The sequence below is a fragment of the Leptinotarsa decemlineata genome, unplaced genomic scaffold, assembly GCF_025532065.1.
Source record: "Leptinotarsa decemlineata unplaced genomic scaffold, Ldec_3_MD MMD2_tig00026328_RagTag_RagTag, whole genome shotgun sequence".
Taxonomy (NCBI): domain Eukaryota; kingdom Metazoa; phylum Arthropoda; class Insecta; order Coleoptera; family Chrysomelidae; genus Leptinotarsa; species Leptinotarsa decemlineata.
In genome coordinates this window covers 6,853,591-7,077,052 of record NW_027412688.1, presented here as the reverse complement: position 1 = coordinate 7,077,052, position 223,462 = coordinate 6,853,591, and the positions used below count along the sequence as shown (strand labels likewise).

Genomic DNA, 223,462 nt, shown 5'->3' with positions numbered 1-223,462 from the left:
GCAAAAATGTTTCACTATCCTAAGGAAATAAACAAACAAATCGGTTTCAACTCTTTATTTCAAATCAAGTCAGCTCTACTATACGGTCATCAATTAATTCCAGGGACGGAGGGGCGTGCAACGAAGTGAGTACAGAAACAAAATGGCAGGGGTTTAAAATAAGCTAAGTGGTGTTAACGGTAGGCAGGAAAGTCGATCAACCACGATGTATGCAAGCGGGTATTAAAAGCTATGTTGAATTCACCTCAGAAATAATGCCTGTTCCTCACCTACGCGAGCTATATTCACTAACCCGGAGTGGAACCACCTATTGGTATGACACCCAAATTACCTTGCCAAGTTTTTTTGTCTGCGTTGGTGGTTTAACCAATCAACTGAATAGGCATTGGCAGAAATTTGGAAAGATTTCCTAGACTGTCATCGGAAAACGATTCCACATGTTTCTAGAAATGATATAAAGTCAAGAAATGTTGATGCAGTCAAGCTGCTAGAAAATAATTTCATGAAATTCAAAAGATGAAGATAAGTACTATTCCGATCATTCCCAATTTGATTTCAATTTAAGAGCCACCGGATTCCGCACGCGCAACCCCGAAGATTTGAGAGCGACGACGATAGCTGACAAGCCTATCGAAAACAAGTAAACAATGGCCAAAGAATATCACACAAAACCAGAAACGCAGAGAGCAGTTTCGAACAAATGATCGAAGTGGCGAATACCACAATGGATCAGAAAACGTAAGAGCAGCGTGACGAAAAGGTAGCCCCACAGAGGACTGAAAATGCGGAGGGAAGTTTCGGACAGATGATTCAAGTGGAGAATACCAAAAAGAGCCGGAAACGCGGAGAGCAGTTTCGAACAGTTGATCCAAGTGGCGAACATCACAAAGGATCAGAAAACATCAGGTAGCTCCAGTGGCCAATACCGCAAAGGGCTGAAAACGCGTGTAGAAGTTTCGAACAGATGATCTAAGTTGCGAATATCATAAAGGATCGAAAAACGTAAGGAAGACGTGTGAAAAATGGTAGTCCAAGTGGCGAATACCAGAAGGGATCGAAAACATAAGAGCCGCGTGAGGAAAAGGTAGACCAACAAAGACCCGAAAATGCGGAGAGAAGTTTCGGACAGATGATCCAAGTGGCGAATACCACAAAGGATCAGAAAACATAAGATCCGCGTGACGAGAAAAACACAGCCCCAGAGGCGAATACCATAAAGGGCTGAAAACGCGGGGAGAAGTTCCGAACAGGTGATCTGAGTGGCAAATACCATACAGAATCGGAAAACGTAAGAGAAGACTTGTGAAAAATGGTAGTCCAAATGGTGAATACCACAAAGGATCGGAAGATCGGAAAACGTAAGAGCCGCGTGAGGAAAAGGTAGCCCCACAAAGGACCTAAAAGGTGGAGAGAAGTTTCGAACAGAGGATCCAAGTGGCGAATATCACAAAGGATCAGAAAACATAAGATCCGCGTGACGAGAGGAGGTAGCCCCAGTGGCGAGTATCACAAAGGGCTGAAAACAAGAGTAGGCGTTTGAAACAGATGATCCAAGTGGCGAATACCAAAAAGGATCAGAAAACAAAAGAGTAGACGCGTGGAAAAGGTAGTCCAAGTGGCGAATACTGCAAAGAGTCGGAAAAGCGAAGAGCAGTTTCAAACAGATGATCCAAGTGGCGAATAGCACAAAGGATCGGAAAACAAAAGATCCACGTGACGAGAAAAGGTAGCCCCCGTGGCGAATACCATAAAGGGCTGAAAACGCGGATATAAGTTCTGAACAGATAATTCAAGTGGCGAATACCACAAAAGGTCTAAAAACATAAGAGCTACGTCAAGATACTAGTAAACGTGAACTCAGATGGCGGCGGACAGGCACTTACTAGAATTATTACCTACGTAGGTGTCTTACCTTGTATGATCTGGAATCACCCTCTGTTAACGTCGGTCAGCTTAGACTGCAGTCGGCTTGGTTCCTCTGAATCCATTCGGCGTACTCCGCAGCTGACTTGACGTGGTGGCTTGGGTGGGCAGTCGGATGGACTCCCCAACTCCCAATACTCGCTGTCTCACGAAGGCATATCAAATCGCGCCCTACAACACACGTTCCCTACCTTCATCTCTGACGAAGTGGTGTACGTTATTGCGAGACACTATCTCGGGTGCTATGGATGACGGTCGGGGTTGGATCTCTGGCCACATGGGCCTGCAACCGAAAATTGTTGAAATACAGTATAGATAACCAAAACTCTCTAACCGGCATACCTACAAATCACTGTCTCAATCATGATATGAAGAGTCTGAACATCATATGTCTGAAGATAGTGCATGCGGTTTCTGTTTGGAAGATCATGAAACAGCAGAGCACTTACTTTGTGGATCTTTCTAGTTGAGTTTGAGTCACAGGTTGCGGGTGACAGTTGATTTATATATTTTTTCTGAACAAGAATTCAGAAATGAATCAAAATAGATCCCCAAATTGACAGAAGACTGAACTCAAATCAAAGGTAAACGAGGTTTTTCAAGGCGGTCCGTTGCATTGCCAGGCTTTGACATAGTTTGCAAAACGGGATTCATCCGCTGTCTCGTCACTGAACTGTTCTCGAATGAACAAACATAAAAGTAAAGGGGATGTAATTTCTCCCTTACAGAGACGCCATCTATGGATACGACAAAAGACTCAATCCCCGAACATCAATGATAAATGAGGCTCCTCGAAGGCGATCCGTTGCAAAGCCAAGCGACATCGACCGTCAAGAAGATTCGACTTCTGTCCTTCAATGCAGCCTTTCAACTCGATTAGTTTATGTACCAACACCCAACAGCGTTGTTTCAACCCACCAGGTGTCATCAGTCAGACATTCTTGATATTCGGGGACTGAGTTTTCTGTCATTCCCAGAGATGGCGTAGGGAGAAATCCATCATCTTTACTTTTTTAGTTATCATCTGATTTTATGACGTAGCATTTGTTGAACTGAATAAATGAGAGTTATTACAAAATACCGTAGATTTTGTGTTTTGATTTGACGTTCGAGGTTGGGAGGCTTTCTTCAAGTTTGAAAACATTTTTTTTTTCGCTGATATTTAGTTTCTGGATTTTTGTGGAAGTCTTAATTTGAACAGTATGAAGTTTATTCAGTGAAATGAGTTACAATTCAATTCATCCTGCTGACAAATTTACAACAGTATTGGTCAAATCAACTATGAATAGAATAATTAAGAACAGTTTTCATTTCAAACGGTTTAATTGAAAAAAAAAGATGATAATGTAGATAATGTACTGAAAACTAGAAAATAAATCAGAAGCTGCTAGGTAGTAGTCATCACAACACTCGCCTCAGCAATCTACGGTATTGATCAGATAAAAAAATACTAACATCGTTGGGCGTAGCTTAACCTGAGTAAATACATAACTACTACGCTCAACGATGTTATCATTTTTAATCTGATCAATACCGTAGATTGCTGAGGACAGTGGTGTGATTGTTGCCACCTAGGACATTTCGAATTATTTTTTAGCTTTTAGAACATTATCTACAACATTATTATCTATTTTTTTCAATGAAACCCTTTAACATTTTTTTTCACTGATTCCATTTCCAAGTTTTTGGTTTATAATGTTTATTCGACCTAATACCACACAGCTCTCAGCACGTTTTAACCTGTTATCTTAACTTATGTGGTCTATCGCTAACCACGTATCATTTTTAGCCAAACAGTCCTCGACACGATACAAAATCTTACTTGGATGTAAAATCCATGCTTGTATCCCGATTCTCAGTCGACAAAGTTATTTGTATAGATTTTATTGGATTCGCATCTGATGATTGATGATAGTCAATGATACAGAAATTATTAAACTGTATTGTCATCAAAACTGAATGTGTGTACCAAATATTAGATCAATCTCTCAACAGGAAGGGGGTTAAACTTCAATTACGTCACGTGCATTTTGTGATTATTTTGGAATAAACACTGTCGGATCCTAGTATCTTCTATGATATTTTCGTGAGATAAAAGTTTAGCATACAAAGATTTTTGTCACGGAATGTGATCAACTCTGGTATCTACTACAAATTGTGAAGTAAAACGGTGTATACAGTTATGAATCAGATCAGTTCTCTATGATATATTGTTATAATGATAGATAGATAGATAGATGAATTTATTCATCTAATTACATATTTTGATGATGATAAAACATTGAAATAAACAATTTTGAAGGCTGAGCTACCTAAGCAGAGCTCGAGTTGTAGTATTAACCTTTAAACAACCTAAACTTTGATTTGATGATAAAACATTGAAATAAACAATTTTGAAGGCTGAGCTACCTAAGCAGAGCTCGAGTTGTAGTATTAACCTTTAAACAACCTAAACTTTGATTATATATACATACGTATACACATATACATACATAAACACATAAATATAATATGAGGTATCATCGTTGCATAATAAAGCAAACACTCATACTGACAGTGACTCATACTGACAAATGATACAAATAGTTGAAGGAAGGAAAACTGGTGGAAAGAGAGAGTAATAGTCGAAGAGAAGGTGGCGTTGGATTGTTCAACTACAATAGGATGTAGTTTATATCCATAGTCTAGAGAGAACTTCGATTAGGAATCCAGTTGACAGACATATTTCAATATGTCACAATTTTGATTCACATATTCTTTCAGTTTTGACTTGAATTTGTATTAACTGTATATTGCTCTACAGCGACATTCTTTCTTCGATGAAGTTTGGCTCGGGTTTCATAATCATCCATAATATGCAGTGATAAGTGTATAATTTTCTCACATCAAATAAGTCTGCTTCTGTGTATAGTGCTACAGTGGAATCTATTTTTTTACGATTGAAAATGATTTTCAGGGTAGTATTTTGCATTATCTCTAAATTATGTAAAATACTTTTATTGACGCCACCCCATATGATTCTGCGAGAGTGAGTTATATATCATTGTTAGTAGCTTTTTATTTTTGGGATTTCTGAGTTGGTAGAATTTATAACATAATTTACTGAGCCTTTTAACGGTCTGGTTTACATGTTCGTCATATCGTAGATGTTGGTCTACATATACACCAAGATATTTCATGTTGTTTACCTTATCAACTATAAGACATGTGCATACTCATTGGGGTTTGGCAAATAAATTTGTGTATAGTGAACTTATTCTTGACAGGTTGATCTTTATTTGTGGGGGTAAACGTTACTTATTCAGTTTTATCGATGTTTAGGTTCAAGAGACTTGTGAGAGAAAACAGATGTGAGTCCCCATTCAGTTCTCCCACGTCCCACGTCCCAGATACGTCCCACGTATCGCCCAGAAATGACAGAGCTGTATCGTCTGCATGAGATATAATGCTGCTTTGGATGTTTTCAAGTTTGTAAATGTCATTAATGTATATTAAGATCAAAATTGTCCCTAGTACTGTCCCCTGGGGACGCCCATGGTTATAGGTAGTGGATCACTATAAATATTGTTCATTTCAACAATCTGATTTCTGCCAGATAAGTATTTTTCAAAAAGGTTAAGGGTGATTCCTCTTACTCCAATGATTTCTAAACGCCTCAGTAAGATATGATAATTGACAGTATCAAAGACTTTCACCAAATCTAAAAAGACTGTTGCCACTTTTTGCCAATATTGAAATTATTTTATATACTATGAACCAATTGAAAGCATTTTCTGTTGACATACGTTCTCTGAATCCAAACTGGCATTCATTTAAGATATTATTCTTGTCTAGGTATTGAGCAAGTCTATTTTTCAAGCATTTTTCGAAAACTTTTGCGAAATTATTTGTGATAGTTATTGGCCTATAATTTGTGAAGAGTTTCTTGATGCCAGATTTGAATATTGGTCGTTTAATATTCAGTTATGAGGGACTCGATAAACCTTTGGAAATACATGTGCAAACATAATACACAATATTGTATGTACTCAGAGTAAACTCGTCTCGAAGTGTAAATTAAACTTGTTGACTGATTTACCGATTCTGGGTTTAATCTTGTTTTTCCTTAATAGTTTCAAATGCTAGAAAAAGCTGTACATGTTCACATTTTCTGGTACATAATGGCCGAACTGTTTCGATAAACAATACCTATCGGATTTACTAATCATTATGAATATTTGAATTTTTATGACCACGGTTCCGAATAGTGAAAACCTTACACTAAGACTGAACAATATCTATTGGATTTACTTATGATGATGAGTTGTCTAATCATTATGAATATTTGAATATTTGTATTCAAAAAACACTTTATTGTGAGATTTTCAAACAGTTTTACAAAAACGCAACACGTGTTTCGACATACAATGGCTTCTTACTGTAAAGACGTTTCTTTGCAGTAAAGACACGAAAGAAACATTAAATTCACACATCATGAAGAAAAAAATTATTATTATCTATTCATTCATTGGACAACCTTGCAACTTAAACTATTCCTTTATTTATTCAAAGGAACAAATATGTTTATATCATGAAGGTTTTCGAAAAATTACTTATTCACAGAGTTTGATTTTTGAGTGTATGTATATCTATGTGTAACACTCCAAAAGTTACTCATTTCATTTGGTTCTTTCTATTTATTTCTGGTAACTCATTTACATATTACATACATTACATATTACATGCAAATTGAAAAAAAAATCTGTTTTTCCGTTAACCAGCTGTCGCACCCCTACGAACGACAACCCTCAGAAGTCGAAACTTGTGCGAGCTAAGGATTAACGAGGTCTTACCTTTTAACGTGTGATTCCTAACACCTGTCTTATTCCTTATTCCTGTGTGATTCCTGTCTTATTTCTTTGAGAAAGTTGCCAAAAATTAGTATCAATTATGGCAGTGAATCGGTAATGTAATAAAACTCAATTCAAATCGAACATTTATTTCAGAAAATACATTCACTTATAATGAATCGCCATCTATACAATTCAGTAGTGATACAGGTTATGATATAGTTGTAGAGATAAAAATTGTAGTTCAATCCCTCAAGTCATTTTTCTTGCCCAATTATATCCACTTGTAATAAATCTAAATAAATCAAAGGATTAAAACTCAACTGAGTAAAAGAACAAAAAAATTATATCAGAAATATTTGAAAAACTTGTTTCGTTCTATATATCGTTATTCTGTACTGATGAATGCTAATAAATCCGAAACACTCAATTGTCTGCGGATTGCAAATTTTCAGGGCCATTTTAACACTTAGGTATTTCGACTATCCGATGGCATAAGTGGTACTTTAAAATGATCAAAAAATTATTTGTGGATGGAAATCGTTATTTTAGCCTCATCAGCAGTTTTTATTCACTAAACTCTCGAATATGACAGCGGAAAATTGAATCTGTTATTGCCCAGGGGATTTTTTTTAGGAAAGTTGTTGGAAAATTGTATAATAATAATAATATAATCTAGCTTGCAAACTTTCTTCATCTGTCTCCGAACAGTTCAATTTAGTTGAACATTCAACGTGACATTATTTCAACTGTTCAAAAGTTGCCAATATCGTAAGACATTTGCCATCTTTGAACAGTCCTAGTTTTCTTCGTCCCTTGAAGACCCCCACTTGGTTGGTGAAAGGCGCGTTGAGGAGTGTATTACAATTCTGCTGATTGGAAAAATGCTTGTCTTGGGCCCATTCACTTTGAACCCTTAACATTGAGGCGAAGACATGTTTATTTATTAGAATCTTGATGAAGAAATATATCGAGTTTTTCAGCCGCGATCTGTAGGTTTCTATGCCCGACGTTTCGTCTAAGATTGCGGTAGACATATCGAAAGGCACCATCTAATCGTTCAAAGTTCAACTAAGTTCTAAAGACAATGTAGTGTCTCTTATGGCCTTCTTTATTGATACTTGCAAGAGATTTCACAATCAACACATTACTTAATATATACTTACAATTTAAAGGACTACTTACTAGTTTCAAAATACATTCAGATGTAATAAACCTACATTTACACAATGCAAGTATGTGCTAGAAATTTGGGTGTTTGGCAAACTCTAAAATCGATGTTCTGTGTGATATAAAACTTAGGAGGTAATGTTAACAACTTAATACTAATTATATTATACTCTGAAATATGAAACACTATTTATTTTCTGCGGCTTCCTTTGCTTTCATAAAGTATGTGAGCATATCAATTGGCAGAGGAAACACTATAGTAGAGTTCTTCTCAGCAGATATGGTATTCAGGGTCTGGCAATCAAAAAACAATTAACATAGTATATTGACTAGGAAGCAAGTACCAATGCAAAAAGTGAACAAACTGATGATGGAAACCAAACAGTAAATAGAGAGTAAGCTCAGAGAAAAAGCATGTGAAAGCGTGAAACTCTTCAAATGTACAAACAGTTGAACTGTTGAATGGAACTGATTTTGTTAAACGGGAAAGGAGTTCAGGGTGTCCTTTCCTGAAACCTCTCCTTCATCTTTTTGGGGGACTGTATAAACAATGGGGGATTGTATAAACAATTTAGATCATCGAAGAATGTATCACGGCCGGAGATAACTTTATGAAGGCTGCAGGTTTTTATGCCGGACGTTTCGTCTACCATTTTCAAAGGCGATGTAGTAAGGTCGCAAAATACGCTGGTGCTCTGATTCTTGTTCCTGTTGTATCCAACGCATCAACTACTGTTTCCGTACTGGGTGCTCTATTTATACCATTCTTAATTGTATAACCTGTTCGTATACTTCTAAGGACAGGTTAGGTTAGGTCCAAAGTAAGAGGGTCTATTCGAGCCTCCACCGTAACCCGCAAGGGTTTACTGTGGCTCACACCTATTCACACTCGACCCAGCTCTTAACGAGGCCGATTACTTTGTATAATGAGTGGTCTTTCAGGTCAGATGGTAAGAGTACGGCTCTGCCAAACTCTAAAAACCTGATTCAGTCCTCAGTGGGGCAGGCGCAAAGTATGTGATCTGCTGTTTCATTATTTTCCAAACAAAGGCGACATACTCTGCTTCCGACAGTCCGAGTCTCTGCTTATGATGATTCAAATGATAGTGACCTGTAAGAAGGCCTGTTAGACGTCGTAGTTCATCTCTACTGTAGTCCAACAACTGTTTGGTATCAAGCTTCGAAGGGAGAATAAACACCTTGGAGTGAGCCAATCTTGGAAGATTCTGCCAGAAGTCCATAAATCTTCTTGCCATCCAGGTGTTCAGTCTTTGTTTGGCAAAGCCTAAAGTGATGCCAATGACAGGTTCTGGTCTGAAGAAGCTGCTTGCAGCACTCTCCTTTGCAAGGCAGTCAGCAGCTTCATTGCCTTCCAGGCCAGTATGGCTAGGAATCCAGACCAGAGATAATCTGTTAAGTCTTCCTATCGAGGGGATGAGTGACCTTCCGAGGTTCTATCACGTGAAGGTTTCCCTTTACGCCGATGATACGGCTCTCTTCGCTTCTTCCTTGGGTCGAGCGTTGGCGGTCGTCTACATGCAACGCGCACTTGATGACCTCGAAAGCTGGTACCTTGACTGGAAGATTCGGGTGAATTCAGATAAAACCCAGACGATAGACTTGGGGAGACGTAATGTTTGTCCAAACACAAGGGTCACGATTTCAGGCAGGGAGATGGAATGGCAAATGCAAGTTGAGTACCTAGGTCTGTGGGTAGATCGCTGACTCACCTGGGCAAATCACATTGATTATATCAAGAGCAAAGTGCAGTCGAGGATAGCAAAACTCTATCCTCTGGTTAACAGAAACTCAAAGCTCGAACTTAAAAATAAGATTCTACTATACAGTACGATGTTCAAGCCTGTCATCATGTATGCTACAGGCGCCTGGGAACAAACCGCTCCGTCAAATCTTTCCATTTTGGAAAGACTGCAAAACAAACTTCTTAGGATGCTGGTGAATGCTCCATGGTTCGTGCGGAATGAAGCCATCCGCGGAGATTTGAAGCTGTTAACTATACTGCAGTTCATTCAGTCGAGGAATCAGAGAGTTTTCGGAGTCAGCGGAAACTCATGATAACCCATTGGTTAGAGAAGCTATAGATTATACTATAGACGACCCCTCCCGATACAGAAGGCCCCGTCGCTCGGTTGAGTGAAGGCCTCACGACGTCTGTTAAAATTAACAGTTTGTTCATCAAATACCCCAGTCAGGAAGGGGTACACAAGGCCAGGACGACATAGAGGTCATTGATCTTTATGTCGTCACCAAAAAAAACACCTTCAGTTATTCAGTTATGAATCACTCGTCCTCCAGACGAAAGACAGTTAAAAGGGTAATGGAAAAAAATTTCAACCTGAAGACAATGAAGATGACATATGCTGTATCGAGGAGAGTCGTTGCTCGATAGGAGCCAAGAGCTTCCAACGCCGCCTGCCTGTCCGAGCATTTTTTTTGACTTGTGTGAGAGGTTGGATTATTCCAATCTCTCCTCACACAATTCAATAGCGTAAATTTCCGCTTGAAATACAGTCGCATAGGTTCCTAGGCAGGTTGATATCTCTGTCCTGGATCTACGACTGAAAATACCTGCACCAGAACCGAAAGGTGTTTTCGATTCATCTGTGAACCAACAACTATCTGATCTTAATATTTCCTTCTCCCGGAGGATCCAGTCCTCTCTACTCGGGACAAGTACTTTATAAGAACAGGTATTAATATTAATTGTCTCTTCTTTTCTATTGAAATTATCCTCATGCTTTTAAATCTCTATTGCCTGTCTATATATTCTTGGGTAGTAATTTTGGGTACTGCCGAGTATTACTGTGTCTTCGAATGACATAATGTGGGTACCTTCTTGTTCAGAGAGACGCGTCCCAAAAACACGATGTGAAACCAATATTTAGGAAAACAAAAACCATCAGGCAAAGTCTCAGATCAGCGAAGGACCCTAGAGAACCTCTAGCAACACCAGGGGTATACCGGATTCCATGTAGCTGCGGGTCCGTCTACATGTGAACCTCGAAACGAAGTATAGGGACTCGTCTCTCCGAATACAAGAGAAACTGTCGCCTCGGACAAACCGACAATTTGGCTATGGCCAAACATGCTCTCATCAATGAAGATACCTACATTATGTCATTCGAAGACAAGTTGATGCGTTGTATACAACAGCAACAAGAATCAGAGCACCAGTTCGGGTACTGCGACCGTTATCACATCGCCTTTGAAAATGTTTACCGCAGGAGTAGACAAAAGGTCAGGTCACCTACAGCCTTGGCCAGTAAACCAGGAAAATAGCCTTCATACAATTCTGATCATATCCTCATGACACAAATTTGATTTCGAACTCATAAAAAAAGCAGTGGGTGAATATTTGTCGTTAAAAGTTGTTATCTTCGAAAAATACTCTGTATTCTACGGGTTCATACATATTTCGTTAATCTCTCATACACCTATCAAACTAGTTGATACAAATATTTGGTATTCAAACAGTAGCAGATTTTGATTAATATTCACAATTGATGATACATTTCTCTAAAATTTTCTCAACTTCCAAAATGTCCGTAACTGAGAAATATATTTTAATCTCATTGACGCTCACAACTCTATCAGAGATATTTTTCGATCTGTTTGGCATGGTCTGGCAGGTTTTTATACGTGACGTTTCGTTTGCAACGACAGTAGACATAATCAAAGGTAATGAAGCAACGTATGACGTGTTATAGTCGTCCGGATAACAGGCAGTACATTATTGATATGTATCTCCGTTTCACTCCAATGCTGGTGAGCTTCGTTCCTATACGTTGAAATAAATGGCATGATTCATATGTAATTGAGATCAGGTAGACATATTGAGGTGCTAATCACCTCTTTTCGACGACTGGACTTGACTCTTTCCAAAAGTAATTATAAGTTTTGTCAAGTATTTATGTATTTTCGAACGAGACAATAAATGCCTTCTTTGAGTATCTACGTGTTTGGCTGATTTGTAGGAATGTCCAAAGCGACAATTTGTCTCTTGTTTAGAGAGGGGAGTGCTTGCATTTCTTTGATCTAATGTAGATCGAACTGCAGCCAGCTACAAGGAATCCGCTATACCCCCGGTTTTGCTGAAATCTCTCTGGAATTCTCAGCTGACCAGACTTTCTTTGATAGTTTTAATTGGCCAAAATATTGGTTCATGTTCCTCCAGAATACTCCGGGAAGTAACCATCCCACTCTTGGATGTTCTGGTGAACAGACATGAAAAATGAACATTGGATCATAAACTGTACAACTACGGAAGAGTATCTGAATGAAATTCCAACCACCAGCCACCATAAAAACGAGAATTAATTCAAACCTTAGTTCCAGTCCTCTTGTCTTTCGTGACCCTGGGAGTCGTCCTGATGAACTTGGAGATTACCATGTGACTTCAGTTTAAACAGGTAATGGAAAAGCTTCTATGTCAAACATATTGTGGACTGGATTAAAAGACTTCTGGAGAAGCCTTCTTCAAGCCAATAGAAACTATCAGTATTAGTCTGAGGTCAGCTAAGGACATCAGAGAGTCTTTAGCAAAACCGTAGATAGACTGGATCCCTTCTAGCTGCAGCTTGGTTCACATTGGAACCACGAAAAGAAGTACCAGGTAAGTACCCGGTTTATTGAACACAGAAAGGAATTGCTGCTTCGAGAAAACCGACAAACCACCAAATAAGGCACTTGCATTATGTCGTTCGAAGAAACACAAATACTTGACAAAACTACCCACGAGTGTAGAGAGAAGCGATCTAAATGTATAAATGCAACGGTAGTTTCGAAGGAAAGGAATTTGGTAATAACATGAATGAAATCTGGCTACCTACTCTAAATTGAAAACAAAACAAGCCATTCCATTCAATTAATAGGAACGAAGCCGCAGATGGAATAAAACCGGAGGCAACTTTTAACAATGTAGTATCTGTTGTGAATACAACTAAAGCATTCCGTCATTTACTCCATCATCTCTGATGATGTTCGCCACAATTGTAAACGAAACGTCGGGTGTACAAACCTTCAGAACATGCCCAACAAACTCGGAAAATAGCTTTGACATAGTCATCTCCGGTCACAATTTTGTTGGAAAACTTGAATACTATTATAACAATTAGTACAAGAATATGATTGAACCGACTGATAATAATAATTATAAGAGTCGGTATTGTGACTCACATTGAAGTTTTTTTTGAGTAGGTAGTAGAAGAATGCTCATAATGAATGACATAAATCATTAATAATGTGTCACTTTTTGTCCCTATACTATGAAGTGACAGATTCACGTTACATAATAATAGGGAGCAAAACCTGTTCTGTATTTATTTTGACATTTTTAGGATAAATTATTTGCTAAAACGAAATATAGTCGGCGATAAATCAGCTTATAATCTCAAGCTTTAAGAAAAGTTTCGTCTTGGACATAATATGAAAGTTAGTGATTGTTAAAAATACTGTTAAAAATCGATAATTTCGAGAAATCGCGATATTCTGGAATATATTTATGAATATAAGATTTTTCAGAGGATTCTGAGAAACACATAAGTCACATAATCTTCAATATTTTCAACTGTTATTACACCAAATTCACTCTACATTTCTCGATATACAGGATGTCGCAGAAAGTTTCTTATGAAGCTATATATTCGTAATTGTAAGTAGACAAATGAAACAAAGGCGATATTGAAAGACGTCAAAATGCCCTTCTGAGGGCGCTTCGAAATTAAAAGAATTTCAGTTTATAAGCAATCACACCTAAATTTGTTTTTTCAAATGGCACCCCCGGATATATTTCACTTTCACTGAGTCTTTGTCACTGTTAATACAATCACATATAATTTTTCATGCAGTGTTTCCCAGAATGTAGTTATTAACGCGATATTTTCGTCATGAGAATATCGTCGACACCATGCTAACCATCTTCCAAAAAACTATACTCAATTATTCTTATCTCCCTGTTACTGTCGATATTGTTATAAACCACTTCCGAAATATCCCACAAAAAACATTCAGAAGTACAGAAAAGTCATTTCTCCATAAATAATCTCGGTCATCATTTCATTTATTATAGTACCAGTGACGTAATAATTATAATTGAAGTTTCAGTTTATACGTCAAGAAGAGTACCTACTTCGACCACGTCACTGAAGATGGCCGCAGTTGCAGTAGAAACGTTTGGTGATTGTAATCGAAGCAGACCACGGCAAAACTCGGAAATCAACCAAAACATTGACGCCAGCCGTGAAGGCCAATATTCCTATATAACGTCACGATGTTTTCCATGATAATTTTGAGATTATATTTGTCACATAATGCTGTGGCGCAATGGCCATGACGTGTGATTCGCGTGGCGTCACGCCCAGTCTATATATTATCATGTCTATGTCCAGTACATTCGATACAGATTGAAATGCAGTGTATGATACATAACAATCCTTTTACAATTGACTCCTAAGGAATATGTTGATTTACTACTTGGGTACCAATTCTCGCAAGACAAGCTCGATTATAAGGTAAAGTTTTTCAACAAAGCTCAACTGATGCACGGTTTGCGGCTAAAAAATTTGAACAAAGGTCAGTATAAAAAATATTACTTATCTGTATTCAGAATGACAGGATAAAAATACAGTTGCTAGGGGTGTCATTTGAAACAAAAAGGGGTAGTTCCTTAGCGATGTTTACAACGATTTCAAAGGTGATCTCTGAATATCACTCTAACGTCTTGATCAAATTCTGAGGCAACCTGTACAATACAAATTTTGGCATGTGATTGTGTTTCTTGGAAACGTCTGTTGAATCAAGTAATTTCAATTATACCTATATAAACATACCTGCACAAGACATATTATATTGCAAAATAGATATCATTTTAGGATGAAAACACATTTTGACTGGGCCATTACAAAATATTTGAAGCAAACATATAGTAAACAAATTCAATTCAATTATTTCTCAACCAACTAGACGCTTAAAATTTGGCTCTCTGTAATTCGATACTTGATTTTTGTTGAATTTGTTGAATTTGTTGAATTCATCCTTACAGAAGTGACAGAAGACTGTTCCTAACTATTGTTTGCCAATTTTATCGGCCTCTCACCATTCAGGCCCTTTTTCTCCGAAAGCTCCGATACCCACAAAATACATGCACGTATATAATGAGTCAAAAATGATAGCATATGAATAGAAGAACCATTAAAATACAATGATCTAGGTAAATTACCAATTTTTAGCTAATAAAAAATGTTTTGTCACACAATTCACCTCAAAGTAACATTATTCATTTCGCAACAGCTTTTCAACTTCAAAGGAAGATAAAATCACGTTCATTTCAAAAAATACATAAATGAAACCATATTATAAAGCTTTATACTATAATGCATCTTATGAGTTATACATTTCTGACTATTCTTTTTTCTGGAAGTGGCTTGACATCATATCAATGGGAACGGGAAAAATTATCGTTGAATTGTTGGATGTGCATATTTTCGTCAGTGTCTGCGTGAAATGAAAAGGACAACATTAAACAATTTGTGAAAAACATGAAATATCTGTGTGACTTTTACTGCCTACAATTGGAATAATGTTACCAATTTTGGCAGTTGAGTCTCTTGAACTTCCACTCGTTTGAGAAGTTTTCAAAATATATTGAGAAAAAAAGTCTCTCGTATATTTCAGTGCAGAACCCCACTCTTTGTTAACAATGTGACTTGGGAGAGATGTTCCGAAACCCTGCTCTGTGATTGAAAAAATCGAGTTGGAAGTTCAAATAAATCCACTGGAAAAGTGAAGAAATCAGAGTGGAGACAAAACGAACGTTAAATTATTCACATACAAATTATTCGTTACTGCTACTTTCTGGGACCAGAATAAGCTTCACAAACTAAATATTAGTTTTAATGTATTTTCTCTTATATTCGATTTGTTTTCCAGTGAATGATTAATGATCCGTGACCTGACTTTATCGAAATTTACAATATTTGCTGCATTGTAAAACATTTCAAAAAGTAAATGAGGTTCCTTCGAAAGGCTGTTATAAAAAAAAGAAACAATCTGAAGAAATCTTTATCACAGAATTCTCATATCGAATAATCATTTCTACGTGAAAATATGGGATGTAACCATTAATTCATTGGAAACACGAAATAAAATAATGACTATGTACTTTCCAGTTATTATTCCAGGGGAGCACTTAGTAAGAACGAATTTAGCAAAATCGAGTTGTTCAAAACAATTCAATCGCTCATATGATTTGTGTAATTGCTGAAATGTTTATTCTGTGGCAATTCATGGACACTTTATTGAAATGAATAAAAACACTTGTGTCTAATTTTCACTAGTTATTTAATTTTTACGTCCGGTTTAGGGTTTTTTCATATGATATCGAGAAAACTTCTCTGAAGAGGTGAAATACCTTGGTACTATCCCCGACAGGAAACTTACATGGAACTTTCACCTACAAAGTAGAGCAAAAAGAGCATATGTGGCTTATGTCGGAGGACAGTGGGACGCGCATGTGGTCTTTCACCCTGTGTGGTCACCTAGATCTACACTGCAATAATAAGACCTTTGTTAACGTACGGAGCCATTGAATGGGGACCGAAAGTTCTACAAGCAACGGCCATCCAAAAATTATATTGTTTAAACATCACAGGAGCCATGAGAATAACACCAACCGCGGCAATGGAAATAATTACTGGTCTAACCCTTCTGGAACTGTACGTTAAGGAGGTTGCGTTAATGGCCATGTTACGATTGTGCACGGTTGGTGAGAACCTCGAAGTAGAAATGGGTCGATTGAGGCTGAGTCTATGGCGATAAGCGCTTACTGCGCAACCTCTGCTGCAGACAACCAGTGATGCAATTGAACTCAGTTTTGTGTTTGAATCCTACAAAATACAAATGAAACAGGACACAGAGTCAGATGCTACAAATGCAATACGCATATATACAGACGGATTGAAAACCAAAAAAGGCTCAGGATGTGAAATGTACTCCAGATCACTAAGCCTAAGGAGTAAGTGGGGAATGGGAAAACATACCAGCGTCGTCCAAACAGAACTGGCTGCTATCTCAATCGCCACAAAAGAAATAACCAGGAAAGGAATTCCTGGCAAAAACATAACAATCTGCACTGACAGCAGGCAAGCCCTATTAGCCTTAAACAGACAACGTGTTACCTCAGGGCTAGTACTAGAGTGCCACCAAGATTTAGCCAAAGCATCGGTAGATGATAACATTATCCTGAGGTGGATTAAAGGGTTCGACTGGAGGAAAGGCCGCGTCCTGTAGCCAAGGACGCGGCTGGACTAAGAATTTTAGGATCCAGTAGCATCTACGGCCTGATGACTTCGACAAGTGCTGAACTAGCCAAATGTTACACCCATGCTCAATTCCTGTAGAGATGGGATGGATGCAATCTTGCCAGGATCACCCTGGGCGACCTTGGGAAGCTGGCGCCGAATAAATATCTGGCGATGACCAGGAAAAATCTACGCCTAACAGTAGAATTTTTGACTGGCCACTGTCAACTAAGGAAACACCTCCATAATATGAGGCTAGTGGACATCTCTATGCAGGATGTGTGAACAGAAAGATGAGACTGTCAGGCATGTCCTGTGCGAGTGCCCGGAGTTATCGTCAATAAGAGAGTGTGTGTTCGGCGAGTCTTGGCCTGCCGATATAAAGGAGATATATCCAAGTGACCTGTCCACCTTCCTGGAAGGGACAGGATGGACAATGACCTAGGAGGACAACTCCGTCGGGAGGTTATACAATGGGTCACAGGTGGCCTGAGTGCTGTGGGCTTACACTCACCCTCCCTACTCTACAGATACAGACAGATGATATCGAGAATTTCTGAGTTCATTAAATTCCATAATCTCCAGAGAGTTTGGCTCATTTCTGGAAATGAATGTGTTTGAATTCATCATTGAAATCACTTCCTTCTGTCAGAAGGTGAGTAGCATACGTAGATTTTTATTCCAGAAATGGTCTTTCATGCGTGACTCAATTGTACTTCCAGTTGGACATATGTAAAACATTAGACGTTATCCACACGATGTATATCACACCAAACTGTTGTCTTTGTGAAATAACACATGTCATTTGAAGATTTTGAAATTTTCAAAACTACATGTACTATTTCCAGGGGCGTGTTTTGTTAATTTGAAGGTAGGAGCTCGAAAAGTGAGAAGTATGGAAATAGAAGTTGATTATGCATCTAATTTTGTTTCTTATTCTATGTGGTATTTCAAGCAGCATTTGTTGAAGTCGAGAAAAATATACATCTCTCAATTTCAATATGCAGTATAATACAAGGTGAACGTCAGAACGACAAAACATTGTAGAGAGTAATATAGATTTATTTTTCTTTCATAAAATTATAAATTAAAATTGAATTTCGGCTATGGCAGTACCGCTTCAAATATTTTGTAATAACTCGGACAAGATATAACATCTAGAGGTTAATTGTAATACTTCTAAAAAATACTTCAGACTATTGATTCATTATTTTATTTTTGTCTTTAGTCAAAGAAGTCTTGATGATGTTTAAGGTCTAGAGCCATCATTTGAAATTCATTCAAGAAAAGATGTGAACTTCCAATGGGAAAGTAGATCAAGAAATGTAAACATTGTTAGTTACTAACATTTTATAGAAATTTCTACTCCACTAGGGAATTGATTGCAGTCAGTTGTGAATTTGTGTTTCTTGATATATCTGAGCTAGGTACGGTAGTGAATGTTTCGAAAAAGTAATTAGAGATTCATTGGTTTATGAATTATTTAAACTGAGTAGCAGTTAGAATGTGAAATTTTGAAGATATTGCTTACATTCATAATTCGGTATATTCAACATTTCGAGAACACTATTCTTCGGATAATACAACGTGAAACAGAGGAATAGAATAAATTCAGTATCACAAGTATTGCACATATTTATACATAATAACAAAACACGACAATTAGTGTTTTGTGCGAAACAGTTTTGAACTTGATGAAAATTGATAAATATTCATGTATTATTTTTCAGTAGACACCATTCAAAAAGGGTATGAAATTTGCTACAGGAAAAAATCCTTTACTTTTTTGAATTTGAAAGATATGTCAAATTTCATCGATCAAATGTAACAGGGCCTAAAAGTTCGTAGGCTAACAAAGAAACAAATTTTTTACTAGGAAAAATTTGATTTCATTATTTAATACAGTTGCTTTCCAACGATTATGGCGGTCATCAATTTTTTGAAATCATTTTTATAGTACGATTAATAGGCCTTAGTTGCGACGATTACTTCTTAATCGGCACTAAATTTCTTTTCAGCGAGCATTTTCTTGAGGTTTGAGAACAGGAGAAAGTCGCTAGGGGGCAGATCTGGCGAATACGATGGATGAGGAAGGAATTCAAAGCTCAATCCATGCAATTTTGCCATCGTTTTCATTAATTTGTGATACGGTGCATTATCTTGATGAAACATAACTTTTTTTTTCAAATGGGGCCATTTTGACGTGATTTCGTCCTTCAAACGCTTCAATAACGCTACGTAATAGTCACTGATGATAATTTTTTCCTTTTCGAAATATTCGATGAATATGATAAATACCATACTGATACTGATATCATAACCTTGCCAGCTGACTCTTGCGTCTTTGTCCGCTTTGAAGTCGGTTCACCACGTGCAGTCCACTCAGATGACGATCGTTTCGATTCTGGTGTGGAATGATGGAGCCATTGCCACATATCGACGTGTAAATTCGGGTTTTTCATGGTGGAACAGCTTAAAACAGTGCTCAGAATCATCAATTCGTTGTTGTACTTGGTCGATTGTGAGCTCGCGTGTCACCCACTCTGAATAGATCTTTTCCATACCCAAATATTCATGCACCATATATTCTACACGCTCCTTTGACAGGTTCGTTCTGGTTCTACGAAATTCAGGTTCTAGGACGTCAGGATCATGCGCAGTTGATGTAGAGCGTTCTGGTTTATTAAGGATAAGTTCGGATTTATGAATTCTCTGTTCTGGGTTCGACTGCGAAAAGATCCTAATCTATCTTGAACTGCCCCGAATCGTTCTTGCTAGGTTTGTTCTAGTTCTAATATCCGAAACTGTTTGGAAACTGCGCAAGACATGATATGTACAAGCAAAAAATCTCAAACAGTCCGAAATAGTCTCGGACATTTGGTTGAACCAGAACGCATTTTTAGGAGACCACTGTGCCACCTATCGTATATATGAAGAGATGAAGACGTTGAAATACTGTTGATCATGTCCATTCTGTTATGTAGCGTATCCTAGTACTCAGTTCAAACGTTGTCTAACGTCAATCATTCGACTCAAATAAATAAAAAAACGTCCTAGAAAATAGCCCAAACAAATTTCCACATGAATGCGCATGACCAACGGGAGCAGAACGATTCGGGACGGTTCAAGACAGTTCAGGATCATTTTGCAGTCGAAACCAGAACAGAGGATTCATCAATCCGAACTTATCCTCAATGAACCAGAACGCTTTATATCAACTGCGCATGATCCTGACGTCCTAGAACCTGAATTTCGTAGAACCAGAACAAACCTGCTCTCGAGGCTGAACTGTTGAGAACTTATCCCGTTACTCATGCACATTCATGTGGAAATTTGTTTGGGATATTTTCTAGGATGTTTTTTCATTTATTGGATTCAAATAATAATTGGTGATTGGGATTAGATAACATTTGAACTGACTGTGAAGATACGCTACATGATAGAATGGACATGATCAAAAGCATTTTCTCGTCTTCATCTCTTCATATATACGATAGGTGGCACAGTGGTTTCCTCAAGATGCGTTCTGGTTTAACCAAGTGTCCGACACTATTTCGGACTGTTGGAGATTTTTTGTTTGTACAGATCATGTCTTGCGCAGTTTCCAAACAGTTTCTGATATTAGAACCAGAACAAACCTGACATCTTCAGAGCCGCAAATATTTCGATCAACTTCCCTTTGCGGTCATCCACGAAATTCCTTTTCTTCCATATTTTTCGAACTGAATGATCTATCACACAAACTAATAGTCCGACAGCTGTGGAATTTGTACACGTGTCTTTTGAAGGTTATGGTTAACTAAAAATCATATAAATTTAATACTGGTAGCGCCATCTGTGTGTTACCCTACAAACTTTCCAGTCCATCCAATAGGTATTTATATTTTTAGTTGTGATGAATTTGAAAATCTTAATATTTGTGATTACAGCATGATCAGACCTTTTAAATGAGTTCCTACTACATAGTCGAAAATTCGGGAGTTGTAACTGTCACTCTAAATGGGTTGAATGTATAGCAAGATTTTTGATTTGCTGGAGCTTTTATAATACAAAATGGACATTGGGGTTTTTCAAATATGCCGAATAATAGAGGTGCAACGAATCTGAACCTTCTTTGATATTTCACATTGTATACAGTCCAAACATTTTTACCTCATCCATTGCTTTGAATCGGGTGTTTTTATCTTTCTAACGTGCGTTTTTATCGTCACAATAAATATTCCAAACTATTGTTAACATGTTATTAGTTTACGTGATTATTTAACACTATAAAGTCTTGGCATTGCACAATACTAATATGCTCATTAACCAAATACGTCTACTTCTTCGCTTCCATTGCCTTCATGAAATAAGAGAGAATATCAATCGGTAGTGGAAATACAATGGTAGAGTTCTTCTCTGTAGATATGGTGTTGAGTGTCTGTTGAAACGTAGATATTTTGTTAGTATAACAACTAAAGTCGTTTGCCTCAAAAAGATCGGAAAGGAAAGTGGTACTCATGTTTATCAGAAATATTTCAGATGATTTATTAAAAATCACCACAAACATTGAAATGTTGCTTTAAAAGATGGCTCCTTTTATGAACATTATTGCATAAAGATGGGGGATTGTTCACTGAAATATCCCAATACAATCGATTGATGGATGTAGCCGTTATTACTACGCGGTAGGAAATCATAATGAAGAAAAAAGAAATGAAACTTTCTATGTTTTTTATCATTTTTATTTGTAACTAACGTTACTGCAGTTTCGTCCTATACGGACATTTTCAAACTTATACAATAAGTTATGTATAAGTTTGAAAATGTAACGTAGTTACAAACGTTCCTTACAAATAAAAGTGGTAAAAAACATAGAAAGTTTCATTTCTCTTTTCTTCAACAAAGAAAGGTTCATTTCTCTTTTCTTCAATACAATCGATTTTGAAAAAGCTTTGGGAAAAGAACTACAAGACGGGGGAAGCATTTGAAAAAGTCGCACTGACTATATTTATATTTTAATAATCACTTCCTTTTCCAATCTCTGACATCATTTTGATAACCTCTACGAGCACTATACGATACGTGACCTGATTAAATTGAAACAAAAAATGTATAATTAGTTAACTAGTGGAAGAAAACAATTAGTTAGCACTTCTAGATAGGTACTGAAAAAATTGAGGATGCAAACCAAATTTTAAAGGTAGACTGGTATCATAAATCTACTTTTTCTGAGAGATTTTGAAATTATTTCTCAATACATAACTCTCACAGTAAAATCAACATCATAAGGAATTTTAAATCAAGAGAAATTGCCATTTCTAATTTTGAATTCCATACAAAAATCTCCAATTAATTGAGAGATCTCTAGTAAAAAGTAATTTTCCTAGAGCCCTTATTGAAAAAATAATTGAAGAAAGAAGTTCCTTTTCCCGAAACACAGGGTTGAAACTCAAATATCACAAAATTCACTTCGTAGAAAATGTATCTGATAAGCTTGGAATCCCAGTCAGCACCGAACAAATCAAAGTGGCCTTTTCAAATGAAAATACAGTTGGAAAGCATTTTTTCTCGAAAAAGAAAACAAAAACACCATAAGACACACGATTCACTCTAGTGTAAAAATTGAACTGTGAAAGCTGTCACAAATGCGATGTTGTTCAAACTGGGCGGTATCTTAAAACACGAGTTTCGGAACACATGAGAGACTCTAAGAACCTTAATATAAAAAACCTAGCCCTCGCTGGACATGAAAGAGAATACGGACACATGTTTGATTTTGATAATCCAACTATTTTAGATGTTCAACCATATTTACCCAAAAGACTCTTGAGCGAAATGCTGTATATCCTCAAATGCGATAGTGTTAACAGTAGAAGAGCTGTTGATGGCCTCAATACTGCATATTCCAATTTGTAAGTCATTTTTTTGTTTTATGTCTGTGTTGATGTTGTCTCGAAAATTTGGTTGTTGCAATATTTTTTTTAATGTATCTAATATGTCTAATGGTTTTAAAAACAGTCATATTAACAGGAAGAAACTACTTTTCATTGAGTAATTTGATTAAGAACTCATTGTTTCTTGTAAAATTGAACCGATAATAATCGTATACGTTTTGTGGGAGGTGTGTGTATGAAAATTCAATGTTACAGAGCCCTGAAGAAGAATTAAATTAAATTAGAAACGTTGGCAAGAAAACAATTGTTCTTTTTTTTAAGAAAAAATGTATATTTATGACATATCATCAGGTTTCCAATTGTTTCGTCTCTTTTTCAAAATCATAACCTTCAACAAACGAAGTTCTTGAACATTTAGAATGCTGAAGGTGGTTGACAATGTTTCATGGTGAGTTTCATGAGTTCAGACTTTCATTGTCTAATATGATATAAATTGATTTGAAATCCCTGGAAGAATCTATAAAAAATTTAAAAGATTAGCAGAAGCATGTAACTTGCGTTCAGCCTATTCCCAAAAAGAGCAAGAAAAATCTTTCAAATAACTATAGATCAGTAGCTTTACTCTCAGTGATTTCAAAATTCACCATATCCTTAAATATTTCAGCGATCATCCATATGGCTTTCAAAAACAAAGATCAACAGGCGACTTTCTATCGTATGTCACCCATATTTGGAATGACGCAATCGAGAAATATGGAGAGTCGAAAGCTATTACGCTTGATATTTCCAAGGCCTTTGACAGTGTGTGGCATGAGGGATTGCTGCCCAAGCTTCGATGCTGTGGCTTGCCTGATTATGTTTGTGTATGGCTCTCCAGCTTCCTTAAAGAAGAACGTTGCCTGCAAGTGGCTGTCGAAGGATATCTCTCGATTCCTCAGGAATCCAAATTGTTTCAAACCTCCTTTTTATTGTATATCAACGACTTATTGGAAAAAATCAAGATTCCAATATATTGCTTTGCTGACAACAGTACACTTGTCTTGCCATTCCATTTGGATTCCAGGACATCGGCTACGAAGGCACATTTTCACCGGCAGTAGGATGTTGCATATCTTATTAAGGATCTAGAAGTGACTTCGAATTGGGGTGAAACTAACCAAGTTCTATTCAATGCCACAAAAAACCGGGCATCGGTTTTATCCAATAAGATGAATGTCTCGAAATGGATATAATTCAATTAAGGACAGACAATTCCGCTTCGATAAGTTTGTTGTGGGTTGAAATCTGTTTCAAAAATCTGATTTACTATCTGTTTTCCGTTAACCATCCCTCTATACGAACGATATCTCTCAAAAATCTAAACTTGTGCGGGCTAAGGACTAACAAGGTCTTACCTTTCAAAGTGCGATTTCTAACACGGGTTGGACGATAGGAAATGAAAATAGGCCGCCCGTCCTTACGGCTTGAACCACTGCTTCACACAGCGGTTGATTGAATGAATAGAGTGAACCACCCACCTCAACCGAGCAATTACCGTCCGAAGCTAATATGTCTTTTTAATGAAAAATATAAGAACATTTTAATTGAAGGGGTTATATTTTTAGGAGTGATTAATTTTTGGGAAAGAAAGTTTTTGGCTTTCTATTACTCCATCTTGATACAAAAAAAAGGGATGAGGGAATCTTCCAAAGAAAGGAAGGAAGTAATTAATTTGAAAATAAGTAAATCTGTACATGGATGTGTAGATCATGCATAGAAGTAACTTTCAGACAGAAACTGAAAGAAAGTCCTCCTGAAACAGGTACTTTCATATAAACATTGAATTACACGAAAGAAAAAAATTCTTTCGAAACAAATACTTCTATATGAACACTGAATTATACAGAAGATACTTTTCTCTACTCAGTTTGAATTTAAAACACTCGTTGTGGAATAAAAATCAGATATCATTCACATGAGCTCTGCTTTAAATGAATGGTAACAAATTGCACTTACATGGAACACTGTCATCCTCACTGGTATACATCGATGTTTCGCATGATTTACACATCCATGTATATAGAGTTACTTATTTTCAAATTGATTACTTCCTTCCTTTCTTTGGAAGATTCCCTCATCCTTTTTTTTGTATCAAGATGGAGTAGTAGAAAGCCAAAAACTTTCTTTCCCAAAAAATAAGAAAATTATTTGCATTTTTCTTGTATCGCAGAAGTTAGCCTCATATACGAATTTTTGAAAGAGCCATTTGCAGAAAATCCACTTTTACCATCGATAAATAGCATCAAGTAAATTTTTAAGCTACTGTTTCAACTGTCAGGTCACGGATCAATTTATTTAGTCTAACAACAGCTATATCTAATTCTAAATAATGTATGATCGAATACTATTTTGAAACATTCATTTAACAGAAAGTACATTATTCCAGAATTTATATGCTCGACCAGTGATAAGTGTTAGTTGTGAAAAAAACAGAACATGCGATACACAATACACATTAGTAGATTAAATTTCATCAGGAATTCATGCTGCGGTAAAAATTCGTTTCCAGTAACATTTACATCTACTGAACATTCTTTCATAATAAAGGAGAAGCGGATTTTTTCCTTTCAACTCTACAAAAAATTAGATTTTACGTATTGATTTCCGAACGAAAAATCGACTCATTTCCAAGACAAATTTTTTTCGCATGCTTTTTCTGAGAAAGTAGCATTTTTAGGGAGAATCACAGCGTTGTTGTCATTGTAAATATGAAAATTTTGGCAGGTATGGTTTTTGTTCGTAGTTATCGCAATAAACTAAGGAAAGCATCAGCGACAGGGAGTTTGTAAATATGCCCTACGAAATTTCTAATGCAGCAGCAGCTGCTACAGCATAATTATTGCTTGAAAAATGAAAGTCCATGTACGAGAACGATTATGATTTGTTCTAGAAATAGATAGGTATAAATAAATGCAAAACTATTACAGAGGATTTAATTTTGGCGTATTTAGCGCAAAAATCTGAAACCTTGTGGAGCATGTAGTCTATATTGGATACTACAATTTAAGTGATGAAAACTGTAAACATAGGCACTTTTCCAAAAGTTATCTCATTTATTAAAATGAAGAATGTTGGTTATAGAGTGAAGAAATCAGAAGGTCTCAACAGTGAGCAGATCAACGAATTTATTAGGGAAGCAAATAATGAAACAAACCCAGATCTAAAGGTAATTTTAACAAAATATTAGGATTGTAGGATATAAAAGAATCAACTTATATTGCTTCATTTTTAGGTAGCAACAATTATTGGGTTAACCGATGCGTGTAGATGGGAAAATCTAAGTAATAACAAAAATGTAAATTGGTCTATTCAATATCATTGATGTTTAAATATCCTGTATGTTTCCAATGATTCCCCCACTGTATAATATACAGGGTGTAACATAAATATGTTAAAATATTCAAGTGACGTATTCCTGTAATAATTTTAAGAAAACAAGTCTACATGAACTTGTGTCCGAAAATGCTTCGTTTCGGAGATACGGGGTGTTGAAATTGAACATTTTTGTTCACTTTTTGAAAATAACTCTTGCAAAAATGAGTTATTTGCACAAAATTCGGTACCCGGGGTTTTTTTGACGTGGGAAATCATAATTTCGTATTAATTTTCATGTAACATCCAGAGGGCACTGCGTACGCTGTCATTATTTATTTCAAATTGCCGTAACTTTTTTGACAGTAAACTTTTGGTACTTTTCATGAAAAAACCTGATTCCCACACCTTTTCCAAGTAAAAAAGGTACACTTTCTCAACAAAGCTGGAGGTGATCGTTATCGAGATATTTACAATTTTCTATATTGATGCATATTACTTTATAGCCAAATTTGATTTGGCTAGAAGTTCGCTGTCACATTTTTAACTATTAATTGACAAATTCACAGTTCGGAGTTTATAAAGTGATTTTTTGGTACCATGCCCGACTTTACGGATACTGAAATGGCTGATATGGTTTTTGCATACGGCTTGGCTGACGGAAATTCAAGCGAGGCCAGATGCATCTATCAAGAACGGACTACAAGAACTGTAGAATTGGAGAAGGCAGTTCTCGAAGAAATTAGTGAACATCCAGAGACAAGTACAAGAAAAATTGGTCAAACTTTAAATGTGAGTCTCATGACAGTTTACAGAATTTTAAAGGAACAAATATATCCTTATCGTATTCAGCGTGTACATGCACTTACGCTACGTGATTTCCAACCAAGTATCGAATTTGCTAAATGGCTTCAAAGAAAAGTCGAACAACATTCGCAAACTTTATCGAAAATCCTCTTCACAGATGAGGATAATTTTTCAAGAAATGGTATCATGAACTTTCATAACAACCACATCTGGGCGGAAGATAACCTACATGCGATAACGCAAACTCATTTCCAAGACAGATTCTCTTTTAATATATGGGTAGGCATAATTGGGCATTATTTAATTGGGCCCTATTTTCTCCCCTTACGTTTGAATGGAGAAGCTTACCTACATTTTTTAGAACACGAGCTTCCCCAACTTATGGAAGATGTTCCCATTGGTCTCCGAAACCACTCTTGGTTTATGCACGATGGAGCGTCTGCTCATTTGAGTGTGATAGCAAAAAATTTTTTAGACGTAGCATATCCCCAACGATAGATAGAAACAGGAGGCACTGAGCATTGGCCCCCCAGGTCATCGGACCTCAATTCCGTCGATTTTTTCTCTTAGGGACACCTAAAATCACTAGTTTATGCTAGCCATTGAAAATGAGGAAATGTTCAGGGATCGCATCATAGCTTGCTGCGAAGCAGCAGTTTTCAACGGGTGCGGAATTCTTTGATGAGGAGAGCAGAAGCTTGTATTACTGTTGGGGGTCGTCACTTTGAAGAGCTGTTGTAACAGTTGTTTATTTTCCTAATAAATAACATAGTACTTCTCCGAATTGTTTTTTTTACAAAATCCGAAATGTAGCACTTTCTAATTGAATAATTAAAGCTGACAAATTTTTTCAACTTGGTTTGAATAAGCAGTTCGATAATGCTCAGTTTCGAAGAAGTCTGTACGGTTATACTGCGTATAAAGTTTGATGAAAATAACTAAAATTTAAAAAAACTTATGACAAAAACCTACCATCTTTTGAAAAATTTCAACAATCTGTATTTCGAAAACGAATCATTCTTCGTTGAACATTTTATACGAAAAAGTTGTTCATTTTGACGAGATCCTCCATATACTTAGTTTTTGTAATGTTCTCAGCAACTTCACTTAGCGCCTTAGGAGCTAAGTAATATGCATCGATATAGAAAATTGTAAATATTTCGAAAACGATCACCTCCAGCCTTGTTGAGGAAGTTTACCTTTTTTACTTGGAAAATGTGTGGGAATAATGCTTTTTCATGAAAAGTACCAAAAGTTTACTGTAAACAAAGTTAGGCAATTTGAAATAAATAATGACAGCGTACACAGCGCCCTCTAGATGTTACATGAAAATTAATACGAATATATGATTTCACACGTCAAAAAAACCCCGGGTACCGAATTTCTTGCAAATAACTTATTCTTGCAAGAGTTATTTTCAACAAAAAAAAAATCAATTTCAACACCCCGTATCTCTGAAACGAAGCATTTTAGGACACAAGTTCATATAGACTTTTTTCTTAAAATTGTCTCAGAAATACGTCACTTGAATATTTTAACGTACTTATGTTACACCCTGTATATTCTTGAATACTTTAGAAGTAACTATAATAATCATCTCACCACCTCACCATCTCAAATTATACGTAAAACCCGCTGGGTTTCTCAAAATATGCTGATGCTGAAGAACTGCCTGAAGTTGTGTAAAAAAATATTATTTTCAACCCTCAAGCGTCAAACTTCCTAAACGATCCCTTTAGACGGATCCCCGAAAATTGAGCGAACTCATTTTTTGCAGGGTTGGAAACTTCGATAATCCTCAGGGTAGAATGAAATATCGAGAGATGATTTATGGCAACTCTATCACTTGCCACTTACCACTTTCACCGAATTTATAACCCAGTAGGTGTCAATAATCCCTCATGTGCAAATATCATATATATTCCATTCGCTATAACTTTGTATGTAAATCATAATTCAATATTGAATTATCAAATTGTTAAATTTGCCAGATGGAACGTAATATTGTTGCTTCAAATGATTTGAATTGTAAAATTATTGAACATAGATCAACTACTACAAATATCACCGGAAATATTGTTTTCAAATGAACTAGTCATTTTTGAAGTTTAGGTTGATGCATACAGCAAAATTAATTCCTAGGAAAAAAACTTTTAGACTTCTCCATCTACATACAAAAACTTGTGGGAAAATTCTACAGGAAGAAAGAGAGCAATTGAGTTCAGAATAAACTACAAATTCAAATTTATGGACAAATGTACAATATCAAATGAATATCTATATATGTTAAAAAAAAATTGGTACATGTATAATATTTTAACAGAATTTGCTGTAAACACTTGTGTATGACTAAGTTAGTTGAAAAATGGAGATTATGTCAACTGTTAATAGATATTGTTCATAAAAAAATTGAAATGAAGAAATGTATCAACAATTTTGAAAGTTACTTCTTTGCATGATCTACACATCTTTGTATAGAGTTATTTTTTTAAAATTGATTGCTTCCTTTCTATCTTTGGAAGATTCCCACATTTTTTGTATCAAGATGGAGAATCAGAAGGGCAAAAACATTTTTTCCCAATAGTGTTCCAATTTTCAATTTTTTCAGTATTATCTAATATCCAATTTTGCAATGTTTTTTCAAATGCTCAACTTTTCAATTTCTCGTGGAATGGGGAATGTTCCTCAAATTGGGTTATTACAGCAAATGCAAGTTTGAACAAAATAAAGTTGAGTTTAATTCATGAGTTTGTCAAATTCACTTCGAAAAGTATTCAAATTGGTGTTTCAAATGTTGGGTTTTAATTTTTAAAGGGATTTGTTTCTAATTCACATATTGGCAACAGCGCCTATATCAAGTTGAAATAATTTATACGTACCTAGATATTCTACTTCAAAAAAGGAAAATTATCTTTATAAATCAACAATTGAGGCAAAATATAAATCATAGTTCAATACCACCTCCACAAGCCACATAAACAACAGTTGTTTTGTTATTTATTTATATAGAGGAAGATAGGTTAGTTGCACAAAATGTCATATGTCACAGAATGTCTCGGAACTCGGAACATAAGTGAACAGAACAGCACTCCTCTGAAATATGTCATCTTTGTTGCTATAACCGATGTTGCCAAATGGTGAAATAGAAACGAATCCCTTTAAATGTTGAATGCATTATTTTATTCCTCTTTTTTTAAGTATTTGAATAATTTTTTAAAGAAAAAGGTTGAAATGATGAGTTTAAAATGCCTTGTTTTAGAGCTCTTTCATGAATACTACTTGATTTTCGTCAGGAGGAACATTCCCCTTTACAACCAATACATATGTAAACATTCATTGGTCTCTAATCTTGCATTATACTGATGTTCAATTTTATAGTGTCATGTCAACTGTAGAGTTGACATGAAATATTTTATGAATGAAACTTTTGAAACAAATCAAAAAAGCTTCTTAAAAATTATTTTTGTTGCATATTGGTGAATAGACTTGACAGATTTCAATGAATTTTCATATGCATTACCCCAGGTTCTGATTACATAGATCATAATATTGGAAAATAGTGCATGATGAAACAATAATAAAGTTTTCTCTTTCAAATTTATTTCTCAGATGTCTGAACTTATGAACACATTTATTTATTTATTTTTGTTAATTCAAGTGAATGTTTTTTACTCCATACATAGAAGTTACTTTCAGAAACAAACTGGAAAAGATACTCCCGAAGTGAATGCAAAATAACTACTTCAATATAAACATTGAATTACACCTAAAAAAAATGCTTTAGAAACAACTACTCTTCTGTATCTATAGATTAGGGAGAGTGAGTATAGGCCCACAGCACTTAGCACTTAGCACTTAGGCCACATGTGACCCATTGTACATCCTCCCAAAGAGTTGTTCTCTTAGGTCATCGTCCATCCTGTCCTTTTCAGAAAAGTGGACAGGTCACTAGGAGACATCTCCTTTATATCGGCAGGTGTAGGCCAAGACTCGCCGAACACACACTCTCTTATTGACGGTAACTCCGGACACTCGCATAAGACATGCCTGACATTTTCTTCTCCCTGATCACACATCCTGCATAGAGGTGTGTCCACTATCCCCATATTATGGAGGTGTTTCCTTAGTTGACAGTCGCCAGTCAGAAATCCTACTGTTAAGCGTAGGTTTTTCCTGGTCATCGCCAGATATTTCTTCGGTGCCAGCTTCCCAGGGTCGCCCAGGGTGATCCTGGCAAGACTGCATCCTTTGATTCCATTCCATCTCTTTAGGGATTGAGCATGGGTGTAACGTTTGGCTAGTTCCGCAATTGTCGAAGTCATCAGGCCGTAGGTGTCACTGAGTCCTAAAGTTCTTAGTCCAGCCGTTCCTTAGCTAAAGAGTCGGCAATGTGATTACCTTTACTCCTGTTGTACCCTTTTTACTCACCTCAGGATGATGTTATTATTTACGGAGACTTTAGCTAAATCTTGGTGGCACTCTAGTACCTACTAGCCCTGAGGTAAAAGGTTGTCTGTTCAAGGCTCATAGGGCATATCTACTATCAGTGCAGATTGTTATGTTTTTGCCAGAAATTCCTTTCCTGATTATTTCTTTTGTGAAGATTGAGATTCCAGCCAGTTCTCTTTAACTATGCTAGTATTTTTTCCCATTCCCTACTTAATCCTTAGGCTCAGTGATCTGGAGTAAACTCCACATCCCGAGCCTTTTTTGGTTTTTGAGCCGTCTGTATAGATGCGTAATGCATTTGTAGAATCTGACTCTGTGTTCTATTTTATTTTTATTTTGTGAAGTTTATTAAACACAAATCTGGGTTCAATTGCATCACTGGCTGCCTACAGCAGAGGTTGCGCTGTAAGCGCTTCCCACCATAAGCTCAGCCATTCCTACTTCGAGGTTTACACTAGCCGTGCGCAATCGTAACATGGCCATTAACGTAACCGTCTTAAAGTACAGGTCCAGAGGGATCAGACCAAACAACTACTCTTATACGAACATTGAATTATAGAGAAAACACTTTTCCCTATTCGAGTTTCACTCCAAATATTCGTTATGGAATTGAATCATATTTCATTCACAATAAAGTATATGTAAGAGGTGAAATTTCACTTACTCTCATGGAATAGGAGAAAGTGTTTTTTGTATAATTCAACGAATATTACTGAAGTTTAATCCCAACACCAAACCGTTATTTTTAACACCTTGGCACTTGTTCCAATCACCAAGTGGAGATTAAATTGAATTTAATTTTCCTCTTGAAGATGGTCAGTCACTTGGTGATCATCTTCAAGATTTAATCAGTTTAATCTTCACCAAGTGAAGTGAAGTCGAAACTTGTGCGAGCTAAGGACTAACGAGGTCTTACCTTTTGACGTGTGATTCCTAACATAATTCAATGTTCGTATAAAAGTAATTGCTTCGAAAGATTTTTTTTTCGTGTTTATATGAAATTAGTTGTTCCGAGAGGGCTTTTTCTCCCAGTTTGCATGATCTACACATCTTTTAAAAAAATCTTTCTGAAATTAATTGCTTTTTTTTGTCTTGGAAATTTTCTACTTTTTTGTATAAAAATGGAGAAGTAGAATGACAAAACATTTTCTTCTCAAAAAATTAATGTTTTCTAAAAATATACCCTTTTCAGTTCAATTAATTTCTGTTCGTGATGATCACATTGATGCTCTCTACATTAATGAAGGAGTTGTAATCCAAAAACAGGGTTTTACAAACATTAATCACTCCATGAAATACTTTTTTCATGAACATTATGAATATGTTGTCTTTCAAATTCCCACCTACCAACAGCGTACGATGTTTAAATACATAATTTATCATGTGATTCCACTGACTTGGCATTATCTATGGATAATGGATTTTTCGTGATTGTGGACGGTTAACATCGTTCTATTTTCATTGAAATATTCAATATATTTTACTCGGAACTGTTGATATAGAGTTGTTAGTTGTGATCGATACAAAAAAGTTCACTCCTATTCTATTTGGTATTAAGTTTTATGGAACATTCAAATGTAGTTTTCATATTTCATGTCATTTTGAAAATAAATTGAGTTTTTAATTTATTGACATACAGTGCATTTCTTCAATTTCTTTATTTCTACAATGGGTCAACTCAAAAAATTTAAATTTGGGATAACGAAATTAATGCATGAATACTTTATTTTGAAGTGAAATTGACAGATGATGACGACTGGACGCCATCTGGGAAAAACATTAAATGGAAACGGGGGTCTTGTGACACATTTTGAAGCACCTGACGAATACTTCTTTACCTTCTATAAAATGGCGGAACATTTAATAAATTCCTGAAGAAACACATTAATATCGATATTTCTAGAAATATTCCTTTTCATCTGCAATATGGTAATTCCAACAACCCGATAGGGTTTGTTAAGTTTGTTTTTGTTTATAAAAACGACAAAAAATGTCAGTACGACAATGAACATCATTGTTCAGTTGGAATATTCTCATTTACTTTTCGGTTTTACTAGTGGAAAGGTACCACGTCAAAAATCTCTGAAATGTTCAATTCTCGTCCATTGGAAGAAAAAATTGAAGAGATTTTTATTTACGATGCGACGCGTAACTTTCACGAGACCGAAAGGATTTTCAATGAACGTTTTCCGAATCGTCCTATCTGTGTAAAATATTTGAGGGAACTTGTATCCAGATTCACAACTACCGGTAGTGTACATAACAAACAGCCCCCAGGTCATCCGTCCATTCCGGAAGAACAAATTGACTGAAGTTCGAGGAACAGAATTCTAGGAAATCATTACGAAAACCATTGCAAGGCATCCTACCTATCTCCACAATATTTGTTTTAGTGACGAATGTACTTTTTTTCAAAAGGCAATGATCACACAAAAGTTGCCGTTATTCGAGTGACACTAACCCTCACGTTTTCCGGGCAACACATAACCAATATCCAGAAAAGATTAACGTTTGGGCAGGAATATTGGGAAACCATATTGTAGGACCGCTATTCATTGATCAAAATTCAACAGGGGAACTGTATTTGAATATGCTGGAAACCACTGTTGACCCTCTCATCACTGAAATCGTCGAAGCGAATCCTAATGAATTCGATATGGAAATTGTATTCAAACAAAATGGAGCACCACCAAATTACTTCAGACAAATAAAAAACTATTTGGATACTACTTTTCCTGATCGTTGGATTGGCCGTCGAGGTCGCACAGAATGGCCTGCCCGCTCGCCAGTTTTGACACCTTTGGACTTTTTTGATGGGGCCATTTCAAGCAAAATGTTTACGAAACTGAACCTGCTCCAATATTGGATATACGGAAGAGAATAATAAATATTTGTAGAGATATTGACGTTACTGTGTTCGAAAATGTTCGGCGTGAAATATCGGATAGGCTGTTCATTAGTCAAGAAGTTCAAGGCAACCATTTCGAGCATCTCAACTGACCTCACTCTTTTTAACTCAAATTATGTAGTTAAATGTCAATGTATTCAGGCAATTATTTAAAGTTCCGCCATTTTGTAGTAGTTGAAGATATTGACATAATATTTTAAGGTTGTGAAGCATTTGTCAGGAGCTTCAAAAAGATGTGTCACAAGACCCCCCTTTCTATTTAATTTTTTTCCTAGATGGCGACCAGTCGCCATCTTGAAAGTTTCATTTGTCAATTTCACTTCGAAATATTCATTCATTAATTTCTTCATCCCAAATTTCAATTCTTTGAGTTGACCCGTTCAAAATATAAAAGGAGGGGGGCATCAAAGAGAAGCACTGTATAATGGCATATAATATTGTGTGAAAATGAAATTTCCTGACAAGTTGACACACTTATCATCATCGTTTTCAAAATAAAATAATCTACGAATTTTGACGTCAATTTGACGTCTTCTACAGAAAAAGTTTTACGTTTTATTAAATCCGAGGAATTAAAAAAACCTATGATAACGTATTTTACAGACATGAAACTAATAAAATTACTAATTTTCAATACAAACATTTCTCTCTCGCAAACTTTCATAATGTATAAGTAAAATTATTTCAGACAATTTTCATCTCTTAAAAATCAACATTAACCATGAAAAAAATTATGAAATGAATTAAGAAAATATTGTTACTCTCGATATTTCTGATTTTGCAAAAAAACATGAATTTTTTGGGTTTACAACACAGCCAAGTTTTTTATCTGCTCATGAAATATAGTAGGTAAAACATGAATTAACATAATCTCACTTTTTTATTTTACCTTCACCTGGAACTGAAGAGAAAATTCCTGTATTCACCTTTTTTTATAAGAAAAATCAGAACAATATACTTCAAAACACCAGTGTATTTGTGAAGAAGAGACAATGATGCAAGTATCTTATTCCGAAGCATCGAAGTTCGCAATTGAGTTACTTTTTCGCATGATTTATATACACATCTTTGTGAAGAGTTTGTTTTGAATGTAATTGCTTTCTTTCTTTGGAAGATTTGGATTCTTTGGATGAAGATGGAGAAGTGGAAAGCCTAAACTTTTTTTCCTGGAATATCTTTTGATGTAATATTCAGGAAATTACTCATATTAAGTTAAAAAACAAAAGTTGTATCAAGGTTTTTAAGCTACATGGAAAATTTCTATCACTGGTTGAATCACTTTTGCTGGCACTTTAATTTTTTAAAGTTAATTTCCTTTTTGAGATATCCAAATTATCAATACAGTATGTCCTCCGCCGCTGTCCCGAAAGACGAGCTGCTGATTTATATTTTTTTTTCCAAACAGGGTTATCTGGTACTGATGAAATAACTATCATTATGCCATTAACTCAAAAACAAAGACTGTGACTCATCTAGTTTTGAAACAAGATGTCTAATACATTCTTAATTGACTTCAAAAAATATTAGAGAAAAGGCCAGATATTATTTAGCTTGAAGAATATCTGGTTGTCATGAAATGAAGGCACCTACTTTTCGTAACTGGTTACATTGAATTAGGTTAATAATATTACTTCGTGCTAAAACTTGCGAAAAATCGTAAATTTGTTGGTGGAAAAATAGTCGAAAAGTACCAATTTTCACTTTCTTATTAGTCAGTGGGCAAGAACTTTAAAAGTTCAAGCCAGTCTCGAATATACCTACACAGTAGGTTGAATGGACTGACGCCTATCAGAAAACAACAACTCCCCTGGCTAATACCACGAAGGGCGTTGAATTATATCCAACAGGTGTCAGTGCAGGAATCTTCACAGGAAATTTCCTTCTTATGCAATTGGCAATAGGTACAACTGATAGAGTTGACCTTCAATTTTGGAACGGGCACACTTGCAGACCGGTTTCGGGCTCATCAGCTACTCATCAGTACAAGATTCCATGATTGAAAATCGGAACTATTTCAGAGTATTTCATTCCTCTTCCTAAGTTGGAGCAAACAACAAAATGTCACTCCATCTAGTGGAGTGTAGGTATATTCGAGACTGACTTGAACGTCTAAAGTTCATTTCTTTAGATTAGTTTACTGCCAGTCTTCAAGCATAGCCCACTGACTAATAAGAAAATTTTTCTTCCTTATTCAGAAGAATCGGGCAAATTTCGGGTATCTCATCCAGTAGATGGAGTGACATTTTGTTGTTCACTCCAACTTAGGAAGAGGAATGAAATACTCTGAAAGAATTCCGATTTTCAATTATGGAATATCATTGACTTTAGGTTGATGATGGCCACTATCTTGCACTGATGAGTGGCTAGTGAGCCCGAAACCGGTCTGCAAGTGTGCCCGTTCCAAAATTGAAGGTCGACTCTTTCATTTGTATTGCCAACTGCATATGCAGGAAATTTTCTGTGAAGATTCCTGCACTGACGCCTGTCGGATATAATCCAATGCCCTTCATGGTATTAGCCAGGGAAGCAGTTGTTTTCTGATAGGCGTCAGTTCATTCAACCTACCGTGTAGGTATATTCGAGACTGGCATGAACATTAAAAGTTCATTTCTTAGATTCAATTTTCAGAAAAATCTTCATAGAACAGAAGTTGCCTACAATTAATAAATATTTATTGAGATATGGAGCTACAAAAACACATCGAAACAGACAAAACTTTTGATGAAACCTACTATAATATGGTAACATCGAAATATAATAATATTTTCTCGAAGTTTCAGTGAATTTTGCAACTCGTAATGAATACTCAAATAACTGTGCTTACATAAGATGATTAATTCATAATTGAAACACAATTCAAATTTATAAGGAATGTCTGCATTTTGAAATGCTCCCGGGCTTATTTCACCCCAATCGACTCTGGTGAGATTTAACTGCATCAATATTCAATTGAATTTCATGGGAATCGTATCAACGCGGCCCACAAATTCTAATCAATCGACAATTTGGAAGTATTTCATTCACTTCAGCATTTTTAATGATCCTTTTCTTAATCGAAATTGAAATTGACGAACGATTAGTTCAAAATGTGTAATCGAATAAAGGTGGAATAGTGAATTACCAACGACATACTCGTATATGAGTTAACAAGGTAAACCTAGAACTAATGGAAGATTCAATACGCTGAGACATTGTGCCTGTCGCAGGTGCAGAGGAAAAAATACATAAAATTATGTCACCTCGAAGAGCAAAGTAGGAAAAATTAAACAATAATTATAAATGAGAAGAAATGAAAACTAGAAATAACAATTTTGGAGTATAATAATAAAAACTAACCTGACAATGATTGATAACTATGAAAAATAGAAATATAAGAAAATACTGTAAGAACCAAACCAGAACCGATTATGTCCATCATTGTGTCGAGAACTTGCCAGACTATCACTCCAATTATTTTAACAATTCAATAACATTTTTGTTTCCCATATCTAGTTTTCCGACAAGAGAATCTTTTTGAGGAAACTGTTAGTGTAAGTCCATATGTCGTAGCTAACTGTTTAAAATAGCCGTTCAGTCAACCAGCTAACCCTTTGAGTACACAACGCCATTCAATCACACGGCTATATGTCGTTTAGCCGACTTGTTGACTGCAACGTTCAACACTACAGCTAGACGACGCTCAGCCAACTGGTTAAATGACAAATTAAATAGGGTGACTTGTTAAACTACCAAAATTTCATCTATTCTAGGTAAGGGGTGGTTAAAATCTTTAATATATTTGTTTATCGCCATTTTGTAACTGCCACAAATCCGAATGTCTTCACCAACAGGTACTGATGGCGTTCCCCAAATAGAATTGTCCACCTTCTCAATTACACCTTCTTTTTCTAATTTTTTCAATTCTGTCTCCACCTTTCCCCAAAAAGCAAATGGAACCGGATGAGGCTTGTGGAAAATTGGTTTAACATTTTCTTCTAGCTGTAGGCTAATATGTTTCTTGTTATATGTACCTAGCTTTCGAAAATAAAACGTACCTAGCGCACTGAGCGCTGAACTTATTCAATTTGATGGCGGCTTTTGAATCAGCTGTAGTGTTGAACGTTTTGAGCGCCTCAAATATTCAATTGAAATGCTAGCAATGTGACTCAACGGCGTTGTTCAGTCAAAGAGCTAACTGATTGAACGGCTATTTTAACCATTTGGCTGCGACACATATATCGTTACTGACTAGATAACTGAGTTCCGGTGAAGGCTGTCAATGCTTCAGCTTCGCCAGCAAAAATAAAAGTCAACCACTGATGTGACTTTGAAGAAATGTTTGTCATTAGGTATAGACATATATCATAAAACAGTTTACATCTCAATAACTCTCGCTCACAATTCTTGACGGAATCTTTCTAACAGAACTGAGACAATAGTAAAAAAAGCGGCACAAGAAAAAACAATTGAAACTATTCTACTTTATTGCTGCGACTGATATGATTTTTAAGTCACTCTAAGATCGGTGTCTGTGCGAAAGTAGCAATTCACATTGGATTTGAACCGCTGGAGATTAAATTCGTTTGGAAAAACGTTCTCCGGAAGTTTATTCCACAATGAGGCAGATCTTCAAATGAAAGAGTTCTTAAACAGTGAAGTTCGAGGTGTACTGAGTTGAATCTCAAAACGATGAGCAGTATTTTTGATATGTACCGCTCTTGAATCGAGTGGAATCAAATGTATCAAGTCACCTGAACACTTCCCGTGAAAGTATCTATAGAAGAGAGACAAATCTCCAACCTTTCTTCGATGTTCCAGACTATCCAGGTTGCAAGTGATGTTCGCGTGTCCAATCAGGCAGATGGCTTTTTTCTAGATGGGATCCAGTAGTTTAAGGATATACTTAGGGGCGGAGCTCCATAGTTGGGAAAAATACTCCAAAGGTCTGATCTGAGCTCAATAAAGCATCAAAAGTTGCTGAGGTATGTACAGTTTTCTGGTTCGGAACAGTGCTCCAAGCTTTTGAAAAGCAGCCTTTGCAATTCCAGCGAAATGATTGTGCCAAGACATATTGGTTTCCATTTTAACCCCCAACAAACTTATCGAAGCGGAAAGCGGAATTGTTTGTCATGACATTATTATATCCGGTTCGGAAACATTTATCGTTTTGAAGAAAACCCATGCCTGAGTTTTTGCATCTGCAGCCGAAGTCCTGGAATCCAAATGGAATGACTAGACAAATGTGCTGTCGACAGCAAAGCAATATACTGGATTCTTGTTTTCTTCCAATAAGTCGTTGATATACAATAAAAATAGGGTTGGAGACATAATGGTTCCCCGGGAACAGCAACGTTGATGGTAAAAGTATCCAAGAGGTATCCATCGACGATTACTTGCAGGAAATGTTCTTTCAGGATTCTACAAATTGTCTTTCAACAGTGCGAAGGTTCAAGTACTCTCTTTCAGTATGACCTGAATTTCAGAATAAATGAAAATGCTTATCCTAATAAGATTAGTCTAACTGGCTATTTTGACTGAAGCGAGTTTTCATAAATTGAAAAAAACGATAATCATTGGATCTGTTTACTCATCATTAACAATTCTATCAGTATGTCATTTCGAATTTGGAACTCTTCAACTTTACAGGCTTCTAATGAATTGTGTTTCAATTCAACTATGAAATTATCCAGAAAATCTCTCGAATAGAAAAAATGAGAAACAAAAACCATAGATTCAGTAACGTTGAGAAAGTGGAGAAAATTATTATGGAGAATCATCGATAACTATTAGACGATGTCGGCATATCAGTTTGTTCATGTCATTGATTTTTTTCGTAATTTTTGAGCATCAAGCTTGTGGCAGCAAAATTCGTTCCAAAATTGCTGAATTTTCTCCAAAAAACCATCGCATGAGAATCGCTCAGGAATTGTTTGAATGACGTCAATGGCGATCCAGATTTGCTCAAAAGGGTCATAACTGGCGACAAATTATGGATATATGATTACGACATCGAAATCAAATTCCAAACATCCCTATGGGAGAGCCTAGGACAAGGCCAACAGAGCACGCCAAGTTCGATCAAGTGTCAAGATTTTGCTCACTGTTTTCTTCGATTATTGTGGAGTAGTGCATCAGAAGTTCTTGCCACATGGTCGTACGGTCATTAAGGAGTATTATCTTGAAGTTATGCGCCGCTTATGGGAAGCAATACGAAGAAAACGTCAGGCATTGTGGAAAAACAATACATGGCTTTTGCATCACGAATGCAACACAGTATTCTTATCTCAGCCACCGTATTCACCAGATTTGCCCCCCTGCGACTCTATGCTGTTCCCAAAATTTGAGAGACTCATGAAAGGACAGAGTTTTGCGGCGACTGAGGAAACAGAAACCAAATTGCTGAGAAAGCTCATGGACATACCGAAAAGTGCGTATTGGCACTGCTTTGATGGCTGGAGAAAAAGCTAGCTGAAGGAGACTATTTCAGAGGGAAAAAATTGAAATGGATAAATAAATATTTTTCGAGAAAAATGAACATTCACCTCATTCTCTGAACACCCCTCGTATAGCTTGTCGACAAAATGACTCAGAAGCCCACTGAAACTTCATGAATATATCAACATAATTGGAATAATTAAAAGGTTTCTTCTACTTCTAGGCGTACTAAGCACAAGAAAAAACAAGAAATAACTTCAATGATTGAAAAATGAGTTTACTGAGTAACCACGAATTTGTTTTTGTGAACCGTAGATTGTAATAGGGGAGCCCAAGCGGGGATTTCGGGATTTGCTGAAGCGCAAGCGCAACAGACAAATATACAGGGGGATACTTTCTACCCGGTTAAGTACCTCCACCACATATGAGCCCCATATATAAGGCCGCCTGTGAGGGATAAAGGATCAGATTAGTAAACAAAAATTGATCATCAGAAATTCTCGAGCGCGTCAGATTGAGATAGGGTGAGTTAATTACCTGCTAAAGAGTGTATATTTATTTTCGAAGAAAATAATTCAAGGATAACGAAAAATATATAATCTGGCGAATTTTTTTTGCACATTATAATAATGCCCGCGAGTTTGCGTCAGATCGAAATCGTTAGATTATTGAATGAGAGCTTTTTTTTGTTGCACTTAACACCCCCTTAGAAAATCTGACGCGCTCGATCAAATTTTTTTTCTTTCCACTGCCAACCCTTACGTACAACCACCCACATCATGCAAACGATCAGATTAACATACCAACATTATTTAAAATACGTAGGACATTGATGCTATCAATTTCTGATTCGCTAGAGTATCTATAGCCGCTTCTCCCACCGATTATATAACATTTTTTTCTTCTTATCATCTAAGCTTTGCAATCTAATATGTCTCAATGACGCCCGAAGTAAATCCCCATTTTGCATCGTGGGCTCCCCTGCTATTATGTTTGTTATCAATGAACGTAATTAAATCAAAGTTGATCAAAGTATATCAACCAAAAAACTGAAAATTGACGATACATATTAGCTCTATTTGTGAAAAGCTATATTTTAGTGCCCTCCGAGCTCCGAAATAATTGAGTACAAAAACGCAGTGTCCAGCTAGAAGACGACATAAGGTTGTCAGAAAATGAAGTAGAAACCTATCGGAAAAATATTCACAATCTAAGTCTAATATATCTGATTGTTAAAGTTTGTCCGATTTATAGTTTATGCAGTTTGTAATTGAATAAAATCTATTGATTTACTCTAGACGCAAATGAAACGACTCATTGCTGTAAAAAACAACGCTACTATTTGGATAATAAAAATAATCGTTTGAAATGGTTCACTCTCGCAATTTGTCAATGTGTCTATGGGATACCAATACACTGTTTTAATCGGTTCGGTTTCAGTAGAAATCTAGGAGTTATATTACTCCAATTTGAGATAGATTCAAAAATGGAAGGGTGTATATTTTTAGGAAAGATACATTTTGTGGAAAAGAAGGTTTTGGCTCTACTTTTCCATCTTCTTACGAAAAAATTAGAAAATATTCCAAAAAATAAATAAACTGATTTATTTCAAAATAAATCAAAACAACTACTTTTATATGAACCCTGAATTATATAAAAACACTTTTCTCTGTTCAGTTAGTATTCCTAACACTTGTTATGGAATTGAACCAGATATCATTCACAGTATTGCTACACAATATAATACACACATCGGAAAAGTCTAGGGATATTTTTATAACATACTAAGTATCATAAAAATAAATGCATGAGGTCGTTTAATTTCGATTAAATTGGTACACTCGACCACCCTGTAGATTTCTATGGGTTGAACAAAGCCTGCAAAAACGGTAACTAATATTTTATCAAGTTTTTTACAAACTGTAGGTTTTCGGCTAAAACGAATAATCTGAAAGTGTCGAGTTTGTACATTCTATGCAGTTCTTGCTCAGCAATTAAACTGGAAATATTGTGCTTTAACATGGAACGCCATTACTTACCATTGGCTGAGATGAATAGAGCTGTAGGGCTTCTTCAAGGTGGCATGCGACAAAATGATGTAGCTCTTCGTTTGGGGGTCTCCCAAAGTGTTATCATTCTATTGTGGCGGCGTTTCCGTGAAACTGGCAGTCCAGCTGAACAACATCCAGGGCGAGGACGCGCTACAACTGCAGTTCAAGACCGATTTTTGGTCTTAACCGCAAGAAGACAACCGACAATCACAGCACCTGAGTTGGTTAACGTGTTGCAGCAGACGCACCAGGTAACCATTGGTCGTGATACTGTCAGAAATCGAGTGCATGAAGCAGATCTCCACAAGAGAAAGCCACTTAGATGTCCACCTTTGTCGAGAGGCAATCGCGGTAGAAGATTGGAGTGGTGTCAAGAACATCAAAACTGGGATGCAAATGATTGGGCTACAGTTTTGTTTACAGACGAATCCAGATTTGGATTTCATCCAGATTCTCGTCGAGTAAGACTGTGGAGACGACCTGGAAATAATGAACGTTTGAGACACGTCCAGGATGTCCACACATACAGAGGTGGTACAGTAATGCTATGGGGCGGAATCAGGATGGGCGGCAGATACGATCTCGTTTTTCCAAATCGCTCCCTCACAGCTCGACAGTACCTCGACACCATTCTTCTACCTATCGTCCGTCCGTTTGCTGGTGCTGTTGGTGAAAACTTCCACCTAATGCACGATAATGCTCGTCCACATGTCGCGCATCTAGTGACTGACTGGCTCACCAACGAAGGAGTTGATGTATTGCCATGGCCAGCACAATCACCGGACCTGAATTCCATCGAGCATGTGTGGGACATGCTTCAACGAAGAATTACTCCGCATATGGGGAACATTCACACAACGTTTCAATTGAGAGAGCTTTTAATCGCTGAATGGGCAAATGTACCTCAATAAGATATTGACAATCTCATTTTGTCGATGCACGATAGATGTAGGGCCGTAATAAACCAGCGTGGAGGCCATATTTTGAACTGATTCCAATTTTTTTTGTATTATGATTTTTTTTCGGGGTGCCAAAGAAGAGCCATATTTTTTTTTAGTTTTGCTTATATGCGCACTCAGTATTTTTGACCATTTAATAAATTTTTTCGTAAGTTACATTCGTTTAATAATCACCCGTCAACTTTTTTTCCCTGAAGCGATCTAAAAAAAAATTATTGTCATTTTTAAAAATATCCCTAGACTTTTCCGATGTGTGTATATTGAAGAGGTGAAATTTCATTTATACGGAAAACTGTATCGATGTTTCGGAATAACAGACTTGCCTTATTGCCTCTTCAGTACCAATCTGGCTAAGATTACAAAAGGTAGAACTCCAACTGATCTAAGGTGAGTGATTTGAACATAGTTAAAAAGTAATGTCATCAGTTTCATAGAAAGACAATGCACAATTTTATCTGTTTGGTGGATTAATTGAGCTATTCATTTCGCTGCAAAGTAGATCAATATAACCGCATTTGTCATTTTTAGTATTTTTATTCACCGCATGCCAAATCGGGTAAAATGGCACACTAAAAGGTGGGCCACTTTACCTCCTTAGTGCTTTTATTCAGGGGCAATTAATAAAGCTTTACAAGCTGTACGAAAAGGTGAAATTAGCTTCTTGTAAGCAAGCAAAACTTTCAGTTTTCCTCGATCAACGGTCAAACGCCTTTGAAAATATAAAAATACTAGGGCCTCTTCGTCCAATTTTTAGTCCAAAACAAGAGGAAGAATTGGTGCAACATATTTTTTATCAAGTGGATCTTCATCAAGTAACGGCCGAATCGATAAGAAAATTTATTTTATTTGTTATTAATGAATAATTGAGAAGGAGTTAACAAGTTAAGACTTGATTTTCGGCAAATAATATAAAAAGCTGTTGATAAGTGAATAAAGACTGCCTATGTTAAGTAAACATGAGTATACTCACATCAAGAAAAATAAAAGACTGTTGATTGTTGTGAATTAATATGTAGAATTACAATAATTTTTGAATTGAAGGGGTTATATTTTTAGGAGTGATTAATTTTTGGAAAGAAAGTTTTTGGCTTTCTACTACTCCACCTAATACAAAAAAAAGGGATGAGAGAATCTTCCAAAGAAAGGAAGGAAGTAATCAACTTGAAAATAAGTAACTCTATACATGGATGTGTAGATCATGCAAAGAAGCAACTTTCAGACACAAACTGAAAGAAAGTCCTCCTGAGACAGCTACTTTCATATAAACATTGAATTACACGAAAGAAAAAAATTCTTTCGAAAAAAATACTTCTATATGAACACTGAATTATACAGAAGATACTTTTCTCTACTCTGTTTGTATATCAAACATTTGTTGTGGAATAAGAATTAGATATCATTCACATGAGTTCTACTTTGAATGAATGGTAATAAATTGTACTCACATGGAACACTGTCACCCTCACTGGTATACACCGATGTTTCACCTTGAGACACTTGCCCTAAGGCTCTTCAGTACCAAATTGGATGACATTATAGAAAATACACACACTTCATTCATGAATTACGATTTTGAATGTCACGGAATGAGCTTGATCTGCTTATGTCATCGATGACATCGTAATGACATTCATTCACCTATTTGATATAATCCCAGCCAAGAGGAATCTATCAAATAGGTGAATGAATGTCATTACGATGTCATCGATGACATAAGCAGATCAAGCTTATTCCGTGACATTCAAAATCGTAATTCATGAATGAAGTGTGTGTATTTTCTATAATGTTATCCAATTTGGTACTGAAGAGCCTTAGGGCAAGTGTCTCAAGGTGAAACATCGGTGTATACCAGTGAGGGTGACAGTATTCCATGTGAGTACAATTTATTACCATTCATTCAAAGTAGAACTCATGTGAATGATATCTAATTCTTATTCCACAACAAATGTTTGATATACAAACAGAGTAGAGAAAAGTATCTTCTGTATAATTCAGTGTTCATATAGAAGTATTTGTTTCAAAATATTTTTTTTCTTTCGTGTAATTCAATGTTTATATGAAAGTAGCTGTTTCAGGAGGACTTTCTTTCAGTTTGTGTTTGAAAGTTACTTCTTTGCATGATCTACACATCCATGTATAGAGTTACTCATTTTCAAATTGATTATTTCCTTCCTTTCTTTGGAAGTTTCCCTCATCTTTTTTTGTATCAAGATGGAGTAGTAGAAAGCCAAAAACTTTCTTTCCCAAATAATTTTTGAGTTAAAAACTGTTGTTCAAGTTAAATATTTTTTCATGCAAAATTTTAATATATCTTCATTAAAATAACATAATTTTGATGTTTTATCTGAAGTGGGCCACTTTACCCGTTTATGAATTTGTATAGGTATGCCATTTCACCCGACCAGGATAGGTTAAGTGGTCATTTTCCCATTTCGAATTCAATCCTAAATCATGCTAAAATTATCAGAATATTGGTATGTAAACAATATAATATCGAAACTTAATAAGTACACGGATATAAATAAACATACTTTAAAAAGGGTGACATTTATTCGGTTGGCGTGGGTTCAAAGTTTACCCCTCCTTCCCCTACATGATGACATTCATTTGCTCATTTGATTTAATCCCAGCTATAGGAATCTTTTTGAAATTGAAAGTGGTATATTTTTAGGAATTGTTTTGTTTTAAGGGGGCTTTTCCTTCCAAAATGTATCTGAAAGTTACTTCTTTGCATGATCTTCACATCTTTGTATGTAAAGAGTTTATTTCGAAATCAATCACTTTCTCCATTTCTTCGAAAGATTCCCTAATTTTGTTGTATGAAGATGAAGAAGTAGAAAGCCAAAAGCCTCTAAAATATTACCTAACCATTATATGGTATATAACCAGATCAAACTATTTTCAATAGTTCAGCAAATTTATTTTCCTTCTCTGTTTCTGATGAAATGTATACTGAAAGTTGAATGCGTCCGTTTCCAGTATTGATTTTATATAAGTGGACAATACAAACTGTAATTTATTACGGCTAATAAACTCCATTGATTTATTTGTTATGACCCACGTGGGATAGTTCGATTGGTTGTTCATTTACTCCCCTTTACGACAGATACATAAATTATTATTAGAAATCGACCCTCACGAAGAAACAATTATTGAGAAAAATGTATCAAATGTCTTCAAAAGATATAGTTCATGGTATTTTTTTATTTTTGCGATTTTCAGAAAAAACATCATTTCTATCACATGTTCAGGAGTGAGTAGCAGGATTGTTGGTCTTTTATTTGCCGAGTATATTTTTTCAAAATTTGTTTTTTGAAAATTGGCAATAGTTTGAATGATTGCATCTCATGTCAACACAGATAACTCGAAATTCCCCAAAATTCATTGATCCCGAAACATACAATCATTAGATATGATGAGAACCAGCCAGTGGTGCTAGGCTGAACCACAAATGCATTGCTGGACTCAATTGATTTTCAATAACAAGCCTTAGTAAATAAACGCGATGACATCTTCCCTTCTGGAGACGCCATCTATGGGCAACTACAAGACTCAATCCTCGAATATCAGAGATGAACGAGGCTCCTCTAGTGAAAGCTTTAGTAGAAGGCAGAGGAAAAATCTCGTCGGCAATTTTTCCGCAGCAATATTCCTAGACGTCTCCAAAGATATGGATAATTTGTCACGACGGAATCGTGCGTAAAATGACAAATTTTGACTACACGGAATCAATGGTACGACTAATCGATTCTTTTCTGGCTGAGCGATGATGCCAATGGAGATAAGGACAAAAACTCTTCAGCAGGCGACTTCTGGAAGAAGTCCCACAAAGCGCAGTTCAATTTCCACAACCCTTCTTCGTGTACACAGCAGATGTGCCTAAGCCGGAGAACAACTTCAACAAATTGACACTCTACAACAACAAGCAGACACACTAGAGGAGTAGGCCAACCTCTAGAAGATAAGTATCAACCTTGAAAATAATCAGGCGAAACTATTCACCTGGAGGTAGGAAGATCCAGAAGGACACGTCGCCTACAACAGACAGGAGATTCCTTGGACAAACGAAAGATTCTCCCTCGACAGGAAACTAACATTCAGGTCCCATATCCAATAGAGTTGGCCAAAGCCGCTCAACACAACTTCAACCGATCGTAGGAGTAACATGGACCTCCAAGTGAAACTGCTCCCAATCAAGACTCCTACTCTCCATCATCTTGTATACGTCCACTGCCTGGGGACAGGGCACAGAAACATAGAGACGTTAAAACTAAACGTTTATGAACATCTGCTTGCGGACTTGGATCTTAGCACCCAGTACTCATGCACTCATGAGAAACCACGCCAAAATATCTTCGAGTTCATCCGGACACGTATCAACCCCGCGCTGCGTGATTTTCACCACGCGACTCGCTGAAAAGGGATGACACCAGTTTCCGCGAGAGGTACAAGCACATGAGACTACCTACTAGAGTCACCGTCTGGTGGCTCACACAATCCTGTCTTGAAACACTCGTGTCCAGCTAGATACAGCGGACCACCATGCACACACTACACACAGTAGAGTCAGGTTTCACAAATAATCAGATATAAGGAAGTGAAAACACTAGAGGATGATTTCCGACCACAAGAGTTCAGATTTCAATCTTGCTGAAGTTCCAAACAGCTGGTTGAGGACCACTTAGAAATGAGTGAGGGTGAATGGATGAGATTTCAGCTTCTCCACACACTGTGGGGGAGGTTTTACCTTTCACACTGAATCCGGGGTATTGGTGGAATGCAATTTTTGTTCAGCTAGCACCACTGATAAGATCTATGGCGAGTCGAAAACGCGCTGTCTGGTGATAGATCATAAATGCGTTGTTTGGGCTCTGGTTTTCAACAGAAATTATTTCAATCAGCACAAAATGTAATAGTTTCCATCGAAAGAAATCTTTTTATTAACTTAGTTGGCTTGAGGTATACTCATTCGAGCTATTGGAACTTTTTGAGGAACAGAATTGCAAAAAATAGATTGAGCAAACGATGAGAAATCGGATTCCTTGCAATATGGACCTGCATATCAGAAATGACCCCCTCTTATACCTCCATCAGTTCGAAACGAGACTCATGAAACAACCTGAATTTTCGGGAAGGTGGTTTTTGACCTTCTACTTCTCCATCTTGATACAAAAATCTTCCAAAGGAAGACATCAATCTCTCCTAGAAGTATACCCTGTGAATATCTATGACTGGGATTCAATCAAATACGCGAATGGATATTTTTTACATACTGTTATCGATGACAACCCATTCCGTTACAATGAGTCGTAATTAAGAACGAATTGAGTAATGTTTCTTATAATGTTATCCGTATTTGCTACTGAAGAACCGATAAGGCAAGTGTCTTACGGCGATACATCGGATGTCAAGCAGTGAGGATGACAGTGTTCCATATAATTTCATTAATTGTATTGTGTAGGAATCCTGTGAATGATATCTGATTCAATCCCATTACGAATGTTTGAAATATAAACGGAATAGAGAAAAGTGTTTTTCGTATAATTCAGCGTTCATATAAGAGTATTTGTTTCGAAAGTATTTTTCTTTCGTGTAATTCAGTGTTTACATGAGAATAGCTGTTACGAGGGGTTTTTTCCTCCAGTTTGTGTCTGAAAGTTACTTCTTTGCATGATTCATACATATTTGTATAGAAATGATTTTTGAACTTAATTGCTTCCTTCGGAAGGAAGGTATCAAGATGGAGAAGTAGAAGACCTTTCTTTTCCAAAAATAATCTCTCCTGAAAATGTACCCTTTCAATATACCCTGGGTTTTATTTTTGTACAACATAGGTATTCAAGAAAAAAATTATAGTTGTCGCGAATTTTTTTCAAATTACTTTTATTTCAATGACCAGTCTAGCAGAAGAAGAAAACTACTATTTTTCTTGATTCCAGACATATTATTTCGAATATTAGTTGTGACCGTCCGGAAATCTAAATAGCATTTTCGTGTTCCCTTCAAAAAGGACCCACCTATTGTGTGTTCGACACCGCATATTTCCATCCCAGAAAGTGTTTTAATTAGTTTCCTCGTTCCAGTGGGGATTCTGAACAGGCCAGTTGTGGGCGTTGTATTTGTTAATTATTAAATTGGTATCAAAAAAAATTGTATGGAAAGGTTGAATAATTGTGAATCTACCTTGAAGTAATGTAATAAATTCTAAATTCAAATTATGTTTATTTTCCGTGTTGTTAATTAAATTTCATTGCGGTATCGTGGTTTCGTATGTTTGAAATTTGAATGAACTGCCTGTTCCTAAGTTTGAAGCTCATTGAAATTCTCAGACCTTCGTCAGACCGTCGGAACTTTAGCAAAAGTAATATTTTGATAATAAACAGATCTAATTAAAAATCCTTTCTCGGATTCATTCTAGTCCATAGAATGTAAGACACTGAGTGATTTTATTTGCGAAAGGCAAAAACCAGATTGAGCTTTTTTAAAAGCCTGACACTATTTTAATAATTTTCAAGAATGTTTTTATTTGGAGAATGGCACCCATATGAAAAAATATGTGTAGTAGAAGTTGGGTCAAGGCCGGTTAAAATTTAATAATGGTAGTACAAAATTTTCGTCATGCTCTAGTAAATACCTAACAATTTGATATTTTCAAATATGTATTTTTTGTTGTTCTTGACTACTGAAGAAAGTTTTATTAGTCAAACCAGAATCCAATAACGAAACATTCATGATTAACCACCAGACAGTGCTCTTTCGGCTTGCCAAAGTTTAATCAATGGTACTAGGCCGAATCACAAATGTAATTAACTGAAGTTTTATAAGTAAACTATTATTTTGCAATGGACTTAACACTGAATCTTAACAGTTTCTTGGGTGTTAAAGAATGCCCGAATAGGTTATTATGACTGTCTTAACAATAATTATAATTTTAAGTAATATGTATTGTACAGTTTTCAAATCTTTCATTGTCTTCATTTCACTTTCATTTCACAAAAGACTAAAATATTGCTGGTTGCGAAAAATTATACCCATCTCGTGAAACCTTATTGAGATTTTAAAAATTTTAATTTTAAAATTCAAATGATTTTTTTTAACATTCAATTCAACAAAATTGAATTTTGTTATTGCTAAAATATAACTCATGCATAGCAATAATAATAAATAATGTCAAAAGCAAAGGAAGGATGTTAACTCTAATATTTGGCGCAGAAGGAAAATCGCGAAGGTGGAAGAGAAATCGACAAACTCGAGATAGATCGTATTGTGAACAGATAATTCAAGAAATAAAGTCATTATATGTTAGTCACATTCTCTTACAAAAATTATAAAATAGATCTATTCATATTTCCAATTTTTCTAGATATATTGGAAATATGAATATCTTCAGTTTTCGCTGGTGTTTAGGGTGAACAAAATTTAATATTTCATTTCAATTAGGAAATGTGTTTTCTTCAAATAAATGTCAACAATAAGCTGCAGTGGACAATAAAATAATCAAAACTGAAGAATAATAAATGGAATGGCTCCTAAAGCGGTAAGATCTATCGAAGTTGTGAAAATCGAGATTTTTGTTGATGAACTGCAAAATTTTCCTGAGTTGGAAACTCTATAGTCTATTTCAAAAGAGTGTAGAGTAATAAATCATGAAGTGTTATAAAATTTGCCTGAATTTCGTTGTCGTCCATGGGCGTAGGCAAATCTTAGGATTATTAAACTTAATAATTAAAGTAAATTAAAAATTACAGACATAGATAATAATAAAAGGCCATTTTTGGGAAGTAATTTGGTCTAAAACTAAGTACCTACATGTATTTAGGTAAGTAAAATTTCTTAAAAAAAAGATTAAGATTAATTTTAGTGGTTCTTGTAAACTTATTTAATATGCAATTTGGGTTCATATACTTGAGCATGATTTCTCAAAAAAGGGTTAACACTTAGTTCCGAGGTGCCATGTCATTATAATAATCCCTTTTTGACCCTGCCCACCAATCATGCAATACCTATTAAACCCAGGTAATTAAGAAAAAGGGTTTAAATATATTGTAATGGTGTCTTAAACATTCGAGTTATAATAGTAATTGTTACTACACCAATTAAACGTACAGTGATATTGTGATATAGAAATAGTGAAAAAGTTATAAAATGGGGACATTTACTCCAAAGAAAAGAAGTGTAAAAAATTCTCCGCTATCTGTTTGCGAAATGTTATAATTTTAAATGTATATGATTGCATAAAACACGATCACCCTAGTTTGTCTGTGCAAGAAAGTGTTGAGCGATGTGCCCGAATGACTGGAATTGGACAGTCCACGATTTTTAAATTATTGCGAGAAAGAAAGATATCAGGCCAGGTAAGTCCATGCAAGAGAAAATCAGGAAGACCAATAAAAATCTTAGATGAAGACACCAAATGTGACATTCGAAGAAAAGTTCATTCGTTTTATTTTAAAAAGGAAATACCCACTCTTGAAAAAATATTTATCGAGATAAGCCAAGATAACGATATTCCTTTGATATCCAGAAAACTTTTATGGAAAACTTTAAAAAGTATGAATTTTGCCTGGGAAAAGCACAATCGAAAGGCACTATTACTGGAAAGTGATGAAATTGTTTGCTGGAGACGAAAATATTTGACAACTATAAAGCAGTACCGCAGAGAGCAAAAGAAAATTTTTTATCTTGATGAGACGTGGATAAACGAAGGTTATATAGTCAAAAAAATGTGGCAAGATAAAAATATAACAAGTTCTCGCCAAGCTTTCATAGAAGGCCTTTCGACGGGTATTAAAGTGCCTTCGGGAAAAGGGAAGAGGCTTATAATTGCTCACATTGGAAGCGAAGACGGATTTTTAAAAGAAGGTTTGTTAAGCTTTGAGTCGTGCCGGACGGGAGATTATCATGAGGACATGAATTCGGATGTCTTCGAAGACTACTTCGGGGAAATGTTAAAATTTCTTTCAGCTGATTCGGTCGTGGTTATGGATAATGCAAGCTACCATTCAAGGCGCTTAGAGAAGGTACCAACTTCAGCTTGGAGAAAGCAAGAAATTATTAACTGGCTGTCAAATAAAGGTATTCAGTTTGAGACGAATTCAGTAAAGAAGGAACTACTAGCCATAGTAAAACAACATAAATCTCGCTTCATGAAATATGCCGTAGAAGATGTAGCAGAAAAGTATAAAGTAACTGTGCTGCGCCTACCGCCATATCATTGCGAATTAAATCCTATAGAACTTATATGGGCACAAGTTAAAGGATATGTTGCAAGGCACAATACCACATTTAAAATGAAAGATGTCAAGGTATTGTTTGATCAAGCCATTATGGAAATCACATCAGAAAACTGGCAAAAAGCAATCCAGCATGTTTTAAAAGAGGAAGATAAAATGTGGGAACTGGACAACTTGGTCGATCAGGTGGTTGACCCTATAATTATAACACCAGGGGATGATGACAGTTCTTCGGATGAAGACTATACTGATGTAGAATAATTTAATTGAATTGTAAATATACTGTAGCGGGATAAGCAATCTGGACAGAGACCAGTGTATCAGTGACAGTGACACTTTTGCTTAGGTTAGGGTTTAGAATTAAGGGTAGTCTGAATAATTATTTTCTCGGAAGGTTCTCGAAAATTGTACCTAGTAATCTCTAGAACATTCAATTAGGGTATAAATAGAGTGTTGTTAAACGTTAAGGGAAGTTCACAGTTTTAGTATTGTTCAAGTGTCAAATTGTAATAACGTATCCAGTAAAGTTCTTGTCGTTTTTGTGAATAAATTGATTTAAAGTCCCCACAAGTGTTTCAATACGTAAAGTTCGTTCGTGTGTGTTTGTGAGTATTTCCCGATTTCGGTTCGTATATATTTTATTGTTACATTTTATATTTTTTTAATAACACTGTTCTGCTGTATTAAATTTTTATTTCCTTTAATATAATTTTTATGAATGCATATTCTTTTGGCAATTATCCCACTAGCGCGCCTCTGGCTCAGTATTTATCCGTCGATAACAATGGACAAATCCCTTAAAACAGGGTGATACCTACCTGCTCTTTATGAAACGACATAATTTTGCAATGCGGACTAGGGAAGTGACAGAATTTATTGACGGATCACCCTGTAGCGCTTTTGAATACTTAATGAGATTTTATTACTCTACACTCTTTTGAAATAGACTATAGCTATTTTAGTACCAAAATCACTGAATCTAGTCATTGTCAAGAGACCGGTGGATATCATCTTGGTATCGTTAACTAAAATCAAATTAGTCAATGCCTTTGTCGAAGACAGATATAAACGTCAAAAAATTATTATTTTGAATGAAAATTCGGAGAATGTATCCAATTTATCCAGCCCACATACTAGGATTCGTGTAAAGGTGATGATATATCCCCCTACGGAGACAGAAAACTCAATCATCGAGTATTGAAGATAAACGAGGCTCCCCAAAGCGGTCATTTGCAAAGCCAAGCGATTCGTCATCTGTCTTTGCTGCATCTATCACTTCAAGGCAACTAGATGAACGGTTTGGGGAGGTTCGTTTAACGTTGATATTCGTTGATAGAGTATCATGTCTATCCCGTCGTGATGTCTATCCCATCGTGATGATTGAGTATTCTATCTGACGTAAGTGAAAATGTAATCACCTTTATTTTCAGGACAGTTGAGTGGTTCAGCGTAGCACCACTGATTATACCTTGGTGGGTCGAAACGGCGCTGCCTGAGATCACACGTTTATACAATAGGATTTGCTCACGGGCAGACCAATATTTTCCTAGATAATACTATGACCGATATTGGTATACATTCAACATACATACTCGGATGTGTAGGTTTTTTTGTAGATGTTTCTTGTTTATTCCTCAAGGCAGAACAGGTCTAACTGATACAGTAGTACCGTCTGGAACGCGACTGCTTATATGAGAAATCCTTCTCATTTCGATTAGCATATAATGAAAGTTTTTTTCTGTGCGAAAACTTTTAAAAATGCCTATGCGGAAATAATACAATGTCCGTCTCGATAATAACCAAGAAATAAGTTGTTTTTGGTTAGGTATTTGCCAGACTCCACTGTGTAAAAAAGACAGAAGTAACAACTTCTCGTTTGAAATATTAGGTTGTTTCAAAAGTTTTGCCTCACTCAAAAATTGAAATTTGGGATAATTAAATGAATGCAAGAATATTTTATTTTGAAATAAAATTGATAGACGAAACTTCCAAGATGGCGACTGGGCTCCATCTGAGAAAAAAAATTTAATGGAAACGGAGGGGGTCTTGTGAAGCTTTTTGAAGCTCCCGACAAATGCTTCACAACCCTAGAATATAATGTCAATATCTTCAATTACTACAAAATGACGGAACTTTCGATAATTCTGTTTAAAAAAATCTGTTTTTCCGTTAATCAGCTGTCGCCCCCATACGAACGACAACTCTCAGAAGTTGAGAAACTTGTGCGAGCTAAGGACTAACGAGGTCTTACCTTTTAACGTGTGATTCCTAACACGGAATCCTAATTGCCTGAATACATTGACATTTCACTACAAAATATGAGGTAATAAGCTTGCGGTCAGTTCAGAAGATGCTCGAAATGGTTGCCTTGAACTTCTTGATATATGAACAGCATATCCGATATTTCACGCCGAACATTTTCGAACACAGTAACGTCAATATCTCTACAGATATTTATTATTCTCTGCCGCATATCCAATATTGAAGCAGACTCAGTTCCGTACACATTTTGCTTCAAATAGCCACATAAAAAAAGTCCAGAGGTGTCAAATCTGGTGAGCGGGCTGGCCATTCTGTAGAACCTCGATGGCCAATCCAACGATCGGGAAAAGTAGTATCCAAATAGTTCCTCACTTGTATGGAGTAGTGTGGTGGTGCTCCATTTTGTTGGAATACAATATTCATATCGAATTCTTCAGGATTTGCTTCGACGATTTCAGCGATGAGAGGGTCAACAGAAGTTTCTAGTTTGCCTGTTGAATTTTGATCAATAAATAGAGGTTTCTCAATATTCCTGCCCAAACATTATTTTTTTCTGGATATTGGGTAAGTGTTTCCCGGAAAACGTGAGGGTTGATGTCACGCCAATAACGGCAATTTTGTCTGTGGAGATAGGTAGGATGCCTTGCAATGGTTTTCGTCATGATTTCGCAGCATTCTGTTCTTCGATCAGGGCCATCTTCAGTTAATTGGTGTACCATTTTAATTTTGTATGGATGATACCTATCCCTCTTCAAAAGTCTCCACACAGTAGAAGGAGACACCTCACAAACATTCGCGACGGAATAAGTAGAATGTTCAGAATTTATTACCATCTCACCAATCATTTGCACTTGCTGTTCTTCTGGAATGGACGGATGACCTGGGGGCTTTTTGTTATGTACACTACAGGTAGTTGTGAATTTCGATACAAGTTTCCTCAAATATTTTCTACAGATAGGACGATTCGGAAAACGTTCACTGAAAATCCTTTCGGTCTCGTGAAAGTTACGCGTCGCACCGTAAATAAAAATCGTTTCAATTTTCTCTTCCAGTGGACGAGAATTGACCATTTTAGAGATTGTTGACGTGGTACCTTTCTACTAGCAAAACTAAAAACTAAATGAGAATACTCTAACTAAACAATGATGTTCATTACCGTACTGACACTTTTTGTCGTTTTTATAAACAAAAAATAACTTAACAAACTTTATCGGGTTGTTTCAATTGCCATATGGCAGATGAAAAGAAATGTTTCTAGGAGTATCTATAATAATGTGTGAGTCTTCAGGAAATTATTAAAATTTCCGGCATTTTGTAGTAGGTGAAGATTAACTCAATATTCTAGGATTGTGAATTATTCGTCAGGGGGTTCAAAATGATGTGTCACAAGACCCCTCTTTTCATTTAATTTTCTTCCCAGATGGCGCCCAGTCGCCAGTTTCATCTGTCAATTTCACTTCAAAATAAAGTATTCATGCATTGATTTCATTATCCCAAATCTCAATTTTTTGAGTTGACTCTTTCTAAAAATATAAGGGGGGAGGAACATTGAAGAAATGCACTGTATTCATTCTACTGTATCGTGGTATAATCGTATGCTTATCCATAAAGAATTTTGTACTGTATTCATTGATGCTGTTAATTTATTCCAAATTGCCTCTTTTCAGCTTATTATTGAGTATATGATGATCATTGAGCGATTTTCAGATAATTTTTTTTACGAATTCAAATTGAACCAAAGCGCTGCCGAAACAGCTCAAAAAATTAACCATGATAGAGTTATGTTCGACGTTGGATTGCGAGCCTCGAAGGTCGGCTACTTCGACCCCTGGTGGAGACTAACCCATCACAAACGGAGCGTGGGCATTTTTTTATGGTTTAAAATGTATTGGAAATATTAAAACCTCGAAAAGTGGGCCCTACGATTTAGACGACCGACAAAATTTGGTCACTTTTTGATGTTTGTTTTCTTTGCTTGTGCACAACCGAAACGATCTTTTTTTTAGATCCGATCGTCACGTTTGATGAAAAGTAAGTGGACCCTCGACGACAACGGGAGAAATTCAGGACAGAGATTGGAAACCCACCAAAAAAAGACCATGGTTACTGTATGGTTTGCCAAACAAAGATTGAACACCTGGATGGAAAGAAGATGTAGGGACTTCTGGCAAAATCTTCCAGGGTTGGCTCACTCTAAGGCGTTTATTCACCCTTCACCCTTGAACAGTTGTTGGACTACAGTAGGGATGAACTACAGTATGGATGAACTACGATGTCTAACAGGCCTTCTTACAGGTCACTGTCATTTGAACCATCATATGCAGAGACTCGGACTGTCGGAAGACAGTGTGTTTCGCCGCTGTTTGTAAAATGATGAAACAGCATAGCACATACTTTGTGCCTGCCCCGCTGGGGACTGAATCAGGTTTTTAGAGGTCGGCAGAGCCGTACTCTTTCCATCTGACCTAAAAGATCACTCACCATACAAAATAAATAGTTTCGTTGAGAAGGTGGGTTTATTGGTGTGAGCCACAATAAACCCTTGCGGGTTGCGGTGGAGGGTCGAATAGACCCACTCACTTTGGAACTTACCTAACCTAATGTATAGTGGCCAGTAGCTGGTGGCCACCATACAGTACTGCAACAGGCTCAAACCTTCGCAGCCGAGTCATATTGTGAGGAAATCGACGAAATGTAGCAAAAATTGCGTCAGCAGCAGTGGCAGTGATCAACAGAAGAGGAGCAAGCAAAAATGGCCTTTATCGACTTCATCGAATCTCGAGCATCCAATCATTATGCTGACGAAATTAATTGTGCCACTCTGGCAAAAGAGTACTGAATCGGATGGCACTTATTCCAATCAAATTGAATATGTATACGCTGATATATTACAGTTTTAAGTAGAATCATAAAAACGGACAAAACTCTTGAAACAACCTAACTATATATTTTCATGGTTAGTTGCAAGTTGTGAAGTGGGTTGCAGTGGGTTTCAGTGCAGTCCACTGAATTGAATCTGAGTTGTAAAGTTATTTCATAGATAAAATGAAATATTATCTTTCGTCCACCTTTCAATATGTCCCATATTTCAATTTTTAAAAGAATTTGATAACGTCATCACTAAAAAAACCTATTATTTTCATAAATTATCTGTTCGATGTATATGCATTAGAATAATTTACGAATCTTTTCTAATCCACCTCTTCAAGGGAAAGTTGATGAGTTGCGTGACAGAAACTATTTTGGAAAGACTTGGTTTAAAATGAAATTCCATCATCTAAAGGATCAAATTAAATGGGTTGGGTAAGGTTGAGAAATATATGTTATGTAAGGTTAGGTCAGGTAACCCTAACCTAACCTTACCTAACCTTCGTGTTGCTAGGTTAGGGATGCTGATTCAAATCTATCATCGTGAAAAAGGTGACTATTTGTCTGATCACTCAACATCAACTTTCTCAATCTAAACGGGTTGCAACCATAACCAACAAATCACATGCCACAGAACATGCTCAAGACCAAAATATACCTGAAGATAACGAAGTTGCAAAGCAGCTGGTGAATCGCCTATTACTTCCGAAGCTTCTCGTAAAGCTCTGGAAGCTTTCTGTTCTCCTTCGGCAGCGATAACTTTGGCGCGGGCTTCTCTTGCTGCTTCTGCTTCAGCTGCCATTGCTCTTTGTAGCTGAACTGGTAGGCGTACGTCTTTACTGTAACAATAAATTTAGAGTTATTTTTGAGCAAAATGATTGGAGAGCAGATAATACCAGAGCTGAAAAGCTTTGTATCCAGGACACTACACCGGACAGCTCTATTCCGGTCTGCTATAAATCTCATCACTGGTACTAGCATGGGTTACTGTCAGGAGTTAGTTAACATTTTGCAAAAAAACAAACAAAAAAAGTATTTCAAGTCAACATCTTATCCAGACTGAGAATCATACCACTTTAGCTCCACGGGTACTGCGAAGACAATAGGTGGAAGCTATTGAAAAAAAATGTTGTGCTGTGCCAAAAATCATGAGACAGGTTTTTAGATCATTCTCACGAGTTGGTTTTCTGTACCACTATTGAAAGTTTGATGGAGACATTTAATATCTCATATGACCCAGCACAGTGGCGTATTTTTATAAATGCTTCAAAAAAAGCCTTGAAGCAGTTCTGCTTCACAATGGCGGTTTCTATGCCTCCATTCCTGTCGGTCATTTCGTACACCTCAAAGAAACCTACAAGAACCTGTAGTTGATTTCTCTCAAATTGAAATATAAAGACTACGGTGATTTGAAAATCTTGGACATTACAACAATCTGGGTTTACCAAATTTCCTTGCGTTTTGTGTCTACAGGATGGTAGAGACGGAGCAAATCACAGGACCAAAAAGTGCCTCCGAGGGAACTAGAACGTCCGGCATGAAGCTTTGATGCCTCCTCATAAAGTTCTCCTACCACTGCTTCACATAGACCTGGGATTTATAAAGCAATTTGTAAAGTCACCAAAAGATAGAAATTGTTTCATATACTTACTCGTAATATCAAAGTTTCTAGACCTCTCAGAGGCAAAATTGAAGGAAGGTGTTTTCGTTGGACCAGATATTAGACGGAGCCTGGCTGATTCATAAATCATTACAACCATGACGGATCCTCACAGAGAAGGGTGAATTGCCTTCAAACAGGTTATAGGGATGTTTAGGAAATGAAAAGTTGATTTCCTTCATTCCCATCTCGACTACTTTCCAGAATATTTAGAAGATGTGAGTGAAGAGCATGATGAACGATTTCACCAAGATATCAAAGAAATGGAAAAAACATACCAGGGAAGATGAAGCGTCTCAATGATGGCAAACTACTGTTGAAAGCTTCAGAGAGACCTTCCAGATAATAATAATAATAACATTTTATTTATACTATTTTATTACATATTTCAATTCTACCAATCATAAAATGAACAGAACAGAAAAAAACCACAAGGAAATGATTCCGCGCGTGGCATGAAATCTCTGTCCGAACATTAGACGTGAACATCATTAAAGTACAAATATTCTCAATTTTTTTTTTAATATAAAAACATACAAAGCTAAAAATTGTTAATAGTAGAAGATTTAAAATCCAAACCAAAGACTAAACAATTCAAAGTGGAATAAGATTATAAAAGTTTAAGTCATGTCACATTTCTAAAATATTGCAATTTCATATCAGATTAAAGAAAAATTTTGCCACTGATATCACATTACAATAATTACATCCGAATAATTATATCTGCAGATTATATTATGAGCAACACCTCATGCAAGTCTATAACATATTCTACTTGTAGATATAAAGCTTTCTAGTGTTTCTGGCGGAAAAGTGAACAGCCAAGATCTGACCCTTTTCTTGTTATGTTATCCCAATTGTTATGTTATCGTGCAAATAAAAATGATATTTCCTATATGGTACCACTTTATTGTATCTCCAACAACGGTGAGTACTCGACTGCGATTTTAGAGCAAGTCTATATGAAAAACATTCGTGTACAAAAAGATCTTAATATACAGGACTGGAAACTAACAACTATGTTTTATTATTAATATATTAAACCCCCTTTACCTAAGTTGAAACTTTACACTATACAGTAATAAGTTTCAATAACTAACAACAAACATTAGGCTACCCAGGATTAATTTGCCATAATTAATCGCTCAGGTGCCCTAATTTTATCACGGGGTCTCAGAGATCTACGACTATTAGTTTCATCACCTTCCACATTACCATTTTTCGTATTCACTAACTGTTCACTACTGTGAGTCCCCGTTTTTCCTTTCCAATCTACAATATTTTCTTTTCAAGCAGATCGTGGAGTGATGCTTCCTACAAACGAAAATGTATCAAAAGGAGTCTCACTGGGAGCACTAAATGTGTTTAGTGCTTACTATTGAATGTGTTTTATGTAAAATTGAGTTTTGTTGCGCAATTATAAACACAAAAAAATTTCGAGCTCAGTACTAACAGCCTTGAACACTCACATTTAGCGATTTTTGTCTGAGAAGTTATATTTGTTATTATTATGCACTTCCATTTCAATCAGTATCATATTAATATAACACGAATAATGCACTTCAACCTAATGTCGAAATAGTACCAGAAATTGAAAATTCAAAAAGCCCACGTGAAGATATTGTCCAAATTTTTTTTCTAGCTAGGTGGGCACAACGGGCTCTATATCCTCATTCACTTGTTTGTTTACAATACTCAATTTATTAATCCACCTCAAACGTGTTGTTAGATTCTGCATTGCAAAATTTTCTTTGCCAAAGAGCTGAACATTTTGTATGGGACTTACGGTAAGTCGACTTTATCAAAAAACACGTTCTTATGAGTGGTACAGTGCATTAAAAAGCAGTCGAGATGTGGTGAAAGATCTGCCTCGCTGCGTTCGGCCATCAATATACTCAAGTGAACTCAACATCTCTTAAGTAAAGGAAATGGTGACTGAAAATTGTTATGTCATTCAGAGAAAGATACGACGTAGGCATGAGACTCTTTGCCGCTCAGTTAGTGCCAAAAGACCTGGACCTTCTGTAAATACTCAATAGCGTAAATATCACTGAATACCAGTCAGAAACAGTCAATTTCGAAAAAATGCATAAAAACGTATTGTAATTGGTGGTAAGTTTACGATTTTGATATGGAAACCAGTCAGGCTTCCGAATAACTAGCTCTTAAAAAATTAACTTTGTTTGCGAATTCAATGACTGTCAACACTATCTTGATGATACCTAACCCCAGTAAAAATGCAACTGACGATTTCATTTATTATTTTGATATTATAAAAGTTGAATTGCATACATTTCACGAAATATAAAATGACTTGATACTCTCTTTAATTCAGCTAATTATTATTAACTAGCTGAAAATGATCTGAGAACCCGTATCATTTCACAATGACACGTGATTTCAATGTTTGAAAATAGTCTGGAAAGTTTGAGAGTATCCTGGAATATCTCAGATACTGAAATGATAAATGGAGTTGTATGGTGTGGTGGCCCTATATCTCAATCCAAGAAGAAGTTTCTCGTTTTCACGTGAAGGTTTTTTTAAGAACAAAACACAAGCACTGCAGGAAAATCCTTGAGGCGCTCTAAGAACGATTCACGCTGGATTTAAATCGCTGGAGATCAAATCAAATCAAAGCATGCTTTATTATCTGAAGAATAGAATTCGTATTAACAAAGCTTCTAAATATAATAGTACATAAATCCTAACTGCTCAAAATGAGCAGGAGGTCATGATAATTAAATAAAATTAAAATTATGCAAACCAATATGGATTTTCTGATGTTAAAAGTGGATGTACTTATTGTATATATTCAATCATGCTACTATAAAATATTTCCACAACAATACAGTAAAGCGGATATAAAAACAGTTTTCCCTAATTTATTCTATATCAATTGGTTATAAATACAAAACAGGACAGAGTTGTCAGATGATAAAAACATTATGATAATATATATACATATATATACACATACATATATATACATACACACATATAGACCCAAGTACACACATATAATAATTTTATAAAATGTTTTGATTTCTTAATACAGACAGTTAATAAATACATACATATATACTCATACATACACACCTACCCTTGACACTATTTAGTGAGAGACATGGATACTTCATATTTTTTTGTACAGCTGTCACATCTATTCAGAATTTTGTTCAAAAAATTCCCTCAAATCATAAAAGGGTCTTGTTATTAAAAAAGATCTCCTGAATTTCGGAGTGCTATGAATATTTTTAATTTGTTTCGGTGAATTTTGGCATTGGGTGGTTCTGGGGATTAATAAAGGTATATATTGGCCATTTGCCCTAGTACTATGTGCAGTGTCAGATTTTAATAAAAGTAGTTTATGCTTATGAACTAAACTAGTTGATCTATCACGAAGATTGATGTTAACGTGAGTATCCTCTGAGATATAAATAAGGGTTTACATGAAGTTTGGTGATTAACATGGCATATGTATCTCAGTGCTCTCTTTTGTAGCATTAAGATCATTGGCAACAACGCTTGTGAGCAGGCTCCCCAAAGTGCTATCCCATATCTGATGTGAGATTCCAGGAGAGCAAAGTAGGATTTTCTACCAATAAGATAACCGATGTCATTTCGAATAACTATGATAGCACAACACCCAGATGACAATTTATTTGCCATTGCCATAATATGCTCATCACCCTTTAAATTATGGTCCATTACAATACCTAAGAATCTATAATTTTCAGACTTCATGAGTGTATCATTATTTAGTTGTATTTTGTAGATGTCCCATTTAAATGATAACACTTTAGTTTTTTTAGAGTTGAAGACCATTTGATTGGCATCACACCACCTTTTCATTTCAGTTAGATCTAAAGAGATCAATTGGCTGAGAGTATTCTTATCTTTAGTGTGTCATTCTATAGTTGCAGCATCTGCAAATAAAGTGAACCTACTATTTGAGAGATCATTTACATATAACAAAAATATTATGGGTCCCAAGACAGAGCCTTGTGGAACTCCGCTGATCATTTTGTTTTCACCGATACTGCACCCGAAACTGTCACATATTGTTCCCAGTCTTGCAAGTAACATGTCATCCATTTATGAGATATGCCTCTGACGCCATAGTGCTCAAGCTTCAGCAGCAGTATTCCGTGATTCACACAATCAAAAGCTTTAGATATGTCACAGAACACCGCCGCGGGCGCTTCTTGATTATTAAGATCAGTGTGCACGTTTTCTAAAAATTTATAGATAGCGTCATTTGTACTTTTGTTGGTTTGGAAACCGTATTGGTTACCATTTAGTATTTTATGTTTAATGACAAATGACATGAGTCGCTTCTTTACTAATTTTTCTATGATTTTTGCAATAGTAGATAGGAGGGATATTGGTCTGTAATTTGATGGATCCTCCCTATCCCTTCCTTTGTAAATTGGAATCACCATAGCTGATTCAAGTATAGTTGGAAATGTTCCCGAGACAAAAGATTAATTTATTATATCAGTAAGCGCGTCAATAGCTGCCGGGGGGAATTTTTCTAGCATATTTATTGACAAACCATCAGCTCCAGATGCCTTTTTGTTCTTAATGTCCTTCATAGCACTCTTTATTTCATCTGGGTCTGTTGGAAATAGAAAGAAGTTCTCGTCAATTCTTACATTCTCAAGATATTGCATTGGAATAATATGAATATTAATTAGTAACTTTAGTTGAAATAGAGCGAAAGTAATCGTTGATACAGTCATGTTTCAAATTGATTTCATCAATTTGATTTTGGCTCTTTCCACGGATTTCATTTATAATAATCCAGCTCTCCTTTGCTATATTGGAGGCAGTATTAATCCTGGTATCATAATATGAAAGCTTAACCTGTTTTATGACACTGTTATATACACTTCTGTACCTATTGCAATAATTTTGTAGGCGTTCCATTTTATGAAACTTTTTAATGTAGTTTAATGTAGTTTTGGCTGATATTTTGATTCCTTTCGTTATCCAAGGTTTCCTTACCTTTTTCCGGATTCTGGTTATAGGGAAAGCACTTTCAAAAATATTACTAGGTGTATTCAAATATGTGATTATATGCGTGATTCTGTTCCAAATGACCTAATCACAGGTCTTTTGAAATTTGCAATAGTTGTTTTTAGAAAATATACGCCCAAGTATATTATGTTTTTTAGAAATGCCTTTACCAGGGAAGTTGAGTGAGATTCAATTCATTTGGAAACACGTTCTTAGGACTTCACATGAACGCTTAGGGGTGCAGCCCAAAACATGTGAACAAAACTCCAATAAAGCTCTGATTCGAGCTTTATGAAGCATCAAAACTTACTGTTTTTAAGAGGCAGCCTTTGCAATTTCAGCGACATGAATGTGCCAAGATATATTGGTGTTATTTCAACCCCCCAACAAACTTATTGAAGCAGAAAGCGAAATTGTGTGCCCTGACATCATTATATCCGGTCCGGAGACATTAATCTTCTTGTAGGAAATCGATGTCTGGGTTTTCCTGGGATTGAATTCAACTTCGTTACTTTTACACCAATTCGAAATCACCTCTAGATCCTCATTAAGATATCCAACCTCCTTTTTTGCTAATTATGCCAAATTCACTCAACTGAAAATAGGTTTACAATCATCAAGAAGTAATAAAATACTTGTCAACAGACAAGTATTTTATTACTTACAAAACTGAACGAAAGTTAAACAGTACATTTAAGCTTCGCGTTAAGGAAAACAGTGAATCTCAACAACATCCAACTCTCGGAAACAGCCAAACTCCTTGGTATGTTTATATATAAAACCTTGTCTTGGGAGCCCCATATCGATTATGTCTGCAAAAAATTGAATCAAGCGTTATTTGCAATACGACAGATAAAAGACGTGCTTAGTTTAGTTCAGCGGTCGTCACACTTTTCTGGCCAAGGGCCACACAGGACAATGTGGGTGTCAGCGCCGGGCCGCTTCACATTAGGTCGCACAACAACCGCGCGTCACTTTTTATTATGCAAGTCGCGCGGCAGCCGCGCGACCTAATGTAAAGGCACTCTGAGAGCGTTTGCCCACTTGCTTAACCACCTGATGGCCGAATGTAAGATAACATCGCTATAATTATAGCTTGTAATTCTTCAAGAAGGTCTTTGAATTTTCGATGAATAATTTAGCGGGCGCGAAAACATTTATAATACTTACATCTCTCAATTTGTTTTTTGAAATTTCACATGCCAAAATGTCTTGACGCAGCAAGTAATGAATAGGCAACAAATTAGGTATATTTCATTCCTTCTTCATTAAAGCAATCAAACCATTAATTGCACCCACCATTGACAGACAACTATCAGTACACACTGAAATCAACTTTTTACAGGTATTTTGTGTTTTTCCACAAATTCTTTTAGAACTTCCATAAAATCACAACCTCTCGTATGACCCTTCATGGTAATTACTACTAAGAAGTCTTCTTCTATGATTCCGTCCACTGGGCAGTACCGAAGAAATAATGAGGACTGAGACATAGAAGTTATATCCGTACTGGAATCACAAGCAAGACTGCTTGTGATTCCTGTACGTTCAAGTTCGTCAATTAATGCCTCAAGCAAATTTTTTCAAATATCTTCAACATGGCGGCGACAGGTGGATTTAGAAAGCATAGGGGAGAACAGGGCAATGGGAGCCTACTAAGGGGAAGTTTGAATAAAAACCTTGTTAGTCAAAATTCTTGTTATTTTTTATTATAAAAACTTACCTTTGTTATAAGAGAACACTTCACTCATAGTTATAATCAACTACAGACATGTAGATAAGGTACAATCACAGTTTTACAAAAAAAGTCAGTCGCTCCTATTACCCGACAAATGCGGCTATTGAGAGCCCATTAATTTTTCTTATTTGAAAAATTTTGAAACGACGTTTGAGAAACGGACTATCGTCAGTCACCGTCGCCGGATTCGAACGCAAAATCTGTTTTGATTTTGTTTATGACATGTAGTTGACTATTGAAATAATTTACTTTGTCTCGGGCCGCAAAAATACTGGCCACGGGCCGCAATTTGACGACCACGGGTTTAGATGGTATCAGGACTGTTTACTTTTCATTGGCGTACTCACATGTGACTCAAAATGTATTAATGTGGGGTTCTTCTGTGGGGGCAAAACGTGTTTTTATTGTTCGGTAGATTCGGATACATTTCATTGAACTTTCTACATGTTCTGCTGATAATTTTGTCACACTGTCCAAAAATAATAAACAAATTCATAAGAACTTCGTTTGAATAGTTTTGTTCCATCGTTTTGAAGGTATTTGCAACTTCTGAAGTGACGAAAATGTCGATATTATTAGGAGAATGTCACAACGCTACTGTCAAATAGTAATCATGGCCTGCTTACCCAATACCGAATGGAAATACCATTCTGAAGGGACATTTTCACAAATAAATGTTCATAAGTTCGAAACTTGACTAGTTAGGTATAGGTATGATATACATAGAAAGAAAGCAAATTTCAGCAGCTTTCCGAATTTTCAATAATATACAGGGTGTTCCATTTAAAATAATCAAATTTCAGCAACTTTTTCAAGCAAACGAAAAAACTGTATTTTTTTACCACCCTGTATTGAAGTAACGGAGATTAGGCTGACGTGTGGGAAGTGTCCAAGTATCACCTAATTCCAAACCAAATTTCGATATGATAGTACTTCTTAACTAAAAGATATCGGCATTTTTAGAAGTCATGATTTTCGAAGAAAAAAATTGAAATTAATTTTTATTTCGAAAACGGTAACAGATAGGTATAGGGAAATATCAAGAAAAGTTGTCGGGCAATTGTTGGAGATTCCAAAAATAATATTATATACAGAGTGTTCCATTTGAAAAATCAAAGTTGCTACTGCTTTTTAATAGAAGCGGTAACACCGCATTGTCGAAAATATTTTAGTTGGCTAGAGAATGTCCGAATATGCCCTCCATTGAATTTTCAAAGTGATCCGTTGTCTGGTTCACCAGAAACGTCTAATGTGCCATCCACCGTGAATCAGCCTGTATATATATATATATATATATATATATATATATATATATATATATATATATATATATATATATATATATATATATATATATATTTATATTAAATCTGAAGTTTTCACGGATAGGACTATGCTGAACTGGTTTTTCCGGGTATTTGATCCGTGTATGTGATATTATCTCTAATTTCACCGACGTTTCGACAAAATCTCATTTGTCATTATCTAGGTGTGCTGTTAAGTGTTCAGAAGTTAGTTGACCTTGCTTGACTCACTTCTTACTATACTGGTAGAGTAGAGAGTTTATGGGCACTCTATCTCTGAACACGTAACGAATACCATTTTACCAGTATAGTAAGAAGTGAGTCGAGCAAGGTCAACTAACTTCTGAACACTTAACAGCACACCTAGATAATGACAAATAAGATTTTGTCGAAACGTCGGTGAAATTAGAGATAATATCACATACACGGATCAAATACCCGGAAAAACCAGTTCAGCTCTGCTCCATGTGAAAAATAATGTACCCAATATGAGAGATGAATCAATAGTTCATAACTATGCAACACGAAATAGACATTTATTAACTATCCCAAAACATAAGACATCGACATTCAAGGGATCACTTGCATATAATGGCGTAATATTATTCAATACGTTGCCTCAAGATATTGAAGATTTGCATATTATACAATTTAAAAAACAAATAAAGGAGCTATTAACTAATAAGGGATATTATAGCGTAGAAGAATTCTTAGAACGGGATACACTGTCATCATGATTATTGCTTCCACTGCATTTCTTTCATCCTAGTTGAAGATAAATTCACTTCATGTATATTTATGTATGTGTATACATATATGTGTGTATGTGTGTTTGTGTTATTTTTTATATATGTATATAGTTAAGTACCTGTTTCAAATGTCGGATCTATGTTATACTGTGGACCGTTATTATTGTTTTATATAATTTTCATATTTTTATTTATGACATGTCTGATATCATGTAAATGATCGAAAAGACGAATGAAGTTATTATTATTATTATTATATTAAGATGTATCGTAACACCCTCCTTTCTATTGGTAGCGCCCTCTTCCGGAGACGAGTGATACAACACTATTTTCTTTGCTGAATATTTGTCCGACCTTCATATCCCGTTTTAAAATTGAGATAAAGGATGACTTAATATGTCACTGTATTTTTGCCACCGTCATCTCTCTCATCGATTGATGTTTCACTAATGCCTCGATTATAAACTCCATGTTTGTTTGTGGTTACAACTTTGAAGTGACACATTTCATACAAACCCAAAACACCCTAAAACTGACGCTAATTAATTATGAGCCCGTTAATATTTTCGTTGTTTTCAAACATTTGTTCGAGATTCAGTTACAGGCAGACGTTTCTCGTAATTGATGTCACATCCGACATTCATTAAATGATATTAATTATCCGTCACCATTAGCGTGGGCTGAGGCAGACCCTCCGGTTTTCAATCAATGTCTATTTCCGAATTAATCATAGAACATGCCCTATCGAGTGATTTGAGGATTTGATTGAATATTCGTTTGAACATTTCCCGAGAATAGAGGAACTGAACTTGCTGAGTGGAAATATTTTCATTTCAAATATAGTTTGTTCACGGTTCGGTTTGGAAACTCTATTAAAAACCATCGAGAGAAAATGCAAGCGACATTTTTTTGGATGCTGTCACAATGGGAACATGTGATAATTATTTTTCGCTCATAGTAGACATTACTTTCATGATTGATTAGAGTGGAATTTTAATAACAACCGCCTCATTTACAACAAACAATTCGTGTGAAATAACCTCACACTTAAATTGTTCAATAATAATAGCTGCAAAAACAAAATTATAATTTATTCGTTAACTTACTTTTTTAGAGTGATCGAATGAGAAATATCCAGCGATCTTTTAAGGCCATAGTGAAATTTAACAAAAAATGCTTGGACGGGTGGATTTTACTTTGACACTGTCACTTCCAACTTCTAAAGGTGACTTTCAATCTCTGAATCTTCCATGGAAAAATAGGTCAAATCATATTTCGTTTGGAAGAAGACAAAATAACATTTCTAATGATACCCTGCTTATTGGACAATTATTTCGAAAACGGTGTAAAGAGCCGTATTCTTATGATTTAGGGGAACGCTAAAACTCTCCTTTTTCTATTTCAATAAAATTTAATGACAATGTTGTGAAAAAAATTAGTGATTCTGTAATATTATCCAAAACAGTGCTGATGAGGTATTAAAACAAGTGTCTTGTCCCAAAACTTCGAAATATATCACTGAGGATGTTCCATGCAAGCAACATTTCATATCAACACTCTTTCGAATATTGGCAAACTTGATTTCTACGGAGTGAGAAGTGTCTGATGAAGTCATACCTCAACGAAAAAATTATTGATCTGGGAAATACCACGGGTAAAATAAAAATAAGAGGGGTGCCACAAGGGTCAATATTGGGACCACTTCTGTTTCTAATTTATATCAACGACCTGCCGCACTTGATGAACTCGTCAGACGCATATAAACTAGATTGTATGCAGATGATGCAACCTTGAATAAAAAATATATGAAATGGATGATCCTCATATGATCCCTACTAAAATATTAGAGAAAGCTCGATCATGGTTCACACCAAATGACTTGGTTCTCAATGAACGAAAAACAGAAACACTAATTTTTGAAACAATTTGTTTAAATCGAGATAACAAAAATTCCACCAAATTTTTGGGAGTACAAATAAAAGAAATTATAAAACAAAAATGAATTCAATATATCGCCAGAACACTTCGTGACACGACTATCGTCAAACTTGAACCAGTCCGTTTCGTCTTTGACCAAGGCATGACTATTATAATAATGGTCCGCTAGGTTGAAGTGTTTATCTATTTCGAACCTTCGTAGGAGTTTGGTGCTTTCGTCAGAGGTTGGGTCATGTTTGAAAATCATCAGTGTATTAGATTGACTGGTGCCTTAGCTATACTTGTTTCCTTATAATACTCAGTTAGTTTGGCGCATGTTTGGCAATACAGTCGATCATCACCTGTTGAAAGTTCCATTTTCAGATGATTTAAAAATAAGCTTTGCACGGACTGGTTATCAGTCGTATTAGGAAACGCTAGTTGAAGTTTCAGAAATTCACATACGTTTTTGCTACCTCTTGAACATTTACTACAAAGTAAACAAGTGAGGATTTTTCCAGCAAAAGATTTACTAACACAAGACGAGATAGACTGTACGGAATCATTCAATCCAGAGCGGTCAGGAGTATTGATTCTGCTACTGTTTTGTTCACAAAGAGTATTCAACAAGAACCCCAAGAATTCGGAACAATCCTTTTGTTGACCTAACGAGTATCTAGTGGACTTCAAAGACTCCAGGAAATCGGTCGGAGGGAAAGATGGTACATTCTTACGAAACTGCGGCTGCAGTTTCCTGCAGTTTCGTGAAAGATACAAGCATGGATCTTCCACCTAAGTCAATATTTTGTATTGTGTCGAGGACTGTGTGGTGTTAGGGTGGCTAAAAATGATACGCCGTTAGCGTTTTCCCTTAAGACTAAGGCACATCTTGTTATATATAATACCTTGCCCCTCTATTAGATCTCTGGGAGGGGGGGAGTCGACCGTTATAATGGCTATTACTCGTGGGAAAAACATGGTAAATAATAATAGAGCTATAAAACTAAAACACGCGAAAATGAAATAAGTTAAACGATTTTATTGAAAAAATGATAATGATGTAGATTATGTACTAAAGGCTAAAAAATAGTTCGGAAGGTCATAGGTAGCTGTCATCACATCACTCTCCTCAGCAATCTACGGTATTGATCAGATGAAAAAATAATAAAATCGTTGGAAGTAGCGTAACCTCAGTAAATATGTGGATACTACGCCTAACGATTATATTATTTTTTCATCTGATCAACACCGTAAATTGCTGAGGATAGTGGTATGATGACTGTTACCTAGGACCTTTTCAATCATTTTTAGCTCTCAGTACATTATCTACATCATTATTATCTATTTTTTTCAATAAAACCGTTTAACATAAATTTTTTTGGTTCATTTTATTTGTAATTATACTTAAAATACAAGCTTCTTATAATGATTCGTTTTTAAACTGAAGGGGCAAGTGGATGAAGGTGATACGTGTCAATTTGTGAAAAACCTTCTTTTCATCATTGATAAAGGTTATTAGTCCATCATTATCAAGTCATCTCATTACATTTCGCCAAATAACTCAAAAGAAAAGATCAACGACGAGCAATTTCTGTTCGTTACTGAAGAATGCAAATGATATTATTAAAAGTAATCGAGATCAACGATAAAAAAGTTCGATAAGAAAAAAAAACAAAAAGATTAATAAAAGATCAAGATCCATGTTTACTGAAAAGTTGTAAAAAAAGTCAAGTGCGTTTTTTGGAGAAAAATTTCCGTTTTTTTAAGGATGAAACACAAGCACTACAGGAAAATCCTGTGCGAAAGTAGCGATTCATATTGGATTTAAATCGCTGGAGATTAAATCCATTTGGAAAAACGTTCTCAGGAAGTTTATTCCACATAAACGCAGTTCTCCAGATGAAATAGTTTTTAAACAGTGAAGTTCGTGGTGTACTGAGTTGAACCTCAAAACGATGAGCAGCCACAGTTCGTCGCGTATTTCTGATATGTACCGCTCTTGCTGGAATAAAATGAACACTCCACATGGAAGTATCTATAGAAGATGGAAAAATCTTCAACTTTTCTTCGATGTTCCAGGTTATCAAGGTGGCACGTGATGTTCGCGTCTTCAATCAGGCGGAAGGCTATTTTTTGTATGGAAGCCAGCAAACTCAGGGTATGTGTGGGGGCAGTGTTCCATACATGAGAACAATACTCCAAAGAAGGGTCTGATCTGGGCTTTATAAGCCATCAAAAGTTGCTTAGGTATGCACAGTTTGCTGGTTCAGAACAGTGTTCCAAGATTTTTAGCAGCATCTCTTGCAATTTCAGCAATATGCTTGTGTCAAGACATATTGGTGTCCAGTTTAACCCCCAACAAACTTATCGAAGCAGAAAACGGAATTGTCTGACCTGACATAAGTATATCCGGTTCAGAAACATTTATTTTCTTGGAGAATACCGATGCCTCGGTTTTTGGCATTGAATTGAACCTGGTTACTATCACCCCAATTCCGAATCACTTCTAGATCCTCATTCAGATATGCAATCGCCTGCTGCCGGTGAAGATATGCCTCCGTAGCCGATGTCCTCGAATCCAAATGAAATGACGGGACAAGTGTGCTGTCGTCAGCAAAGCAATATATTGGATTCTTGGTTTTTTCCAATAAGTCGTTGATCTACCATCGGAGCCAATATGAATCCCTGGGAAATACGAACGTTGATGGTGTATTCGAGAAATATCCATAGACGGCCACTTGCAGGGAACGTTCTTTCAGCTAGCTGGAGAGCCATACACAAAAAGCCATAGCATCGAAGTTTGGCCAGCAAACTCTCATGCCGCACACTGTCAAAGGCCTTAGAAATGTCAAACGCAACAGCTCTTGATTCTCCATGTTTCTCCATTGCGTTATTCCAAATATGGGGGACATACGCTAGGAGGTCGCCTGTTGATCTTTGTTTCCTAAAGCCATATTGATGATCGCTCAAGATGTTGAAGCCTTCCAACTATTTGAGGATATGGTGATTTACAACTTCCCCCAATGATTTTTGATATCACTGTTAGCGAAGCGACTGGTCTATAGTTAATTGGAAGATTTTTCTTGTTCTTTTAGAAGAATAGAAGAAGAACTTTATTTATTCAGTAGAACATGTCCTAATATAAAAATGAAAGAATAGCTATATAAACATGTTTCTAGTCTTATAGTTATATAATAAAAAAAAAGAAAGACAAATACTAGAAAATGAAATAATGCACTTAAAGTATATAAATTCATGTGAACAAGATTGATTATGTTGTAAAACATTCTGGTGATTTATAGTGACTGGATATGTTTATTGATCCTCGTTTTAAATACATAAATGCTATTAGATTGCTTGATGTCTTGTGGTAGCTTATTGAACTCATCGAGTCCTTTATAGAATAGCGATTTCATTGAGTTTGCAATTTTCCAATTAGAAAATATTCTGAATGCGAGCAATCTTCCAACAAGAAGGAAAACCCTCTTTCTTGTAAAACAGGTTGAAAAATTTGCAAAATACTGCTGCGAGTTCATTTGCACACTTTTTAAGTACGATGACGGGCACTTCATCAGGTGACGCCTTGTTGATATTGAGCTGTTTCAAAATTCGCCTGACTAAACGCTGTCGAGAAATAATTTCCGGCATTGATGTGGGAATAGTGGGTGATGCTTTTTCTATGGCTGTTGTTGCAATTGAACCATCCGCTTGTGTTAGTGGTGGAGTTGTGGATTTTGTAAAGTTCTGATTAACAGCTTTAGCTACCGACTAGAAGGATCTAAACCCGTTGGGATTGGCAAGCAGTTCATCCCTAATTCTCTGATTGTGAAGTTCTTTGCTTTTATTTATCCTAAATTCGCAGATGTTGCGCTAGGTGAGCTTTTTAGAGACGGCAGCTTGCTCGCAATTTTTGTTAAACCAAGGTTTGCCGTTAGAAGGTCGTTTCATTGAAAAAAGAATATATGCAACCATTGATGATAGACTAAATTCCGTGACTTCAGAAGCATAAATTGATGGATCTTTAGAGCTGAAACAAACATTTAGTCAGTCGGAATTGGTCTTGAAGATCCTCCTATTCAGCTGATCTGTAAAGGCAAACTTTGCGTGGCTCAGATTGTTCGCCAACAATTATCGGTAATTCACTCAACTCTGAAATGAGTTTGTGGTCAGAAGATCCCTATGGAGACCTAATGGTGACTGTAAATTTCGGGATTGGTTGTTAGGCATAGATCAAGAAGACTAGCATATTCTTCATCACGGTGAGGAATCCTGTTTGGTTCATTTATAATTTGATTAAGTCCGCTGCTTATTGCGAAAGCCTCAGCTTCGAGACCTTGATCTTCGTTGATATTTGAAAATTTGAGACTTGTTTTGTGATCCAAATTTTTATTATTTTGAAAAAACTAATTCAATGTTATATTGAAAATAAACATTGGATCCTAAATTTATTATGTTTTTCATCTTCCACAAAATAATATCAATAAAATCAGACTGTGTTATATGACACAATATGATTGAAATCTTTGTGATTTTGACAAAAAAGAAATTCATTGTAATTTTGGAAAAATCAGTCAGTTACGAAAACATGTTTTTGTGTTCAGCAAAACATGGTAGTGATTTGGTGTTACAAGCAACTAGTTTCCATTTTTCCCATTTGTCTGGTTTTTTACACGCTTAACATTTTCTAAACTGATTTTCATCAAAAGATGAAGATGATATGTACAGAAAAAAGCTAAAATCTCTAGGTTACTTTCAGAAAACTGATGTAAGCAAGAATATGATCCGGTTCAATCCGGAGAAAAAAAACATCCATACAAAGAAAAAAGAGAATAAAAACTTTGAAACCTGGAAACTCTTCATCCACTTGCCCCTTCAACTGAGTATGTTGAAATAGTTACAAAATTATCTTTTTTCATTTTCAAAACCCTTCTTTCCTGAAAAATACGTTTTACTAGTGTACAGATGGCGACAGGCCAATCCATCGAAACACCTCAAAAGTTCCTCAAACAACCCGTACGAGTTTATTCTGTACCTGGTTCCGTGACAAAACGATATTAAGCTAACGCGAGGTTCGGAGTTCAGTCGAGCTTATTGTGAGTACCTATTCTATTTTGAACGCGAATTTCGATACAAGAGGGCCGCCACGGGCGCTACATGTGCTAAAGCCGTCCCTCTATCCATCTGAATATAACAGACGACATAATACTATCCTGAAAATTTACGGCCCTCCGCCTGAGACGCATAACTTTTTGAGATCCGCATAACGCGAGACTTTTTCACTCGTATCCATAAATATGTTACGTGAAGCATGTGTGGAAATTGCTTGAATCTAAAATATAATGGGGTTCACAAGAGGTAGCTTTTTGAATGTACGCAATAAAGTATCTTTTCAGGAATAACTAGAATAAATACCGGTCCACCAACCGTCTGGAATTTTATTTAATCTTCTGATATATGATGAAGAAGCTCAGGATTGTCGCTGGAAACCAGGGCTGAAGTTATAAGTTTGCAAAATTCCGGATTCTCATCCGGAATTTTGCATATTGTGATATACAGAGTCACACATAAATTCGCAACATATGAATGTTTTTCTATTAATAGATTTATTCAAAATTCAAAAATGGAAAATGAATATGTGATCTGATACAAAGCGTGGCTGCTTTTCGTAGCAAGCTGGATATCTTTGAAAAAGATATTGCAAGACAAGAATTTATTCATTTTCCAACAATTTTCGAATATAAAAAGAACTCTGAAGAGGACATTGCAGTCTTTATAAATACTATAATTTGCTATAAGATCTCTAAGACTTTACAGGGATAGGCAAGCTATCTCCGTTTCTTAAATCGCCATTTGAAGTTGATGTAGCAGCAAAATGGACAGATGTGGCTGCCAAGTTGTTTAATCTGTCAAAGGCATCACTTCAAATAGAAATAATTGATTTGCAAGGAGATGTGTCTTTGCAAATGTGTCTTCAGTATCCACTGAAGAATTTTGGGCTAAACATGTCTCAGAAAAATATGAAAATTGCAAGAAACTAGCTAAAAATTTGGCCACTATGTTTGGCTCGATATACGTAGGGAAAGGGTGGGCATAGTGGCCACTGCGGGCAAAGTTGCCACTTGAAGTTTTCTTCCCTGTATAGTGCTGCAGCATCGCGGCAATAGTCTCAACTACTCGCCCGGCAGCCGCTGTTATTGTGTTGTAGTTTGGTGCCGCTCAGACGCAAGCTAACCGAGATATCGCAAATTTTCCACTTTTTCGATCCTCCGATGTTAGGTAAGTGCATCACATGTTTCACTTTATTTCATTGTACACCTAGGTGAAGTGAATTGTACATCAATCTTGCAAAACAACATGTTTCTAGCTTTGAATTCATATGTCTCAACAGTAGATACTACAATTGGTTGTACGTGAAATATTATATTTAGAAAATGGCGTGCTAGAGGGCAAAGTGGCCACAGCCGTGGCCAATTTGCCCGCGAATGTGTCCACTTTGCCCGCAATGTATGTTTCATGAAACTTGATTTTTGAAACTGCATTCATCACAAACAAAACTAAGTAGGCCTATTATATCAAGAGCAAGATTACGGCAAACTTCAATTATTTTAATTCCGTGTTTTTTTTACAGAAGAAGACCAGTATGGTGTCCAAGTATAAAAGGAAAACCGCTCAACAGTCCTGGAACTCTGAAGCTATGCAAAAGGCCATCGATGCAGTGAAGAAGGACGGGTTGCCTTGACAAACCGCAGCTTAAAGGTTCCAGGTACCTCGAAATACTTTAAAACGGCGTGCACTCGACAAAAATGTTCATGCAGTAAACACAAAAAAGGTTCTTATTCACTTTCGGCCCATATTTACTGAGGAGCAGGAAAATAGTTAACCATCTTTTGGTGTAACAGTCGCTGATCTACAGGCTCTTGCCTACAAACTCGCTGTTAAAAATTGCATACCTCATAACTTTAGTCATGAAAAAGAAGCTGCTGGGAAAGATTGGGTACAGGGACTTAGAAAACGCCACCATATGATTGCATTACGGAAGCCTGAGGCGACTTCAGCTGCATGGGCTCAAGCGTTTAACAAAACTAATGTATCAAAGTTTTTTGACAATTTGAAAGGCATTCAGAAAGATCACGTACTCCCAAGGTCTTTGCTCTAAAAGGTCGGCGACAAGTCGGCTCTTTTTAACATCTGCTGAACGAGGCGTTCTTTCAACTTTTGTAGTCTGTGTTTCGGCTAGAGGGACATTTATACCACCCTTTGTGATTTTACCAAGGCATAGAATGAAAGTTAAACTGCAAGATGGTGCACCTCCTGGATCAGCTTTTGCATGTCATCCTACTGGTTGGATGTAAATGGAAATATTCACCTTATGGTTTGACCACTTCTTAAAATTTTCAAAGCCATTAAAAGACGATTCTTCTGATACTAGATGGTCATGCAACTCATACGAACAACTTAGACTTCATCGAAAAAGCCAGAGACAATCATGTCACTGTTTTGTGCATTCTTCCCCACTGCAGTCATAAAATAAAGCCACTCGACGTTGCGTTTATGGCATCTTTCAATACGTATTTTGTACAAAGCATTAAAAGGTTCTTAAGGAATAATCCAGGACGGACAGTGACTCAATTCCAGGTTTCCCGGCTACTTGGTGAAGCGTTTTTGAAGGCAGCTACATCAGTTATCACCATAAAAGGCTTTAGAAAATGTGGAATCGTCCCAATCGACAGAAATGTGTTTACAGAACTGGATTATGCAGCTGCTGAAACAATAGAAATAACTCTACAAGAAGATCCTGCGTCAGAAGAAGAGAACACCATCATACATCTCAGACTGTCAACAACAGTAGGTCAACATAACTCATTGGTGGTTCTGGAAACCCCAATACCGCCTTCATAATGGTATCCCTACCTTCTGTTGATCATCCAATCAGGTCTAGCAGTGGGCTTCCTTCTGCAACATTTGATCCATCTATTCCCAGCACTTCATCAGCTGGTTCCTAGAATCAACTTCAAATTTGAACAGTCCACCAAACAAGAAATCCACTTCATTTGCTGTAAGTCCACGTGAAATTGTTCCTGTACCCAAGGTCAATAGGATTATCAAAAGAGGAACTAAGCGGAAGAAAGGAACAGCAACAGTTTTAACATCCAGTCCTTATAAGGCCACTCTCATGGCAGTTATGAAATAAAAAGAAGATAAAGAGAATGCGAAACAACGTAGACTAGAAGCAAAAAGAGAAAGGGAAATCGAAAAGAAACAGCAGGCTCCTAAGAAAAGGGTAGCTGAAATTGAAAATAAAGGAAAACGCGCATTGTTTAAGAAAAAGAATGACGGTCTCTATAATGATGATGATGAAGGCAACGTCAGCGACGTCGATTGTTTAGTCTGTGGTGATTGTTACTCGAAATCCAAGGACAACGAAGGCTGGATTAGATGTTCTGGGTGCCTGAAATGGGCTCACGAAGCCTGGACAGGAGCCGAAGAAGAGGACGATGACTTTATTTGTGATTCATGTAAATACCAGTGATTTCATAGTTTCACATACTTTCAGTAATGCCTATTTTTGTTTTAAACCCTAATACAATTGTTTTGAGTTCTGTAACTAAATGCGTTTTAATTTTTCCATACTACCTATATCCATTTAGGAAGTGGCCACTTTGCCCTACCTAGTGGCCTCAAGTGGCCACTTTGACAACTTTTGGTAAAGTCAAAATTTTGTACAAATGAGTTCAAAAATCAAGTTGTTTTTATTTTTGGATCAGGCCTAAGTAACCATACTAAATGTTGAAGGGATTTATAAAATGTTTCAAGAAAGTTTATGGGTGGAAAAAAATAAATGTTCCTTAGAACATCTATTTTTGTTCCTAGAACATAGAAAGATGAATTTTTCGAATTTGCTGTTCCTCTCGAGAACCAAACTATAAAAAACTCAAGACCGTCGGTGTAATTTCTAACATTAATATTAAGTGTTGTGTTTTATAATTCAGAATTTGATTTGAAACCAAATTGATCATCCTAGTATCAATTTTTATGAGTTGTTTCATCTTGACCTCCTCAAAATTTTTCCCACGGTATCCGAACCCCACCTAAAATTATTTGCCGACCTCTGATTCAGATACATCCCATCAATCCTATGCATATAAAACCATTTCACTGAATGTTCAGACGCAAAAAGAGAAGTAAAGCTAATTACAAACTTTCCCTACGTCAATACTCACATCTCAACCCGTTCCACATTAATGCCCCAAGAGTCAGTTGCCTCGTCGAGAAGTGCTTTCATGTGTTGAGAAATGCTTTCACGTTCACTGAGAATTTCGTGGAGTGGTCTCTGGCCCATGATATTCCTTAGGGTGGTCTGGGCGAGAAGTCTTGTGGAATGATGCGCATTTTCCACGTTAGCGATCGACACAGTGGCATTTGATACCCGGTAGTAGACAACGGCATCCACGGAGACTGTAACGCTATCCTTCGTCAGGACCTGCAATTGGAAATTTAATCGAGCGGAGTGTTTTGTACTATCTCAGATTGCAATTCAATGCATTCAACCACATCATGGATATAAAAGTAGTTGCAGAATACAATTTAATATTATCTAATTGAGAATTATTCATAAACAAAACACATAATATGAATGCATACAAATGATGATAACTGAAAAAGAATTGAGTAAATATAGAGGCCGTTTCTTTTATCATGTGGTAACATTGCCAGGTATACAGGGTGGGGCACCGAAAACGAAACAGATCGAATATCTTCAAAACACATATGTTCTGAAAAAAATGCAAAAATACGTCGATTTTCGATCCAAGGGAGACATCTTCCCCCACCCCTCGGTGACTATCACCCAAACAATTTGAATGGGAAAAGTAGTAAGTGTGACACATCGTTGAAAAGATAATTTCATAAGGAATTCAGCCATGTCAATTTTAGCTACCTTACTTTCTATTTTGGCGCCTTTTTGCGGGAAAAAAGCTGTTCCGTATTCCAAATTATGATACTTCATTCGCGAGCTAATTTGACATAAATTCGGTGACGATGCATTATAGAGTTTTTCTAGGGGGAAAAACAAGATGGTGGCTCCACAATGGCTCCCCACCCCTCTCGAGAATAACTTATACTCATTTATGGCAGTTCATGGCGAACACTTTGAGCATCTACTGTGAATTAAAGTAGTTTGCGATGATTGTATTATGTAATTTTTTCAATTGTTGTTTTTTTTCGTGAACTGTTCACATTACCTATCGAATAAAATGTGAATTGAAAAACGAACCAGTTGTTTTTCTTGCAATAGAGCGCCATATTGAAAAGTTAAGTAGCGAACACTCACATGTCAGAATTCCTTATGGAATAACCTTTTCAATGCTGTGTCACACTCAGTACTTTCCCTAATCAGATTGTATGAGTGAATATGGAACAGTTTTTTTCCCGGAAGAAGGCGCAAAATCGAAAGTTAGGTAGCTAAAATTGACATGGCTGAATTCCTTATAAAATTAGCTTTTTAACGATGTGTCACACTTATTACTTTCCATGTTCAAATTGTTTGGGTCACCGAGTCACCGAGGGGTGGGGGAAGAGGTATGACAGTTGAGGTTATGATAGGAAGATGCCCCCCTTGGATTAAAAATCGACATGTTTTTGCATTTCTTTCAGAACACATGTGTTTTGAAGATATTCGATCTGTTTCGTTTTCGGTGCCCCACCCGTATTCTAAACCATAATAGATACGAAGACGAAAAAGGAAACTGTCATCGGGAATAATACAATCACAACACAACGAAAAAATATTTTTTGAATGTTTCCTACACTAAATTAGTCAATTTCTACTAATTTTGGGGTGATAAAAACGAAAATAACAATGAAAAATTTTTATTAGCTCTGGTTTTTGAGATACACAGTACTTAATCTTAAAGAGTAGTTATACTATACGTGAAAAGTGAAAGTACATAAAACAATATTGTTATGTTTCTTTTAGAATATTTTAAGTACAAAATTAATAAAAAAAAACATTATTCTTAGTGTGTTGACAAATAAAAGAAGTTTGTACCACCAAATTTCAATTAAGTCCATCCGAATCATTGTAAGATCGCTGTCGTTTAGCTTGTCTTTTATAAAACACTTCTGGAGCATCCCTACACACAGACCAGCAGTAGTCTCCAAGCATTGCTTCATTCCAACGGCCCTGATATCTCTGTGCCATTAAGGCAATGTCTTGATGGAATCTTTCTCCATGTTCGTCACTCACAGCTCCACAGTTTTGTGGGAAGAAATTAAGATGAGAGTGAAGAAAATGAATTTTTAAGGACATGTTGCATCCAAGTTGGTGGTAAGCTTGAAGAAGCTCTTTAACCAATGCTGTGAAGTTATCATCTCTTTTGTTACCTAAAAACCCATGTACAACCCCCTTAAAGGCTTTCCAGGCTCTTTTTTCATTTCCTGTTAAAATCATGTCAAAAGCAGGATCATTTACGATTTCACGGATTTGAGGCCCAATAAAGATGCCTTCCTTGACTTTAGCATCACTCAACCTGGGAAACTTTGCTCTCAAGTACTTAAAAGCTTGTCCTTCCTGGTCCATGGCCTTCACAAAGTTTTTCATTAGTCCCAACTTAATATGTAATGGGGGAAGGAGAACATCCTTAGGATCTACAAGAGGCTCGTAAACTACATTTTTCTCATTAGGGTTTAGGTCTCGTGTAGGCCAGTTCATTTTTTTATAGTGAGATTTTCTATCCCGACTGTCCCACAGACACAAAAAACAACAGTACTTGGTGAACCCTAATTGCATTCCTAGGAGTATAGCAATGACTTTCAGATCACCACAGATGTGCCACTTGTGTTGTTCATATTTGATTGATTGGAGAAGAGTCTATAAACAGTCTCCATTCAGATGGAGTGTGATCCAAATTCAAGCAGTCCATCAAACCATTAACATCAGAACAAACTACGAGGTTTTCTTTTTTCTCAAAAAAAGGAAGCAAATCTTTTTGACGCTGTCTGTACTGAGATATTTTCACATCATGTTTTAGAAGATTCCACTGTTGTAGTCTTGACCCTAACAGCTCAGCCTTTTCCTTAGACAAGCGAAGATCTCTTATAAGGTCACTCAACTCTGCTTGACTAATTCTGTGCGGATCACTAGACCTATCGCTTACCTCAAAATCAGGGTCATAGGATGTAGAAGGATGGGTTGCTCCTTCTAAACAGTCTTCATCACCTTCCTCTAAAATTTCATAGTTTTGGGGTGGAGAAGGGATTGGCAAATTGTCTGAGTGTGGTACAGGCCGAAGAGCAGATGAGAGATTAGGGTATTTAACCGTTCCTCTTTTCTTCATAGATAAACCTTGCTTAATGGGAGGAGTTAAGCAGAAATAACAGTCGTCTGTATGATTGGTAGGCTCACGCCAAACCATAGGTACTGCAAAAGCCATTGCCCGGTTTTTATTTTTCAGCCACTCTCGCAATATGACGGAACAAGAATTACAACATATATGAGGAGCCCATGATTTATCTTGGTCCCCAACTTTCACACCATAATAATGTTCATAGGCTGTCTTAACGATAGGTGTCATTTTACGTTTCTGAGCCTTAAATGTTATTTCACCACATATATAGCAAAAGCTATCGACAGAATTCACACACTTTCGAGGCATTTCAGATCAGCACTTAAATTAATTTAAAAATCAACTTCACACGATAATTTCAATAGCAACCACGTGCGTACAATTGACAAACTCACATAGGTTATGTTTACTACTTAAGAACAGCTGATGAGAGGGGTGTTATGTAAGCAAACATGTGTACCAACTGTTGGTGATGAAATATTTCATTTGTTAAAAACTCAATATACATATATATATATATATATATATATATATATATATATAATATAATGATACTTATATATATATATATATATATATATATATATATATATATATAATATAATGATACTATATCTTGAAAACAAGAGCTAATATATAATTTTTATGGTCACTTTCGGTTTTAACACGTGGAAATACATTAAAATCATCTAATTTCAACCCCGAACTTTGTTGTGTTGTGATAATCGAAGAAAATTCACGGGGACCCTCGCCATTCTCGAGTTATACGGGAAAAACCAAAAATGCTGTTTTTCGTTTTTTTTTCGAATGGAATTGTTATTTCGGAGAATATAAAAAAATGGAAAAAAAAATTTTTTGTATTCGAAGTGTACTATAACGATGTAATAATGAATATTCGATAAAACGTTTCGTGTCAACCTGGCCATCATTAACTTTTTTTTAAAATACGGATCTGTCTTTTTTATTACATATATTGATAAAGCGATAAATTCACAATCGAAGGGTATATCACATCTAATATTTTTATGGCGTTTCATTTGAAATAACTGTCATCATCAGTGACAACAATTTTAAATCACGGTCCTGTCGTTACTTCTTTTGTAAATTGTTTCGATTTCTTCAAAATATAATTCAGACAACCCAATAAATTCGACAGGTTGGTACCCTAACACAATGAAAATTCCTACTTTTTCGTTTTGTAAATTTTTGTATTGCGTAATCCTTTTCTCAAGGCTTATTTCTACCTAATAAATTATAATTCGTAATATTTCTATAATTGTCAATCCTGGAAATAACAAAAATATCAGTTTTTGGTCAAAATTTGATTGTTGTATAATTTGGTATGATCAAATAGCATCTCAATTCATTTACCATCTTGAACGCCTGAGCATTTATATAGAGAAACTAATTTTCAAGAAATGTTCGGAATAAATGTTTGGTTGGAAATTGTGGGAACAAACTTTCTTGTCCCTTTCTTTTAAGATGATCATTTGAATAGTGAAATGTATCTACATTTTCTATTCAATGAATTCGATGGCCACTCAGATGAATTGCTATTGAATATCTGCCATGAAATACAATATTTTCAACAGGACGGCGCTCCTGTCCATAATGCAGCAATAGTAAGGGAACATTTAGATGCAATATTCCCAAAAAAATGGATTGGAAACAATGACCAATTAACTGGCCAGCTTGATCCCCAGATCTTACTCCTTTAAATTTTTTGTCTGGGGATACATAAAGGATAAAGTTTTTTCAACACCAAGTACAGATATCGACCTTCTCAAACAAAAAATAAGAGATGCATGTATTAGTATTACACCTATTTTGCTAGAAAATTGCCACAGAAATTGTCTGGACCGAAAACTTATGTGCATTCAACAAAGAGGACGTATATTCGAGCATTTAATATAGATTGCCATGTAGCTTTGATTTCCCGTATTGGTTTCAATTTTTTCAGAAGTTCATGATAAAATAAAGTGTTTTTCTGTTTGATGATGATGTCACTGTCACTGATGATGATGGTTATTTCAAATGAAACGCTATAAAAATATCAAATGTGATATAGCCTTGGATTGTGAATTTATCACTTTATCAATATCTGTTACAAAAAGACAGGTCCCTATTAAAAAAAGTTGATGGTGGCAATGTTGACTCGAAACGTTTTATAGAATATTTATTATTACATCGTCCTAGTACACTTCGAATACTAGTCCTGATTGGTGGAGATTCTACCGGTGAGAAAGTTATCGAAGTGCTTGTAAAGATGGTAGTCATTTGGCGAGAGGTCTGGGGAGTGTGGTGGATGAGGCAGAACTTCAACGCTCAATTTTGTCAATTTCCTCACAATAAGAGTCTGCTATGATGATTTGGCCCAGTGGCAGAAAGTTATTGTGAATCACACCGACCGTTGACCACCATACAGTAACCATGGTCTTTTTCTGGTGGGTTTTCGCCTTCAGGAAGTGCCTGGGTGACATTTCGGTGTCCAACCACTGTCCTGAACGTCTCCTGTTGTCGTAGAGGACCCACTAGTCATCACAAGGGATGATCCGATCCAAAAAAGGATCGTTTGCACAAAAACAAAGAAGAATGGACATCGAAAAGTGACAATTTCTGTCGATCGTTCAAATCGTGGGACAACCACTTTTTAAACTTTTCGACCTTTCAAATACGTTTCAAACCATCCAAAACCGCATGAGAGATGATGACCAGTTCTTCCACAATCTCACGCACCGTATGTGATGGGCCAGTCTTCATCAGGGTTCTCAAATCCTCATCCTTACTGTAGGTCGATCAATTCGTACTCATCTTCAAAACTGAAATATCTGAAACAAAACTTCTCAAACCAACGTGGAACAGTGCAACACTATCATTGTCAAATGCTTGACTTATTTTTCGAGCTTGGAAAATCGCTTGACGACATCATGAGGCGAAACGAGACAAAAAAAATTAATTTGGAAAAAAAATAACAGCATCTCAATCGATCAGTAAATACCACGACACAGTGAAACAGATATTCATTGAGATATGGAGCTACTAAAACTGCCAAACCTTTTGAAACAACCATAACTCAACCGTCTCCTTCTGTGAAGTTGAAACTTGCAGTAACAACACATCAAAAGAAAATATCCCAGAACTTTATAATTGAATATCGAATGGTATAGGATCCTAAATGAGTTATATCACTATATCTCGAGTTCCGTTATTTGTCAAATATAGGAACATTTCCCATCTAGTATGTGGAATTGCAATTGTTGATTTCACAATAGTCACAACCCAACCAGCAAAGTTGTTTTATAATTCCATGGTGTTGCAACAGTTTTATTTCATTGGTAATTTATAATTACTTCCAAAATGCTAATTGATTGTATTAGATGATCGGTGAACACAATACAGTTGTAGGCAATAAAAGTGTTTTATAAGTTTGTCATAGAAACGTTTATGAAATAAAAATAAAATAGTCAGGAAATTATCACAGAAACGTTTTTGCCACTAACTTATAAAACTTATTTTTCTATAAAAGTAAATTGTTATGTAGCAGTTTCATAACACTTTTCTGCGATATTTTTATGATAGTTATGAAACTATCTCTAGCTTATTTTATAACTTTTTCCTGTAGCTATAATGAAATTATTTTATTGGAATGCTTTCAGATACCATTTTATTTTCATTACCATATTGTCAATGATAATTTCCCAACTATTTTATAGTATGGTATATTAACTACAATTCAAAAACACTTATATAACTGTTATACAATCAAATTGCTTTATGCTAATATATATTTACTGCCACCAAGAATGAAATGCACCATTTAAGAACAACCAGCTGACATCGATTCCTGATCACAGTTTGAAAAATTTTTCAAAATTTTAGTTATGTTTAGTAAGAATATTTTTGTTTAGTTATTCAAATGGGACACCATCGATATCGTGGTGGAAATTAGTTCTTCAGTAACTTCTGAATAATTGATTTTTATTGAGTATAGGTACCCCATAAGTGAATTCAATATTTTTAATCCATCCTGAATTTTAGATACTATGATATGCATATATATGTGTATATATATGTTATACTTTCAATTTGATAATAATTCCATTGTATGGATACTGTAGTGGATTTTTCTGTTTATATCCCGAATATATAAATAAAAATAAATAAATACTCAATGGCGGCCATTTTGAACATTTATTGGGGGGTATATAATAATTTTAGATTCAGTTCGAGGTGCTTCAAATAGACGAAGAAATGACTTGGTGTTCCATAAAAAAACTTTCTGGAAGCTTTGAGTCACCCTGTATATTGGAAATAGTAAAAAAACACTTGAAACTATCCCACCTAACCTAGTGCTTCAATTTTTTTTGCAAAAAACAGGAAAAGGTTATTTTAATGGTTAAAACCCGTCGTTTAGCCTTTATAATCGATGAAAGAAACTTTTTAGCCATCCTGACAGATAATATTTATCCAAACCGTATGTGAGAAATCCTTTATTCATGCAAGCACTTTTGTAGAAACCTACAGCTTTGAAAGTATTCCGACTCTGCCGCAATACCATCACTCCCAGAAGTGTTTCTCAACAGTTTTATAGGGGTAGCATAGTAGCTAAAAAACGTTGAATTGCTTGCTAATGATACCAATTTATTTTATAGAACGACGCCATTTTGAACAATAGCGATATGGGATACTGAAATCAGATGAGTTGAAAATATGAAATACCGCACATATAGTGATATTAACAGCTGAAAAATACATAAATATTATAACATTATATTATTTTGAATAAAGTGAGTTAAGTTTGTCACTAGAAAATTATTACTCCGACAGAGTGAATTTTTGTATAATTAATAATAATTTTACCGAAAACATTCATAAATGAGTGGCGCGCTTAAATTTTGCTAATAATGAGCTATATATTTGTCAATAAAATTTCATTTGCAGTAAAAATATCAATCTTCGAAACACAATGTCTTTAACAGTTTTATGAGTGCAAAAGTGAAATTTCAAAGTGACTTCAACCTTTCTATTTCTTAGTTTTCAGTTGGTGACACATCAATTATACTTTCCTAGTGTCCAATACAAAATTACTTCTTGCGTCTTCAAGAAAACATTTTCACTTTTTCATTTTATTGTTATCGTTCTCGGCTGTATTAAATTTTATAACGCCCACTTGGAACTACTTAAAAACTCTAATAAAACTGTCTTCTGATTATTTTATAGGTATCGCTTAAATATGTTGCAAAAGTGTTTGTAAAAATTTGTTTCTTCGACACGTTTCCGCAACTATTATAAAATACAGAATTGCCAGTTGGAATTTTTTTTAAATTTATCTCAATAAAGTATACAGTTTATAAGTAATTTGACATAATTGACCTACCTCTTGCGGAGGAATGTCATAGGTCCTCGTCCTTAAGTCAACCCTCGCATAGGCATCGATACACGGCAAAATGAAGAATATTCCTGAAATTAATGTAAGAGTTTGTGATTTGAAGTATGATATGTTTCAAAATTATCCTGAAAAAATTTTGATATTTCACTATAATAAATATCTGAAAAATGAAATAAAGTATCCATATTTCGTGAAAGCAGATAGTTTTGAAGTTAAAGGGTCCTCATATTAAGTAGAGATCCGGCACTAAGCTTCATCTCATCTGTTAGGGCGTCGCGACACCGACGCCACTTTTTATCAAACAATAACATAGATTTTTCAATTTGTTTCTGGATTCTGCATCAAAATCTGAATTCATTCATATAGCAATTTCCCTGAATACTGATGAAAAAAGGCAATTTGAATGCATATTATAAAGAGGGCCATGAATAAGTCAAAATAAATGTAATATACTCAAACTACAGTTTGAGTGTAGCCATAAAGATGATAGCACAGTTTGTTATCGAAAGCGCTCGCATATAATAATTAGAAGTTATTGAAGCTTCAAATCTTTTTTATTGAAAATTTCCTTTTTACCTGGTCCTTTTGCTCCGCCCGATAGAAGACGTCCCAAACGGAATATGACTGCACGTTCATATTCCTGGACCACCTGAAAAAGTTGGGAAATATAAGTTCAGGTTTTTTAAGCAAAACAGGATACAAAGCTTCTCAAGTTTTGAAGGCAAGACTGTTTAAAACTAGGGTTCAAATTTCGCGGGCTTCGTACATTCGATTTGTGTTTTTTGTTCATTTTCTCCATCACACGTCTTGAACATATATTCACAGTTTCAGTTGTTAAGCATGTTTAGATTGTTGTTGTACACAGAAGGTTGAGAAGATGTGAATAACGACGCTCACTACGCCCATCAACAACACTATTAGAGAAGTTGCTGAGGTGGCTCGCACCTATTCACATTCGACCAAATAAATGGTAAGAGTACTACTCTGCAAAACTGCTGGGGACCTGATTCGGTCCCCAGCAGGGCAGGCACATAGTATGTGCTCTGTTATTTCATAATTTTCCAAACAGAGGCGACATGCACTGTCTTCCGACAGTCTGAGTCTCTGTATACAATGATTCAAATGCCAGTGACCTGTGAGGAGGCCTGTTAATCATCGTAGTTCATCCTTACTATAGTCCAACAACTGATGTTTGGTATCAAACTTCTAAGGGTGAATAAACGCATTGGAGTGAGCCAATCCTGAAAGATTCTGCCAGAAGTCCATAATTCTTCATGCCATCCAGGTGTTCAATCTTTGTTTGGCAAAGCCTAAAGCGGTGCCATTGACAGGTTCTGGTCCGATGAAGCTGCTTGCAGCACCCTCCTTTGCAAGGGAGTCAGCAGCCTCTTTCACTTCCAGGCCAGTATGGCCAGGAATCCACACCAGATACAATCTGTTGAGTCTTCCTATCGAGGAGAGTCGTTTTTGGCTATTTGTAGCATAATGCTGTGACTTCCAGTGTCAACTAACATTCTGCTGCTCTCTGCATTAAAATGATTTGTGCAATTGGCAATCTGCACAAGTCTAGATGCTGTGCATCTAGCCTCTCCTTCCACAAAAATGTGCGAAGGAGGAAGATCTAGAAGGATCTCCATGGCCGCTAACGGTGTGATTTCTGATGGCCAGACAAGCCTGTCTCTGTGAGCCAGAAAACTTCGCCTGAGCCGTTTTCTGTAAAGCCTTCGACCACCAGGTAATTGCACCATACGTGATCATTGGTCTGACAATCATCACATAAATCCAATAGATTTTTTTGGACCTGAACCCCAATTTTCATCACAAATCCTTCGACATGTCCATAGGAACATTCTGGCTATGTGTTAAACTTTCTGTAAGCGAGCATTCCAGGTAAGTTTTTTATCAAAGACAATGGAAGATTACAGGAAACAGGCAGTGTTAAGCATAAGAAAAGGTGAGCAGTAAATAAAACTGCAAGAAAGTTGGATCGACAGAATGTTAATCAAAAATAAAGTTCATCCATACCGAATTACGAAACGGATTATGATATCAGAGTTCGGTATTGCGAAAATTCATTGAATTCAATTAGCAAAACACCGAATATTTTCAAATATGTTTTGTTTTCAGACGAGTCCACATTTGAAAGTAATGGCATGCTAAATAGCAATAATATGCACTACTACTCAACAGAGAACCGCCATTGGATGAGAGAAGTCGATTACTAAAACAGATGGTCAATGAATGTTTGGGGGGTATGATTGGGGATCAGGTCATAGGACCATAATTCTTGGATGGGCCTTGAGATGGGAATTGAGATATTTATAGAGATTGTCTCCGAATTGATTCATCAAATTTGTTAGAGGATGTACCAATTGACACAAGGCATAGGTTATATTTCCATCATGATGGCGCACCTCCCCCACAACCAAAATCGGGTAAGGAGGGTCCTGAACAGGTGGCGTAGAAATAAGTGAATTGGAAGAAATGGATCCATTCACTGGCCAGTACGATCGATTTCTATCTATGGGAATATGTTGAAGGAGTATAGGCTATCGAAAGAAACCAACGACACCAGAAAACATGAAGAATAAGAGATGTTTTTCGGTTTATTTCAAGAACTTCAATTGAAGTTAGAAGGACAGACTACATTTATGCATTGCTCAAAATAGGAGATTGTTCAAACATCTTTTGTGAATTTGTGCGTTTTTCAAAATTGCTTGTTTTCATTTTGTTATGCACTGAAAAGAGATTTCAAGCCAAGTTAGTTCACGACGTTTCGATTGTTAGTATCCACAATCGTCTTTGGGTGATGACTGAACTGATTCCTCTGAGAGATGACTGTTTATGGGTCGTTTGAGTACTTTCACTTATCCCCGCTTTCCATTTTTTCCGCTTCACTGGTTCAATGGGAGATGACCGTTTTGCGGGAGTTGGCCATTTTTCGCTTGATGATGCGTTCCCATATGTTGCGTATTTCTACGCTGGCTTGGCTGAATACGTTGTTGGACAATATGTATGCGGCTTCCTTGAATACATGTTGTCCAACAACGTATTCAGCCAAGCTACCGTAGAAATACGCAACATATGGAAACCCATCATCAAGCGAAAAATGGCCAACTCCCGCCGGACGGTTATCTCCCACTGAATGAGTGAAGCGGAAAAAATGAAAAGCGGGGATAAGTGAAAGTACTCGAACGACCCATAAATAGTCATCTCTCCGAGGAATCAGTCCAGTCATCACCCGAAAACCATTGTGGATACTAACAATCGAAACGTCGTGAACTAACTTGGCTTAAAATCTCTTAACATTTTTTATTTTTGTCTTCATTTTCATTTTGTATTTCTTTATTTTCAATTTTTGTTCAATTGTTCTATTTTTACTTGTATTTTATTTCACTATTATTTCATTTCAGGTTTTTTTGCTGTTGTGGAATTGGCCGCGGTGGTAGTGCGTCCGACTCACGATCGGAAGGTCGTGTGTTCGATTCCCGCCTCGACCAGATATTTTTCTCGAGAGAATTTATCTGGTTGAAGCTGGAATGATTCTGCAACCGTGTTAGGAATCACACGTTAAAAGGTAAGACCTCGTTAGTCCTTAGCTCGCACAAGTTTCTCAACTTCTGAGAGTTGTCGTTCGTATGGGGGCGGCAGCTGATTAACGGAAAAACAGATTTCAAAATAGATTTCAAACAGATATAATTGTTATTTACAGCTATTTATTTTTAATTCTTTTTTTTAAGTTGTTTCAGGGATTTCAAATCATCATTTTACATATTAGACAATGGAAGTCCGAACTAGTGAAATTCATCATGAAACATTGTCAATCACCTTCAAACAAACATTATATGAATTCAAAACGAATTTGCTATCTCTCTGATCATTCACGGAATAAAAGTATTCAATATATCAAGACTAAAAGTAAACTAACCTTGAAGCAAACCATGAGGGAGAACGGCATAGTCAAAACGACGACTATCCATGACAAAATCACAAGAATTTTGCCACATGTCTTGGACTCTTCAACTACGTGCTCTGCTGAAAATAAAAGAATATATTGAGTTCCGAAAAAGACCTTGTGAAATTGTGGATTTTTGTATAAATCTCAACAGATGATATTCCAAGATTAGTACTTGGTGAACATCTGAAAGTACAAAACAGCATTTAGGAGAACATTTACGAAACGTTACAAGCCATACTTATTTTCAATTATACATTTACTTCTTATCCCGATGAGGACTTCTTTCTCGAGCTTTCGACTTTTTCCATGAGACTTCGACATAATTTTCAACTTTTTCAGTTTTTCTCAAAATCTCTAAAAAAAACTAGAGATCTGGTGAAAAAACTGGATATCTCAAGCGAAAAAGCTAGATAAATAAAAAATAAAAAATAGAGTGTGCTCCTCAAAATACTTTTTTGATAAAGGTATTTCAAAGAATATACTGAAAAAATATGTGAATATTACTGAAATTTCATCCCAATACCAAACCGTTATTTTAAGACGTTGACACGTGTTTCGATCACCAAATGATCATCTTCAAGTGGAAGATTAAAGAAGTAAAAAAGATTTTATAGATGAATCATCGATAAACTTCTCTATCACATTTTTTCCAGAGATTTTTTTAAGGACAAAACACAAGCACTACAAGAAAATCCTTAAGGCGCTCTCAGAGCAGTGCCTGTGCGAAAGTAGTGATTCACATTGGATTTGCATCGCTGGAGATCAAACCCATTTTAGAAAAACGCTCTCAGGAAGTTCATTCCACATAAAAACAGTTCTCCAGATGAAAGAGTTCTTAAACAGTGAAGTTCGAGGTGTACTGAGTTGAACCCCAAAACGATGGGCAGCCACACTGTGTCGCGTATTTCTAATATGTATCGCTCTTTGTGGAATCAAATGTGTCAAGTCAATTGAACACCTCTCGTGAAAGTATTTATAGAACAGGGAACAATCTTCAACCTTTTTTCGATGTTCCAGGCTATCAAGGTTGCACGTGATGTTCGCGTCTCCGATCAGGCGGATGGCTCTTTCTGGATGGAATCCAGCAACTTCAGGGTATGTTTGGGGGCAGAGCTCCATACATGAAAACAATACTCCAAAGAAGGTTTGACCTGAGCTTTATAATAGCAGGGGAGCCCACGATGCAAAATGAGAATTTACTCGAGCGTCATTGAGACATATCAGGTTGCAAAGCTTAGATGATATGAAGAAAAAAAATGTTATATAATATATACCTTTTCATCGGTGGGGCAAGCGGCTATAGATTTTCAAATATGTAAAAAAATACTGTTGCATGGATAGAGTCGAGCGCGTCAGATATTGATAGCATCAATTTCCTACGTATTTTTAATAATGTTGGTATGTTAATCTGATCGTTTGCATGATGTGGGTGGTTGTACGTAACGGTTAAAAGTGAAAAGAAAGAAAAATTAATCCAGCGCGTCAGAATTTCTAAGGGGGTGTTAAGTGCAACAAAAAAAAGCTCTCATTCAATAATCTGACAATTTCGATCTGACGTAAACTCGCGCCCATTATTATGATGTGCAAAAAAAATTCGCCATTTTGAAATACTCAAGCGAGTCAGATTAAGATATATATGGTTCATCCTTATGTTTTGACGTGCTGTCTCATAATCTGACGATTATCTAGAGATATTCGCCTAATCTGACAAAAATAATATATTTTTTTTTTTTTCAATTCATTGAACTTAATTAATTGAAAAGCTCAGGAAATAGCATGCAAATGAATAAGTGTATGTTTTTTAAGTAAAATACTTGTATTTATAAGAAATAGTGCTCAAAAAAGTTTAATTTTTTGTAACCAATTGATTAATTAATGAAGAAAAGAGAAATGGAACTTTCTATGGTTTTTACCACTTTTATTTGTAACTAATGTTACTGCAGTTTCGTCCTATAGTAGTATAGTAATATAGTAATGACTACATCCATCAATCAATTGATTAATTAATCATCATCTTCATCTTCATCACGAACGAGTCTCTGTGATCAACTGTGATGGCGTCATGGCAACAGAATTTAGAGTGGGGACGGAGTGAGAGAGTAATAGATAGAGCAAAAGTGAATAGAGAATAAAGGAATAGAAACTCGGAGAGGGAAATATAGGTATCACACATCTGCACGCATCAAACTTTATCGACGAATTTTTGTTATTTCGGCTTGCGAGAATCGTCAGATTATATATTTTTCGTTATCCTTGAATTATTTCCTTCAAAATTAAAAAAAATTAACTACGCTCGAGAATGTTGAAAGACGTTATTTTTTAACAACTTTGATGCCCTCCCCCTTCTTTACGTCACTCTCAAATTGTCAGATTACTGGAATATACACTTTTTAGCAGGTAATTAACTCACCCTACCTTAATCTGACGCGCTCGAGAATTTCTGATGATCAATTTTTATTTACTAATCTGATCCTTTATCCCTCACAGGCGGCCTTATATATGGGGCTCATATTTGGTGGAGGTACTTAACCGGGTACAAGGTATCCCCCTGTATATTAATCTGCCGCGCTTCCGTAAATCTCGAAATGCCCGCTTGGGCTCCCCTATTATAAAGCATCAAAAGTTGCTGAAGTGTGTACAGTTTTCTGGTTCGGGACAGTGTTCCAAGCTTTTGAGAAGCAGCTTTTGCACTTCCAGCGACACCAAGACATATTGGTGACCATTTTATTCTATTTCTTTTGATAGCAATGTGAAGCACTGCATAAAAATCCTGAAGATGCTCTGAAATCGGTGCCTTTGCAGTACAGAATCGGTTGTAGAATGAATGTGAGGAGTTTACTGATGATAAAATAAATTATTTTTGGAAGACAAGAGTAAAGATCTTGTGAAATACTGAGGCAAAATTTAAGAAGTTCAATACATATAACGAATGCATCTGCGAAATAGTTTTTAAGAAGCTTGATGATTAAGTTATATTATAGGCATTTATTTTTTTTAACCAATCAAGAGAAGTTATATAGATGGTAGCTAAGAAATCAGTAGTAGATATTGAAGAAAATAGATATGTTCGTATTACAATATTTGTACAATAAAATTCAACCCAATACAAGTTTCTCAGATATCACTGTACTCGATATATGAGTTTAGATTCACACTTTATGGCAATCTATTGATGAAAAAAAAATAGTTTGAAAAAGTAAAAAACACGCTTTTAAAGAACATCAATCTGAAAAGTTAAAAATATTTGAAACAATAACGAACGAAAAATACTAGTATTATTTGAAAAAAGCGACGGGCGCTGGATATACTAAAAATATGGCACAAAGCGCTCACGTTTTTTTCACAAAAATACTATTATTTTTTGTTTGTTATTGTTTTGAGCTTATTTCAAAAAATATATTTTTTACTTTTTAGTTCGATGTTCTTTAAAAGCGTGTTTTTTAGTTTTTTAAACTATACTTATTTCTCATTTTTTAGTTCCTTATGCTGTAAAAGCGTGTTCTTTAGTCTTTTTGAACTCTATTTATTGTATCTAAATCAGCCGTATATTGTTTAGAAAAATGACGATTGACATTTTCCGATTCCGGAGAAGAAGTCTGCTACCATGCCTAAGGAAGGCAGCAGGCGCGCAAAGGAGGGTTACAAATAAGGCAGCAGGCGCGCAAGTTAATAAAAAGAATACTTTTTTCAAATGAAGAAATACATGTAAAATGAGTTCGAATTATATCAAGGAGGCGAAGAGATCAAGCAATAATGTCGATATATCAAGGAGGTTGCGTACAGCGTCATCTGCTCGCGAATAGACCATGCAGTAATGTGGATAATTCTGACAAATACAAATCTCGAGCTTGAGAGTTATAAGTAAACTGACAAACAAACAAACATACGTACAGGTGAGGCTAATATAAAGCCTGTAAAAAAATGTAGATAGACAGCCAAAACATGACATGTTTTCTCGTCATAACAGTTGAGCTAAAAAGTTATAGGCTAACATAGAAAAAAATCTCAAAATTTTATTTTATTATTCAATACAGTTGCCTGTATTTGTATTTAGCTTCAAAATGGGCCTGAGTTTCAACGATTACCTCTTCATCGGTGCTCATTTTTTCCAGCAAGAATTACCTTGAGGTCTGGGAACAAAAAAAGTCGACGGGGCCAGATCTGGAGAATACGGTGGTTGTGGAAGCAATTCTAAGCCCAATTCATGCCATTTTGGCATCGTTTTCACTGATTTGTGACATTGTTTAAATGAAACAACACATTCTTCTTCTTCAAATGGAACCATTTTTCCGCGATAGCCTACTACAAAGGTTCCAACAATGCTATGTAATAGTAGCTGTTTATTCTTTATCCTTTATCAAAATAGTCGATTAATATTATAGTATGCACATCCCAAAATACTGACAGTTGCGTCTTTGCACGCTTTAGAGTCAGTTCACCACGTACAGTCCACTCAGATGACAATCGTTTTGATTCTGGTATGAAATAATGGAGCCATGTTTCAGCCATTGACATATATCGACGCATAAATTCGGGTTTTCCTGATGGAACAGCTTCAAACACTACCCAGAATCATCACTTCGTTGTTGTTTTTGGTCGATTGAGGGCTCACGCGGCACCCACTTTGGACAGAGATTTTGCGTAAAAGTCATCCAAAATTATTTTGTGGACTTTTTTGATGTTTTCGTCGGTAACAGCCTCTTTGGAGCATCCACTGCGTGTATCGTCCTCAGTTCTCATTTCACATTGTTTAAACTTAGCTAACCACTTACCAACTTTTGATTTTCCTGGTGCAAAGTTCGAATAATGTTTATCAAGCCAAACCTTGGCTTCAACAGTTTGTTTCGCCAAAAAGAAATGCTCTATCAGCACACGAAATTACTTTTTTGTCCATGGACACCAATTGAAAACTTTGCAATCGTGTGGGGAGCCGATAAAACGCGAAGAGTAAAAAAAGTACCTGAGAGAAGTAGAGATGCAAGCCCTTCTTATTATTTTTTTCAGTTCGTCAATACTGCCGAAAGCTGAGCTGAATACTATGTCTTCTATGAAGCTCCACAATGAAAAGTCCAGAAGGATTAGTACAGATGAACATGGTGAGTAGGTAGTGTTTTGGATTTGACTTTGAACGACCTTCACTTATTCACGCCCTATTCACGCGGAACTATTGTAATAAAATGATGCTTGCAATGCGATGAATTCACACCTCAAAACATTGGCGCACAGAACAAATTCCTGTACAGAATTTGAAGATGGTGTGAAAATCGTAAATATAGGATTGTCAGCTACAGGGTCTAAAGTGAGAATCCGCAAAAGTTGTGACTTTGATTGATCGAATGATGCGAGTTCATAAAGCTTCGAGAGTGATCATAGAATTGGGAGGTACCTACTTCAATCGCAGAAAATATCAGAGGTCAAGTATTTCAACAGCCAAAATCAAATTCTTGATCAATCTAACGACCTTGAGAAGTTATATAGGATATTTGTCGACACAATGTCAGCAAAAGCTTTGGAATTGAAAGAATGTGATCCAGGAATATTATCTACATAAATCTAGAAGTTTTCAGTCAATAAACGAATGATGTTATCACAGGTTGGACTCTGGAAAATGTGTACTGCAGCTGCAGCTGCAGTACACAGATATATGTTCGAATATAAATGAAATAACACTTGCAGATGTACAAACACAAATAAATACAGGCTCTGATCTAGTTGACGTTTATAATAAGGAGACATATATTGATGATATTGAAAGGCAAAAAATTGGGGCATGTCGGTCAATTCCTTTGAAATTGTCAGGAATTTTGAGGCGAGTTCAAAAACTGTGGTTTTTTTATTTATAAATACTGTCCAGAACAATTCATAAGATAACGAGAAAGTACATGTCATGTGTTTGAGAGTGAGAGGCCCGGTTTTGCCGGGTATGCCTACAGACAAGTACGCTTTATCAAAATGTGTAATGACAGATATGTTTAAAGGATTTCTGCTCATTTCATTAAATTCAGAAAAGGGCATGAAAGATTTGGACAAAGAGATTTTTTGAGAAAATAAAATACTTTCCCAAATATTATTGTGTGAAATGTCTTGTTTGAAGGAGTTTCATTGAACTTCTGCACAGGATAATGCTTACTAAAAATTCAAATATATCTTCGTCCGAACCTTACAATGCCTATCATTTTTTTTTAGAAATGTACCGCTATTTTTCGTGAAAGTAATGAAACCAACGAGAAGAAAACAATAATATTCCTCTTCTACACTACAGGACTCAAAACACTGCTACCTAATCTTCTAAAAGAAGATTCAATGCAATAATTTCAAATAATAATCTAGAAACCATCACTCTCAGTTCTGCGATTTGTGAAGACGATTTGAAGTAAAATTCTGAAAAACAGTTCATACTCTTTAAAAATAATGTGTCGTTCAACTCATCCTCTCTATTTGAAATTCTAAGGATAACATCTACTCTTTCTAGCGGCTGAATATATTCATCTTTCGCCCTCTCTGCTCTTATACTAGTTCGGATATTGAGTTAACTGTGAATGGTAGTCGTTTGAATGAGACTCGATACGAATTCAAGCCTGTAAGTGGACTGTAAGTCTTTGGAATCCACAAATATCCGGAATCGGCTGCTGTTCCTCCAGTAAAGATGCAAAATCTGACCATATGGCGATACACGAGTAGTTTTTTTCAACAATAACTGTTTAGCCCACATGGACCTGAAGCAATATAGTTTTCCTAACGTTCTCGAATAATATCCAGGTTTATCGGGTTGCGCAGTTCATTGATCTCAAGCTGTTGAAGCTCTCTACCAAAAGCTTTAAACTGCGCCAGGTCTGGACTATTTAGGTTGGATGTCCATTACACATTGGATACAGAACGCGCATTATCTCGCTGACTTGATCTTAGCTTCTATCTTGTGTACCCGTCGTTGAATTTTTCCGAGCTGCTAATCCGGAATCCCGTAAAGCGAATTGTGAACTATGGTTTTAATTTTCACTGAGAGAACCTTATGGACCTCTGAATCATGACGAGCTTGTTGTGGCTTATTATTATTACCATTTAGGTGCCTCTAGGTTCTTCTGGATCTATTTTTGATGTCAACTTTATCGCGAAAATACGGTCCGGCAAACTCAGTGAAAAATCGGGGTTTTATAACAATTCTAGTTATACAAAAAATGATTTTTCCATAGATCAAAGATCTGGTTCACTCGAAAAAACAAATACATTCAAAAAAACGTCATATATCAGATAATAACTCCAGCATACATCATTAAAACTCCCTAGAGAACTAATGAAAGAAATTGCGTTCCTGCCCTGTCACTGGATCATTTGATTTTAGCCCCAAAGAAAATAACTAAGTCGATGTGAGAATAAAAATTAAACTTCCATTATATTAAAACTTTTTATGGAAGATATTGTTCGCCTTTCTTCTTTTATCCAACAATTTCAGAAGCTGCTTCTGAAATTCATCGTCGAATATACTATTTTCGATTAAGGGATCAGCCCTAATTACATTTAGAAGTCTCTCTACTGGGATATTACAGTTTTTGACATTTTCGTTCGCTAATTTCATCATGTTTTATTCATGTTACCAAAATCTATATTTTTAAATTCTTGATGGTATATTCGTTGAATAAGATTAAAATTTACATATTTTTTCCTCAGATCGAATATAAATTTACTTGAATTTGAACAGTTGATATGCAAAATTCATAAATACACCGACTCTTCAGAAGTTTATAACATATTTACATATTATCATTAATTTCACCGAGTTACTTGTAATATTTTAGGAAGACGAATTTTCATGAACATATGTGCAAAACTTTTTCGTTTTGGGGGAATTCAGAACCAAAAAATATTTCTCCAATAAATCAAATATACCTTTCTGATATTCCACTCAAAACGAATTGCACCAATGAACTTCTTCTCATCTACTCTCATGATAATTTAATCCTACTGTATTTTTTGCTACCACTGACAACTCATTAATCTCTTGACTTTCTTATTATTGACATTGGAAGTAAGGTTTTGATGAAGGAAATGATTCATTAACATGAAGATTTCACGTCCATAGTTGAATAAAAAGTTAGTAACTTTGTCTATTACCTACAAATTCATATATTTCATTGATAACAGGTGGGCTGAAACATTTGTAGGCTAACACAGATTTTTTTTATAGAATTTGATTTTATTATTCAATATAGTTGCCTTCGATGGCGATACAACAATTATAGCGGTCACACACTTTTTCGATACTATTTTTATAATATACTGTTTGTCTTTAGCCTCAAAATGGGCCTCAGTTTTGACGATTACTTCTCCATCGTTTCCAGCAAGCATTATCTTGTGGTCTGAGAACAGGAAAAGTCACTGAGGGGCAGATCTGGGGGACACGGTGGATGTAAAAGCAATTCGAAGCCCAATTCATGCAATTTTGCCATCGTACATTCTCTTGGTGAAACATCAGTTTCTTTTTTTTCGAACTGGACCATTTTTCCACAATTTTTCCTTCCAAAGCTCCAAAAACGCTGTCTCTGTTGATGGTTTTTCTCAAGATAGTCAATGAGTACTATACCATGCGCATCCCAAAATAATGATACCATAACCTTGCCAGCCGATTGCTGCAACTTTGCTCACTTTGGAGTTGGTTCACCAGGTGCAGTCCACTCAAATAAGGTTCATTTTGATTCTAGTGTGGAATGATGACGTCATGTTTCATCCATTGTCACATATCGATGCAAAAATTCGGGTTTTTTGGTAGGACAGCTCCAAACGCTGTTCAGAATAATCCATTCACTGTTGTTTTTGATCGATTATGAGCTTGTGCGGCATCATTTCTGAACAGAGCTTTCGCACACCCAAATATTCATGCACAATATGTCCAACACACTCCTTTGATATCTTGATATCTTTAGTAGTCTGGTTTACATGTACTCGAATTAGCTCTTTTTGGTGACGTTTTTCAGCCCTGTCCAAAAAATACGACCAAGGTGTCATTCGATTCGTATTTTTGCCTAGAAAGTTTAAATACATGTCCGAAAACGCGCCGATAAAAATTACAAAAGTTATAAACAATTAAGTGAAAAAAATGGGGCTTTAGTTTTTTCTTAATATATCGAAAAATTTTCAAAATTTTGAAAATTTGAAAAAAGATTTGAAAAGATCAATGAATTTGGGTAAAAAAAGTCCCGACTCCCGAAACTGTATCTCGATTATTTATAATTTTTACAGAGCCCTGAAAATAGAGCCAAAAGCGGGTAGTTTGGCTTCCGCGCACCTTTCGTCACTCTAACATAAAAACAAAAAAAATTTGAGCATATTGAATGTAAATATTAAGGAATGAAAAAATTCATGTTGGGATACATCAATAAATAATGATCCGCAGACAAAAAAATTTTATCCCAATTTTAACGTTAATTATAAATTTGTTAATTAATAACTTTTTCTGAATTGAAAGTTGATATAAAAATCCTTATAATTAATAAACAAAAACCTTGGCATTTTTTTCCTCAGGTGAAATTATCCTTAATAGGCAAAAAAATAGATCACCGCTGCCAAAATAAAAAAATTGCTATTTTCTATTTTTTTATTAACAATTGAAAATTATAATTTTATAAAAAATACATTACAATTTTTTTTTAATTTTTCATTGTTTCAATGTCTCATGGCTAAAAACTAATTAATAATTTTTTTTCAATTTTTTACAGCTATTGTTAATAAATTTATTATAAACAAATACATTGTTCATGAACAATTCGAAAATTTTTTTTTTGCATTATGTTAATGGAAAAAAAAATCATGATTTTTAGAAAAAAATGGTTTCTTCAAAAAATTTATTTGTTGCTAAAAAATGCGTTTGTTAATTAACAATCGTTTTTTGCAACCAAATATCAAAACTAAGAAACCGTTTTTTTTTAAATCATAAATTCTATTGTTCTTTGAGGTTTTGAAAAAACTTTTTTTATTCTTTTTTTAATTGTTTATCTAAAAAAAAATTGTTTTGAACAAATTATACAATTAAAAAAAGAATTGAAAAATAGTTTTTTCAAAACCTTAATGAACAATAGAATTTATGATTTGGAAAAAAAAAACGGTTCCTTAATTTTAATATTTAGTTGCAAAAAACGATTGTTAATTAACAAACGCATTTTTTAGCAACGAAGTAATTTTTTTAAGAAACCATTTTTCTAATCATGACTTTTTTCCATTAACTTAATGGAAAAAAAAATTTTGAATTGCTTTTAAACAATGTATTTGTTTATAATAAATTTATTAACAATAGCTGTAAAATATTTTTAAAAAAATTTATTAATTAGTTTTCAGCCATGAGACATTAAAACAATAAAAAATTATAAAAAAAAAATTTGTTATGTATTTTTTATAAAATTATAATTTTCAATTGTAAATATAAAAATAGAAAATAACAATTTTTTTATTTTGGCAACGGTAATCTATTTTTTGCCTATTAAGGATAACTTCACCAAAGGAAAAAATGCCAGGGTTTTATTTTAATAATTATAGGGATTTTTATATTAAATTTCTATTCAGAAAAAGTTATTAACTAACAAATTTATAATTAACGTTAAAATTGGGATAAATATTTTTTTCTGCGGATTATTGTTCATTGATGTATCCCAACATTACATGAATTTTTTCATTCCCTAATATTTACATTTGATATGTTTAATTTTTTTTGTTTTTATGTCAGAGTGACGAAAGGCGCGCTGAAGCCAGACTACCTGCTTTTGGCTCTATTTTCAGGGCTCTGTACAAATTATAAATGATCGAGATACAGTTTCGGGAGTCGGAACTTTTTTCACGCAAGTTCATTGATCTTTTCAAATCTTTTTTCAAATTTCCAAAATTTTGAAAATTTTCCGAGATATTAACAAAAAACTAAAGCCCCATTTTTTTTTCACTCAATTGTTTATAACTTTTGTTATTTTCATCGGCGCGTTTTCGGACCTTTCCTTAAACTTTCTAGGCAAAAATACGAATCGAATGATACCTTGGTCATAATTTTTGGACAGGACTGAAAAATGTTACAAAAAAAAAGTACATGTGAACTAGACTATAGAGCCTCAGCTATAAAATGTCTTCCTATTGATTTTCTTCAAAGTAACAAATGATGCTTTACTCAAAATGCTCTATGCCACAAACTAATAGTCCGATAGCTGTGAAATTTGTAGAAGTGTCTTTTGAATGTTTGAGTCAACTAATGATATTATTAGCGCCATCTGTGTGTTGTCCTACACACTTTCAGCCCACCTAATATTTCAATAGTGTCCTGGTCGATTAAAATGGGAAACATTTCATTTTAGGTTGCACTATATCAGAAAGTGCTGAGTCAAATTGTCTTCAGTGTGATTGAAAATATTCTGTCCAGAATTATGAATACATAATTGGCAAGAACAAGAATGAAATATAAATGAAACGGAACAAGTACAAAATATCCACCATCAGTACTAGCATTAGTAAATGTAATAAAAATAGTTGAATTTCAGAACAAGATAATCCATGTATCTTATCATTCTCAGGCAACTTTCTTTCAAATGAACATTGTTTCATGCGATAATAAGATTTTCCAATTCAGTTTTTACTCCGATTATTCATTATGTAACTGAAACATACATCACTCATAGGTACGCGACACAACATAATATTTGAAAGAGCATTGATAGAAATTTCACTTATAAGAAACATATTTATTCTTGATGGTGCACTTCGAAGTTTCGGGACAAGTCTTACTCCTCATCTGCACAGACGGGGCACGATGACTGATCGTTTAAAAAATCACATAGTTACCTTATTTGATCCCCGACATAGGAATTCCATTTGAATTGCACAGGAAATACTTTTAGGAGCAATTTGTTTTTGGAAAAGCTTTTTCGCTTTACACTACTCCATCATTTACAAAATATATAGCAAACTTCCAAACAAAGGAACAGAGAAAATAACTAAAAGGATGTGTGAATCGGGCACAGAAGTTTCTTTCAGATACAAACTAAAAGAAAAAACAGTTTGGAAGCAACTACTTTCACTTGGACATTGAATAACATAAAAGAAAAAAGTCGGTTCAGAAAAATGTTTTCCACGTTTTTCTGTCCAGTTTGTCTACTCTTGCTAACATATACTAACTATCTCAATGGGCCTACTCTGAAATGAATTTAAATATTTCCATATGGAAGCACCTATTTCTCAACATATAAAATAATTGAATGAAGAATTACTTCCAATTCAACAACATGCTCAATCTATCGTGTTGAACTCTCGTAATGGAAAACCCACTTGCCGGGAATTATAGAATGAAAAATACACAGTAACCTGCTGGTTCGATTGTTTTATTAGACTAGATATGTCGATGAACTGAAATTATGGTGAATAGCGCTGACAGCAATCTAACAGATTCTTTTCTATCCAACGAACTATACATTCAAGTCATAAAGAAAATTCACTCGATTCCAGAAACTAATTCAAAAATTACAGAATCTTAACTCATTTGGGTCAAGCTAGTGTGAAGTTCTCACAGAATGAATTTGTTAGAGTGTTAGCATATCTTATGAAAGCGATAATAACTTAAGCATGCAGATTACAAACAACAAATATGGAAGTTTGGTGTCAACAAGATCAGAGGTTTATCAAGCCAAGCCTTGGCGTGGCTCTCACAAACTAAAATAGTCCGACAGCTGTGAAATTTGTACACGTATCTTTCAAAGGTTAGGGTTAACTAAAAATCATATGGATTCAATACATCTGTGTGTTAGCCTTAGAAGTTTTCAGTCCATCTACTATTAATTGTCGTGTGTATCATATCCGAATTTTACACAGGTCAAACTTAAATATTATTTGAGGCACACATGAAAGAGCATCAGAAAAGTTTCCAAACCAGGAAAACAAACTCAATGTGTGCTACTTGCCCAATCTTTAATTCAAAATAATTGTTTATAGAAGGAATGCTAAATTTGTTGTTATTAGTAATCATAATTACTCCTGTCCTGGAATAACTACTACGCATAATGATAATTAATTTATTTACACGTATTTACTAAGATCCAATGAATTATATCCGTTTCCTGCAGGTATGCGAATCTGATCTACGAAACATAGCTAAAAAGTAAAAATCAGTTTTATCAAAATAAAGAAGTTCATCGTCATATATGATATCAGGAAAAATTTTATAGGCGGATAACAAAAAACCACCTCTCTATACACACAAAACTTTTAAAAATACTGCTTTCATCTTTCCAAATGTAATGATGAAAGCAGCAACTCAACGAACACACTAAAAGGAAAGTAGAAACTTTCCTTTTAGTGTGTAGATATATCCTTCCACGAAGAGCACACAGGGTGGTCCATTATAATACCGAGACAATAATAACAAATCATCCATCGTTTCAGATCATGACTGTGGTACGAAAAAGTATATACAGAGTGACTCACAAATAACGGAACAGTCCCTGGAAGCTTGAAGAACATATTTTCTGGGTTATAATGTTAGTTATTGTGAATTCTGAGAGGCCTTTTATTGAGGTGTCTTTGAAAAACCCAATTTCATATATACTGAATGAGTCCTATGGATATGTTTCAAGAATTTGGTTGTCTTCTCTCAAGATATTTTTCTATTCAACTCGAGTGATCCCCTCACAGAATATTCACAGTTAATGGATCTGTTTTTCGATGGAGTACCCCATATATCTGAACTTCATGATGAAATTATCTTAATTTTCATTCCAATTATATAAGCTTTTCTTTAACCAGAAATTGAAAGTTCTCCAATAAGAATTTTAGTTGAGTAAAATCTGTGTTGCTTCAACAAAGGTAGGCATTTGTTGGAGCAACGCAATCTACATGTTAGCTGCCAACAAATTTCAGTAAACACTGGCTAAGGGGGTGTAAAGGGGTCTATCATTCCTATCACAGAAAAATCCAACGATTTCCATCATTACAGGTACATCATTCATTCCATTGATAACCGAAACCTAGAGAGCAATAACGTTTTCGGTAAATTTTTGGAGTGATAGATAGATCTTCCACCACACTCAACAACTGTTTGGAGAAAGATTTGAATTGTAGGAACCATAAAAAAATTATTCATGTAAATAATACATACTTCATGAATACAGTCTTTACACAATGAAGTTGTTTGATTGAATATCTGAATCTCTCTGTACAAACTCATAACGTGCACTTTTAGTCACCCAATGGACACTCTTCCATAATTTTTACTGTTACTCATTATTGACGTATCAAGCAAGGCAATGAATACATCTCATCAGCAAGGCATCAAGGAAGACAAGCAAATATTGATTGTTTCAAAAAGTTTTGTCCGTTTTAATGACATGTGTTTTTGTAGCTCCATATCTCAAAAAATATATATTTTATTTATCGTGGTATACACTGATCAATAGAGAATTTTGTACTCTCTCCTTTCTGTTAAAATCTGTTTTTTCGTTAACCAGCTGTCACCCCCCTACGAACGACAACTCTCAAAAGTTGAACCTTGTGCGAGCTGAGGACTAATGAGGTCTTACCTTTCCACTTGTGATTTCTAACACGGGTTGTTGGTTCATAGATGGATCAAACACACCTTCCGGTTCTGGTGCAGGTGTTTTCAGTCGCAGACACAGGACAGAGAAATCAACCTGCCTGGGAACCTATGCGACTATATTTCAAACGGAAATTTACGCTATTGAATTGTGTGCGGAGGGATTGGAAGAATCCAACCTCCAGAACGATTTGGAGAAATAAGAAGAGAGACCTTGGAAGAGGATCACACACCAATCTTTGCCAAGAATGAAAGCACGTGCTTGAATATCCGATGAGACATGAAGAATACCCACAACAGGAAGTGGTTAAAGTTGGTGAGGAAACAATGCCCAAATGCAGAACGAGAACAGGACAACTATGAAGCCGCCAACGTCATCAACATGAGTTCCCGCCCGCTCACGGACATAGAGGAATCTTTGTTGGGGAAAGGTCTAAACTTCGCCATTGCAACAACATCTGTGCCCACTTTGGAAATAATAACTGCAGTAGAATCCATCAGTTCCCTTATTGAACAGATCGAGGCAGAAGAATTCAGATGAAAAATCAGAGAACAGCTGGAACACGAACCAGTTCCAACTTCTAACATCTGCAATGAAGAACGAAGAGCCCTGAACGGGCTACGTAGAGACACCACCATCAAGATCTTACCTGCAGATAAGGGAAACGCTACTGTTGTGATGGATACTGATCTCTACGAACAGAAGATCGAAGAGGTGCTACGAAAAGGAAAATACACGAACATCGTAAGAGACCCACAGTAAGCTCCCTTACTTGTATGGACTACCCAGAATCCGTAAAAAGGAGGTTTCGCTCAGACCAATAATCAGCTCCAGAGATTCAGTTACTCAGAACTTGTAGAGATTTTTACTCCCAATAATTGAACCACTGCAAGGTAAAACATCATCTTTTGTGAAAAATTCAAGGCATTCCATTGAACTACTAGAGGAAATCGAAGTCAAAGAGCAGGATCAACTGATCAGTTTCGACGTGGAAAGCCTCTACACCAACGTTCCTGTCGAACGTTACCGTTACCGATACAAGTAATCATGGAATTACTAGGATGCTGTGTACGAAACTGCTATTTTCAACTGAAGGACTAATTCTTTACGCAAGATGAGGGACTGCCAATGGGATCGCCACTTTCACCGGTTATATATATATATATATATATATATATATATATATATATATATATATATATATATGGAGTGATTTGAAACTCTGGCTATTGAAGAAGCCCACAAGAAGCCCCGAGTCTGGTTGAGATACGTAGACGACACCTTCGACGACACCTTCATGATATGGAACCATGGGAATGCAGAACTAGACACTTTCCTGAAGCACATCAACACCTTCACAATGGAGAAGAAAGTCCACAAGGAATTATCTTTCTTAGACGTATTGGTGAAGAGGATCGACACTAAATGGGTAACATCTGTATATCGAAAACCCACTCACACAGGACAGTATCTGAACCAGAAATCCAACCACCATCTCGACTAAGAGAGAAATCATCAAGACCCTATTAGACCGTGATTTCGTGATGGTAGAACAGGCTTTAGCTAGAAGACAGCAAGAGCCTCACAAGGAAGAGAAGCCGCCACAACCAGTACTTGTACTTCCCTACATCAGAGAATGATCGGAAAGGATAAGAAGGATTGGATCCAAGTATAACATCAGGACCTTTTTCAGATCTGGGAACACTATTCGTAGCAGCCTCACAAAAACCAGACCACCTGCGAGTGCGGAGAATCATACATCGGTGAAACTAAGAGGCCATTGAAAGTTTGCATTGCTGAGCACAATAAACACACACAGCGAGGAGAAACCAGCAAATTCGAAAAAGCAGAGCATGTTTGGACGCACCAACATAACATCAAGTGGGCTCAAGCTGAAATCATCCACAAGGAGGAACACTGGTTTAGGAGAAAATTCATGGAAGCCGCGTATATGTTGTCCAACAACGCATTTAGTCAAGCTAGCGTAGAGATACGTAACATATGGAAACCTCTAATCAAGCGAAAAAAGACCAACTTCCGCCAAACGGTCATTTTCCCCTAAAACCAATGAAGCGGAGTAGCCATTCCGTTGAAGGTAATTTTTGATGATGCCTATTTCTTTTTCAAGACCTTCCTTGGTTCCATATTATGAAGGTGTCGTCTACGTATCTCAACCAGACCAATGAAGCGGAAAGAGGGGATAGGTGAAAGGTGAAAGCACTCGAATGACCTATAAATAGTCAGATCTCGGAGGAATAAGTCCAGTTATCACCCGAAGACGATTGTGGATACTAACAATCGAAACGACGTAACTTGGTTTGGAATCTTTTAATTTTTAATTTTATTCTTCATTTTTGTTAATAATATTTGTTAATTTTCAGCTTTTATTAATATTTCAATTTTTTATTTCCTGGTTGTAGCTTGTACGTTATTTCCTTGTAATTCCAGTTTTTTGTTTTAATAAAATTGTAATTTTCGGTTAATCTTTTATTTTTTTCAGGAATTTCAAATCAATTTATATAATATTAGACAACAGAAGTTCGAACTGACGAAATGAGAAGGAATTATTGTAGTTCCCTAGAATGGGAAAATTTTGTCCAATTCAAGCGACTTCGAAGGTTTTATTTTGTTTTATTCATTGAGTAATCACAGAACAAGCAATTCCAATAATCGATTACAATATCAAAAACTATAAATAACCATTCTCAATATAATAAAATGACTAAAACTAAAGTAACTACAAATCACCTGAATCAAAATCAAATTCATAGATACATTCAGTTGAAAATGACAAATGGACCTTTTTAATTTAAATTACAATTAGTAATAATTTATAAGGATGACATCTATATTTCAATATTTTTTAAAAATGTTTTTACATTACATTTGACAAAAAAATCTATATTTCTCAAACAATTTGCAAGAGAACACATATTATATAGTGGGGAGTTTAAACCTAGATTGGTTCGAGGTTTAGGCCGAACAAATATATATTTCCTTCTCCTTCCGTGTTAAGAATCACACGTTAAAAGGTGAAACCACGTTAGTCCTTAGCTCGCACAAGTTTATCAACTTCTGAGAGTTGTCGTTCGTATGGGGGCGTCAGCTGATTAACGGAAAACAGATTTTAAACAGATTTTTTTTCTATTATTGAAGTATGTACTACAGTTCACATAAATTCTTGACAACAAGTGTGGATTATCTACTTTTTTATGCAATAATAATAGAAAAGCAAGTTTTCTTCTGAATTCAAGGAAGTATGATAACTAAGACTGAAAATATATTCACCATGTTTTTTGTAATGCAGAAATCTTAAGAATTTTTTTTTGTACCTTTTCAATTTTATGGACATGAATGCATTATAAAGTGTTACTAATATGGATTTTTTTGTGAATTTGAATGAGTTCCTAATAATGAAGCCAAGCATTCTATATGCTCTGTTTATAATGTTGGTCATATGTTGCTGAAAAGTGAGTTTTTCATCCAGCGTAACTCCAAAATCTCTAAATTTTGTCTTCTTGGCTGAATATTCATTGTTTATCTTATACTGAAAATCATTGCGTAGTTTTTTTCTAGTAATTGACATACTAAAGCATTTTTCAACATCAAATGTGGGGCGATTTGACAGGGACCACTCGTAAACTCTATCTACGTCACATCTTCTTTACTTTTGATTTCCTTGAATAATATCAAATCATCCGCGAATAGTGCACATTGCGAGTCGTGAACTATATCTGGCAGATCATCTATTACTAATAAAAAGAAGAGGGGTCCTAGATTGGACCCTTGGGGTACACCAGATCTTGTGAAATAATCCTCTGATTCCCATCCCTTATAAACTACATACTGTTTCCTGTCTATAAGATACGAAGCTGACAGCTTCAAGAGTCGATCTGAAAGCCCAAAAGTATATAGTTTTTTCAACATATTCTCATGATTAACCTTGTCGAAGGCTTCACTAAAATCTGTGAAAATTATATCTAGTTGATTATTATTTCCGACAACTTAATTTGCCTCTTGTATAAAACATGTTACGTTAGTAACATGTTTTATAAAAAACTCGATCGAAAAAATGCAGGAGATAATTAAATTAACACAAACTATATAGTTACAATCAGATGGAGCATCCTTTCCATATAAAAGCTACGAAATAGGGGCGGTGCCATATCAAAAACAATTCTGATGCGAGAAAGTAAACATTGGTCGAACAATGTCAAAAATTAGATGAAATTTAGACGATAAATTTTTCGCATCAAGTTTCACACTTTCTTGGACAGAACATAATCCACAATGCCGCTGTGATGATTCTTTCAAGACAAAATCTATGTTGCATTCGACTCGACATTCGACTATCCTTTCCAAACAATTTAACATCAATTGTAAGTAAAAGTATAATGTTCTTGCAGAATCTACATCGTTTTGTCGATATAATTCAAAATCACCAGTGAATCATCATCTTTTTGTGGATAAGAAAGTAACAACGCATGAAACAAAAAACATGCAACCTAAATTACGACTAACCTTCTGTCATGATTTGGGATTAGAAACTCTAACATCAAAAATCTGTTCCCGAGAACATGCTCCAGTCCGGCTTCCGGGACAATACTGTCGGGATGGACGGGAAAAGCAGCTTTTCCATATTCCTCTAAGTTCCACCCCCTTTCGCGTACGTTCGGGTCTATGCGCCCTACGCCGGGGTTTGGAATTGTGATTTATTTTCGATTGAAATTCGGTTTTCGGAATTTGATATTCAGAGTCAGGTGAATCAATTTTGGAATGGGACAGCGTGAATAATAAAATGATGAGGGCATGAATCGATCGAAGGATTGGCACTTCCATTGTCTGATGCGAAACACGCGTTGCAACCTGTGGCTTGAACTAGGCTTTTATAAGCTACTTTGAATATTTGCTTTTATCTCATAAGCCGATAAAAATCCAACCAGAAGTAGATGAGCAAGATATTCACCTAAATTACTTGATAATACTGCTCAAATTAATTATTTTTGTGATACAATATGTGATGGAGATGGCCGATATTTGAAAAAAATCCATAACGTATTCAAGTAACAACTCATTGTGAGATTATCACTGAATAATTTACAAAACCGTAACAGGTGTTTAAGTATGCAACAGCTTTCTATCATACGTGTTCGTACTGAGCAAATTCTACACAATTAGTGTTTTACATAACAATTTGAATTGTATGACCTTCTACCTAATCATTAATAATAATGATAATGAATGGGCAAGACGTAACAGCAGTGAAGAACTCTCTCTGCGTCAAGTATCAGCACAAACTTCGACAGATCTGGTCACTAGAACTGTCGGGGAAGAACAAAGTTGCTGCAATAAATATGCTTGCGTTCCAATCTTACTCTACTCGTTTGGAGTAGTGAAGTGGACTCGGGAGTAACTGTATCAACTCGACGTAAAGACCCGAAAAATAATGCATCTCTATAGGAGTTTGCATCCCAAATCATCCGTTCCACAGTTGTACTTCCCCCGACAACAGGGAGGTCGTGGACTTTTGAGTTTGGAGTGTCTACATGACAAAATGGTACTTGATACAGCCTGTAAAGTCGTCAGGAGTTCGTATCCCATTCTCTGCATGGTCCGTGACCATGAGAGAGCAGGAATTGGAGCATTTCTCCTTAGGGCAGCTACCCGAGTAGCTGATGAACTTGGTATAGTTTTCGACTCTGAACGAGGTGACCACAACTCAGTCACCGAGTTGGAACCCGTTCAGCAAAAAGCTCAGATAAAAGCCGCAGAGATCACCTTACTTCTGCGGAGACACAGGGATAAGCCAATGCATGGGGTCTTCTTCAATATCATTGGAGACCTTGGCTTATCAAAGCGCCTGACGTTCGCTTTTCTCAGGTCGAGTGGGCTGAAGTCGGAAACTGAGGGGTTCATCATGGCTTGCCAGGATGGTGTCTTCAACACCTTAGTCTACCGCAGTCACGTGATGGGTATAGAGGTTCCTGACACAAGGTGCAGGGCCTGCCGCGAGGCGCCCGAGACTCTAATGCACTTGCTATCAGCATGTCCAGCATATGCGGTCTCGGCCTATATCCATCGACATAACGCGGCCCTGAGAGTACTATATTACCATCTACAGCACTCTTACGGTATTTACGAGACACCGGTGTTGCCCTACGCTCCGGGGGATATTGAATTCGTTGTGGGGAACGAGAAGTGCCGAATTTATTGGAACTATTCGTTCCCCACCCTCAGGCTCATACAAGCTAATAAGCCTGATGTAGTCCTTCTCGACCACTCGAGCAAAACGATATTTGTCGTGGAGTTTTCAGCTCCTGGCGAGACGAATATCGTCAGAAAAGAGGAGGAAAAACGGATAAAATATCGAGATTTTCTCTTCGAACTCCGCAGGCTCTATCCAGATCACTCTGTCAAGATGGTTGTTCTGATTATTGGAGTCCTTGGTGGAATGATGTCCTCTCTACTCTCGAATCTCAAAATCATACCGGCTTGCCGCACTAAGGCAGAAATCTTAGCCGCACAGATGCAGAAGGCTGTCATCCTTGGCTCACTGCGCTTGCTCAGGGCACATGATTCTCGGACCCAATGATCACTTACCCCACGGTGTGGGGAGTGGTCATTGGTTGATAATGCTGGCACGCCCTCCCGAATGTATCGGGGCTTCGGGGGATAAGGTCTGACCAGCGCACACTACGTAGCTCAAGATGTAAATATGGGCATATCAATATCCCAGCATTGAAAGTTTTGTCAATTCAGCAATATAGATTTTCGGGTAACCTCCATTGCACGTGAGCGACTGTTACAAAGAATGGTTTGAGAAACGGGGGGAACGAAGCATCTGTGATTTCCTGCTTGCTTTTTGAAAGGCAGAGAAGGAAGAAGGTTCGGGAGAGTCTTCCAAGAGCCACGAATAGGGTCGGACACAAAAGCCCGTGAGGGCGGGTTCTGGGGTCTCATCCCTCAGCCTTCAAGGCTGAGGATAGTGGCTTGAATAGATAAGATATTTCATTTCTAAGCGCGGGGTGCGGTACTGGATACAGGAAAGTAGAAAATAAAAGTGTTACTGTTGAAGACACATCGGGCCAATGAAACTTATGGTTGACCATGAACCACTCAAAGAGGCGTTATGTAAGTTTTTTTTACATACTAACTAGTTTATACTGAGAGAGAGAGAGAGAGAGAGAGTTCACATATTATTTTGTCTGAGTTCACTTTCTTTTTGCAAAGAAGTTATATATTGTTGGATTCCTTGTGTGGGTTGTTTAGACAGAGTTCAGATTTCAAAATAAAAAAGAAACCTAATTTAAGGTTATACACCACTCTCCCTAGATTAAAAGTGAAGCTGAAAGTATTTTGTACCGAGTTGAAGCGATTGTAGTTGTTCGAGAGGTTGAATTAATAGTAAATAGCACAGTCAAATTGGCGGCATTTTCTTTGTTCTATTTTCTTTTATTTCATAGAATTTCACATTTTTTTATAAAATTTTATAGGTTGTGTAGTTGTTGTTTCACTCATTATAATTATATTTGAAACTTTGAAATTTTATTTTCTCTTGGACTGAGAAAAATACCATCCTCGTAGAGAAAGATGAAGTTGAAAAAAAAAAAAAAAGATGAGAGATCTCTTGGTCAATTCATCGAGAAGAAAATAGTAAGTGAAAATTATTTTAACTGAGATTGAAATTCAGTTAGAGCATATTCGGCATCGTTCTGGAACGATATGAGAGAGAACTATAAGTAGGTATACCAAATGATAAGATTTCAAAAAAGACCGGCCTTCGTGCGATCGGCACGAACCCTACAGCCTTTTTGGAATTGTCCAGCATCCAAAATTTGATGTGGAAAAATCGGCATCTAGTGACACCAGCTGCCATTTTTTTTTTTTTAATGAAACAAACACGGCAATAGCGAAAGGGTTCCCAATGGTTGATAGACAGTTACTAACATATTATTTCACTGGTGACTCAGCTATAAACCCGTAGATGTTTCAGTGGGATTACTACAGTATTTCTAGAGATTCATTATGATCAGGCGATGGTAGCGGTGGTTCGTTTGAAGTATTGGTTGTTTCTGGAGAAGAGAGGATGTCAAGCTCAAGTAATCGTTCTTGAAGTTCAGCAGCCTTTTGAAACTCAGTATGTGTACAAAATCTGGATTTGACTTGTTGACTCACAGATATGTTTTTGGCGATAATATTTTCGGGTCTATTTGAAAACTTGGGTTTGTGGATTGACTTCGATTTGAGATTTTCTAAACATATCAGTTATCTTTGTAAAACATCTTATAACATTCTCAGACAAATTTTTCCCAATAGAGATATTCTTTCTACACAACTCAAACTTAAGCTTTGCGAAACTTTAATTTTTTTCTAAATTATCATATTGCGATTGCAAACATGGACCTGTACTTACTCCATACGACTCTCTTCGCCTCCAAAGAATTCAAAACTCTTGTTTGAGATTTTCCTTCGGTATACGTAAACTTGATCACATCAGTAGTAGGTTTGATTACTCCGGGTGGTTAAGGCTTGAAAAACTACGCACTCTACATATCCTCACGAATACACATACATTACTATTAACAAATAAACCTGATTATATAATAGACTTGTTAGTTTTTCCCAGACTAACAATTATTATACTTGAAATGGCTCTGTCTTGGTCATTCCCAAACACAACTCGGCACTTTTTACTCGTAGTTTTTCCTAAACTGTATAATAAGTTGCCCAGTGACTTCAGACTTCACACGATAATGACATTTAAAAAACGCTCGAAACTTCTTCTTAAATCCTGGTAATTGGTGCTCTGTATGTCGATTTTTGCATAACCCTTATTATTATTCATTTTAATCAAGCTTTTACTATTGTGTTTATTATTGTTTTGGTTAATTTATTTTCTATTCTATACTTGTTATTATTATAGTTTTTTATTGTATACTTTTGTAAGGCTGATTTGAAAAACAGCTTATGCTGATAATCCGCCTGTTCATCTAATTTATTTTTTATGAATAAAGTCGATTTTTTTCCACCGTATTGTGCGCTGGTCAGGCCCTATCCCCGAAGCCCCTATACATTCGAGAAGGCGCGCCAGCATTATCAACCAAGAATGGCAGCCTTTTTTTTAAACAGATCTAGGCCGAGAGCGCATATGTTGGACATGCTGATAGCAAGTGCATTAGGGTCTCGGGCGCCTCGCGGCAGGCCCTGCACCCTGTGTCAGGAACCTCTATACCTATCACGCGACTGCGGTAGACCAAGGCAAGCCATGATGAACCCCTCAGTTATTCAATTTAATCGAACTGAGCGTCATTTGAATCAGTGAACTTTTGCCAACGTACTACAAGTGGATTTATTTCGTCAGCATAAAAATCGGATTCTCGGGATTTGATAAAGTCCACGAAGGCCGTTTTTGCCTGGTCCTGATTGGCGAAGGTTCTCCCGGTGAAAAAGTTATCGAAGTTCTTGAAAACATAGTAGTCAATTGGCGAGAGGTCTGAGGAGTATAGTGAGCGAGGCAGAACTTTGACGCTCAATTTATTCAATTTTCTTAGAGTTATTTGCGAAATGTACAGACAGATCTTGTTGTGGAGCAGGATCGGACCCCTTCTGTTGACCAGTGCCACCTGCTGCTGAAATAATTTTCTGTGCATTTCGTCGATTTCCTCACAATAGTACTGTGATGGTTAGGCCTGATTGCCCATTTTTTCCGCCATCTCACGCACCGTTTTTGATTGAGTCAGTTTCTACCAGAGTCCTCAAATTCTCGTCTTCGAGGCTGAAATCTCTGGAGCGAAACTTCGCAAACCAACGAACAGTGCGTTCATTGCTGTTCGGGCTGTTTTTCAATTATCGAGATTATCGTTTGCAGTGACACAATTATTAATGGCTTGCTACTTACGATTTCTGATTTTTTTCTACACACAAGTTCAGATATTTCATTTCCTTTTTTCATTTTCGAGAAATACCTACTGATAACATTTAAATTTTCACCACTTGCCAATCGAGACCCCCTTATTTGAAAAGTGGGTAAAAATATTATAACCTATCAGTTCCTCAACGGAACAATTAGAAGCACTCCGTAAAAAAAAGAGTTTTATTTTCAACAGGAGTACCCAGTTACAGAAAATGCTATTATTATTACAGAGTGTATATGAAATGAATATTAAAAATAATGAAATATTTTTAATGTATAAAAATAAATGCTAAAAGAAAGTATATATAAAATATTCATATACGTAGAATTTGAAAAGAGGAATGAAAAATTGAGTATATGAAGTTACAAATCATGCAATGTAGCAGTACTGATACAAATGTTACTTATAGTATTAATAAAAATGATTGTGGATACATGATACCAAGGCGTTCAGAGAAACGAAATGAATATCGCAATGTTCACAGATTTTATTGAAGCTACTGCACATAAAATTCAATGGTGATTATAGCATAACATTTCAGATTGTGTCGACCTTCACTTCTTGGTACTGAGAAATTGATCTCGGGTAAAAGAACAGTACTGTTAATATGGTTGTTTAGTAATTTATGCAGGAATTTTATACCAAGGATAACTCTCCTATTTTCCAAATATGTCATATCAAATCATGTCACCAAAATATTATGATCGATGCCTCTCGTGGGGTATTGACCATCAGCTTTTAGACATATGTATTTTAGGAACTTCCTTTGCACCCTCTCAATTGATGTTTTTTGGTAGTCGGAAACTGGATTCCATAACACAGAGCCATATTATAACTTAGATAGATCTGGCATACTCAAAATATAGCAATTTTAAGGTGGCAATACTTTTCAAGTTTTTGCCATTTCTGTAAATGAATCCAAGCATCCTATTTGCATCAGCAGTCATATTCCTTATATGTGTTGTAAATGTTAATTTACTGTCGTATGTTATACCAAGATCTTTCATCTCATGTATGCGCTTTTTTGTTGCAAATTATATTATTTTACATTTGGATACGTTCAGTTGTAGACGATTATTATTACACCAAAGTTTGATTACATCTAATTCATGTTATACGCGTTGGAAGTCAGTAATGTCGTCGATTTTATAATGAAGTTTCAGGTCGTCTGAAAATAGTATGCTAGAAGTATTCAAAGAGGTTGCCAAGTCATTGATAAAAATTAAAAATAAAAGAGGTCCAAGATTAGAACCTTGTGGTACCCCAGATGTAACTACGTACTGAGCCGATTTGAACGATTCATATTCCATGAATTGTTTAATGTTAACTAGATATGATTCAATTAGAGTAAGCAGTTGGTTAGAGAGACCCAATTTTGTCAAGTTGCTGAGAAGAACATGATGGTCTATTGTCTCATTGATCGAAGGCTTTTTGAAAGTCTTAATATGAATCCGTAACAAGAAAAGACACGAAACTAACTTCCCGGAGGAATGAATTTCTCTGGAATAATAAATGAGTCAGTCGCATTTCTCCCGTTCTAATGAATGTTGACATTTCGGAGTGATCGATACAATTCAACCAAACAACCCAACTCCTCAAACATAAAAAGTAATCTTCTCACAAAGAACGTCGGGTGTGGTTCATTTCGACTAAATGGAGCTAAACAAAGACGACCTGGATCCTTCTAATCGAATCGTCGGAATGAAGTTATCCACACGCCTCCATTCGCAGTTTTGGTCGATGTGGTGAACAATTCCAGTTTGGCTCAGTTTGGAGTTGTTTGAAATCATGGAATACTAGTTCGCTACTGCAATATAGTTGAAAGTTGTGTTGCATACGAGGTTTGTTGAAAAAATAAAGTGAATGTTCAAAATTAGTGGGATACGTAGCGAAAAGAAAAACCGGGGGGGGAGGGAATCCAAATTTTCCCAACCCCACCAGCAAAATTTTCCAACTTTTGAAGAAATGAAAGCCGAGGGATTAATTACTACTAGAATATATTAATTTTCTGAGCTATCCAAAGATTAGCTGGATGCTTATGCCCGTTGGGTTATGCAGAAACAAAAATTAATTGTGGTAATTATAAAAATAATAATGGGAATTATTCTACTTTTGACCAAGATCGTTGGTCTTCCACCATATCCACCATGTATAGGAATATTCAATACAAATGAAAGGAAACAACACTTTAATAATATTGTGCTTATTGTTTTCTACTATTATTTTTTCTATCTTCACGGCCCGAAATTTCCCAACTTCTCCAAGTCGAATAAACAGCGAAAAGTCAAGAATTTTGTAAAATTGTCACTTCAAAATTTGTGGACTGTTCAACTGTTCTCTCTTACTTGAGAGAAATTGAACATCGAAGTATTCAAACGACTCAGAATTTCAAAGTATGGGATCTCCAAATTATGCATGTAGGGAAATCCCAACCTTGTCCTGGTTCTGTCCCTTTCTTTATTACCTCCTTTCTTCTCACTCTTTTTATTTTTTTAATTTTCATTCATATTTTACTATCATTTTTTTCTTCACTTCCCAACTTTTTCCAACTTTTTTCCAAGTAGAAAAAGCAGGGGGTATCCCCCATCCCCCCATGGCGACGGCCCTGGATACGTGCATTCGATTTGTTTATATCGTCTCGAACATTTGTTTACAGTTTCAGCTGTTCAGCATGTTTAGTTTGTTGGAGGGAGGCATAAAAGTTAGAAGTGCTCAGCGAAAAGCTTGCATACAATTTTAAATGAAAATTAGAACTGAGTGCTCAAAAACACTTGAAATATTGACAGTGACATACGGTGATTGTACTCTGGGTCTGAAAAAATTGCATGTGGCACAAGCTTTTCACAGAAGGTCGGGAAGTTCTGCGCCGCGTGCGAGAAGTAATCGAAGGAAACGTCCGGTATTGTTGAAAAACAAGTCATGGCTTTTGCACCACTATAATGCACCAGCTCTCTCGTCATTTTTTTGTCAAAAAGAATATCATAATCATGCCCCAGCCACCGTGTTCACCAGATTTGGTCCTATGTGATTTTTTCCTGTTCCCAAGATTGAAGACACCCATGAAAGGACAGCGTTTTGCGATGATTGAGGAGATAAAAACAAAATCGCTGGAAGAGCTGAGGGACATAACAGAAAGTGTGTTATAACTGAGTGGGACTACTTTGGAGGGGACAAAATAGAAATCGATGAATAAATAAATATATTTTGATACATTGATGGATGTAGCCGTTAGGTACTACGTGGTAGGAAATCATCATGAAAAATGAGAATTGAAACTTTCTATGTTTTCACCACATTCATTTGTAACTAACTTTAACTATGGCAGTTTCGTCTTATGATGACATTTTCAAACTTACACATTAAGTTAACTAGTTTAGTGATCTAAAAGTTTTTCTGAAAAAATGTAACAGGATAAATTTTTAATTATAAAAAAAAAATTGCCGACGTTTCGAATTCAATTAAATTCTTCTTCAGGGCTCTGTAACAATGAATTTTCATAAATATACCTTTCACAAAACGTATACGATTATTATCGTTTATCAAATTACTCAAATTACTCACCGAAAATCAGTTTTTTCTTGTTGATAATATTACTATTTCAAAAACCATCAGACATATTAGATACATACTTGAAAAAAAATTAGAAACAACAAAATTTCCGAGGCAACACCTACACCAAACGACATGAAACAAACGAATGGCTTTATCTGTGATTCTGATAATGTGATGTCTGTTTTTTAGTCAATATCAGAAAGAAAAAGAATGGCAAAAGGGGTGAATTGTTCAGGTATTTCACGTATTGAATTGAAATATGCCATATTGAGGCCTTTAACATCTCTTCTAGTGTTAACACTATCGCATTTGAGGATATGTATCATTTCGCTAAAAAGTCTTTTGGATAAATATGGTTGAACATCTAGAATAGTTGGATGATCAAAATCAAAGATGTGTCCATATTCTTTTTCATGTTCAACGAGAGCCGTGGGGTTTTCATATTCAGTTTCTCCCATGTGTTCTAAAACTGTGTTTTAAGATACCGTCCGGTTTGGCCAACAATGCATTTGTGACAGCTTACACAGTTCAATTTCACTATATTGAATTGTATTTCTTGTGATGCTTTGGTTTCGAGAATAAATGCTTTTCAACTGTATTTTCATTTGAAAAGGCCACTTTAATTTGTTCGGTACTGAGTAGCATTCCAAATTTATCAGATAAATTTTCTACAAATGGAATTTTGTGATATTTGGGTTTCACCCCTGTATTTTGGGAGGAGAAGCGTCTTTCTTTGATTATTTTTCTAATAACGGCTCAAGGAAAATCATTTTTTACTAGGTAATTCTCAGTTAACTGGAGATTTTTGTTAAGGGATTCCTTATTTGAAATGGCAATTGCTGCTGATTTCAAATTCCTTATAATGTTGATTTTACTCTGAAAATTATGTTTCGAAAAATAATTCAAAAATCTCTCAGAAAAAGTCGGTTTATGATACCAGTCCACCTTCAAAATTCGGTTTTGCATTATTTTAGTATCTAAAAATGCTAACGAATTGTTTTCTTCCATTTCTGGAGTAAGTTTTAGTTTTGGATGAAAACTATGAAAAGTGTCTAATACTTCAGTTTGCTTATTTTTTGGAATGGAAGTAACAATATCATCAACATATCTTCTGATATGTTGATTTGGAACGACATTCAATTACCCATTTCCAACCCAAAAATTTGTTTGTAAAAAGATCCATTGTAACAAAAGTAATTAAAGTAATAATTATTGATTACATCAGCCTTTATATAATACCACTGTTGGTAATAACAGAGGTACTTAAATGAATATTTTTTTAGAAAAATCAAAATTTGCCAATTTTTTTAACAGACCCCGTATATGCGAATGATTTTATATTCACTAATGAATTCAGCAGTTTTGTCCTTTCAGAAGTAGCTGTACATTTCCGTCGCCATGGACCGACTCAATGAAATTAGTTGAACTGAGTAAAGCCCTGTTTCGGTACATCACAACGTTAAAAATAATCAATACAATACAAGAGTTAACGATGTTAATGGAGTAGTGTCTTCATATTGATATTGTCGAAAGTATATCTCGGTATATCGAAAACCCACTCACACGGGACCAGGAATCCAACCACCATCAATCAACTAAGAGAGGAATCATCAAGACTACTAGATTGTGCTTTCGGGCTCCGTTATACAAAGGAAGGTCTCAAAAAGGAACTAGGAATCATCAAAAATGACCTTCAACGGAATGTTTACTCCAAAGTGATGGTGGAACAGGCTTTAGCTAGAAAACAGCAAGAGCTCCACAAGGAAGAGAAGCCGCCACAACCAGTACTTGCACTTCCCTTCATCAAAGGATTGTCGGAAAGGATAAGAAGGACGCGGAATGCGATTCCAAGAATTGCATTTACCGGAGACCCTGCAAGTGCGGAGAACCATACATCGGTGAAACTAAAAGGCCATTGAAAGTTCGCATTGTCGAGCACAAAAAAGACACAACGAAGAGAAACCAGCAAATCCGGAATAGTAGAGCATGTTTAGACTCATCAACATAACATCAAGTGGACACAAGCTGGAATCATCCACAAGGAGGAGCACTGGTTCAGGCCGCATATATGTTGTCCAACAACGCATGAGTCCATTATTAGGCCTTCGGCCGTGTGTGGCCGTTTAGTCGTCTGGGTTAGAGTAGAGGATTCTCTGTCTGACAACAGAGAGATCCTCGCTGGAGTGCCACAGGGGGCCGTGCTCTCTCCCAAGCTGTACTCTCTCTACACCAGTGACCTTCCGAGGTCTGAGCGTGTGAAAATATCTCTCTTCGCCGACGATACAGATCTCCTCTCATCTCCATGGGTCGTGAGCTCGGGGTCGTCTACATGCAACGTGCATTGCACGACCTCGAGCGCTGGTACCTAGAATGGAAGATCCGAGTGAACCCGGACAAGACTCAGGCGATAACCATGGGAAGACCGACATCTTCTCCGGCCACAAAAGTGAGGATCTCTGGAAGAGAGGTCGACTGGCAGGCTGGGATAGAGTACCTTGGTCTTCTAATAGACCGTAGACTCACCTGGAATCCGCACATCATAACCGTGAAGGCAAAGATCGAGGGGCGGATCAAAAGTCTGTACCCTCTGATTAATAGACGATCCAAACTGAGCCTAAAGAACAAACGTACGATCTACAAAACGTTAAGGGCGGTACCGATGTCTCAGAACATTCATGCCATCCTATGATCAGTTATGACCCACTTCTCCTTCTGACAAGCGCTAGTCGTAAAGGTAAGGGAAGCCAAGCTCCAACCTGTTCGAAATTGAGATGACATTGGTCGGACTAAGTCCGGTTATCACCCGAAGACGATTGTGAATACCAACAATCGAAACGTCGTGAAGTAACTTGGTTTAGAATCTTTTTAATTTTTAATTTTCATTCATAGTTCAACAGTAGTGGTGCACTGCAGGATTCAACTGGCCTTAAAGTAAGTACCATGTAAATTAAGTGAGTAAATAAAAGCGATGAAATCTCCTCTTACGAGGCTCCCCAAAGCAGCCCATTGCAGAGCCACGCTCTAAACATCGACTGCCGAACGAGATTCTCCATTAGTTTAACTCTGCAGCTTTCACTGCAAGGCAACTGGTTGAAATCAAAACCCAAAATATCATTTGAACTGAATAAATAAATCTTGAAATTCCATTTGCTCAAAAATTCTATCTAAATTTCCGAATTCACACATTTAGAGGTTTTCGATAATCTTTCGGAGGTTTCAAGTCTGGATTATATATATGAATGGAGGAATAATAGAAATACAACTCACCAGATACGTCACCTGAAACAAAAAAAATTATAAATTAATTGAATTCAATCAATTTCCAATATCAATTCATTATTTTTTTATTCAATATTTGTACCATGTCAAGGCGTATGATTCGCGTAACGTAACACCAAATATGTTTAGTTCGTTGCGAGATGACACGCTTCACCTCCAGAAGCATTTTGAGTTTTCGCTGTATCAATCATTACAACCGAAAAAACATGCTGATACGTTATACATTCGTGAGCTGTTCAAAAAATAAGGTAAATGTTTTTTAATTTCGCGGGCTACGTACTTTCAATTGTCTACAGTTTTAGCTGTTTAGCAAGTTTTGTTTGTTGGTGAGAGACATAAAAGTTACAATTGTTTCGCGTGTTTGGCGATATTCTGCTATCGAAAAAATTGATCGAAGAATTTGTATCAAATTTTGTGTGAAAAATAGAATTAAGTGCTCGAAAATCTTCGAGGAGTTGACAGAGGCATACAGTGACTGTGCTTCGACTCAGAAAAATGTTTTCACTGAAGGTAGAAAAGACGTGAATAACGACGTTCGCCGTAGATGCCCCAGCACATCACCAACCGATGATAATGTTGAGAAAGTGAAGGAATATGTTATAGAGAATCATCGAATCACTATTAGAAAAGCTGCTGGGGGTGTCAATAATTTGGTTAGCTCAGGCTTCGGGAAAAGGAAATATTAAAAGCAGATAGTTGTTAGTTCACAGATGGATCAAAAACACCTTCCGGGTTTGGTGCAGGTGTTTTAGTCGCAGACCCAGGACAGAGATATCAACCTGCCTAGAAACCTATGCGACTATATTTCAAGCGAAAATTTACGGAGAGATTGGACGAATCCAACCTCATACACAAGTCAATAAAATTATTTTCGGACAGTCAAGCGGCGTTGGAAGCTCTTGACAAATACCGAGCAACGTCTAAGTTGGTAGCAAATTGCCAAAAACGGCTCTCCTCAATAAGAAGACTTAACAGATTGTCTCTGGTGTGGATTCCTGGTCATACTGGGCTGGAAGGCAATGTGGCTGCTGACTCCCTTGCAATGGAGGGTCGGACCAGAACCTGTCATTGGCATCGCTTGAAGCTTTGCCAAATAAAGATGGCAAGAAGATTTATGGACTTCTGGCAGAATCTTCCATGATTGACTCACTCCAAGGCGTTTATTCACCCTTCGAAGCTTGATACCAAATAATTGTTGGACTACAGTAGGGATGAACTACGTTGTCTAACAAGCCTTCTTACAGGTCACTGTCATTTGAATCATCATATGCAGAGACTCGGACTGTCGGAAGACAGTGTGTTTGGAAAATGATGTAACAGCAGAGCACATACTTAGTGCCTGCCCTGCTGGGGATCGAAATCAGGTTTTTAAAGTTCGGCAGAGCCGTACTCTTGCTATCTGACCTGAAATACCATTCACTATACAAACTAATCGGCTTCGTTAAGAAGCTGGGTTTATTAAGTCGAGTGTGAATAGGTATGAGCGACAACAAACCATTGCGGGTGGCGGTGAAGTGCCGAAGTTCGATCCAAAATTGCTGAATTTTGTTTAAAAAATCCGTAGCATGAGCATCGCTCGAGAATTGTTAAATGAAGTCAACAAGTCAACGGCAATTCAGATTGGCTTGAAAGGGTCACAACTGGTGATGAATGGGTATATGGTTATGACATGGAAAACAGAGTCCAATCATCCCAATGGCCAGTCTAGGATAGTCAAGGCCAAAAAAAGCATTCCAAGTCAAATGTCAAGGTTTTGCGCTCTGTTTTCTTCGAATACCCTGGCGTAGTGCATCAGTTCTTGCCACATGGTCGTACGGTCAACAAGGTCAACAAGTTATGCGCCGCTTGCGAGAAGTAATACGAAAAAAACGTCCGGTATTTTGGAAAAACAATTAATCGCTTTTACTTCACTATAATGCACCTTCTCACTCGCCATTGCGAGTGCGCCATTGAGAAAAATTTAAATTCACCTTATTTTTTTAACAGAGTAGTACTTACTCGTCCCAACTTGTCGCTGTACATAACTAATGGTACTGATAAAAATTCAACGTACTCCGTGTTCGTGGTCTCGTTATGAGCTATTTGTTACAAATGGATATATGCGTCTCATGCTGTGCATGTCAAAGTGGTACGGATGAAATGCAACAGTGTCTACCCTGCCTTCACTAGCCGTAACGTAACGTAACGTTCACAGTTACGTTGAAGGTTTTTTATTACGAATCAATATACGACTTGGACTACGCATATCAGAGTGGTTTAAATATCACGCAATAGTACCTGTTTTCACTAGCCGTAACGTAAAATGTTCGCAGTTACGTTACGGGTTATTTGTTGCGGAAGAATATGTGTCTTAGGCCGCAAAAGTCAAAGTAGTGCAAATAAAATGCAACAGTATCTACTCACGTCACATTTCAGTTGACGCGTCAAGCAGAGTACTTCGATCACGCCACTGAAGATGACTGCCGCAGTTGCAGTTGAAACGTTTGGTAATTATAACTTAAGAAAACCACAGCAAAACCCGTAAGCCAATCAAAACAGTATCTACTCCGCTTCTACTAGCCGTAACTTAACATGTTCGCGGTTACGGTAGGGATTATTTGTTACAAATGTGCAAGAGCCTTTATAGTATTCGTGTTCGTTCAATTTATTTTTTCAAAACGTTAGCAGGATAGTGTTTTACTTCCGTATTATTATTGAGAAGAAATCAACAAATATTAGAATATTTATTTGACAAAAGTTATGAGTAACCCAAATCACATTATAAGTATATACATTTCAAAAATTCAACAAAAGCAAATAATTTCATTCATTTTGAAGCGACTCATGTATTCATGGTCGTTATCAAACAATTTTAAAATGTTACAAATAGTTTTTCCATACTCGAAATATTTGGAAAAACTTTAAATACCATGTCATGTTGTTGTTTTTTTCTGAGCTGATAAAAACGCGTATTTTTCAATCAATGTCAAGTCTATATTTCTACTATATTTCTCTGTTATGAAGAGGTCATACAGAACACATCATTTCCAGAATACAATTACGTTTATTATGAGTTGTTATTCATAAATTATTTCAAATTATTGCTTCAAACATTCAGTAACACAATAATAATATATATTGCATCGCAAACACATCTTATATGTGTGTCTTACGGCAAAACAGTGGTTGTCTACCAGTGAGGATGACAATGTCCCATGTAAGTGAAATTTTACCTCTTTCATTCACTATATTGTGTAACAATCCTGTGAATGATATCTGAATCAATTCCATAATGAATGTTTGGAATACAAACTGAGTAGAGAAAGTGGTTTTTTGTATAATTCAGTGCTCATATAAAAGTATTTGTTTCGGAAAGTCTTTTTCAATGTTTTTATGAAAATATATGTGTAAAGAGGGTTTTTCTTTCAGTTTGTGTCTGAAAGTTACTTCTCTGCATGATCTACACATCTTCATATGGGATTCCCTTTTTGAAATTGATTGCTTTCCTCCTTTCTTTGGAAGATTCCCACATTTTTTTGTATAAAGATGGAAAAGTAGAAAGCCAAAATATTTCTTTCCCAAAAATCGATTTCTCCAAGAAATATACCCATGTCAATGTATATTTAAGGGGGTTCAACTACTAAATTCGCCAATAAAATGACAATGGTGTTATCGACATGCATGAAAATAATACCTCACAAATGTAAGGGGGATGGTCATTCATGTAAAGCAGGAACACAGGAAGCCCATATATATGCTCCCCTAAGGAGCCCCAAGAGGAGCATGAAAAACCCACAAATCAATTTTCTTGTTCAGTATGTATAATGAAATGTATTTATTTATGAGTCCTTCAAATCCAAAAAAAATCAAATTTTTCTAAAACGAATTCAGGATCTAACGTATGAAATTGAATTGAATGGAAAACAACATGGAGACAAATTGGACTCAAAAGTTCCATCCGAATTGAATAATTTTTCTTAATTTTTGACTCTCTATTGCTTGACAAGATGGACTATTGTTGACTGATTTATTATACACATTTAAAAAAAATCCCGAAACACGTCGAATGTAAATTATAATTTGACATTCTTCAACGCAAAAATGCCACCCCTACCTTCAACCAGCGTCGAATGACAGGTACAACCCCCAACTTTTCAAATGGGAAGTATAGGTTTGTAATATATCGTTCTCTATTCAAAAATGTTATCGCTTTCATGTTTACTACAACAATTGAGATAAAATAAATTAAAATCATCGAGATTCAATAAAATACTCTCAAAAACTAAAATGTAGTGCAAAACGTTATGAAATTTTGAATACGAAAAAGATCTATGGAAGTTAATGAAGTAGATGTTCAAAATGTTCACCGCGAACGTCTTGGCAACATCCTAATCTCAAATAAAACTGTCTTCTAACATTATTTAACATATCAGGCGTGACCGACCTAATCGCAAGGGTTATTCGTTCATTCAAATCTGAAGGTTTATTTTGTACACATTTCTCTATACATATCCCCATGAAGAGAAATCTAATGATGAAAGATTAGGTGATCGCGCTGGCCATTCAATTGATCCTAACCTCCCTATCCACCGATTGGGAGATGTATCGAAGTATTGCCGGACATTACTTGGTAATGTGGTGGTGCTCCATCCTGCTGAAACCATATCGTATTCACTAGAACTTGAGGGTTTCCTGGATCAGGATATAAATTTGCTAAACTTGGAATGACATCATTTTGAAGTAATGTCAAATAATTACCGCCATTCGAGTTGCCCTCAATGCAAAAGGGACCAATGATATGATTTCCTACAATCCCTGTCCAAACATTAACCTTTTGAGAGTATTGCGTATGTTCTTCTCTCATCCAGTGAGGATTTTCCTTTGACCAATAGCGGCAATTTTGCCGATTAGCATGACCGTTAAGAGGCGAAGTAAACTCATCAGAAAACATTACGTCTTCTAATTGGATGATATTGTTATCCAACATATTCATCATTTGCTGACAAAAATAAGTTCTTCTATCAAATTCGTCTTTCATGAGCTCCTGAGTAGGTATCATTTTATAGGGATGCCTTTTATTTTCTTTTAATATGTTTACTCGCGAAACTGATTCATTATTTTGCTTATTGTTTCTTGAGATATGGGCGGTGAATTAGGAAATTTATCATGAAATAGGCGGGCTACTTCCTGTTGTGTTCGGGTTTTATCTCCGTAATTTTATGCATTTTCGTTAATATAACAATTTGTCAGACTTGAAGTTGACGAACTTTAAACTCAAATTAAAATACTGACAACTAGTATTGTAATATACAAAACAAGTTGACAAGGCGTTTTAAACTAACTTTTCCACGGAAATTATTCACAGTTTTTTAAAGAATATCATCTAAAAAAACATTGCTACGGTTTTTGCTTACTTTCTTATTATCAATACATCAACATGAAATAATTTTTGAGTATATTGCAATAAGTTTTGAGTGTATTTTATCGAATTTCAGTAACCACATGATTTTTAATCTATTTCATCTTGACTGTTGCAATAAACTCGAAAGCGATAAAATTTTTGAATAGAGAATAAAGAGACCTTTAAAAATATATATCACAAGCCTATACTCCCCATTTAAAAAATTTGGGGTTGTACCTGTCATTCGCCAGGGGTTGAAGGTAGGGGTAGCATTTTTCCGTTGAAGTATGTCAAATTATAATTTAAATTTGACGCGTTTCGGGATTTTTTTAAAATATGTACCGTGACCGAAATAATGAATTTATTCCATTTAACTTTTACACAATGTATGTTAGTTGTACCTCACAAAATAATATACAATATAGGTCACTAGAAATAGCATATGGTTGAAAAATTTAGAAATCCTCCATAGTTTTTTCATTCATTTTGACAATTCACGACTAAACGATGACCAGGTTTGGGGTGGTAATGAAGTGGAAATGTGAAAAGCAATAAATTGCATGCACACAGAATACTGACCTCCAAATACGTGTTTGGTAAAATCCTCAGGACCTGAGTTCTGGCCGTTTGTAGTAGCGGTAGACATATCTGGTGCAATTTTGACCTCAATTCCTGCCACCTTGAATAAAATATTCGTTAAAGCTATGATTATCTGAGAGTGGTATATGCTTGAATATTGTGAAGCATGATATACTACAGGTTCTCCTGTTTGTAATGAATCTCATACTGCTTTGTTGCCTAAATGACATCTTGAAAGATGTCATAAAAGGAGCAAAAAATTAGGATATCATCAAGACAATATAAACAGCAAGAAATAAAAGAAAAAACACTTAGAATTCAATAAAAAACATTAAATGGAAAACAAAAAATTGTATCAGATCAAGAAAATGTAATATATTGAATGCATGTTCGTACTACATGAGCTAGGGCCCAACACATAGATGGCGCTGGTCTCATTGCATTTACCGCTTTCTCAATTAGTACTAGAATACCACCATTTGATGGTAGTATCCCTTTGCAGCAGCAGCAGCAGCCGACTCCATAGTGGTTGCTTTGAAGGCGCGAATGATACTAGAGGACGACAAGCAGTGCTGCCGCAACGTCAATTCAAAAAGTACCGAAATTCACAAGAAAATAGTACCCAAAATGTACTGCGCAAGACTAGGCATGGCACATGCGCATAAGTCATTTCAGACCAAATGCCAGTAATGCCAAACGTGTAATAATGTTATCCATTTAAATTCGGAAAAAATATGGAGTAAAAAATTTGCTGGAAACTAAGAAATATTCCTTAAGAGAAAGATCATAATCAGAACATTTGATAAAAAGGTGTCTTTTTCCTTCTTCAAATTGCTCTTTCACGATTGCAAATGTGTTTTGTTTCAATTAGGTTTCAGTCACAATAGAATGAACAATACTAAAGACGTTTTCAAGTAGCTAGATTCGAGAATTTATTTTTACCTGTCCATATTCCTTTTTATTTTGACAAAACAATAAAACCAATTTCTCAAGGTGAGGTGTGAGGTTAGAAGTTGAAACTGCTGTTCTGCTGACTGACTGACAGATGACAGAACCACAGTTCACAGGCACAATACAGAACACAGGATTAAACAATGCAGAGTTATGATGATAGCTCGCAATTTTGACACAAGTACGGTATTTGCTGATCTGGAACTTGAAACACGGAATTGCATTGTTGCCACACATATTGTTGTTATTTTTTACTGTTCTCGATGGGAGTCAACGTGAAAATGTAAAAAATTGGGAATATAGTAAATAGTACCGAATAGTCTACATATTGATCCGGGTAGTATTTTCGTATCAAAATCATGGAATAGTACCGAATGCGGTACAATAGTACCTTAACGGCAGCACTGACGACAAGGGAATATTTCCCCTCCAGTCATAAACCCGGACTGCCAGGAAATCGCTCGGAAATTGCGGACATTGTCAGGTACTTATTGTAGCGATTTTTACCCAGCAATTTCCGCTTGGAAACCGCGCTGGAAAAAACCGCTCGGAAATCGCAAAGTATGTCACAGGGTTAATGTAGGAATTAGGCATAAACGCATTTTTACCACCTGCATGTATTATGCCATTTACTGAAAGATCTTTTCAGACTTATCATGGTTTGATCAACGCTGATGTTCCCTAGGAATCCATATTGTCTCCAATCCTCTTTGAATTGTATATCAACGACTTATTGAAAAAACCAAGAATCCAATATATTGTTCTGCTGACGATAGTATATATGTCTCACCTGCATCAGAAGGTTGAATATCTAAAATTGAAGTGAAAGTAACCAGGTTCAATTCAATTCAAGGCATCGGTTTTCTCCAAGCAGGCAAATGTCTCCGAACCGGATATAATAATGTCAGGTCAGACAATTCCACATTCTGCTTCGATAAGTTTGTTGAGGGTAAGAATGGACACCAATATGTCTTGCCACAATCATGTCGCTGGAATGGCAAAGACTGCTTCTCAAAATCTTGGAACACTGTTCCGAACCAGAAAACTGTACACACTCCGGCAACTTTTGATGCTTTATAAATCTCAGATCAGATCTTCTTTGGAGTATTCTTCTCAAGTATGGAGCTCCGCCTCTAAGCATACCCTGAAACTGCTGGATTCCATCCAGAAAAGAGTCATCCGCCTGATTGGAGACGCGAACATCACTTGCAACCTTGGTAGCCTGGAACATCGAAGAAAGGTTGGAGATTTGTCTCTCTTCTATAGATGATTTCACGGGAGGTGTTCAAGTGATTTGGCACATTTGATTCCACCAAAAGCGGTACATATCAGAAACACGCGACGAACTGTGACTGCCCATCGTTTTGAGGTTCAACTCAGTACACTTCGAACTTCACTATTTGAGAACCCTTTCATTTGAATAACTACGTTTATGTGGGATAAACTTCCTGAGAACGTTTTTGCTGGCGTTCTATTAATATTGTCCTGTTATTTTCCACCTTTACCCTCCGAAATCAAAGTTAATGAATTTCTTTTTATCAAGACTCCCTGCTACCCTGATAGTCAAGCGTAGGATCAGCGTAAAATTGCCAAATCACCATTATCCATCACAATTTTGGAAATTTTGATAAATATTTTTCATTTGCAGTTTGAAAATGTTTTTCTATCGTCATTTTCATTTTTTATCTCTAATTCGATTTTTCGAACAGTTCTCACGCAAACCTTGTTTTTCAGTTGGTCTACTGTTTGAAGGCAACAAATAACTCACAGTTCATCACACAGAATAATTTTTCCACTTACTTTACTATCACGATGTTTACTACACGAGTTCCTCGATGTTAAAGAGCTCTCGCCCCACTCCGCCGGCTAATCTGCTGTGCATCAAATATTCAGAGGCACGGCTAGATTTGCCAGGTTGTACATTTCATTAGAATTGAATACTCTGCAGACAAATAGAAACCCATTTTATTCCACATGTCAAATTTCTATCCATGTGAATGTTTTTTCCTAGACTAGTGCTCGGATTTTTCAATGTGATACCATCAACATCAACATCACAACACATAGAGGGTATCTAATAAAAAGGTTCGGCGGTAGATGAATCAGTCCTGTGAGGTGGCCAGCTAGGTTTCCAGATCTGTGTCCTCAAAACATTTCATGGGATACACTGAAAGATACAATTTACGAACAGCCAGGATATTCCATTTTGTTTTATTGAAAAATTTCGTGATATTTATGTTCGTATTCAATGTCTTGAACGAAGTTAAATGTTGGTTTCGTTTATTATTATCGTTTTTTACAATACTATGAACCAAATTCATCAAGATTCCTCGTCAGTGATTGGAACTAAGTTCGATGAAGTTGTCTCACGGAATACACACTGTCTTTATCTATTTTTCAACAAAGTTTTTTGATACTCCGGTAGAAGTGTAATAGGGTAATTAGTAAAAAAAACAAACTTTTTGGAGGCACATAAATAAAGTATAATTCCACCTAGCTAAGTTCGTAGAGCTTTTAGAGTAGGTTGAAACACCGATCCACTCTGAAACCACAATAACTCAAACTGCCTTATAAAATGACGATAAAAATCCGCCCGTAATTGAATTCGTCACGGAAATGAAAATTGTATTTCCGGAAGACGCCGTTTCACAGGTTGAAGTTTTTCAATCTATATATTTACTGAAGTCATTTCATGTCACATGCGTGTTCTTAATTCTGAAACATTACATTTGGTGTCAGCAGTGGAATAAAGATATACAATGGAATAAATAAATAAATATATATATATATATATATATATATATATATATATATATATAAAAATATTGACCACCTTAACGAACTTGTGATGCACTTGTTTGTACCAAACAAATCAAAACAAATATATCCTCATGAAAATATATATTTTGTTGTACGACATTGTTAGTGGCTTTGAATTATCTTGAACGAGTAACTTTAACCTTGGGATTGGAATGTCTGTATTGTGTTATATCACCATAGGGCTTCCATCTGTACGTTTTATGGAAACAATATGACAATTCCATGGAAATAAAAACGATATCGTATTGTGGCAGCATGTCTTCTGCCATCTTGTTAGGCCCAATTCACATAGAACAAACTTCTGTTAGGAACGAGACGCGGACCTTTGTTCTTTCCGCGTCTCTCTCATGTAAACAAATGGTCCAATGTTCACAAGAGAGACGTGGTGCGAGCGGTCGCCCTCCTGCCCTCGCCTCGTGTCTTTGCCGCCTCTCTTGGCGTACAAGAAGAGGCACGCTAGTTCCTTGGCACGTGGTTCTCCGGGTGAAAAAGTTGACAAATATTATTTGATTTTATTTGTGCTGATTATTGTAGTAGGAGTGCCCAAGACCAGGCCTGATAGACCAGGCCTGCTGATAAAATACACCAAATCCAATCAATCTTCGTCACTGCTTGAAAAAGCCATGTTGTAGTACACAACAACGTCCTTTCTCGCCACTGTCCCGCCCCTCTATGTGCATTACATGCGCCATGCTTCCGCCACGTTCGGGCCAGGTCAAAGCCTCGTCTTTGCCAGACGTCCGTTCTGTGTGAATTGGGCCTTACACTCAACAAAACAGTCATTCTCCTGCCATTTCCTCCCCTTCCTTCCCTAATTCTACTCCCATATGTGGGAGAATGTATGTTTTGGTAAATATGTAAATAGATTTTCTGTTAGTGTGGTATCCACATAGACAAATAAAGAATTACGGATTTCTATCTATGGGGATATATGTTGAAGGAGAGGTCTATCGGGAGAGACCAACGACAGTAGAAGACATGAATAATAGTATAAGAAAACTTTTTCGATCTATCATAAAACCAACTTTAATTGAAGTTCGAAGAGGAATTGTTGATACATTTATGCGTAGTTCTGTTGTAAATTTGTACGTTGTTTTTTTCATTTGTCAATTGTTTTGTCCACCACTGAATTAAAAAACTTCATTGCTTCTATTTCATAACTTTTTCATACTTATCTCGAGAATTAGATACATCTGTATCTGTAGAATATGGAGGGTGAGTGTAGGCACTTAGGCCACATTGACCCACTATACATCCTCCCGAGGAGGTGTCCTTCTAGGTCATCGTCCATCATGTCATTTCCAGGAAGGTGGACAGGTCACTAGGGGAGATCTCTCTTTATATCGGCAGGTGTAGGCCAAGAACCGCAGAACCCATTCTCTTATTGACGATAACTCCGGACACTCGCATAGGACATGTCTGACAGTTTCATCTTTCTGTTCACACATCCTACATAGAGGTGCGTCCACTAGAAGGTGTTTCCTTAGCTGACAGTGGCCAGTCAGAAATCCTACTGTTAAGCGTAGGTTTTTCCTGGTCATCGCCAGATATTTCTTCGGCGCCAGCTTCCCAGGATCGCCCAGGGTGATCCTGGCAAGACTGCATCCTTTGATTCCATCCCTTCTCTTTAGGGATTGAGCATGGATGTGACGTTTGACTAGTTCTGCAATTGTCGAAGTCATCAGGTCCTAAAATTCTTAGTCCAGCCGCTTCCTTAGCTAAAGAGTCGGCAATGCGGTAACCTTTAATCCTGTCGTGCCCTTTCTCCACCTCAGGATAATGTTTTTATCTACCAAGGCTTTGTCTAAATCGTGGTGACACTCTAGCCCTGAGGGAAGAATTAGATACATTTTCGATGGAAATCGATCCCTACATTTTCTGAAAGGTCATAGTGTGGACTATTCTAGAATGATCCTTTGTACAGGGTATTTCATTTGGAAAACTAAGAAAAAAGTGATCCCGACTTTTGTTTACCCCTATATAGAAAACATGTTGATGGGTGAACTCATTCCATTTAATCGAGTAGAAGGTACTTATTTGGTGTTGAAAGAACCCCCTGGTTAAATCCAAAACAATCGTATATATTTCGAAAGCACTTTGCCCAAGAAATTCTATCGAGTGAAAATATTCTAGTATCTAAGTATTCTATTGAAAAAAACATAAATTTGGCCTGTCACACATTTATTGGACACCTTGTATATTAGTAATGATAATTGAAGCATAGATTTCATTAATCTCTAAAACTTTTCCCCGAAACATTTATTGTATCGAAGCAGCCTTTCTAATCCATCGATTCGGATAGTTAACATCTAGGAACCGTCAAACTAGTACTACGCAATGAAAAGGGCCCCATTTTGTGATAAACTTCCCTATTTCGTAAAAGAGCAACGAACTGGATAACCTTCCAATACTTGGCATACATTGATACAGGATACTGAATTGAAATACTTTCGAAAAATAATGTGCCACACGGCCATTATTTCCATTTGAATTTTTTCCATTATGGTTGTTATGGAAACTCTGATAGAAGGTTTGGTTTTTACGTAGAAATATGTCTCTCTGAAAACTATAGTTGGCGTATTCCACTATTTATTTAGTTCAAATATCAACTGATTTACTCCTGGCTCGTTTTAATTAGAAATTTCGCACCAATCCTCTTTTTCCAAAATCGATTCAACTCCAACATCTCCATAGCATCAAACGTGTTGATTTTCGAAATCGAAGAATGAAGAAGAATCGAAAACAGTTTTCGATAAGGAACCACTCGATACCTTGGAAATAGAATTTCGGATCGAAACTTGCCTCCTTACAAACAAACTTGACGTATTTTTGGATTTTTGAGAAATGATATTTTCCTGGTAGTTCTGACAGGGTACGTTTTCAATGGTTTTCAGTCTGTATCTGTCCACATGACGGTAGAAAAACTTAGGAACCGAAAAAATTCTGATTGTCTGGATCCTAACATGGATTTATTGTTTTTCACACATTGATGTTTACTTATCAGTGGTTTTTGTTGGTAATTTCTTTGTTGGGAAGATACAGAAGTTTGCGGTGTATTATCAGATAGATATTTATGCACTTCTGAATAGTTTATTCTCGGCTCATAAATACCGTTTGTGGTTTCTTATCGTCGTTCAAAGATATAAAATCAAGTTGCTATTTCTGAGTGAAAACTCAGTTGGTATCCAATTATTGCTGCTAATTATTGCGAAAAATATAAGATCTTCCGAACTTCGACAATTGCTAACAGCCATCTTGTTGAAGCTACATGTGTCAAATTAGTTGTCATTTATTCAGCCTATTTCGCCAAATCATCATGGACAGATATACCATTCGACAACCTGTGCAAATAATACAATTGTTTTATCAAAATAGGTGTTCTGTTCGGACAACGTATCTGTATCTGTGGAGAAGGGAGAGCGAGTGTAGGCCCACATCACTTAGGCCACATGTGACCCATTGTACATCCTCCCGAGGAGTTGTCCTCCTATGTCATCACCATCCTGTCCTTTCCAGTAAGGTGGACAGGTCACTTGCAGACATCTCCTTCATATCGGCAGGTGTAGGCCAAGACTCGCCAAACGTACTCCCTTATTGACGATAAATCCGGACACTCGCATAAGACATGCCTGACACTGTTCACACATCTTGCATAGAGGTGTGTTCACTAGCCATGATATGGAGGTGTTTACTTAGTTGACAGTGGCCAGTCAGAAATCCTACTGTTAAGCGTAGGTTTTTCCTGGTCATTGCCAGATATTTCTTCGTCGCCAGCTTCCCAGGGTCACCCAGGGTGATCCTGGTAAGATTGCATCATTTGATTCCATCCCATCTCTTTAAGGATTGAGCATGGGTGTGTTTGGCTAGTTCTGCAATTGTCGAAGTCATCAGGCCGTATGTGTCACTGGGTCCTAAAGTTCTTAGTCCAGCCGCTTCCTTGGCTAAAGATTCGGCAATGTGATTACCTTTACTCCTGTCGTGCCCTTTAACCCACCTCAAGATAATGTTATTATCTACCGAGGCTTTGGCTAAATCTTGGTGGCACTCTAGTACCAGCTCTGAGTTAACACGTTGTCTGTTCAAGGCTAATAGGGTTTGTTTACTATCAGTGCAGGTTGTTGTGTTTTTGCCAGAAATTCCTTTCCTGGTTATTTCTTTGGTGGCAATTTTTATTTTTCCCATTCCCCATTTGATCTTCAGACTTAGTGATATGCTCTTTTTGCTCTACTCTGTAGGTGAGAGTTCCATGTTAGGTACCTGTCGAGAGTAGTACCAAGGAATTTCACCTCTTCAGAGAAGTTTAATCTGCTTTTCAAGATTTTGGGAGGTTTTAAGCCTGATAAACTTTTTTCCTGGTGAAAAGGGCTATCTTGGACAGTCTTCTTGGGACTGATCAACAGTTAATGTTATTGTTGAGGTGATCAATCAGGGTATCTTTGTTTTCCAATGATCTTTCGATTGTGCCAACCACATGGTGAAGGGTCGTATCAAGAAAAAGTTAAACATATTTTTTTGAATAAGCTTAAAACAATAATACGAAAAATACTAGTATTATTGTGAAAAAAGGGTGGGCGCTTTGTGCCATATTTTTGTATATCCAGCGCCGTCGCTTTTTTCAAATAATACTAGTATTTTCCGTTCGTTATTGTTTCAAGCTTATTCAAAAAACAAATATTTTTTACTTTTTAGTGCGATGTTCTTTAAAAGCGTTTTTTTAGTTTTTCAAACTATATTTTTTTTTTTAGTTTCGTATGCTATAAAAGCGTGTTTTTTAGTCTTTTCAAACTTTATTTATTTTATCTAAATTTTGGTATCAATCAGCCGTATATTGTTTAGAAAAATGACCATTGATATTTTCCGATTCTGGAGAGGGAGCCTGAAAATCAGCTACCAAGCACAAGGCAGCAGGCGCGCCAAGGAGGGTTACAAATAAGTGCGCGAGTTACGTGGAAACAGCTATCAAGAAACGTGCCTTATCTACAGGAGCCCGAGACTTTGCAAACTCATTATATTTCAAATCTTGTAATAATTGTCTTAATAAAAATTCATTCTTTGTACTGCTCTCGAAGAGAATAAACGCTTTTTGAGTCTTATGTGAAATCGATTTTCTTTTTAAAAACTAAGTTCTCGATTTCCAATACATAATTGGCGCAGTCGGTAGGATTCTCGCGGTCGTGAAAAAGAACATTTGCATTGTGCCAGAAATCGTTTTCGTGACTTTGAAGTTTCAACTTCTTCAGCGAGGATCGAAGGGATTCAAGGAGCTCTCTGCAGAAAAAAGAATCGGGAAAGGAACCAGGAGACTACAATCACCAAACTGTAAGTGCCAAATTCCTTTTCGACTTTCCTAAACCCTCTTTTTAAGGACTTTGGGAGAGATAGGGTAGTGACGTTGATTCCAACTGAATATTGGATATTGACATTACATTTACTTGCAAAAATAACAAATAATAACTATATTGAACTTGAAAGTTAAATTAGTGCCGATCGATAGATACTGAATTCTATTGATCAAAATCAACAATTTATGAACGATATTGAAAATATTTTACAACTATTAAATAATCTGTCAGTCGAAGACAATAATCAAAATATTCCAAACATGCCACCAGCGGAACCTCGAATGGTCGACTGGAACCTTTTTAAATCTCGTTTGGAAAACATTAAACCCTACGATGGGGATAGTAATACTCTTAATAAATTCATAACTCGTTGTCAAAGCCTGTTGAACGATTATGCCATGTATGGAGATGCTGCTTTTCAAAAACATATACTTGAATGCATTCAAGAAAAATTAGTAGGAAAAGCAGAAGCAATGGTAGGAAACAGGATAGAATTAAATACTTGGGAAAAACTGAAAAATGCTCTTTGCCAAAGTTTTTCAGATCGCAGGGACTTAGATTGTTTAGTTCAAGAACTCACGAGAACTAGACCTTATAAAGGAGAAAACCTTATTAATTTTGGGAGTAGAATACAACTGTTGAAAAGTAGTGTTGTCCAGAGAATAAGTAATGATGTCAATTTAACCGAACCCGAAAAATTATGTCATATTAATCACTATGATAAAACAGCACTGAGTACCTTCATTGCAGGGTGTACTGGCATCCTGAAAAATAATATGCATATTAAAAAACCAGCTTCACTGGAAGACGCAATGGCGTACGCGAATGAATTTGAAAACTTTGAAAGAATGTATGGAAGTTCAAACGAAACAAAAAATACAACTCCCAGGACTAATTTGGTTCCTAAACCACAATTTGGTAATAATTCACAAGGGCATAATTTCAATAACCAACATTATTTGAATCACCAACCCCACTTTCACCAATACCCCCAATTTTCTGGAAATTTCAACACTTTCCAGTCACAATATAGTCAAAAACCAGTTTGGCCAAATCAGCCTATACCTGTTCAACCTAGGCAACAACAAACTAGATTCCCAACAAATCGTGACGTCTTCGGACCCCCAAAAAATGTCTTCAAACCTAATCAAATACCACAAAACCGATTACCTAAACCCGAACCAATGTCGACAACCTCGAGAAACCCAACTGTAGTATCAAGAAACCGACAATTTCAAAATCACGGATTTCAAAATTTCGGAAATACTAATCTGAATTCAAATGGACAACAACGTAGGAATCCAAACTTTGTTTTCGAAGAATTAAATTCTAACGAATATGACAATCAATTTGTGTCAGACCCTTTCTATTCTAATGAAAATTTATACTCCCCTCCTGAGTATCAACATGATCAATATCAAAATTCCTACGATTTCAATACCGAAACACCCAAGCCTGACGAAAATATAGAATTTGATAATGACCAAGACCAAAATTTTCCTTCGGACAACCAAGACGAAAACCTGACATAGAAGAATTTAATGTCTTCTCAAACAACGCCCTTCCTTACATAGAAATTCAAAATCCCAAATCGAAACTCTTGATCGACACAGGTAGCTCTAAATCTATAATACGCCCAACAATAATAGAAAATTTATGTCCAAACACAATTTATCATTCGAACACTGTCTTAAAAACAACTTTAGGTAGTAAAAACATTAGATATAGAGCTCTTGTTCCGTGTTTTCCAGAATTTAATAGTAATTATGAAATTGACTTTATTTTATTTGATTTTCATGATTATTTCGACGGTGTGATTGGTTTAAATGATCTGATCAATATGAATCTTAATATTGATCTCACAAATAACCGATTGATTGGGGAACATGTAGAAATTCCTCTCAAATATAGAGAAAGTAACGACAGTAGTTTCAGTTTCTCAGTAGGTCCCAAAGAAAAAATTATCAAAAATTTACCGGTCAATATTTCAGATGGAGATATTTTGATTGAAAGAATTCATTTAGGAAAACTTGTTATACCTCGAACTCTTACTTCAGCAAAAAACGGTCTAGCACCTATTGAAATTCAAAATCTTACAGATCAATCCATTACGATGACATTAAACAACAATATTGAAGCAATCCCTTTCGAATCGCAAAAATTTGAAACATATAAATTCGAAGCTTTTTCTATCCCGCCACAACAGACAGACACACACATACAAAAGAATGAAATACTGGATTTCATTCGTACCGATCACATGAACTCTGAAGAAAAATCCGCTATTACAAAGCTCTGTAAGGAATATGCTGACATATTTTTTAAACCAGGTGACAAACTGACATTTACCTCGAAAGTCAAACACATAATCAGAACAAACGACGAAATTCCCGTACATACAAAGTCTTACAGATATCCGTATGTTCACAAAAATGAGGTACAACAACAGATAAAAGACATGCTTGACAAAAACATCATAAGACCATCCTGTAGCCCGTGGTCATCACCAATTTGGATAGTGCCAAAAAAGTTAGACGCATCAGGTAAACAAAAATGGCGTTTAGTAGTTGACTATCGAAAAGTCAACGAAAAAACTATTGACGACCGATATCCGATCCCGAATATCGCGGATATACTAGACAAACTTGGTAGAGCTCAATATTTTACCACGCTTGACCTTGCTAGCGGGTTTCACCAAATTGAGATGAGTAAATGCTCTATCGAAAAGACAGCTTTCACCGTGGATAACGGGCACTTCGAGTACTTGAGGATGCCCTTTGGGTTGAAGAATGCGCCCTCTACCTTTCAAAGGGCCATGGATGAAGTCCTGAAAGACCTACAACACAAAATATGCATGGTCTACATGGACGATATCATAATTTTCAGTACCGGCCTTCAAGAACATATTCAAAATTTAAAATTGGTTCTTACAAAATTAAGGGAAGCTAAATTAAAAATCCAACTAGATAAATGCGAATTTCTACGCAAAGAAGTAGAATTTTTAGGCCATATAGTCACAAAAGATGGGATAAAACCGAATCCTATCAAAATTGAAAAGATAAAAAATTTCCCATTACCTAGAACCCAAAAAGAAATTAAATCATTTCTAGGCCTTCTTGGATATTATCGGAAATTTATAAAAGATTTCGCTAAAATCACCAAACCCATGACTTCATGTCTAAAAAAGGACAATAAAGTCGAACATACCAAGGAGTTCAAAGATTGTTTTGAAACTTGCAAAAATATTCTAATCTCAGAACCTGTGTTAGCTTACCCAGACTTCGAAAAAGATTTCGAACTCTCTACCGATGCCTCTAAATATGCATTGGGTAGCATTTTGTCTCAAAATGGTCATCCCATTTGCTATGCATCTAGGACACTAAACTCTGCTGAAATAAATTACTCTACAATAGAAAAAGAACTGCTCGCAATAGTTTGGAGCTGTAAGTATTTTCGACCGTACCTGTTTGGCAGGAAATTTGTGATTTATACAGATCACAAACCTCTGCAATGGCTTTTTTCCTCAAAGGACCCAAACTCAAGACTTGTGAGATGGCGCCTAAAATTGGAAGAGTTTGACTATGTCATTAAATACAAAAATGGTAAAAATAATCAAGCAGCAGATGTCCTCTCTAGATACCCACCTAATTTTGAGATAAATGCACTAGAAACAATGTCAACCGATGTTAATTTGGATGACATTGATGAAGTAATAGAAAAAGAACTAGAAAACTTGAACAATCTTCCAAATCTAGACAATGAGAATATCACTGATTTCTTAGAAAATCAGTCACTATTGGATACTCTGCCGTCAAGTACTGGAAATCCAAGAGTTAATATAATTTCTAATATATTAGTAAAACCGGCAAACAAAGTCAACCCCGAACCAGAGGTGGACTTGGAAACAGTACATACTTCTGCCGAAAACCCTATATTGACAATACCAATAGTAGACCGATCTTTAAATACATATAAAAATCAGCTAGTTATGACAGTTGGAGACATAGACAAAACCAAAGTTAGACGAGAAAAAGTATTCGAAAATATCCGACTATACATCACTTTTCCAAAAGTCGAACTCGAAAATCAAATTAAAACTTTTGCAAGAGAATATTTGAACCCCAAACAGCATTATGCTCTGTACTTTAAAAACCCTCAACTCTCGGAAATATTTTCTGTAACTATCCAAAATACTTTTAAAAATTCCTCATTCAAATTATTGCACTGCACAAAATTTTTGACTGACGTAGAAACGTTGAAGGAACAAAAGCAAAAGCTAGAGTATTACCACATATACAAATCCGGTCATAGAGGAATGAACGAAGTGAAAATGTCATTAGGTTCTCGATATTATTGGCCGAATATGTCTATAGATATAGGGAATTATATCAACAATTGTGAAACATGCCTAAAAAACAAATATGACAGGGATCCCCCTGCCATTAAGTTCAATCTGACCCCCACTGCATCCAAACCATTCGAACATATTCACATCGACGTTTTTAGAATATCTAACCATATTTACTTGACCATTATTGATGCTTTCTCCCGATACGGCCAAGCATACCCTTTAAAGTCGGCAACAGGAATATCAATAGTTGAAGGTCTTTTGAATTTTGTAACTCATCATGGGTTACCTCTAAAAATTACAAGTGATTGCGGTACGGAGTTTAAAAATCAAGATTTAGAAAACTTCTGCTCTCTTCACCGTATTCAACTTCATTTCACCACAGCGAAGAATAGCAACTCAAATTCCCCAGTAGAACGTTTTCATTCTACCTTAATTGAACATTTTCGTTGTTTAAGAGAAGAAAATAAAAACCTCACCCCAGACCAATTGGTAAAATACGCTATATTGAGCTATAATAATTCTATACATAGTGTAACCAAATTCACTCCATTTGAAGTTATCAAAGGACATATTGACGATTCTAACCCCTTCGATATGAACGATAACGTTATTATATCGAATTATATTCAAAATCACAAGGAAGTTAGCAAAAATATGTACGAAAATATACAAAGAGCAAATCAAACAACTAAAGAAAAAGTAATAACTAGAGCAAACGAAAAAAGGTCAAACGCCCCACAATATACGGGTCGAAAAACAGTTTATATAAAAACTAAACCCCGAAACAAAAATTTACCAAAATTCAAAAAGGTTACTATCGATCAGGAAACTGATAAAAAATTAATCACACAATCCGGAACATATCATAAAAGTTCTGCTAGAAAACCCAGAAATATTAAAGAACAAACATTGTTACAGGAAAATCAAGAGGATGAAGTTTCTTCTCCTTTGCCTGGTCGTTCAACTAACATATTGTAAGGATGACATAGACGTTACCAACCTAGACAATCTTATCCTCCCAATACAACTAGGAAACGCTAGACTCATATACACTAAACATACCTTTCTACACTATTTGGACCTTAAAATCATTATCGATCAGATACAAAATTTGAATAAAAATTTTAAATCAATCGAAAATAGTATTTCCACAGTTAATGTAACTAACCCAATATCTTATCACGGATTATCGGAAAATATGCTGATCAGAACTAAATATCTCATTAGCACTTTACAGAGAAAAATCGACAATCTATTACCTTCATTCCATACTCGCAATAAAAGAGGGCTAATCAATGTAGTTGGTAAAGTAAACAAATGGCTTTTTGGCAACCTCGACTCTGATGACGAGGAACGTTATAATAACGCTATTAAAGTTTTGGAAAATAATCAGGAAAAAATTATTCACGAAACCAATCTCCAAATTTCTTTGTCTAAAACATTAATAAACCATTATAACAAAACCATTAGAATTTTCAACGCGAATCAAGAGAAGTTCGAGCGAGATTTGGAAAGATTTCAGGTAACGATTAGTGATACAATAAGAAATGTCGATAATTACCTTAGTTTTCAAGGAACACTATTACAATTGAACTTAGACTGTCAGAATTTGATAAACTTTATAGATAATATCGAAAATGCCATTATGTTTTCAAAACTGAACACTTTGCATAATTCAATTGTATCTACTACTGAACTTCAGGAGATGGCGACATATTTAATGAAAATATATAACCAAAATCAAGTTCCAAATTTTAAGAATACACTCACGTATTACCAATTTTTAGGAACGCAAGTCAGTTTCGTCAATACCAAATTGATCTTTGCAATACACGTCCCTATTGTTAGGCCCAAATTCTTTGAATTCTATCATGTATATCCTATTATCCAAAATCACATGATGTCTTTCCCCAAATACCCATATTTGGCACGGAACCAGGGCGATATCCAGTTCGAAAAAGAAGATTGCCCGTTCCTAGAAAATACATATTACTGCCCGGAGAACTTTGCGCCACCGGATAACTGCACACTTCACCTTTTTGAAGGAAAAGCCTTAGAGAAATGCCACCTTTTGGAAATCAACGTGCAAGATCCCATTGTAGAACAAGTAACACAAGATCGAGTATTGATAATCCCTTTCAAAGAAGAACGCCTATATTCCAAATGTAAAACAGATCAATACCTAGAAATCAATTCTCCAGTATTGATCAGAATCCCACAATCATGCGAAGTCCAAATCCATGATACAAAATATGTAAATGACATTTATATCCAACAAGGAAAACCCATGATTTTACCCAAATTGGAAATGACGGACTTGAAAACCCCAAAAGTCTACGACACCCCAAATTTCACCAAAATCAACCTTGATGAACTGTACCAAATAGATAGAATAGCCAATCAACTGAAGCCTATTCAATCGCAACAAAACCAAGTTCCTACAACAACTATTTTTGGGACTATAATATTTGTAATCATCGTCATCGTGATACTGCTCAGCCTGCCGAAATTGAAGCAGTATTTCCAGAAAATATTCAAGAAGAACCAAAAAGCCTGTGAATCCGCAGAAACCACAACTTCAAAAAATAACTCCGTTATTTTTTCAGCCTGAGGAGGGACGAGTTACGTGGAAACAGCTATCAAGAAACGTGCCTTATCTACAGGAGCCCGAGACTTTGCAAACTCATTATATTTCAAATCTTGTAATAATTGTCTTAATAAAAATTCATTCTTTGTACTGCTCTCGAAGAGAATAAACGCTTTTTGAGTCTTATGTGAAATCGATTTTCTTTTTAAAAACTAAGTTCTCGATTTCCAATACATAATTCGCGTGTTGATAAATACATGTATCTTTTCATTGTATTATCTGTGACTAATTGAGAAACATCAAACGAAATCTGTTTTACAAAAATGAGTGATGAACAAGGAAACCATGTCAATTTCCGTTTGAAACAGTTTATCTCGAAAACGGTTCAAAATAGAAATAGTATTATCTGAACAAAGTTAATCTAAAATTGGATGTAAAGCTCAAAAATGTTGAAATATACAGAGTGTTCCATTTGAAAAAATTGAGTTCCACTCATTTTTTCATGAGATCAAAGTATCTGCATTTTTTGAAGACCCTGTATGAGGCAAATGAAAATGTGACTCGGAGTGAAGATCCTCATAGTATCACTCTACTACATTTCAAATTTGATCGTTTTAGTGCAAGAGAGTTCAAGATTATCAGCATTTATAAAAGTTCATGTTTGGTAAAAAAAATATCGAAATTAATTTATATCTTCTAAACGGTAATAGATAGGTATAGGGAAATAGTATATGAATTTGTTGACAAAGTTATAATGAATCATAATATGATATTATATATGGGGTGTTCCATTTGAAAAATCAAAGAAGCCGCTACTTTATAGTAGAAGCGACAACGCCGCTTCGTCTGAAATATTTTAGACGTGTAGGTCATATTGATTTATGCATACTGTGAAATTGTCAGGTTGATCCGTTAAATAGTTTGTCAGAAACGGCTAATTAACGCTCATCATGAAAAGCCCTGTATACAAATTGAACTACAAGGAGCATAAACAAAAAAAAACAAATGTATTTCAATTTGTCATCCTTACATGAATTCAAATGATGTACCTTCATTCATTTGGCCAGAAATAAGCTTAAGCATTCAAATTTGACTTTCAAAATCAATGATATTCAGGCAATCTGAAATTAATGGAAATAAAAACAACTATTGGGCAAAATTCGATATATTGTAGAGGAATCAAATTTTACAATGAGCTACCGAATGTTCAAAAAAAATTTAATAAACAAAAAATTCGGATTAATTTGAGACAAAATGTATTGTTTATATAAATATATTATGTGATGGGTACATTTATCTTCATGTTGACAATCATATTCAAGCATATCCGTATGTGTATATGTGTGCATATGTATAGTCGAAGTAACCTGTATTGTGAATAGTTGAAACTATCGGCATCTCTAAGGCCAAAAAAACCAATACAGAGAAATAATGCCGCTGCCGACTAGTCCACGTGGACTGAAGAATTGGCGGTTCGTATTGGATAATTTTTGCTAACCGAGTTTTACGATTGGCTGAAGAGTCATAAAATTGAATTTGAAGTCATGTTACGGTGACGAATAGAATGTAGGGATGAGTATCGCCTTTGTGTTGTCACTGTTCAGTTCAGGAACTGATCGCGATGTGAGTGTTGAAATTTGATATTGGTGCAGTTATAATTACTCAAAATTTTTGTTATCTGTTTGAAATGTGGCGTCCTTGGACAAGTACTAATAGTAATAACGAGTGTGATAACAACGCAGACTTTTTCCTGTGTAGTGATTCCAATAGCGATGGTGAACAATGCGAAAAAGAAATACCAGTGAATAAGACACCGTACTGTGATTTGGGGAAAATTGAAACAAATCAGGCGTAAAAATAATTTTCCAAAATTTCATAAGAAGGTAATAGAGCTAGTTAAAGAAGAAGTATCTAATATTGCCGAAGAAGACTAGCAGAAAAAGATTAAAAAAGTAATTTCAGTTAAAAAAGATGGAGTAGATGGAGATTGGATACTTCCGTATCAATGGTGGAAATAAATTCATTATTGATATAAATGATGACAGTGATAGTGAAACAGAGAATATGGAAGAGGAATAATCAAAGCTTTCGAAGAAAGATAGTGAAGTGTTTTTGAAGCGATCGATTGTATATATATATACAAATAAAACAAAACACAAAGTCAGATGCTACAAATGCAATACGCATATATACAGACAGCTCAAAAACCAAAGAAGGCTCAGGATGTGGAGTGTACTCCAGATCACTAAGCCTAAGGATTGAGTGGAGAATGGGAAAAAATACCAGCGTGATTCAAACAGAACTGACTGGTGTCTCAATCGCCACACTAGAAATAACCAGGAAAAGAATTTCTGGCAAAAAAAAACAATCTGCACTGATAGAAGATAAGCCCTATTAGCCTAGAACAGGCAATGTCACCTCAGGAGTAGTACTAGCACAGACGTGGATTAAAGAGCACGACAGGAGTAAAGGTAATCGCATTGCCGACTCTTCAGCCAAGAAAGCGGATGGACTAAAAATTTTAGGACCCAGTGACACCTACAGCCTGATGATTTCGACAAGCCAAACGTTGCACCCATGCTCAATCCCTAAAGAGATGGGATGGAATCAAAGGATGCACTCTTGCCAGGATTACCCTGGGCGTCCCTGGGAAGCTGGCGCCAAAGAATTATCTAGAGATGACCAGGAAAAATCTACGCTTAACAGTAGGATCTCTGACTGACCACTGTCAACTAAGAAAACACCTCCATAATATGGGGCTGGTGGACACACCTCTATGCAGAATGTGTGAACAGGAAGATGAGACTGTCAGGCATGTCCTATGGGAGTGCCCGGAGTTATGGTCAATAAGAGATGAGTGTGTGTTCGGCGAGTCTTGGCCTACACCTGCTGATATAAAGGAGATGTCTACGTGACCTGTGTACCTTCCTGGAAAGGACAGGATCGACGATGGACAACTCCTCGGAGGATGTGCAATGGGTCACATGTGTCATAAGTGCTGTGGGCCTACACTCACCCTTCCTACTCTACAGATACAGATACTATTGGAATCAGAAATGTTATCAAGTCCTTGGCAAAACGAACAGAGTGCTTGAAAGAGAATATTGAAAAAAACTTTCCCGAAACACAATGGAAAAACCTTACGGCAATGTGCGTACAAACTTTCAAAGATCTTGGCCACACTACCTGTTTCCACATGTACCCCTGAAAGGTCTTTCTCTTCTCTGAAACGCCTCAAAACTTATTTAAGAAACTCCACAAGCCAAGAACGACTAAACGGTTTGGCGTTAATGTTAATCCACCGTAGAATTGACATCGAGGAGGTAATTGATTTGTTTGCTGCATAAAGAAAGCTAGAAAACTAAATATGATTTTGTGAATAGATGTTAATATTTCTGTAATTGTTTTCTAATAAATATATGATCATGTAACATAATTTTTTTTCTTTCGTTTGTTTTATATTTCATGTCTGTTCCACCAAACTAAACCCCCCCCGGGATTGTTTGCTGGCTACGGCCTTGCTTGAACTATACGTATATTTATATTTTTTTGTCCAGTTTCAGTTCTGATTCATCTTTTTTTTTGTGTGCTCTGTTCGTACTTAGTTATGTTATAGTTAGTTTTCTTGAATTATTGTTTATTTTTTCCCTGCTATAAACATTGTATGTTTCTTGGGAAAATAAATTGTTAGTAGTAAAAGTGGTATTGAAATGTTATAGCGGCACTAGAACGATTGTGTGACTTTTGATGGAGACTAAGTTGATGAATAAAGACAATTTTGAACAAAAAACACGCGTTTTCTTTCTTATTCCCGGGACTTTTCAGCACATGTGTTAGCATAGCACATGCTCGAATTCGCTTGTCACAAATTTACTCAAAATAGTTATGAAGTTCATTTTCAAATCATTTCAAATTATGAAAGCAACTACACACGGGCCCAAGTGTCTAACGCTTCTATGCGCAATTAGACAGTGATTCACCAATCAAGTAATATAAAAAAGGAAACACTAAAAATATAATTACGCGCCTGTTAAATAAATACGAAAGCGCCACAGCAAACCAATCCACAGTGACTTAAAAATTAAAAATAACACAACTCACTTTGTTACTAGGTCGCAATTCCAGGTTAGAGTATATTTTTGAGCTTATTTGTACATCGACAATAAGAAAAACTCGCGATGGTGTTTCCAATTTGGACGGCGGAAATTGTCAACAAGGATCGTGGACGGTGCACTTGGATTACCCACGTAATTTCTTCGTTGTCGGACAGCGCAAGCTCGTTTTAGAAATAGTGCGCTGTTATATGGCAACGGACGGTAAATATAAAACGATTTGTGCATCTGTAAGTTGACAGTGTTTCGGACATTAAGAATTAATGGCTCACGAACTAAATATAAAACGACTATTAAGTCGAAATCAATACGCACACCTAGGGTAGGAAAATATGTTATGAGTAAATTTGTTATTTACAGACAAAGGCATGTAGGAATCTGCCATTTAATTCAAGGAGAACAGTAACAAAAATTGAAGTGGCATATTTACACACGTTTCGGACTAAATAAGGCAAAGAAAACTGAAGAATGTGACTTTCCCAGCAAACTGATGAAACATATGCATAAATATTTACTAACACCACTGGTGTTTATTTGATAAATTTGTGTTACAAAAAGGCTAATATAGGTACCGTCCCAGTGGAAAGTTACTAGAGTAACTCCTGTCTTGAGATCTGGAAGTCGAAATGATATTTTCAATTACAGACCAATTTGTCATCAATAATTTTGCTGAATATTCGAACAATCTATCAAAAATCGAATGATAAATTTATTTAGCAAACATCAGAATATATAATAACACAACAACAATTCAGGTTCATAAACAAATCAAATACTGAAAATGCTGTATTCAACTTCGTGAAACAAGCAATAGGGGCTTTGGACAAATCTTTGGAATGTTTTACGGCATTTAAGGACTTGGCAAAGGGTTTCATTGCTATATCGCGTGAAATCTTACAAAGAAAATTGTGTAATTATGGTACTAGAGTTCATCATTTGGAACGGATGTAGAATTATTTGAAAGAACGAACACTGTTAAAATTAGTAGCAAGCTCAGTGCAACATTACAAATCGATGTGGGTATAGCTCAGGGAACAGAACTTGGCCCAATCCCTTTTCTTGCTTACAATAACGCAAATTAATAAATTTGACGATACCTAATATAGTATATTATGCCGATGATACGCCCACGATCTTCATTTGTGAAAGTTAATTGTTATGAAGTCTTCGAAACTTCTAAAGTTAATCTGAGAAAAATTATTGGCTGGCTGAATGATAATTTGTTTGATTGTGAAAAAAAATTATGACTTTCACTCAGTTCAGATGATCAGCCGCATATTAATGATAATGAACTTAAAGTGCAAGAAAGGAATGTAGAAAAGAAACAATATCCAATAAATATTCGGGTATTTAAATTGAAAGGGTATATTTTTGGGAGAGAGTAATTTTTGAAAAAGGAAGTTTTTGGCCTTCTACTTCTCCATCATGATACAAAAAATATGGGAATCTTCAAAAAAAAGGAAAGAAGCAACTTCAAATAATTATCTTATCACAAAAATGTGTAGATCATGCAAAGAAGTAACTTTCAGACACAAACTGGAAGAAAAAACCCTCATGAAACAGCTATTTTCATATAATGGGGAATGTCCCTCAATCTAGGTTATTACAGCAAATGCAAGTTTGAACAAAATAAAGATTAAGGCAAAATATAAATTATATAGTTCAATACCACCTCCACAAGCCACATTAACAACAGTTGTTTTGTTATTTATTTATATAGAGGAAGATAGGTTAGGTGCACAAAATGTCGTATGTCACAGAATGTCTCGGAACATAAGTAAACAGAACAGCCCGCCTCTGAAATATGTCATCTTTGTTTGTCTCATACAGGTAACAGATTCATTGTCCTTTATTAGCTATAACCGATGTTGCCAAATGGTGAAATAGAAACGAATCCCTTTAAATGTTGATTGCATTATTTCATTCCTCTTTTTTAAGTATTTAAATAATTTTTTAAAGAAAAAGGTTGAAATGATAAGTTTAAAATGCGTTGTTTCAGAGCTCTCTTATGAAAACTACTTGATTTTCGTCAGGAGAAACATTCCCCATTGACTGGAACTGGCCGATTGATATGGATGAAAATCCATATCAAAAACTAATTAATTCAGTTTATTGTATGATTTTCACTATAAAAGGGTTTTACAAAAACCGCGACACGTGTTTTGCTACACAATAGCTTACGCTTGAGAAAGCTATTGTATATCTACTATTATCATTATTATAAATGTATCAAAAACCACCAAACCAATTCAGATTTAGCGCATGAATCTTCTACATTTCGTATACGAACAGATTGCTGGTGCCACCTTGCGGCAATACTCCCATCCACTACTTAAAATGTTTTCTCAGTTTTGTCAATGCCTCCTATATACGAACACATTGCTGGTGCCACCTTGCGGCAATAGTCTCATCCACTACTAAATATGTTCTTTCAGTTTTGTCGTAAAAGTTGGACGGATACAAAATGCGGGTCATTATTTAACATGGAGATGTCGCTAGGAATCAATAAATGATTTATATGGCCACATTTATTAATTCTGTAATAAATCTTATACTGTTGAACAACCTTCATATCTAGAATTCTATATGTATCAATGTAAATAACATCGGATAAAGATGTTTTTAAACACAAACTTGGGTACAATCGAACAAGAACAGGGAGTTATTTCGTTTTATTTAAAGTTTTTCTTGCACAGATGATTTCGTGTCACAGGACAGTTCAGAGTGTGACGTCACTTGACCTAGCCCACGTGGCTCCTATTTCTTTGGCATTTATAAGTTAATTGGATTAGGTTACTTGTGTCATGTTTTGTTTATTATACGATGACCGATACTAAAAAATACTCCTACAAATATTGCATTGTCCCTATGTGTCAAAGCACCACAGTTAAAACTCCTGATAATGCTTTTTTTCGTGTACCAAGTGACATGAATATAAGGAAAAAGTGGTGCAAATTGATGAGCCGTGACTTGATTGGTCCCAAAAGCACGAAATATGTTTGTGGAGATCATTTTGATGTAAGTTATAGTACTGTCTGCCTATTTCTGACTTTATAATATATTGAGATATGGGTCGGTTTACAGTTTAGAAATAAAATATGCGGTCGGGTTCTACTTTTGCAAAATACCTGAGTACCAAACTTGGTTGCTCAAGCAATTTTTTGAATTTTTTTTCTGGGAAAATCAGACAAAAATACTGCTTTTGAGAGTCCGACTTTCATTTCAACCCAATCTTATTGCCGGGTAAAAATCGTTCAATTTTCATTTCAAATCGATAATTGTTGACCTCTAAAATACCTACACCTCATAGAGTATAATGTCAATCCTTTGAAAATAATTGTCACCTTTGAAAAAAATTGTAAAATGATTTGAAAAATGTTCATCTCTTAATGTGAGATCAACTTGATTTTATTCTCATTTGAAAATACACATTCGAATGTTTAACAACAGTAGTAGTTTTTGAAACAAAGTGTCAAGTGAACTTTTGCGGAATTGAGTATTTATTTTCAGTAGATCGTGAGAATGGGATCAATTCGAAGGTTGTTCATTTGGAAAAACTCGGGGAAAAGTTTTTCGAAATAAAACACGTTAGGTTTCCTTTGAGAAACCATACCACAAATTTTTATTTCCCAATAAAATCTTGAAACTTCTATCTCTCGCAACTACCTACACAGTAGGTTTCAGTAAATTCCTGCCGGAAAACCACTACTTTCCCGACTAAAATCAAGCTGGGTATTGAATTATATCCTACAGACATTTGTACAAGGTACTTCACAGGGGTTAGTCTGGCATGTTTCTCGTTCATCCAGCAATTATTTGAGTAGATCACCTACAGACCGGTTTCGAAATATTACCTCTCAGGAGTGCAGGAAAGATCCGATCCAAACAGCAAAGGGCCTGGGATTCAATTAATTTCAACACGGCTAGACTACTCCTTGAGATAATCCAGTGACTCAAATTTGATTTTCAAAAAGTAAACAAATATCATACTGAAATCATCACCAAACAGCAATAAAATATTAGGAGGCTCCAATAGACTTGCCTCTCATGAACCCGCAGATATCATGTGTATTAATTCCAATAATGAAGTTGCTCTCTTACATTAATGCTCAAAAGTCAGACTGGTTTGCTTGGCTTTTTTGCACAGTATATGATCGTTTCAAAATGCATACCTTCAACATTCCTCAATAGATCTCTGTGATTGATGTGTCCAAAACATCTGCGACATATTTTACCTCAACATTGTAAACTTTCATTTTCAGCTAGTAATTCAATGTATATTTTGTAACCAATCTAATCAAAATATACTTTGAACACACATGGTGGCTTTTTGTATAGTTGATTAATATTAATTTTCAGAGACAACTGTAATGTTTATATGTATATAACCAACACATGTAAGAAAAGTCTTTCATTGCTGGCTGTTACAATGTTTTTTTACTTGAACATCACTAAAAACGTTTTCTCCAGTCGAAAATAATTTGTTGAAAGCTCCTTTTGTTTCAATACTATTCAGACATTTATTTTTGTAATGTCCCTTCTATTTACATTTGAAATATTTTATATTTTTGTGGTTAGAATTTGAACTTCCACTGACAGCTTCACTCTGTGCATTCGAACTACCAATGTTGACATGTTTCTTGTTGTGACGGTTGCCTAAGTTCAAATTTTTGTGGCGCAAAAGTACTAGAGTATGTGGAGTTTGAAGAGAAACTCTTGATTTTCAATCGTTTTTCCTTCTAATTTCGGACGATATTCGTTTCGTCGGGAGCTGAAAACACCACTACATATATGGTCTTGATCTGACGGCCGAGAAGAACTACATTAGGCTTATAAGCTTGTATGAACCTGAGGGTGGGGAATGATTAGTTCCAATAAATTCAGCACTTTCCATTATCCAATGAAGAGGTTTTATTATTCTAATACTTCCATGAAAGATCTAGGCGTCTTCTCGGATTCTAGACTGATTTTTCTTCAGCATATGAATCTTAAACTTCTAGAGGCATCTAAGATTTATGGGTTTATAGTAAAAGTTATATTGTCCAATTATAGGTTGTTCTCACTATACCACACACATTATTAAGATCAAACCAATGAAAAGAAGATTTCTCATGTATATGCTTGTATTTTATTGTACTTAAACTCTTCTGTTTTTGTAGTGTTATTGGATTTCTTTCATATTTGTTGTACTATCTGTTAGATGATAGTATTATTGGTATTTTCTATTCCTGTTAATGAAGTAAAGAAGGAACATATACATTTTTGCAAATTCATTAAGGGCATAATAGCTCAATGTTATATCCCAAAAATAACCTGTAATATAACTCACTCATAACAGTAACTAAATGCTATAAGTTCTGTATTTGGAAATGCGTTGAAAGTCACGACTTGAGCAATGTTGTGTGTTGAGCATCATCTATCGATATCAGCACATTTTCATCGGTGTCTTCTGTACAGGCAATTTGGTAATTTGCCATGTTCTTGTCGTAGACATCTTTATATTCTTTCGGTGACAAGTTTTGTGTTACCGACAGCCATCTTCAGTTCAATCAGGTTGGAGCCTAGCTCCCTTACCCTTGCAGCTGATTTTTGTCAGAAGGTCAAATGGGTTCATGACTAAGAGGTGGTGGCGATATGAAAGTCCTCACACATCACGGTGTACCCGCCCTACCTGGCTGGGGTGGGATATGGATGAGGAAATTGTTCATCCTTTAACGGGGGACATCAGGGCCTCATTCGGGGCCTTCTATATCGGGAGTTTTGCAATGATCCATATCAAATGAGAATCTCATTTGGACCACACGTATTTTTGGTGAGTTGGCTAACCTGTGAATTTATCATCAGTATTTTGTATTAGTGATCATATTGGTTGTTCACGACTTCATTCAAATCATCCCAATGTAACATTCACACTGAATTGTATATTTCTTCAGATAGACTTCGCTCTCAGCCTCATTATCAAAGTATTTCTGTATTGACAAGTATACTTTTTTGCGATTTTATAATTTTTGTTTCTTTACAGCTTAAAAATGACACAGATAATTTGATTAAATACAAACTAGTTGGTGGAACATTAAAGCTAAAACCTGGAGTATTTCCACATAAGTTTGACTGCCAGAAAGGTGTGAAGCCTGCAAAAGAACGTGGACCATGCGAAAAAAGGCTTCGAGAAGATTATTTTCAATATTCTTCAGAAAACGACGTTCCATCGATCTCGAATTGTCAACCTTTCGAAGTTATTCAGTTTGATTCAATACACGAAAAGTCAGGAGTCCTAGAAGACGTGCTATCTGAGGACTGTAGTGTGAATGTGCCAGATAATCATAAACAAAAATTCAAAGACAAACAAGTACAAGTTGACATAAAAGTAAAACAAAAGAAGAAAAAGGTGCAAACAATTTTAAAGCGAGATAAAAGGAATGTCGCACAAAATAAGGGTACCATGACCATTCACTCATCAGTTCCTTCAAAAAAAACATTATTTTTACCGAATACTAAGCTCTAGTTCAGTTAGTAAAATATTGACCTACAATCTTCTATGTTGTAAATGTATAAAAATATGTATGACAATGAAAATTTCTATGAAAATGGTGTTTAATTGCGATAATTTGTTCTTCTGGTATACCATCTGGTATAGCAGATAGGATTCTTGCTTGAAAGAAGACATCCGCACTTCTTCAATGTTGTTTTTAATCGTTTGTCAATGGGTATTTGGTACTCGTTGTGAAGAACCTGTTCATTTTAGCGTGTTCTCCTGGATAGGATACAAAATCATCTCATCTCTTTTATCCATTATTATGGATCATATCCTTCTCCTCTGTTCCATGTAGACATTCTTTACTAGTACTTACTTTTCAATAAAATTACCATTCAGCATGTCTTTCGAGGTGATAAGTAATTTTTGAGCCGTCACAAAAAAATACAACGTTGAGAGAAGTTGAAGGAATAAAATCCGAAATTGTTCGGAGTGTTCCACATATTCATTACCACGAGTCATTTTTCAAATTTCTCTCGTCTATTTGAAAAATTGTGATTTTGAAGATGAGCTAAAAACATTCCAATTGGCATATCCGGCAAAAAAAACATTTTGAGACGATATTTGCATTCAGTTGATGATGGAAAAATGAAACCATACGCAAATCTTACATACACTTTCGTTAAAAACTAAAAAATATTGAAGAAAAATTTTAGGTGGACTCAGAAGTGTATTAAACTAATACACGCCCAGCTTCAATAGTTTATTCCTATTATATTTTTGTCTTGGTATTCACTTCTCTATTATAAGTTAAATAAGACACATATAGTTGTAAAATGTATAATTATATGTACCTACTAAAATTTTAGATGGAAGGGTCATAAAACATAAAACAAATCAATTGATTCAAATTTTTAATTTCAATTGAAATTGTACCACATTTGGCACATTTGATTGAGGATTGAACTCTTCAGCTACAAATGTGATAATGAAAATATGGTTACAGGTTTATTGGGCTATTATAAGTTTCTTCTCATGTATAATATTCGATTATATACAATAATTAACCACCCCCTAATATTTCTGTTCATAATCTCTGGTATATAAAAATAAATAGTTCCTACCTAATGTTTAAATAGTTTTTTTCAATACAAACTCTCTCCCAAGCACAGATTGGTTGTGTTCCAAATATTAACATTTTAATGAAATAATTAGTCGGTATATTCGGATCATAAATATATATTTCAAAACCAAGCGTACCTCTTCATCTTTGAAGTTGGAAAATGACGAAACTGGCAGCTTTTTTCAAATTACGGAAGGGGGCGGTTTTTCCAGATGAAGAAAGATTTTAGAAAAAATTTAGGTATATCTGTATCAGACGTTGAGTACGATTTATGAGTATGATAATAAATAATATCAATTCTTTGAATATATATGAAAATATCTATTACAAAAATCATTTCCAATGACAAAAAACTGGCAAGAATTACAAGATTTGATTAATCAGTTTCATCTTAATTTTCGTTATCACAATACTACACAAAAAAAAAATTAAATTAAATTGGGATTTGAACGGATTGCGCTAAAAAAAAGCATAGCTAAATACTGTTACACTGAAATAAAAATATTTCAAAAATGTACACGCCAATGAAGGAATTCAAAAAGGTAAATGAACTTTTCTTGGAAATGAGAGACATTTTAAACATTACAATTTCAATATCAGTGCTTTTTCATTCGAGTGGATTTGATTTAAAAAAAAACAAACAATTTGCTTCAATATTTTTCTCTCACTTTCAGTTAGTCCTATATGAGAGCTAAGGCAACTTCAATTTCAGACACACAATTTTTAAAGAATTTATTTTGGTAGGTAAACATGAAATTCTAAACTAGTCATAAATATTAAACGAGTCTTCCTAAATAGTAATTTTTCAAATAGATATTTGGTAGGTACTTGAGTTTTGTAATGGCCAAAAATTTCTTAACTTATAATATAGGGATTAATTACAAAACTGATTTTTTTTCCATTAGCTCAGAGATGAAATTCAACCCAAAGTCATAATAAAAACCAAACAAAAGTATCTAACTTGTATGTTGGACATTCTGGAAGGACGATAATTAATAAGATGAAGGAACATGAAGTTTTTTACAAACAATGTATGAAACTGGAATGCCCACACTGAACCCTTTCAGAATGACCAAATGAAAATGAAGAAATTTCGAAACCAATATTGTATCCGTATTACAAAACGTTTTTTTTTCCGTTAGCTAAGAGAACATATATTTTATACAAAAAAATTATGAAACTGGCATGTCCTGGCGAAACCCTTGGGAATGACCAAATGAAAATGAAGAAATTTTGCAACCACTATTGTATCCGTATTGTTTTCTAATATTTGAGTATGCTACTAGCTTTTAGTGCTCAAGAGTTTTATAAGACTGTTGGTTCAATGAATTATGTCTTTTTTCTATATACAATTCAATGAATTTGTTACGATCGAAATATTAGAGTGAATTGTATTTTTGAAATGTAATATTCACAGGCTTATCTAGTAAGACCATTTTTCATTGAAAATCGGGGTTGCTGATTTAGGGTTTTCAACACCCTTAAATTTTGAGTCTGTGGTTGTTTCGAATGCCTTATTTTGAAAGCCAAACACATTTTCTCAATTGTAACGATAAAACTTCACTACCAAAAAAATCTAAAGCATCAGCACTATATATACATAATTTCCTTCAAAGTGGCGGTAGGTATTTATTTTCAATCTAAACTATTGGACCCATTTTGTGCGATCTACAATATAAAATTAAACTATTAACAATAATATATAAATATTAAGTAGCAGGCACTTTTTCTAATATAGGTAAATATAGTAGGTAGATTTTAAGTTCACAAAAATATTTCAATAAATTTCCAACCTTTGTAAATACTCGTGACAAAAAACATGACATCAAACAAAAACAAATAATATTTATCAAGTTTGAAAAAATACGAAATCAATATATTATGAATTCCATAGATTTATAGTAAAAAAAAGGGATGGATTCAATCGTTCCACGTTGTCACAAATAAAATCAGTAGTTTAAAAGTAGTAAAAGCGGAAGAGAAATAATATCAAATTGTCTTTGGGAGTCGTGTAAAACCACGAAGCAAAGGATATGAGCAGGGCCAGATCTGGAAGTCTGGTGGACCAAGGGCAACGAAGGAGTGGAAAATTTTGTCATGAAAGTTGAATTTTCCACTTCCCGCTAGGGAAATTAAACGAAAATCGACGCGTTCAGTAGCTAGTGTCAAAAATTGATAGTAAATAGAAACTTGCAATCATAACATTCTGATATATCGATTACAATATTATTATGTTTGTGCAACCAGAATATTGAAATACCTCTTTTCTAAACATGGAAAAATCATTTCTAGAATATTTTAAAATTTATAAAGCTTTTGCGAAAGTAGATTTTCAAATGAAAACAAGTCATTTATTTCGCCATGCCATATAAATTCGTGACTGAAAGTAAGATCAACCTCCTAGCCTAGAATAAGGGTTCAAGGTCATAACCACCCCCCACTTGACTTATTTTTTTTTTTTACTTCAGGTCTACAAAATCCTAGATTTTCGAAAGGTATCAAGTGTCCAGAAATGTTTGCAAATCAAGTGATTTCGCAGAGTTGCCTTTCAATATATTTTTTCGAGATTGGAAATGCAAACAGCTACTTTGAAAAACAGAAAATGCAAATAATTCGTAGAATACACTTATGTAGTTCCTAATATCAGGTGGTATAGTTTATAATAAATATCCAGAAAATAAAAAAAGAGATCTCACGGTTATTAGAATCATTACAAATCTTCACAATGTTACTATCACATCAAACAAAGGGATTGAATGTGAATTAATACAGTGTCCGTTAGACCATTGTATCACAGCCATTTTTCTACGATTTGTCCAATTTTTCCTCTGCTTTTAAAGGACCACTACAACCACTGAAGTTCAAAAAATTAAAACAAAACAATCGAAAACAAATGTTTGAGCCTAAAAAAATTACATAAATAGCCAGCTTCATCAATAACTACATAAATATACTAATTAGACTTATGAATGAAATTCTAAACTGACTGCCATGAAACTAATTCTGTTGCTAATTTCACGACGGATGTTAAATTTCATCCAATAGACATTGGTGCTAGGATGTACATGAAGAAATTTCTTGAAATCAATCTGTGATCACCCACAGATCCGGAGTATTTGCCCCTTATTATTGCAGGACAGTCTCAGCATGAAGCAACATACTACAGCAAAATAGCATTACCTCCATGATAGGCTAAGGCATTTCAATAGCGATACGTTTCACTCTGGAAGTTGTTTTATATAGAAACATAACTTTCTGAAAGGTGGACCACATGGCATATATATTTTTTTAAATTTTTTTTTAGGTAAGATGTCTACACTTGGATGTTGTGCCTATTGCCCTTTTGTTTCAGAGAATTATGTTATTCAGAAGTATCCAGAAGTTGATGTCTCAGTCAGGTTTCCATTTATTTAATTTCTGTCAATTGATGTAGAACATAGGATTTTCCCTATACTGAAAACTTATCTTTGAAGTAAATAAGTGACAATATTGCAAAATGCAGCCAAATTTTGCGTTTCGACTTGACGTTTAAGGTTCGCCATAATTTGAACAGTTCAAAATATATTAACTAATTCTGAGACATGAATCATAATTCACATCGTTACGATGAAGAAGGCTCTACACTATACAGAATATCTAATGAAACTTAACGAATTCAAGACCTACTTGAATTCGTTTATCGTGATTTGCATCAAAATTCTACACGCATTAGTCGCTACACCAGTGTATAGGCATCTTATTCTCAGCCAGAGCCCAATTACTGACAAACGTCAATGAAATTTTGACGAATATGCTAGCAATGCTCTTGAAATTTCAATTCGGACTGAGTAAATTTAAGCTAGGAATAATTGTAATTTCCACACCATAGCCATAGTTTACTAGTTGATAAAAGACCAATTTGTGTTGTATAAAAGAATTGAAACCATGGAAACTACACAATTCAATAGAAATTGCCGCAGGCTTACATTTGTTTGTTTTCTTTCTTTGATGTACTGTAGAAGAAAGAGATGTCATAAAAAATAAAGTATTTTATTGATAACGCATGTGTATTCTTTCCTTGACTCATCTGTAATACGATCGGTCATCTTTCAAATGTGAACAGATAGAAACCTCTTCTTAACGAAACTTGAATGCAAGGGTATCCAAAAAGTTGGTACGTATTACATCAGAATTGGAAAGTTGTATTTGGAAAATTTTGCGCCTTTTTAGGTTGGCTATCTTTTCATTCCGATTCAGAAATTTTAAGGCATTTTCAGTTTTCAAAAATCACTAGACTTCTTTCTCTGTGTTGGTTGGTTATTGCTTTCTTATCAGACACTGATCTTAGAGTTGAGGTATTAGGTTTTTGGTTTCATGTGTTCCACGTAAGTGAAATTTTATATCGCAACTCTTTCATATATTAAGTTGTGTAGCGTTCCTATGAATGATATCTGTTTCAATTCTACAACGAACGAATTTCGTATAAATCAATAAGTATTCATATGAAAGCAGTTGTTTCGATAGTACTTTTTCTTTCGTGTTATTCAATGTTCATGCGGAAGATGGAGGCAAAAAGCTGTTTTTCCCAAAACCTAAAGTCTCCTGAAAAATATACCCCTTTCAGTTTGACCATTTTCTCTCTCGCAACCACAGCCATACATGTTTCACGATGACTACCCATCAGATGTCGAGGGCACCAAAGTTCCTGTGAATTTGTGAATAACAGGGCCGTATTTAGCTTATTTGCAACGCTATTACTCACAAACGAGAAAAAAGACTGTAGTTTGTTTTCTTTTTTACTGAAATTCAACCTGAAGTGAGTAATAATAAAATTATATCATACATTGTCGGATAAATTCCTAGGCGGGGTTTCCCAAAGGACCATTTTAATGATTCAACATACATATCAGTTATTTCCATTTTATTGACCATTTGGTTTCCATTTATTTCATTGAAATTGATTTTGCGTTCATAAACTTCACTATCTTTCCTGTATAGTCGAGCACAGTGTGCCGATGTAATGCATGATTTGAGTTTTTCTAAGTCGGAGAAGAAAATCTCGTTTTAACCAGAAAACGTAATAGATTCACCTATCAGGTGAGAGTTTCCGTAGCTATCTGGGTCCTTTACCTATACTCTGCCTAACCAAGCCACAGAGTGCTCCGAAATGCATAATGCACGTGATGTCCCAGACAAAGCTACTTCTACAGAGTCACACTAAGAAACGACCGATTTTTTTGTAATATGCTGCTGGGTGTATGAAAATTTTTTAGGTGGAGTGTATGGTTACAAATAAGCAGTTTATTCAGCCGTATCAGTACTTGACATTTTAAATATTTCAAACTTTAAAATGCCGTATATGTACACACCACAGGCGTTAAAACGTAACTGACCATTCCAACACTGTAACAATGAATTCCGCCAGCCGGTTGCAGTTAAATCTGATTTGCCCGCGTAAGGAGGCTCGATTATTTTACCCAATAGATGCAATAGAAGAGATGACGCATCTATCATTTTTTGTGTTCCTTTTTTTGTTGGATGGATATAGTTTAGTTCTACTTTCTTTTCTTTTTGTTTCACTGATCAGTCCATTAAAATCTGTTTTTCAGTTAACAGCTGAAGCTTTCCTACGAACGACAATTTTAAAAATCTGTACCCTAGGATATAAAATAATTGCCTGATTTATAAAATAATCCACTTTACCGTATGTAAGATATGTTGGATATCAACTGGTGTATCCATCTCCCCCATTTTCCATTCTTGTACAAGTTCGTGACACAAGCTTCCTCCTTGCGATTAATCTGTTAGTCTCTGTTGTATTTTTCCATCCTTTGTCCAGTAAGAATTTTATACGGAGTATACTCTAATATGGTCAGTTGTTAGCTAATTTGTATTATGTGGTGTACCCTTGTTATCGCCTATATTTAGCCTGATTGGAGGTAGAGTCATAGGCCCTTTTTATCGGGTGAACAGACAATTATAAAATTGGCCCTGATGTTCCGAAAGTTTCAATTCTTGAGTTAAAAAGCGTCAAATATAATCGCCCTTTGGTATGTACAAGTGGAATAAACTCGTTGAATAGACGGTAGCCGTAGAATATGAATACTTTTAATCCAAACTTGAAATCCATTCGTGTCTTATCTTCAAATTGAAACCTGTCAAACTGAAGGTTGATATTTAGTAGGAATGTTATCAGGAGTAGGTGTTTAATACAACGGTCAGGTTGCCGTGGGTGGTTTGCTCCACTCACTCAATCGACCGCTATGTGAACCGGTGGTTCAAGCCGCGAGGCTGGACAATCTATTTTCACTTCCTATCGTCCAACCCGTTAAAAGGTAAGACCTCGTTAATCCTTGCACGGTACGGCAATTTCAGATATACAGTTCTATTGATCTTCCATAAATTCTTTTACATAAAAGAAAAGAACTTGATAAGCGAAATCGGTTATGTTGAGGTGATGCTGTAGGATTTTTAACTCTCTGAATTTCTGACATTTCAATTTATATTTAGAGTATAGTAATTTGAGTGTATCGTACTTAGCTCAAACACTTCACGTCACTTAATATTCTGTATGTTTCAGAACAGAGCTATAAGGACTACTGAATCGAAATACTGCATAATAGGGAATGTTCCTCCTGACGAAAATCAAGTAGTTTTCATAAAAGAGCTCTAAAACTACGCATTTTAAACTCATCATTTCAACCTTTTTCCTTAAAAAAATATTTAAATACTTAAAAAGGATGGAAATAATGCTTTCAACATTTAAAGGGATTCGTTTCTATTTCACCATTTGGCAACATCGGTAATAGCTAATAAAGGACAATGAATCTGTTACCTGCATGAGACAAACAAAGATGACATATTTCAGAGGCGTGCTGTTCTGTTTACTTATGTTCCGAGTTCCGAGACATTCTGTGACATATGACATTTTGTGCACCTAACCTATCTTCCTCTATATAAATAAATAACAAAACAACTGTTGTTTATGTGGCTTGTGGAGGTGGTATTGAACTATAATTTATATTTTGCCTCAATTATTGATTTATAAAGATAAGTTTCCTTTTTTAAAGTAGAATATCTAGGTACGTATAAATTATTTCAACTTGATATAGGCGCTGTTGCCAATATGTGAATTAGAAACAAATCCCTTTAAAAATTAAAACTCAACATTTGAAACATCAATTTGAATACTTTTCGAAGTAAATTTGAAAAACTCATTAATTAAACTCAACTTTATTTTGTTCAAACTTGCATTTGCTGTAATAACCCAAATTGGGGAACATTCCCCATTATAAACATATAATTATATACGTCACTTGTGTTGGCCCACTTAATAAGTGTAGAATATATTAATGATGAACATTTCTGGAACCCTTCCAAATTATCTATTTGTGGTGCTTAATTAATGAAAATCTCTAAATATGTATTTGGGAGCGTCATGCATTTTAACAAACTTCCAGAGCGCCCGAATTTCACTTTGTTTCATATTGGCCCTGCCATATAAAAACGGATCAGATACATTGTAATAGAAACTAACTATTTTATACAGATTCCACTGAGACAAAACTAGAGATTCAATATCAGTATGAACCACGTTAATTTTTTTAATAAGAGTACCAGTTATATGAATATCATCTATCCAAAAGTACGCGGCCTTTTGTGCTTCCTTATAAAGTGCAAAAACAACATCAGGAGAGTACAGCAGAGTCCATCCGGGACAATAAGTAGGATAAATTCTATCTGGATATTCGGCGAACGACACTCTCCATTTCGATCGGTACGACCTCAGCACTTTCGAGTTCCTCCTAGGCGTGCAGAACAAAACGTTTTCGGCTCCGTAGGGAGACAGATCATACTTGAGAAAATTCATCATTGTTGGCATATTAACAAATACGTCATCATCAGTCTTCAGTATATATTTGGCTTGCGGACAATGATAAATAGAATACTTGAAAGCCATCACATGTTTGTAAGTAATATTTCTATAAGTGTCCAAAAATGTGCCTTGTACGAAATCATTGTGCAGCCTGTTTTCGTCTTCTAAAGTCTTTTGGAGATCACTGGAGGTAACGCTACCTATTAGAAAGAGCACCTTTATGTTTTCATCCTTTTGCCCCCAGGTTTCCCTAATGGTTTTCCTTTTGGCAAAATTTGACGGCGACGAATGGACTAAAACCAGAAGCAGTAAAGGCTGACTATCGTTACAAATGAAATTAACTATAGAAAAATTGAAGTTTAAGTCTATGAGTTGGTTATAATCTCTTTCTGGTAACTGCAAAGCTCGACTAGGATATCCGCTCTGGCTTTCTGTATATAGAGTATATGCTGATGTAGTTGACGTGGGCACGACCTGGAGAAACCGGGAGCTTACGAAGGTATGCCATAATCCTAAGAAGGCAAAAAATGCGATCAGAAGCAGGCCAATATTCGACCAGAGTCTTCTCTCAAGCATCTTCAAGGATCATCCTGAAACAAAAACAACTATTAGGTGCGCTCAGAGTGGAAGAAAATTTCAGTTTTGTGAATCTAGGAAACTGGGAAAATTCTATTTTTGATAAGACGACAAGAGTTTTTGTTCGCAGCACTCGCCGCCGAGAGAGCGATATAACTTTGGAAATGAAGTTTTCCGAACAGTTTCAAATCATGAGAGGGTTCTGAGAGTTGGATTTATGAAAAACTCGGGTAAAGATGTCGTCAATTGCCTAACTAAGTGCTCTCTTGGCTTGGTTACCTTTTTTTAACCCGCTTTTATTAGCTTCACCTGTATGTATGTTTCTTTGTTTGTAACTCTCAAGCTCGGGATCTGTATTTGACAGAATTATCAACATCTTTGCTTGTTATATTCGCGGGCAGATGGCGCTGTATGTAACCTTCTTGATATATCGACATTATTGCTTGATCTATTCGCGGGCAGATGGCGCTTTACGTAACCTTCTTGTTATAATTTGAACTTACACGTATTTCTTCATTTGAAAAAAGTATTTTTTTATTGACACGCGCGCCTGCTGCCTTATTTGTAACCCTCCTTTGTGCGCCTGGTTCCTTGGGCTTGGTAGGTGATTTTCAGGCTCCCTCTCCGGGATCAGAAAATATCAATTGTCATTTTCCTAAACAATATACGGCTGATTGATCAAAAAGTTTAGATAAAATAATAATAGTTTGAAAAGACTAAAAAACACGATTTTGAAGAACATCGAGCTGACAAGTTGAAAATATTTTTTTAAATAAGCTTGAAACAATAACGAACTAAAAATACCAGTATTATTGTAAAAAAAGCGTGGGCGCTTTGTGCTATATTTTTTTGCATATCAAGCGCCTGTCGCTTTTTTCACAATAATACCAGTATTTTTCGTTCGTTATTGTTTTAAGCTTATTTAAAAATTTTCAACTTTTTAGTTCGATGTTCTTTGAAAGCATGTTTTTTAGTTTTTTAAACTATATTTATAAACCACTTGAGGATTGATTTTTGTCAAACTTCTACATTTAGATCGATACCGAAGGTTTTAAACTGTTTGTCTGTGTGGTAGAAAAAAAAACAACCTACAGAATGGTCAAAGCAATATCTAAAAATAAGATTCATTTTCAAAGTATCCCCCATTTTTAAAAATCACAATTGCAAAAGTGTACGCATGCTCAGAAGAAAACCACGCCAAATCTAAATGTGACTGTAGTCAAATCATGCCAAAATTCTTCTAGTAGGGGAACCCATGATGCATAATGGGGATTTACTCGAGACATATTAGGTTGCAAAGCTTAGATGATGAGGAGAAAAAATTTTTATATAAAATATACCTTTTCATCGTTGGGACAAGCGGCTATAGATTTTTAAATATGTAAAAAAATAGCTACTGTTACATGGACATACTCGAGGGCGTCAAATATTGATAGCATCAATGTCCTACGTATTTTTAACAATGTTCGTATGTTAATCTGATTGTTTGCATGATGCGGCTGGTTGTACGTGATGATTTAAAGTGAAAAGAAAAAAAATTTAATCGAGCGCGTCAGATTTTCTAAGGGGGTGTTAAGTGCACCAAAAAAAAGCTCTTTCAATAATCTGACGATTTCGATCTGACGCAAACTCGCGGCCATCATTGTAATGTGCAAAAATAATTCGCCATTTTGAAATACTCAAATGCGTCAGATTAAGATATATATGGTTCATCTTTATGTTTTAGACGTGCTGTCTCATAATCTGACGATTATCTAGAGGGATTCGCCTGATCTGACAATCATTGAACTTAATTAATTCAAAAGCTCAGGAAATAGTATGCAAATAAATAAGTGTATGTTTTTTAAATAAAATACTTGTATTTATAAGAAAATAATTTTAAAAAATATGCAAAAAAAATTATTTTTTGTAATCAATTGATTAATTAATCTTCATCTTCATCACGAACGAGTCTCTGTGATCAGCTGTGATGGCGTCATAGCAACAGAATTCAGAGTGGGGACAGTGTGAGAGAGTAATAGATAGAGAAAAAGTGAAAGAGAGGGAAATATAGGTATCACACAGCTGCACGCATTAAACTTTATCGACGAATTTTTGTTATTCCGGGTTGCGGAAATCGTCAGATTATATATTTTTCGTTATTCTTGAATTATTTCCTTCAAAATAAAAAAAAATTAGCTACGCTCGAGAATGTCAAATGACGTTGCTTTTTTACAACTTTGTTGCCCCTTTCTTTCCTTACGTCATTTTCAAATCGTCAGATTACTAGAATATAGACGTTTTAGCATATAATTAATTCACTCTACGGTCCCTACAGAAAATCTAAAGATATGCAAAAATCGTCAAACGTTTTTTGCATATCTTTAGGGGACAATTATTCACCATCTTTAGGGGGACAATTATTCACCATTCCCGAGGTCTATTCTGGTTGTGAAAACTACGTTTTTGTCAAATTAGTTATGCGAGCTATACTCTGCCCATTTAGGCAACAGAGGGATCTGAAACATTATCATGCATAGTGCCCGTGATCTCCCAGACAAGGCTGCTTGTACAGAGTCGCACTAAGGAAAGACCCATTTTTTTATTAACATGCGACTGGGTACAGAAACATTTATTAGGTGGAGTGGAGTTAACGTTTGCGCTGGTATTTTTGGGATGACTAATTGGACTTTTATTCATTGAGGAAAATCTAACTGGTTAGCTCTACCAAATAACTTACTAACAAATAGTTTCAAAAATCAAATTTATGCTGCTGATAACATGGTTTTGCAAGACGGTCTTATTTACTTTCAACAAAATGGAGCTCCACCACACTACTTACTTCAAATCATACAGTGGCTAAATTGTTGAAGTTGAAAAGGATCACTAGAATGGCCACCACGATCACCTGACTTATCGCATCTAGAATTCTTCCTATGGGGGCATCTAAGATCGTTTATAAAACACAGCCACGAAATTTTAAATATTTGAAGAGAAGAATAACAGCTACGTGTAGAAAATTTCCCTTTTTCGGAATGTCAGAGAAGATTTTGAGGACAGACTTTATCACTGTTCAGACAATTATGGACAACATTTCGAAAATTCAATACGATAAATTACTTTTTATTACTTTTTTATTAGCGGTTAACGAAAAAATATATTATGGACAGAACAGATTAAATTTTTTATGCTTTATTGCAAAACACTTGATATTCAAATACCTTCACGTTTTTACTTGACTTTTCCGAAAGTTTTTAAAGCCGTCACTCGGGCTAAGTATTACGAAAAGTGAGGCCCATGAAGGTCAATGCCTGTACCAAAAATCAAATATCTGCTTTCAATACTATACAGGGTGCCTTCATCTTAAGCGTATCAGACTGTATGTAATATTGTAAAACATGTCAACGTTATTATTGCTTTAATGATGACCTAAATGGACTTCTAGGTGTTAGCTGGTAAAACATAGTTTTCACCGTGCAAGAAACTTTGACAAATACTTAAGAACAAAAGAAGAAAACATTCTGAGACGGTTTCTTGTTTTTCCTGTAATAATGTTACGCTCAAAGTTATAAAAGCAGAAATGTAAAAAATCTCTTACTCCTCGTATGTTGGTGACGACTTTGAATTTCGATAGCATTCGGTCAAACAGATCGGATAAATCGTTGTAAATCAAGAGCCTTACAGTTGTTAATTCACTACTGACAGGCATTCGAAGTTAGTTTAAAACGAAAGCTAATAATTTTTTCAAAATTTTTATTCCTCTACTTCACACTTTCACAACGCTATATTTGAATACGTTCAACGGAAACGTTATCCACTCGTTAAGAAAATCAGCCGCATCCTGTGATAAATTAAATAGACCGTTGCATATCAATGAAATACTAATAATCCCTCAAATATCCGCTTTGGAAAAGTTATGGAACACGTATTGTTTGCCTATTGGCTACATACCGGATCCATTTGGCTTGTAAAATTACATCAATAATGGAAGTAGCAATCAACTGACAATCCATAACGAGCATTCCACTGGTGGAAAGTACAAAGGGTATTTTAAAATACAGGGTAGGCCATCGAAAACTTGACATGGAGTTTTTGGGTACTAATCTTGCAAATTCTAAAAAACGCTCCGACAGGTCGATTTTTATTGGGAGGGGTGCAGTTTTTTTACCCATTTCCAGCGTAGTCACTTCAACCCCAGAGCAGAGGAGTGAACAATCCTTGGAATTTTAATAGGGAACTGGGGACTAATCGCACATCGTTTGAAAGATCTTGGAATTCTCTAAACAACGGTGTACATTTTTTTAATTTGGACGAACCATATTAAATTTAGAGTTGAAGTTACTTACTTTACCCTCATGTTAGTTTATGCTTAAAATGGGCACCTCCAGCTTCCATGCAATAATGAAGAATCTGCTGGAAACATTTTCGAACATTGTGGAGCTTTTCTGGAGTGATTTGGTGACATTCATTTGTGATTCGTTACCGTAAATCTTCGAGTGATGCAGGAGTAGTACAGATAATTTCAAATGACCACACAGAAAGAAATCTAACGGCGAAAGGTCTGGTGATCGTGGTGGTTGTCATTCGATAGTGCTCCGCCTCCCAATTCAGTGATCCGGAAAAGTCTGATCTAAATACTGCCGAACAGGCAGAGCATAGTGCCGAGGAGACCCATCTTGTTGAAATATTAACAGATCTCCCCGATAATTGTGGTCATTTTCAATAATATCAGTGAGAAGGGGATTAATAGTATCTTCCACAAGCTCCAGATAGAATTGCCACTTGTGTCGCCTCATTTGTTATTGATGGTTCGATTTGCCGTTTTTTATTTACTACAGATCCAGTTGTGCGAAATTTTGTAATTAAATCGAAAACATACTGTCGCGACACATTCTTCCCATGTTGTTGATTGACAGTTCAGCGGCTCTCGCAGCATAACGTCTATTTCCATAGTAAGTTCAATCAACTCAATCCCCTCTGCAGTTGTGTAAACCATTGTTCACCCCTCTGCTCCGGGGTTGAAGTGACGACGCTGAAAATGAGGAAAAACTGTCCCCCTCCCAATAAAAATCGACCTGTCTGAGCGTTTTTTAGGGTTTGCAAGATTAGTATTCAAAACCTCCATGTCAAGTTTTCGATGGCCCACCCTGTATAATTTGATGGATGTAGCAGTTAACTACGTGATAGGAGATGATCATGAAAAATAAATGAGAAATACAACTTTATATGTTTTTATATCACTTGTATTTAATAACAATAATAAATGTGTTTATTGTTTACAACTGATAATGTTCAACAGTTAATGAAAAAATATGGACACAAATATGGATAAGTTGGGAAAAAATGGCGAAGATCAATTTTTATAACGATAAATCATTACTAATCGCTTAACCTAAAAAGTTGCTGCTGTGTTATAAGAGCTTTATTATAAAATAATCCATTCTACTGTAATCGAAGCATGTGACGATTAGGATAATAATATAATAGATCACCGAGTTTCAAATCAATATTTCTTAAATCTAATTTGAAACCCACTCTTTTTGATTATTTTGGGAATATTATTATAGATTGTGCTAACTTGATAACTTATTTTTAGGAACAAAACACAAGCACTACAGGAAAATCCTTAAGGCGCTCCCAGAGCGGTGCCTGTGCGAAAGTAGTGATTCACACATCTGTAGGTATAATAGGGATTAGTTGTATCAATATATTTTCACCTCGGAACTTTCCATTTAAAATGCTGGCTTCGACAACGTTTCATTAATTTTTCAATGACGAATCCATGGTGGATTCAAATTACAGAGCGATCCAACCTGCAGTTCTAAATTATGCGGTGGCATGCCTGGCAAATCCAATGGTTTCAAAAACTCTGTTATTTCACAGCTTTGGTGGCATCGCAAACTGTATCTACGCTCGACGGATAAACAATTATGGTGGCGAAAACTGTGTAGGTAGTGAGATAAGACTTATTGTGTGAAAGAGACAAGAGACCGGCTTCGTTCTCATCCCTACTCCGTGCTGTTTACTGAGTGAGAAGTGACATCGGTAGACGCCTGGCGGAAATAACTGATTTATGGTGACATTACTAAAATGGTTATTGAAAAATAGGGGTGAATAGGGGTTGGTGATAGAAGAGTGAGGTAAATTTTCGTTACGTGGACACCCGGCGATTTTGAAAAAATTTTTGACTGTACTTACGCATTTTGATGCGTAGATTACGGATCCGAAAGAAAAAAGCGGCGCTCTCCCTTATTTAAAAAGTTACGGCCTTTCAAAGTTCAGAAAAGGGCAACTTTTCAGCCTTCTTTTTCACTAAATAAACTATTTAAAAACACAAGCATTTATTCACTAGGTCACCTTTACACCTTATTCCTCCTTCTTTAACACTTTTCACTTCAATAATCAACATTTTTCTTATAAAAATGTTAAAAAATGTACGAAGCTGCTTTTTGGTTACATATCACTGTTATTTTACGTTTTTAAGGTTGATGATATGGTTGGTACGACTGATGCAGTCCATATTCCTGAAGTAATTCAAATGTTTTTTACCTTCATTCTTTAGATCGTAAATTGGTTTTTAGTGGTGTATTACGAATTTGAAATAGTAGGCGACTGCAAATACCAACCGCTTTTTTCTGAAATGTCACTAGTAACTAACCTAAAAATAGAATAATGTCACCAGGAGAAGCATTCGTTTTTAAATTAAGTTTTTTATAAGAAAAATGTTGATTATTGAAGTGAAAAGTGTTAAAGAAGGAAGAATAAGGTGTAAAGGTGACCTAGTGAATAAATGCTTGTGTTTTTAAATAGTTTATTTAGTGAAAAAGAAGGCTGAAAAGTTGCCCTTTTCTGAACTTTGAAAGGCCGTAACTTTTTAAATAAGGGAGAGCGCCGCTTTTTTTTTTCGGATTCGTAATCTACGCATCAAAATACGTAAGTACAGTCAAAAATTTTTTCAAAATCGCCGGGTGTCCACATAACGAAAATTCACCATATAAACTTTCATAAAAATCGGTCCATCCATTTCCAATGAGGTTCTTAAATGCACTCAAGAAAGGGAGAAACCATAGACACGTGTATAGTTCAAGTAAACGACAATCTACCTTCCAACAGCTTACCTTTAATAATATAGTTGGGGAGCTAACTAACTTCGTTATTCAATAATAATTTCTGATTATATAGAATATCACAATAACTATATAATAGTTAGCTTTCTTCGAAAGCTTCTGATAATTCCTCTTCTATATTCTGTGTTTCACTATCACTGTCGTCATTTAAATCAATAATGAATGTATTTTCACCATTAAAATGGAAGTGTCCAATCTGCATATATTCTTTTTCAACTAAAATTACTTTTTTTTTCTGCCAGTCTTCTTCGGTAAAATTAGATAATTTTTCTTTAATTAGCTATATCACCTTCTTATAAAATTTTGGAAAATTAATTTTACGCCTGATGCTTTGTTTCAATTTTCCCCAGCGGCGGCTCGTCAGAGGAGGCAAGGGGGCTTAGCCTCCCTATAAAATTTGAGGCTATTCATCGCAATAAATTGAAAGATATTGACAAATAATTATGATTATTTTTTTCTAAAAATGCTTGGGTATCATTACTTTACCATTAATTTTTAATATAAATACATAATATGCCCGAAAAAACACTAACACTCACTACGTAGTACGTACCACACTGTATCATGCATCAACAAAACTCAAACGCACCTCCCATGAACGAATAACGAATAAACCATCAACCCGAAATAATAAATGACATACGTTACAAGGGAGCCAAGCCTCCGACCGATTTAAAAAACACAGGCTCCACGAGACCGATTCAACCAGAGACATACGTTCCGATTTGTAATTTCAGTTGCAAAAATTATAGCGTCGGAAATTATAGCCACCAGTTGGTTTCCGTTAGTGTACGACTGCATTTGTTTTTTATTCAATTATTCGGATGGGATGTCGTGGCGGACCGGGACTGAAAAATATTTCGGTAAATCGTTTTAGTGTTTCTTGACATATTTAACATTATTAAAAATCTGGCAAGGCCTCAACCAAATTTGATTTCAATTAAATAATTAGATAATTATCTGTCGATTATAATCGACAAAATCGAGGATTTAATATTAGTCCGATTTAAAAAATTTACCTCGTGTTATGGGGCAAATATGATTCACAATTTGGCACTTTTTTCAAACGGTAGCGTTTTTTCGGACACCTCAAAAACCATCCAAAATGAGCGTATAGACAGTGTGGCATATATTATTGAGGAAAATATAAGCAAGGAGATTGAAAGTGTCATACGAAGTGCCATATGTCATATGATATGTCAAAGATGGTAATGTGGTAAAACGTTTTATGGGTTTTCATGATGTTTCACTGGGCACACAGCTGACGATTTATTTAATTTTTTAATTCGTACGTGTGACACCTATGACTTTAGGCAAAAGTTAATTGCGCAAACTATGATGGGGCTGCGGTCATGGCCGGCCATTTCAATGGTTTACTAAAATAAAGTCCATAGCTTCTCATCCACTTTTTACGCATTGCCATGCCCATGCCCTAACGTTAGTATTAAGCAAAGCGTGCAACAACATAAAAATGTTCACGCCTCCGGCGGGCTCCACTGTTCTCCAATGCACGAGCCGTCACTGATTTTCCCCAAATCAACCCGATGGGATTGAAAACACAAAAATAAGGGGGAAGTTTCAGTATGGTGTGTCCATACTTTTCAGCAATACTCTGAAGTTCATACACTTTTTCAAATGTTTTTGTCTGTAAAACTTCAAGTAGTTGGTTTTTGGTATAGTAATCTTCAAAATACGAATTGTTATCCATTAAAAAACTTTATATTTTATCTTTCTTCGAATTTTTATTCGGTACTTTGATGAGATAGGAAGCGTTGTCGAGAACTATCACACTATTCGCATCCAAATTGGTGTTTTCAAAGCATTCCTCGAAAATATTAGCTTCCATGTTCCTATGATAGTCAACATTAAAGTCCTTGAACCATCAGTCCACCCTTTCGTAACTTTATCGTGAGTGTCAGTCCAAGTTTCGTCCAAATAGAAAATTTGCCGTTGTTCTTGTCTATATTTAGTTATTTGTTCTAAGTATTTGTTATGCAATTCCACTATTATTCTACTTTCCATAACTGCTTGACGTTTGTTTATTATTTAAAATCTGAATCCTAGTTTATTTATCCAATTCTGAAGAGTTTTGTTCCAGCAGCTCACGTAATGGCCGGAAGTATTCAATTCCTTCCTTATGATTTCAGTTGCAGGAATTTCATTCCTGCTACTGCAATGATTTTATTAGATGAACATCTAAAGATTTTGGTAATCCCGTATCACATCGCGTCTTGCGTTCATAAGGTTTGTTTTTGACTATTTTACGTACAGTTGAGAAAGGATTTTCAGTCACATCTGATGTTGCTTGTAATATTTTGTTTCCCTTGAAAACAAACTTGAGATGTAGATTCTTATATACGTTGAAACATACTCTCTGTGTTTCAATATTCAAATGTATTCTAATCTTATTCACTGGTATCTCTTTTTCGCATTGTTCACCATCGCTATTGGAATCACTACACTGGAAAAAGTCTGAGTTGTTATCGCACTCGTTATTACTGTTAGTACTTGTCCAAGGACGCCACATTTTGAACAGATAACAAAAATTTTAAGTAATTTTAACTGCACCAATATCGAATTTCAACACTCAAATCGCGATCAGTTCCTGAACTGAACACGACGGCGATAATGATCCCTGAATTCCCCGTTTTCTATTCGTCACCGTAACATTACTTCAAATTTAATTTTATGACACTTCAGCCAATCATAAAACTCTGTTGTTGAAAATTATTCAATACAAACCGCCAAGTCTACAGTCGACGTGGATTAGTTCGCAGCCGGTTCATTTCTGTGTATTGGTTTTTTGGCCTTTGAGAGAGCCGCCAACTTTAAGAGTGCACAATATCGTTTACTTCGACTATACCTACATTGTCACAGTTAAACAAAAGTCAGATAATAAAGTCATCAAGGACCCTTATATAGCTAGACTGAGTATATTGGTATAGGTATATAAGGGTGTGCATTGTTAATTGTTTCAGTTTAATGTATTCCTTTGAAAATGCCCTTGTAGAACGGAACTGCAGTAATGTTAGTTACAAATACAAGTGGTATAAAAACATAGGAAGTTTTAATTCTCATTCTATATATTTCTATATGCTTATACTGAGCATTAAGTTGGAGCAATTGAAGTAACTCACTTCCAAATCAGAAGTTATCTAACGAAATTACCAAAATATCGTTTCATGACATTGATATTTCATTCTGTATAATTTACTCTACATGAAATTAAACTGGATCTTCAGATCCACACGTCATTGAAATATATTTTGAATATTGGCCTTTTATCAGTATTTTACCTTCGCTAGAAATTTGAATTGGTTCACTTGATAACATGGCTGTGGCATAATTAAGGAATTCTTTCTCTTTCATTCCAAAGTCACGACGAATTCGATATCTTCATTTATAATATAAATACTGTTGCCACAGTTTCGGGAGTTGGGAGTATTTTAGGAAACGTTACGCTCTTTAGTGACCTTTTCTCAAATTCTCAATATCAACTAAAGTTTCTGAAATATCCACGAAAAACAAACCTCTCTCGTTTCTTACTGAATTGATTATAACTTTTAAACTATTTGTTTGCGGAATTTGTCTCGAATCGTAAATTATACTAATAAACTATATACCTACTATGGAATATGAAAGTGGTTACAAGTGTGATGACTTTGTTTATCACCTTGTTTATTTTACAGATTGTCTACTTCCCGTTGAAAACTGTAGCTGAACATGATTAAATTCATGTTTATCAATTATCTTACAGTTGTGGAGCAGCAAAATGAAAATACGTTGTAACCTTCGGGAAATGAAAATGCATGCATTTCTATTTCAGTTGTTTTCGAATCGATAAAATGCACACTGCGACTTGAATCAGCGTAGATGAACCTTTAAAACGTTTAGATACAGGGTGGGTAGAAACAAGGCTGATTAAGCTGCACATCTACAAAAAAGAACGCATCTGCTTTTGTTCCTTCCGTTCCGCTGCCAGATTTATTGCAATTTCTTTTACTCCTCTTGTTAACTGCCTTCGAAGAATTTTTAATTTTTCTCTACGAATTCAAATTGAACCAAAGTGCTAGCCCAAAAAATAACCAGGCATTTGGTAATGATAGTGTTAAAGAACGCACTATTCGACGTTGGTTTGTGAAATTTCGTTCCGGAGATTTGAGCCTCGTAGTTGAGCTCCGAAGGGTTCGAGCTACAGTAATCCAGAACGAGTATTTGAGGACCCTGGTTGAGACTGACTCATCACAAATGGTGATGGGTCAGTCAGGGTTAGGGTAGTGATATGGTGGAAGAACGAGTCGTCAGCTCCCATGCGATTTGTATGGTTAAAAACGTATTGGAAAAGTCAAAATGCTCGAAAAATGGGTGCCCTACAATTTGAACGATCCACAGAAATTGTCACGTTTCGAGGTCTGTTCTTCTTTGTTTTTACGCATTTCTGGATCGGATCGCCACTTGTAATGAAAAGTGGATACATTCGATAACAAGAGACGTTCAGGGCAGTGATATGACGGCTTTGAGCCACCCAGGCACTTCCGAAAAACGAAAACCCATAAAAAAAAGACCATGGTTACTGTATGGTGGCTAGCGATTGGTTTCACTCACTATAACTTTCTGTAAACGGGACAAACCATTGCAGCAGGGTCCTATGGTGAGGAAATCTACGAAATGTACCAAAAAATTGCGCCAGTACTGCTCAACAGAAGAGGTCCGATCCTGTTTCATGACAACGCCCGTCCGCACATTCCACAAATCACCGCTAGAAAATTAAATGAATTGAGCGTCGTAGTTCAGCCTCGCGCACCATACTCCTCAGATCTCTCGCCAACCGACTGCCATCTTTTCAAGCACTTCGGTAACTTCCTTGCCGGTAGAACCTTCGCCAATCAGGCCTAAGCATAATCAACCTTCTTCGACTTCGTCGGATCCCGAGCACACAATTTTTATACTGACGGACATGGACAAAAGTATACTGCTTCAAATGGCGCTTATTTCAAATGAATTGAATAAGTTTTTTTTGGTCCCTTGGGAGCGGTCTGACTAGTCATTTAGTCCAAGTCTCCAGAAAACACTGCAGCCTCTTGGGCGTATTGCGTTTATTCTCCCATCTTCTCATGACACCCATTCCACCAGTCTCGTTTCCTGTACTAGTTTGTACAGGTTCCGTGTTGGATGATCGTCATAATTTTGTGGACGTTATTTTGTACGTCCATATATTGCCTGCCTTCTGTGAGTCAGTGCCTAACATTCGCATAAGATATGTAGAGCTGTTTCTATCCCTTAGTTGCATAAACTGCAGCTGAGGTCTCCGTTGTACAGCCCCATTTTATTCAGGTGCCCTCTAAGCGGACAATGACCGGTTAGTAACCCTGTAATTATTCTGAGCCGATCCCTAGTATATTGAAGTAGTTCTTCGGTTCTTTTCTCGGACGGTTCCCTAATGAAGGTTCTACTGTGTTCGTTGCCAGGTACTTTTGTTCAGTGTGTGCTTCTTATTGGTCCATGTCCTAATCTGGTTTCGTACCAATGATTTTGGTACCTTCAGAGCTGGTTCAGGACCTATATATGAAGTTGATGATCCGTGTCTAGCGCATTCATCAGCTTAAGCATTACCTGTGATTCTTGAATGCCCTGGAACCCAGTACAAAGTCAATTTGTTCCTATTTGCAAGTTCATTCAGTTCTTCATGGCAAATACTTCCACTTGAAAGACGGATATGTATAGTCCCAGCGGATAACTGTATTTTAAATTTCTATCCGCTCGGTATATACCAGCTCCCGTTCCATGTTTGGTCTTCGATCCATCTGTATACCAGGTGTTTTTTCCAAAAATGTTTTCGGGATGACTAATGGTCTTCCACTCTTCACAGCTTATGATTTTGGCCGTGAAGTTTGTGTTAAAGGTGTATTTCGGATATGTGCACATATTCAATATATGCTCCTCCACATGTTCCGAAATTTCTGTTCGGTCCGATCTTTTGTAGTTCGGTGAGTTTTCCAGTCTGAATTGGCCCATCCTGGCCTCCCCCATTATCACAAAGTGTAAAGGAGGTAGATTCAGGAGTGTTCCCAATGCAGCTGTTGGGGTAATTCTCATTGCTCCCGTCATCTCCAAACATGCAAAATTTTTCACCTTGCCTAGTTTGTTGACAGCGGTCGCCTGCTTCATCTTTGGCCACCATACCAGAGATGCGTATGTTATCATGGGTTCAACCACCATCATGTATAGCCAATATACCATGTCTGATTTTAGCACCCATGTTTTTCCATAGGTGCGTCTGGCGAGCATCAGTGCTACCACCGCTTTCCTTTTTATTCTGTCTAAATGGTTTGGAATCTAGAATCACTCACAGAATAAGTATTTACTGATTGTTCCAAAGATTCGATTTTAGTTGATTTTAGTTTTTAAACGTTGTTGCGTCGTTTGCCAGTGCAAAAGACGCAACAAACTACGCACCATGCCACTTGTCTTATTGATTTGAAAGTATGATTGTCGATGTTGACCGGCGCGTCGTCACTCTGAATTCCACTTGACTATCCTATGATTTCACCGTTAATCGATGGAAAACCATTCGACATGTCGATCGACATATTTGGCCGAAAGTCAAATTCGATTGGGGCGTACACACTGAGTCTGGCGTGTTGGCTGTTCTTGTCCATCTTTCACTGCCTGAACCACTGTGCATGCTGTTTTTGGCGGTTCTGTTATTCCCTAACTGAATGACATCCCAACAATGGATCAGCTGTTTCTACGGAACCTTCGAGGTACCGGGCGCCCTCTCGCCGTAGCATCGCCTTGTCACAGTAACGCGGGGCTCTGCCGTGATTAACCTTCTTTCCCTAGCTACTCGTAGGACATATATGGACAGAGTAAACTAAAAAATTCTTTCTGACGCTGAGTCTACAGAAGAGATGAATGTCAAGCTTACGACTCCGACTGACCACCTTGTAAATTTAGATCAGGAGCGAGTCTACAGAGGAGATGGATGTCGAGCTTACGACTCCAACTGACCTCTCTGTAAATTAGATAAGGAGCGAGAGCTTTTCAACTCTCCAACTCTTGATCCAATAACTGAAGCTAAAAAAAAAAGGTTTGGTGGTGCAGCCAGGAAACGACTGAGTCGTCTCCTCAAGAGCGGGGTACCTTATAAAACCGCCTTGCACCAAATTCTTGAGCGGCGTACGCAGAATCTGTCTTAGGTGGAGGAACAAACCCCCATAAGCAGGTTAGCAAACTTTTGCGCTCAAATGATGATTCACCAAAACCAGAGGCGAAAAAGCTGCCGTAGCTGCCGTGCAAAAACCCTCATATGGGAGGATTGTCGCGAGTATCAAGGGGGGAATCTTGCACCTTGACTATCTGACTGCCTCATTAACGATAAAACAGCAGAGCATATACTTTGTGCCTATCCCGCTGGGGATCGAATCGGGTTTTTAGAGTTCGGCAAAGCCGTACTCTTACCATCTGACCTGAAAGACCATTCACCATACAAACTAATCGGCTTCCTTAAGAAGCTGGGTTTATTTGATCGAGTGTGAATAGGTGTGAGCCACAATAAACTCTGGCGGGTTGCGGTGGAGGGTCGAATAGACCCACTCACTTTGGACCTAACCTAACACACTAAGTCGACATTGTGTTTTGTATGTATATAATTTTTAATCTACATCCAATAACAAGATGTTGGACTTAATCCAATATGGCGGATTCCCAAAGATGGCGGACTAGTTATTTTTCACATATGACATGGATATCAAATGAAAGGCTTCGAAGGAAAAACATTGAAAATGGCGGAAAATAAGATGACCGCCAAACTGAAAAGTTTTAACACGGCTGTGGATGGTTTCGTACAAACAAATGTTAAGATCTAACATCAACAATGACGTATTGAATAAAATGAACAGATTGACTGAATTATCTTAATGAACAAAAACCAACAATGAACTCAAGAACAAAAACAAATAGAGATTGATGAACCAGATGGTCAACCTCCTAACCTTCCAACCTCCATAACAGATCAGAAATAGCTGTATATAGCTGAAAATGTCGATAATGAAGTGCCAATGAAAAAATATGTTCCGAGAGATACATCGCTTATCCAGTTTCGTTTGTAGATGCATCAATAAATGCAATAAATAGTAAGCAATCAATTAAAAATTAGATGACCTTACGAATAGCGACACCAATTCAACTATCACTAACTCAACAGTTACCAACGTATCAACCACCGACACCTTTCACAACTATCGTCATACCTTTCATTCTACATAGAGCAACCCGAAAAGGAATTGTCGAAGTGTCATCACAATTAACATCTACCTCTCAATAATCCAGTGTGATCGATCTACGACTTCGACCTATGGCACTTTTGATAAAGAAATAATTAAGAGATCCAATAAAAGTCAGCATTCCATCACAGAGTTGCAGAGTAAACCTCAATTGACACCATTTGACATTGTCAAGTAATGAGAGTTCATGATGACATATAATTCATTATAACACATTAAAATCAACAATTCAAAAATAACTTTTCAAAACGCTCAAAGGTGCGAACTCGTTTCCTCCTTTTCATAAAAGAGGATGTATGCATCTCCACTCACAAGCGATTTTGGTGAAATTGGTGACACGTGTGAATCATTGTATTCGTGCCACGTGCCAGTATAAGGATGTCTGCAGAATGCTGTATAATGTCCGCTGTAGGTAGATCCACTGTGATTCAAAAGTGCATATAGATTATAACGACAAGGAGTCACATTTTCTGCTGCATAATTGTTCATGTCTAATCCATCTAGAGGAAATTCGATGGCAACATTTAACTTGCCTCTAAATATTTCTGTTAGAGAAAATCTTTCAAAAATAATGATTAAAATACGGGGAAACTTATGGATCGATAGAGACTTTGTGCATTTTCTTCTTTCCTTGCAACTGGAACACGTCGGTTTTTCATGTCCATTCAAAGTTTCCTTTCTTGTGAAGTTCTTTGTGGTGTCCAAAATGTGTGCACTTCATCGTGGATTTTAATTGACCAACGAAATTATCTACAATCTTAGAGTTATATGTACTCAAATAAATCAGCCATGACTCTTGTGCTTTTCCGCTGTAGCTCAATTTTTCGTTAATTTCCGTTAAGGTCGGTTTAGGTTTCTCAATAATTCTATTAACGTCATCAAAGCTTCTAAAAGATAACGAAGGAACTCCTGGGCGTCTTGATGCGCATGGCCCATGAATCGAGGGGCAAAACTCTGAATCTGACTTTTTAAGGAGACCGTGTTCACTGCTCTATCAGATAAATCTTCTGACCACAATTCCTTGATAACTTCTGCGAAAGCTTTGATTAAAGCACCCTCCGTACTAGAAATATTAATATTGATATATTTCATGTACTCATCCTTTTTCAAATATTCCAGTAACCATCTCTTATTTGATAAACATTGGATTACACTGTTCATGAAACAGGTGTTGCCAATATTTTTCAACCCATTGGGCCCAAGAGTTTTGACTGAGAAATGTATCACTGATCTAATTTATTTATTTGTATTTGTATTTAATATCGTTTAATGTCTTAAGAACTAACATCTTGTTAACAAACACTTTGTAACTCTAATGCGTGTTACCATACGATAGATGCAATATATGAAATAGGGAATAAGCTTTTTTCCATTGGCAGGTACTTATTAAACACTAAGTTACAATGTAAATAATACTAAGTTCAGATCATAGATGAGGGAGAGAGTATCTTATAAATATGTATAAATTAAGTTTTTATGTATAAATAAAATTGTCTTAAAAAATTAAAATTGTAAGATAAAATTAAATTAGAATTAAAATAAGATTAAAATTAGAGTTACACTTGTATAGGTAAAATTAATATTGTATAAATAAAATTAATGTTGTATAAATAAAGTTGTCAATAGAATTAAAATTTGTATAAATAAAATTATTTCGTCATGAGTTTAGTTAATCATCGTAATATTCTGTCAAGTTATAATAAACCTTGTCGATGAGATGATTTTTTAGGTTTTTCCTGAATATTTCATAACTTTCAGATACTCTTATGGACAAAGGTACCTTGTTGAATATTTTTAAACCATTGTAAATAACAGAATTTTTTATTAAAGTCGAGTTTGGTTTTGTAGTTCTAAGCTGATCAACCTGTCGTGTATCATATGCTATGTTACCTTCAGTATATTTGAACTTGTTTTTGTATATTAGGCTTGCTGTTTCTAGAATGAATATCGACGTCAGGGTTAATATTTTAGTCTTTTTGAATAACGGCCTACAAGATTCTGTCCATTGGGCTTTGCAAATGTATCTAACTGCCCTTTTTTGTATTACAAAGATAGAATCGAATAACTGGGATGTGCATGCTCCCCAGAACGCTATTCCGTATCTCAAATGTGCATCTACCAATGCATAGTATGCACATTTGGCCGCCTGGAATCCCAATTCATTTGAAACCACTCTGAGAGCATAACATCCTGAGGCAATTTTTTTTTTAAGGTTTGTTATGTGGTCCTCAAATTTTAGTCTACCATCTATTTGAAGCCCCAAGAATTTCGTAGATGGGTTATCTTCAATCATGGTTTCCCCTAGAGATAGTTCTGCTAGGGTACACTTGAAAGTGACTACTTTGGTTTTTTTTGTGTTGAATGCTAAAAGATTATCATCACACCACTGTTTTACTGTCTTGAGATCACCCTCCACGTTGCTCTGCAGGGTGTTTATATTCTTTTCATGCCACAGAATTGTGGTGTCGTCGGCAAACATTGTGAACCTTCCCTTGATATTTATGTATGCCAGATCATTTATGTAGAGGAGGAAAAGGATAGGGCCCAAGATTGATCCTTGGGGTACTCCACACTTGATATCTAGTATAGAAGAGTGTGTCGATGTCCTGACAAATTGACTTCTTCCTGCTAGATAAGAGCACATCCAATTATATTCCATGCCTTTAAATCCATAATGATGAAGCTTCTGTAGCAGTATTCCATGATTGACGCAGTCAAAAGCTTTCGACAAATCACAGAATACCGCAACCAGAGCTTCCCCATCATTTATGTTTTTATAGGCCATTTCTAAAAAATTAAAAATCGCATCATTTGTGCCCTTTTTTTGTTGAAAACCAAATTGATGATCATTAATTATTTTGTTGGCCTCTAAAAATTCTATTATTCTATACTTGACTAATTTTTCAATTATTTTGGCCAGGGTAGGAATTAAACAAATTGGTCTCAAATTACTTGGGTCTCTTTGATCTCCTCCTTTGGATAGCGGTATGACTACCGCCGTTTTGAGAAAATGAGGGAAATTTCCTGTTGAAAATGAGTGATTTATAAGAGTGGCTAAGACCTCCAAAGCGTTGCCAGGTAAATTTTCAAAAATTTTTATCGATTGACAGTCTATCCCTGACGTTTTTTTATTTTTGAAACTTCTAATTGTTAGTTTGATCTTCTCAGCATTTGTTACATAGAAGTGAAATGATTCTTCAACCTGAATGTTTTGGAGATATGTTGAGGGATCGCGGGATTGCTCAAGTGGTGCTGTTATCTTTTCTGCTATAGTGCAGTAGTAGTGGTTAATTACGTTGGGATCTAGCTTTATTTCTGTATTTTCTTTGTTTTGTTTGCCTCTCAACTGGTTAACAATCTTCCAGGTTTCTTTTGATTTGTTATCAGCGTCATTGATTCTAGAGTGATAATAGTTATTTTTTGCTCTTCTGATAATAGTCCTATATAGTTTTCGGTAGTTGTTGAAACTGTTGATGATACGTTCGCCACCGTTATTTTCTTTCCAGTAATCACGGATGCGATGATTCTTCCCATCATTGGACCAACGGAATGAGGTCCAGAACTTGTTTATTTTCCTCTGTATCTTCTGAGACAATTGAGAAATGATCAATCTGCTTACTCCATTTTGCGATGTTCATAGGAAATTTTGATTTGATTTGTGGGTTCAGGAATATTTCATCTAATTTTTGAGTAGACGGAAGAGTTCCCAATATCGATGTGGCATTACCTCTTTCAGTGGCGATACTGATTCTTTGAATTAAAAATGAATAGATTCGGTTGTCATTAGTAGAATTAATCATTCTTCTACCGATTTCTTTCAACAATTCAGAAGCATGAGATCCAAAAACACCAAAGGTTTCAATTGCAACAGGAAAGAAACAGTAGGAACTTAGCGAAGTGGAGTATTTCCGAAGTTTTGATTTTTCTACAATCATAGCAGCTGCACAAGTGGAATTAGACGTAGCAGTAAGGTGTGAAACTGCAACTATATCCACGCAGGTGAAGTCCCAAATCAGAGGTTTTCCAAATTTCCAAGGAATTACACTCGTTCCATCTGGACACTTTCCATCATGTCGACTAATACCAAGGAGTTCAAGAACTGAAGGAACCTCTGCAGTGGGTAGAGCTCCTTTTATAAAATAATTAAAGGAATGATGTTTTGAAAATCTGCCAGAACTAAATTTACAACTTAGGCCATGGTAACTATTTTCTTCTACAGTGGATCCACATCTACATTCATGACTAACACAAATTGAATAGCCTAACCACAGACCTATCGAAATCCTAAAAAAGTCATCATCTAAGAGGGTACTCAAAGAAGACACGGAAAGAGCATTCAGCGAGGCACCAAATTGTTTGGACATAACAGCTTTGTGTCTAGCCATTTGAATATTGGAACGTTCAACTGACTCAAGAAGTTAATTATGAACCAAATTGATCATTGGATAATAAATCCCAGGCTCTCTGATACTTTTTATTTTCGGGAAGGGTATTTTTCGTTTGAGATAGCCATTTATTTTTACAATTCAAGTAATACGCATCAAAGATTTGGAAAGAATGAAGTTGATCAAATGACGAGAACCGTTATAAGAGAAGAGAAATGCTGGCAGTGAGAGGGAAGAGCCTAATCGAATACCTAAACCACCAGAGGTAACTGGAAGAGTAGCTTGACTCAAGTGATATCTTCGAATTTATTATTGGTAATTTTTTGTAAAGATTGTCAAGTTGGCACTTCAATTTTGAATGTTGTTTACATACAGGAATAAACGATTTGCAGCATCTACCGACATGTGCACAAAGTTGTGTAGATTTTATTTCTCGCGTCGAGAGTTTTTGACAAAACCAAAGCGAATTGATAAAAACATCAGGGTTTGTATGCATCTTGCGAATACGCAACACTGTACTGTCACACTAACAGTGACACTAACGGTACCTGTCGGTTTTTCAAACGATCCACGTAACTGAAATCAAGCAAGTCATATTGGTCGATGGATTCACATGAAAATTCTACACGTATGAGTCGCTGAACCAGTTTACAGGAATCTCAATCTTAAAGTATAGTGTAATCGACGATTCAATCAGTCTATGGTAAACACAGTACAGTTTTCAATTGCGTGAAAGTATCCCGTTGCATTACTTGTTTGTTTACAATGTAATACTTGGAATTCGCTTCTTGCAATAAATTGATAAACGTGTTTTGCTACCCAAAATAAAATTTCTTCTCAACAGCTGCATTCCAACATGCGCCTTTCACTAACCAGCTTTTTGTTATCTTCCATTATCTTTATATTTCCGTTATACAAGTATATTTGTGAACATTCAGGATAGTCTGGTTCACATGTACTCGATTTAGCTCTTTTTGGTGACATTTTTCAGCCCTGTCCAAAAATTACGACCAAGGTGTCATTCGATTCGTATTTTTGCCGAGAAAGTTAAAGGAAAGGTCCGAAAACGCGCCGATAAAAATTACAAAAGTTATAAACAATTAAGTGAAAAAAAATGGGGCTTAACTTTTTTCTTAATATCTCGGAAAATTTTCAAAATTTAGGAAATTTGAAAAAATATTTGAAAAGATCAATGAATTTGCGTAAAAAAAGTCCCGACTCCCGAAACTTTATCTCGATTATTTATAATTTTTACAGAGTCCTGAAAATAGAGCCAAAAGCGGGTAGTCTGGCTTCCGCGCGCCTTTCGTCACTCTGACATAAAAACAAAAAAAAATATTCAAACATATTAAATGTAAATATTAAGGAATGAAAAAATTCATGTAATGTTGGGATACATCAATAAACAATAATCCGCAGTCAAAAAATGTTTATCCCAATTTTAACGTTAATTATAAATTTGTTAATTAATAACTTTTTCTGAATTGAAAGTTTATATAAAAATTCCTATAATGATTAAACTAAAACCCTGGCATTTTTTTTCTTTGGTGAAGTTATCCTTAATAGGCAAAAAAATAGATTACCGTTGCCAGAATAAAAAAATTGTTATTTTCTATTTTTTTATTAACAATTGAAAATTATAATTTTATTAAAAATACATTATAATTTTTTTTTTGTTTCAATGTCTCATGGTTAAAAACTAATTAATAATTTTTTTTTAATTTTTTACAGCTATTGTTAATATTGTTTATAAGCAATTCGAAATTTTTTTTTGCATTATGTTAATAGAAAAAAAACATAATTTTTAGAAAAAAAATGGTTTCTTAAAAAATATCTTTGTTGCTAAAAAATGCGTTTGTTAATTAACAATCGTTTTTTGCAACTAAATATTAAAAATAAGGAACCGTTTTTTTATCATAAATTCTATTGTTCTTTAAGATTTTGAAAACACTTTTTTTATTCTCTTTTTAATTTTTTATTTAAAAAAAATTGTTATAAACATTTTTTTTTCAATACTTTGTTCTATAATAAAAGTAACTGTGTTTTTTTTATTTATTCTATTTTTTATAAAACTTAATATTGTGATATTACTTTACTTTAATAGATCTGTCCATAATATTTTGCATCGCAGTCCTTACATTCAATTTTGTAAATTCCAGACTTTTCCGAATTCTCGACTTTTTCTTTTGGACTTCCCAAAAGGCTCTGTAGTGTATGATTTGTTTTAAAAACCACCTTCATACCTAGTTTCTTGAAAATCTCTCCAAAGTTCCTCGTATATTGGTGGTATGGAACTGAGATGTGAGTTTTAATCTTCCTCTTTGAAGATGATCGAAACACGTGTTATACATCTCAGTTCCATACCACCAATATACGAGGAACTTTAGAAAGATTTTCAAGGACCTAGGTATGAAGGTGTTTTTTAAAACAAGTCATACACTACAGAGCCTTTTGGGAAGTCCAAAAGACAAAGTCGAGAATTCGGAAAAGTGTGGAATTTACGAAATTGAATGTAAGGACTGCGATGCAAAATATTATGGACAGACAAAAAGATCTATTAAAGTAAGATATAAGGAACACATAGCACACTCTAAATATGGAAGACCTGAAAAATCAGCAGTCGCCCATCATATTTTGCAACAAAACCATTCCAGTTCATTAAGATTAGTTAGACAAGTTAACAACAACAGGCAACTAGATGCCTATGAGAGTGTAGAAATAAGTATACACACGATAATATTATGAATAACGATGACGGACCTATACCAAAGAGCATACTATATAGCTTGTTAAAATAAAATAATATTGTTGGGTTTACTGATTACTACATAAGGACATATTGCAAAAATAAATTTGGATAGGCAATATTGTGAAATCAATTTTTATATAGCTGAAAATTGTTTTATATAAACATATATTGTAAAATAATAGATAAGGCAAAATTGTAAAATTAATTTAGGTTGGTATACCTGTATGGGTGGTACGCCTGGATGGTTTACCTGTATGGGATACCTATATAGCATAAATAGGGTTAGCTTCGCATTAGTTTCTAGTGTTAATCTTCCTCTTTGAAGATGATCACTTGGTGATCGAAACACGTGTCGAGGTATTAAAAATAACGATTTGGTGTTGGGGAAAAAACTCCAGTAATATTCATTACTACACCAAAGGTTCCAAACAGTGCATCATAAGAGTCTATGAACATGAACTAGTTGTTCGCAAATAAAACCCAGGATCATCTCTCTTCAAACACTACCAGGAAACAGGCCACACAATAAGTTTCGAAAACACCAAGACCATTGATACGGAGAAAAATCTTCAGGCCAGGATAATGATAGTCAAATAATTGGTAAATAAATCCATTGAATATTTCCATCTTTCTTTCAATATCACTATTCATGATAATAATTTAAAAAAATTACAATACAGACTTTATTTGCAATACGCGTTTCACTATATAGTAGCATCCTCAATTGGAATGGACCAGTCCAAGTTTATGATCTGATACAAGTAAGGTCAGCGTTAATTGTTTAATTTTTTTCATACATTTTTTCAATGCATACAAAAACATTTCTACGAACGAACAATTCAGATTAAAACCAACCATACAACAATAGTCGTTATAGTTGTTTTTTTACGTTGATACGTTCATGTTGCTGGTTAAAATCTCCAAGGACTTCAATAAAATTGAACAGTGTTATATTATTCCGCATACACGCACATCTCGTCATGTGGGATTGCATAAACATAAACGCAATGTTTAATTCCCCTTTTCAATTAAAAAAGCAAACTGCCATTTACAACAATTGTGGTCAGTTCTGGAAGAAGTTGTTTATGAGCTGTTCAAATCTATTTTTTCGTTAACCAGCTGTCGCACCCCTACGAACGACAACTATCAACAGTCTAAACTTGTGCGAGCTAAGGACTTACGAGGTCCTACCTTTTAACGTGTGATTCCTAACACGGGTTGGACGATAGCAAGTGAAAATCGATCGTCCGACCTTGCGGTTCGAACCACCGCACCGGCACCGTTTCAAACAGCGATGGATTAAGTGACTACCCAGACTACCGTACCGAGGCTACCGAGCTAATGTATAATTATGTCAACGCGCACAAAATTCTCATCACTCAGGTTTTAGACCAAATCATAGTACGGCCAATGCACTTCTAAAAATCACCGATGACATTATTGAAGATATAGACAAGTATAAAGCTACTCTATTGGTCTCCTAGACTATTATCCGTTTGTGTTACACATTACAGTACTTTGGATTAAGTTAGGAGTGTTATGCCCTTTCGAAGTCATTCATATATGAGAGAAGCCAGCGAGTTGTGAAAGATAACCAATCCTCTGAACTTACGGTCAGTCACGGAGACCCACAGGGTTCTGTTCTTGCACCATTGCTTTTGAATACTTACACTTCCGAGTTTTATAAAGTATTGAATACATTCTTTATTCATATACAATACATTTCTTTAATGCCCCCCTTTTATTTTCGAACATGTCAACTCAAAAAATTGAAATTTGGGATAATGAGGGTCTTGCGATTCATCTTTTTGTAGCTCCTGACAAATGCTTCACAACCCTAGAATATAATGTCAATATCTTCAACTACTACAAAATGGCGGAACTTTTAATAATTGCCTGAATACATAGACATTTACCTAAATAATATGAGGTAATAAGCTTGAGGTCCGGTCAGAAGATGCTCGAAATGGTTTATTATTCTCTGCCGTATATCCAATATTGCAGCACGTTCAGTTTCGTACACCTTTTGCTTCGAATAGCCCAATCAAAAAGTCCAAAGGTGTCAAATCTGGCGAGCGAGCTGGCCATTCTGTAAGACCTCGACGGCCAATTTAACGACCGGGAAAAGTAGTATCCAAATAGTTTCTCACTTGTCTGGAGTAATGTGGTGGTGCTTCATCTTGTTGGAATACAATATCCATATCGAATCCATTAGGATTCGCTTCGACGATTTCAGTGATGAGAGGGTCAACAGTAGTTTCCAGCATATTCAAATACAGTTCCCCTGTTGAATGTTGATCAATAAATAGAGGTACTTACAATATGGTTTCCCAATATTTCTGTCCAAACATTCTTTTTTTCTGGATATTGGGTATGTGTTTCCAGGAAAACGTGAGGGTTGGTGTCACTCCAATAACGACAATTTTGTCTGTGAACGTTGACGTTTAAAAAAAATGTACATTCGTCACTAAAACAAGTAATGTGGAGATAGGTAGGATGAGGTAGGATGCCTTGCAATCGTTTCCGTCATGATTTCGCAGAATTCTGTTCTTCGATCAGGGTCGTCTTCAGTCAATTGGTGTACCATTTTAATTTTGTATGGATGATACCTATTTCTCTTCAAAAGTCTCCACACAGTAGAAGGAGACACCTCACTAACATTCACGAGGAAATAATTAGACAGTTCAGTTCTACTAGTAAGACCGAAAACTAAATGAGAATATTCTAACTGAACAATGATGTTCATTGTCGTACTGACAGTTTTTGTCGTTTTTATAAACAAAAAATAACTTAACAAACCTTATCGGGTTGTTGGAATTGCCATATGGCAGATAAAAAGGAATATTTGTACAAATATCGATATTAGGTAATGTGTTTGTCTTCAGGAAATTATTTTATCCCAAATTTCAATTTGTTGACCCGTTCAAAAAATAAAAGGGGGGGGAGGGACATTAAAGAAATGCACTGTATATGCAGATGAGACCAACCTCTACTACACTGATCATACCTATAGAACATCTGATTTTAAGCAAACAGAGACCGACAGAGGGCCATAGAAAAGTTACAACTCGATGGGCAGTATATAACATACACCGAATCTGTAACAGTTCTAGGATTGACTAGTGACCATAACTCGGACCATGATCTGAAGTTTTTATTATATATAAACCCACTAATCAGGCGCGCAAACGGTTTAATGATACTGACTGATGTAATACTGCGTGGCCCTTACCTAGGTCTACAAACATCCTCCCGGATACATTAAGTACAAAACGCCTAAATCATACTCTTTTTTGGGGTTAGTTACCAAACCCGTACTACCCCATTTGTTAATGAGATTAATTGTTAGTAATCACACGTTAAAAGGTAAGACCTCGTTAATCCTTAGCTCGCACAAGTTTCGACTTCTGAGGGTTGTCGTTCGTAAGGGTGCGACAGCTGATTAAGGAAAAAACAGATTTTAAACGTACTTGACGTGAGCATCACGTATTTAAACTTTGTATGTTGACCCCAGAGACTGACCAACATACATAAGCAATAACTTCGTTCAACTGATCTCAAAATTACAAAATATTCTTTAAAATTATATGAACGCTAATTTTCTTACCGGGCAGCAACTCTGTTCAATACCTTCTTGAAAATCTAATCCTTTTTTATTTCGTTTTCAGGGAGTAGTGAAACAAGTCTAAAACGCTATCATCTGTAGATAAATAAAGTTTTCTTATACATTTACATGATATACATTTCATTTAGTGGTAAAATAGCCATGTTAGCCATGCTAAACTCCGTATAGACACTTTATTATTGTTATCATAATTATCACCGAAGCTCCGACATATTCTGGAAGGCGCGCCAGCATTATCAACCAATGACCACTACCCACACCGCGGGGTGAGTGTGCATTGGGTCCGAGAATCATGTGCCCTGAGCAAGCGCAGTGAGCCTAGAATGATAGCCTTCTGTATGTGTCCGACCAAAATTACCGCCCTCGTGCAAATTCGAGAGTAGAGAGAACAGCAATAATCAGAGCGACCATTGTAACAGAGTGATCTGGACAGAGTCTGCGGAGTTCGAAGAGAAAATCTCGAAACTTCATTCGTTTTTCGTCCTCTTTTCGGGCGATATTCGTGTCACCGGGAGCTGAAAACTTCACGACGAATATCGTTTTTCTCTGTTGGTCGAAAAGAACTATATCAGGGTTATTAGTCTGAGGGTACGAAATTAACGGTTCCAATAAATTCAGCACTTCTAATTCCCCACAACGTAAAAGTGCCGTAGATGGTAATAAAGAAGTATAAGGGCATCATATCGATGAAAACCGGCTGAGACCTCATGTGCTGGACATGTTGACAACAAGTACATTAGGGTCTCAGACGCCTCCCTGCAGATCCTGTATCTCGTGTCAGGAACCTACCTCTCTATATATTTCCGACTCCAGCCCACTCGACCTGAGAAGGGGAAAAGTCAGGTGATAATTGGGTCCAAGAATCATGAGCCCTGAGCCAGCGCAGTGAGCTAAGAATGACAGCCTGCTGCATCTGTCCGGCTAAGATTTCTGTCTCAAAGCGGAAAACCATCTTGACAGAGTGGTCTGGATAGAGTCTGCGAAGGAGTTTGGAGAGAAAATCTCGATATTTCATCCATTTTTCCTCCTTTTTTTGGACGATATTCTTCTCGCCAGGAGCTGAAAAGCCCACAACAAATATCGTCTTGCTCTGGTCGTCGAGCAGAACTGCATCAGGCTTATGATCTTGTATGAGCCTGAGGGTGGGAAACGGAGAATTCCAATAAATTCGGCACTTCACGTTTATCACAACGGATTCGATATCTCCCGGAGCGTAGGTCAACACCGGTGTCTCGTCAATACTATAAGAGTACCGTAGGTGGTAATGGCTGACACCAACTGCAATAGGATCTCGGATGGATGGTGTTAAAGACACCATTCTGGCAGGCCATGATGAACCCCTCAGTTTTCGACTTCAGCCCACTCGACCTGAGACGTTATTGAAGAAGACCCCATGCACTGGCTTATCCTTGTGTTGCCGCAGAAGTGATCCTTTTGCTGAACGGGTTTCAACTCGGTGATAGGGTTGTGATCATCTCGTTCAGTGTCAAAAACTAAACCGAATTCATCAGCTGCTCGGACAGCTGCCCTAAAGAGGAATGCTCCAATTCCTGCTTTCTCATGGTCACAGACCATGCAGAGAAGGGGATCTGAACTTCTGACGAATTTACAGACTCCATCCTTACCATTCTGTCATGTAGACATTTCAAACTATACGGCCTCCCTATTGTCGAGGGAAGTACAACCGTGGAACGTACGATTTGGAATACAAAATCCTATGGAGATGCATCATTTTTCGGGTCTTTACGTCGAATTGATACAGTTTCTCCCTACCATTATTATTTTTTTTTATTATTATTCTGACATCGACTGCTGAGGTCATTAGCCATTTTGTAGTATACGATATCTGTTGCTTTCAGAAAGTTCAAAATATTTCTTATAGCTTTGGTACCGAGGCAAGTTCTGATATTATCCGGTAAGTTATATCGTTGTCGATCGGCTACATACTGGTGGCATTCTAAGAGAAGGTGTTTAACCGTCATTAAAGTTTGAAAATTTTCGCAGGATGGTTGTCTTTGTCTTCTCAGTATATAGGAGGGTGTTGAGTTCGTATGTCCTATCCTAAGTCGTGTTATTATGACTTGTTCTCTTCTCGTTAGCCCTTGTGGAAGTCTCATGGCTGCAATATCAGGTTTGATATCTTTCAATTTTGAATCGTTGTTTTGTCCAATCGTGTTGCCATTTGATGAGTATTGAGTTTTTTTATGAATTTTTTGTGTCATTTGGACTCACAGGTATATTCAGATCGACATTATTCTCAGTTGCAGCTCTTGCTGCAGTGTCAGCTTTCTCATTACCGTCTATTCCTATATTATTATTGGTATTATTGTTCTTATGATTATTATAATTATTAGCACACTCATTATAATACATAGGTAAAATTATAGCAAAGTATAAATAAGCGATTAGATAAAAATCTGAAATATCATAAATCAGAAGTTCCTAATTGAAACAAGGATATAATTCGAACGATAAGAGATATAAATATGATTAAAAGATAATTAGGCTGATATTTCACCACTGAACAAAGTTATCTTGAAGGCCCAGTATAATATTGGCATTGGCATCCAACAAGTTATATCAAAGAGAAAATATAACTCATTTCTATGAAAAACCACCTGAATGTCGTATGTTTAATAGTTTGAAAATAATATCAGTTCAATACTTCAATCTATAGTGTTATAAAAAACTTTTTTTTAAAGTGTACCTAGTTTTGCTACATGCGACCGTTTCTGGAATTATAAAGATTCTTTTATATACACTTACGTTTATAAATACTTAGATATCTTATCAACAGATGACGTAAAAAATGTATCCAGAGTTGATTAGTGCCACTTTCAGTTGCAGAATAATATAACAGTTCTACAAAAAATTTCAACATTATCTAAGATATTTGAAAATTTCATTGATTGCTAAATTTAAAAAATTGTAATAAAAAAAATTAACTTTAGTAAACACAAGATCTTCTTAATTGTGAGTATATACAATGGCTTCACATTATTATAGAGGGTGTTTTCTAATTACGGTACGAAACTTCAGAGGATGATTCGTTAGATTGTTTTAAGAAAAAACGTTCCTATGAACATATGTCCGGAGTTGCCACGTTTCTGAGATACAGGGCGTTGCAGTAAAAAAATCGCTTTTTATAAAATGTCATAAATAACCTTACAGAGATTTGGAGTAAATTTGCTACGCTTATTTGAAGTAGCAAATTTCAACCAAATTGGTGTAAGGATATTTATGATATTTTATAAATAGCGGTTTTCAAACTTCAACGCCCTGTATGTCAGAAACGAAGCAACTCTTAAAACGACCAAACAAATCACCCACTAAGTTTTGTATCGTAGTTAGGAAACACCCTGTATATCGTAAATAATGAAAGAGTTCCAGGAAGTGTGACACTTATATTGTTAAATTTTCCCCTATTTCAGAAACCATTTTTTATATTCTCTAATTAATGATAGTTTTGAATTATTAGAGAAAAACCAAATGCCTTCCTTTCATTTTAATTTGTTAATGCCAATTGCTATGTTCATGTCCTGTAAAATTATTGAAATAGATCACAAAAAGAACTATCGCACGTATTTTCATGAGCTTTATTTCTATTTTACACGAATTTCAACTTGTAAAGCAGACTAGCATTTTCATCTCCCTGTCCGGCCGGACAGCCGGATGCCTAGACAGGCCCAAAAACAAAACAATGTGCAGCCAGCGAGAAGTCATGTGAAGAGAGGTGACAGAACCTGTTCAGAATAATAAACAACTGATGATTAGCAATATACATACTTACCTGAGAATATGTCAGGTACCTCAGATCTAAAATTCCAAGTTGTGGGAATAATTGAGTATAGACGATCTCTTCCAAGAAGGGTCGATTTGCGATGATCGTTTGACGTTCCTTTCGATTGAATCTTTTTGTTTGAAATCAGTTCATTACCACTCTTATCAACTGTTTCGCGGAGAAGCCGGCTGGAGACTATTGATCTGCAAAACAGACACTCAGACACACCAACACTCCGCCCGATAACGTGATCAAGAGTTTCTAAATTGTAACACACTGAAATCAGTAGATTCTGTTTACTTTTCAACTGAAAGATTGAATATTCATTTCAGCAGAGGAACGTTCTCAACCATAGACAATGTTAACTAGACTAAAATGAAAACAGAAGACAAGAGGTTTGCCGCTACGGCGTTGCCAAGCGGTCCATAATATCTGAGTTTTGGAACTTTCAGTTGCAATTTTCGGATAATTGCAAACATCAATTTTCTTAGAATTACCAATTCTACTCACTGAACTGAAACAACAGGTCATAATAATTCTTCAAACACCTTTTGAAAGTATTGATGCTATTTTTTGATAAGCAGACAAACAATATGGATCCAGACTGGCGGCTGCTCTACATCGTTATTCTGGCGACATTGGGTCGTAAACGGAATCAGTGACGCATTGTGTGTCTGAAAGCGCCCTTAGTTGTACAGGGTTAGACAAATTTCCCCCAATTTTTCCACCTTAGGGGATTTGTTCGTCTAACTACTAAGTATTGTTTTCTTCTTCAAATTTTTATATTCATTCGACCAGTGCAAAAAGTAAAAGTTAATATCACGTGACGTTAATCTGTAAAACGAGGCCGTCAGTCAGAAGGGCCCTATTCTTGAATCACTCATAGATTTCAGCGAAATCATCCACAACTTTTCGTCCAAAAAAAAGATCCATTCGTTAACGCAGTATTTTACTTTTTGATAATAAATTGTATTTGACTTCAAAAAATTACTATATTCTTTGTTGAAATGATTTTATTTGTTGAAATTTTTGAAAGACTTTGAAAAGAATTATTTAGTTGGAAAATAATTAACAATTAGGAGCCTCCACTTCTTCGTTGCCCCAGAGCCCCCAGACTTCCAAATACGGCCCTGAATACGGTGATACTGTATCATTTTGTCGGACATCGGATTCCGTGTTAGGAATCACACGTTAAAAGGTAAGACCTCGTTAGTCCTTAGCTCGCACAAGTTTCTCAACTTCTGAGAGTTGTCGTTCGTATGGGGGCGGCAGCTGATTAACGAAAAAACAGATTTTAAAAACAGATTTTTAAACAGACATCACCGATCTGTGCAAAAATTGAGATTCAGTCTCAACTTCAAAGTTGACTCTCCATCAGCGGTTGCTTTTTAGGAAATTTCTTATCATTCAAATTACGCGACTTATGACGAAAACAATGCTGGTCCCTACTTTCTTCGTAAAATGTGAAAGGTACTGGATTAGAATAGAAAATAATCGTTACCTCTTATTCAGCAATGAAAGCCTTTAGGATGAGCAATATATTTTTCATAAGATTCGTAAAAAATAATTACGCTTTTCATAATCGTTGCGTCGCAAATGTGAAAAACCTCACTTTTTGTAACTATAAGAAAGTTTCACTATTCATAAAATTAATATGAATATCTATTCAATCATGTGGAATTATAATGCATTGATTTTCTTTTTACATTTATTGAAAAAATAAAAAAATCTCTCTTCATTTCATTTTTCAATGAAAACAAATAAACAATTTATTATTATTATTAACACGCCGAAATTTTTTCTGTTTATTGAAAAGAATCAAGAATATGGAAATCCCCAAAATATTTTTCTTCTTCATACTTTTGTAATTACCAAATAACAAATCGCTCTAAATTAATGGTTGCGCCACCTATTAGTCGATAGTCGAACAGTTCATAGTTTTATAAGACTGGATCTTAACCTGCGTTCAAAGAAGAGATCTTTTTCAGCGACATGTAAAGAAAAGATACTCGCCAAGAGATGTTGCTGACAATTTCTGAAGAAAACTTCAATCAGCGATATTAATTCCTTAAAAATTATAGACTTGCAAAGGAAACGTTGTATTTCAGTGAAATTAGTCGTAGATTCGTTATGCCAGACATTACGAAAATATTTGAACAGCATACTTTCATTTCCAGAAAATCTTTTAAACAACAGATGCCAGCGCCGTCGGCAAAATGTCAAAGCCCTTATTGACAGTTCGTCGTCTGTCGCCGTTTAGGTTAGGTTATTCTTAAAGTATCCATGAAAATTCCAAATTTTGTGAAAACAATATTTTTCGGAGTACCCATTGGTATAACAATCATAGATGTTTTTGGATATGTAGCCAGGGTTGATGGAATTTCTATGCAACCTGCGCTAAACCCCGATGTGAATCAAACAGATTATGTATTTCTGAACAAATGGGTTGTAAAATCAGAAGAAATTAATCGTGGAGACATCGTGTCATTAATTTCTCCCAAAGATCCATCACAAAAAATCATTAAGAGAGTCGTTGGAGTTCAGGGTAAGAGGCTGAACGTAAATAAATACATGAATATATCTGAGGGTGATTTTATTATATTGCACCAGTTGTCAGTCACAAGTTATAAGCAGTTGGATCTTTAATTTTCAATGACAACATATATGGATGAGCATAGATATTATATAATATCTTTGTGAAAAAATCGTACGTTTAGGTGATAACAGATAGAAAACATGAATTAACTTTAAACTTGTGATTTATGACTGGTGCATGAATCCAGCCCAAATCTAAATATACTAGTCAATATCATTCTGTATAAAAAAATACATGAATGTGCCACAACTGCACAATAATTTTAGGTGGTGACCACAACATTCCTGATGCCAGACACTATGATAACTTGGGAATAAATGGAAATTTTCAACAGAATTCTTCTCCTAAACATGGTTTTCACTAAAAATTCAGATAATTCAACTTTTCCTGGAGATACAATGATTTTTTTTATTTTCAACATGCAGATTTACGATATATCAAGGAGTATATTTCAAATATTGACTGGCATACACTTAATTCAATTATATAATAATAATGAGTACTAATATTTGTTTACCAAGAAAAAAGTACAGAAATATTATGTTGAAATACACAGTAATATTCACGAAAAATACAGAGTAATATGTAATTGATTATATTTCAATCGTGATAACCAGTATGGTAAATAAATTGAGAAAAGCCACAAAGGCAAAGTCTGTATGTGGGTATTGGTTACTCTTTGGAGATAGACAAACCAAGATTTAATATCACAATCAACAGAAAAAATAGTTTACACCAAATAGATTAAAGGTAAAATATAGAACATACACATACAAGCGACCACAGTTGAGCAATAATTTTAAACGAGTACCATAAGATTATACTTTTTAGATGATGTTCATTTCACTTCTTTGATTGACGACTTGTTTATTTTGTAGAAATTCATGTTCACTGAGGATACACTACAAAAACACACACACAAAGTTTTGAAAATGGTGTAATAGCCGAAACTAGTCAAATATCTTGGAAAATAGACAAAAGTGTGTTTTTGTAGTGTATCCTCAGTGATGTTCATTTACTTTTAGTATTGACTATTAATATTGGATACTGTCTATAAATAGATGTTACAGAAACAAAGACAAAACATTTTTTGATATATTTCAATATTTTTGGTCAGCAACTCATAACATCAATTATTTGATGTATTTTTTCTCGGTGTGTACAAAATCCAAGTTTTTATTTTGGATTTAAAAAGCGACAAAGAGTTAGTTTGAAATTGAAATATAACTTGGGAGCCAGATATGAATAGCTTAAATCTCATAGTTTTTTTCTCTACGAAAATCTGTATAATGTCTTTAATGTATATGTTATTGGTCTCTCAGATTGGATCACTCAATTATGAAACTTGTTCAGAGAAAAAACAGTATTCACAAACTTTTTTAAAAATTTGGATTACTAGTCTACTCTAATGAATTAATCACATTGAAGATAACATCCAACAATCCTTAGTCTTTTCGATTATTGTGAATATAAGTATGAATTTTTATAAAATGTCTGATATTTTACATTATAATTTACAATGATGCAGTTTGTCACAAGGAACTGATATTTCAAATATCTGATTTTTTTAACTTATTTAAATGATAATCCCTTGAGTCAATCATCAACAATCTTCAGTATAACTGAATGCAAAATTACAATTGTTGATGTGGTTGCTTGAATAGCAAGTTGGCCATGGAAATTGTCATTTGGTCCAGATGGTGTCACCCCTATACTTTATTCAAGTATAGGCATTCATTTCATTATGACACATATTCATTCCATATCTACCATTTCTCGAAATTAAGGAACTTTTTCTTACTTCTGAAAACAGCTCTATATCTCCAATTTTCAAATCAGGTAAAAACGATAACATTGTGAGCTACAGAGCTATTTGCAAATTCCAAGATCCATTCTGAAATCTCCAAAATATTGTGTATTTTCTGATAAAAAATATAATTCTTGGTTTTGCAAGAATATTGTTAATGATCCAGCGTGGCTTCATGCAGGAAAGATCTACAAATACTACTTTATTTTATATCAAAATAAAATTATCTCCAACTTCAAGTACAAATCGCACGTTGAGTCTGTCTGTCTGTACAGGCTCTTCCGAGAACTTTAATAGTCAACCATAAACTTTAACTTCCAAAATATTTCATGGGGGACCAGTGGATCATTGCTAAGTTGCTATGTTAGCTTTTTAAATGGACTTTTTGTTCAACCTTTTCAAAGGTGACTTATCTTTCTGCTTTAAAAACCCTCAATTTCTTCTCTTTGCAGATCATCTCAAACTTCATTGCCTTGAGAATTCTACGATACTAAGCTTTCACAGAAAGATCATGATAACTTGAATGAATGAATGAAGTCAAATCAATAAAGAAAATTTTAATATCAATAATGCTTTACTATATCCTTTTTGCTAGTAAAAAATTGTATCAAATCTTTCAAAGTGTTATCAATCACCTTTAGGATATTCAGTGGTATGGCTAAATAAATGAAAAACAGAATTTTTTTTGTAATTTGATAATATTTTGTAAATTGTATTTTAGCCCTTTGAATAAGTGAATAAAATCTAAACATACAAACCATGATGTGAATTTTATTTCAGGTGATATAATCGCTACTTTGGGATATAAAAAAGAAATCATCAGAATTCCTGAAGGTCACTGTTGGATAGAAGGTGACCACACTGGTCACTCTATGGACTCTAACAGATTCGGTCCAGTATCGCTAGGTCTGATTACTGCGAAAGCCACTTGCATTGTATGGCCCCCTTCTCGTTGGCAGCTAATCCACTCTTTCTTACCTGACTCCCGAGTACCTTTGAATCTAGTGTCTAAACCTATACTAGGATTTTCTCAGTACTGAGCAGCCACAAAGACTTTATAAAAATGAGAGCAATATCTTTAGTGAAGAAAATAGAATTTGAATTTACAGGAAATGTTGCTAGAAATGCAGTGACCTTAGGTGATGTTGATAATGATGGATGTAATGAGCTCATCGTTGGAAATCAGAATGGTGATATTGCAATTTTCAAGGTATTTCCATCAATTTTCAAATCAAATATGCCTAATCTTTAGAAATATTGGAAAAGGTGTAGTAGCCAATTTTGATGAAAATTTCAGGATAGCTTCAGAATCTAAATTAGAAAAAACATAAAAAAAATGGTTTTGCGGAAATGATATGAAAATCTATATACCGGGTGTCAACGAATCTATTAGACAAGTCATAATTTCTAGACTATTAGGAGAATTGAAATGAGATTTGGTATAGTTGAATGGTATGTGGAGAGGAATGTTTTCACATATTTTTCACTTTCCGGTCACTTCCGGTTTCAGCGGAAATGGCTCCGGTTCTGAATTTTTAAATGGAACACCCTGTATATTGTAACATTTTTGGATTTCTGAGACAATTCTGGATCAGAAACTGACATTTCCGGAAGTTTTTCAGCCTACTTGATTTTTTCAGAGTCACTTTTAAAATTGCATCTAGGTGGCCATGATCGGACGTAAACTAATCTATGGACCTCAGGTGAAAATTGCAGAAAATTGCAATAGCGGAGTTTTAGTGACTAGTGTGTTGAATATGAATGAGACAAGTTTACAAAATAACATTTTCGTGTCTATTATTTTTCAAATGGCGACCATTTTTTGACAAGCAATTTCCGAAAAAAGGATTTTTTGACGAATCTAACGTTACTAATTTATTTGCGATTGGATCAACAAATTTGACAAATTTAGCTAATAATTTCAGCGATGCACTTAGATTTTTTGCAATATCCTAAGTTCTTGAAAATTCCACTATAGTAAATTTTCAAAGTGCATCCCTCCTTGTTCAAGACACATTTCAGCTCGTTCAATTGTTTCTCTCAACACGTTTTGTAACATTTGAGGCGATATACTTCTAAATGCCTGTTGAATCCTTTCTTCTAGGATTTCGAGAGTGGCTGGGGCTGTTGCATAGTAGACCCTTTCTTTTACATATCCCCAAATGAAGAAATCTAACACAGTCAGATCCGGTGAGCGGGCAGGCCACCGTACTGGACCGTTGGTTGCAATAACTCTATTATTAAAATGCTCTATTAAAAAATCAAGTACGTCTCTGCTATTATTGGGTGGTGCTCCATCTTGCTGGAAGTAAATTTGCCGTAAAACTTCTAAAGGCATATCATTAAGATGATCCTCGATTTCATTTTGAAGAAAACCCAAGTATCTAACCCCTGTTAACTGACCTTGAAACAATATTGGACCAATTATTCTGTTTATAACGATACCAGCCCAGACATTGACGCCAAACCTTTCTTGAAAATTGCCCTCTCTCATTGCATGTTGATTTTGTTGGGCCCAGTACCGACAATTCTGCTTATTAAACATGCCATTATTTGTAAACCGTGATTCGTCGGAAAATAGAATGAAGTTGATAAAATTTGGGTTAACTCTATGATTTTGAAGCAACCAATCACAAAATACTACTCTTCTATTGCCGTCGTCAGCATACAAATGTTGATGTAACTGATATTCAAATGCTCGATATCCGTGCTTTTTCAGTATTTTTCTTGCTGATTCGTGACTTAACTGCATTTCTCTACTAATTTCTCTTAAAGAAACCGTTTTGTCAACTTCTACCATAGCAAGAACGTTAATCTCAGTCTCCTCATTTATGACAAACCTCTGTTCTGCGTCTCGATTTCCCTCTTGCCTAAAACGACTCTCAACATAGGGAAAATACTGATGAGATGGGTGTTGCCGATTGGGATATCTCTGAGCATACAACTCAGCAGCTTTCCTTGAATTTCTGTGGCATTCTCCAAACAATAACAACATATCCACTTTTTCACTTTGAGTATACATTATTTCGACGAAAAATTAAACTAAAATTAACGAAAATCAAGAGAAACTTCTACTTTCTGCTCATAAAGCTTATGTCACTGTCATAACCTAGGTGAGCGTTTTGTTCTCCAAAGTGGACTTGATGGAAATAACCGCAAAATATTATGCATCATTCCTATCCATGGCACCCTTGACAAAAGTAAATGAATTTGTATCGAGTATTTTCCTCAGTAATATTTAATTTATGTTCTTATTTGTAATCCAATCGCAAATAAATTAGTATCGTTAGATTTGTCAAAAAATCCTTTTTTCGGAAAGTGCTTGTCAAAAAATGGTCGCCATTTGAAAAATAATAGTTAGACACGAAAATGTTATTTTGTAAACTTGTCTCGTTCATATTCAACACACTAGTCACTAAAACTCCGCTATTGCAATTTTCTGATATCACCTGAGGTCCATAGATTAGTTTACGTCCGATCATGGCCACCTAGATGCAATTTTAAAAGTGACTCTGAAAAAATCAAGTAGGCTGAAAAACTTCCGGAAATGTCAGTTTCTGATCCAGAATTGTCTCAGAAATCCAAAAATGTTACAATATACAGGGTGTTCCATTTAAAAATTCAGAACCGGAGCCATTTCCACTGAAACCGGAAGTGACCGGAAAGTGAAAAATATGTGAAAACTCTCCTCTCCACATACCATTTATCTGTACCAAATCTCGTTTTGATACACGTAATAGTCTAGAAGTTATGACTTGTCTAATAGATTCGTTGACACCCGGTATATAAACGCGAAAGTCACTCACTTAACACTCACACATTTATCTCTGTTTCTTCGTACTGGTAAGTCCTAGAAAACTAAAATTTGGTATGTAGGTGCTTCTTAAGTCTTAGATGTGCACTAAAAAAGTATTTTCAAATATTCCAATTGGGGATCCCCCCGTGGCGCTAAAAGGGGCGCGTATACATATGAAAACTACCTTTTCATCACTGTTTCTCTGTACCGCTATATTTTCGTGAAATTTTGTATGTAGGTTTTTTCATGTTGTAGATGTGCAATAAGAAAGAATTTTTATATATTCTAACTGAGAAGCCAGCCGCGGAGGAAAAGGCGCGTTCATAAAATAAGGTAACCTTTTCAACACTGTTTCTCCGTACCGCTATATTTTTGGAAGCTGACATTTTTTATGTGGGTTCGTTTTATGTTGTTAATGTGCAGTAAGAGAGGATTTTCAAATATTCCAACGGGTGCCCCCACTGGGGATAAAAGGAGTGCGTTCACATATGTAGATTACCTTTTCATCACTGTTTTTCCATACCGCTAAATTTTCGTAGGCAGAAATTTTCTATGTAGGTTCGTTTGATGTTGTAAATGTGCAATAAGAGAGGATTTTTTAATATTCCAACTAGGGCACCTCCACTGGGGATAATAGGGGTGCGTTTACATATGAAAATTACCTTTTCATCACTGTTTCTCCGTATCGCTATATTTTCGGGAGGTGAAATTTTCTATGTAGGTTCGTTTTATGTTGTTAATGTTCAATAAGAGAGGATTTTCAAATATTTCAACTGGGGCTCCCCCACTGGAGATAAAAGTGGTGCGTTTACATATGTAATTTACCATTTCATCACAGATTCTCCATACTGCTTTATTTCCGTAGGCAGAAATTTTCTATGTAGGTTTGTTTGATATTGTAAACGTGCAATAAGAGAGGATTTTTTTCAATATTCCAACTGGGGAGCCTCCACCGGTGATAAAAGGGGTGCGTTTACATATGTAAATTACCTTTTCATCACTGTTTCTCCGCACCGCTATATTTTCGGGAGGTGAAATTTTCTATGTAGGTTCGTTTTATGTTGTTAATGTTCAATAAGAGAGGATTTTCAAATATTTCAACTGGGGCTCCCCCACTGGAGATAAAAGTGGTGCGTTTACATATGTAATTTACCATTTCATCACAGATTCTCCATACTGCTTTATTTCCGTAGGCAGAAATTTTCTATGTAGGTTTGTTTGATATTGTAAACGTGCAATAAGAGAGGATTATTTTCAATATTCCAACTGGGCGCCTCCACTGGTGATAAAAGGGGTGCGTTTACATATGTAAATTACCTTTTCATCACTGTTTCTCCGCACCGTTATATTTTCGGGAGCTGAAATTTTGTATGTAGGTTCGTTTTATGTTGTTAATGTTCAATAAGAGAGGATTTTCAAATATTTCAACTGGGGCGCCCCCACTGGAGATAAAAGTGGTGCGTTTACATATGTAATTTACCATTTCATCACAGATTCTCCGTACCACTTTATTTTCGTAGGCAGAAATTTTCTATGTAAGTTCGTTTGATGTTGTAAACGTGCAATAAGAGAGGATTTTTTTTTATTATTCCAACTGGGGCGCCTCCACTGGGGATGATAGGGTTGCGTTTACATATGTAAATTACCTTTTCATCACTGTTTCTCCGCACCGCTATATTTTCGGAAGCTGAATTTTGTATGTAGGTTCGTTTTATGTTGTTATTGTTCAATGAGAGAGAAATTTCAAATATTACAACTGGGGAGCCCCCACTGGGGATGAAAGGGGTGCGTTCACATATGTAGGGATGGGTTTACATATGTAATTTACCTTTTCATCACTGATTCTCCATACCGCTTTATTTTCGTAGGCAGAAATTTTCTATGTAGATTCGTTTGATATTGTAAACGTGCAATAAGAGAGGATTTTTTTCAATATTCCAACTGGGGCGCCTCCACCGGTGATAAACGGGGTGCGTTTACATATGTAAATTACCTTTTCATCACTGTTTCTCCGCACCGCTATATTTTCGGGAGCTGAAATTTTGTATGTAGGTTCGTTTTATGTTGTTAATGTTCAATAAGAGAGGATTTTCAAAATGTCAACTGGGGCGCCCCACTGGAGATAAAAGTGGTGCGTTTACATATGTAAATTACCTTTTCATCACTGATTCTCCGCACCGCTATATTTTCGGGAGCTGAAATTTTGTATGTAGGTTCGTTTTATGTTGTAAACGTGCAATAAGAGAGGATTTTTTTCAATATTCCAACTGGGGCGCCTCCACCGGTGATAAAAGGGGTGCGTTTACATATGTAAATTACCTTTTCATCACTAATTCTCCGCACCGCTATATTTTCGGGAGCTGAAATTTTGTATGTAGGTTCGTTTTATGTTGTTAATGTTCAATAAGAGAGGATTTTCAAAATGTCAACTGGGGCGCCCCCACTGGAGATAAAAGTGGTGCGTTTACATATGTAATTTACCATTTCATCACAGATTCTCCATACCGCTTTATTTCCGTAGGCAGAAATTTTCTATGTAGGTTCGTTTGATGTTGTAAACGTGCAATCAGAGAGGATTATTTTCAATATTCCAACTGGGCGCCTCCACTGGTGATAAAAGGGGTGCGTTTACATATGTAAATTACCTTTTCATCACTGTTTCTCCGCACCGCAATATTTTCGAGAGCTGAAATTTTGTATATAGGTTCGTTTTATGTTGTTAATGTTCAATAAGAGAGGATTTTCAAAATGTCAAGTGGGACGCCCCCACTGGTGATAAAAGGGGTGCGTTTACATATGTAAATTACCTTTTCATCATTGTTCCTCCATATCGCTATATTTTCGGAAGCTGAAATTTCGTATGTAGGTTCGATTTATGTTGTTTATGTGCGATAAGAGAGGATTTTCAAATATTTCAATTGGGGCGCCCCCACTGGAGATAAAAGGGATGGGTTTACATATGTAATTTACCTTTTCATCACTGATTCTCCATACCGCTTCATTTCCGTAGACAGAAATTTTCTATGTAGGTTTGTTTGATGTTGTAAACGTGCAATAAGAGAGAATTTTTTTGAATATTCCAATTGGAACTCCCCCACTGGAGATAAAAGGGGTGCGTTTACATATGTAAATTATCTTTTCATCACTGATTCTCCATACCGCTATATTTTCGGAAGCTGAAATTTTGTATGTAGGTTCGTTTTATGTTGTTAATGTTCAATAAGAGAGGATTTTCAAAATGTCAACTGGGGCGCCCCCACTGGAGATAAAAGTGGTGCGTTTACATATGTAATTTACCATTTCATCACAGATTCTCCATACCGCTTTATTTCCGTAGGCAGAAATTTTCTATGTAGGTTCGTTTGATGTTGTAAACGTGCAATCAGAGAGGATTATTTTCAATATTCCAACTGGACGCCTCCACTGGTGATAAAAGGGGTGCGTTTACATATGTAAATTACCTTTTCATCACTTTTTCTCCGCACCGCTATATTTTCGGGAGCTGAAATTTTGTATGTAGGTTCGTTTTATGTTGTTAATGTTCAATAAGAGAGGATTTTCAAAATATCAACTGGGGCGCCCCCACTGCTGATAAAAGGGGTGCGTTTCCATATGTAAATTACCTTTTCATCACTGTTTCTCCTTACCGTTATATTTTCGGAAACTGAATTTTGTATGTAGGTTCGTTTTTTGTTGTTAATGTTCAATGAGAGAGGAATTTCAAATATTACAACTGGGGCGCCCCCACTGGGGATGGAAGGGCTGCGTTCACATATGTAAATTACCTTTTCATCATTGTTCCTCCATACCGCTATATTTTCGGAAGATGAAATTTCGTATGTAGGTTCGTTTTATGTTGTTAATGTGCGATAAGAGAGGATTTTCAAATATTTCAATTGGGGAGCCCCCACTGGAGATAAAAGGGATGGGTTTACATATGTAATTTACCTTTTCATCACTGATTCTCCATACCGCTTTATTTCCGTAGACAGAAATTTTCTATGTAGGTTTGTTTGATGTTGTAAACGTGCAATAAGAGAGAATTTTTTTGAATATTCCAATTGGAGCGCCCCCACTGGAGATAAAAGGGGTGCGTTTACATATGTAAATTATCTTTTCATCACTGATTCTCCATACCGCTATATTTTCGGAAGCTGAAATTTTGTATGTAGGTTCGTTTTATGTTGTAAATGTACTATAAGAGAGGATTTTCAAATATTCCAACTGGAGTGCCCCCACTGGGGATAAAAGGGGTGCGTTTACATATGTAAATTACCTTTTCATCACTGTTTCTCCATACCGCAAAATTTTTGGAGGCTGGAATTTTCTAAGTAGGTTCGTTTTATGTTGTAGGAGTGCAACTGGGCTGGCGGCCCAGTATGAGTTTTAAAAAATCCATTCGGAGGACAGTACAGGTCATAATGAAAAATAATCAAATCAGATGCTCAAAATCAGAACCTTGACTTGCAATACAAGCATCAAGTATTCTCCTCATCGAGTGCCGTACACATTCAAAATTTCCTTCGACCCAAAAAGCTTCAATACAAATGCACCAGAAATGAAAAACTAGTTCCTTCCATTGTTGGCTTGACGCGAAAAATACTTCCCGAATAACATGTAACATTTTATTTTTCATCGGAAATGAAGACATTATAATTTTTTTTCCCGAATTTTGCGCTGGTCAGGCCCTATCCCCCGAAGCATCGATACATTAATACATTCGGGAAGGTACACCAGCATTATCAACCAATGACCTTTCCCCACACCGTGGGGTATGTGATCATTGGGTCCAAGAATCATGTACCCTGAGAAAGCGCATTGTTATTAATGACATCATTTAAGATTCACCCGGTATGTCAATTTTTTCATGCTTAAAATATGGAGTGAATCTATAAACATGAATATATTATTATCCCATAATTCTTGTAATATTCCAATATTCTTTGAGATGACGAATATACGTACTTTTTCAATCAATAAAAGTCTGTATTTCTATCGTTATATTCAAAACATTAGGAAGAAAATATTTATTTTCATATTATTATGATTAGAAAATTAGAAAAAAATATAGGTAAAAATTATTAGTAATCCAAAATAACGTTATTTTCGGGTGATTCTTTTTCTCATGCATATTTTTATAATGATAATATGACCTCATTCAACATTCCCAAAATTTCCATCACATTTTTTACGTAGGTACTTTCCAAGACGTAAATATGATGGCGTTTCCATGGGGGGAAATATCGTCGCCCTTGTTTTCTAAGGTTATGTTATGGCTTTACAATACCTAAAATTGGGAGTTATTATCCCAAAAGGAACATATTATGGAAATATCATTATGATGCTGTTCATTATTTTTAAATAAAAAACAAACATTTGTTTCATGCATACATATTTCATAAATTTCATGAATTACTTACTGTTATATGGTTTTAATGTAGCATGAAGAATACTTGAAATTTTCTTTTACATAACAATGAAAATGACTTACAAAGTAAATATATACTAGTGGGCATGTCAAATTTTATAGCAAATTTAAGTTACTAATTCTGTTGTGTGACACATCTGAGGGCTAACAAAGACCCGAACACACATCCCTGTGGTACGCCTAGTAACCTCAGATTGGATTCTTTTGAGCGAAATTTGTGTACCAGTTACAGTCCTATGTTTCATTGTATCTAATTATATATTTCAGGGAAAGGAAAAACTGCAGTCAATATCAAAACTAGGTTTTATAACTTGTATTGCTGTTGGAGATGTCACCAACCAAAAGCGTAATGTCTTAACTATTATTACTGCGGATGGTTGGTGCTATCTGTATGCAGCCCCTGAAAATATTTTGGACGATTCTGTGAACACTTTAGATGAATCAGTAGATCAGGTGAGTGATAAAAAAGAATTGATGAAAGTTTCATTGTGACATACCATGTTTTGTACATATTTATGTCAGACATAAGAAAAAAACATTGAAGATATAACAATATAAACATGAGACATAATAATATTGAACATAAGTAATGACAGAAAAAACATATTGAAAAATGCTGATAGCTTAACTAAATTTGATAAAACTGTGAAATTTCTTGAATATGAATGCTGTCAATCAGAAATAGGTTACCCTGATATTTCTGAATGAGAGATTTTTTCTATTATCATGTGTTGAGTGACTAGTTGTAATTTTCAATATTTGTTACTTAGGTAGATGGTCAAATTAATTCCACATCTGGTACTGGTAGCTCAGAAAACTTACCGATAGGCGAGTTTGCAGATTTGAAAATCAAAAAGGATGATTCCGAAAGAGTTCAACTCATTTGTATACATATGCAAAGAATTCCAGCTAATTGCAAGGTACTTTCCATGTAAGATGAAGTCATGAACTTCGTTAAACAAGAAATTGATGAAATGAAATCAGACTAACAGTTGTCACAGTAAATTAATAATAATGATTTATATGTATAAATAGCGGAGAAATTAGACTGATTATTAGCCAATTTATAACTGTCATTCCCGTTACATTTTCATTTGTTTCCAGGATATTGTTCTTGGTGATGTCGATGGTGATGGAATGATAGAAATGATTCTTGGACTGACAGACCGTGTTGTTCGGTCCTACAGATGGGTTGCCAATCCCTATCTACCTGCGCTAAATCTTACTGACTCCTGTTTGGGTTTCGAACCATCCGATAAACTGTTAGGTATGTTGTTATTTGCACTTTCGCATCTCAAATAAATCATGAATTTCAATTTGGGAATTATGAGGCGAACCTAACCTAATTGTCTTTAACATAACCTAACAAAATCCTAAGTTCAAAGTTGGAATAGGGGTTTTTAAAATAGATTAGCTTTCCACACCATCCTTCTCGGTTATGACAATAATTTATTCTTCCACAGGAATGGAATATATTTTCACAAATGTGAGAGTAATGCTATCAAGTGAATGTGAGGTAGGTCAGAGGAATTGAAATGTAATAAAATGTACTTTTTGGTTTGGAAAGGGCATTTGTAGAGTTATTATAATAAAATTTATCGATACCAATGACCTCGTACTAAATTTCTCACAGCCATAGAAAAGTAAAGTGTATTTATAGTATAAGCAATTGTATCATTGCAAGAATATTGTAAGATTGAAAAATACACTCTGTATTCGATATGGAAAGTAATCAGGAGGAGACACTAAAATCTTTTTTTTTTTTAATTTTTTGAATATGTAAAACAGAATAGTAATAAATGCTTTTATTGAAAGGTTACTCAGTACCAGACATAGGTTAGGTCCAAAGTGAGTGGGTCTATTCGACCCTCCACCGCAACCCGCAAGGGTTTATTGTGGCTCATACCTATTAACACTTGATCAAATAAATACAGCTTCTTACCGAAGCCGATTAGTTTGTATGGTGAGTGGTCTTTCAGGTCAAATGGTTAAAACCTGATTCAGTCCCCAGCGGGGCACAAAGTATATGCTGTGTTGTTTCATTGGTAATGAGGTAGTAGGATAGTCAAGGTGCAAGATTTCCACCTTGATACCCGCGACAACCCTCCCATATGACGGTTTTTGCATGTCAGCTACACCTGATGATGCCTTAGATTCAACTGTGCAGGGCTGTTTCACCTCTGGTTTTGGTGAATCATCACTTAAGCATAAACGTTTGCTAACCTGCTCATGGGGGGTTTGTTCCTCCACCTGAGACAGATTCTGCATACGCCGATCAAGAATTTGATGCAAGGCGGTTTTACAAGGTACCCGCTCTTGAGGAGACAACTCAGTAGTTTCCTGGCTGCACCACCAAATCTTTTTTTTTAAGTAAAGTTATTGGATCAGGAGTTGGGGAGTTGAGAAGCTCTCGCTCCTGAACTAAAGTTACAGGGAGGTCAGTTGGAGTCGTAAACTCGAAATCCATCTCCTTTTTAGACTCGCTCCTGAACTAAATTTACAGGTAGGTCAGTTGAACTCGACATCCATCTCCTCTGTAGACTTGCTCCTGATCTAAATTTACAGGCAGGTTAGTTGCTGTCGTAAGCTCGACATCCATTTCCTCCATGGACTCAGCGTCAGGAAGAATTTTTAAGTTTACTCTGTCCATAAAAGTCCCAGGAGAAGCTGGAGAAAGAAGGTCAATCACGGCAGAGCCCCACATTACCGTGACAAGGCGATGCTACAACGAGAGTGCGTCCGGTATCTCGAAGATTCCGTAGAGACAGCTGATAGGCTCATGATGTTCACTCATCCTTTCGGCACGTATACACACACATCAAGCCATCGTTGGGACGCTATTCAGTTAGGAAATAACAGAACCACAAGTGACTCATTTTATTCCTTCTAAAAAACAAAACAAAACTTCTCATTTCATTTAGACATTTATTGAAAAAGAATACATTATTATTCATTTGTAAGGTTGATCAGAACAATGTTTTTTCTAATAAAATATTTTTTGATTCTGGAACCACTAATAATAATCATCTATTCAGGTAAATTTGTGGCATTAAACAAATGGGAATGTGCCAACCAAATAGGATCCATAACATTACACCACTCTCTCGATGGCAAAGCATGTTTATTGATTGCCCAACCCGGCGGTACATTCATGAGAATCAAATGCCAATCAGATGATTCAAACGAGCAAAGTAGCATGGAAAATGTTTACCACAGTAACTCAGAGAGGTCTGTTTTCTTGATTTTATACACGTTCAAAAAATAAGGTGAATATTCAACATTTGAAATGTTGAAAGTGGCATAAGGAAATTGTTCTTTGAGCCTGAAAAATGTTTACAAGTAGTACAAGTTTTTCAAAGAAGGTCGAGAAGATGTGAATGACGACGCTTTTCCAGGAAGCTCCAGTACATCAAAAACCGATGAATCACTATAAGAAAAGTTGGTGGAGATGTCCGCATATCAATCGGCTTTGGGCCTGAAGCATGTGATAGCGAAATTCGTTTCAAAATTGCTGAATTTTCACCATGAACTGAGCATCGATCAGGAATTGTTAAATTATGTCAACGGCGATCTTAAAAGGGTCATAACTGGTGACGAATCACGGGTATATGGTTGTGACATCAAAACCAAAATCCAATTACCATAATGGAAGAGCCCAGAAGGGCCAAGACCAAAAAAATACGCGATGTTCGATCAAATATCAAAGTTTTGCTCACTGTTTTCTTCAATTACCTTGGCGTAATGTATCAGGAGTTCTTGCAACGTAGTCGAACGGTCAATAAGGAGTATTATCTTGAAGTTATGCGCCACTTGCGAGAAGCGATACTGTCCGGTATTGTGGAAAAACTTTCGCATCACGATAATGCATCTGCTCCCTCGTCATTGCTTTTTGATAATTTTTTTGGCCGAAAACAACACTGTAATCATGCTTCCGCCACTGTATTCACCAGATTTGGCTCCCAGCGACTATTCTGTTCGCAAGATTGAAGAGACCCATGAAAGGACGGCGTTTTGCGACGATTGAGGAGATGAGAAAACAGAATCGTTTAGAGCTCAAAGACATACCAAAAGGTGGATATCAGAACTGTTTCAAGGATCAGAAAAAACGCTGGCACAAGTGTATAATATCTGGTGGGGAATAATTTGAAGTGAACAAAATAGAAATTCATGAATAAATAAGTATTTTTTGAGAAAAATGAAAATTCATCTTATTTTTTGAACAGACAGCGTATTCGAAATGATAACTCGAAAGAGAAAAAAAAGTATCTTTGGCTTTCTACTTTTCCATTTTCATACAAAAAATGTGCGATTCTTCCAACGAAAGGAAGGTTTCAATGGAATTTTTTCCCAGTTTGTATCTGAAAGAGAAACATCTGTGCATATTTATGAAGAGTTTATTGGAATTAATATCTCTCTTCCTCTCTTTGGAAGTTTCCCACATTTTTGTGTCCCATTTCAAAAGAAAATAATGTAGTTTTGTTGATGGTGGAGAAAATATTACAATACCAATTAATTTTTCAGTTCTACTGGCGAACATATGTCAGGATCAGTCGACTATCAATCCCTCGGCATTACTAGGATGAGAAACCAAAATATCTCTACAGAAATATTGGGTGATTTGAGAAACCCGCAGCATGCTGATGAAAATAATCCCTCCAGAAATGGCATGCCTTATGCTTTGGCCACTCTTGATGGAACAATCATATTAGTGAAAGATGAAGTCATATTATGGTAAGGAATGGACTCAAAGCTATGCAAAAGAGAAAGGATTCAAAAGTTAGTTCTAGTCTGGTTCCTCTCAGTTTGATATATCGGTATATTGACTAAGGGATTTCATATTGATTATCATTGAATACAAAATGGAACTTTGAGAAATGAATCTAAAAATTCTTGACCTTGGCTGGCTTAGTAAGTAGTCGGCCTAGCCAAGAGATGGCACCATCAGTAACACTAACGTGTTGTCATTCTCAAATATCAATCTTGAGATAACCACCCTTGAATTTTCAGGAATCTAAGCTATTTGGTTTTTGTTTCAATAATAAGATTCTTGTTTTTCAAAAAGAAAAATGATGAAATACCTGCTGTATTGAAGGATTTGGGTTGCGAGAAGAGATCATTGTAGAAACTGAGGCTTATTTTGAAGACCTTGCAGTAATGAAGCTAACAGAAAGCAAGCATTCTAGTTTCATTATTATTTCTCCTGCCATTTTTCAAATTTATGTATTTACCTCTTGGAAAATAACGAAAATTGTTCCGCTACGGCATTTGCGTATATCACTGGCAAAATGAACAATGTAACGTGGCACAACATCGAGCTCCAAAAAGTTTGAATTACAGTACCGATAAATTCAAAAGCGAAGAAACGACATTGGAATAAATCTGATTTTTACAATTGTGAGTGAAATATAGCGTTGAATTGTAATTTGGGTTGATGAAGTTGTTGAGTTCGTGAATCTCGTGAACAAAGCCCCAAGCGGGGAGTTGTTACTGGTTAACAATCTTTCTCTCAGACGAAGGTTTCATATATGTAGCGGAGCCGTGTTGAAATTAATCTAGTACCAAATACTTTGCTGTCTGGGTAGGATTTTTTCCGTACTGACGAGGTAATACTTTGAAACCACGGTCTGCAGGTGATCTTCTTGAATAATTTCAGCATAGTCCTGCTGCTGGATGAACGAGAAACATCTGCGAGACTAGCCTCTGTAGGAATCTCATATAACAGACATAAATGTCTGTCGGATATAATTCAATATCTAGCGTGGTATTAGCCCGGGAAGTAGTTGTTTTTCGACATACGTTTACCACACCCTACTGTGTAGGTAGTTGGGAAGGATTAATATTTCGAAATATTTATTTCCTCATACGTATATGCAAAGTTTACCGAATACTATAAGTTGGTTCACTCCAAGGAATTCGTTTGTCGGTACGGCTCAGGATTGCATTTTTTGCGATTTCCATAAATCATATCGCCGACAGACGATGTCTGGAAGCCGCCGGCCGCATGACAGTTATACGAGGGCAGTTCCTATTCGCGATATCTACAGGGGACGTTCCGAAGTTGAAACTTCGCTTGCTCGGTTGTATCAGACAGATAAACAAAGATACGAAAGTAGTTGTTTGTCGATCAACTTCTAGAAACATGATAGATAAACTCATGAATAAATGATCTAAGAAACAGATCAGAGTGATTTACTGATGAAATGATAAACATACATTCAGAAAAACATGTTTTATTAACAAAAATAATACAATTATATAATGTTATATGTTTATAAATGATTTAAAATATTCAATTTTACATTGCATGATTTATGTTTCCTAACAATCTTCATGTCCTGGTTCATGAATTTTAAAGTAAAGTATATCCGAACTCTTGTATATAAAGATATATAATAATCGAAGAGGAATTTTTGACATGGATGTGAGAAAAGAATTTTCGAATATTTTGTTTTCAAATACTGTCCAATTCCCTTCTCACTGCCGATTTTATCAAAATTTTCAATGAATATGTTTTCCATCTCTATTACATGGTCAACAATATCTCTTGATGGGAACTTGGGAAGCCAACGTGACTTTCATTTTTTGAAAATTATTTCGATAAATGTGGTCATTATTAAGTTTAAGAGCCAATTTATATTGTTTAGTTCTATCATAATTATACATTGTTTCTATGTAATGTTTTCTTGTTTCTCCACCCTGAAGTAAAAACTGATAGGAAAACAAATTGTTTCGTGTCGACTTCAGCAAGTGCGGGATATCAAACAAATATACAAGTTTATGATCGTCTATCAGAAATATGGGATTTTGATTTTCGTCTGTAACATTCAAAGTTTTCACCAACTTCTGAAAATTTGAACCCTGATCGGAAACCACCCCCATGACATTTAGGCCTATACTTTTGCATCTTCGTACCGTTTTGAACAAAATATCTTTCAAATCATCAGAAGTTGCTGATGTCTTATAGAAAAAGTATGCAAGTGGTATTTTCCAATTGCTTGCCAAACCTCTGACCATTACTGTTAGAGCACTACTTGCTATGTCAGTAGAGGTCCCATTCAAACTTGTTTGGAAACCTACTATTTTGTCTCTGGAAATATCATAATAAAGATGAGATTTCAAAGATATTTCGTCTAGGCATAAAATACAATATCTTTCTTTCTCCTACATGAGCCCAATCCTGAATTCAATAACACGAAAAATAAAATCGTTGAAGCCTGGTTCAACAATCCAATTTTTCGTGAAACGATGAAGTGTACTTTTTGACGGTAATCTACAAATTGTTGAAAATTTTTTGTATGCTTTCGGACCAAGAAAATAAAGAGTCAATGCAAACTGTTTGAATTCGTCACTATACCTGGACCCTTTTGGTGCTTTATTTATCAAAGAAAGCTGTGCTTTCAAGAGCTTACAATATTGCTCAGGATATTTTCGATCCAGAAACTTGAAAACATCATCCAGAGTAATTCCGGTTTCGTCCAGTGCTCTTTTTGATGTTGAAGCTACTGTTTTCTCTAGTGATACAATTTTTTTTCGTAATGCCACTTTTCTTGGAGTTCCCGAAGAGAGTTTAGCAGATGTTTGGCTGCATTCATCTAAAAGAAAGATGTACGTACTTTCAATAATTGTTTTCTTGTCATCGTTTTTTTTTCCGAAGCATATAAAAATAGATCAGGTAAGTATATAATATAACGAAAAGATATTTCACCTCGTGATCCTAATTGATCCGTTTGAACCTGAGCATCAATGTAAATAAAATCCTTGCTAGTACCGGCAATGGCATCATCATCTGGAAGGTTTAAACAACAAAATTGATATTGTAAATTTCATATGTTAAAAAGTGGAATAAGATTTTTTCATCATTTGAATCTATAAACTTCACTGAACCAACCTTTCTGAGAACCATCTTGAGGCAGACGCAATGAAGGAACATCATAGCTATGAATACGAGAATTCACAATATCATCGGCTCTAAAATGTAAGCTGCAAATTTTAATTCTATTGTGACTCTGCTCTGGGGTAAGAGTAGCATATCTATGATTCCCAATGAAGCCTAATACATTTTTCCAACGTTGACACCTAAAAAAAAATTCAAGTATATCAATCGATAAACTGAACATTTTGAAAAAAGATTGAAATGAGTTTGGATTGGCAAATGCCGGCGGTATATTTCGTTATGAATAATTTTATACAACAAAACCATAAAAGGTATAGATAGGTAAAATAAAAATTAATGGTGAATATATTGAATGCATACCTTTCACTGTACTTTGGGCAGCGGAAAAACGAAATACCTGGGCTTCCCACCGTACTCAGACAACCATCCACTGAGCAATACGTCGACATTTTCACAAAATAAATATTTCGAACTCCGAACGAACACAACACTATCACAATACCAAAGTTTACCGATTCTGTAGTCTTTGACAATACCAAACAATACGGACAACCTTTATATCTCGTGTGCCGACGAGAACTGGTAACTTCAAGCGACACACTGTACTACCTCGGCTGGTAATTACCCGCTGTCGCTAGCGGGCGGCGAGATTTCTCAGATGTCGAAAAATGAGCGAGTGACACGTCTTATAGTATTCTGTAGTCTTTGGTATATGTCTTCTCACTGTTGACTTAATTATTTAATCATTGGGAATGCCCCAAATACGGAGAGTCGCAACTTACCAACAATATATTCACATTATATTCTTTCTTTTCAGGGCAATTGCTGTAGACCACCAAATTTTTGCATTAACGAAAATGGACGTCACTGGCAATGGTTCTGACGACATAGTTGTGTGTTGCTGGGATGGTCAAACGTACATTTTGGATCAAGAAAAGAACTCTTTGAGATTCCATTTGGATGAACCAGTTCAAGCATTCGCAAGTGATTACTATGGCATTACAACCAATGTCCCAGATGTTACATCCCTTGTGTATGTAACATTTAAAAATAGTGTAAGTGCATTCTTGTGGATATCACAATATCTTACGGAATCTTTCTAAAACAAGCACTTTTTCCAATCACAAGAACTTCAATACTGGTCTCTATTTATATCTAACAGAGTACACTTTCACTTTCTGATCCACATCAATAATTAAGGGAAACTATCTTCTGGAAGTTTCCGCAAATTTCAACATTTTCAACATTTCAACAATAGTGTGGGCTGTTTGGAATGGAACCTTTGCCACTATTCATGGTTCTCATGCCAAGCATTCAAAAATATAGTATGTCCCCCTTTCAAGAATCTCGAGTAGTTCTCATTTATTCTATGACAGTTCTCCAAGGCGTGTTGAGCGACACTATATTTTTCTGGTCTTCGTAGTCGGATATGTGCTGCGTGTTTTTTGAAACGAGTTTCAATGGCTCGCTCAGTCTGACCAATATACTTTTTGTCACATTCCTCATAGCTCATTTCATACATCCCCAACTCTTCATTTTAAATAAGCTTTTATGTTCTTGCCAATGTTTCGAATTCAATTTAATTCTTCTTCAGGTTCTGGAATAATGAATTTTATAATACATACTTGCCACAAACTCCATATCTGTTGCCATTTTTAAAGTTGTGAGAAGTAGTAATGCAATTACTCATCGAAAAGGTGATTTTCCACGTAAAAACTATAACTGAATTCAAAAATCATTAGACGTTTTATATACAGTGTTTTTATATGCATCTAGCACGTTTAAGGATTTTTATCTTCAGTTATAGTTTTAACATGGAAAAACTTCTTATAATTTTATTACAACTTCTTACATCATTTGAAACAACAACAGTTATAAAGTTTGTGACAGGTGTGTTTTATAAAATTTATTGTTACAGACCCCTGAAGAAGAATTGGATTGAATTCTAATCGTTGACAAGAAAATAACTGTTTTTTTAGAATAAATTGACCCTGTTACCCAATAAACTATTCTAGAAATCAATAGTTATACATCAACGATTTAAAATTCAGTTTTAAGTAACATATTTTTCTTTCAGATTGTCATATATTATGACCTTCCTCTAAGAGAGCTTACATGCAAAAAATTTGAACCTGATCCTGAGAAACTAAGTGAACTTTTTGTTGATGGTAGTAGAAGTAAAAATGATGCCCTGGAACTTGTGAAGAATATGAGCAAAAAAGCGAAAAAAGAACTTGTAGGATACATTTTGTATAATACCTAGTGATCATCAGCTGTGTTCATTTTGAAAAACTTACGGTAATAATCAAATAACTATTTTATAGAACTTTTTTTTTTGTTGTATATTTTTAAAAATTTAATAAAGTATATGAAAGTTGTGGAAAACATAAGTTTTGATATTTGCTCTCCTAAACCTATCCTAAACTCCTTATGCCCGTAATAAGCCTGTCAAATAGTTTTTTCTATTTGAATTAAAGGGGTTATATTTTTAGGACTGATTAATTTTTGGGAAAGTTTTTGGCTTTCTACTACTCCATCTTGATACAAAACAAAATGTGGGAATCTTCAAAAGAAAGGAAGAAAGTAATCAATTTGAAAACAAGTAATTCTATACATGGATATGTAGATCATGCAAAGAAGCAACTTTCGGACACAAACTGGAAGAAAGCCCTCCTGAAACAGCTAATTCCATATGAACATTGAATTACACGAAATTGAAAATTCTTTTGAAAAAAATACTTTTACATGAATACTGAATTATACAAAAGATACTTTTCTCTACTCAGTTTGTATTCCAAACATTCGTTATGGAATAAAATTCAGATATCATTCACAGGAGTTCTACTTTAAATGAATGGTAACAAACACATGGAACACTGTCATTGTCACTGGTTACTGGTTTTCAAATTGATTAATTTCTTCCTTTCTTTGGAAGATTCCCAAATTTTTTTTTGTATCAAGATGGAATAGTGAAAAGCCAAAGTTTTACTATTGTTTTCAATGTGAATGATATGATACTACTAATGCACTGTCTGGAACCTTTGGTGTAGTAATGAATATTACTGGAGTTTTTTCCCAACACCAAACCGTTATTTTAACACCTCGACATGTGTTTCAATCACCAAGTGATCATCTTCAAACAGATCTGGTGTTGAGAAAAACTCCAGTAATATTCTTTGTATGATACTAATTGTACTCAAGGTCTTCACAGAGTCCATTTCAATTTTCCTAGGATATCAAGTGAAGATGGCCCTGATTAGTTTCTATGCTTTGAATACGTATACCAGGCCAAACTTTTTCTGAGGACTTCACTCAATTTTATAAATTTGTTCTAGACCTTTTTGCAGTATTGCTGGATAAATTCCTTCTGGTCCAGGCAACTTTGTCAGGAACTGTACCCTCCCAAGTGGGCCGCTTATGTTCAGCTACCTATTTTCTGATCGTTATCCTTGTATGAACTAGTTATTTATAAACGATATTTTAGGGCCTTCAATGATATGTTTCTGAAAAATGACTTTTGCGCAAGTGACATGTTTTGTCTGCCTATCGTCAGGTGGGTTCGATTGTCACAGTCAAAATATGCTTTATTTTCCGAAGATTCATATCTTATTGACAAAGCATATTAGCTATCGCTACTTGTCATATAAAACTATAAAATAATAATAGTAGATAAGTAAGTCGTCAAAATTGAGTTTGAAGCAAACTATGTTTGTTTCATTTGTGTTGAAACAGAAGGAATCGCATCACTGTTCAACCCTATAGAGGTCCAGAGTTATATATGATGTCCCTGAGATTATCTTCATTTATCCCACGCCAAAGGATCGTGGTGTCATCCGCAAAAAGTGTGAACTCCCCTTTAATGTCAATGGTTACCAGATCATTCAGATAAAGCAGAAAAAGGAAAGGACTCAGAACCTAACCTTGTGGTACACCTGATGTATTATTCTCAATATGCGTTGTATTTCCTTGGAATTTTACTAACTGCTTCCTGCCTGTTACATAACTGTAAAGCTTGTATAGACAGTCCTCTAAAGCCATGGCACTGAAGTTTAAATAATAGTGCTTCATGGTTCACGCAGTAGAACGCTTTTGTGAAATCACAGAATACTGCCCCAATAGATTCGTTATTATTTAAACCAATAAATACATCTTCCAGAAAAAAAAGAGTGTAACAGAGAAGTGAATAGATGCATCTCTCAACAAGTATCCATTTAAATCAAGCTGCTAAAATACTTCCATGGAACAACATCCAGACAGAAACATTCATTTCGGTTCTGTGTGCTAATATAAGCACGTACACACGCCACAGACGGTTTTCCAAATGAATATAGTCTTCAGCGTGACGTACCTTATATCGCTGCCTGAAAATATTTGTAAAACCATAGCTATCGGATTGTCGGTTACTGCAGTCAGTTGTCCTTAAAAAAACAAGCCAGAGTAAGTAAGGGCCACGACATCTCACATGAAAACGCCATCTGTGGGACCGACAGAAAACTCATTCTTCGTATATTAAAGATAAACAAGGCTTCCCAAGGCGGTCAGTTGGAAAGTCAAGTTTCGACTTCGACCGCCGATGAGATTCGTCTGTAGTCTTTCACTGCAAGGCAACTCATAGAAAACCAGATACCAAACACATTGCAGTTATCATTTGACACTAGACAGTGCTGTTTCGACCCGCTATAGGTCTCATCACTGAAGCTAGGCTGAACCACAACACAGCTGGTTTCCAAATTGGTCAGAGAAAGGCAACCAAATCAAATCAAAATATGCTTTATTACCCAAGATCTAAACATCTTATTGGCAAATTCTAGTAAAATGAAATGTGTATATAGGATAATTAACAAATATAAACTATAAAATAATGCTTAGAGACAAGAGCAGAGTATATGGACAGAACGATATTAAGCCCAGCTGAACAGATACAAATATAGGTACATGAATATATGAATATTGAGTAAATGTAAATATATAATGCTATGTAACGAACATTGATAGCCATTTCGCGTTGATTACAATAACTTGTTTACACAAAGCTACATGCCAATTACTCTATAGAGCCTTGGTAGAATTCGTCCACACTATATCTCAACAAGGAATTCTTTTACTTTCTTTCTGAATTTTTTTTCATTATATATTCGCCTTAAATTAATGGGAAGGTGATTGAATAACTTCTTGCTATTGAAAATGATAGAATTTTGTGTAAGGGCTAGAATAGGTGTTGGAAGGGAAATAAAGTAAGATTGACGTGTACTATAAGTTGAGGTGGTATTAAATTGATTTTTATATTTTTTGTGGGTACTAAGGTCAGAATTTTTTGCTTCACAAATTGATCTTTTTTGTAGAGAGAATAAATACCATATTGAGACGGAATTGTGCACAATTTCCCCAGGAACAAATCCCATAACGTAAATAGGAGTCAATTTGGGCAAAATAAACTGATCTTGTGATAGTGGTGTCTAACTCTCTTGCAACAACCCTCACTGCATGCCATCCTGCTGCTAGTCTTTTACATAAGTATTCGACGATGATTTGATCAAGTAAGTTGGAGGCGGTATTGCTATGCCAGAGGATAGTGTGACATCAGCGAAACATGTGAATTTACCACTTATGTCAACATGGACTAAGTCATTGACATAAATGAGAAACAGCACCGGTCCCAAAACGGAACCTTGTGGGACCCCACTGCCAATGAAACGTTTCTCGAATGAAATTCCATCTAATAGAACATTCTGCCGCCGATGAGAAAGGAACGCCTCAAACCAAAGTAATGCAGATCCTCCAAATCCGTAATCTTCTAGCTTGCGAAGAAGTAGCATGTGGTCTACACAATCGAAGGCCTTGGTTAGGTCACAAATCATGGCCGCCGCAGATTCTCTTTCATTAAGATTGTTGTACAGGTGAGCGTGTTGTGTACTTTTGGAGATTGAAAGAAAAACTGGAATAAAATTATTATATTGTAATGTTATACTTCCATTCGAGTTGGCACACGCTATATATATTCTACACACTTCCTGGAAAACATGACGAAGATGTACTTTTAGATGATGTACATTCAAGTTTAATGAACGAC

The 223,462-nt window shown here is 35.8% G+C and overlaps 4 protein-coding genes, 1 long non-coding RNA gene and 1 other non-coding gene across 12 annotated transcripts; 4 read left to right on the top strand and 2 right to left on the bottom strand.

Moving 5' to 3' along the window:
* Window positions 1-6,885: 6,885 nt before the first annotated feature.
* Window positions 6,886-150,131, bottom strand: LOC111507773 (band 7 protein AGAP004871). 5 transcript variants are annotated; one of them, XM_074182693.1, is made up of 9 exons: window positions 149,901-150,130; window positions 129,749-129,848; window positions 123,778-123,789; window positions 92,466-92,572; window positions 89,114-89,186; window positions 88,526-88,608; window positions 80,026-80,285; window positions 59,076-59,256; window positions 6,886-15,434 (listed from the first exon to the last, which is right to left on the bottom strand). In XM_074182693.1, exons 2-9 carry the CDS (start codon window positions 129,813-129,815, stop codon window positions 15,342-15,344), a joined length of 876 nt encoding a protein of 291 aa, XP_074038794.1. In that variant the 5' UTR covers window positions 129,816-129,848; window positions 149,901-150,130; the 3' UTR covers window positions 6,886-15,341. The 5 variants fall into 5 exon arrangements, with proteins under 5 accessions (XP_074038794.1, XP_074038791.1, XP_074038792.1 ...); XM_074182690.1 differs by having other exon boundaries at window positions 6,886-8,216; window positions 149,901-150,126; XM_074182691.1 differs by having other exon boundaries at window positions 6,886-8,216; window positions 92,466-92,569; window positions 149,901-150,126.
* Window positions 14,378-26,633, top strand: LOC141485635 (uncharacterized). Its single transcript, XR_012467318.1, has 3 exons — window positions 14,378-14,513; window positions 26,236-26,320; window positions 26,387-26,633. It is a non-coding gene; the product is annotated as an uncharacterized lncRNA (long non-coding RNA).
* A 2,341-nt stretch (window positions 150,132-152,472) lies between the features above and the next one.
* On the top strand, window positions 152,473-156,499 carry LOC111505187 (uncharacterized). Its single transcript, XR_012467317.1, has 2 exons — window positions 152,473-152,929; window positions 155,934-156,499. It is a non-coding gene; the product is annotated as an uncharacterized protein (transcript).
* Window positions 156,500-157,287: 788 nt separating this feature from the next.
* LOC111505302 (beta-1,3-galactosyltransferase 5) lies at window positions 157,288-196,466 on the bottom strand. Of its 3 annotated transcripts, none has more exons than XM_074182689.1 (2): window positions 196,382-196,466; window positions 157,288-165,954 (listed from the first exon to the last, which is right to left on the bottom strand). In XM_074182689.1, the coding sequence occupies exon 2, from the start codon at window positions 165,938-165,940 to the stop codon at window positions 164,891-164,893; it is 1,050 nt and encodes a 349-aa protein (XP_074038790.1). In that variant the 5' UTR covers window positions 165,941-165,954; window positions 196,382-196,466; the 3' UTR covers window positions 157,288-164,890. The 3 variants fall into 3 exon arrangements, with proteins under 3 accessions (XP_074038790.1, XP_023015847.1, XP_023015848.1); XM_023160079.2 differs by lacking the exon at window positions 196,382-196,466 and adding an exon at window positions 195,881-196,257; XM_023160080.2 differs by lacking the exon at window positions 196,382-196,466 and adding an exon at window positions 169,518-169,643.
* Window positions 196,467-198,095: 1,629 nt separating this feature from the next.
* On the top strand, window positions 198,096-201,314 carry LOC141485642 (mitochondrial inner membrane protease subunit 2). The gene is made up of 2 exons (XM_074182719.1): window positions 198,096-198,416; window positions 201,055-201,314. Exons 1-2 carry the CDS (start codon window positions 198,155-198,157, stop codon window positions 201,312-201,314), a joined length of 522 nt encoding a protein of 173 aa, XP_074038820.1. The 5' UTR covers window positions 198,096-198,154.
* Window positions 201,315-201,337: 23 nt separating this feature from the next.
* LOC111505303 (KICSTOR complex protein ITFG2) lies at window positions 201,338-219,739 on the top strand. Its single transcript, XM_023160081.2, has 8 exons — window positions 201,338-201,484; window positions 209,766-209,951; window positions 210,269-210,418; window positions 210,603-210,765; window positions 212,534-212,726; window positions 214,020-214,229; window positions 218,210-218,447; window positions 219,470-219,739. Exons 1-8 carry the CDS (start codon window positions 201,338-201,340, stop codon window positions 219,653-219,655), a joined length of 1,473 nt encoding a protein of 490 aa, XP_023015849.2. The 3' UTR covers window positions 219,656-219,739.
* The last annotated feature ends 3,723 nt before the right edge of the window (window positions 219,740-223,462 follow it).

Excerpts from the sequence above, each read along its gene's own strand:
- LOC111505303 (XM_023160081.2), top strand. The coding sequence starts at position 201,338 with ATGAGAGCAATATCTTTAGTGAAGAAAATAGAATTTGAATTTACAGGA. Across the intron at positions 210,419-210,602 it reads GAATTCCAGCTAATTGCAAG|GATATTGTTCTTGGTGATGT; the intron begins GTACTTTCCATG and ends ATTTGTTTCCAG. Across the intron at positions 214,230-218,209 it reads AAAGATGAAGTCATATTATG|GGCAATTGCTGTAGACCACC; the intron begins GTAAGGAATGGA and ends CTTTCTTTTCAG.
- LOC111505302 (XM_074182689.1), bottom strand. The coding sequence starts at position 165,940 with ATGCTTGAGAGAAGACTCTGGTCGAATATTGGCCTGCTTCTGATCGCA.
- LOC141485642 (XM_074182719.1), top strand. The coding sequence starts at position 198,155 with ATGAAAATTCCAAATTTTGTGAAAACAATATTTTTCGGAGTACCCATT. Across the intron at positions 198,417-201,054 it reads GAGAGTCGTTGGAGTTCAGG|GTGATATAATCGCTACTTTG; the intron begins GTAAGAGGCTGA and ends ATTTTATTTCAG.
- LOC111507773 (XM_074182690.1), bottom strand. The coding sequence starts at position 129,815 with ATGTCTACCGCTACTACAAACGGCCAGAACTCAGGTCCTGAGGATTTT. Across the intron at positions 88,609-89,113 it reads GGGCGGAGCAAAAGGACCAG|GAATATTCTTCATTTTGCCG; the intron begins GTAAAAAGGAAA and ends CATTAATTTCAG. Across the intron at positions 80,286-88,525 it reads ATGACATTCCTCCGCAAGAG|GTCCTGACGAAGGATAGCGT; the intron begins GTAGGTCAATTA and ends TTCCAATTGCAG.